This window comes from Oncorhynchus tshawytscha, linkage group LG16 (genome assembly GCF_018296145.1).
Source record: "Oncorhynchus tshawytscha isolate Ot180627B linkage group LG16, Otsh_v2.0, whole genome shotgun sequence".
Classification (NCBI taxonomy): Eukaryota; Metazoa; Chordata; class Actinopteri; order Salmoniformes; family Salmonidae; genus Oncorhynchus; species Oncorhynchus tshawytscha.
In genome coordinates this window covers 25,541,761-25,814,586 of record NC_056444.1, presented here as the reverse complement: position 1 = coordinate 25,814,586, position 272,826 = coordinate 25,541,761, and the positions used below count along the sequence as shown (strand labels likewise).

General features: G+C 42.2%; 8 protein-coding genes across 14 annotated transcripts in view; 3 read left to right on the top strand and 5 right to left on the bottom strand.

Annotated features, from left to right (window-relative positions):
• The window catches only part of LOC112215571 (NEDD4-like E3 ubiquitin-protein ligase WWP1), a 60,425-nt gene extending 37,120 nt beyond the window's left edge, over positions 1–23,305 (top strand). For both annotated transcript variants that reach the window (XM_024374696.2, XM_024374697.2), the window contains exons 7-23: positions 2,558–2,769; positions 6,825–7,182; positions 7,296–7,391; positions 7,599–7,773; positions 8,868–8,922; positions 13,553–13,637; positions 13,860–13,988; positions 14,307–14,379; positions 14,500–14,571; positions 14,879–14,967; positions 15,175–15,334; positions 15,427–15,560; positions 17,805–17,945; positions 18,330–18,555; positions 19,473–19,569; positions 19,783–19,855; positions 20,027–23,305. In XM_024374696.2, coding sequence (XP_024230464.1) covers positions 2,558–2,769; positions 6,825–7,182; positions 7,296–7,391; positions 7,599–7,773; positions 8,868–8,922; positions 13,553–13,637; positions 13,860–13,988; positions 14,307–14,379; positions 14,500–14,571; positions 14,879–14,967; positions 15,175–15,334; positions 15,427–15,560; positions 17,805–17,945; positions 18,330–18,555; positions 19,473–19,569; positions 19,783–19,855; positions 20,027–20,126 — 2,275 coding nt within the window. In that variant the 3' untranslated portion in view covers positions 20,127–23,305. The remainder of the gene's footprint in view (positions 1–2,557; positions 2,770–6,824; positions 7,183–7,295; positions 7,392–7,598; positions 7,774–8,867; positions 8,923–13,552; positions 13,638–13,859; positions 13,989–14,306; positions 14,380–14,499; positions 14,572–14,878; positions 14,968–15,174; positions 15,335–15,426; positions 15,561–17,804; positions 17,946–18,329; positions 18,556–19,472; positions 19,570–19,782; positions 19,856–20,026) is intronic.
• A 6,941-nt stretch (positions 23,306–30,246) lies between these two features.
• On the bottom strand, positions 30,247–40,198 carry rmdn1 (regulator of microtubule dynamics 1). Its single transcript, XM_024374694.2, has 10 exons — positions 39,748–40,198; positions 38,680–38,785; positions 38,393–38,480; positions 37,842–38,001; positions 36,979–37,068; positions 36,828–36,883; positions 34,769–34,856; positions 33,395–33,425; positions 31,008–31,141; positions 30,247–30,508 (listed from the first exon to the last, which is right to left on the bottom strand). Exons 1-10 carry the CDS (start codon positions 39,877–39,879, stop codon positions 30,464–30,466), a joined length of 930 nt encoding a protein of 309 aa, XP_024230462.1. The 5' UTR covers positions 39,880–40,198; the 3' UTR covers positions 30,247–30,463.
• A 217-nt stretch (positions 40,199–40,415) lies between these two features.
• cpne3 (copine III) lies at positions 40,416–69,643 on the top strand. 3 transcript variants are annotated; one of them, XR_006079050.1, is made up of 16 exons: positions 40,416–40,701; positions 42,684–42,824; positions 43,138–43,317; positions 46,936–47,010; positions 47,093–47,164; positions 47,362–47,442; positions 48,609–48,698; positions 55,769–55,867; positions 55,948–56,094; positions 56,310–56,443; positions 56,871–56,925; positions 65,730–65,781; positions 65,872–66,005; positions 66,195–66,431; positions 66,820–67,071; positions 67,400–67,537. XR_006079050.1 is itself a non-coding variant. In XM_024374692.2 (16 exons), the coding sequence occupies exons 2-15, from the start codon at positions 42,693–42,695 to the stop codon at positions 66,955–66,957; spliced, it is 1,626 nt and encodes a 541-aa protein (XP_024230460.1). In that variant the 5' UTR covers positions 40,417–40,701; positions 42,684–42,692; the 3' UTR covers positions 66,958–66,989; positions 67,400–67,538. The 3 variants fall into 3 exon arrangements, 2 of the variants coding, with proteins under 2 accessions (XP_024230460.1, XP_024230459.1); XM_024374692.2 differs by having other exon boundaries at positions 40,417–40,701; positions 66,820–66,989; positions 67,400–67,538; XM_024374691.2 differs by lacking the exon at positions 66,820–67,071 and having other exon boundaries at positions 40,419–40,701; positions 67,400–69,643.
• Positions 69,644–69,881: 238 nt separating this feature from the next.
• Positions 69,882–106,683, bottom strand: cngb3.1 (cyclic nucleotide gated channel subunit beta 3, tandem duplicate 1). Its single transcript, XM_024374689.2, has 18 exons — positions 106,442–106,683; positions 105,706–105,784; positions 103,944–104,061; positions 95,086–95,246; positions 94,496–94,807; positions 85,058–85,266; positions 84,593–84,643; positions 84,257–84,343; positions 83,918–83,982; positions 80,626–80,748; positions 80,156–80,297; positions 79,738–79,897; positions 79,456–79,553; positions 79,250–79,333; positions 72,503–72,621; positions 71,985–72,137; positions 71,651–71,816; positions 69,882–70,222 (listed from the first exon to the last, which is right to left on the bottom strand). Exons 1-18 carry the CDS (start codon positions 106,568–106,570, stop codon positions 70,190–70,192), a joined length of 2,289 nt encoding a protein of 762 aa, XP_024230457.1. The 5' UTR covers positions 106,571–106,683; the 3' UTR covers positions 69,882–70,189.
• A 530-nt stretch (positions 106,684–107,213) lies between these two features.
• LOC112216520 (cyclic nucleotide-gated cation channel beta-3-like) lies at positions 107,214–129,723 on the bottom strand. The gene is made up of 16 exons (XM_042299897.1): positions 129,665–129,723; positions 128,540–128,700; positions 127,974–128,276; positions 127,469–127,677; positions 126,999–127,049; positions 126,730–126,816; positions 126,388–126,452; positions 124,310–124,432; positions 123,409–123,550; positions 116,356–116,515; positions 115,873–115,970; positions 112,768–112,851; positions 109,052–109,170; positions 108,587–108,739; positions 108,145–108,289; positions 107,214–107,976 (listed from the first exon to the last, which is right to left on the bottom strand). Exons 1-16 carry the CDS (start codon positions 129,721–129,723, stop codon positions 107,950–107,952), a joined length of 1,986 nt encoding a protein of 661 aa, XP_042155831.1. The 3' UTR covers positions 107,214–107,949.
• Positions 129,724–135,066: 5,343 nt separating this feature from the next.
• On the bottom strand, positions 135,067–137,031 carry LOC121839677 (skin secretory protein xP2-like). The gene is made up of 3 exons (XM_042299896.1): positions 136,624–137,031; positions 135,935–135,992; positions 135,067–135,242 (listed from the first exon to the last, which is right to left on the bottom strand). The coding sequence occupies exons 1-3, from the start codon at positions 136,864–136,866 to the stop codon at positions 135,067–135,069; spliced, it is 477 nt and encodes a 158-aa protein (XP_042155830.1). The 5' UTR covers positions 136,867–137,031.
• A 6,083-nt stretch (positions 137,032–143,114) lies between these two features.
• Positions 143,115–203,542, top strand: cnbd1 (cyclic nucleotide binding domain containing 1). The gene is made up of 13 exons (XM_024374693.2): positions 143,115–143,286; positions 143,628–143,706; positions 143,981–144,097; positions 147,526–147,645; positions 177,184–177,329; positions 179,764–179,861; positions 181,420–181,557; positions 181,788–181,920; positions 192,964–193,070; positions 193,359–193,509; positions 193,639–193,706; positions 193,893–193,952; positions 198,892–203,542. The coding sequence occupies exons 1-13, from the start codon at positions 143,253–143,255 to the stop codon at positions 199,111–199,113; spliced, it is 1,473 nt and encodes a 490-aa protein (XP_024230461.1). The 5' UTR covers positions 143,115–143,252; the 3' UTR covers positions 199,114–203,542.
• A 65,217-nt stretch (positions 203,543–268,759) lies between these two features.
• Positions 268,760–272,826, bottom strand: part of LOC112215564 (matrix metalloproteinase-16) — an 84,974-nt gene continuing 80,907 nt past the window's right edge. For all 4 annotated transcript variants that reach the window (XM_042299021.1, XM_042299023.1, XM_042299022.1 and 1 more), the window contains one exon: positions 268,760–272,826. This exon is cut by the window's right edge and continues 950 nt beyond it. The gene's annotated coding sequence lies outside the window, so the exon portion shown is untranslated.

Genomic DNA, 272,826 nt, shown 5'->3' with positions numbered 1-272,826 from the left:
GAGGATTCTAATATTAATATATATATGAGGATTCTTATATATATATGAGGATTCTTATATTAAAATATATATATGAGGATTCTAATATTAATATATATATATGTATATATGAGGATTCTAATATTAATATATATGAGGATTCTTATTAATATATATGAGGATTCTTATATGTATGAGGATTCTTATATTAATATATATATGAGGATTCTTATAATATATGTATGAGGATTCTAATATTAATATATATATGAGGATTCTAATATTAATATATAAATATGAGGATTCTTATATTAATATATATATATGAGGATTCTAATATTAAAATATATATATGAGAATTCTAATATTAATATATATATATGTATATATGAGGATTCTAATTAATATGTATATATGAGGATTCTAATATATATATATATATATATATATATAATTTTTTTTTTTTAAATGGTATCTTATGTTTCAAAAATAAACGTTGGAAGAATGCTTTGAGTAGTTCATGATCCTAGGGTTGCAACACATACGTGATAGCCCCATTGAAAATCAGTTTTCTCAATTTTTTTAAATTTTATACTGTTCAATTCAACTCCAAACAAAAATAGTCAAGTAGACTCTGCCACGCAGTATGATATGGGCAAAACATCTAGGCCTAGTTAATTGAACTGTTGAAATCATGAAAATATAGTGATTCCAATTGTAATATAGTGGCAGCACCTTGCTAAGAAAAGACAAACTAACAGAAAAGACAAACAAGCAGACAGTAGTTTGCTGATCGTAGGATACACTGTTAGTTTGTGTAATTTTTGAACGCTTGTTGAAAGCAGCATGTTACCAACATAGTTGCATTCATCTGACCATGCTAAGTGAATGGCAGTGTCCGTGGCTCTGTGGTCACGCAACTGCTTTCTCCTTGAGTAACGGGGTACGGCTTGGTGTGTTTAGCGGCATGCAGGAGGAGGGAGAGGACTCCAGTATCAAATGGGGTAAACTCTAAACACCGGAGTTGTGTATCACATTTAACAAACCAAACATTGAAATTACATTTTAAAGGTTAAGGAAAAACTCAAACTGGTCCATTTATCAATACTGGTATACTGCCCAGCCCTATCTATTTGTACTGATATTTTACTTGATATTTATTTCACGGTTTATTGAAAAAGTTTCAGTTTTTGTGAAGTCTCTTTGTACTACCTTCAGTGCATTCGAAAAGTTTTCAGACCCCTTGACTTCCTCCATTTTATTTCATTACAGCCTTATTCTAAAATGGTATAGTTTAAAAAAAATCTATCTAGGCACAATCCCTTTAATGATAAAGCAAAAACAGGTTTTTATAAAACTTGCAAAAAATATAAAACAGAAATACTCTCTAAATACTTATGTAAAAATAAACTTTGCTGTGAGACTTGAAATTGAGCTCAGGTGCATCCTGTTTCCATAGATCATCCTTGAGTTGTTTCTACAACTTGATTGGAGTCCACCTGTGGTAAATAAAATGTATTGGACATGATTTGGAAAGGAGTGTGCGTGTGGATAAGGTCCCAGAGGTGACAGTACACGTCAGAGCAAAATTCAAACGAATTGTCCGTAGAGCTCCGAGACGTGATTGTGTCGATGTACAGATCTGGGGAAGGGTACCAAAAAGTTTCTGCAGCATTGAAGGTTCCCTAGAACACAGTGGCCTCCATCATTCTTAAATGGAAGAAGTTTGGAACCACCAACACTCTTCCTAGAGCTGGCCGCCAGGCCAAACTCAGCAATCTGGGGGAGAAGGGAGGTGACCGATAACCCAATGGTCACTCTGACAGAGCTCCAGAGTTCCTCTGAGATGGGAGAACCTTCCAGAAGGACAACTATCTCTGCAGCACTCCACCAATCAGGCCTTTATGGTAGAGTGGCCAGACGGAAGCCATTCCTTAGTAAAAGGCACATGACAGCCCACTTGGAATTGACCAAAAAGCACTTAAAGGACACTCAGACCATGAGGAACAAGATTCTCTAGTCTGATACCAAAATTGAAGTCTTTGGCCTGAATGCCAAGCATTGCGTCTGGAGGAAACCTGGCACCATCCCTACGTTGAAGCATGGTGGTGGCGGCATCATGCTGTGTGGATGTTTTTCAGTGGCAGGGACTGGGAGACTAGTCAGGATCGAGGGAAAAGATTAACGAAGTGAAGTACAGAGCGATCCTTGATGAAAACCTGCTCAGGACCTCAGACTGTGGTGAAGGTTCACCTTCCAACAGGACAACGACCATAAGCACACAGACAAGACCACTTTACAGGTGTACCAAGCTAGTAGCGTCATACCGAAGTATGTAACTATGTTCTGAGTAAAGGATCTGAATACTTATGTAATATAAAAAAGTCTAAATCTGATTTTTCTTTGTCATTATGGGGTGTTCTGTTTAGATTGAGGGGCTAAAAAGAATGCTGTAACGTAAACAAATGTGGAAACTCGAGGGGTCTGAATACTTTCCAAATGCACTGTAAACATTACCTTCATATCAAATATTCAATTCACATGCAGAGATTACAATTGTAAACTTCTAATCCTACAGCTCAGTGAATGGTACGGGGTGTGCTCCCACCTATAACGGGGTGGACAGTGAGGGTCCCTCCACCTCCTCTGTCCACAGCGACTCCAGCCCCGGCCCTGCCCCTGCCCCTGTTGTCAACGGCGATGCAGCGTCTTCCCCGACCCACCAGACGGCCAGCCCCAAGCCCACGCCCAACCTCGCCCCCACCGACAGTGACGTAGCCAATAGTACTGGTGAGAGTAGCACCTCATTTGAATATTGAAGTTCTGGAGTTATCCATAGTTTTTCTACCAATGGGTTATGTTCACTCACCCACATGTCATGCTGAGAAAAACATGTTGTCACTGTTGTAGTAAGACTAAAAATAAAGCCTGCTTAATAGAGATTCTACATTGAAGTGACTTTTAGTTTAAGAAACTGTCCCTTATTGATTTTGACATCCCAAAAATCCAAACTTCTCTATATGGGTTGGTCCACAAATTTAGTTCTGTTTGGGAACTGTAACTTAGTGAAAAATTAACTTTATTTCACAGAATTGTAACATTGTCAGAAAGCGCACATCTTCAACTTAATAGGTACTTATACTTTTTTATTAGGTGCCAAATAAAGTAGTCTGTCTGCAGATCTTACTTTTTTTGTAAGCTCCTGCGCATGTGTATATCACCTTCTGCAAATGTGTATATGCTCTACTTTACACATAGAGAACAGGCTACTCTGCAATGGCTGCATGATCTCACATAATGATTCCAGTATTGTACTTTACAGAATAATAGTATAATATAGTATAACGTTACTGTAAGACAAAAACACAAAGTTTTACAGGTGAAATGTCTATGCGGTATATGCATACCAACCATTTGATCTCAATCAGTTTTCATGGGAATAAGCTGAAGCACGCATGAGTTCACCAGCTGTTCCGGATGACTGATCACTCTCTCCGTAGCCGATGTGAGTAAGACCTTTTAAACAGGTCAAAATTCACAAGGCTGCGGTGCCGCGACGTCGGTTGCGATTAACGTCTTATGGTATATGGGACGCTTGCGTCCCACTTGGCCAAAAACCAGGGAAAATGCAGCGCGGCAAATTCAAATAAATTGATATAAAAATCTAACTTTCATTAAATCACGCATGTAAGATACTCAATTAAAGCTACACTCGTTGTGAATCCAGCCAACATGTCATATTTTAAAAAGGCTTTTTGGCGAAAGCATAAGAAGCTATTATCTGATGATAGCACAACAGTACACAAAGAGGGTAGCATATTTCAACCCTGCAGGCGCTACACAAAACGCAGAAATAAAATATAAAACATGCCTTGTCTTTGACGAGTTGGCACTCCAATATGTCCCATAAACATCACAATTGGTCCTTTTGTTTGATTAATTCCGTCCATATATATCCAAAATGTCAATTTATTTGGCGCATTTGATCCAGAAAATAACAGCTTCCAAAATGCGCAACGACTACATGGCCAAGCACGACTCCAACACCATCATTAAGTTTGCTGACGGCACAACAGTGGTAGGCCTGATCACTGACAATGAGAGAGCTTACAGGGAGAAGGTGAGGGCCCTGGCAGAGTAATGCCAGGAAAATAATCTCCCTCAACGTCAACAAACCAAGTAGCTGATTGTGGACTTCAATAAACCTTAGAGGGAGCACACACCCATCCACATCAACGGGACCTCAGGGGGAAGGTGAAAAGCTTCAAGTTCCTCGGCGTACACATCACTGACGATCTGAAATGGTCTACCCAAACAGACAGTGTGGTGAAGGGCCTGGCCCCCAAGACCCTCACAACGTTTTAGACGCACAATTGAGAGCATCCTGTTGACCTGTATCACTGCCTGGTATGGCAACTGCGCTGCCCGCAACCACAGGGTGGCTCGTGTGGCGCAGGCAGTGTGCCCAACGCATCACCAGGGGTACACTGCCTGCCTTCTCAGGACACCTAAAGCACCCGACGTCACAGGAAGGCCAAAAAGATCAAGGACATCAACCACCCGAGCCACGGCCTGTTCACCCCGCTACCATCCAGAAGACGAGGTCAGTACAGGTGCATCAAAGCTGGGATAGAGAGACTGAAAAACAGCTATATACTAGCCCATAGACATGGAGTCACTGGTCACTTTAATGTTTAAATACTGCTTATTAGATGTTCAATGTTTCTTTAAAAAATGCTAAACCATATTAAAGTGAGATTTCAGTTCACGTAACAGAATTGACCTGTTTATTTATTTTACATTAAAATTAATCACATGAAGTAAATATTAATCTCTAGGAATGATTAAGGCTTTACAATGATGGTGAAAACGTACTCTTCCTAGAAGTCACAGAGGGTGCCCAGTGGGACATAGCAAAATACAGAATTTTTGCCCTTTTAGCAAGTCTTTATCCATATTAAATATCCTGACGTTTGCAGTGTACATAGCTGGCCTGCTGCAGAGCTAATTTCCCTACTGTTTTATTCTAGCCTTGTTCATGGTTGAGTTGATCCAAGGGAACAGAATGGATTCATTTAGATCAGCCTGTAATCCCTCTCTGCTGCTGTCCTGTCAGCACCTCTGGCTCTAAGAAAGCCCCTAGGAGGGATCAGCCAGACACCGAGGAGAGCAGTGATTTAAGTTTACATATTTCGGCAAGCCACAGTGGAGAGGGGGAATATGGTTAGCTAGGCTCTCAGACAATGGTTGGAGTAAGGTTTGAACCATAGCAAGGTAGTTCATTGGAATCATTGTTTAACCCCTTAGAGTCGATGTCCACGCCCCGATGTCCTTCATTTTAAGCTAGAGATGTTTTTTTTTTGCATGAGCTGCGTCTCAATCACTGCATCAGCCAATGTCGCCCTTCCACATCTGCAGTGAAAGGTGTCTTCAGCGTCCGAATGGTTTGTTCTACAAACCTCACTGAAAATAAATATCATCGCAACATGTAAAGTGCTGGTTTCATGAGCTGAAATAAAATATCCCAGAAATGGTTCCATATACACAAAAAGCTTATTTCTACCACATTTTGTGTCAAGTTTGTTTACATCCCTGTTAGTGAGCATTTATCCCTTTGCCAAGATAATCCATCCACCTGACAGGTGTGGCATTTCAAGAAACTGATTAAACAGCATGATCATTACGCAGGTGCACCTTCTGCTGGGGACAATAAAAGGCCACTTTGAAATTTGCAGTTTTGTCACACAATGCAACAGATGTTTTGAGGGAGCGTGCAATTTGCATGTTGACTGCAGGAATGTACCCCTGCCTCACAACCGCAGACCACGTGAATGGTGTTATGTGGGCGGGCGGTTTGCTTATGTCAACGTGAACAGAGAACACCGCCACGGGGCAATGGTATGGGCAAGCGTAGACCACAGATCACAAACCCAATTTGCATTTTATCGATGGCAATTTGAATGCACAAAAATACTGTGAAGAGATCCTGAGGCCCATTTTTTTTAGTTTAAGGTATCTGTGACCAACCGATGCACATACCTGTATTCCCAGTCGTGAAATACATACATTAGGGCCTAATGAATGTATTTAAATTGACAGATTTCCTCATGAACTTTAACTCCGTAAAATCAATTAAATTTTTGCATGTTTTAAAAAAATATATTTTTGAGACTCGAACATATGGGGACTCATGAACATGATGGGGTTCTCTGCTTTGCTATACGACCCCCACCCCCACAAGCATCACGGGACTCGTCTGAAGTCGGTACAGCCGATCTGACACACTTATAAGACTCTCTCATGAGCACGTACATATCGGTTGTTTTGTTCAAGGACGCCCACAAGACTAATCTGAAGGTAGCCGGGTACCACTTTTTAAAAAATGAATGGAAATGTATATTATTGCTTAAAATAAAGGGTTAAATACATCTAAAAAATAAAATGGAAACTGCAGTAGTTTCCTGGTATTTTATTTCAGGAGGTAGATCAGCTTTAATATTGCAGATTGATGGAAGCTACAATCTAATTGTCTGCATCACTTCTAATCCCCAATTTTTTTTTTTGCATATACACACGTCTGTGTGTGTGTGTGTAAACACTTAATTTTTTTAATTTACTCCAATTGGCGTAAACTAGTGGTTTGGTCTTTTTTCTATTTCTCAGATATAGGATTCAATGCGTTTCTATGGGCTAATAGCCATAAGGCCAAATTCAATGTTTCATCAAAACAAATGTTTATTCTTTTTGATACCTTTAACACTGCTGTCGAATCTCTTTTCTTCACCGATTGTTGTCCTTTCCCCTTGCTCTTTTTCACACCTTTTCAATTGTCTTTCCCTCTATAGTTGTAGTTAGAGGTGAGGCCGCTGCTCCTGCCCCCTCCACAGACGAGACCCTGCCCCCTGCAGACGGCCCTGAGGACTGCAGCGAAGCCACCTCTGGCCCTGCTCCAGCCACCAACCCAGCTTTCACTTCCACAACTGGTCCCTCTCCCCCTCAACCCACCACAGAGGCTCCCTCCACTGAGCATGACAGTGCTGCTGCTCCCCCCTTCTCCTCCTCTTCAGCCTCGGGCCAGGCAGCCCCAGCCTCCTCCACCCCCAGTTCCACTGTGGAGGCAGCAGGGGGCTCCAGTGGGGCAGATGAGGCGAAGCCCAGACAACAGGCCCCCAACGCAGGCACTTCAGACCCCCTCCCCCCTGGGTAAGTGACGTCTCACTGGATTTTTAACTGTTTGTGCTGTACCTGTGTCAGTCGTTTTTAATATCTGTGAGTGTTTGTTATCCGGTCTTGTGACCATGTGTATTGCTCTGTAGGTGGGAACAGAGGAAGGATCCCCATGGAAGAACCTACTATGTGGATCACAACACTAAAACCACAACATGGGAGAGACCACAGCCACTCCCGCCAGGGTCAGTAAGATGGCTATTTGCGCTGTGTTGACTAACACAATGTCAGCATGTTACCAAGATCTGATCTCTGACATCTGTTATTTTTCGATCCCTTATAGTAGGACATTGCATATTGGTCTTCTGTCTCTATCTGTGAAAAATGTACACATGACTAAGCTGCTGCTAAATGGCATATAATAGTAAATATACTTTCTCGCGCTCTCTCAGTTGGGAAAGGCGTGTGGATGACCGAGGCAGGATCTACTATGTGGACCACAACACCAGAACCACCACGTGGCAGAGGCCCACCATGGAGTCAGTGCGTAATTTTGAGGCATGGCAGTCCCAGCGCAGCCAGCTCCAGGGGGCAATGCACCAGTTCAACCAGAGATACCTCTACTCGGTAGGGACCTCGTCTTCCTCCTGCCCCCAGAAACCAATTTGTTGGCTATGTCAGAGAACGTGGCGGATAGGAAATATTAGTGCTTTCAGAAAGTATTCAAACCCATTTTTACTTTTCCCACATTTTGTTGTTACAAAGTGGGATTAAATGTCGGTGGAAGAACAATTCTAACATTTGTAGAAAATGTATGAAAAATAAAACACTAATAGATCTTGATTTAGATAAGTACTCAAACCCCAGAGTCAATATACGTGGTTACAGCTATGAGCATTTCTGGGTAGTTCTTTAAGCTCTGTTAAGTTGTTAGCTACATTGAAGATTTGTATTTTAAGAGGAAATAAAATTCTCAGTTGTAGGCAACCGATACACTTCTGTTTTGTGAAGAGCAAATGTCAGTTCAGTGTAACATATTCATATTGACCTTTCTGGCCCATCGAATAAACCCAGGGTCCCTGCCAACAGCTAAATGTTAATCTGCCAAGCAAATTATAGAATATGTTTTCACATTATTCTCAGAATGATCATCAACCAATTACTCAGCAGCATAAACAAACCAGAAAGGCCTCTGGTCTGAAGCTACAGGAGAACTCCTGGCTTTTATGTCAAACAAATCTAGTTTTTCACTTTTTGTATGCATATCCATGTGTTCATTTAATCAGCCTTTTAAAATAAATTATATCATTGATTACTTGTTTGTAAAGGCTCAGACATGAGTGAATCTTAATCTTACCGATAGACATGTCTGTAGTCACCCCATGTCCTCACATCACTCAGTGTTAGTGATCACTCAGTCCTGGTCCCTATAGCCAACGATGACACCTCTGATGTAGTGCTTTGAGAGGTTTCACTGGGCTCCCCTAACCCTTTGAACTCTCCTGTAATCTCATCTGCTCTGACGATGATAAGCACTCTACACTGACTGACTACCATGGAGGGATCTGATGTAGTCAGCATTTTGCTGATGGCCGGCTAGCGAACTGCTCAGTTACTCACTTTAGTTGGGAAATCATCTCATTTGGACTATTTTCCCTTTGTTCCTTCTCTATCGGTGCTTTATGGACGTGTATGTGATCTCTATTCCACGGTTCATCCAGGCTTCCATGATGTCGGCAGAAAACGACCCTCTGGGACCGCTGCCTCCTGGTTGGGGTAAGTTCAGTTCTGAATTTGTGATGTTCTCAATTTAGGACCCACTGTGTTCACTATTTGATCTGTAGTGAGGTTGTTCCATAGTTGGCTCACTGTCTATCACCTTTTGGATTTCATCATGGTTTATCTTGGCTTGGTTTGTGGCCAGATGTACAAGATTGATACTGAAATGATCTTGTATATTTTTTCTCCATGCATATTCGGACTCTTTTTGTACATTCACCTCTTGTCCTCTATTTGCAGTCTTGTCTGTTGTAGTTCCTCCTGTTCTCTCTCTGTCTGTTTCTCACAATTCAATATCAGGGCTTTATTGGCATGTGGAACATATGTTTACATTGCCACAGCAAGTGAAATAGATAAACATTACACTTGCAAAAGTTCCAAAAGAATATAGACATTTCAAATGTCATTGTGTGTTGTAATAATGTGCAAATAGTTAAAGTACAAAAGGGAAAATAAATAAATGGATTCTTCAATTACATTGAGCTGATTTTCTGATGTGCTGTTCTTTTCCCCGTGGTGTATTGTTTTAGTGATTCACCATAGCGAAGCTGTAGGCTCAGGTTTTCTGTGGCTCTGTTTTTGGTTGGATCTGTTTCTCAACATCCTTAGGTTTTTGCATTCTTCATCAAACCATTTGTCATTGATGTTAATTTTCTTAGGTTGTCTTGACATTTTTAGATTTGATAAGGAAGCTGAGAGGTCAAATATACTGTTTAGGTTTACTGCCAAGTTACACCTTCACTATTAGTGAGTCATTTTGTCCAGGAAATTGTCTAGAAGGTATTGAATTTGTGTTGCCCAATTTTGTTTTTTGATAGAGTAGTGTGGAAATCTATCTATAGCATTGTTTTTATACACTGCTCAAAAAAATAAAGGGAACACTTAAACAACACAATGTAACTCCAAGTCAATCACATTTCTTTGAAATCAAACTGTCCACTTAGGAAGCAACACTGATTGACAAACAATTTCACATGCTGTTGTGCAAATGGAATAGACAACAGGTGGAAATTATAGGCAATTAGCAAGACACCCCCAATAAAGGAGTGGTTCTGCAGGTGATAACCACAGACCACTTCTCAGTTCCTATGCTTCCTGGCTGATGTTTTGGTCACTTTTGAATGCTGGCGGTGCGTTCACTCTAGTGGAGGCATGAGGCGGAGTCTACAACCCACACAAGTGGCTCAGGTATAGTGCAGCTCATCCAGGATGGCACATCAATGCGAGCTGTGGCAAGAAGGTTTGCTGTGTCTGTCAGCGTAGTGTCCAGAGCATGGAGGCGCTACCAGGAGACAGGCCAGTACATCAGGAGACGTGGAGGAGGCCGTAGGAGGGCAACAGCCCAGCAGCAGGACCGCTACCTCCGCCTTTGTGCAAGGAGGAGCACTGCCAGAGCCCTGCAAAATGACCTCCAGCAGGCCACAAATGTGCATGTGTCTGCTCAAACGGTCAGAAACAGACTCCATGAGGGTGGTATGAGGGCCCGATGTCCACAGGTGGGGGTTGTGCTTACAGCCCAACACCGTGCAGGACGTTTGGCATTTGCCAGAGAACACAAAGATTGGCATATTCGCCACTGGCGCCCTGTGCTCTTCAGATGAAAGCAGGTTCACACTGAGCACGTGTCAGTCTGGAGACGCCGTGGAGAACATTCTTCTGCCTGCAACATCCTCCAGCATGACCAGTTTGGCGGTGGGTCAGTCATGGTGTGGGGTGGCATTTCTTTGGGGGCCGCACAGCCCTCCATGTGCTCGCCAGAGGTAGCCTGACTGCCATTAGGTACCGAGATGAGATCCTCAGAACCCTTGTGAGACCATATGCTGGTGCGGTTGGCCCTGGGTTCCTCCTAATGCAAGACAATGCTAGACCTCATGTGGCTGGAGTGTGTCAGCAGTTCCTGCAAGAGGAAGGCATGGATGCTATGGACTGGCCCGCCTGTTCCCCAGACCTGAATCCAATTGAGCACATCTGGGACATCATGTCTCGCTCCATCCACCAGGGTAGCCTAGTGGTTAGAGCGTTGGACTAGTAACCGGAAGGTTGCGAGTTCAAACCCCCGAGCTAACAAGGTACAAATCTGTCGTTCTGCCCCTGAACAGGCAGTTAACCCACTGTTCCTAGGCCGTCATTGAAAATAAGAATTTGTTCTTAACTGACTTGCCTGGTTAAATAAAGGTAAAATAAAAAATGCCACGTTGCACCACAGACTGTCCAGGAGTTGGCGGATGCTTTAGTCCAGGTCTGGGAGGAGGTCCTTCAGGACACCATCCGCCACCTCATCAGGAGCATGCCCAGGCGTTGTAGGGAGGTCATACAGGCACGTGGAGGCCACACACACTACTGAGCCTCATTTTGACTTGTTTTAAGGACGTTACATCAAAGTTGGTTCAGCCTGTAGTGTGGTTTTCCACTTTAATTTTGAGTGTGACTCCAAATCCAGACCTCCATGGGTTGATAAATTTGATTTCCATTGATAATTTTTGCATGATTTTTTGTTGTCAGCACATTCAACTATGTAAAGAAAAAAGTATTTAAGAATATTTCATTCATTCAGCTCTAGGATGTGTTATTTTAGTGTTCCCTTTATTTTTTGAGCAGTGTATTATTTAGCTCCTTTGGCTTTGATGCCTTATGTTTGAGCAAAGCTCTGTTCAAGTAGTGTGATTTTGCTCTGATCTGATGGGTGTCAGTGGACTGACTGAATGCTCTTTTTTATTTAACTAGTCAAGTCAGTTTAGAACAAATTCTTGTTTAAAATTACAGCCTACCAAAAGGCCTCCTGTGGGGATAGGGGCTGGGTTTAAAAATAAATATAGGACAAAACACACATCACGACAAGCGAGACAACACTCTTGGTTAGTAAGTAGGGAAGGGCTTGTAAATAAGCATTTCACTAAGTTCTACACCTTTTGTATTTGGCGCACGTGACAAATCAAATTTTGATTTAAAGAGACCTAAGACGACAACATAGCAAGGCAGCAACTCATGACAACATGGTAGCAGCACAAAACATGGTACAAACATTATTGGGCACAGACAACAGCATAAAGAGCAAGAAGGTAGTGACAACAATACATCACGCAAAGCAGCCACAACTGTCAGTAAGAGTGTCCATGATTTGAATGAAGAGATTGAGAACTCTCCAATTTGAGTGTTCGTTGCAGCTCGTTCCAGTTGCTAGATGCAGCGAACTGAAACGAGGAGCGACCCAGGGATGTGTGTGCTTTGGGGACCTTTAACAGAATGTGACTGGCAGCACGGGTGTTGAATGTGGAGGATGAGTGCTGCAGTAGATAGCTCGGGGGGTGTTAATAAATAAGCAACAACCAGTGGGTCTTGCGACAGGTATACAGAGATGACCAGTTTACAGAGGAGTGTAGAGTGCAGTGATGTGTCCTATAAGGAGCATTGGTGGTAAATCAGATGGCCGAATGGTAAAGAACATCTAGCCGCTCAAGAGCATCCTTACCTGCTAATCTATGAATTATGTCTTCGTAATCTAGCATGGGTAAAATGGTCATCTGAGTCGGGGTTAGTTTGGCAGCTGGTGTGAAAGAGGAGCGATTACAATAGAGGAAACCAAGTCTAGCTTTAACTTTAGCCTGCAGCTTTGATATGTACTGAGAGAAGGACAGTGTACTGTCTAGCCATACTCCTAAGTACTTGTATGAGGTGACTACCTCAAGGTCTAACCCTCTGAGGTAGTAAACACACCTGTGGGGAGAGGGGTGTTCTTCTTGCCAAACCGCATTAACCTTGTTTTGAACAACTCCAAAACAAAAGGTAAGGGCAGAGAAAGCTTGTTGGACACTAAGAAAGCTATTGTTGTAGAGCGTTTAACATAAAGTCCGGGGTGGGGTCAGTTGCGTATGAGACTGTCATCTGCATATAAATGGATGCGAGAGCTTCCTACTGCCTGAGCTATGTTGATGTAAATTGAGAAGCGTGTGGGGCCTAGGATCGAGCCTTGGGGTACACCCTTGGTGACAGCCAGTGGCTGAGACTGCAGATGTTCTGACTTTATACACTGCACTCTTTGAGAGGTAGTTAGCAAACCAGGCCAAAGACTCTGAGAGACTCTGGGTTGAGGTCAGTGATAAAGTAGTCTACAATACTACTGCCAAGAGATGAGCTATATGTGTACCTACCATAGGAGTCCCCTCGACGCCTACCATTGCCTACGTACATTCCCAGCGTCCAACAGAGCTGCAGGAGTTATGACACGTTTAGTTGGTTATGTTGCGTCTAGGGGGCATATGTGGGTGGGAATGCTGGTTTTAGGTCGCCACAGACTAGTACATGTCCTTGGGCCTGGAAATGGTTGATTTTCCCCCTCTAGGATGGAGAAGCTATCATCGTTAAAGTATGGAGATTCTATTGGGGGGATATAGGTAGCACACATGAGGACATTTTTCTCTGAGATCATTTCCTTGTAATGTAAAATGTTCATGTTTTGACTAATTTAATAGTGGGTTAGGTCTGCTCTATACCAAATTAGCATACCCCCAGAGTCTCTTTCCTGTTTCACACCTGGTAGTTTGGTGGCTTGGACTACCAGCTCTCTCTTTCTCTCTCTCTACTTGCATGTTGATTCGTGAGCTAAACCGTTCTGTCCCCCCCCTCCCAGAGCGACGTGTGGACTCCAACGACCGGGTGTACTTTGTCAACCACAGCACCAAGACAACACAGTGGGAAGATCCCCGCACACAAGGGTGAGCCCTGCTAGCTCTGTGGCAACGCCATGTCCTGCCATATTGATCTGATAGTAGCTAACAAAAACAGAAATTAGTAGAGTCTCTCTCTCTGTCTCTCTCTCTGTCTCTCGCTCTCTCTCTCGCTCTCTCTCTCGCTCTCTCTCTCGCTCTCTCTCTCGCTCTCTCTCTCGCTCTCCCCTTTTAATATTCTCGCTCTGTCTCTCACCCCCCTCTCTCCAGGCTCCAGAATGAGGACCCTCTTCCTCAGGGTTGGGAGATCCGATACACGCGGGAGGGCGTCCGCTACTTCGTAGATCACAACACTCGGACCACCACCTTCAGTGATCCGCGCACAGGGAAGTCCTCTGTGTAAGTAGTGGACTGAACTCTTGATTTTTTTTTTTTGGGGGGGGGGGGGCTGTACTTATGACAGACTGGGCCTGTTTAAGAGCAGCTGCTCATAAAACAGTCATTAGTTACGGTGTCTTGTGATGCAAGGAGCAGCAAACCTCTCTGCTTGTTATTGTTTAATTTACATATTCAAGAAAACCACCATCTCTGAATCACTAAGATCTTTTTGGATATTTTTCCAGTTCATTATGGCTTCATCAAACAATTCTTCTGGCCACATGATGATGATTAGTTATCCTGTTACTGTGTCCCTGACCTCTGCCACTCCCTCCTCAGCACCAAAGGCCCACAGATTGCGTACGAGCGCAGCTTCAGGTGGAAACTAGCACACTTCCGCTACCTCTGTCAGGTATTATTATGCTCCCTATGTTCTTCTGTTTGGATTGTTTTAGTTTGGATGAAGGGATGGTTGTTTTGCACATTCCAGTCACGTTTTGATATCACAGCCACTTTTTCTTTCTTTCTCCAGTCCAACGCACTCCCCAGCCATGTTAAGATCACCGTGTCTAGGCAGACGTTGTTCGAAGACTCTTTCCAACAAGTAAGAGTTGGTCTTTGTCTGTGTGGAACCGGTTGTAAGAAAATAATAAACAGGAGACACACAGACAGCAACACACAAACACACGTACAGTTCCTTATGGCATGTCACATTGTTCCTCACTGACTATATCATTTGTGCAACTCAAAGTAAGACAATTGTATGATTACATGTGATAAGTTGCAGGATGATGATTGTGTTTTAATATTATGGACTGTATTACCCCTGCCTGCAAACCACATTTCACTCTGGGTAAAATGTTTTTAGTGGCTTGTTCTCTGTAGGCTAATGCTATTATTTGTGTTTCCAGATTATGGCCCTGAAGCCTTACGACTTGAGGAGGAGACTGTACGTCATCTTCAGAGGAGAAGAGGGACTGGACTACGGTGGCCTAGCCAGGTCTGTCACAACCACTCACATCGCAGTTGCACACACTGATAATCACCCTTTAGTCTTTTAGGCCATTTCTGTAACCATATGCCTGTCAGTAAGATTATTCCAGACGTGTTTGAAAGAAACATGCACAGTAAAATTATATGTCCCAGATCTTTTTTTTTTTTTCCATTGCCAGTCTTCACTTCTGACTCTCTCGCGTTGTTCCCACAGAGAGTGGTTCTTCCTGTTATCCCACGAGGTGCTCAACCCCATGTACTGCCTCTTTGAGTACGCTGGCAAGAGTAACTACTGTCTGCAGATAAACCCAGCCTCCACCATCAACCCTGATCACCTCTCCTACTTCTGCTTTATAGGACGATTCATAGCCATGGTACACCACACACACACACACACACACACACACACACACACTCCTTCAGCAGAATCATGTGAACATTCCTGGTCTCTCTCTCCTGTCCACAGGCTCTCTTCCACGGGAAGTTCATCGACACAGGCTTCTCTCTGCCATTCTATAAACGCATGTTGAACAAGAAGCTCATCATCAAAGACCTGGAGTCCATCGACCCTGAGTTCTACAACTCTCTGATCTGGATCAGGTAGGCAGACTTACCGCTCTCGTCACCTGTCCTGGCCAGGAACCACAAGGTTGTGGGTTCCATTCGCACAGGGATAAAAGCATCTGCTAACTGGCATATACAGTGCATTCGTAAAGTATTCAGACCCCTTGACTTTTTCCACATTTTGTTACGTTACAGCCTTATTCTAAAATTGATACATTTCCCCCCCCCCCCTCATCAATCTACACACAATACCCAATAATGACAAAGCAAAAATGAAAATATCACATTTACATAATTATTCAGACCCTTTATACAGTACTTTGTTGAAGCACCTTTGGCAGCGATTACATCCCTACTGCATGATGCTGCCACCACCATGCTTCACCGTAGGGATGGTGCCAGGTTTCTTCCAGACGTGACGCTTGGCATTCAGGCCAAAGACTTCAATCTTGATTTCAAAAGACCAAAGAGTCTTGTTTCTCATGTTCTGAGAGTCTTTAGGTGCCTTTTGGCAAACTCCAAGCGAGCTGTCATGTGCCTTTTACTGAGGAGTGGCTTCCGTCTAGCCACTCTACCATAAAGGCCTGATTGGTGGAGTGCTGCAGAGATGGTTGTCCTTCTGGAAGATTCTCCCATCTCCACAGAGGAACTCTAGAGCTCTGTCAGTGACCATTGGGTTCTTGGTCATCTCCCTGACCAAGGCCCTTCTCACCCGAATGTTCAGTTTGGCCGGCGGCCAGCTCTAGGATGAGTTTTGGTCGTTTCAAACTTCTTCCATTTAAGAATGATGGAGGCCACTGTTCTTGGGTATTTAAATGCTGCAGTAATGTTTTAATAACCTTCCCCAGATATGTGCCTCGACACAGTCCTGTTTTGGAGCTCAACAGATAATTCTTTCGACCTCATGGCTTGGTTTTTGCTCTGACATGCACTGTCAACTGTGGGACCTTATATAGACAGGTGTGTGCCTTTCCAAATCATGTCCAATCAATTGAATGTACCACAGGTGGATTCCAATCAAGTTGTAGAAACATCTCAAGGATGATAAATGGAAACAGGATGCACCTGAGCTCAATTCCGAGTCTCATGGCAAAGGGTCTGAAAAACTCTGTTTTTATTTTTTAATACATTTGCAAACATTTCTAAACCTGGTTTCACTTTGTCATTATGGGGCATTGTGTATAGAATGCTGAGAAATGTTTTTATTTAATACATTTTAGAATAAGGCTGGAGCGTAACAAAATGTGGAAATGGTCACGGTCGGAATACTTTCTGAATGCACTGTACACTGAGTGTACAAAACATAAGACTCTGCTCTGTCTGTGACATGGACTGAACAGGTGAATCCAGGTGAAAGCTATGCTCCCACTTGTTAAATCCACTTCAATCGGTGTAGATGAAGGGGAGGAGACTGGTTAAAGAAGAATTTAAGCCGAGGCATGGGTTGTGTATGTGTGCCCTTCAGCGGGTGAACAGACCAGACAACATATTGAAGTGCCTTTGAACAGGTTATGGTAGTAGGTGCCAGGCGCACCGGTTCAAGTGTGTCAAGAACTGCAACACCGGTGGGTTTTTCATGCTTAAGTTTCCTTTGTGTGTCAAGAATGGTCCATCATCCATAGCACAGCCAGCCAACTTGACATAACTGTTGGAAGCATTGGAGTCAACATGGGTCAGCATCCGTGTGGAAAGCTTTCGACACCTTGTAGTCCATGCCCTGACGAATTGAGGCTATTCTGAGGGCAAAAGGGGGTGCAACTCTATATGAGGAAGGTGATTACCCATTTTAATCATTGACTACCAAACCCCTAAGCAATTTTCTCCTGTGTAGGGGTAACAACCGTGTGGTCTAGAGATGTACTTAGTTTATTCCTGAGCCACCCGTAGCGGGTCAGAAGAAACCGTAAAACATCCAGTTTTCAGGGATACAGCATCACCTTGATAGTATTTTTCCCTGAAAACCGGATGTGGGGGCCCAGGTCAGGCGTTTTATTTTACGCCTGCTTACTACATTGTTAGTCCATAACGTTCTCCCTGTCTCTCCAAGGATAACAACATCGAGGAAATCAACATTGGTCCTGTGCTAGCCAGCGTACACTGTGGTGCTCTCTCATCTCCATGGACAAACAATATAGACAAGTGTGGGGCTAGAGATTTATTTCTCTCTTAACATTGAACCTGAGAGCCTTGAGTCTATGGTCCTTCACTTCAGGGATAATAACTTCCTGCAGTGTGGTCTAGAGATGTGCTATATATAATGGTGCTTGTCCTTCATGACAGGGATAACAACATCGAGGAGTGTAGCCTAGAGATGTACTTCTCTGTGGACATGGAGATCCTGGGGAAGCTCACATCACATGACCTGAAGCCTGACGGCAGCGACCTCCTGGTGACGGAGGAGAACAAAGAGGAGTACATCGGGTAAGGAAGTGACGGACCGATCACAGAGCAGCTTGTTCACGGCGACACAGGCATCCAATGATATGCGATGAGCAATTGTGCCCATGTATTTTAGTATGATGTTAACATGGTGATAATAGTGCTGCCGCTTAGTGACGTACATCCTCATTTTGCTAATCTTACTGCTGTTATAATGGATTTTTTTGCTTCAAGGTACTTGCAATAGATATTCTCCATTGAACAAGCTTTTGAATCCAGGACTGTGCTAAATCTGTGTCCTAAACTGGCCTGATATCAACTAGCTAAATATTTGTCATCTTTGCATTCCTTACATTGCTCAAACCTGAGGCTGCTTAGGGTCTCATCCTTATAATCATAACTGTCACTACATCATGTTTCCTACAGGTTGATGGCAGAGTGGCGGTTCTCCCGCGGCGTGGAGGGCCAGACCAAAGCTTTTCTGGACGGCTTCAACGAGGTGGTGCCTCTGCAGTGGCTCCAGTACTTTGATGAGAAGGAGCTTGAGGTGATGCTGTGTGGCATGCAGGAGGTGGACCTACAGGATTGGCAGAGAAACACTGTGTATCGCCACTACACCAGGAACAGTAAGCAGATCATCTGGTTCTGGCAGGTAGGTACATCCAATCACCCAAGGTCATGGGTTCAATCTCCGCGACGGCCTTTCCTTTCAGTGAAATGCCTTTCTTGCAAGCTCTAAACCCAACAATGCAGTAATCAATAACAATGTCATGCAAGAAAATAACAAGGTCATACAAAAACACAAGATGAATAAAAATAACAACATGAGAAAGTAGGCAAGCATACTATTTACAATGAGCAGGGATACTGGAGTGCCAGAGGTAGATGTGTATTGAGGTAAGGTGACCAGGCATCAGGATATATGATAAACAGAGTAGCAGCAGCAGCATATATGATTGTGTGTAGAGTCAGTATAAATGTGTGTGTGCTGGAGTGTCATTGTGTCGGGCCCTGTGGGTGTGTTTACAGTCTAAAAATAAAATACAATCGTCAACTCTCATAATCCGTGTAGCCATTTTGTTAGATATTTAGCAGACTTATAGCTTGGGGATAGAAGCTGTTCAGGAGCCTGTTGGTGTCAGACTTGATGCACCGGTACCACTTGCTTTGCAGAAGCAGAGTGAACGGTCTGGCTTGGGCCTTTCACACCGCCTGATATAGAGGTCCTGAATGGCAGGGAGCTCGGCCCCAGTGATGTACTGGGCTGTCCGCACCACCCTCTGTAGTGCCATGCAATCAAGGGTGGTGCTGTTTCCATACCAAGCAGTAACGCAGCCAGTCAAGATGCTCTCAATGGTGCAGCTGTAGGACCTTTTGCCAAACTTTTCCAACCTGCTGAAGGGGAAAAGGTGCTGTCACGCCGCCTTCACGACTGTGTGTGTGGAGCATTTTAAGTCCTTAGTGATTTGGACACTACCTGCCCTGAATTCCCATATGTTTCTGTACAGGTATGTTGGTAAGGATGTTGTATGTTGTCGCAGTGTTAATCGTCTGTCTGTGTGTGTACAGCTGGTGAAGGAGGTGGACAACGAGGTGCGTCTGAGACTCATGCAATTTGTTACGGGGACCTGCAGACTGCCTCTAGGGGGCTTCGCTGAGCTCATGGGTTAGTGACACACCTACGACTAACCTTCATGTCCATCGATATGGGGTTGAACAATTAGTCAGGATTTATCTATGTGCCGTTCTGGCTCGGAGAAGGCTTGCTTGTTAATTACCCTCTTCTGTGGAGAACGTAGGTAGTACTGGGGGAAAGGGCTATTTAGTTCAAGTATTTGCAGTGATTTATTTTGTTCACCATCTTTCTCTGTCTCTGTAGGTAGTAACGGGCCCCAGAAGTTCTGCATTGAGAAGGTCGGAAAAGACACTTGGCTCCCTCGGAGTCACACTTGGTGAGTGGTCCAGATCCACGGCAACATCCTGCTTGTAAATCAAATCAATGAATGTTGTTTCAATGTCAAATAATAATGTGTTGGGTGTAAATCATGTCATACTTGAATACAATGACTGTTTCTTGTTTTGCTTTCAAACTCAATTACTGGATTTTTGCTTATTTTCTTCAGCTTTAACAGGCTGGACTTGCCCCCGTACAAAAGCTTTGAACAGCTGAAGGAGAAGCTGCTCTTTGCTATCGAGGAAACAGAAGGATTTGGCCAAGAGTAGAGAAAGATGTCTCGCTCTCTACCACAGTGTATCCAGCCATGTAAAACAACAAATGAAACATTGCACACAACTACCAATGTACATAAGCTATTTTGTCATTTTAAAAACCAAATCTTGATTCACAACTTCATTTTAGCAATCCCCCTTATACTATACCCCATTAAAATATGCAAGAATTTCAGCTTTTCCTCCGCTTTTAAAAACTGAAAAATCTATGTATGATTATAATTTTTTTCTCCCCTTTTTGGCTGGTTTTTAAAAGGAGACTGAAAACGTGGAGAGGATTTTATAGTTGAACCATAACTTATGGCTCTAGTTTTATAGAGCTTTTAAGGGTGATTGTAGTGTTTGGTCCGGTGCCTGGGTTTTTTTGGACCTGTAGTTGTGATTGTGCTGCGCTTGCATGGCTGCCTCCAGAAAAGAGGAAGACTGCCTCCAACCCCAACTGCACATCCACTCCTATCAACTTAAGCCAGCTACCCATCAGCCTGTCAGTATTGTCGTTGAATAAAAACCAGTATTCGGTAGCCCTGTCTCAAGTCCCCTCCAACTCTGCACCAAGATAAGAGTATGGTGATTAAAGGTCCAATGCAGCTGTTTTTATCTCTATATCAAATCATTTCTGGGTAACAATTAAGTACCTTACTGTGATATTGTTTTAATCATTTTAAATTTAAAACAAACTAATAGCTTCTTAGCAAAGAGCAATTTCGCAAGGAAGAATTTCACTAGGACTGTCTGGGCGTGGTTCGAGTTCGGAAACTGTAAATGGCTGTTATTTGCAGAGGGGTTTGGAACTTAGTGGTCTATTAACCCATTTACAGCTGGGTGACGTCACCATGGAATGCCAAAACCCTCCCACCAAAACAGGCAGAAATTTCAGGCCGTTCTTTTCAAACAGCCCTTACACTAAAAGGGCATTATAATTTTCACAATATTATTCCAACCTCATAGTGTGGAGATGTATATTCATAAAAACAAGAATCACATTTTTGACTGCACTGGGCCTTTAAAGTCTGGATGAGTGGATGGTACCTTCACGTTAGATTATCCAGTCGTGTTGTACCTTGGATTATGTGTAAACTTGGCGCTGTCGGCTACAAGGAAACGCTTACTTTTTTTCTGGGCTTGAGTCAAGAACCAACAGCCTTTACTGTTGAGATTTGTGAGAACATGACTCAAGGAGAGGACGGTCATCAGTTTTTACTCCGTGGTTGTGTGTAGCCTACACGGGTTTGTTGCTTCAGAAGAGGACATGGATCAAATAAGTGGTTCCATTTTACGAATGAGTTAATGGGACCCCCACCCCCCCCCACCTTGTATTTTTTTTGTGGTAGTAGTTGCCTGATAGAATGGTACTTGCATAGAGATTCTATACTTTTGAATTCTAGGACCCCGATGGGTGTTTGTTACTGTCAGTTTATGTACACCAGCTCTGAGAGACATGTTGTGACTGGTGGTTTGGGGTTGGGGGATTCTAGGTCTCTGCTGCAGTGGCAGGTTTATCACTGGCACTTAAAGCTATGCTTTGCCATGGCACTGCACCTTGCTACTCTTATCATTTACCTGCCTATTTAATTTATTAAGTAATGTTCTTTTTTTCTTTTTTGAGAGGGAGATTATATAGCCTTTGTCTCAAATGCTGTATGTTCACCCGAAGCAAAGCAGTTGCTACTAATGGAGAGAAATAAACACAAAATGAAAAGAAGACATTTAGTTATGGATGTATCGATCTCCTGTGGCCATTTTTTATTACATTTTTTTGCAAGTGTGTGTGGTGCACAAACTCCCTTTCTGGGATAGTAAATTGATTAGTTACTTGACTTTCCCTGCTAAGAATGTTGATCTGTATGTCACATGCATACAACAGAAATGTCAGTACCAGAAGTGCTTCCTCGTGCTAGTTGCTACCCACTAAATGAATGCTCATGTATTCAGCAAAAGATGTCCAAAAATGCTGTAAAATCACAATGTTTCCTTGCCATGAAATTTTCTTACTCATAGACTTAGTAGCTAAGTAACTGAGCAGCCTTCTGAAGGGACAATGATTGTTAGTGTTACGCAGTGGATATCCCACCTTGAAACCCTACAAGGTCATATGCATCATCTTTGTGCAAGGATGCATAGGTGTTCCAGCTCCCTTGAGCTATAGTGTGGTATTGTGCCATTGACGGTCAAATAGAATAACCTGCGATAACCTTCTGCAGTGCAAACCCCACCCCAGTGCAAGTTCTTCCATTGATAGCAAACCCCACACCATGCCAGTCCACATTCTCCTATAGGTAGTAAACCCCACACCATGCCAGTCCAAGTTCTATTAGTATGTCAGCAACACATTACCTGCCATGCCAACCTTGATGCTTTAGGCTGTCCTTTTCTTATTTTGCAGATGTTTATTTTTTTTGTTGACATTTTTCTCTCTTGAAATGTGAAATCTCTACCAACACCTCTGGTGCTTCTTTTGTTTTGATTGTCTGGTGAGGGAGGGACAAGCCCTAGCCCATCAGCTGTGACAAAGCAGTCTGCGTTGAAATCTGTCCTGACCACTGCAAACCATAATTTAGATTAGTTAGAACTTCACCATGAACCTATGTCATGTGTATATAACATCGATTCACTTCCTATTGGTGAGAGGAGGAGGGATGGCAGAGGAAAAGGAGCATTTGTGTAACTACCCTTGTCTGAATGACAGACGGAAATCAACCCGCCACCTAATGACATGCTTCCTTTTGAACGAATCAAAGAAATCAATTGTAAATGAACAATGTAAAAAAGTAAAGTACTTAATAATTATACTTCAGAGCCTCACCAACATCGACAGACGGGCTCTGTGATGCCTCACTCATATCAGAGATGAATTGTAACATATCGACGTAGATGCACACTGTAAAACACCTAATACTACACTGTACAGAGCGCCCCCCTCTACCCGAGACTATAGAAAATGCATTGGTCTGCTTTAACCCTTGTCAATGAATGACTAGAAGATGGATTTATGAGACAAAGAAATAAACCCATACCCCTCATGCTTTTCTTTTTTGAGAGACGTGGGGGTGTCTGAGGCCTTCTGCTCAGGATTCAAACCTGTCACCTATTTTTGTTCTTAAACATGTTTTTGTTTTTTTTGGTTGGGTCTTGCCTGTGGAAAGAACCATATTTAATAAATATATCTGACCATCTTTACAACTGGGTTTGAGTTCATTCAAATTATTGTGAGTGAAACTGCATAGATTTAAGGCCATGGTTGGGACTGAATACCATTTCAACAATGAATTGACCACAACTGACTTAGTTTTCCACAATTATTTACATGTTTGCTGAATCTTGAGGCTATTTTCCCAAAACCACAAACCCAAAATGCAAAGCTCTCTACAAATCTCTAGCAAAAGCAAACATTGCATTCAAAACTATTGCAAAAAAAAAAGTCAAATGACAGGTCATTTGAATACAGTTGAAGTCGGAAGTTTACATACACTTAGGGTAGTGTCATTAAACTTTTTTTTTTTTTTTTTTTCAACCTCCACAAATTTCTTGTTAACTATAGTTTTGGGAAGTCTGTTAGGACATCTACTTTGTGCATGACAGAAGTACTTTTTCCAACAATTGCTTAGACATATTATTTCACTTATCATTCACTGTCTCACAATTCTACATACACTAAATTGACTGCCTTTTTAAACAGCTTGGGAAATTCCAGAAAATGTCATGGCTTTAGAAGCTTCTGATAGACTAATTGACATTTGAGTCAACTGGCGGTGTACCTGTGGATGTATTTCAAGGCCTACCTTCAAACTCAGTGCCTCTGTGCTTGACATCATGGGAAAATCAAAAGAAATCAGCCAAGACCTCAGAAAAAAAATTGTACACAAGTCTGGTTCATCCTTGGGAGCAATTTCCAAATGCCTGACGGTACCACGTTCATCTGTACAAACAATAGTACGGAAGTATAAACTCCATTGGACCACGCAGCCGCCATACCGCTCAGGAAGGAGATGAACGTAGAGATGAACGTACTTTGGTGTGAAAAGTGCAAATCAATTCCAGAACAAAAGCAAAGGACCTTGTGAAGATGCTGGAGGAAACTGGTACAAAAGTATCTTTATCCACAGTAAAACGAGTCCTATATTGACATAACCTGAAAGCCATTATGTTTGGGGGAAAACGGGGGTGTCTTGCAAGCCGAAGAACACCATCACAACCGTGAAGCACGGGGGTGGCACCATGTTGTGGGGGTGCTTTGCTGCAGGAGGGACTGGTGCACTTCACAAAATAGATGGCATCATGAGGCAGGCAAATTATGTGGATATATTGAAGAAACATCTCAAGACATCAGTCAGGAAGTTAAAGCTTGGTCGCATGGGTCTTCCAAATGCACAATGACCCTAAGCATACTTCCAAAGTTATGGCAAAATGGCTTAAGGACAACAAAGACAAGGTATTGGAGTGGCCATCACATAGCCCTGACCTCAAGCCTATTTGTGGGAACTGAAAAAGCGTGTGCGAGCAAGGATGCCTACAAACCTGACTCAGTTACACCAGCTCTGTCAGGAGGAATGGGCCAAAATTCACCCAACTTATTGTGGGAAGCTTGTGGAAGGCTACCCAAAATGTTTGACCCAAGTTAAACAATGTAAAGGCAATGCTAACAAATACTACTTGAGTGTATGTAAACTTCTGACACACTGCGAATGTGATGAAAGAAATAAAAACTGAAATAATTATCTACTATTATTCTGACATTTCACATTCTTAAAATAAAGTGGTGATCTGACTGACCTAAGACAGGGAATTTTTTCTAGGATTAAATGTCAGGGATTTTGAAAAACTGAGTGGAAATGTATTTGGCTATGGTGTATGTAAACTTCTGACTTCAACTGAAGATCTGTCTACCAACCAACAACATACTGATGTGCTCCACACAAAACACTATGAATAGCCCATCAGTATGTTTATGCCTTTTCAGTGTTGCACTGTAGCCGGTTGAAAAAGATTGTTACTGAAATGTAGATAAAACAAAAGCAATACAGTGAGACACTTATTTCCAAAATGCAGTATTTTTGAACACTTGTGTTTTGTTTGTAACACTTTCCATACCCAACAGCGGAAAAACATTCAGTCAGAAAGGGTTTTCTGTACAAAAATAAATGAGTGGTTCATTCTTTCAAACTCGAAAGACAAAAACACTTGCAAAATGTAAGAAAAAAGACAGGCTGCCTCCAATTTTGGTCTGGCCACAGCACCTCATCTAGATCACTAGCGATGTTTTCCCTGGCTAAACAGCTGGGAAAGAATCTTCTGGAGTGACGGATCCAGCCGCCGAAAGCCCCCACATCAACTTCACCATATGCGTCCTCCATTGCCTCAGCAAAAAAATAAACGTCCACTCACTTTCAACTGTGTTTATTTTCAGCAAACTTCGTGTAAATATTTGTATGAACATAAGACTCAACAGCTTAGACAAACTGAACAAGTTCCACAGACATGTGACTAACATAAATGGAATCTCGTGTCCCTGAACAAAGGGGAGGGGGGGGTCAAAAGTAGCAGTCAGTATCTGGTGTGGACACCAGCTGCATTAAGTACTGCAATGCATCTCCTCATGGACTGCACCAGATTTGCCAGTTCTTGCTGTGAGATGTTACCCCACTCTTCCACTAAGGCACCTGCAAGTTCCCGGACATTTCTGGGGGGAATGGCCCTAGTCCTCACCCTCTGATCCAACAGGTCCGGGCTGTTGGATCGAGATCCGGGCTCTTCGCTGGCCATGGCAGAACACAAAAATTTCTGTCTTGCAGGAAATCGTGCACAGAACGAGCAGTATGGCTGGTGGCATTGTCATGCTGGAGGGTCATGTCAGGATGAGCCTGCAGGAAGGGTACTGCATGAGGGAGAAGGATGTCATCCCTGTAACGCACAGTATTGAGATTGCATGCAATGACAACAAGCTCAGTCCGACGATGCTGTGACACACCGCCCCCAGACCATGACGGACCCTCCACCTCCAAATCAATCCCGCTCCAGAGTACAGGCCTCAGTGTAACGCTCATTCCTTCGACGATAAGCGCGGATCAGACCATCACCCCTGGTGAGACAAAACCGCAACTTGTCTGTGAAGAGCACTTTTTGCCAATCCTGTCTGGTCCAGCGACGGTGGGTTTGTGCCCATAGCCGACGTTGTTGCCGGTGATGTCTGGTGAGGACCTGCCTTACAACAGGCCTACAAGCCCTCAGTCCAGCCTCTCTCAGCCTATTGCAGACAGCCTGTGCACTGATGGAGGGATTGTGTGATCCTGGTGTAACTCAGGCAGTTGTTGTTGCCATCCTGTACCTGTCCCGCAGGTGTGATGTGCGGATGTACCAATTCTGTGCAGGGTTTGTTACACGTGGTCTGCCATTGCGAGGATGATCAGCTGTCCGTCCTGTCTCCCTGTAGGGCTGTCTTAGGCGTCTCACAGTACGGACATTGCAATCTATTGCCCAGGCCACATCTGCAGTCCTCATGCCTCCTTGAAGCATGCCTAAGGCACGTTCACGCAAATGAGCAGGGACCCTGGGCATCTTTCTTTTGGTGTTTTTCAGAGTCCTTAGGCCTCTTTAGTGTCCTACATTTTCATAACTGTGACCTTAGCTTACAGATGGTAGGCAACTGTTATTGTCTTAACGACCGTTCCACAGGTGCATGTTCATCAATTGTTTATGGTTCATTGAACAAGGATGGGAAACGGTGTTTAAACACTTTACAATGAAGATCTGTGAAGTTATTATAATTACCTTTGAAAGACAGTGTCCTGAAAAAGGGACGTTTCTTTCTTTGCTGAGTTTATTTACTTGCACATATTCATAGCACTGTTCTTTAGCGCTCTCTGAGTTTCGCTCAAATGGCTCCCTGAAGACCTGTTTCATCCAGATTCGGTTGCGCTGTAATACACGGTCCAATGTAGACAAGCCCACATGGTGAATGTTATTGAATATTGTGTTGTCTGCAATTATGTGGTTCAAGATTTTTCCTAGTCTAATGGTATTGTTTGCCACCACCATGTTTACAATAGCGGTCTCCTGTGTTTGTGTGAACAGCCGGTGTCTTCAACCATGGTCTGGCCGTCTCTCAGTTCTGCAGAAGATCCATAAAAATGATATTATTGGCTACAGTAAGCTAAAATAATCTATTTTCTTTCAATATGAAATGACATTACTGTAACATTGGCCAACAATCACTGAGTAACGTAGGCCTACTGATATATCGGACTGCAGTATACATACAGAGCATAGTGTAGATGGTAGCCAACTTACCGGTTGTCATTTCTGAATGTATGGATGATAGATGCAACCATGTAGCAGCTCAGGTTGGCCTGAACTCTCTGCCCAGCCTCCCTCATACTCAATTCACGGTTATTTATTTTATTTATTATTTTACCAGGTAAGTTGACTGAGAACACATTCTCAGCAATGACCTGGGGAATAGTTACAGGGGAGAGGAGGGGGATGAATGAGCCAATTGTAAACTGGGGATTATTAGGTGACCGTGATGGTCAGATTGGGAATTTAGCCAGGACACTGGGGTTAACACCCCTACTCTTACGATAAGTGCCATGGGATCTTTAATGACATCAGTCAGGACACCCATTTAACATCCCATCCAAAAGACAGCACCCTACACAGGGCAGTGTCACTGGCCTGAGGCATTGGGATATTTTTTAGACCAGAGGAAATAGTGCCTCCTACTGGCCCTTCAACACTACTTCCAGCAGCATCTGGTCTCCCATCCAAGGACAGACCAGGACCAACCCTGCTCAGCTTCAGAAGCAAGCCAGCAGTGGTATGCAGGGTGGTATGCTGCTGTCTAATACAGTTGAGCACATGTTCAACCAATGTGGCCCTGATCTCATCTGAGACAACTGTCCTTCCTCATACTCATTCTCCTCTTACTCTCACTCCTTCACCTCTAGCTCTTGCTTCACCACTGACTTCCATTTTCCTCCAAAACAGGAGAGCTCATCTGTGGCCTTTTTATAGTGCTAAAGCTCTGATTTCTAAGTGAACAATTCAGCAACTAGTGTTTATACATGTGAGGAGTGGGTGTTGCCAATTGGTGTATAGAGCTTGGCATTAAAAATTACAAATATTTCTCATAAGAAACTAGCTCCCTGGTACACAGAAAATACCCGAGCTCTGAAGCAAGCTTCCAGAAAATTGGAACGGAAATGGCGCCACACCAAACTGGAAGTCTTCCGACTAGCTTGGAAAGACAGTACCGTGCAGTACCGAAGAGCCCTTACTGCTGCTCGATCATCCTATTTTTCTAACTTAATTGAGGAAAATAAGAACAATCCGAAATTCCTTTTTGATACTGTCGCAAAGCTAACTAAAAAGCAGCATTCCCCAAGAGAGGATGACTTTCACTTCAGCAGTGATAAATTCATGAACTTCTTTGAGGAAAAGATTATGATTATTAGAAAGCAAATAACGGACTCCTCTTTAAATCTGCGTATTCCTTCAAAGCTCAGTTCTCCTGAGTCTACACAACTCTGCCAAGACCTAGGATCAAGAGAGACGCTCAAGTGTTTTAAGTACTATATCTCTTGACACAATGATGAAAATAATCATGGCCTCTAAACCTTCAAGCTGCATACTGGACCCTATTCCAACTAAACTACTGAAAGAGCTGCTTCCTGTGCTTGGCCCTCCTATGTTGAACATAATAAACGGCTCTCTATCCACCGGATGTGTACCAAACTCACTAAAAGTGGCAGTAATAAAGCCTCTCTTGAAAAAGCCAAACCTTGACCCAGAAAATATAAAAACTATCGGCCTATATCGAATCTTCCATTCCTCTCAAAAATTTTAGAAAAGGCTGTTGCGCAGCAACTCACTGCCTTCCTGAAGACAAACAATGTATACGAAATGCTTCAGTCTGGTTTTAGACCCCATCATAGCACTGAGACGGCACTTGTGAAGGTGGTAAATTACATTTTAATGGCATCAGACCGAGGCTCTGCATCTGTCCTCGTGCTCCTAGACCTTAGTGCTGCTGTTAAGTTGGTGGTTGAAGATATCCCTCTAGTGGTGTGGGGGCTGTGCTTTGGCAAAGTGGGTGGGGTTATATCCTTCCTGTTTGGCCCTGTCCGGGGGTGTCCTCGGATGGGGCCACATTCTCTCCTGACCCCTCCTGTCTCAGCCTCCAGTATTTATGCTGCAGTAGTTTGTGTCAGGGGGCTAGGGTCAGTTTGTTATATCTGGAGTACTTCTCCTTTCCTATTCGGTGTCCTGTGTGAATCTTAGTGTGCGTTCTCTAATTCTCTCCTTCTCTCTTTCTTTCTCTCTCTCGGAGGACCTGAGCCCTAGGACCATGCCCCAGGACTACCTGACATGATGACTCCTTGCTGTCCCCAGTCCACCTGGCCGTGCTGCTGCTCCAGTTTCAACTGTTCTGCCTTATTATTATTCGACCATGCTGGTCATTTATGAACATTTGAACATCTTGGCCATGTTCTGTTATAATCTCCACCCGGCACAGCCAGAAGAGGACTGGCCACCCCACATAGCCTGGTTCCTCTCTAGGTTTCTTCCTAGGTTTTGGCCTTTCTATTGAGTTTTTCCTAACAACTGTGCTTCTACACCTGCATTGCTTGCTGTTTGGGGTTTTAGGCTGGGTTTCTGTACAGCACTTTGAGATATCAGCTGATGTACGAAGGGCTATATAAATAAATTTGATTTGATTTGATGATTGTGATTGGCGATGCATTCGAAAGGGACTAAAGACATTTTTATTTTGAATGTTGTGCCTAATGTAGAGAACTGTGTGTAGTGTTTCGCAAAAAGTGTGATGTAGAATTGAAAACTGAGTGTAAAGCAGGAATTGTGCTTGCAATTTTGCAGACTTGGTTTAGGGATTTGGTACATGAGTTTCAGGTTTCGGTGATTGCGTTTCAAGTTCCAATTTTAGTATGTAAACAATTGGGAAAAACTGTAATATTTGCATGGAACACATTGAATCCCATTCATTGACCGCATATTGGGATTTTAAAATCAGACACCAATTCAACTTTCTATTTACAAAGACAATAAAATGCCTGCCTGAATGTTACAATCCCAAGCTATCACAACAGACTTGACACGCATATTAAATTAAAATAACGTTTAATTAAAGTTAAATCACAGCATCTGTAAATCACTATACACAGGTTAGTGGAAAAGCATGTATAATTTCCTGTTAAGGCCGTACAGTATAGCCTATGTACACTCTTGCGTTAGGAACAAAAATATACATATAGTAGATAGACATAGAATACACCTATTATCAACACAGTGCACTCTTGCCTCCATGTGACTAGGTCATCTTATGCACTGAGCTTCTTCAGAAGGTCAAGGGCTTCTTTATGGACCTATGAAGAACAGGAAATAAACAAATTAGCTCCTATACAATCAGAGTATACTGTGATAATGGTGCGTTCACGTGCTGTGGGAGTTATCTGAAGTTCTGAGTTCCGACTGGGAAATTTTAATTCACACCCTCAAAGTTGTTGTGGGAAACTCAGAACATGTTGTGATATTTCACCACTGATCTTTCAATCAAAAGATGACAACAAATCAGTTTGGCTTGATTATTAGCAAACTTAGCTTATCTATCTAGCTAAAATGTTATTTGTTGAATCATTTTTCCGACTTGAATATAATGTCAGACTTGCGACTTTTTTATTGGGAAGATTACCACTTCCGGCGAGCATGTAAATGTCCAATTAAAATACAGGTAACAGTTATAGGGCCGGTTTCTGGACACAGGTTAAGCATAGTCCTGGACTAAAACACCCTTTCAATGGAGAATCTCCTGGACCAGGTTAAATATGTGTCCAGGAAACCGGCCCACACAGTATTGCATTTTACCTCCTTGTCTTCCTCTGTGTGAGGGGGGTAGTCCCGTGCCTTTCTCAGCCAGAGCACAGCATTCCCCTGGTCCTTCAATGACATGTAGGACTTCCCCAGCATAAGTAGATTCTTACTGTAGAAGTTTGGGTCCACTATGGAAAGATAATCACATCCGTCATCATGAAGTGCTTTGAGAGACTAGTCAAGGACCATATCACCTCCACCCTACCTGACACCCTAGACCCACTCCAATTTGCTTACCGCCCAAATAGGTCCACAGACGATGCAATCTCAACCACACTGCACACTGCCCTAACCCATCTGGACAAGAGGAATACCTATGTGAGAATGCTGTTCATCGACTACAGCTCGGCATTCAACACCATAGTACCCTCCAAGCTCGTCATCAAGCTCGAGACCCTGGGTCTCGACCCCGCCCTGTGCAACTGGGTACTGGACTTCCTGACGGGCCGCCCCCAGGTGGTGAGGGTAGGCAACAACATCTCCTCCCCGCTGATCCTCAACACTGGGGCCCCACAAGGGTGCGTTCTGAGCCCTCTCCTGTACTCCCTGTTCACCCACGACTGCGTGGCCACGCACGCCTCCAACTCAATCATCAAGTTTGCGGACGACACAACAGTGGTAGGCTTGATTACCAACAACGACGAGACGGCCTACAGGGAGGAGGTGAGGGCCCTCGGAGTGTGGTGTCAGGAAAATAACCTCACACTCAACGTCAACAAAACTAAGGAGATGATTGTGGACTTCAGGAAACAGCAGAGAGAACACCCCCATCCACATCGATGGAACAGTAGTGGAGAAGGTAGCAAGTTTTAAGTTCCTCGGCATACACATCACAGACAAACTGAATTGGTCCACTCACACAGACAGCATCGTGAGGAAGGCGCAGCAGCGCCTCTTCAACCTCAGGACGCTGAAGAAATTCGGCTTGTCACCAAAAGCACTCACAAACTTCTACAGATGCACAATCGAGAGCATCCTGGCGGGCTGTATCACCGCCTGGTATGGCAACTGCACCGCCCTCAACCATAAGGCTCTCCAGAGGGTAGTGAGGTCTGCACAACGCATCACCGGGGGCAAACTACCTGCCCTCCAGGACACCTACACCACCCGATGCTACAGGAAGGCCATAAAGATCATCAAGGACATCAACCACCCGAGCCACTGCCTGTTCACCCCGCTGTCATCCAGAAGGCGAGGTCAGTACAGGTGCATCAAAGCTGGGACCGAGAGACTGAAAAACAGCTTCTATCTCAAGGCCATCAGACTGTTAAACAGCCACCACTAACATTGAGTGGCTACTGCCAACACACTGTCAATGACTGTCAATGACACTGACTCTACTCCAGCCACTTTAATAATGGGAATTGATGGGAAATGATGTAAATATATCACTAGCCACTTTAAACAATGCTACCTTATATAATGTTACTTACCCTACATTATTCATCTCATATGCATACGTAGATACTGTACTCTATATCATCGACTGCATCCTTATGTAATACATGTATCACTAGCCACTTTAACTATGCCACTTGGTTTACATACTCATCTCATATGTATATACTGTACTCGATATCATCTACTGTATCTTGCCTATGCTGCTCTGTACCATCACTCATTCATATATCCTTATGTACATATTCTTTATCCCCTTACACTGTGTATAAGACAGTAGTTTTTTGGAATTGTTAGTTAGATTACTTGTTCGTTATTACTGCATTGTCGGAACTAGAAGCACAAGCATTTCGCTACACTCGCATTAACATCTGCTAACCATGTGTATGTGACAAATAAAATTTGATTTGATGATCAAATGAGAGATAAACGTTGACTTGTATTGCATAAAATTTGGCTTTAGAAACACAGACGGAACAATGAGACAGATATTTAATAGAATGTATAAGTGTGAAGCATCCGGTTGGCGTTTCCACTCACTATCAAATATGGTGATGAGAGGAAGCCCAGTGGCCGGCAGTGGGAAAAGCGAGAGAGATTTTTGCAGATATTATGCTAATTTTCTCATCAATTAAAGATTTGATTTCAATACAGTTTTCTGTTCCCAAAACTAAAATCTCTTACGAACAGAGTGGAATAAGTTTGTTAGATTTTACCCTTTGACAAAGTTTTAAAAATTGCTTGATTAGAAGGAGTTCAAGGGTAAATTGGGTGATGGCACGTCAGTGTAGGCGTTCCCTAACGGAAATATGCAAATACATGCTAGAACGTGCCAATAGGATCTAGCTAGCTCATGCTTTGCTCTGCCCCCCCCTCCTTGCTTGTTCTGCCCACTATGACTCATTTGTTCCTATTGGAAACGACAGGCTGTGGTTAATCTTTACATTGTATTGTGTTAAAATTTAGCATTTAGAACAACAAACCTTCTTCAGCTTTCAGGAAGAACGCCAAAGCCTGAGGTGAAACAAAAATTATAGTCAAACATGATGCCTTACATTTTTCAATGATCTTGTATTGTTCATATACAAAGAACTGTGGGTAAAAAATAAGTATGACATCACGTATCTGTCCCAAATTGCCCCCTATCACCTATATAGTGCACTTATTTTGACTAGTACCCATAGGTCCTGGTCAAAAGTAGTGCATACAGTGAGCTCCAAAGGTATTGGAACAGTCCAATGTTCCATCTACAGCGCAGCTCACCTCAGACTGCCGCACAGAAGAAATATGAGCCAGCACAGAGAAGCTCGAGATTGAATTTCACTCAACTTTCTCAACGTTTCACTACTGTGGCAATAGTGATCGAATCAACACAATATTAGCCACTTTCAATATAATATACCGAAACAACTATTCAGGATTTATTATGCAAAACGAACTATGCAAGAGATTTTACTGTAAGCAGAGCGCATTGGAGTAGGATTCTATTGCATTGACAGGCACGACCTGCTGCATAACCAATCAGAGTTGCAGTAGGCCTATATGTAAATAGCCATTGCCATATATGGATCTGTGCCATTCGTCGTGTGTGGAAGCGCTTGTTTTGAGATCAAAGTGAGAACTGCATATTCTTAGCTAGTTAGTGAGTTATTAGACCAGTTCTAGTCAACAATGGGGGAGTTGTTGCTGCCAACAAGAGCATAAAATGTGTGCATTTCTAGCCATCTTTCAAAAGCGACTCAGAAAAGCGAGTCGGGCTTTTCTATGTCTGAAAGTGTTGTATTTTGAGACGTCTTGAATAAACTAAGTAGCCAATAGGCAGAGCGTAACATCATTTGTTTGATTCTCTGTAATAATGGTATGAGAATAATAAAGAATTTTATTTTGTAAAGTGGTTTCTTGCATCAAATACAACATTTCAGCCAACTCGTCTGAAGGACAAGTGAATAAACAGGTTAATGCATCTTTTTTTTCTTCTTCAGAAGTCTGATAGGATGTAGGCATTGAACACTACACATTGGCTGCTTCTGTAGGCTGAATGATAAAACAGTTATTTCCATGTCAAAATGTTATGGGATGTGTTTTTCTCCATTGTTTTTGATGGTAGGCAACTGCTAGGCCTACATTATGATCAAATAGCCACAGTAGCCTACTTGGCCACTGTTAAAACAAACTTAAAGTGGGTACAGCCTCAGTGTTCACAGTAAACCCGCTCTGAAAGTCACACAGAATTGTCATACTGCTCAAGTTTGCACTCATTGACAGTGACACATTTTCAGCAATGACGTGTCACTGTGCCAATACTTTTGGAGCTCACTGTATATAGGGGATAGGGTGCCATTTAGGATGTAACACACCTCTTCGTATGTAGCAGTGGGAGGAGAGGCGAAGATCATGGCTGCCACTTTACGTTGATACCACGCCAACTCAGCGAAGGCAAAACACCTAAATGAGAAAACAGGCTGTGTCAATAACCCATCATTTTGAGATTGTTTTAGACAGGAAACGTGTAATTAAAGATTGGGAGACTGACATCGAGAGGGGTACTGAAGGTACAGCACAGACAGTTGACCAAGCTGGGCCTCGAACCCCTGAAAACCTTGTTGCCATGTGTGGTCTGGAATCGGGAGCTTAGACCACTACCCCAGACTCCGGCAAAACAGGCTGTGTATCTTTAGACACGGAACAAAAACTTGCCTAAGAAGTAACAGTTCTATTTTATATACACTATCGTTCAAAAGTTTGAGGTCACTTAGAAATGTCTGTTTTTGAAAGAATTTTTTTTTAGTCCATTAAAATAACATAAAATTGATCAGAAATACAGTGTAGACATTGTTAATGTTATAGCTGAAAACAGATTTTTTTAAATGGAATATCTACATAGGTGTACAGAGGCCCATTATCAGCAACCATCACTCCTGTGTTCCAATGGCACGTTGTGTTAGCTAATTTTATCATTTTAAAAGGCTAATTGATCATTAGAAAAACTTTTTGCAATTATGTTAACACAGCTGGAAACACCAGCCTCAATCTCAACAGTGAAGAGGTGACTACGGGATGCTGGCCATCTAGGCAGAGTTGCAAAGAAAAAGCCATATCTCAGACTGGCCAATAAAAATAAAAGATTAAGATGGGCAAAAGAACATAGACACTGGACAGAGGACTCTGCGTAGAAGGCCAGCATCCCGGAGTCGCCACTTCCCTGTTGAGGTTGAGACTTGTGTTTTGCGGGTACTATTTAATGAAGCTGTCATTTGAGGACTTGTGAGGTGTCTGTTTCTCAAACTAGACACTCTAATGTATTTGTCCTCTTGCTCAGTTTGGCACCGGGGCCTCCCACTCCTCTTTCTATTATGGTTAGGGCCAGTTTGCGCTGTTCTGTGAAGGAAGTAGTACACAGCGTTGTACGAGATCTTCAGTTTCTTGGCAATTTCTCGCATGGAATAGCCTTCATTTCTCAGAACAAGACTAGACTGACGAGTTTTAGAAGAAAGGTCTTTGTTTCCGGCCATTTTGAGCCTGTAATCGAACCCACAAATGCTGATGCTCTAGATACTCAACTAGTCTAAAGGAGGACAGTTTTATTGCTTATTTAAATCAGTACAACAGTTTCCTGCTGTGCTAATATAATTGTAAAAGGGTTTTCTAATGATGAACTAGCCTTTTAAAATCATAAACTTGGATTAGCTGACACAACGTGCCACTGTAACACAGGAGTGATGGTTGCTGATAAAGGGCCTCTGTACACCTATGTAGATATTCCATTAACAAAAAATCTGCAGTTTCCAGCTACAATAGTCAATTACAACATTAACAATGTCTACACTGTATTTCTGATCAATTTTATGTTATTTTAATGTACAAAAAATGTGCTTTTCTTTCAAAAACAAGGACATTTCTAAGTGACCCCAAACTTTTGATCGGTAGTGTACATCATTTCCATAATAAATAACCTACACTGAGTATACTAAACATTAGGAACTCTTTCCTAATATAGATCCCCTTTTGCCCTCATACCAACTTCAATTCATTGGGGCATTTACTCTACAAGGTGTCAAAAGTGTTCCACAGGGATGCTGGCCAATGCTGACTCCAATGCTTCCCACAGTTGTCAAGTTGGCTGGATCATTCTTGATACACACGGGAAACTGTTGAGCGTGAACCCAATTCTTGACACAAACCGGCACTTACTACCATAACCGTTCAAAGGCACTTACATTCTTTGTCTTGCCCATTCACCCTCTGAATGGCACACACACACAATCCATGTCTCAAGGCTTAAAAATCCTTCTTTAACCTGTCTCCTCCTCCTCATCTACACGGAATGAAGTGGATTTAACAAGTGACATCAGTAAGGGATCATAGCTTTCACCTGGATTCACCTGGTCAGTCTGTCATGGAAAGTGTATAACTCACCAATAACCCAAGATATGGATAGATGTGGCATCTTTAGGATTTAGCTCGATAGCCCTCTATGGAAGATACATTTTGTATTAGAATGCTGACGATATTTAAATGAATAATCATATGATATGACATACTGTAAATTATTTTAAAAAACACTTACCTGTAAATGTTCTTTAATGATGTAAGAATTTCCTATTTTTACTTTGACCCCCTCGTAATCGCCTATGTCACTGAGGCACACTGCATACCACTAACCAAGAGAGAGAAGAGGGATATAGAAATTAGAATACCCACATAAATACTGCAGGGGCCGACCAGGATGCCTAAACCATGACCAAGATCGTCATCCATATTCTCACATATTTTTGCTTATGATTTGCATTAGCATTAATATGATTAGCCTACTTAATTGCTTGTGCAACTTAAATGGTCCGAAGTATTTTATAGATCTCCAATTGTATTCCATTATCAGAGGATTCTAGGTCTCAAAAACAGAGAATCCTACCTTGCACTTGGTTAACTGCTGAATTTTCCTCTTTGTGCCAGGAAACATGACAAAGTAGCAAATGTTTCACTGTTCAATTGAAAGTTGTATCAGTTTCCTATGAACCAACATCTGTACTGATGCATGTATACATAATTCAGAATAATATATAATCTTGAGACACGGAAGAATAATTAAGATTTTTTGCCAGCAGCCCATGAAGACATTTAGCCATGATCTTTTCACTGTGCTATTGGCCTTGGCTTTTTTAGCCTCTGTGCTATTAGGGATTGAATTGTCAATTATCCTTTCACCAAAGCTCTATTATAATGTTTACCTCAACCGGACTTGTAGCAACTTGTCCACTTGGTCGATAGCAGCAAACCAGGCGTTAACAGATTAATCTTATTACAGTAGCCCCAACATTATGCAGGCAAATGAACCTGATCAAAACCATGATTTAGCTTAGTTTCACAGCAGTAATAGTGTAGTAGGTTCTCTTCAGAGATTCAATGAGAAGAAACCATAGGCTTTATTACTTTGTGTGCTGCGAAGCAGGCCTCATTTTTCTCCAGGGCCTTCTTGGCGAATTCAAACGCCTCAAAGGTCAGCCTCTTCTTCTCGTCAGCAGCAATGTGAGCGAGGAGGGAGAGGTCACGAGATGCCCGCGCCAGCCTCCACAGGAACTCCGCATCATCACTGGACACACAAATATTTTATTTTCCAAAAATGTCATTGCTGAATGGTCAGTAGAATATAGTGGGACAGAAAGAGAAAGAACATTTTAACAGTATTTGGAGGGCATTCAGTGTTGTTTTAAGGCTTAAGTCATCTGACCTCGATTGCTGAGTTCCTGAACGGTACTGTAGCTTTGTCACGGATTTTTACTCGTTAGTACAAAGACCTCAAACTGATGCCTAAACAGTGAGACAACCTGTCTTGCAAAATCATTCTGGATCCCAGCCAAACCCAATCAATACATACTACCAATCTGTTTTTGCAATGGTCACTGTCTGTCTGTCTGTCTGTCTTATACACATTCAATGGACAACACATGCCGTAACATGTTTATGAAATACAGTAGGTCTACCTGTCCTTATACTGTAGCAGAAGCTGGTAGAGTTTCTCTGTCTCCCCACAGCTGTACAGGTAGTCTGCTTGTTCCACAGCCTCTTCAGCTAGAATACAAAATAGAGATTGCAAAATAGAGGTGCCATTAGATAGAGAATTTGGATAGGAAAAAGCCCCAAATCATACATTTGCATGTTTAATCAGGAATTTTTCTATCTGATTCAATAGCTGTATCCCTTTCAAATTATTTTGATATTACATATAATTAAAACCATTCTGAATTACTAATTTCCAGGTGGTGTGTACCTTTTTCCAGAGCATGGACCACAGTTGCACTCTGCACCGTCCTGTAGGCTTCCACGCCTAGATAAGATAGTACTGGTAAGGTGAGCAAGAATGCAGTTCTTCCACCCTGCACCAGAGAACGGAACAGACAGAGGTAGTTTAGTTGAAGACATAAAACACTTGTCAATGTCAGTCACAGCCTGATCAAACCAGATATGACTAAAGACTGCTTCACAAGACGTTATATGCTCAGTAGATAGACCAAACCTATATCAAAAATTCCACCACAGTTACCTCTCTGGCTAGTCTATATTAGACCCCCTGCCTGCCCCCCCTTTCACTACTCGTGAGGAATCCACATTATGTTTTTCATACAAGCTCAGGTCCCTCTGACAGAAAGTTGCCCTACCGAAAGTACCCGAGTCACAACAAATGCAGAGGGACAATTCTGAGGGAGAATTCCAATTGCATACTCCTCGCGTCCTTGCCTCCTTCTCAAAACCCATTGGAGAAGGTTAGAGGTGCAGGACCTCTGGCTTTCTCATCCAATGAGTTTTGAGAAGGAGGTGAGGAGAGAGGACACGGGGATGATATTAACTGAGATTCTCCCCTAATCAAGGCAGTAGGCCTCTTGGCCTATTTATTCAAGACACACTGTTGTTGTTTGTCTTGGAACCTGTCCAGGCTTTGCAGGGGAGAAAATGTATTGTATTCAAGTAATATCAAATGAACACAACAATAATAATGACGATAACAAAATATCAATATTGTCAAATGTAATTTATATTGTCATGTTCATTCTGTATCATGTGCATCCTATTGTACTTTCAATAGTGATACTGAACAAATGTTAAACAATGTGCAGAGACAATCACATCACATAAGAATACCCTACCTACTGTACTGTGTAGCCCTACTGACCTTTCACCTACATCCATTCAGATCAGGATAGTGTATCTAGTTACTGTATGTTTTACATAGATACTTTCAACAAATACCACTCTGGTTCTATTCTACCAGGCGCATGTAACACTTTCACACCAGCAATAGGAGAAACTGGGCGGATGAAGTAAATGGAGGTTTATTTACGTTAATAGTTGAGGTATTGCTCCTGAAAATAGTCAAGTATTGTCGATGATATCCTCTGATCTTGACGGCTTTACAAGCAGGTGCCGATAGCACAGTCCGGGCAGCAAATCGCATGAAAGTTGCTCCTGCCATCCCTCTCCCTAATCAAGTCAAGAGCTGAATGATCACTTCTAAGTCTGAGCCGAACAGCTTGGACTTTGAAAGGTAGAATACGATACAAACGCGGGTCATTCAAGATCGCAATTAGCGAAAACGTTGAGAAACAACACGAACTTCAAATCAGGTTGTTGTAAAGATTGGTCGGGCATTTTTACAGTTTAACTTGTATTACCCACAGTATTTTTTCTGGTATCAACTGTTCAACTTCGAAACTTTTGCATTGGTGGGTATGCTTTGTGGTTAGAGCGTTGGACTAGTAACCATAAGGTTGCCAGTTCGAATCCCAAGCTGACAAGGTAGAAATCTGTCGTTCTGCCCCTGAACAAGGCAGTTCCGAGGCTGTCATTGAAAATAAGAATTTGTTCTTAACTGACTTGCCTGGTAAAATAAAATGCTTTTCAAAACTGTTTTTTTAATGGCTATCTTAAATGCATCTTGGCAAAATACGTCCTCTGTTTATGGTGTCGACTAGAAACAAGAAGCTACTTCATAGGTTCCGAAGTCAGAACGGAAATCAACAGAATATATAATTATATGAGACCAGTTTCTCACCGTTGCAAACCGTAAAGGCTTTGCGACAAAAAAAAAACAAGGGTTCTAATTGGACACATTCAGTGGTCCCTCTCCATTTTGGTCCGTTTGGTTTCGACACTACGCAAAGTATGTATCTGGGACACACCCAAGGCGGGGTTTGGGCCGGAGGGTCCATTCGACACTGAATAGTTGTGGAACAGCTCTTGATCCGAGTAGCACACAGATTACTTCAGGGACTCAGAGTATTGTAAAGTAATTTAGGTAAGAATATAGTTAATAAATAATACCGTGCATGGCTTGTTTATGTTTAGCTATTGATGTAAAATTGTTTAACGCGTTGTGTTTCAGGAGCTAATAGAAACCGCTAACGTTAGCTAGCTAGAGAAACAGCAAGCTAGCCAGCTGTCAGTTAACGTTACATGTCAAACCAAAACCAGGATAGAAAGACCGCCACAGCTGTTTTCGATTACTATGTCATAGCTAATACTGATATATAGCTAGTTATGTTAATAAATTAGCTAGCTAACAAGTAGCCTAACTCTGCTCCCACGCCCCATCTACAGTATGATTAATTTGTGCTACGTTCATATCCAAGTGGGAAGGTGATAATTACTATTAGTTAAGTCGTAAAAACTAGTTAGACGTGCTTCGAATGCGTTGAGAAACGCTAATTAGCTAATGGTCATTCATAAACTAAAGGTACAGCTATCATGCTTGTAATATTAGGGTTCAAAAATCTTTAGTATTTATTTTCATAAATTATGTTAAATTTTAACTCCTGAAAGAAAATGCTGTAATTGAGGTCATTTTTGAAGTCGGTGATGCCAGAGGTCAGCATGTGGGAGAAGTCAAAGCTCAGGGACGATAAACGATTTTCCTTCTACACTGAACAAAAATATAAACGTAACATGTAAAGTGTTGGTTTCATGAGCTGAAATAAAATATCCCAGAAATGTTCCAGACGCACAAAAAACTTATTTCTCTCAAATGTTGTGCAGAAATTTGTTTACTTCCCTGTTCGTGAGCATTTCTCCTTTGCCAAGAATCGATCCACCAGACAGGTGTGGTATATCAAGAACCTGATTAAATGGCATGATCATTATTTGACTCCCGAGTGGCGCAGCGGTCTAAGGCACTGCAGTCCCTGTCTCGAATCCAGGCTGCATCACAGCCGGCCATGATTGGGAGTGCCATGGGGCGGCGCACAATTGGCCCAGCATTGTCCGGGGTAGGCCATCATTGTAAATAAGAATTTGTTCTTAACTGACTTGCCTAGTGAAATAAAATAAAACAGGTGCACCTTGTGCTGGGGATGATAAAAGGCCACTCTAAAATGTGCAGTTTTGTCACACAACACAATGCCACAGATATCTCAAGTTTTGAGGGAGTGTGCAATTGGCAAGCTGACTGCAGGAATGTCCACCGGTGCTGTTGCCAGAGATTTGAATGTTAATTTCTCTACCATAAGCTGCCTCCAACATTATTTTAGAGAATTTGGTAGTATGTCCAACTGGCCTCACAACCACAGACCACGCCAACCTAGGACCTCCATATCCAGCTTCTTCACCTGCGGGATAGTCTGAGGGGGTATTTCTGTCTCATGAAGCCATTTTGTGGGGAAATCGCTCCACCATTTCCAGGTTGCTAAAATTCTAACAGTTTGCCTAATTTCAGTTTGTGACAAAACAAGCAATGCATAGTGTAGAGAATCATTGTACCATCTAAAATGCTGTGAAATATATTTTCAATTACCAAAAATATTTTATTTTCAGCTGTTTAAATCTGGTGTACGAAAGTAAAAGACAAAAAACGAAACTTAAGAATGGGGAGCATAGAAATAGCAGACACAGAACAGCTCTACCGCTTCTTCAACTTGCTTTCAATGAGATAGACAGATCTGTAACTCACATTTGGCTCAAAAAGTTACATATTGCAGCTTTAACTCAGCTGTATTTATAATATTTTTAATTTTTTAATAAAATAATAATAGCTAATGTTTCCTACTGTAGTGCGTCAACAGTCAAAACAATAGTGACCTTAGACATTTAGCTTAGCTGTCCACACCCTTGCTACTCAGGTTTATTGCCTAGCCTCACAGTTAATGTTGGTAAAGTATCTGTAATAAAAGCAAACTTACATCAAACCTAGTTAGAAAAAACACATCTTTGGATGCTTGTATGTACAGTAGCTCACAGATTGTTTAATTTTGCTTAGGGACATTATCTGTCTCTCCTCTGTTACAGGCAGGTCCAATGGCGACACAGTGTGTGACAAAGGTGGAGCTGACTGTCTCCTGTGAGAATCTTCTGGACAAGGACATTGGCTCCAAGTCTGACCCACTGTGTGTTCTTCTCATGAACACTACTGGGTCACAGTGGTACGAGGTCAGTCACAGATTCTTGTTTGCCCAAGAAACACTGTGACATTGTTAAAATGTTAACCCAACTAGGCAAAAAAAAGATTTCTCCCCAAAGCCATCATCATGCATAATTGATTAGCTTGAATCAGTATTCCGCTTGACTGTTTGGAAAAGCATCTCAGCGTTGTAGAATGGCTAAAGCGAGCATTAACTATTTCCAGGAAGAATCTGAAATGTTGGTCCAATTCAGTATCACTTGATGTTGTTGATTAGTTTCATGAGGGTGTGAGAATGTGTATGTTTTGATTACTAACTGGCTGAATTTTTTGTGTTCGTAGGTGGGCCGCACAGAGAAGGTACAGAATTGCCTTGCGCCAAAGTTTGCCAAGAAGTTCATCATCGATTACTACTTTGAAATAGTGCAAAAGCTGAAGTTTGGAATTTACGACATCGACAATAAAACTGTTGACCTAAGTGATGATGATTTCCTGGGAGAGCTGGAGTGTACCTTGGGCCAGGTGAGGTCTTTTTCTTTCCCCTCCTCACTTAATAAAGCCCGAGAAGCCGGTGTTTGGAGGATATTGGCACGGGTGTTGTTAGGCAAACACCGACTTCGAGGGCATCACTTTTTATACAACGGGTTACCAACATATTCAAATATTGATTGATATATTTTAGTTAAACTTTATTTTGATGAATTTATTCATACTATTTCATCCTTCCACGAGATATAGTCCTGACACAAATCTAGGGTTGCTACCCAAGCTGGCTGGTCGTTTGTTCTATCGGTTCGGTGGCCCGAGACGTGACCCAGTCATTAAGTCTTTTTTAGTTCTGCATCTATGGAACCACCCAGTTGTTCGTTCTAGATGTTATATTGCCATACTGGCTGGCAATATCCCTTGCTTGCTAGCTAGCCAAATACAGCTAACTTAGTCACATAAAACAGTGCAGCTAGAATAACAGCAAAGTATTTGCATTTGTTTAAGCTGTTTTCTACAGACATTTATTTGTTAGTCTGTAGAAATGATGCTGATTCATGATTTTGACTGGCTGAGAAGCTGCCTGTCTGTCTCGTCCTGACTCCCACAAGTTTTATATAAATCTCCGCTATTGAAAATCAATCGCTTGTCTCAAAGAAATGGCAGATCATGTCTAGATGCTTTTTACAGTGGAAATCAAGTTAATAAATTGTCTGGCTGGGCTAATGAGACAGTGAATTGCGCAGTGAGATGGAACAGGGTAAATAGGCATTTCAACATCATAGCTTTAGCCGGTGGTAACTTGTGGAATAGACACCGGCTGGATTGCGGTTTTAACCAATCAGCATCCAGGATTAGACCGACCCATTGTATAAATATTGAAAGACGTTGCAGTAGTCTGTTTTGTTGATTCCGGTCAGTGTCCCACTGTCACTCACGTAGAGAGTTAGCATCATGCACAGTGCATACAACCCCTATGTAGACGTGCAGTGGCTGTGCAATCTGTGACTTGACACTAAACGTTTCTTTTAACTGTTTGTTCAGGCGGCTGAACAAAGAGTCTGTATGGACTTTGTCTGTCTCAAGTGCACCGGTGTCAATGTAGGCAATAAGGCCTGAGGCGATGTGGTATTCACCCCCCCTTTTTTTTCAGAGTAAAACATATTTCAAAACTTGTATCCTGTATATTCTCTACTTTAAGTGCAGATAACTGGCTACAGGTGAGGTTAGATCAACATGAGATAAAGCTGAATCAATGTCTGCAAGATCTCACATAATGATCACAGTATTCTACATAACAGAACCGAATATAATAGCGTAGTAGTATAACGTTACTATAAGACGAAAACACCACCACATTCTTCTCAACATCGCGTGCCACTAGGCAAAATGCACAGGTAGGCTATGCTAATGCTACAGTTTAACACCATCTGCACTAAAAGTAGCTCACTGTACATCATTCAAAACAACACTGTAGGCTACTACGACAACACTAACTCAAGATCAAAGTGCATATCCCCATGAAACTGATTTGAGATCAAATGGCTGATTTACTATGGGTAAAACTAATTCGCGAGTGAATGCGGTGGTGTTTGTGTCTTACAGTAATGTTATACTATGCTATTATATTTGGTTCTGTTCTGTAGAATACTGTGATCATTATGTGAGATCTTGCAGACATTGATTCAGCTTGATTTAACTTTATTAATAAAACAACCACCATTCGCCTGAGTAGCCTGTTCTCTGCGCATAAAGTAGAGAATACACATCTGCAGAATCTTCGGGAAGCTCTGGATCTTTTAGTCAGCTGACTAAAGATCCCCCAACCCGAAAAAGTCAGATCCGCAGCCATGGCCTAAAAAGAATCTGGATGGAGCTAAGCACAGGCAAAATCCTAGACGAATACCTGCTTCAGTCTGCTTTACACCAGACACTGGGAGAGGAATTCACCTTACAGTCGGTCAATAAACTACAACACAATGCCAAATCTACATTGGAGTTGCTTACCAAGAAGACAGTGAATGTTTGTGGGGCCGAGTTAGTTTGGACTTAAATCTGCTTGAAAAGATCCCCAACACCTTGACAGATAATGGACAAATATTGCACAATCCAGGTGTGCAAAGCTCTTAAGAGACTTACCCAACATGTTTCTAATATGTATTGACTCATGGGTGAATGCTTATTTTATTAAGATATGGTAGTGTTTTATTTTTCATTCATCTTTAAAAAAAAAAAAAAAAAAAGTTTAGTTTTTTGTGTTGATCGCTGACAAATCATTTTAAAACCTCTTCGATGTAACAGGACCTGCGTGGTTCTGGTACCGGTTCCGACTGACATTTCCGCTTATAAATCGATCTATAGACACCGTAGATCAAAATGGCTTGCTTTGAGTGATAGCCCTGGTTCCCGCAGACAAACTAGTATTTTTGTCTGAGCATGTGTGATGTAGGATGTGAAATCTGAAACCACTTGAAACTGGGATGTCCCTCCTACCATTTGTAATTCGCTCTTCTGACTGTACATAAACTGTCTGAACCCTACATCACAGCCACTGACATGCCTGCAGTCGTTACATCGTAGCGCAGCAAGAGATAGTGGTTTCACCACGGTAGGCCATTCAGAGATCGAAAATAATTAATTAATTTTGAACAAACACTTTCTGTTTGTCGTAGACGGACAATGTTGACACGAGATGAAAGGTGAGTTCCTAGCGAGTTCTGGAAGCTAAGATAAAGTTTTGTGAGGCATTCACAGCAATACGTTTTGATCAGGAGATACCTTTAGAAAATATGCAAATGCTTTCTCTAATGCTAAACATACAAAAATGTATTTTACAGTTATAAGGAAGGTGAAATCTTAGTCATTTTATAATTTGATTATGCTATATTTAGAAAGCATATGTAATTTCAAGCCTTATTCATAGTTATTGTTGAATGGGAAATAATCATAAAATAGAACAAATTTTAAAATATGAATATGTACTTGAGCTTCTCAAAAGTGATTACACCTTAGCAATTTATAACTAGTTTTACCAGGAAGGTGATATTTTGACCTTTTGAGTTTGCAGCATTAATAGTTATAGTTTATGGCCCTTGTGATATATAATTACTTTTATGGATTGCGTAGATAAAATGTTTGATTATATTTAGTTACATTTAAGTGATTAATCCCACTTTGTAACAATGAAATTTGAAGAAATTGAAGGAGGGTGAATACTTATGATAGTCACAGTACACGATGCAAGGCGGAGCGCCTGGATACAGCCTTCAGCCATGGTACATTGGCCACAAACCCAACATAAATAGAACTGTAAACAAGTAATTCTTCATCATAAATGTGTTACATTGTCTTATATACACACAGCTGAATGCTGTTTCAACCAATCAGCATCCAGAATTCAAACTACCTGGTTTGTAAATACATTTTATAAACCGGGTACCAGTTTATAATAGAGGTAAGACCCTTCAGGGGTTTGTGGTATATTGCCAATATAGCATTGCTAAGGGCTGTATCCAGGCACTCCGCTTAGAGTCGCACATAAGAACAGCCCTTAGCCGTGGTATATGGCCAATGTACCACACCCCCTCGGGCATTATTGCTTAAGTGGTCATTTACGTTACAAGTGTTTCTTACGCATCAAATTGTCTTTTCCAGGTGGTGTCTAGTAGAAAGCATACTAGACCACTGGTGTTGAAGAACAACAGGCCTGCAGGAAGAGGAACCATTACAGTGAGTCATTTACATGTTTGTAGTTTATCATGTTTGTCGTTGTCTTTTTTAAATTTGATTTACTGTTTTATTTTCTTTGTAGATAATTGCTGAAGAAATAAAAGACAACAGGGTGGTGAATTTTGAGGCTGAAGCAAGAAAACTGGACAACAAGGTATTGATACAATATTGAAGAATGTGCACCAAGCACGGGTCATCCCATGAGTGATGAATCTGTTGAAGTGATACTTGCTGCTCTGTAAAGCCAATAATTGAGGGAAATAAAACATCACAATAGTTAGCTGAGTTGCTTGTGTCTGTTGTGTGACATTTTATGACTTACAATGTTTTGACATATAAGGCTGTTTCCAGGATTTCTTTGGGAAGTCTGATCCTTACCTGGAGTTCTACAAGCAGACAGAGACGGGATGGCAGCTGGCTCACAGAACGGAGGTACAATACACCATAGACATTTCTATGGAGTACAACACAGACTCTCATACGGCCCATTTCAAAGGAGACTTCTTAACTGGTTTTACAACTACATACGACTTCCATTCAGTTATGCAGCACATACTGTACTCCTGGTCTTCTTTTGCATATTGTGAATGTTAAAGGCAGTTTTATTGTCTGTGTGAAATGTGAGGCAATAACCATAGACTACGTAATATCCTGTAATCGAATATCCGGATATCCTAACAGACATTAGGACCCTTGTGAGTTCAATTTTGTCAACAATGAAAAAGAGGCCTATTTTAACAATGAAAAAGCGTTGTCTAAATGAAATTGTCCATGTGACATTGTTGCACACAAGGATATGACATTTGAAATGCTTAATTTAATAAAACAACAAACGTAAGAATGTAGTGCTTATGTACACCGCATTGAGCCACTGCTGCTTCAGACATGTGGCTTTGACAGTACGTTGTTTACAGTTGGGCATTGTAAATGTAGCCTACAGTTCTGAGGACGCAAAAAGTCGTTTTATTTTCAAGATAATTACGTTTTGCACGAAAAGGCATTTTACTATCATAGCGCATTTAGCCCTCCAACGTTTTGCTATTTTCCCCACTTCAGGGATTCGCCTACATGCGCGCCAACGGATCAATGCAAAATACTCACCAGATATAATTTTTTAAACAATCAGTTATTTGATAGTGAACATCGGACTTCTTTCACCTTTGCTGTTAGCCGAGGCTACCCGTTGCCCAAAACCTCCCGAGCTAGCACCCTGAAAACAACTGCGCGCTGTTGTGGCATTTAGCATATTTCTGATTGGTCAAGAGAGTAGCGCATTTATTTTATTTACTTCGTTATTATTCAAATGAATAAAATTATTTCAAATGCCCATCAATCAGTATTGTGCACTGTGTTCACTGACTGACACTGGAAACGGTATAACATTTGCATGGTTTCTTCCTTTTGTCTAGAAACTCATTACTCTCCTCCTATTCTCTGTCCAGATGCCTCTAATGTGATTGAACTAAATGCTATGTAGCTAATGAGTGTCTGCTCTTGTACTGTGTCCAGACACTGGTGTTGTGATACAGATTGTGGTTAGTGGTAATGCGATACAGATAACGGTTACCATATTTGTCCCTGTGCCCTGCATAAATAAGGTGGTGAAGAACAACCTGAACCCAACATGGAAACCCTTCAGGATCCCCCTGCAGTCCCTGTGTGGAGGAGACATGAACAAACATATAAAGGTATGTAGACCCACAACCACACCTATACCAGTACTAACCTACCTTACACATCAGCAACTCTTACCACACAGACACTGAATTATTCCATATCTTTTGTATTTGATTTGGGGAATGTTTTGGTGTAACACCTTTTCTGGAATTGTGTGTGGTTTGCATGATAATAACACAGGTAATAACCTTAAGATACGTTCACCTCCACAATTATTGGCACCATTTGATAAAAAGATAAGCAAAAAAGATTGTATGAATAATACAAATACTGAGCTATATTGTATGCAAGAAAAGGGGGGAAATTATTATTTTATACGAATACAGTTGCTCAGAGAAAGATTCTGTTTAACAAGTTGTTTTTTTGCATCAGAAAGATAGGTGTCAATTATTGGCATCTACTTTGTGCCTCTTCCCCTTGCAAGGATAACGCCACTGAACCTTTTTCTATAATGTTTTGAGATTGGAGAATTTAAAATTGATTAAATGTTGTGTCACTGATCTACACACAATACCCCATAATGTCAAAGTGGATTTTGTTTGTAGAAATGTTTTGAAATTAATTTAAAAAAATGTGAAGCTAAAATGTCTTGAGTCAATAAGAATTCAACCCATTTGTTATTGCAAGTCTAAATAAGTTCAGGAGTAAAAATGTGCTAAGCAAATTGCATAATAAGTTGTTGAGTAATAGTGGTTAACATGATTTTTTTAATGACTACCCTATCTCTGTACCCCACACATACAGATAATTGTAAGGTTCCTCAATCGAGTTGTGAATTTCAAGCACAGATTCAACCACAAAGACCAGGGATGTTTATCAATGCCTCGCTTAGAAGGGCAGGCACAGATTTGGTAGATGTCAACAACAGCAAAAAAGCAGATGCTGAATGAATATCTCTTAATTAAGTTAATTGCACTTTGGATGGTGTATCAATACACCCAGTCACTACAAAGATACAGGCGTCCTTCCTAACTTGGTTGCCAGAGAGGAAGGAAACTGCTCAGGTATTTCACCATGATGCATTGGCGACAATGGCAATTTAAAACAGTTTAATGGTTGTGATATGAGGAAACTGAGGATGGATCAACATTTTAGTTACTCCACAATACTAACCTACATGACAGAGAGAAAGGGAAGCCTGTACAGAATAAAAATATTCCCAAATATGTATCCTGTTTGCAGCAAGGCACTTAAGTAATACTGGGGGGGGGCGTAAAGAAATTAACACTTTCTATTCTAGACAAAAAGTTATGTTTGGGGCAAATCCAACACATCACTGAGTACTACTCTTCACATTTTCAAGCATGGTGGTGGCTGCATTATGTTATGGGTATACCTATCATCGGCAAAGACTAGCTATGGCAGGGGTGTCAAACTCATTCCATAGAGGTCCTAGTGTCTGCTGGTTTTTGGATTTTCCTTTCAATTAAGACCTAGACAACCAGGTGAAGGGAGTTAATTAGTGATCTAAATTCATCAATCAAGCACAAGGGAGGAGCGAAAACCTGCAGACACTCGGCCCTCCGTGGAATGACTAAGATGTTTTTTGGGGGGGGATAAGAAAAGGAATACAGCTAAACACAGGCAGTTTTGACTTAAATTTGCTTGAAAATCTATGGCAAGACCTGATCATGGCTGTCTAGCAATGGTCAACAATCAACTTGACAGAGCTTGAATAATGGGCAGATATTGTACAATCCATGTGTGCAAAGCTCTTAGAATCATAAAACACGGGACAAGATGTTAAAAACTGTCCATTGTGCCAATAGATGGAATGCACTCGCATGAGATTTGCCGTGATGTTGACATGGGAGGTTTATTTCTTAGACTGGGTTAAGATGTCAATTTTGGGACACATCCTCAGTAGTGTGCTTTCGAATCAGTGGGTGTTTCGGCCTTTAATCACTAAACGCCCTCATCAAAGGTGGCCAGCTAAAGGGTGATCAAGCCTTAGCTTGTGTTCCATGCCCAATTAAGATGTCCCACGGGACTATGCAAGGCAGGGGCGTCCTCTTCCCTGAGCCAGCCCTACAGCTGACCGCATACCTCATATGCCCTCCTCAAGTTGGAGGGATCTGAATTGGGTTCTCAGGTGGGGGTGGGGGGTCATGAAGTTATAGCCCAGCAAGGGTACTTCCATTTGATCCAGATCCACTGGCTGCCTCTTTCAGCTGCTTGAGAAACTGCTCTGACGGTCTGCCACAGAGCCTGTCCATGGATTCCAAGTTCTTTCAGCAACCTGATGGTGGAAGAAGCCACGAATCCTCTGCATCCCACTTCAACTGGCCAGACTTTTGCATTCCAGCCACGCTGAGTTGCGTCTGCTGCCAACTCTGTGTAAGGCAGTTTCTTACGCTCGTAGGCCTCTTCAACAGAGTTCTCCCACGGGACTGTGAGCTCTATGATGTACACAGCCTTTCGTGAAGGGGACCAGAGTACCATGTCTGGCCTAAGGTTGGTAGAAGCAATCTCAGGTGGAACAATTAGTTGCTGGCCAATATCGACAAGCATCTTCCAGTCCCGGGCCATGGCTAGGTGTCCAGTTTCTGGCTTCGTAGGAGGATACTTGGGCCTTTTCTGTCCCTCCCGGATGAATGTTGTTGTTTTGACGGGATTGCTTGTTTTTGGAGGTAATGAATTGGTTGCACTCCTCTTGGTCTCAAGTGCTGCAGCCAGGCTCTTGAGGACCTGATTGTGCCTCCAGGTGTAGCGGCCTTGTGAGAGGCTGGTCTTGCAACCTGTCATTATATGCCTGAGAGTCGCTGGAGCTGGGCAGAGGGGGCAGGTCGAGTCCTCGCCATACCATTGATGTAGATTTTTTGGTGATGGAAGCACATCATAAACAGCTCTTATGATGAGGCTGATGTTGCTTGCCTCCATTTGCCAAAGCTCACTCCAGTTGATCTTTCTCCTCTCCAGGCCTTCCCACCGCGTCCATTGCCCTTGTTTAGCAAGAGAGACAGCCTTTGCACTTCTTGCAGTCTCCTCCTGTCTGCGCACCTCCTCGACCACCAGCTTCCTGCGTTCAGATGTTGTTGCCTTATGGAACGTTGGTTTGCTTGCTGCCAGGCCAAAGCCTCCTCTTCCATGCTGGATATTCCCCACAATGTCTTGGTGTCTCAGGGCTGATGTTGCTTGCTGCACAGCCTTGGAAGAGATGTCCAGTTTGTAGGGGAGGTGCAGCCTTGCTAATGGTCTGGTCTTTGGAGTCCTTCAATGTCATCTGAAGTCTTACTTTAGAGCACTTGTACTCCTCCGTTAGACTTGTAAGAGGTAGTTCAAGGACCCCTTTGCCATAGAGGCCGATGTTACTCAGGCATCGTGGGAAACCCAGCCATTTCTTCACGTATGAGGTAATGGTTCGCTCCATCTTCTCCACTGTTGTTATTGGGACCTCATAGACGGTGAGTGGCCACATTACCCGGGGGAGAAGTCCAAACTGTAGGCACCAAAGGTTGAGCCTCCCAGGCAGTAGGGTCTTGTTGATGTTCTCAAGACCGTCGGCGATGTCCTGCCTTACTTGCTGCACTTGATCTTTATCCCGGAGGCTTTCGTTGTACCATCTACCCAGGCTCTTGATGGGTTGCTCAGACACCTTTGGTATCGGGTCATCTCCAATGCAGAACCTCACATCTTTAAGCTGTCCCTTGACTGTGGAGATGCTTTGAGATTTGCTTGGCTTGATTTTCATCGGGGCCCACTTGATGTTATCCTGCAGTTTTGCAAGTAACCGCCTGGTGCATGCTGCAGTGGTGGTCAGTGTAGTCATGTCATCCATGTATGCTCGGATAGGTGGGAGACGGAGCCCTTACTTAGTTCTCTCACCGCCGACCACCCATCTCGATGCCCTGATGACGACTTCCATGGCCATAGTGAAGGCCAGAGTAGAAATTGTACAGCCTGCCAAGCGTGTTGTTGTGAAGTCAGGTGTTGTGAAACACAATTGCAGGTCTTGGAAATAGTCCTTTACCAGTGTAGTGATGGGTTCTGGTACGTGGAAAATGTTGAAGGATTCCCAGAGGAGTTCATGGGGAACTGAGCCAAAGGCATTGGCCAGGTCGAGGAAGATGACATAGAGGTCTCTCTTGTCCTTCTTAGCTGTTTGGATCTGGTGCCAAATCATACTAGTATGTTCCAGGCAACCAGGGAAACCAGGAATTCCTGCTTTCTGTACAGATGTATCAATGTACTTGTTCCTTTCCAGATAAGTGGACAGCCTCTGTGCTATTATACTGAAAAAGATGTTCCCTTCGACGTTGAGAAGGGAGATTGGTCGGAATTGACTGATGTCTGTCGCATCCTTCTCTTTCGGGATTAGCACACCACCAGCCCTTCGCCATGCCTTTGGTATTATTTCCTTCTGCCACACTATCCTCATGAGCCTCCAAAGAAAGCGTAGAACATCCGGGGCGTTCTTGTAGAGCTTGTATGGTACTCCATTAGGCCCAGGAGCCGAGGCCGCTCTTGCTCTTCGGACAACGTTCTCTACTTCCCTCCATTTTGGAGGGTCAGTGTCCAGATTGAATTCTGGTGGTTGAATAGGTGGGATGTCATGTGGGATGATTATCTGCTCATGCCTTTTCATGTCCTGGTGGACCTTTTCCAGATGTTCTTCCAGTTCAGGCTTTGGAGTTTTTAGGATCCCGCACTTTTCCTTTGCGAAGAGATCTTTGACAAACTTTTTTTATATTTTTATAGAACTGTGTTCTTGAGTGTTCCTTCTTCCTACGAAGTTTCCTTAAGTTTTCCGCTCTTCGCAAGGTTGCCAGCCGACATTTAATGTCTGCTTGGAGTAGCATGAGACCTGCATCAGAGGCTTTCTTCCACTGCTTCCTCAGCTGCCTTCTCTCTCTGACAAGTATCTCGATCTCCTGCTGCCTCCTAGATTTGGCTGGCGCGGGTGGTGTCTTGCCACTTCTCCTTTCGTTTACTCCAAAGCGCTCTTCTCCGTAGTGGTAGATAATGTCTCCCATCCTTTCAAGCTTTTTCTCTGCTGTTCCTACCTGTTGTTCCAAGATTTTTGTCAGGTCGTTGTTGATTGTTTCCCACTCTCTCTTTTCAACAGCTTTGGGCCACTTCACACTCGGTCTGTGCCCTTTGATCTTTTCCTCTTTTAGAGGTCTCTGTGGTTGGGTTAGTTCATCCACCGGCATTTCTGTGCTTGTGTTATCCTCCTCGGTTACAGGGGTGCTGATGCTCTGCGAACTTTGGTTTGCGTCCGGTCGCTGTGCTTCATTCGACTGATTTGACTGGCTGCTTCGTAAGAAGTACTGGTCAATACGAGGTCCCTGTCTCTGCTCTCCCAAGCACCTTTTCCTCCCTTGATGGATCCTTAACCCCCTTGCCGATGTTACTCTCTCCCAACCACAGCTGCACACCTGAAGTGTGTGTCCTGCTGCTGTTATGGTTGTCTCATATGCTGTGTTCCTACTCGTAGTCGTTTCCATTCCTGGGTCCGTAACCGTGTGATCAGTCGTTGAGCCATCTTGCGCCCCAGCTCTCGCAGGCTCTAGGGGTATGTTCCTTTGTTGACTTTCAGTAGAGACTTACCAAAAAAAACGACTCAGCTGTGATCGCCGCCAAAGGTTCTTCTACAAAGTATTGACTGAGGGCTGTGAATTCTTATGTAAATGGGGTATTTCTGTATTTCATTTTCAGTAAATTTGCTAAAACTTCTCACTTATGTTCTCACTTTTATAATGTGTTATTGTATGTAGAAAAAAATCAAATCCATTTTGAATTCAGGATGTAACACAATGTGGGGTATGAATACTTTCTGAAGACAATGTATGAAGGGCAAAAATCATTACCCCGTCTCTTAATTGTTGAGTTCTTTGCCTTTCTCCATGGTGATGGTTGACATGTTTTTTTTTTTTTAACATGTGGGTTGCCTCTTTTTTATACCCCAGTGAAACAGGAAGCCATGGTTGGCCACAATAAAGTTCCTTAAACTGAGATTAACTTGAAAAAAGTAGAATGTTAATGCAGATTTTATAAGACTCTTCAGGGGTGCCAATCATTTTGACACCTATCTTTTTCAGATTTTTTTGTATTAGTTTAACAATCTCTTTCTCTGAGCAATTGTATTAGTGTAAAATAATATAATTTCCCCAATTTTGGAGGGCATACAATATAGCTTAGTATTTGTATTATTTATATTATAGTATTTTTGTTGCTTTATCAAGGGTGCCAATAATGTTGGAGGTGACTGTACTTGTTAACAGTTTTAAACAGAGCAGGGGGAAAATAACTGCATTAGCTCTCACGTTTTATAGTAGATTTTAAATGGTTATCGTTCTCTACTATTAGCTAAGTGGACTACTACTGTACATAATCTGTACAGCATTTGAGGGCATTGATTGATGTTGACAATTGGTGATTTTTCAGCTGTAAATACCCCTAATGCAGTCTTTTAAGGAACAACTGATACCCACACTGGAGGACATGTGAGTTACCCTCGGACCTGGGTTCAAATTTTTGGAGGTTTGATTGAGCCTGCCTGTGCCTACACTTTAACACTTTAAGGACTCTTTCATTGGTTTCAATGTCACAGACAAGCTCAATCTAGCAGGAAACAAATCTTATTTAAACCCAGGTCATCTACCGTCATCAGCACGGTGTGTGTGTCCAACTCCAACCTCATGTGCCTTCAGTAGAAGGGTGAAGTGACTAGTCAGTAGTGGAAGACTGGAATGGGTGGGGAACACTTACCCTGTAGTAGGCTGTATCCATCCTGTACTGATAGCCACGGTTCCAGCCCTTCCATAGACATCCATATGGTCTTTGTTGGACAAATGGCGGAAGTTTATGAAGCCTCTGTCATCATGGCATCTTTTTGTTGTGCATTAGTGTTAGTTAACTTAGTGTGTGTTACCTTTGCTCTGAGTTTGGTTTTCCGTCTTGGTTTGGTGTTTTCCATTGCATGATCTTGTTCACCCGCGGTCTGATTCTTACTGAGTGTGATGTGAATGATGTTTGTTTGGGGTTTGAAACCGTTTGTGTGTTCATGTTACACCTTTTTGAGGAGTCATTTTGTGGCCTGTTGCTAACCTGTTAACTCAGACTCTATGCTCATCCTAAGGTGGAGTGCTACGACTATGACAATGATGGATCTCATGACCTCATTGGAATCTTTGAGACCACCATGACACGTCTGCAAGAGGCATCGCGCTCCTCACCGGTGAGATGGAGTGCAAGGGTTACTCTGCGTGTGTCAGCCTGTGTGGTTCTTCTCATCCTTGCTCCTCTGTTCCTCCCCAGGCTGAGTTTGAGTGTATCAACAGTAAAAAGCAACAGAAGAAGAAGGGATACAAAAACTCTGGTGTGGTGAGTGTGAAGCTGTGTCAGGTGGTGAAGGAGTATACCTTTCTGGACTACATCATGGGAGGTTGCCAGATCAACTTCACTGTGAGTAAAGATTTCTCTCTAAATGACCTCTAGCACAGAAATGGCCCTTTCATGCAGAGTTTTTCTGTGTTGTACATCGCACTTGTCTGTTTTTATTATTCATTGTCTTTCAATTTGTGTCCTATGCCTGCCAGCAAAAATGTCTTGAATAAAGTTCATTGAATTGAACTGCCACCACAATAAGCCTTGTCTCTCTGTCTCCCTCTCATCTGTAGGTGGGTATTGACTTCACAGGGTCAAATGGTGACCCCAAGTCTCCCCAGTCTCTCCACTACATCAGTCCACAAGGGGTCAATGAATACCTGTCTGCCATCTGGTCCGTTGGCATGGTGATCCAAGACTACGACAGGTAATCTGACCTGTACTACTCCCCGTATGCTACATTATATATGGTGCAGTGTCTGGGAAACTCACACCCATAATATGCTGAATTATTTTTCCCCATGTAAATGCAATGGTGCTGTATGTTTTTGCTTGAACTGCCTGCCCCTGGAACTGTTGGATGCAAAAATACCATTCTTACCCTTTATCTGGCTTTGCATTCTGTTAACCTTAGGCAATAGTTGTATGTGTGAATGTTAATGATTAGGATAGTGTGTGTGTGTGGATTTTCATGTTTAATGATGGAATGTGCTGATGCAAGTTAGCTCTTTAGTCAGACTGAGGAAGTTTCCATAGACAAGGTGTGAGGATATGATCCTGCCTCTTAGTTTCCATTGTGGTTGTATCATTGTTTTGAATGATAGGGAAGTATCTGACTGAAATGTTCCCCGCAGTGACAAAATGTTCCCTGCCTTTGGCTTTGGAGCACAGATCCCACCTACCTGGCAGGTAAATATGGATTTTCATATTTATTTATTTTATTTCACCTTTATTTAACCAGGTAGGCAAGTTGAGAACAAGTTCTCATTTACAATTGCGACCTGGCCAAGATAAAGCAAAGCAGTTCGACACATACAACGACACAGAGTTACACATGGAGTAAAACAAACATACAGTCAATAATACAGTACAAACAAGTCTATATACGATGTGAGCAAATGAGGTGAGATAAGGGAGGTAAAAGCAAAAAAAAAGGCCATGGTGGCAAAGTAAATACAAAATAGCAAGTAAAACACTGGAATGGTAGATTTGCAGTGGAAGAATGTGCAAAGTAGAATGAATATGGTGAACATCATTATCTCTTGTGGACAGATGCATGTAACAGGATAATGCAAGAAAACCCTATCACAAACTAATAGCAAAATCACATTTGGCCGCCACTGTTAGCTAAACGCTAATGAGCGAAAAATAACAAACTAATTGCAAATCCACAAGGTCAAACAAGCTAGTTGCTAACGAATGTCATTTTTGGTGAGTGGACATTTTATGAGCGAAATTGTGCAAATTAACAAAGTTGTGATGCATGCTTTTTTGAAGGAAGAGTAGCATGTGTACACAGCAGAGAAGAGAACGAAGGAGTAAAAACCACAAGTAGGAAGCTCAGGGAAAAAATGGCATCCAGAGCTCTGACTTCTGGCAGAAAGACATTATACGATATCTGATGGCAAACATTTAGTAGTGAATTGCATGCAAGTATAACTTCGTCACCTCCTGCACTGCATAACAGGGACTTGCCGGTAGATATAGAACGCTATGGACTCACCAGCTCCCACTTTCTCCCGTTGTGATATTTACAAACACTTGACTAGCTCAGCTGTTCTAGGGAACTATGGTAAGCTTCATAATGTAAAATGTAACCATTGAAATGAAGAACGCAGTCTGCTTTATCTCCTAACGTATTGCACAAGTTGACAGCAGGGATTAACTTTAAAAAGTAGCCACAAATATTACATTTTGTTGAAAAACTTCAAAGAAATAGGTTTGATGGTATTGAAAAACCATCCCATGGCTTTTCCCAAATACCCTGGTATATGGCATATACGGAATACCGTCCAACCCTACCATGTAACTAAGAAATTTGATGGAAAGAAAGTGATTTTTTTTGTTGAATAGTCATGACTGGTTTGAGATAGCCGTCGTAAAATGACAGCGGAGAAGGATATCATTGCTACTTAACGCAGATCCAAGTTCTGATATCCAATGTTGTCATTAGCGTAGTGTTAGCTGGACATTTCTGATTGGTCTTAGAACTGTGACAACTGTGACAACTGTCAGCCTCTCCCCGCTTGACTATTTAGTGATTTTGCCAACACAGCCAGATATTCACAATCTTTAACCCTTAACTTTGTTTAAACAATTGTATTTGTTGATTTAAATCAGACTTTATTAATTCAATGAGTAATCCAGGAATGTCACAAGTTCATTGACACAAGAAAAAACTCTACAGCACTCAATGACTAAAATGAAAGGCTAAATTAATTCCAGACACAAAGGGTCCGTGGAGCTCTACCTTCTCACCAATCTACTGGCAAGATTTTAGTTCTGGGTTTCTGAGATTGTGAACATCGCGATCCCGCATTAAATGACGTTCAGTTTTTAAAGGCTTCATAAACCCCCAATGCCTTTATAAGCACTACATGTGTTAGAAAGCATCTGTCATGTGGCGTAATCACCCATGTCGAATGTGACATAACCCACTGTCAAATATGATGTAAGCACATGCTTTATAAAGGGTTGTGATGAAGGATGGCATACACTCTGAAGTGATGTCCTGTCACATTACACCTAATCTCATTCCCAGACACTTCTGCCCAAATGCCCGGAAGGTCTGGTGGCCCAACGCACCAAACTTGGCCTTCATTAGTTAGGGTTAGGTTTAAAATCACTCATACTTTACTCAGGAAGGTCACTCCCTTAGAATTCTATGGGCACTCCCACTAAGGCCAACTTTGAATGGTTGATGTCCCAGGCTTATATGTGCTGTGTGTGCAATAGTCTGGGGAGGACGTTACACCAAGAAACTCTTACCTTGAAGAAAGCCCCCCAACCTAAAGAAATTGAAAATGTATTTTTTCTGGAACCCAATTACATGTTCCTCAGTAAACGAACACGCACACAACAAAAACAAGCCATACCGCGCGGTGCTGTGCACAGTCAAGTCTTTGACACATTCACCCACTTCCCCTTGCTGAAAGATGAGCCACAAAATGTTGGCACCAATGTAACAGGTTGTAATCGAGGCCTGGACTCCAACATGGGAACATAAGAGGAATACTTGGTGCGTTAGTCTCAGGTTGGACTACTCCAAATCATCTTGGTTCTGACACATACACACACAAGCTTTTCCCTACAGTAACCTGTGGATCGTGAGAACCTTCATAAATCAGCAGAATGTTAATAACCTATTTAATGACACTTTATGTAGTGTCCTGTAATACTTTGACCGAAGGTGGTCTCACTTCAAACTTTCATAAGACATCCATAAAGACTATCGCATGACACTATACTTAATTTAAAGTCAGATCCATTTGGTAATTTTATAACACATACATACATTTCTTGTATCATGACCCTCATGTTTTTTTTTACATTGGATAAAAGTAGAAACTCAGAGCTAGAAAATGGTATATCATACACTACAGTTGAGGAACAATGGGAAAGTAATTCTACTTTTAAAATTGACAAACTTGTAACCCCACTTTTGAGAAAATAGCCCTTGAATGTTTTGGTACACCTGCTGGAGAGATTTTGTCTACACCTATTCAGCATTGTTCACACCCTCTTAAGCTTTAGCCCCACCCATCTCTTTAAGGATTCACATGTGAGGCCATGTGCGAAACAGAGTGAGTACGGTACTAAGCAACCAAAGATTTCAAGACTAAAGGCTGGTTTATACTACGTCTATCGACAGTTGTCACAGTGACATCATGAACATTCTATTGTCATTATGAAAAAGTATAAACACAAAAACGACAGGCTGCATGCAGCAGCCTGTTAGTCCAAAATAGCGTAGTGTATTTTAACAACAAATCCATCTGTTTAAAAATGTATTTAGTATATGTCAATCTAGCAAACCATGCAACTTTCTAACCAATGTTTTGGTTTGTTTCTTGCTTGTTAGCTAGCTAACGTTAAGTTCGCTGGCTAGCCAATTCAAATAATGACCATATCATAGCTTACAATGTCTTAACTTTAGCTAATTTATATTCATTATTACAGAAAATAAACTCACAATAAGATCATTATTTACAAGTTAATGGCGAGCTAATTACCGATAATAGCTTATAGTTGTGAGTGCGATGAAATAAAAGCTGGGCATTCTACTGGATCATTTTTGAACTTGGACACTGTCTCGTTTGCCTAACGTTATATCCTAATTCGACTTTGGTGCAGGTCATGTTGTTCTTCACATTACCGTCGCTGGTAAGCACACATATCAAGTAAAATCAAAGTGTATTTGTCACATGCACAGGATACAGAAGGTGTAAACGGTACAGTGAAATGGTTACTTGCATAATGGAGTCTTTTGTTTAAACCCAACTCATAACGTTACTACCATGCATGAATCTGCAGGTAGCTAAAGCGAACCAACTAGGTTTAATGTTAGCTAGCTAGCTAACAGTATGCTTTACCTTGCAATGAAAATGACTTTGACAAAATTAGAAACTTATATCAGAAAATGTTGCTCGTGAGACTCTTACCAGTATACATGGATGAATGCTTCTCCCTCTCTGTCACAGATGCCATGGTTGCCCTTAGTTTGAAGATATAGTCCAGACACGTGTTTTATATAACAGCCTTCTGTGTGTTCTCATTTCGACTCCCTCCGCATATTTGCAATCAAACGGCAGAATTTTTTCCATCTCCTTAGCTATCATACTCTGCTTCCACTGGGCATTCCACTGATTTCAAAACTCTGTCTTCCAGAAAGTAGAGAGCATTAGCAACACTTTTGCAGTTCTTCTTTCCTTAAAGCCACGTTAGAAAGGATTTACCTGAGGAGCTCATGTTACAGAGAAGTGTGCCACATGGCAGACCAATCTGAACTCATCATGTCCAGCCAATAATGGCTAGTGGGAAGGTTCCTGACTCTTTCTGTGGCTAAACCAACTAGGCTTGTATTATAACAATTTTATTTCTATTTACAGATGGCATACACATTTGTTATTAAGGCACATGAAAGTTCCATGTTCCTGTTTAGTAGTGATGTGCGACATACGCCTAGTTTCCTGAAACAAGTCATTAACTATTAAGGTCAGACACCTATGGTCATTCATAACACATACATAAAGGCTTAATGATTTATACACAAATGTATTAACACTTAGGGAATCATCACTAACAGTTGAAACAATAATCATTAGACATGTTTAAACCATACATTTTTATTTGTACATTTTTGAAACCATACAAATACATTAAGTTTCCAAAAGTTCAGCAATGCAATTACATTAAATATTACACGGGGCTGTGAATAGTGTAGCTTGTCCCTGAGCTGGCGGACGAATGGTTCTTGCCGCTCTTCCTGCTGGAGGTACTGCATGTTGGTTCCTACCTTAAAGTAACATCAGAGAAAGTTAGCAGGTCTGTTAGGAAATGCCTTTGTCACAGCATCTGGATAAGGGGAAGATTGGGAAACTCCAATTCATATTATTATGTTATACTATAAGAAGTATATTATACTTCTTTAATTTACAAATCTCATGATGTGACATGGCTCTATCAAGGGGATTTGTATTAGTCTGAGCCTGCTAGCTAGCTAAATTTCATCTAACTGCTGTGATGTCACTGACATTATTTGAAACAACGACTGAGCTAGCTACAGTATGTAATTTAACTCGACACTTAACTACCTCAGTACAAACTAATTTAAATGTTAAAAAAATAAAGCTTAACTTGTTTTTCGCTGTCCAGTGGCATTTGTTTTGCGAACTCATCACCCGATCAGCGTCTCGTCAGCAACACTAAAAAAGTACTGCCTGATCACGGATTTTCAGAAATGTTCTAAATAAATGTCCCCACCATTCATGATATATGTCTACAAATTAACAATGATTCATATTTGTTCATATTTAAGTGACATTTGAATTCAATCTGGCTTTTAAAACCTGTTCCATGGTCAAGTAAATGCACACAATGCGAATCACTGTATATGGAATACATATTTGCTTAGAGCAAGAACCATTCTCGGTGCAGCAGTATAGGTATTTTAGGGAATGCTCAGTAGGATCTGTAGAATGCATATATGGTGTGATTTCATGGGGCACTGAATAATACGGAGTGTTGCTGGCCTTTTACTCCACCCATTTCCATTGGTGGCCGAATCACATACAGTTGAAGTCGGTAGTTTATATACACTTAGGTTGGAGTCATTAAAACTTGTTTTTCAACCACTCCACAAATTTCAAACTATAGTTTTGGCAAGTCGGTTAGGACAGCTACTTTGTGCATGACACAAGTAATTTTCCAACAATTGTTTAGAGACAGATTATTTCACTTATAATTCACTGTATTACAATTCCAGTTGGTCAGAAGTTTACATACACTACACTAAGTTGACTGCCTTGAAACAGCTTGGAAAATTCCAGGAAATTATGTCATGGCTTTAGAAGCTTCTGATAGGCTAATTGACATCGTTTGAGTCAATTGGAGGTGTTCCTGTGGATGTATTTAAAGGCCTACCTTCAAACTCAGTGCCTCTTTGCTTGACATCATGGGAAAATCAAAAGACATCAGCCAAGACCTTAGAAAATAAATTGTAGACCTCCACAAGTCTGGTTCATCCTTGGGATCAATTTCCAAATGCCTGAAGGTACCACGTTCATCTGTACAAACAATAGTATAAACACCATGGGACCACACAGCCGTCATACCGCTCAGGAAGGAGACACGTTCTGTCTCCTAGAGATGAACGTACTTTGGTGGGAAAAGTGCAAATCAATCCTAGAACAACAGCAAAGGACCTTGTGAAGATGCTGGAGGAAACAGGTACAAAAGTATCTATATCCACAGTAAAACGAGTCCTTTATCGACATAACCTGAAAGGCCACTCAGCAAGGAAGAAGCCATTGCTCCAAAACCTCCATAAAAAAAAGCCAGACTACGGTTTGCAACTGCACATGGGGACAAAGATCGTACTTTTTGGAGAAATGTCCTCTGGTCTGATGGGGGGAAAAAATATAACTGTTTGGCCATAATGAGCATCGTTATGTTTGGAGGAAAAAGAGGTTGCAAGCCGAAGAACACCATCCCAACCGTGAAGCACGGGGGTGGCAGCATCATGTTGTGGGGGTGCTTTTCTGAAGGAGGGACTGGTGCACTTCACAAAATACAGTGGGGCAAAAAAAGTATTTAGTCAGCTTCCAATTGTGCAAGTTCTCCCACTTAAAAAGATAAGAGGCCTGTAATTTTCATCATAGGTACACTTCAACTATGACAGACAAAATGAGAGAAAAAAATCCAGAAAATCACATTGTAGGATTTTTAATGAATTTGCAAATGATGGTGGAAAATAAGTATTTGGTCAATAACAAAAGTTTCTCAATTTGTTATATACCCTTTGTTGGCAATGAAAGAGGTCAAACGTTTCCTGTAAGTCTTCACAAGGTTTTCACACACTGTTGCTGGTATTTTGGCCCATTCCTCCATGCAGATCTCCTCTAGAGCAGTGATGTTTTGGGGCTGTTGCTGGGCAACACGGACATTCAACTCCCTCCAAAGATTTTCTATGGGGTTGAGATCTGGAGACTGGCTAGGCCACTCCAGGACCTTGAAATGCTTCTTACGAAGCCACTCCTTCGTTGCCCGGGCGGTGTGTTTGGGATCATGGTCATGCTGAAAGACCCAGCCACGTTTCATCTTCAATGCCCTTGCTGATGGAAGGAGGTTTTCACTCAATCTCACAATACATGGCCCCATTCATTCTTTCCTTTACACGGATCAGTCATCCTGGTCACTTTGCAGAAAAACAGCCCCAAAGCATGATGTTTCCACCCCATGCTTCACAGTAGGTATGGTGTTCTTTGGATGCAACTCAGCATTCTTTGTCCTCCAAACATGACGAGTTGAGTTTTTACCAAAAAGTTATATTTTGGTTTCATCTGACCATATGACATTCTCCCAATCTTCTTCTGGATCATCCAAATGCTCTCTAGCAAACTTCAGACGGGCCTGGACATGTACTGGCTTAAGCAGGGGGGACAGGTCTGGCACTGCAGGATTTGAGTCCCTGGCGGCGTAGTGTGTTACTGATGGTAGGCTTTGTTACTTTGGTCCCATCTCTCTGCAGGTCATTCACTAGGTCCCCCCGTGTGGTTCTGGGATTTTTGCTCACCGTTCTTGTGATCATTTTGCTTGGAGCCCCAGATCGAGGGAGATTATCAGTGGTCTTGTATGTCTTCCATTTCCTAATAATTGCTCCCACAGTTGATTTCTTCAAACCAAGCTGCTTACCTATTGCAGATTCAGTCTTCCCAGCCTGGTGCAGGTCTACAATTTTGTTTCTGGTGTCCTTTGACAGCTCTTTGGTCTTGGCCATAGTGGAGTTTGGAGTGTGACTGTTTGAGGTTGTGGACAGGTGTCTTTTATACTGATAACAAGTTCAAACAGGTGTCATTAATACAGGTAACGAGTGGAGGACAGAGGAGCCTCTTAAAGAAGAAGTTACAGGTCTGTGAGAGCCAGAAATCTTGCTTGTTTGTAGGTGACCAAATACTTATTTTCCACCATAATTTGCAAATAAATTCATAAAAAATCCTACAATGTGATTTTCTGAATTTTCTTATTTTGTCTGTCATAGTTGAAGTGTACCTATGATGAAAATTACAGGCCTCATCTTTTTAAGTGGGAGAACTTGCACAATCGGTGGCTGACTCAATACTTTTTTGCCCCACTGTAGATGGCATCATGAGGCAGGAAAATGATGTAGATATACTGAAGCAATATCTCAAGACATCAGTCAGGAAGTTAAAGCTTAGTCGCAAATGTGTTTTCCAAATGGACAATGACCATAAGCATACTTCCAATTTGTGGCAAAATGGCTTAAAGATAACAAAGTCAAGGTGTTGGAGTGGCCATCACAAAGCCCTGACCTCAATCCTATAGAAAATATGTAGGCAGAACTGAAAAGGCGTGTGTGAGCAAGGAGGGCTACACCAGCTCTGTTAGGAGGAATGGGCCAAAATTCACCTGACCTTATTGTGGGAAGCTTGTAGAAGGCTACTCAAAATGTTTGACCCAAGTTAAACAATTTAAAGGCAATGCTAACAAATACTAAATGACTGTATGTATACTTCTGACCCACTGGGAATGTGATGAAATAAATAAAAGCTGAAAAAATCATTCTCTACTATTATTCTGACATTTCACCATCTTAAAGTAAAGTGGTTATCCTAACTGACCTAAGACAGGGAATTATTACAAGGATTAAATGTCAGGATTTGTGAAAAACTGAGTTTAAATGTATTTGGCTAAGGTGTATGTTAACTTCTGACTTCAACTGTAGATATAAGGCCTTTTTTAAGTGGTTCTAATGCCACCCTTTTATAAAGCATAGGTTTGTCATATTTGACAGTGGGTTGTGCCATATTTTTTAAAACCTTTTATAATGCATGATATACAGTTATAGATTAACACTTATGTGGTGCTTTATAAAGGCTTTATGGAGCCTTTTAAGCTGAACATTTCAATCGGGACCCATATTATTTATATCAGAAATTCTCATTAAATTGTTCTGGATGTATTGTGTTTTACAGGTTTCTCACGAGTTCCCTCTCAATTTCAACCCTGCAAATCCATTCTGTGCAGGTATGTGTGCAGACAGTTTTTGAAGGAAACAGTTATAATATGGTAATATAGGGTTTGGGAGTTTTTCACAGTATGTGTGTGCGTCTACAGGTATCGAGGGTGTAGTGGAGGCCTACAGAGTGTGTCTTCCCCAGGTGAAGCTCTACGGTCCCACTAACTTCTCTCCCATCATCAACCATGTAGCCCGCTTCGCTATGCAGGCTACCCAGCAGAAAACTGCCTCTGTGAGTAGTAGCTACAGTATGCTTCATACTTTACTGCCTCTGTCTGTACTGTAAGGTTTTCTAGCACACAGCTTTGACCTACTACAGTAGCTATGTTTGTCTACTGTACTTCAAACAACATGTATTGTTGATTTCAACCTCAAATAGCCTAATTCATACTCCCCATCCTCTTCTCCTCCCTCTTCCAAGCAATACTTTGTCCTCCTGATCATAACGGACGGCGTGATCACGGATCTGGACCAGACACGCTCCGCCATCGTTAATGCCTCCCGTCTGCCCATGTCCATTATCATCATCGGTGTGGGCGGGGCCGACTTCACCGCCATGGAGTTCCTGGACGGTGACGACGGGCGGCTCAAAGCGCCAACGGGAGAGACTGCTGCACGGGACATAGTCCAGTTTGTCCCCTTCAGACAGTTCCAGAACGTGAGTAGATCGTCATGCTGCTTAAAGCTGCTCTGCTCTCTGGAAAGGCTTGGATGATGGTATCCATATGTTTCTACAACGTTGTTTATAGGATGACTGAGGTGTTGATACCATAGAAAAATATTGACAATTATGGCATCATTGATTTGAGTGTGAATCCTGTTCTGCTCATTCTAGGTCTGTGGGTGTAGTCTCCTGTGTACTGACTAACTGCCTGCTTTAAGGCCACCCAGCATAGGTTTAACCACCTCAAATGATCAAAAACATCTCCTTTCCAATCATCATGGATCCTCAATTGCTGAAATCTGCATCACTGCAACTATCCCCCCCCAACCCTTAGAGCCTCTCCCACCCAGCATTGTTACTGTACCTTCTCATCTTGTTTCAGGCACCCAGGGAAGCTCTTGCTCAAAGCGTACTGGCAGAGTTGCCTGGACAAGTGGTGTCCTACTTCAGTATACACAAACTGAAGCCTCCCCATGACCCTGAGTCCCAGCCCTCAGCCCCATCAGCCTCAGCCCTATGAGTCCCAGCCTCAGCCCAGTACTTCGTAGAAATGTAGGGATACATCCCCCAAATGCTTCAGCTACTCCCCATTGGCTTCTTCAACCCAACCCCTGCCTGTGTGCTTGCTTCCATGGTACGCCTGTCCTAGCTACTAGCTAGCTTAGAATAATCGTAGAGCATGGCTGCTTGCAGGGCTCACCCAGCTCTATTGTTGTCATTGGTTATTTTGTATGAAAATGAAAGTACAAGGGACTTGAATGAAAGTAGTCCTATTCAATGCATTGTTCTGCTCACGCCTGTATTGTCAGCCTGGTATTTAATCATTGTGAAAATGCCTGCCCTATATGATCAGTTGTCACAAATAGATACTCATTTTCTCAAATGTTTTTTGCCTCTCTCTGCATTTTCCTTAATTGTCTCTTTACTTTCTCCATTCCCCCCTCTTTTCTTTCCATCTCCAGTCTCCTAAAGAAGCTCTGGCCCAGTCTGTGTTGGCTGAAGTCCCTGGTCAGGTGATCACCTACTTCAACATGAACAAGCTGAGTCCTCCAAACACTGACACTCCCCCTGCCCCCGTCCCTACACCGCCAGCTACTGCAGACATGCCCACCCTCACCTCCTAGTGCCCAGGAGAGGAAACAACCCCAGTACCAACCCATCCCCACCTGATCGAAGACGAGTAGACAGTCGCTCATCTCAGTAGCTACCATAAGCACTCTCTGCTAATTATCATTGTGTCAAAGGGATCATGACAGGTATACAAAGCTCTAGCCATTACTAACTAGCATGTGTCAGGTTGAATTGAGCAGGATGGAAGTTTTTTAGGAGGAAATTCTACAAAACCACTGCATGTGTACTTACAGCAACCAACAACACATTGGTCCAGTCTGGCTTGTTCCCAATCTCCGTCAGTAGGCCAGTCCCAGAAGCATGTGTACATATACCCATATGCACAGTGTCTAGTGAAAGTCTACACATCCCTTGCACAGTTGTCACATTTTGCTGCCTTAAAACTAAATCTAAAAAAGGATTAAATTGTATTTCTTCCTACGATATATATTGCGATTTGATGTTCCAAACATATTGCTCACTATATGTCTGCTGAACGCATGATAATTCTTTTTTTTTTATCAGTCATGGAAAGGAAAGTGTTGGCTTACTATTTAAAAAGATGGAGAACAAGCTATAGGATGAAAAATACTGGCGTTTTGGCGCAGGAACAGCCGACGAGCCAAACTATTTTATTTTTATATTTTACAAATCAATACTTGTCAAAGTATCGATATAATATCATGACATGTAACTATCAATTACTGCCCATCACTACTTTAACTGCTGCCGAAGGTGCTTCCACCAAGTATTAACTCTGGGGTGTAAAAGACGTACATTTTTTATAATTCATTTTGACAATTTTCTTTACTTCATTCAATTTGAAAATGTGGAGCAGGCTGTTTAGATCAGTATGAAAAAACATCTAATGAAATCCCTTTTAAAGATGTAAAATGTGACAACTGTGGAAGGGTCGTGTAGACTCACTAGGCAATGGCAATCTTTTTTAAGTAGCCTAATGCTTCGTAGTTGCTCCTATTTTATACTGTTTTGCCTTTTTTAGTAGACACTTATCCAGAGCAACTTACAGGAGCAATTATGGTTAAGTGCCTTGCTCAACGACATATTTTTCACTTAGTCAGCTTGGGATTCGAACCAGTAACCTTACAGTTACTGGCCCAACGCTCTTAACCGCTAGGCTATCTGCCACCCTATTTCACTATAAACCTTGCTTCATCAGATGTTTTTTTTTATAGTTTGGTACATTTGTATATTTTTACTAAGTTTAATGCTCAGTATAGATTAGTTTTCCAGCTGTGAGTAGCATTATATCTACAGTAATTATCCAGTCCTCAAAATAATTTTGAGGTACATTTTGTTTATTCAAACAGGCTAAATTCATGCTTCTTTTTAAGTGATGATATTGTGTTGTGAATGCAGCTTTTGAGTGAATGACATTCATAGTGTATTAATCGTTCCACTCCAGAATCATTTTGATTTCTTGATGTTTGTGTATTGAGTCGCTATAGAGCGCTCGTTTTTCTTCCTCTTGTGCCAATTATGCTTGCAGACACTTTATGGACTAGCTTGCAGAGTTCCTATTCCATTTCAGCATAAATAATTGAATTCAATTATGACCATATTCATTATGTAAATGTCAGCTTTAGCATACATTTTGTGTTAATATTGATAAACAATTTACTTTAACTTCTCCTTCCCCACTGATAATTGATCAGGTTTAAACTGGAATTTCAACTTCAACTGTATTAGTTATTTTGTCATTCATAATTTGTTTATGGGTTCCTAAAAATTGAGGGCCTTATATTATAGATACTACTACAGTATAGTAAGTAACACAATCGAATGGTTCTTTCTGCTCTTCCAAGTTATGTCAATGTCCCATATTATATCCTGGGTGGTTCGAGCCCTGAATGCTGATTAGCTTAAAGCAGTGGTATATCAGACCGAATACCATGGGTATGACAAAAAAAGTAATTAGTTGTGTCGTGCATAAGAGCAGCCCGTAGCCATATACCACACCCTCTCTGGCCTTACGTGTGCCTTGTGCCATTTATAGCTGTTTTTGCCCCAAAGGAATCAAGCATATTTCTAATATTGTATGATGATCACAAGTAAACGTTGTTTATCTACCACAATGTGTGTCTCATCTTTCTTAGGTGTTAAAAAAAAGTTTGCTTCTTTAACTTGTTTTTTTAATGTTACATTGATTCCATAGGATTCTAAGGTTGCGTTTACAAAGGCAGCTCAATTCTTAATTTCATTAATTGGTCTTTTGACCAATCAGATCAGCTCAAAAAAATATCTGATGTGATTGGAAAAAAGATCGTAATTGGGCTCGTTAACTGAAATTAAAAAGATAAGACACTGTAGTTGTAGTAAACATTTTAATAGTTTTATGAAAAGTACTATTTACAGTGTACAAAGTTTAACATGCTGGTATTCTCCATCATATTGGCTAACAGCACAGAGATCAGAACTCACTGACTAATCAAAGCATAATAAATTGTCAACAACGCACGCAAAATTTGGTTCTGAGATCAATCGAAACAAAAATATTTCTAACACATTGCTAAACATTTTTGCTGCGGTGTATACTAATGAATACACTCCAGTGCAGTAGAGGAATATAAACAAAGATGGCGGATCCAAGTAAAGGATCAGATGTCTCACCCTCTACTCTTTTACTTCCCCTCCTGCTCCTTCGCTTGTGCAGCCTGGAAAGAAAGAGAACATGAACCTCATAGTCATAGATATTTCTACTGTAGGTAGCCTTTATCCTTACAAATCAAATACTGTATGAGATCTAAGAGTTGATCACCTAAGCCAGATCGCATCTACAGTGCCGTGAAAAGGTATTTGTCCCCTTTCTGATTTTCTTTATACTGGATGTTATCAGATCTTCAACCAAAACCTAATATTAAAGGGAACCGGAGTTTACAAATAACAAGAAAATTGATACCTATTTTATTTTATTAATAAAGTTAGGCATCACCCAATTCCCCTGTGTGAAAAAGTAATTGCCGCTGCAATCACTGCAACCAAATGCTTCCTGTAGTTGTTGATTAGTTTCTCACATCACTGTGGAGGAATTTTGGCCCAATCTTGCATGCAGAACTGCTGTAACTCAGCGACATGTGGTTTTCAAGTCCTGTCACAACCTCTCAATTGGGATTAGGTTTGGACTTTGACTAGGCCATTCCAAAACTTCAAATTTGTTGGTTTTTAGACATTTTCATGTAGACTTGATTGTGTGTTTTGGATCATTGTCTTGCTGCATGACCCAGCTGCGCTTCAGCTCACAGACGGATTGGTCCCATTATGCCTGGCGAAAACCAAACACTGCATTCCACAGTAAGAACCTTTTATACCAACGGTCAGGCATGCTGGTGTTGTGTGATGGTTTGGGGATGCGTCGTTGCCTCAGGACCTGGACGACTTGCCTAACAGAGCAGAATTCATGGTTCCTTCTATATCAGAGAATTCTACAGGAGAATGTCAAGCCGTAAAACAAAAGTCTACATGAAAATGGTTCAAAAGCAACAAATTTGATGTTTTGGAATGGTCTAGTCTAAATCCAGACCTAATCCCAATTGAGATGTTGTGGCAGGACTTGAAATGAGCAGTTCATGCTTAAACCCACATGTTGCTGAATTAAAGCAATTCTACATGGAAGAGTGTCAGAATTCCTCCACAACAACGTGAGAGACTGATCAACAACTACAGGACGCGTTTGGTTGGAGTCATTGCCAGTAAAGGTGGCCCAACCAGTTAGTGAGTGTAAGAGTTACTTTTTTCACACAGGGGAATTGAGTGTTGCATAACTTTGTTTATGAAATAAGTGTTATGTGTTCACTCAGGTTCCCTTTATCTAATGTTATGTTTTGGTTGAAGATCTGATAACATTCAATATCAACAATATGATAAATTAGAAAGGGGGCTAATACTTTTTCACAGCACTGTATCCCGGTAACAGTGCTCAACTTGGGGTGCATGCCCTCAATATTGAACACAGTCTGGTCGACAACATGGGCATGCTGCAATGTCGAGCTATAGCTTGTTAGTGGGTGCTATGCCATGTGTAATGTGGGTGCTCTGTCGTAGTGCATAATAATAATGTAAAGGGAGCTGTAGCTGAACTGTACCTTGAGTTTCTCCAAGAAGCCTCCTTTGCCAAAGCCTCCTTTGCCAAAGCCTCCAAAGATGCGCGCCATTTTAGGAGTGGGGGGTTTGGGTCCAAACAGCGCCATTCCTTTCGTCTTGTCAACCTCACCCTTAGCACCAGCTGGACCCTTCGCCTTCATCAGTTTCCTTTCAGAGCAGACTCACAACAGTCAACAATCTCAGAGACACAACGATCACAATCTTGCAGAGCGGTTGATTAAAAACACACAGAACTTGATTTAATTCTGGTAAGTCTAACTTTGCTCATTCTTAGTATAGGTCTCATACATTAGCTAGCTCACGCAAAGAACTTACCTTCCTTTTTTGGCCAGCACTCTCTGGGAATTTGGGTAGTGGACCAAGATGTCAACCAGGTCTTTCTTATCCAGGACAAAAAGGTTGACGAAGCCATGAGCTTTTACGTTAGCAGTCCTTCTGTTCCCGCCATCTTTGGCAGACTGTAGCAGACTGAGGAAGAGCACCGATTCAGAGCTCTGAAGATCCTCGACCAACACTCACACTTAGAAGTTAATCTGTAATAGTAACCCACTGGGCACAGACAACAGTTCAACGTCTGATTTTGATTGACATTTGTTTGTATTGTCAACTAATGTGAATTTGCAGAAGAAAAAAAAAATATTCCCTTACATTACCTTTTTAAAAAATATAATCAGTTTTCTACGTTGATTCAAGGTCAATCACAGATTCTTTGGGTTGAAATGACTTGGAGACTAACTTTGATTCAACCAGTTTTTGCCCAGTGGGAAGCTCTTCTACTGGAGGTTAATATTATTACATTGGAATATTGTAGTGTAATGATATAATGATAATACCTGATTTCTCCAAACACACAGCCGGCCTTCAGCGTCACAAACACAATGGAGTTATCTGGTCCACCAACCACCTGCACCTCTCCACCCTTTATGATGTACATCTCTTTCCCAATGTCACCCTACAGAAGAAAACGATCAAACAGAACACAGATTGGAAAATGTAAACTCACCAAAAAAAGAAGCGTCCTCTCACTGTCAACTGCGTTTATTTTCATCAAACTTGTGTAAATATTTGTATGAACATAAGATTCACAACTGAGACAAACTGAACAAGTTCCACATACATGTGCCTAACAGAAATGGAATAATGTGTCCCTGAACATAGGGGGGATCAAAATCCAAAGTAACAGTCAGTATCTGGTGTGGCCACCAGCTGCATTAAGTACTGCAGTGCATCTCCTCCTCATGGACTGCACCACATTTTCCAGTTCTTGCTGTGATATGTTACCCCACTCTTTCACCAAGGCACCTGCAAGTTCCCGGACATTTCTGGGGGGAATGTCCCTAGCACTCACCCTCCGATCCAACAGGTCCCAGACGTACTCAATGGGATTGAGATCCGGGCTCTTCGCTGGCCATGGAGGAACACTGACATTCCTGTCTTGCAGGAAATCACACACAGAACGAGCAGTATGGCTGGTGGCATTGTCATGCTGAAGGGTCATGTCAGGATGAGCCTGCAGGAAGGGTACCACATGAGGGAGGAGGATGTCTTCCCTGTAACGCACAGCTTTGAGATTGCCTGCAATGACAACAAGCTCAGTCTGATGATGCTGTGACACACTGCCCCAGACCATGACGGACTCTCCACCTCAAAATCCGACCATCACCCCTGGTGAGACAAAACTGCAACTCGTCAGTGAAGAGCATTTTTTGCCAGTCCTGTCTGGTCCAGCAACGGTGGGTTTGTGCCCATAGGCGACGTTGTTGCCGGTGATGTCTGGTGCGGACCTGCCTTACAACAGGCCTACAAGCCCTCAGTCCAGCCTTTCTCAGCCTATTACGGACAGTCTGAGCACTGATGGAGGGATTGTCCGTTCCTGGTGTAACTCAGGCAGTTGATGTTGCCATCCTGTACCTGTCCCGCAGCTGTGATGTTTGGATGTACCGATCCTGTGCAGGTGTTGTTACACGTGGTCTGCCACTGCGAGGAAGATCAGCTGTCCATCCTGTCTCCATGTAGCTCTGTCTTAGGTGTCTCACAGTACTTACATTGCAATTTATTGCCCTGGCCACATCTGCAGTCCTCATACCTCCTTGCAGAATGCCTAAGGCACGTTCACGCAGATGAGCAGGGACCCTGGGCATCTTTCTTTTGTTTTTCAGAGTCAGTAGAAAGGCCTCTTTAGTGTCCTACGTTTTCATAACTGTGACCTTAATTGCCTACCGTCTGTTAGCTGTTAGTGTCTTAACAACAGTTCCACAGGTGCATGTTCATTAATTGTTTATGGTTCATTGAACAAGCATGGGAAACAGTGTTTGAACCCTTTACATTGAAGGGTTGGGAAATTATTTGGATTTTTATGAATTATCTTTGAAAGACAGGGTCCTGAAAAAGGGATGTTTCTTTTTTTGCTGAGTTTAGTTTAAAATCACAGGGTGACGTTGTGGATGCTCTGAAATTACATATTGACTTTTATCCTCATTGCATTGGACCTTTAAAAAGGAAGAAGCCCCTCCCTCATGGAAGGAAGCCATCATAACTGTCATACCAAAAGAGGGTAAAGACAAAGAACATATCAGTAATTATAGGCCAATCTCGATTTTGAATTATGACTATAAGCTATACACCTCGGTTATTACCAAGAGACTTGAAACCTTTATCGGATCAAATTGAGTTGGACCAAACTGGGTCTATTAGAGGCCATCAAACCCAAGATAACTACATATCATAAATAAGATTAAGAGAATGCACTTATTGGTCCATTTAGATGCAGAAAAGGCATTTAGCGTTAATTTGACTTATATCAAGTTTTAGAGAGATTTGGCTTTAGAAAGGACGCAATCCAATATTTTAAAAATATTTGTCATTAAAGGGAATGGCCATCTGACAAATAAAATAACTTTACAACGTGGCACACGTCAGGGATGTTGCACCTCACCTGAGCCTTGTACATTGCCTTGTACATTGAGCAGAGTGATAAAGCAAAATTATGATTTTCAAGGTATTAGCATCAGAGGAAAAGAGTCTAAAATTGACTGACCCTAACACTTGCTTCCCAAAACTAATGAACATTCTGGAAGAATATGCCATCGGGGCATGGACAAGGTGTCGAAAGCGTTCCACAGGGATGCTGGCCCATGTTGACGCCAAGTCACAAGCAAGTCACAAGGTCTGAGGCTAAAATCGAGTCCCAAGTAGAATGGGTTTAGACTCAAGTCCAATTCGTGCATTCTAAGAGCAAGCCTCTAAAAAAAAAAATCTATACATGCAAAGACTTGTTCAACTACAAAGTTGTCAATTTATTGAGTCTGCCAGACAGCCCTTTTCATTACTTTGTCTATAACACATTTTAATTATGTAATTGTAAAATAGGGACCCCAGGACCATACAATTACCCAATTGGCAATTACAACCAATAAACTGGTTCTGCAATGTAAAAGGCCATTTCCACATCCATTGTTACATTGGTATATTAAGTCTTAATCAGACTAAATTATTATTATCAGGGCTTGACTTGGGCTGAAATAGGTGCAGGGACTTATGTTGGGGGCCAGTACTGTTTATATTTAGGTTCAGGAGCTCCACAATTCTTTTGAGCTAATATTCTATAAGAGGAACAGGAGCTCAAGCAGTAGAACATTTGAGGTGGCCGTACTCAGCTCTGATGAGGGACTGCCCAAGTCAAGCACTGATTATTAATGATATTCCAATATCATGCAGATACGAAACAATCATTTTATCTCATTCAACGACTCCAACGTGTGGAGTGCAGTCCACAGCCTATTACACGCTCTTATTACGCACAACCAGAATGACAGAGACATAGGACACAGAACTCTGACATAACCCGGGAAATATGAACAAAGAAAACTAAAACATTGAATTTAATAAACAGAACTTCTACCTCCATGAGTCTTGTGAACATTCATGTGCAGAATAAACATTGTGCCCACTGAGGGTAAGAAATGGTTGGCTACATAACACTGTATCGTATGCCTATCAAACAGAAATGTCTGTGTTGCAATAAACTGTACGGGGATGGAATGATGAAACGCCAGCAGTTATTGTAGTATGAGATGGAATATAGATTTACCACATGGGGCCGACCTATGCATTTTAAATGTGTGAGAGCAAGCATTTCAACAAGAGAAAAAAAAGCACTCTCCACTGGCGGTAGTTTGGAGAGCGCAAGTTAAGAGCCGCGCCTATGGTACGTCTTCGCCACAGTAATACACTATATATACAAAAGTATGTGGACACCCATTCAAATTAGTGGATTGAGCTATTTCAGCCACACCCGTTGCATAAAATCGAGCACAAATCCATGCAGTCTCCATAGACAAACATTGGAAGTAGAATGGCCTTACTGAAGAGCTCAGTGACTTTCAGTTTGGCACTGTCATAGGATGCCACCTTTCCAACAAGTCAGTTTGTCAAATTTCTACCCTGCTAGAGCTGCCCCGGTAAACTGGAAGTGCTGTTATTGTGAAGTGGAAAGTCTGGGAGCAACAATGTCTCAGCCTTAAAGTGGTAGGCCACACAAGCTCATAGAACGGGACTGCCGAGTGTTGAAGCGCATAGCGCGTAAAAATCGTCTTTTCTCGGTTGCAACATTCACCACCAAGTTCTAAACTGCCTCTGGAAGCAACGTCAGCACATTAACTATTTGTCAGGAGCTTCATGAAATTGGTTTCCATGGCCGAGCAGCCGTACACAAGCCTAAGATCAGCATGCGCAAGCCAAGCATAGGCTGGAGTGGTGTAAAGCTTGCCACCATTAGACTCTGGAGCAGTGGAAACGTGGTCTCTGGGGTGATGAATCACACTTCACCATCTGGCAGTCTGACTGACTAATCTGTGTTTGGCAAATGCCAGGAAAACGAATACATAATGCCAACTGTAAAGTTTGGTGGAAGAGGAATAATGGTCTGGGGCTATTTTTCATGGTTCTGGCATGGGGGAAATCTTAACACTACAGCTTACAATGACATTCTAGATGATTTTGTGCTTCCAACTTTGTGGCAACCGTTGGGGGAAGGCTCGTTCCTGTTTCAGCATGACAATGCCCCTGTGCACAAAGCGAGGTCCATACAGAAATGGATTGTCGAGGTCGGTGTGGAAGAACTTAACTGGCATGCACAGAGCCTTGACCTCAATCCCATCGAACACCTTTGGGATGAATTGGAACGCTGACTGCCTAATTGCCCAACATCTGTGCCTGACCTCACTAATGCTCTAGTGGCTGAATGGAAGCAAGTCCCCGCAGCAATGTTCCAACATCTAGTGGAAAGCCATCCCAGAAGAGTGGAGGCAGTTATAGCAGCAAAGGGGGGACCAACTCCATATTCATTTTGGAATGAGATGTTCGACAAGCAGGTGTCCACATACTTTTGGTCATGTTGTGTAATTCTTTTTTTAATTTTTTATCCAAATGCTAGCTTCATAAGTAAATTATCAATTTCAAGCAATTGTTACATACCAAAATATCAGTAGACCTATGCTAGTAATTGTTGCCCAATTGCTGATGAGTTTGCAACGTAAACAGCTAATATTCAAGTTGGCTGGATGTCCTTTGGTGGTGGACTATTGTTGATTACACACTGGGAACTGTTGAGTGTGAAAAACCCTGCAACGTTGCAGTTCTTGACACAAATGGGTTTGCCCGGGACAACCACCATACCCTGTTCAAAGGAATGTAAATATTTTGTCTTGCCCATTCACCCTCTGAATGGCACGCATACACAATGGCTCAATCCTCTCAAGGCTTATAAATGCCTCCTACCCTTCATCTACACTTATTGAAATGGATTGAACAAGTGACAATAAGGGATCGTAGCTTTCACCTGGTTAGTCTATGTAATGAAAGGAGCAGGTGTTCATAATGTTTTGCACACTCAGTGTATATAACAAATTATAAACCAATTATCCTAAATATTCCTAAAAATATACAGTAGAAAGATGGTCCCTTCATTTAGATTTCAGCTCTATAATAGAGGCAGTTAAATTAATATTTTCCCCAGATTGCTTTACCTATTCCAGTCTCTATCAGTTGCGGTCCCCCTGAAACAATTAATATCACAGTACATTTGGAGGTAACCAAGGATTAGATATTAGACTCTTCAGCTCCCTAAAGACAAAGGGGATGGCACTACCTAATCTTAGGGAATATTACTTAGCTGCACAATTTAGGCCAATAGTGTGTTGGTGTGACACAATACAGTGCTATATGGAAAGATATTGAGGCTGCCGTTCAATCCAGTCTGTAGCTGGGGATAAAGACACATTTGGTTCATTAACAGGAATGTTGAAATGGTTTGCGTTTTGATCCAAAATTTAAACCAGGTATCTTTGATTTAAAAAAATAAGGAATGGCCTGAGAAAGGCATTACAGAACTTTGTAACATTGTAGAAGATGGAGAATTTTTAGGTTTTCAGAATTTAAAAAGAGAAATATGGCATGGAAAACCAAGATTTCTTCAGAAACTTACAGTTAAGGGACTATTTTGAAAAAGAGAGAAATGTATTCTTCAATACCAAACCAAATATGACTAACCATGTGATTTGAAATGCATATAAATCAGGCAATGTCGAAGATAATCGATTTACTTTGTCATGGCCAGATAGCCTCTAGAAAAGACTCAACTCTTTATATTAAAGTCAAATTGGGAAAAGGAACTGAATATAGACATCTCAGAGGAAGACTGGGAGAATAGATGCAGTACTCAATGTACTTCTACAAACTCAAGAACATGGAGAGAGTTTTGTTGTAAAAAATATTGGCTTTTATTTTTATCACTCCTAGAATGAAAAGTCAATAGCTAGGCATACAACAGCCATGCTGGCGGCTGTGGAACCATGTGGATGCTAACCACACCCATTGTTTTGGGGAATGTCAGAAGATGTCATTGTTTTTGGGATTATGTGTGTTCGGTGTTAAAAGATGTCCTAGTATATGAAGTTCCTAGAACTGTAATGTACTTTGGTAATGTTCCAGAGAATGTGATGGGCAGTGACAGATACCTGATAAAAGTGATCCTTGCTACAATTAGAAAAGCCATAACCAGGAACTGGTATAAAGTAGAAGCACAAAATGTTAAGAATGGCAAAGTATAATCCAAGAAATCTTAAATATGGAAAGCTTGACATATGCTTTAAGACTCTAAAAACCTGTATTTGAAAGTAACTGGGACAAATGGATATTCACAAACCAGTAAAACCGGATTAACTAATATCTTTTTAACAATACAACTCTCTATACTTTATATATTATTCAGTATGTATTGGATGGCATCTTCTGTTTGCTTTTATTTATTCTTCAGTTTCATTGTTTCTGTTGCTTTTCGCTGTACTGTTTTGAAAAAGACTCAAATCCAAGTCAGTGGAGGCTGCTGAGTGAAGAACGGCTCATAATAATGGCTGGAATGGAGCCAATGGAATTTCATACCGTTCCACCTATTCCGCTCCAGCCATTACCATGAGCCCGTCCTCCCCAATTAACATGCCACCAACCTCCAAGTGTATAAAGTGTATGAAGAAAATACATATTGAGTATATTATACAACAGTGACAATCCCATACACTCACCTTCTTCACCACAAAGTCCCCAGGTAGATATATAATAGACTTGAGCCTCAGCAACATGTCTACCAACATCTGCTTATCACAGCCCTTGGGAATAGAGACATTGAGAAAACAGTCAGATAACATTTAGCCAACGTTCAGAGGGTGATGCAGGTGGGCTGTTAGTTGCCTGTTGGCATAATGACATGTTCATTTCCACCTATATTTACCTGAAAAAGAGCAATTTTATCGAAGGTGGCAAAGTTTACATCCACACCAATGGCTGTTCTCATTACAAGAGGCATCTGCTCCAGCAGTACAGACTCGTCTGGAGAGAGAGTAGGGAGAGATGTAAGAGGAAGAAACATTTTTTCAAGACATTACTACAGAGCAAATGTACACCATGTTAATTGATGATTTGCCATAAAATGACATTTTAACATTATTTACAGCACAATTATGACAGCATGGAGTCCAGATGAATTTATTCCCCACTATTATTTATTGCTTACCCAGCATTCCCTGGGCGTCCCAGGTGTAGTTGTACCAGGTGCGTACTCTGTTCTGCACCAAGTCGGGGATGGTGAACGTGTTCATGTATTCCACACAGCCGTCCATGGAGGCCCGGAAATATGTCTGGCCCTGCGTGGCAGCCCCGATGACATCTCTCATCTGTACCAGAAGAAACCAATCAAATATTTTCAATCTAGGACCACACAACAAACCAGTGTTGGGGTCAATTCCATTTCAATCTAGTCAATTCCAGAATGACATTTTAGTCCATTTCCTCATTTAAAAGAAATTTGATTTGCAATGTCAGTTGACTTCCTGAATTGAAATGGAATTTACAACAATCATAATTGTTACAAGAGGATGGCTGCCTCTTGCCTGGATTGCATTCTGCATGTCTTTAGAATAGTGATACTGTACCTGTCCAATCAAACTGGAGAACACAAAGACACCAGTAAAGAAGTTGGTCATCTGGAAACAGATCTCAAACACAGTGCCAGGCTCAGGAAGACCCCCGATGTTGATCAGACTACGAACAGCGAAGTAATAACAACGCAGGTACCTGTGGGAAGGAAGACGGTTACTCAAACCCCTAATCCACAGTGAAGGCAATGGAGACACTGGTTTAGGGAAAACTACATATTGAGAAACTGTTAAACTCTAACAGAAGTCTCGGAGACAAGAGACTATTGTCCTACTATTGGAAGTATAGAACATTTTACTCCTCAGGATGCAAAATTCTGTTAATTTCCTCAAAATCACCAGGTTTTACCAAAAGTCCCAGTTGGAATATTCCCAAAATCAGGAGAAAATAAGCAGGACAGCTGGAGTCCTCCAGGAAAACCTGGCAAATCTGAAACCCTATATACTCTACACAATAAAATACGTACGCGGTTCCATCTCCATTGTAGACCCATTTGGAGGTGCCGATGCCAAGGTACACTGACGCCACATAGTAGAAACAGGCATTGAGATGGAGCATGTACAGCAAGTAGCCAGTAGTGCGACCAACTCTGAATAAACGCAGGGAAGAAGAAGTCTTAGATAACGGTTTTCTGTGGTGGCTCTGCTAAAGCTACAGTATTCTAGCATCCTCCATTCATCCTGTATCATCATTTTCAGAATTTATTACCATCATTCATCACACATCTAACTAGACTATGCCACATAGCAGACACTTCCATTTTATAGATTTGAAAAAAAGTCACATCTGAAATTATTCGCACCCTTGATATAGATGTCAAGGAGGAGGAATATCCATACCAAACTTTAAAATGTATTTCCAGGTGCTAGCATTTTACCCCATCCTGAATTGGTTTAGAAATGATTATTCTGCCCCCTGGTGTCTCCTATTGCCCTGGAACAGGTGGTCTTCACTGATGTATCCCTTAAGAGTGTAAACTACACTTTGGTCCTATTACTGCTCACACAATTTCCATGTGGTGCCACATTTTAAAGCAATGTAACTGGACATCAAAATGGCATGCCCATACTCCAATATTGGCTTGCAATCTGGAGGGCGGTCTTTTGCATTCCCCCCCATTGTTCCAAATGTGGAGTGCATACCCTTACCAATATCATGGACAGTGATGGTTTGAGAACATTCCAAGATTTGAAAGATACATACACATTACTGGGTAACTCCTTTTTATATAGACCTGCCACTTGAGATCCAGGCCCACCCACTGGGAAACCAGGCCCAGCCAATCACAATTAGTTTTTCCCCCACAAAAGGGCTTTATTACAGACAGAAATACTACTCAGTTTCATTAGCTGTCCGTGTAGCTGGTCTCAGATGATCCCGCAGGCGAAGCTGCCGGGTGTGGAAGTCCTGGCATGGTTACAAGTGGTCTGCAGTTGTGAGGCCAGTTTGACATACTGCCAAAATCTCCAAAACAACATTGGAGGAGGCTTATGGAAATGAATATTCAATTCTCCGGCAACCGCTCTGGTGGACACTCCTGCACTCAGCATGCCAATTGCATGCTCCCTCCTATTTTAGACATCTGTGTCATTGTGTTTTACAAAACTGCACATTTTAGTGTCCTTTTACTGTCCCCAGCAGAAGGTGCACCTGTGTAATCATCATGCTGTTTAGTCAGCTTCTTGGTATGCCACACCTGTCAGGTGGATGGATTATCTTGGCAAAGGAGAAATGCTCACTAACAGTGATGTAAACAAATGTGTAACACAACATTTTTGAGAAATAAGCTTTTTGTGTGTATGGAACATTTCTGGGATATTTTATTTCAGCTCATGAAACTCAGCTCATAGGCTCAACACTTTATTTTTGATCAGTATATATTTACAAGTTAGGTCAGCCTATGGAGTCCCTTGGAAATGCAACTACGAGGAATCTCCAAAGATGGGATTTATAAATAAATTATCTGTGCTTCTGAAAGGACTGATCTCTATAATATATAAACAACTTTTGGAAAGCTCATATTCTGAGATAGCCACAGATCTAACTCAATCTGAACCACCCTTTAACTGGAACAGAATATGGAAAAATATGACTTTGGCATCCTGTAATCCGAACCAAAAATTTATACATTTTAAGTTTGTTCACAGACTGTATTTACAACCAACTAAACATTTTATGATGAAATTGACCGCAACTCCTGACTGTTCACTGTGTCCCCTAAATTAGGTAGGCGGGGTGGGAAGCATGGGGACAATCGTTAGGGGTGCCAATCTTTTTTTGTTTGTGACCAACTTTTTACTCAGTTTTGTCATTTTATTTTTCAGAGAGAGGTTGCAGGTACAAAAACAATGGTACAAAATTGTTTTTTTGTACCTGCAACCTTGCAGGTACAAAAACAATTAAATAAATGCATACAAAGATAATCTCTCTGAAAAATAAAATGATAAAACTGAGTAAAAAGTTGGTCACAAACAAAAAAGGATTGGCACCCCTAACGATTCTTCCACATAAAATCAAACAAAATGTAATCTGCATTAACATTCTATTTTATTAATATTTTATTTATCTCAATTTAAGGAACTGTATTGTGGACTTTCATGGCTTCCTGTTTCACTGGAGTATAAAAACGAGTTAATGTGTATGTCATCACCATGGGCAAAGAACTCACAAATGAAAAGAGACAACTAGTTGTTGACTTTCAATAATCAGGCAAAAGGGTACAAAAAACGACTGAAAACTAAATATACCACTTACACTATTAGGGCAACAATTAAGAAGTTTAAAACCACTGGAACAATGGTCAACTTGACCCAAATGTATCTTCTCCCCACTCACAGTGAGACAAATGGTTCAGGAGGCAAAGAAAGTCCAAGGAAAGGAGTTGGAGAATTACACAACTTACAGAATGCATCTTGGGTCCAAATCTACAATTAGACGCCACCTCCATACCAGTAGGGGTTGCCATGAAAAAGCCTTTACTGAGAGCAACCAACAAATATAAACGGCTGAAGTTTGTTAAACACCATTGGCACTTAGATTGGAACTGGGTGTTGTGGTCAGACGACGCACACCAGTGGTGGGTTTGGGTTCAATAGAAGGATGCATATGCAGAAAATAACCTCATACTTACTGTAAACATGGTGGTGCATCATTTATGTTATGGGGCTGCTTTCCTTCTACTGGTCCTGGGGCCCTTGTTAAGGTCAACAGCATCATGAACTCTACCAAGTACGAGGACATTTTAGCCAAAACAACATGGTTGTCTCTGCCAGGAGGCTGAAACTTGGCCACAAGTGGATCTTCCAGCAAGACAATGCTCCAACCACACATCAAAATATTTAAAATGGTTAATTGACCACAAAATCAACATTTTGCAAAGGCCATCTCAGTCTCCGGACTTGAACCCCATTGAAAACCTGTGATTTGAATTGAAGACGGCAGTCCATAAGCGCAGACGAAGGAAATCAAGGTTCTGGAAAGATTCTGTATGGAGGAATGATCTAAAATCCCTCCCAGTGTGTTCTTCAATATCATTAAACATTATAGGAAAAAGCTAAGTGCCGTTATCCTTGCAAAGTTTCAATAATTTTGACACCCATCTTATATTTTCTCCTGAGCAATTGTATTAGAATAAAATATATATTTCCCTTTTTTTGCATACAATATACCGCAGTATATTCATAAAATATTTTATACAGTATTCTTTATTGAGAGTGCCAGTAATTTTGGATGTGACGGTGTCTGTTTGATGAGAATACCTCCAGATGTAAGCCTTGGCCATGATACTCTCAAGCCGATCGCTGAACTCGAAAAACATGTCTATCTGTGGAACGAAAGCCAGAAAAACATTGGTACAGTAAATGTCATGAGAGAACAAAAGGAAACAAATTGCATCTATCATCAGATATCCATCATTATATTTTTAAACAGAGTCAGCATACGTCAAAGCTTCATAGATGTGCATGCACGTTGTTCCCCAAACACTATCTAATGTCACCCTCTAATCTAATGTAATATATAGCAATTTAATAAAATGTAATAAAAGATGAAGAATGAAACATATCATGTTTGGTGATAAAGATAACTGCAGTCTCTACCCTCAGTAGACGGTTGAGTCTGTATAAAGCAGAGAATCCAAACGGGATACCGAGCAGTTCGAATGGGATGATGCTGATCATATCCAACTGCCCCAACAGAAAGAAAATATAATGTTAGCTGGAAATAATACACTCAACTTGAAACAAGTACAACATATCTACAGTACAGTACATGGTCTGGATATTTCTACATCAACATGTGTGATATGTTACTTGAATCATGCCTCGAAGTGGAATGAACAATGTTGCACTGTGTGTATCGCTGTATAGTATAATATACACAGAGTAAATACCATCAACAAGGTGAAAGTGAGAAATGATGAAATAAGAGCTCACGTTAAACCTCGATATCTCTCGATAATGTAGCTTCGTCACAGTCCGGTCTTTCTGAAATATAACATGAAGTCTTATCTACCTGCATGTTTCTCTACATTACGGTGGAATTGTTGCCTAATAATAGAATATATATGTTAGCAGTACATAAAAAGCATATGCATGCGCACTTGCACATACACAAACTTGTGTGTATGAACACAGACGCAGAAACACACACAAACACACCAGTGGATGCTGCTGATTGGAGAACGGATCATAATAATGGCTGGAATGGAATAAATTGAATGGTATAAAAAAAAACATGGTTTTCATGAGTTTGATACCATTCCATCGTAATGCATTCCAGCCATTATTATGAGCCGTTCTCTCCTCAGCGGCCTCCACTCTCTCTCACACACTCTCTCTCTCACACACATACACAATATCAAGACCTTCATCTCTCTAGTGATATTTAGAATGACTTACAATAATGTCTCCTCCTTTCACAAACTGCAGTCGGGGTTGCCAGAGGACGATATCTATGACATTGACACTGTCTGCAAGAATGTCAGCAAATATCCAGAAAGGAACGGACACTGGAGTGTGGATGGGAAAGACCAAACGAACTGGTGTAAACCAAGCGTTGTAGTTGAATGCCAAACTTACAAGTGTTATCCAAGCAATATACTTGCGATCTAGAGAAGGAGAGAAAAACAGATACAGAGAAAGAAATTGAATGAACAAATGTTAAAGAAGCCGAAATACACTGTGTAGTCCATACCTCCTCCTGTAGTGTAGTGTGTAGCTGTAGTGTAGTGTGTAGCTGTAGCGTAATGTGCAGCTGTAGTGTACTACTGTAGTGTTGTGTGTAGCTGTAGTGTAGTGTGTAGCTGTAGTGTAGTGTGTAACTGTAGTGCAGTGTGTTGCTGTAGTGCAGTGTGTAGCTGTAGTGTAGCTGTAATGTAGTGTGTAGCTGTAGTGCATTGTACAGCTTTAGTGTGTAGCTGCAGTGCACAGCTGTAGTGTTTTGTAGTGTGTAGCTGTAACGTGTAGCTGTAGTGTGTAGTGTGTAGCTGTAGTGTGTAACTGCAGTGTAGTGTGAAGCTGTAGTGTGGAACATTAGTGTAGTGTAAGTGTAGTGTGTACGTGTAGTGTGTAACTTTAGTGTAGTGTGTAGGTGTAATGTGTAGCTGTAGTGCAGTGTGTAGCTGTAGTGTGTAAGTGTTGTGTGTAACTGTAGTGTAGTGTGTAACATTAGTGTAGTGTAAGTGTAGTGTGTAGCTGTAGTGCAGTGTGTAACTGTAGTGTGTAAGTGTAGTGTGTAACTTTAGTGTAGCGTGTAGGTGTAATGTGTCGCTGTAGTGTAACTGTAGTGCAGTGTGTAGCTGTAGTGTAGTGTATAGCTGTAGTGTGTAGCTGCGTTGAAGTGTGTAGCTGCGGTGAAGTGTAGTGGGTAGCTGTAGTGTAGTGTAGTGTGTAGCTGTAATGCAGTGTAGTGTGTAGCTGTAGTGTGTAGCTGTAGTGTAGTGTGTAGCTGTAGTGTAGTGTGAAGCTGTTGTGTAGTGTGCAGCTGTAGTGTGCAGCTGTTGTGTTGTGTGTAGCTGTAGTGTGTAGCTGTAGTGTAATGTGTAGCTTTAGTGCAGTGTGCAACTGTAGTGTGTAACTTTAGCTGTAGTGTGTAACTGTAGTGTGGTGTGTAGCTGTTGTGTAGTGTGCAGCTGTAGTGTGCAGCTGTTGTGCGCAGCTGTTGTGTTGTGTGTAGCTGTAGTGTTATGTGTAGCTGTAGTGTAGTGTGTAGCTGTAGTGTTGTGTGCAGATGTAGTGTAGTGTGTAGCTGTAGTGTAGTGTGTAGTTTTAGTGCAGTGTGCAACTGTAGTGTGTAACTTTAGCTGTAGTGTGTAGCTGAGCGTGTAACTGTAGTGAAGTGTGTAACTGTAGTGTGTAACTGTAGTGTAGTGTGTAGCTGTAGTGTGCAACATTAGCTGTAGTGTATAGCTGTAGTGTATAGCTGTAGTGTGTAACTGTAGTGTGCAACTTTAGCTGTAGTGTATAGCTGTAGTGTATAGCTGTAGTGTGTAACTGTAGTGTGTAACTGTAGTGTGTAGCTGTGGTGTGTAACTGTAGTGTGTAACTGTAGTGTAGTGTGTAGCTGTGGTGTAGTATGTAGCTGTAGTGTACAGCTGTATTGTAGTGTTTAGCTGTAGTGTACAGCTTTAGACTTGTGTAGTGTGTAGATGTAGTGTGTAGCTGTAGTTCAGTGTGTAACTGTAGTATGTAACTGTAGTGTAGTGTGTAACTTTAGCTGTAGTGTGCAGCTGTAGTGTGTAACTGTAGTGCAGTGTGTAACTGTAGTGCAGTGCGTAGCTGTAGTGAAGTGTGTAGCTGTAGTGTGTAACTGTAGTGCATAGCTGTAGTGTGCAACTGTAGTGTGTAACTGTAGTGTAGTGTGTAGCTGTAGTGAAGTGTGCAGCTGTAGTGCGTAACTGTAGTGTACTGCTGTAGTGTTGTGTGTAGATGTAGTGTAGTGTACAGCTGTAGAGTTGTGTAGCTGTAGTGAAGTATGTAACTGTAGTGTGTAGCTGTTGTGTAGTGTATAGCTGTTGTGAGTAGCTGTAGTGAAGTGTGTAGCTGTGTGTAGTTTGTAGCTGTAGTGTGTAACTGTAGTGCAGTGTGTAGCTGTTGTGTAGTGTGTAACTGTAGTGCAGTGTGTAGCTGTTGTGTAGTGTGTAACTGTAGTGCAGTGTGTAGCTGTTGTGAAGTGTGTCGCTGTAGTGTGTAACTGTAGTGTATAGCTGTTGTGAAGAGTGCAGCTGTAGTGTGCAACTGTAGTGTGTAACTGTAGTGTAGTGTAGTGTGTAGCTGTAGTGAAGTGTGCAGCTGTAGTGCATAACTGTAGTGTACTGCTGTAGTGTTGTGTGTAAATGTAGTGTAGTGTACAGCTGTAGAGTTGTGTAGTGTGTAGCTGTAGTGTGTAGTTGTAGTGAAGTATGTAACTGTAGTGTGTAGCTGTTGTGTAGTGTATAGCTGTTGTGAGTAACTGTAGTGAAGTGTGTAGCTGTAGTGAAGTGTGTAGCTGTGTGTAGTTTGTAGCTGTAGTGTGTAACTCTAGTGCAGTGTGTAGCTGTTGTGTAGTGTGTAGCTGTAGTGTGTAACTGTAGTGCAGTGTGTAGCTGTTGTGTAGTGTGTCGCTGTAGTGTGTAACTGTAGTGCAGTGAGTAACTGTACAGTCGTGGCCAAAAGTTTTGAGAATGACACAAATATTAATTTCCACAAAGTTTGCTGCTTCAGTGTCTAGATATTTTTGTCAGTTGTTACTATGGAATACTGAAGTATAATTACAAGCATTTCATGAGTGTCAAAGCCTTTTATTGACAATTACATGAAGTTGATGCGAAGAGTCAATATTTGCAGTGTTTGCCCTTCTTTTTCAAGACCTCGCAAACCGCCCTGGCATGCTGTCAATTAACTTCTGGGCCACATCCTGACTGATTTCCGCCCATTCTTGCATAATCAATGCTTGGAGTTTGTCAGAAATTGTGGGTTTTTGTTTGTTCACCCGCCTCTTGAGGATTGACCACAAGTTCTCAATGGGATTAAGGTCTGGGGAGTTTCCTGGCCATGGACCCAAAATATCGATGTTTTGTTCCCTGAGCCTCTTAGTTATCACTTTTGCTTTATGGCAAGTTGCTCAATCATGTTGGAAAAGGCATTGTTAGTCACCAAACTGTTCCTGGATGGTTGGGAGAAGTTGCTCTCAGAGGATGTGTTGGTACCATTCTTTATTCATGGCTGTGTTCTTAGGCAGAATTGTGAGTGAGCCCACTCCCTTGGCTGAGAAGCAACCCCACACATGAATGGTCTCAGGATGCTTTACTGTTGGCATGGCACAGGACTGATGGTAGCGCTCACATTGTCTTCTCCGGCCAAGCTTTTTTCCGGATGCCCCAAACAATCGGAAACGGGATTCATCAGAGAAAATGACTTTACCCAGTCCTCAGCAGTCCAATCCCTGTACCTTTTGCAGAATATCAGTTTGTCCCTGATGTTTTTCCAGGAGAGAAGTTGCTTCTTTGCTGCCCTTCTTGACACCAGGCCATCCTCCAAAAGTCTTCGCCTCACTGTGCATGCAAATGCACTCACACCTGCCTGCTGCCATACCTGAGCAAGCTCTGTACTGGTGGTGCCCCGATCCCGCAGCTGAATCAACTTTAGGAGACGGTCCTGGCGCTTTCTGGACTTTCTTGGGTGCCCTGAAGCCTTCTTCACAACAATTGAACCCCTCTCCTTGAAGTTCTTGATGATCCGATAAATGTTTGATTTAGGTGCAATCTTATTGGCAGCAATATCTTTGCCTGTGAAGCCCTTTTTGTGCAAAGCAATGATGACGGCATGTGTTTCCTTTCAGGTAACCAGGGCTGACAGAGGAAGAACAATGATTCCAAGCACCACCCTCCTTTTGAAGCTTCCAGTCTGTTATTCGAACTCAATCAGCATGACAGCGTGATCTCCAGCCTTGTCCTCGTCAACACTCACACCTGTGTTAACGAGAGAATCACTGACATGATGTCAGCTGGTCCTTTTGTGGCAGGGCTGAAATGCAGTGGAAATGTTTTTGGGGGATTCAGTTCATTTGCATGGCAATGAGGGACTTTGAAATTAATCTGATCACTCTTCATAACATTCTGGAGTATATGCAAATTGCCATCATACAAACTGAGGCAACAGACTGAAAATTATTATTTGTGTCATTCTCAAAACTTTTGGCCACGACTGTTGTGTGTAACTGTAGTGCAGTGTGTAGCTGTTGTTAAGTGTGTAGCTGTAGTGTGTAACTGTAGTGTAGTGAGTAACTGTAGTGTGTAACTTTAGCTATAGCGTGTAGCTGTAGTGTCGTGTAACTGTAGTGCAGTGTGTAGCTGTAGTGATGTGTGTAACTGTGGTGTGTAGCTGTAGTGCAGTGTGTAGCTGTAGTGTAGTGTGCAGCTGATGTGTAGTGTACCGCTGTGGTGTAGTGTGTAGCTGTAGTGTAGTGTGTAGCTGTAGTGTAGTATGTAGCTGTAGTGTACAGCTGTAGTGTAGTGTGTAGCTGTAGTGTACAGCTGTAGAGTTGTGTAGTATGTAGCTGTAGTGTGTAGCTGTCATTTCGTTTGTAACTGTAGTTTAGTGTGTAACTGTAGTGTCTAACTGTAGTGTAGTGTGTAGCTGTAATGTCCAGCTGTTGTGCAGTGTGTATATGTAGTGTAGTGTGTAGCTGTAGTGAAGTGTGTGGCTGTAGTGTGTAACTGTAGTGCAGTGTGTAGCTGTTGTGAAGTGTGTAACTGTAGTATGTAACTGTAGTGTGTAACTTTAGCTGTAGTGTGTAGCTGCAGTGTAGTGTGCAGCTGTAGTGTGTAACTGTAGTGTACAGCTGTAGAGTTAGTATGTAGTATGTAGTATGTAGCTGTAGTATGTAGCTGTAGTGCAGTATGTAGCTGTATGTAGCTGTAGTGTGTAGCTGTCGTTTAGTTTGTAACTGTAGTTTAGTGTGTAACTGTAGTGTGCAGCTGTATCTGTAGTGTAGTGTGTAGCTGTAGTGCAGTGTGTAGCTGTAGTGAAGTGTGTGGCTGTAGTGTGTAACTGTAGTGGAGTGTGTAACTGTAGTGTGTAACTTTAGCTGTAGTGTGTAGCTATAGTTTAGTGTGTAGCAGTTGTGTGACACTTGAGCCGAGGTGTGTAACTGTAGTGTGTAACTTTAGTGTAATGTGTAACTGTAGTGTGTAACATTAGTGTAGTGTGTAGGTGTAGTGTGTAGTATGTAGCTGAAGTGTGTAACTGTAGTCTGAAACTTTAGTGTAATGTGTAGCTGTAGTGTGTAGCTGTTGTGTGTAACTGTAGTGTGTAACTTTAGTGTAATGAGTGACTGTAGTGTGTAGCTGCTGTGTAGTGAGTAACTGTAGTGTGTAACTGTAGTGTGTAGCTATAGTGTAGTGTGTAACTGTAGTGTATAGCTGTTGTGTGTAACTGTAGTGTAACTATAGTGTAGTGTGTAGTTGTAGTGTGTAGCTGCTGTGTAGTGAGTAACTGTAGTGTGTAACTGTGGTGCAGTGTGTAACTGTAGTGTGTAGCTTTAGTGTTTTACTGTAGTGTGTAGATGTAGCGTAGTGTGTAACTGTAGTGTGTAGTTTTAGTGTAGTGTGTAGCTATAGTGCAATGTTTTACTGTAGTGTGTAGTGTAGTGTGTAGCTGTTGTGTGCAGCTGTAGTGTTGTGTGTAGCTGTAGTGTTGTGTGTAGCTATAGTGTAGTGTGTAGCTGTAGTGTAGTGTGTAGCTGTAGTGTAGTGTGTAGCTGTAGTGTAGTGTGTAGCTGTAGTGTTGTGTGCAGCTGTAGTGTTGTGTGCAGCTGTAGTGTTGTGTGTAGCTGTAGTGTTGTGTGTAGCTATAGTGTTGTGTGTAGCTATAGTGTAGTGTGCAGCTGTAGTGTAGTGTGCAGCTGTAGTGAAGTGTGTAGCTGTAGTGTAGTGTGTAGCTGTAGTGTTGTGTGTAGCTGTAGTGTTGTGTGCAGCTGTAGTGAAGTGTGTAGCTGTAGTGTTGTGTGTATCTGAGATGTAGTGTGTAGCTCTAATGTAGTGTGTAGCTCTAATGAAGTGTGTAGCTGAGATGTAGTATGTGGCTGTAGTGTAGTGTGTAGCTGTAGTGAAGTGTGCAGCTGTAGAGTTGTGTGGTATGTAGCTGTAGTGTGTGGTTGTAGTGTAGTGTGCAGCTGTAGAGTTGTGTGGTATGTAGCTGTAGTGGGTGGTTGTAGTGTAGTGTGCAGCTGTAGAGTTGTGTGGTATGTAGCTGTAGTGGGTGGTTGTAGTGTAGTGTGCAGCTGTAGAGTTCTGTGGTATGTAGCTGTAGTGTACAGCTGTAGAGTTTAGTGGTATTTAGCTGTAGTGTGATATAATGTAATCGTATTATTACATGTAGTAGAAAGCAATGGGTGAGAAGAAGTCTACATAACAAACCCATAAAGTAAAATGTAACATTCATGTATGGCCAGCTATGTAAACTTTAACATTGATTTATCCTGCAATAGATGTTGTTCAATTGATAACATACATTTTGTTTTTCTTCTAATGCCTCTTAAGGGGAAAGTAATCTAAAAGTAACGGAATGTAATCAGATTACATGACTGAGTTTGGGCAATCCAAAAGCTACATTACTGATTACAATTTTACTGTAACAGATTACATATAGAAAGTAACCTACCCAACCCTGAGTGGTGTATAGCTGTAGTGTAGCTGTAGTGTAGTGTGCAGATGTAGTGTGTAGCTGTAGTGTAGTGTGCAGCTGTAGTGTAGTGTGCAGTTGTAGCTGTAGTGTAGTGTGTAGCTAACCTTACAGAAAAAAACATTCATTTCCATGATAACATGTGAAATCAACATGTGAAAACATGAAACTACACATGGGAAAACATAATCTCGTGAAATAAATGTGACTCATGGGGATGCAAAATTTCAACAAAGGGAGAGTTTGATTTCCACATTGAAAGTTTTTGCATGTGTAAATGCAATTCCACATGTCAGAGTTTGATTTTCACATCTGAAAGGCTTTCACATGTAAATGTTTTTCCCATGTGAAACTGCAAATGTTACATCTGAATCTGCAATGGTGAAAAGGTGATGCTAACATGTGAACTCTACAGTGCATTCGTAAAGTATTCTGACCCCATCACTTTTTTCAAATGTTACGTTACAGCCTTGTTCTAAAATGGATTAAATTAATTGTTTTCCTCATTAATCTACACACAATACCCCATAATGACAAAGCGAAAACAGGTTTTTCAAAATGTTTGCAAATATATAGAATAAAATAAACTGAAATACCTTATTTACATAAGTATTCAGACCCTTTGCTATGAGACCCTTTGCCACTTATCATCCTTGAGATGTTCCTACAACTTGATTGGAGTCCACCTGTGGTAAATTCCCTTGATTGGACATGATTTGGAAAGGCACACACCTGGCTATATAAGGTCCCACAGTTGACACTGCATGTCAGAGCAAAAATCAAGCCATGAAGTTGAAGGAATTGTCCGTAGAGCTCTGGGACAAGATTGTGTCGAGGCACAGATCTGGGGAAGGGTACCAAAACATTTCTGCAGCATTGAAGGTCCCCAAGAACACAGTGCCCTCTCTCATTCTTAAAGGGAAGAAGTTTGGAACCACCGAGACTCTTCCTAGAGCTGGCTCCCGGCCAAACTGAGCAATCAATGAAGAAGGGCCTTCAGAAGAAGGGCCTTCACCACAGTGTCCGATTTCAAATAGGCTTTACAGCGAAAGCACCACAAACGATTATGATAGGTCACCACCAAGCCACAGAAAAACACAGCCATTTTTCCAGCCAAAGAGAGGAGTCACAAAAAGCACAAATAGAGATAAAATTAATCACTAACCTTTGATGATGTTCATCAGATGACACTCATAGGACTTCATGTTACACAATACATGTATGTTTTGTTTGATAAAGTTCATATTTATATAAAAAATCTGAGTTTACATTGGCACGTTACGTTCACTAGTTCCAAAAACACCCGGTGATATTGCAGAGAGCCACATCATTACAGAAATACTCATTATAAATGTTGATAAATTCAAGTGTTAGACATGGAAATATAGATATACCTCTCCTTAATGCAACCGCAGTGTCAGATTTCAAAAAAACTTTACGGCGCTCAGAAAACAAATAACATTTTCCACCATGTTGGAGTCAACAGAAATCAGAAATTACACTATAAATATTCCCTTACCTTTGATGATCTTCATCAGAATGCACTCCCAGGAATCGCAGTTCCACAATAAATGCTTGATTTGTTCAATAATGACCATTATTTATGTCCAAGTAGCTACTTTTGTTAGGGCTTAGGTATACAAATCCAAACGCTTGTGTAGGTCCCCCATAACTTCGGACAAAAACTTCAAAAAGTTTTATTACAGGTCTTAGAAACATTTCAAACTAAGTATACAATCAATCTTCAGGATGATTTTATCATAAATCTTAAAGTTCCAAACGGAGAATTCCTTTGTGTGTAGAGGAGCAATGGAACGCAGGTCGATATCATGTGGAATGCGCATTACCAGGAAATGGCTCTGCCAGTAACCTGACTCATTCAGCTCTTATTCAGGCCCACAACACAGTAGAAGCCTCATTCAAGTTTCTAAAGATGGTTGACATCTAGTGGAAGCCCTAGGAAGTGCATCGTCATCCATATCCCACTGAATTCAATAGGGCCTGGGTTGAAAATCGACCAACCTCAGATTTCTCACTTCCTGTTTGGATTTCTTCTCAGGTTTTTGCCTGCCATATGAGTTCTGTTATACTCACAGACATCATTCAAACAGTTTTAGAAATTTCAGAGTGTTTTCTATCCAATACTAATAATAATATGCATATATTAGCAACTGGGAATGAGGATCAGGCCATTTACTCTGGGCACCTCTGGACACCTTTCATCCAAGCTACTCAATACTGCCTCTACAGCCATAAGAAGTTAAAAGGCAAATGAGCATCCGCTTGGAGTTTGCCAAAAGGCACCTAAAGGACTCTCAGACCATGAGAAACAAGATTAAACTCTTTGGCCTGAATGCCAAGTGTCACGTCTGGAGGAAACCAGGCACGTAACAAAATGTGTAAAAAGTCAAGGGGTCTGAATACCTTGTGAATGCACTGTAACTGTATTATGAAGCTGTTCATTTTTTGTCATTTAGCAAATGCACTTATCCAGAGCAATTAGGGATAAGTGCCTTGATTTAAGGCATATCGAAAGATTTTTCACCTAGTCGGCTCGAAGATTCAAACCAGCAACCTTTCGGTTACTGGCCCAGCACTCTTCACCGCTAGCTGCCTACCTAGTGTGTAGCTGTAGTGTAGTGTGTAGGTGTACTTTAGTATGTAACTGAGCACTACCTGTGAATGGATCTATGGTGTTACCAAGCACTGAGTCCATGGCGTCTTCAACTGGTTGGAGCATAGTGTCAATGAAGGAAAAGCTGATCGTGGGACAAATGGATGCATCTCTAGCTGCCTGCTCCTCCTCCTGTTTCTTTAGCCGCTCTGCCTCCTTCTTCTCCGCATCTGCCTTCGCTTTCTCCTCCTTTTTCTTTGCCATCTCTACTGCCTTTATTGCGTCTGCTTCTGCTTTTTTTATTGCATCCTCCTCTGCTTTTATCCTCTCTGCCTCCTTCTTCCTCAGGTAGTCTGGTTTCCTCAAGACCGGGGCTGTAGAAAACAGGCAGAAACCATTATGAATGATATGAGTGGTATGGAATAGCAGAGGAGTTTATAATTATATAGTCTAACATTTGGGCTTCATCATTGAGAATATCAGGCCTTCTAAATTTTAACATGGTCGATATGTATTGAAATATAATATATTATACATACAGTATGATACATATACGGTTCCTTATTAGACAACTCTAACTAATCAAAAATGAAAGTGATTGATTGATTGACTGATTGACACAACAACATCTGTTTACAGTAGGTCCACTTACTGATAGGGGGGCTGATTTCAGGTGTGGTAGCATAGGGGTCAATGGCTCTCTCTTTGTAGGTATTTGTCCGGTCTCTTAGCCGTTTGACAACTTCCCGGAGTGTGTCATCTGCATACCTGCTGTACACAACCGGCGGAGGTGGAGGAGGGGGCTGCTCTTCACTGCATCAAGAGACAAGAGGACAAATTGTTTAACAGGGTTCTAATTAATTCAAATAATCAGAAGAAGAACATGATTTGTGTTCAAATAAAAGGAGGATGAATGTTATGGCATGTTCCTTAAATAGATATTGCATGTAAGGGCAGTCCTGACCAGGTGCTGAGATTTTTTTTGCGGGCTACTGATTACATCAGTACAGTGGTGACCGGTCAAAAATTTAAAATATAAATTTTTTGTTGCCTGTTCTACATGTTATTTTTGCATTAATACATGTCACATATCAGTTTGCAAACAATGTAAAAAAAATATATATATATTAACTTAAATGAGTTACATTAGAAGTGCAATCCAAGAAGGCATCAAATCCAAGAATCCATATATATACGTACACACACACACACACACATCTTAAAAAATATATATATTTTCCTTTATTACTTTCTAACCCCCCCCTAATGTTTTGCAGTAATGCTGCAATTAGTTGGTTGTAATTTTGGGTAGAGCACACATTTCCATATATTTTTGTTAGCTGCATGTGTGACATAAATCAATCAGTCTTACAGTATTTATGATATAATTTACAAAGATTATACTTTAAAAAAATGTTTAAAAAATGTTTTAATAGCTATTAGTATGTTTGAGTTTAACCACAATATTTGTTGCATTATTTGTTCAGTTTTTTTCTGGTAAATTAAATTGAAATTGCAACCAACTTTCTATGGCTTGTTTTAAAAACTGATATTTGGGAGATTATTTCCTTTTCAAATAACTGAAAGTGAGAGGTTGTAATCTGAATAAAGGGAAAAAGGCCATTCTTGTACACGGGGTGAGACATTCTTATTAATTTGCTAGAGAACCAGTTTGGATTAAAGTATAACTTTTGTATGACTGAAGGCTTTAGTGAGAGGTCTAAAGCATTAATATGTAATAATGTCTGCCCTGCGAATTCATATTCATTGTATAAATAGGCCCATTTAATTTTGTCTGGCTTGCCGTTCCAAATAAAATTCAATATTTTTTCTCATATAATTTAAATAACTGTTCACTAGATGTAGACAAGACCATGAGCAAATAGGTAAACTGGGATATGACTAAAGAGTTAATCAGGGTGATTTTTCCACAAATACACTGGTATTTTCCTTTTGATGGTTGCAAGATCTTACCTATTTTTGCTAAGAAATAAATGAGATCATTTATTTATTTTGGGATATCTATACCGAGCATGTCCACATCACCATTAGACCATTTTATTGGTAAACTACACTGTAATGTAAAAGTTGTATTTGTTTGCGATCCAATATGTAATATAGTACACTTAATAATTAATTTGGTTGTAATCCAGAGAGGTTAGAAAAAGTATCTAGATCCTCTATGAGGCTGTGTAGGGATCCAAGTTGTGGATTTAAAAGAAAGCATGTATCATCAGCGCACAATGACACCTTTGTTTTTAATCCCTGGATTTCTAATCCCTTAATATTATTGTTGGATCTGATTTTAATAGCTAACATTTTGATGGCCTTAATAATATGTCGATAGTGGACAACCTTGTTTTACAGTGTAGACATTGTTAATGTCGTAAACAACTATAGTAGCAGGAAATGACTAATTTTTATGCAAAATCTACATAGGTGTACAGAAGCCCATTATCAGCAACCATCACTCCTGTGTTACAATGGCACGTTGTGTTAGCTAATCCAAGTTTATGATTTTAAAAGGCTAATTGATCATTAGAAAACCCTTTTGCAATTATGTTAGCACAGCTGAAAACTGTTATTTTGATTAAAGAAGCAATAAAACTGGCCTTCTGTAGACAAGTTGAGTATCTGGAGCATCAGCATTTGTGGGTTCGATTACAGGCTCAAAATAGTCAGTCTATTCTTGTTCTGAGAAATGAAGGCTATTCCATGTGAGAAATTGGCAAGAAACTGAAGATCTCATACGACACTGTGTACAACTCCCTTCACAGAACAGCGCAAACTGGCTCTAAACAGAATAGAAAGAGGAGTGGGAGGCCCCGGTGCCAAACTGAGCAAGAGGACAAGTACATTAGAGTGTCTAGTTTGAGAAACAGATGCCTCACAAGTCCTCAACTGGCAGCTTCATTAAATGGTACCCTCAAAACACCAGTCTCAACGTCAACAGTGAAGAGGCGACTCCGGGATGCTGGCCTTCTAGGCAGAGTTCCTCTGTCCAGTGTCTGTCCTTTTGCCCATTTTAATCTTTTCTTTTATTGGCCAGTCAGATATGACCTTTTCTTTTCAACTCTGCCTAGAAGGCCAGCATCCCGGAGTCACTGACATTTCTAAGTGACCCCAAACATTTGAACGGTAGTGTATATATACAGTGGCTTGCGAAAGTATTCATCCCTTGGCATTTTTCCTATTTTGTTGCCTTACAACCTGGAATTAAAATGGATTTGGGGGAGTTTGTATCATTTGAATTACACAACATGCCTACCACTTTGAAGATGCAAAATATTTTTGGGTGTGAAACAAACAAGAAATAAGACAATAGAACTGAAAACTTGAGCATGCATAACTATTCACCCCCCTATTCACCCCCCAGTATCCTCTGAACAGTTTATGTTGAGATGTGTCTGTTACTTGAACTCTGTGAAGCATTTATTTGGGCTGCAATCTGACGTGCAGTTGACTCTAATGAATATATCTTCTGCAGCAGAGGTAACTCTGGGTCTTTCTTTCCTGTGGTGGTCCTCATGAGAGCCAGTTTCATCATAGTGCTTGATGGTTTTTGTGACTGCACTTGAAGAAACTTTAAAAGTTCTTGGCATTTTCCTGATTGACTGACCTTCATGTTTTAAAGTAATAATGGACTGTCGTTTCTCTTTGCTTATTTCAGCTGTTCTTGCCACAATATTGACTTGTACTTTAACCAAATAGGGCTATCCTCTGTATACCACGCATTCCTAGCCACAACATAATTGATTGGCTCAGATGCATTAAGAAGGAAAGAAATTCCACAAATTAACTATGAACAAGGCACACCTGTTAATTGAAATGCATTCCAGGTGACTACCTCATGAAGCTGGTTGAGAGAATGCCAAGAGTGTGAAAAGCTAGATGGTGCCGACAGAGATGGTTGCCTCACTTCAGGTCCTTAGGAAACTATGCAGTTTTTCCATATTATTTCTTACATTGTTAGCCCAGAAAATCTCACGTGTCATTACATATAGCCCAGAAGAACTACTGGATACAAAAGCGATGTCATTTGACCAACATTATGACCAGGAATACGACTTTCCTGAAGCAGATACTTTGTTTGGACCTCCACCATGGACATGGGATCTTATCCCAAAGGCCGACCCAAAACAACGCTGTCGCCGCAGGAGAGGCAGACTGAGCGGCCTACTGGTCAGACTTAGAAGGCGAGCACACCATCCACCGCTTCCGAGCATATTACTCGCCAATGTCCAATCTCTAGACAACAAGGTGGACGAAATTAGGGCACGAGTTGCCTTCCAGAGGGACATCAGAGATTGTAACATTCTCTGTTTCACAGAAACATGGCTCACTTGGGATATGTTGTCAGAATCGGTTCTGCCACCCGGTTTCTTCACGCATTGCGCCGACAGAAACAACATCTCTCTGGTAAGAAGAAGGGCAGGGGTGTATGCCTTATGATTAGCGACTCATGGTGTAATCATAACAACATACAGGAACTCAAGTCCTATTGTTCACCTGACCCCAGAATTCCTTACAATCAAATGCCGACCCCCCTCCAAGCAGATACCTTGACGGCCCTGAAAGTACTTCCCTGGACTATATTTAAATTGGAAACATATACCCTGAGGCTGCATTTATTGTAGCTGGGGATTTTAACAAACCTAATCTGAGAACAAGGCTTCCTAAATTCTATCTACATATCGAATGCGTGACAAGTTGGTAGCATTCTGGACCATTACTACTCTAACTCTAACTCGACCCCGCCCTGTGCAACTGGGTCCTGGGCTTTCGACCCCGCCTCCAACTCAATCATCAAGTTTGCAGATGACACCACAGTGGTAGGCTTGATTACCAACAACGACGAGACGGCCTACTAGAAGGAGGTGAGGGCCTTCGGAGTGTGGTGTCAGGAGAATAACCTCTCACTCAACAGCAACAAAACAAAGGAGATGATCGTGGACTTCAGGAAACAGCAGAGGGAGCGTCTCCCCATCCACATCGACGGGACAGTAGTGGAGAAGGTGGAAAGCTTTAAGTTCCTCGGCGTACACATCACGGACAAACTGAAATGGTCCACCCACACAGACAGCGTGGAGAAGAAGGCGCAACAGTGCCTCTTAAGAGGCTGAAGAAATTTGTTGTCACCTAAAACCCTCACAAATTTTACAGATGTCGGGCTGTATCACCGTCTGGTATGGCAACTGCTCTACCCAGACCCGCAAGGCTCTCCAGAGGTTAGTGCAGTCTGCACAACACATCCCCGGGGGCAAACTACCTTCCCTCCAGGACACCTACAGCACCCGATGTCACTGCCTGTTCACTCCGTTATCATCCAGAAGGCGAGGTTAGTACAGGTGCATCAAAGCTGGTACCGAGAGACTGAAAACAGCTCTCGAGGCCATCAGACAGTTAAACAGCCATCACTAACAGAGTGGCCGCTGCTAACATAGAGACTCATATATCTGGCCACTTTAATAGATTTAATAAATGGATTTAATATAGGTATCACTAGTCACTTTAAATAATGCCACTTTAATAATGTCTACATATCCTACATTACTCATCCCATATGTATAAACTGTATTCTATACCATCAACTGCATCTTGCCTATGCCGAACAGCCATCAATCATCCATATACAGTTGAAGTCAGAAGTTTACATACACCTTAGCCAAATACATTTAAACTCCGTTTTTCACAATTTATGACATTTAATCCTAGTAAAACTTCCCTGTCTTAGGTCAGTTAGGATCACCACTTCATTTGAAGAATGTGAAATGTCAGAATAATAGTAGAGAGAATGATTTATTTCAGCTTTTAATTCTTTCATCACATTCCCAGTGGGACAGAAGTTTACATACACTCAATTAGTATTTGTTAGCATTGCCTTTAAATTGTTTAACTTGGGTCAAACATTTTGGGTAGCCTTCTACAAGCTTCCCACAAAATGTTGGGTGAATTTTGGCCCATTCCTCCAGACAGAGCTGGTGTAACTGAGTCAGGTTTGTAGGCCTCCTTGCTCGCACACGCTTTTTCAGTTCTGCCCACATATGCTCCATAGGATTGAGGTCAGGGCTTTGTGATGGCCACTCCAATACCATGACTTTATTGTCCTTAACCTGTTAACCTGCCATTTTGCCACAACTTTGGAAATATGCTTGGGGTCATTTTCCATTTGGAAGACCCATTTGCGACCAAGTTTTAACTTCCTGACTGATGTCTTGAGATGTTGCTTCAATATATCCACATAATTTCCCTCCCTCATGATGCCATCTATTTTGTGAAGTGCACCAGTCCCTCCTGCAGCAAAGCACCCCTACAACATGATGCTGCCACCCCCGTGCTTCATGGTTGGGATGGTGTTCCTCGGCTTGCAAGCGTCCCCCCTTTTTCCTCCAAACATAACGATGCTTATTATGGCCAAACAGTTCTATTTTTGTTTCATCAGACCAGAGGATATTTCTCCAAAAGTATGATCTTTGTCCCCATGTGCAGTTGCAAACCGTAGTCTGGCTTTTTTATGACGGTTTTGCAGCAGTGGCTTCTTCCTTGCCATTCAGGTTATGTTGATATAGGATTCGTTTTACTGTGGATATAGAGATACTTTTGTACCTGTTTCCTCCAGCATCTTCACAAGGTCCTTGCTGTTGTTCTGGGATTGATTTGCACTTTTCGCACCAAAGTACGTTAATCTCTAGGAGACAGAACGCGTCTCCTTCCTGAAAGGTATGACGGCTGCGTGGTCCCATGGTGTTTATGCTTGCGTACTATTGTTTGTACAGATGAACGTGGTACCATCAGGTGCTCCCAAGGATGAACCAGTCATGTGGAGGTCTACAATTTTTTTAAATTTTCCGATGATGTCAAGCAAAGAGGCACTGAGTTTGAAGGTTGGCCTTGAAATACATCCACAGGTACACCTCCAATTGACTCAAATTATTTCAATTAGCCAATCAGAAGCTTCTATAGCCATGACATCACTTCCCCAAGCTGTTTAAAGGCACAGTCAACTTAGTGTATGCAAACTTCTGACCCACTGGAATTGTGATACAGTGAATTATAAGTGAAATAATCTGTCTGTAAACAATAATCTGTCTGTAAACAAAAATGACTTGTATCATGCACAACGTAGATGTCCTAACTGACTTGCCAAAACTATAGTTTGTTAGCAACACATTTGTGGAGTGGTTGAAAAACAAGTTTTAATGACTCCAACCTAAGTGTATGTAAACTTTTGACTTCAACTGTATTTATATGTACATATTCTTATTCATTTACATTTGTGTGTATAAGGTAGTTGTTGTGGATTTGTTTGATTACTTGTTAGATACTACTGCACTGTCGGAACTAGAAGCACAAGCATTTCGCTACACTCGCATGAACATCTGCTAAACACGTGTATGTGACCAATCAAATTTGATTTGATTTGCTTTGAGCTGTCATCAAGACAAAGGGTGGATAATTTGAAGAATCTCAAATATAAAATATATTTGATTTGTTTAAAACTTTTTTGGTTACTACATGATTCTATATGTTTTATTTAATAGTTTTGATGTCTTCACTGTTATTCTACAATGTAGAAAATAGTCAAAAATAAAGAAGAACCCTGGAATGAGTATGTGAGTCCAAACTTTTGTCTGGTACAGAATATATGATTTTTTTCCCACAGAAAACTTGGGGTGGTTTTATTTGGCCCCCCTGGGCCAAATTAAGTCGGGAAACCCGGCCCGACAGTATGGTATTAGATAGGGCCTAGATTTGATCCTGGGTGTACAGAGCTGCATTCGCTAAATTCACAGAACTCCTCGCAATCATTATGGTTGTGTTTACAAAGTCTGCCCAATTCTGATCTTTTGCAGCTAATTGGTCTTTTGACCAATCAGATCGCCAATAATTCGGCAAAAGATCAGAATTGAGCTGCCTGTGTAAACGCAGTGGGACCACCATGTCTGTGTTGTCCATGTGGACCTATTGAGTCATACTCAGCACAGCAGCATACCAGCTACCTGCCATCTTAGTACTAGGAACAAATATAATCGCCGTCTCTCTCTCTCTCGTGCTCTCTCCAGGCGCACTGGAGGTAATCCTGGTGCTAGTGATTAGTTGGTTACAAAGTAATTGCCAGGTGTGCCAGGAAACTAAGAATACTTTCCATCTGTACTGTATATCCCTAATATACTCTGAGAAGATGCTATATTTACACTGGACTTATATTCACATTTTATCTGTCCCTTTTTAATTTACTGCAGTGGGCTAGATCAGGTTCACACATCATATTTATTCTACTTTGAAACAAAAGTATACACATCACATACATGGTTGTACCATGTCAGATATAGAATTGTAATGTATTCAATGTTGAGTTTGCATCCCAATATTACACTTTTATATACATCACAGAAGACTGAAAAATAACAAAACCGTTTGACATAGAAACAGCTGATTTTCAGCATATTCTTTGAAATACTGTTTATTAATTATGAAATTATCAAAAATATTATTGACGTTCCACCCATGAGGCCACTAGAGGGCACTTTGGTCAGTCAAATCAAATCAAATAAATAATTCCACTGCAGGAATGGTTCTCATTTCTCTGCACTGTACTTAAAGATATTTCCCACTAGCATCGTATAAGAATTCTATACCACATGAAGCATTTAAGAAAACACACACACACATTAAGAGGTATGGAGCTTACTGCTCTGTATAGCCAGAAATAGAAGCAGGTGGGATTTCCGTTCTGTTTTTACTTGGCTGTACCTCAACAAGGAAATAGGATTTCAGCACAAGTCACACACACTGTATGTGAAATCAGCCTTTACAGAAGCCAAATACAGAATAGAAGTTCTCTCAATCAAGACCAGAAACTATTCCACTGTAAAAGCTATCCTACTTCCTTGAAGTCAGAAATTAGCTACAGTACAGAGAGAAAGCAAAGAAAACCTTTTCAAATAAAACTTACACGTGAACTACCGCCACCCATCCCCTGACCTCCTTAAGTCACAAATACCCATAATCCCATAATCTTATTCAGCTACTTTGGGAGTCACAAGCTGCAAGTCATTCTGTAGTGAGGAGGGAAAACATCAAGCCATCGCTAAGCAGCTGCCTGTAGACACAATATAGGCCTACACCGCACTAATAGTCTATTTGTAATCTTGCTTTTGTTGTCTTTAGTACTGCAAACATGTAGACTATTGTCTTCCCACAAGCAACAGCCACAGCCACTGCAGTTGTGGGAAGAGACTAGACTACATGTTACTGTGCTGTGTACGGACAACAACATGTATAAGCTTTTTCTCATTTTACACATAAAATGAGATTATTATTAACACATCTCATCTCAGTAGATGAACAGCCCCAGTATGAACTCTCTCTCACTCCCCATGTTCTCCCCTATCTCTTTAACAACTTTGTTATGTCCTACTACCCCTATTTGGCAGTTCCTGTGGGGTGTACTGGCTGAACTAATAGCCAATAGACAGTTTCACAGCCAGGTGTTATTCATGTTCTTACCCTTCAGCCCCATCAGCGGGTTTGTCCCCTTCTGCAGGTGCAGGTGCTGGGGCAGCGGCCGGGGCAGGGGCTGGGGCAGGGGCAGGGGCTGGAGCTGGGGCTGGAGCTGGGGCAGGATCTATGGGTAGTGTACAAAAGATAATATGAGCAAGTGGATCAGTGTAGAACGTGAGTAGAGACTGAAACTTAAGACCATACACTGAGTATACCAAACATTAGGAACACCTTCCTATTATTGAGTTGCATCCCTTTTTGCCCTCAGAACAGCCTTAATGCTTTGGGGCATGGGCTCTACAAGGTGTCCAAAGCGTTCCACAGGGATGCTGGCCCATGTTGACTCCAATGCTTCCCAAAGTTGTGTCAAGTTGGCTGGATGGATCGGGTGGTGGACCATTCTTGATACACACGGGAAACTGTTGAGCGTGAAAAACCCAGCAGGGTTGCAGTTCTTGACACACTCAAACAAGTGCGCCTGGCACCTACTATCATACCCCGTTCAAAGGAATTTAAATATTTTGTCTGTCCCATTCACCCTCTGAATGGCACACATACACAATCCATGTCTCAATTGTCTCGGCTTAAATATCCTTCTTTAACCTGTCCCCTCCTCTTCATCTACACTGATTGAACACTGAGTGACACTGAGTGACATCAATATGGGATCGTAGCTTTCACCTGGGCAGTCTATGTCATGGAAAGAGCATGCTTTGTATACTCAATATATATTACTTAGGGGAAAAACAACATGACAACATCTGAAAGTAATGGAATTGCTTACTGCCATTACACACAAAAAGCTATCATAAATGAAGCATTTGTTGTTCTAGAATGCACTGAGTGTCAGTGTGTGTCTCTGAGATGTGGATTAGTGAAAGAGAAAAGGTGCAGAGGGGGTGGACATGTGTTGTTTCTGCTGCTGATGTATAGGAACAGACAGATGGACTAGGGAGCAGGCTGTCATGTGTGTCCTACTTCCCAAACCAGCACTCATATCTCAACAACACAGGTAGATCAAACATTAGCTTATCTTTCACCTCAGCATTGAAATAGTTAACTGGAATGATATGATAAACAAACCAATTTAATTATATCATGGAATCAAATTGAGTTGTTACTAAATAAAATAATTGAATTATATGATGGAGTAAAATGTAGTAAGTAGTAAGTTACTATCTTTGAATGAGAGCCTGAGAGAAAGGGAGGATATTGAAGAATCAGGGAGCCAAAGCTTCACATGTCACAATCACTTTGGGAGTTTGGGCCTTGTTAAATCAAATATAGAGGTCTGCCAGATTCCCAGTGTAAGAAAAAGTTTTTTTGGAATAATGTAATCAACAAAAAATGTTTTGTTTGGCAGTATACTCTGTTAGTTACGCGAAAATAAACTCAACTGGATCCCAAATCAAACATACGTTTTTTTTGCCAGAAACCTTCAACTTCTGCTTTGTTTTTGTTCTTTACTTGAAACCCAGCCCATTGTTATATATAGTACTGTTGGGTAAAATAAAGCAGAGATCACAGTTAACATACATCTCCTGGAGTTCCAGGAAATCCATAGACAAGAGGGTAGAATGAGACTTTGTTAATGTTGTGGCTGCAACATTTCTTGGTGTGTGACAGAGGGTATGCCACAGCCAAAACGCCGACAATGAAAAGTCTTAATTCTGTCCCCTTGTGTTTGAGTATTATATGACACAAACTGAGCAAGTTCAATAGCATATAGAAGCAAGAGAAAATGCTAGACGAAAACAAACAAACTTACCTGCTGGTTTAGCCTCCTCCTTCTGAGGTTCTTCCTCTTTCTTCTCCTCATCCTTTTCCTCTGCAGGCTTCTCCTCTTCCTGGGAAAACAACGCTGTTACCTCACTAAAAACAATAGCCCATATTCACCAACAGACTTAGAGCAATGCTGATCTAGGATCAGATTTCCCCTTTTATCCATTATTACCTGAAAAGGCTACTCCTACTCTTAGATATGGTCCAATGAGACATGAAGACAGGTGCCCATTAGCACTGAAGTGACACAGTTTCTCTGGACCCCTGCAAGGTCAGAGTCGCCCCCCCCCCATCTGGGATTCAAACAACAGCAGACTGGATGCCCCACCACTTTTTTGGTAAACAGCAAGCATTATAAAATATAAAGACAATATTGTTTCAAGCAATTTGTCATGGGATAAGGTTAATTAGTCAAACTGTATGTTGACTGTATATATGTCAAGCATATTATATTACATCTTTAGGGCCATTTAATCCTGTGTACAGTTTAAGACATTCAGAAACAATCCTAAACAACATTTACATACATCAATAACTGCCAGTCATTACACTAAAGTCCCACAATATCTATATAATCAGTGGTAATAATATAGGCCCTGTTTATTCAACTGCTCTAAAAATGAATACATTTCTACCCCTATGTCTAAGTATTCATCCTGCCGGGAAACACTTTCAATGATATATCCCGCTGTAGTGTTTAGAAAAGAGAGGTGATGCCTTACCTTTACTGGAGGTGCTGGGGCAGGAGCAGGAGCTGGTGCGGGGGCAGGAGACATGGCAGGAGCAGCAGTGGCATCCGGCTTCGGAGGAGGCTCGGGCACCGAGAACAGTGCTTTGAGCTTGCCAAACATGGTGGTTGTTTGGCTAGTGGGCAGTGTGAGAAACAGAGAACCCTGCGAGCCTATCCAGGATAACAGATCTGATCCTTAGACTCTCTCCTCTGTCTAACCAACTGTCTAACCCTGAATGCCTGACAGTCGGAGCGACAGCCTGCCTCAGGTAATTAATCTCCAGTTCCATTAATTCCTTCATAGGAACTCCCCCTCTGCTCTTCACACTTCTCCACTCTTCCTATGGGATGGGTCAACAAAGAGCAGCTATCACTGCCACCTATGGCTGCTTCACATCTCCAACACTCTTCCTGTGACGTTGGACTGTTTGGTAAATGTACTCTACTCAAAGGTGTTGAATGAGCAGCAACTCTACTGTAGGAGGCCATTTTGTTTCTTGTCCATGGCTGCAGAAATCTTGGCAGTAGGTTTGGATAATTGACAATGAATTCAAATCAATTAATTGATAAATCAGAGAAGTCCAAGGGTTGATCAACAAACTTCAAATAGGTTTAACACCAGATTCGGGTACATTTCTTAATACACAATAGTAAAGTAGCAAGGTAGGGGCTAAACTCAGCTATGTTAAAGTAAATATAGTATTTGGGTTATTCTTAGCTTCACTGGCTACTGTGTGTTAAAGCTGGGTACAGATACAGAGAGAGCACTTACTTAATTAAACATCACAATGTCCCGCCCCTTTCCTAGCTAAGACTTCACAATGTCCCACCCTGGATAAGGGGATTATTGGACTATTGGAGATCTCCATGGTTGGCTTGCTTTCACATTCAACTACTATTCAACACAACACACAATAGATTGTGAAGAAGAATATGATACTATGGAACTGATGCAGTTGTTAGTAAATGAGAATTTATTTATTTAGGTAAATGTGTATCTTACAAAGCAGACAGATCGTATTAAATGTCACTTAAGTAGCTTGTTTCATAGCTAAACTGTTACTCACCCGTTACACAGAAAAATAAATCCTTTGATTGGCACTGCATCCATAACTGTCACCACAAACTACATGAGTTGTGTATTGGCAAATACAAATCGTGATTGGTCAAAAAAATAACAGTTTCTAAACCTGAAATATAATTTATAATTGATATGAAAAGAAAATGATCAAAATACTTCTAGAAATATTCGTTTTTTCCACTTATCTTTTCTTTAATTATTGCACATCTTAATAAAGTTTTTGAAAGATTAAACAATTCTAAAGGATAGTATGCGAGAGGGTAGTTGTACCCCTCTTACACGAATCCCTCAAAATGGTGTTCTGTACACACACTCACATACTGTTCATTCAGCTGTGAGTAAAGAGGGGATTGAACAATAATGCACTGTAAATTCACCACAAAAGTAATACATATGAGAAACGATGCAGTTTGATATTCTCAATCTTTATGATTTTGAGTGGCATGCTACAAGAGAAAGAGAACCACAACACAGTACAGTAGATTACAAACCAGCTCGAGCCACTAACAGTATTTATAAAGTTGCCTTGTACATTATCAACTGTAAACTGAACATATACGGTACACGCCTGTTGTTAACAACAGGTCAAAGTGAGAGTAAGGGATGTTTCTTACCTTGAGTCTCTCCAAAAAGCCTTTGCCGCCCCCAAAGACACGCAGCATTTTAGGAGTGGGGGGTTTGGGTCCGAACAGCGCCAGTCCTTTCTTTTTATCTTCAACAGCCTTAGCAGCAGCTGGACCCTTAGCCTTCATCAGTTTCCTTGGAAAATAATGAGTCAAAAAGGAGTCAGGTATATCTCTATTACATGACAACATTTTATTTGAATAGTCCATCTATAGCTCAATAAACTATAAATAGAGTTTGATGAGCTATTACCGTATAGATGGATTATCCAAATACATATTTGTATTGATAAAGGTTAGCAGGGAAGCAGTATTCTTTAGCATTTTAAATGTTTCCCCTACAAGAGACTACTACTACTAACTAATTATCTTCGATTAAAACTAGGAACTAATCCAATGCAGTACCAATAATACAGCCAATCTCCTCGCTTACTTTCCTTTCCTGGCCAGAACCTTCTGAGCCATTGGGTAGTGGACCAGAATTTCAAAGAGATCCTTCTTTTCCAGGACGGACAGGTTAGCAAAGCCGTGAGCTTTGACATTAGCCGTCCTCCTGTTCCCGCCATCTTTAGACGATTGCAACAGACTGTTGAAGAAAAACACTCCAATTGTATAATATAAACTCACAACAAGGCATCTTGGTGTAGGCTACACCATGTCTGCTTCCGAAATGGCAGCCTATTTCCTACATAGTGCACAACTTGCAGTACAGCGCCCTTAACCACTGCGCCACTCGGGAGGCCGATAGTGCACTACTTTTGATTAGAGTGCATAGAGGATTACTTTTTAACAGAGCCTTATTATATGGGCCCTGGTCAAAAAGTGCACTGTAGGAAATAGTGTGCCATTTCAGATGCAGCCCATTGTTTCATGTTCACAGGAGAGCTCTGTTCTGTACCTGATTTCTCCAAACACACAGCCGGCCTTCAGTGTAACGAACACGATGGAGTTATCTGGTCCACCAACCACCTGTACTGCTCCAGACTTGATTATGTACATCTCTTTACCAATATCTCCCTACGGGATAAGATAGTTAGACAGAAAACTGTCATGCTATAGATGTACAGTGCCTTCAGAAAGTATTCACACCCCATGATGTATAGTGCCTTCAGAAATGATTCACACCCCTTGACTTTTTCAACATTTAGTTGTGTTACAGCCTGAATTTAAAATAGATTACATTTAGATTTTGTGTCACTGGCAATACCCCCATAATGTCAAAGTGGAATTTTTAACAAATTAATAAAAAATGAAAAGCTGAATGGCTTTGAGTCAATAAGCATTCAACCCCTTCGTTATGACAAGCCTAAATAAGTCCAGGAGTAAAATTGTGTTGTGTCTGGGCAATCATTAAATGTGAAGACTTATTTATATCAAATCAGTTCTCTAGTTTTAATTATTACGTGATTGAAATAATCATGCAAACATTAATTAACTAGGAAGGCGGGGCACCATGGAAAATTGTGATTTACAGAGTTATAATTTACAGAATATAACTCTTAAGATATTTTAAAATCTGATCAATTACAGTCTTCTGTTAATTAATTATTATTACCTCATCAGTACTCATCACTGAACGTCGCAAACCCTTGGAGACCTGCACGAACCCTAGCCTAAATCATGAATCAGCGATATACAAATTGGCTTATTATTTATTTACTAACTAACTAAATAATCACACAGAATTACATAACAAACAAACGGTATATATTTGGGTTACTACATGATACAAAGACAAAGTCTCTAGCGGACGAAGCCGATATGACGGCTTGGTAGACAAAGGAAAGGGGTGGAGACTGAGAAAGAGCGGGCAAGGCAAAATGGATTAACTATACACAGTCTATAATTATATTAATTGAAATTATAATCCTTTGCACATGAACGGCTGCTTTTTCGAGAATAATTGAAATGTATATATTTACGCCCGTATGCCGTTGCTGTCTTCTCTGTTGGAATCACCGGTCCGTTTGCTGGAGAGTCAGTTCATCAGAGAGTCTCTGGTTAACTTCCCCAGAAGTCACAATATTCTTTGTGGTTGTAGCTTTCTCCGCAGCTCTGGATAGTGTCTGTTATAATGGATACGTCAGGCCTACCGGTGTTCGTTGCATAGAATAGATAGTTCCGCAGTTGTCAGTATTCTCGTACTAGACTTACGTAGAGTTGAAGTCGGAAGTTTACATACACCTTAGCCAAATACATTTAAACTCAGTTTTTTCACAATTCCTGACATTTAATCCAAGTAAAAAATCTATGTCTTAGGTCAGTAGGTCACCACTTTATTTTTAGAATGTGAAATCTCAGGATAAGAGTAGAGAGAATGATTTATTTGAGCATTTATTTCTTTCATCACATTCCCAGTGGTCAGACGTTTACATACAGTCAATTAGTATTTGGTAGCATTGCCTTTAAATTGTTGAACTTGGATCAAACTTTTCAGGTAGCCTCCCACAAGCTTCCCACAATAAGTTGGGTGAATTTTGGCCCATTCCTCCTGACAGAGCTGGTGTAACTGAGTCAGGTTTGTAGGCCTCCTTGCTCGCACACGCTTTTTCACGCTTTTTGCCCACACATTTTCTATAGGATTGAGGTCAGGGCTTTGTGATGGCCACTCCAATACCTTGACTTTGTTGTCCTTAAGCCATTTTGCCACAACTTTGGAAGTATGCTAGGGAAGACTTCAATATATCCACATAATTTTAGTCCCTCATGATGCCATCTATTTTGTGAAGTGCACCAGTCCCTCCTGCAGCAAAGCACCCCCACAACATGATGCTGCCACCCCAGTGCTTCACGGTTGGGATGGTGTTCTTCAGCTTGCAAGCATCCCCCTTTCTCCTACAAACATAACGATGGTCATTATGGCCAAACAGTTCTATTTTTGTTTCATCAGACCAGAGGACATTTCTCCAAAAAGTACTATCTTTGTCCCCATGTGCAGTTGCAAACCGTAGTCTGGCTTTTTTATGGCAGTTTTGGAGCTGTGGCTTCTTCCTTGCTGAGTGCCCTTTCAAGACTCGTTTTACTGTGGATATAGATACTTTTGTACCTGTTTCCTCCAGTATCTTCACAAGGTCCTTTGCTGTTGTTCTGGAATTGATAAGCATTTTTCGCACCAAAGTACGTTCATCTCTAGGAGACAGAACGAGTCTCCTTCCTGAGCGGTATGGCGGCTGCGTGGTCCCATGGTGTTTATACTTGCGTACTATTGTTTGTACAGATGAACGTGGTACCTTCAGGCATTTGGAAATTGCTTGAAGGTAGGTCTACAATTTTTTTTCTGAGGTCTTGGCTGATTTCTTTCGATTTTCCCATTATGTCAAGTAAAGAGGCACTGAGTTTGAAGTTAGGCCTTGAAATACATCCACAGGTACACCTCCAATTGACTCAAATGATGTCAATTAGCCTATCAGAAGGTTCTAAAGCCATGATATCATTTTCTGGAATGTTCCAAGCTGTTTCAAGGCACAGTCAACTTAGTGTATGTAAACTTCTGACCCACTGGAATTGTGATACAGTCAATTATAAGTGAAATAGTCTGTCTGTAAACAATTGTTGGGAAAATTACTTGTGTCATGCACAAAGTAGCTGTCCTCACCGATTTGCCAAAACTATAGTTTGTTAACAAGAAATGTGTGGAGTGGTTGAAAAACGAGTTATAATGACTCCAACCTAAGTGTATGTAAACGTCCGACTTCAACTGTAATTTCTCGTTTCACACTAGTAATTATACACGTCTATTAAATTCTATAGTGATCGATAGTCTCAGAGTTGAACCATTTCCAGCCGTGTAGCCAAATCTACAGCTGTATGGTCTATGTGGCCTGTAGAAGTGTAGCCATTTCAACATGGGGACTGTACACTTAAAGAGATACAGTTGTGTGTTTCCTGTCCTTCATTAGGTCACCAAATGAAACACACTCGACATGACTGTCCCTTAAGTGTCCACGGACCATTCCCACATTCTCAAAAATAGAAACATCATTATTCAATCTTTTGATGTCCAAGGGTCTCTCTGTGTTCCATAGCTTACATTCCAACCTCGAACACTACAGAGCATAGGGACAGCGTATTTTATGACCGACCATAAAACAGTCTACTTTCCGCTCTCCCCCTCTATGAGAGAGAGCATGCTGTAGAGCGGACCCCCCTGTAACCCGATCCTTCAGATCGTCACAGGAGAGTTATGACAATTGTCACATAGTAAGTTGCATGGATTCACTCTGTGTGCAATAATAGTGGAATAAATCAAGGGGTATGAATACTTTCTGAAGGCACTGTACATCTCTTTAACATTATCTCCCTATGGGGAACCAAATATACACACATATAGATGATTTTAAAAAGCTGAGTATACTGCATGTCTTTACCAATATTACCCGAAATAGTGTGAGCTGACCACATTTAACAGTTCCTTTATAGACTACATGAAACAGCTAATTCCATGACTGCGTCTCTCTCTCTCTATCACCCCCCCTTTTTTTATCTCTCTCTCTCTCTCTCTACGTAATTTCACCTCCAGCGATGACAGGATTATGTTTGACACGGTCAAGGAAGTGCTTCAGCAGCAGCAGATAGAGAAGGTAGTCAATAAAACACACTCACACACAAACTCACCTTCTGCACCACAAAGTCCCCAGGTAGATATATAATAGACTTAAGCCTCAGCAACATGTCTACCAACATCTGGTTATCACAACCCTGAGGAAATACAATTCAACATCATAGACTAAAGCATCACAAGGTATTACATGTACACATTTCTGTGAGGTTGATTAAAGGAAAATTCAAGATATGATGCAAAATGCATCATACTGGCTGTATTTCTGTACTTTGAAAGTTATATATCTTGATCGAAAATTTGATCGCTGACATGCAAAATATTTGGGGCCTATATCAACAATGGCCTAATGAAACAAATACCGAAATATAGTTTTTGGGTGGAGTTTTCCTTTAAGTAATGTTTGTCTGTGCTTTTTTGTAAGTGTGTGTGTGTGTGTGCGTGTTAGTGATGCACGGGTTTAGGGTCATGAAATATTGTATGGATGAAGGGCGGGTGGGTTGCGGGTGGGCGGTTTGAATAAAGAGAAAACAATACCTTAAAAAATCCATAAATGTATAATTCTTGTGCAATTTATGTCTATAGGCTACATTTAGGTTTTCCTTTAATTAATATAGGCTATCTGGCATTAGTGTGTAAGCCTAATGCTTGATGTCCACCAGATGCATTTTGTTTGTTTTGCTGGCCCGCATTTTCAGTACTTGACCTATGTGCTTTGCTTTACATCTTGCTAAAAGCTAGCTGGTTGGAGTCTGTGTTTGCACTTCTGTTTGTACCACCGCATGGTAAAGCAACAAATGAGCTGAAAATATTGAACACGTGGTACACAGAACGCACCACGGCACCCCTAACATAGCACCGCGGCACCCCTAACATAGCGTTGCAGACTACTCCATTGACAATGAATGACTTCCAACTGAATGCAAAGTGTATGATGTATCTGGTGGACATGAGGCGCTCGTTCTAAGGCCTAACTGTACTGTACATGAGCCAAATACACTACACGCCCAATGCTTTTGGGAACAGGCAGAAAAAATACATATCAATCCACAGAGGCAAAAACGAAAATGTCATAGTTTAATTCAATAAGTGAAAAGCTGCAAAATGGAGTGTTGAAAACAAAGAGAAGAGAGGGCCAAAAAGTTATGTTTGGGAAAGATTTGGTGAAGTGGTAAAAGAGGATGATAGAAGTGCTTGCTATGTTATTTGTGATGATTGTGAGGTGCTATCTAAAATCGACAATAACAAGATGGGGACTTAAAATCAGCCAGGTCATCAGTGATACAAGTCAGTATTCGACGTACATCCATTTCGGAGTATGTCAGGAGATGACATGGATACCGGCCACTAGGGGCAACAGCGAGAGCTGTTATGTTCAAGTAGGTTCCGGGTTTTGCTAGGGCATTGGGGATGGCAGATGGGCGTAAGTATTTGCCTCGGATTCCAAATGTTGCACGTTTGAATCCAGCGATGGATATAGGGGGCGCTATTTTAATTTTTGGATGAAAAACGTTCCCGTTTTAAACAAGATATTTTGTCACGAAAAGATGCTCGACTATGCATATAATTGACAACTTTGGAAAGAAAACACTCTGACGTTTCCAAAACTGCAAAGATATTGTCTGTGAGTGCCACAGAACTGATGTTACAGAAAAAACCCAGATAAAAATACAATCAGGAAGTGCCGCATTTTTTGAAACCGCCTCATGGCAATGACTCCTTATATGGCTGTGGAGGAGCTATGAGTCAGCTTACCTTTTCCACGTTTTCCCCAAGGTGTCTGCAGCATTGTGACGTATTTGTAGGCATATCATTGGAAGATTGACCATAAGAGACTACATTTACCAGGTGGTCGCTTGGTGTCCTCCGTTGCAATTATTGCGTAATCTCCAGCTGCAGTATTTTTCCGTTTGCCTCGGATGAGAAACCAGCTGCCAGGAATGATTTTTCATCGAATAGAATTCTGAAAAACACCTTGAGGAATGATTCTAAACAACGTTTGCCATGTTTCTGTCGATATTATGGAGATCATTTGGAAGAAATTTGGCGGTGTGTTGACTGCATTTTCATTTTTTTTCTTAGCCAAACGTGATGAACAAAACGGAGCTATTTCTCTTACACAAACAATCTTTTTGGAAAAAATGAACATTTGCTATCTAACTGAGAGTCTCGTCATTGAAAACATCCGAAGTTCTTCAAAGGTAAATGATTTTATTTGAATGCTTTTCTTGTTTTTGTGAAAATGTTGCCTGCTGAATGCTAGGCTTAATGCTAAGCTAGGCTATCAATACTCTTACACAAATGCTTGTGTAGCTTTGGTTAAAGCATATTTTGAAAATTTGAGATGACAGTGTTGTTAACAAAAGGCTAAGCTTGTGTTTCAATATATTTATTTCATTTCATTTGCGATTTTCATGAATAGGAAACGTTGCGTTATGGTAATGAGCTTGAGGCTATGATTACGCTCCCGGATACGGGATTGCTCGCACCATCTTGAGGGAATGTGAACTCGCAGTTAGATACTGTCTGTAGAGGTGCTATCTTTATCAGCATCATAAAAGCTGATAGTATTTCAACCACATAAAATATGCATCCAATCCAACCTGAAATATTACCAGAAACATGTTGGGTCGTTTTCACATCTTTCTATGTCCTTACAACTGGTCAAATATTTGTAATTTGGAAAATTTGCACAGCAAATATTTCCAGTAATAAAATGTATTGCATTATATCGCAGGTCCCTAAACGTCTTTGCTCCGCGAAAGAAGCAGAGATGACAGAGAGAACTTTATCGATGTCAACTGGATTGAATCATTCATTGTATCGATTATTGATATTATTCTGGTGAGCAAGGGTTTATTTAGTCTTCTAGGGCAACATATAAGGTCAAAAGAAAAGCTACATGTATCTAACTATAGACAAGTTGACTAACAAATAGCCTACAAAAAATATTGGAAATTATAAACAGAAACATATCTAAATCAGGACCAAAACAATCCTGCACCCCCTTTCAAAAAATCATTCCGCAGTCTCTGACTGTAGCCTATAGCGCATGTTCTATATTAGCAGGTTAGTGTCGGGTTAGGGCCTCAGATTTTCACTTTATCACATAGCGGACTCACGCACCACTAGTGTGCTTGCATACATGCTTTCGTGTGTACCTTAAATAGATCAATTTTCTGGAAGGTAGCCAGGTTGATGTCAACAGCAATGGCTGTCCTCATGACGAGAGGCATCTGCTCCAGCAGCTCAGACTCATCTATAGGCAGGCAAGAAGAACCATAAATACACAGGAAATTACGGATGTCTTATCGAACAGAACTCGTATTCACTTAGACCTGAGCCTCTGTTAAAGGTAGACTCGGTGATATGATGTAGATGCAGAAAGTAAACAGCATAGTGGGTCAATTTCTGGAACAACTAAGAGTGTTGAAGTGGGAGGCTCAACTTCTCCATTGTTATACCACGCTGTACACCGTGTGAAGCAAACCGTGTTGCATCTCGCTCATCTCACTGTTTCTGGTGTTGCTCCTGGCAACGTCGTTTTGTAGAGTCTACCTTTAATGCTTGAAGTAAAATATTGAGGTTGTGTCTCAAATAGGGAATAGAGTGCCACTTGAGACGCTACCTGAGAGTTTCCTTACCCAGCATGCCCTGGGCGTCCCAGGTGTAGTTGTACCAGGTGCGTATTCTGTTCTGGCACAGTTTGGGGATGTTATTTGACACCATATAATACACAGTGTCGTCCATGGAGGAACGAAAGTAGGTCTGGCCTGTGGTGGCTGCCCCAATGACATCTCTCATCTGGAATGGATCATATTAGACACATAAGTCAACTGAGCTCAAGTTCAACTTATATTCATAGGTCCATTTGTTGGTTGTCACAAGTTGGTTGTCAGCAAAATTACATGTAAATATTTTTTTTTAGAAACCCCCACCCCCGCGCGCACACACCAACTTGTAACAAATGTAATAAGTGATATTTACAATATATCAAATAAACATGTCACAGGAATTCCAAGCTAGATATAGGTCAATGAGGCTGGTCAGTAGGATAAAATCATATTTGATTCATTACCAATCCACCACCTGACTACTTACCTGCATTTCTACAGGTTTATAATCTACTAAACTCAGCAAAAAAAGAAACGTCCCTTTTTCAGGACCCTGTTTTTCAAAGATAATTTGTAAAAATCCAAATAACTTCACAGATCTTAATTGTAAAGGGTTTAACACTGTTTCCCATGCTTGTTCAATGAACCTTAAACAATTAATGAACATGCACCTGTGGAAAGGTTGTTAAGACACAACAGCTTACAGACAGTAGGCAATTAAGGTCACAGTTATGAGAACTTAGGACACTAAAGAGGCCTTTCTACTGACTGAAAAACACCAAAAGAAAAATGCCCAGGGTCCCTGCTCATCTGCGTGAACGTGCCTTAGGCATGCTGCAAGGAGGCATGAGGACTGCAGTGGCCAGGGCAATAAATTGCAATGTCCGTACTGTGAGATGCCTAAGACAGCACTACAGGGAGACAGGACGGACAGCTGATCGTCCTCGCAGTGGCAGGCCACGTGTAACAACACCTGCACAGGATCGGTACATTCGAACATCACACCTGCCGGACATTTACAGGATGGCAATAACAACTGCACGAGTTACACCAGCAATGCACAATCCCTCCATCAGTGCTCAGACTGTCCTCAATAGGCTGAGAAAGGCTGGACTGAGGGCTTGTAGGCTTGTTGTAAGGCAGGTCCTCACCAGACATCACCGGCAACAACGTTACCTATGGTCACAAACCCACCATTGCTGGACCAGACAGGACTGGCAAAAAGTGCCCTTCACTGACGAGTCGTGATTTTGTTTCACCAGGGGTGATGGTCGGATTCGCGTTCATCGTCAAAGGAATGAGCGTTACACCGAGGCCTGTACTCTGGAGCGGGATCGATTTGGAGGTGGAGGGTCTGTCATGGTCTGGGGCGGTGTGTCACAGCATCATCGGACTGAGCTTGTTGTCATTGCAGGCAATCTCAATGCTGTGCGTTACAGGCAAGACATCCTCCTCCCTCATGTGGTACCCTTCCTGCAGGCTCATCCTTACATGACCCTCCAGCATGACAATGCCACCAGCGATACTGCTCGTTCTGTGTGTGATTTCCTGCAAGACAAGAATATCAGTGTTCTGCCATGGCCAGCGACGAGCCCGGATCTCAATCCCATTGAGCACGTCTGGGACCTGTTGGATCGGAGAGTGAGGGCTAGAAATGTCCGGGAACTTGCAGGTGCCTTGGTGGAAAAGTGGGGTAACAAGAACTGGCAATCTGGTGCAGTCCATGAGGAGGAGATGCACTGCAGTACTAAATGTAGCTGGTGGCCACACCAGATACTGACCGTTACTTTTGATTTTGACTCCCCCTTTGTCCAGGGACACATTATACCATTTATGTTAGTCACATGTCTGTGGAACTTGTTCAGTTTATGTCTCAGTTGTTGAATCTTGTTATGTTCATACAAATATTTACACATGTTAAGTTTGCTGAAAATTAAAGTAGTTGACAGTGAGAGGACATTTCTTTTTTTGCTGAGTTTATATCTATTTCCGTCTGGATAGATCAGAGTCCGGAGACTGAGGTGGCTATGGGCCAGGGAAATAACGCTATCATCAAACATCTTCTTTTGTTCACTTAAACAGGTTGAGTCTAATCGTGGACTAAACAGCACCTTCAACAGCGATTCTCCAGTGAGATGCTTTTTAGTCAAGGACTAGGCTTAATCTGTATCCAGGAAACTGAGTTACTTTCATAACCCCAGTTCTCTGATATAATGAGTGAGATATCTCACATATGGGATTGACCTGAATCTCAGAAGCTCAAAGAACCAATTGCACACATTTGTTGGAGATAGACAGGTCGAGTGGCAAATGAGGTGAGCCCCTCCCCTCACAATAAGGAGCAACTCACCCGCCCTCTAGTCATTTTCAAGCCTTCCGAACTTCCTCACACTCTTGCGAGTAGGGGAATGCAGTGAGATATCTCACTCATAATATTAGAGAACCGGGGTTATGAAAGTAACCTTGAGTTCTCTTTCAAAAATCCCACATATCTCACATGTTGGATTTTGGCCAACTCCCGTATCGCAAGCATCCTCTCCAAAGCCAGGTAGTCTCAACGTATCAACCCTCAAAGGCCACGACACTGAGGACAATATGCGCCAAAGAAGGTACAATGATGTCTAACTGGTAGAACCTCATAAAATTATGAGGGGATACCCAACAAGCCACATCGCAAATCTCCTGTAAAAAGATGCCTTGAACAGTTCCCAAGAGGTAAACATACCTCTGGAGTGAGCCCTCAGACTCTCTGCAGGCTGTAAGCCCTTGCTATTTTAGGCCAATATAATAGCTTCCACAATCCAATGTGATAACCGTTGACAAGAGAGGGGCCTCCTTGCAAGGAGGTGCCCAGGACACAAAGAGTTGGTCGCTTTTGTGCAAAGCTCTTGTTCTATTCAAGTATACACGTAATGCACGTACTGGACAGAAATGATGGATATGCTCTTCTTCCGTAGAAGTGAAGGGTGGCGGGTGGAAAGCCAAGGTCGCTGACCTTAGGCATAAAGACGAGGTTGGGCAACAAAGAAACCTTGGAAAAGCCTGGGGCAGACTGTAGACAAGAATAGTGAGCTGATAGTGCATGCAGCTCACTCACTCACTTTGCGGACATAAAGGCGACCAGTAAAGCGGTCCTAAGGAGAGATGCCTCATCTCAACGCTTTCCCGCGGCTCAAAAGGCTGCCGTGAAATAGCCAAAAGACGAAGCAAAGGCTTTGATACTGGAGGTAAGTTGACTGCCCCTTCATGAAACAATAACGAGCGGTGTTTTCCCACTGTTATTGTTAAAGCCTATATGACAGGCCGCGATAGCAGCTAGATAAACCTTAACAGTGGGGAATGCCTTCCCACTGTCAATAAGGTACTGCAAAAAAGCATAAAACCTTAGATACAGAGAATTGGTAAGGAATGATCTGTTTTTGGTCACACCACTTCTCAAAAAGGCACCACTTGTCATGTAGAAGGGGCCCTGGCACTCTGGATAGTCTCAATGACTCCAAGCTGCAGGCCTGTCGCATCCAAATTTAACCTGTCACAGGCCAGGCGCAGCGGGCCATGGTGTCTGGGTGAGGGTGGAAAATCTCTCAGTTTGCTTGGGTCAAAAGATCCCTGCATAACGGGAGTTGCCAGGGCTCGTCGTACAGCAGGAGAATGATCTCCGCTACCCGAAGCTTGCCTGGCCATCGAGGGGCTACCAAGATGAGGGATGAGCCTTCTTCCCTCACTCTGACTGAGCCGCCTCTATACATTTGCTGAATGTTTATGGAGCTACTTGTAGGCACACCTCCTGTGTGCTGGCAGGATGCTTATGTGAAAATAAGTGTCCTACAGGTCGACTGATGTGAACCAAGACAGAATGTTGAATGTAAACATATGGGAACGTGAACATTTTCAGATAGCTGTTGAGGCCCCGTAGGTCCAGAATGTGGTTTACCCCTCCACCTTTTTTGGGAAGCAGGAAGTACTGGGAGTAGAAGCCGAGGTGGCTCTCTGCCGCTGATATTGCCCTGATAGCCTCTTTGCTTAATATACAGGAGATTTCCTGCTCTAGTATTCATGCTGAGTCGCCAATCACCACTGATTCCAAAATGCAGTTGAAAACGGGTGGTCTCATAGCAAACTGCTGTCATGGCACTGCCCTCTTCGGGTACAGCGAGCACAATCCCCCTCTCTCTGTCTCCTACACTTAGGCTGCTGCGACCTCAGGTTGTAAATTCCTGGAGGAGATTATCTCCTCATGGCCACAGTATAGAGAGAGAGTGAGTTTTCATAGAGAGAACAAAATAATTTCTTCCACCTCACAGAACTTGAGGTCCGAACAACATTTATGTTCTGGAGAAGGTATAAAAGATCGGCGAAGAATCCAGCTACGAACTGGTCCGTTTGGTACAATTTTGTGAAACTCATGGGAGACAATACGACTACATTACCATAACGCTGTTTAAACAATAGCCTCAGATATGAGGCTTACATCTAATTGTTGTATAAGATGAATGAGTGAGGATGATACTGTTTGTGAAATTGTGTAATATGATTTTGGACTGTTTAATGAAGGAAACTCAAATTCCCTTTGGAGTTGAACTAAATCAGAGGACCGCCCATGAGCACAGTTATGGGACAGGCCCCTTTCTGCTCTTCCGAATAAAACCCCCACCTTGAGAATTTCTCAACAGACCATGTTTCTCTCAATTTACGAGAGGACAAAGGTTGCAGGCCAGCTTACCTCAATAACGAGAGGGCCAAGGTTTGAGAGGAGACCATAAACCTAAGGTTTGAGTAGATGGCTGAATCTTTTAACTATACCACGTGGTTAAACTCTTAGACTATCTATCGATACTGACAGAATAAGAACAAGTATTTGATATTAATTACTAGTCTGCAGCTAGGAATTCGGTATCATTGAACGCGAAGACCGACAACCGCCGAAACATCTATTCTATAACGACATGATTGAATGTCACTCTGAACTATCCATTCTAACCACGACAGAGAGAGAGAGAGCGGACAAACTCTCCAACAGAAACAAACTTTTCAACAGAGATCCTGACGACACACTGAACGTAAATATATATATTGATTGCAATTGTTCCCGAATCAGTGAGCGTTCATGTGCAAAGGATTAGCATTTTAATTGTTATAATTATCAACTTTCCAGTGTCTCATCTCAGTTGACACTGCAGTCTGTACCCCTTTGTCACCATGGACCAGACCCAGGGCTGCGCGCCAGTTCCCTGCTCTTGTGACGAGTAGCCCACAGATCAGTAGATTCTCACAATTTTTGCTCTGTGTCCTTGGTATGACACCTGGATACAGCAGATACTTTTTTATTGACAAGGGCAGTGTTGACACAATGGAACATAGGGACAGTGGTTGGTCACGACTGCCAATTTGTTGTCCTGCCCCAGCTGCTTGAACAAGAGTCGAGGGGGGGTGGGAGTCATGTCAGAGAGGGCATTCAGAGGTAGAGTGGATTCCCCTCGTCTTCCTTGAGAGCGAATGCAAGGACATGGGTTCCAGGAGCACAGAGGTGAACTGCTGGCTGCCCCTCTCTGCTGCAGGGGGTGTACCACTTCCCCCATATAGAGAAAAATCAGCTGGGTGGGTCCTTGATTTTCCCCACTGTCAACCCCGAACCGGAATTGTGGGTTCGGTCTCTGCTGCGTTGCTGGGGGATTCAGCTAATTGCCCTCTCCCTGCCATGAAGCCTTGGCTCGGGGAGCGTAGGCCGGGTAGCCACAGTTCCCAGGTCTGTGGGATGGCTTGACAGGAGGGTCAAGGAAATGTGCTTTCGCTTTGTCCAACAGGCTGGACAAGTTGAGCCACAAGGCTCTCCACCCCACCACTGCAAGGCTCATGGCACAGCCACAGCCTTGAATGGTGCCTCTGGAGGATTTGAGGTAGAGGTCTGTGACGACACAGATCTCATCCCAAAAGTCTGGGTTAGACTTGCTAAAAGATTATGCATCTCCAGCATCATATCGGATTGGTAGGCAAGCAGTAAGGAAAAACTTTCAATGCTTGTACAGAACACGTAAACTTTTTGGCAGATAAATGTGAAAAATTTGTCCATCTTACCACAGAAGGAAGTGCCTTTCAGTGACGAGGCACTGGGGTTGAGGTGGTTAACCAGTGAGGGCTCGACCACCGGTTGGCAAAAAGTCAGGTTTGGAACTTGTCGGTTACGTTTGGCTTCCGTCACACAAGCTGGGATGGATGAGAGGAGTTGCTTGCCTGGAACAGTTTGAGAGGGGAGTTTCCTCCCGTCGTTCCAGTCCCTCTCTGCACTGCCACCCGCATGGGTTCACGACCCAGGCAGACAGCATGATATGGTTAAACTGCATGGACATAGATGTGCTGTGGCAGTGGCCGGGCCTGGCAGGCTCCATGGTGCCAAAAAAACAGCTAATCCGAGGATAAAGTGAAACTAAACTAACGTTCACCACGTGGGCTAATAGCCTGGCTAGTTAGCACAGTACTAGCCGGAGAAAGCTAATCATTTAACAATGTGAACGTAGCTACCATTCGCCTCATGTGCTAGTAACTTAGCTAGTTAGCACAATGTTAGCCAAAGGAAGCTAGCGCTTTGTTGGACTTGCGACGAACAAAAGCATGTCTCTCGACCTAAAAAAAGCTAGCTAGACTTGCAGCGAGCTAGCCAGGTTAGCTAAGCCTTGCAGCTAAGCTAACCAAGTCTCAGTAGCTTGCCGTGTACCACAGGAGACAAAGGGAAGAAAAAGTAGAAAAGCAAATTCTTACCCGAAGCGAAAACATTCCTTTCGGTAAAGTCACCCAACACAGAAGATGAGAACTGAAAAACCTGCTGTTGAGATTCAGGTAAATTCCACATGTGAGATATTGAAACTAATAATTGAAAGAGAACCGCCCACCCAGTTATTCTCTACGACATCTATGCTATGGCTATGACAAAGACAGAGACTAGGTTGTGATGTAAGAAACACTGCTAAGGTTAAGGTTTCCAGATGAATGGGGGTAATGGCGGGCTTTGATTATGTTAATAGGAGCTCTAGATCCTAGATGGGAAAGCCAATGAGAGATCTATCTGACTATGTATCTTCCTGTTACCTGTCCAATCAAACTGGAGAACACGAAGACACCCACGAAAAAGTTTGACAACTGAAAGGTAATCTCAAAGACTGTGTGGGGCTCTGGAAGACCACCGATGTTGATCAGACTGCGGACTGCGTAATAGTAACAACGCAAGTACCTGTAGAGAGGAGTGGGGTATTAGACAGGTATCTGTGTGTGGAGAGAGGGTGGCATTAGGAGGGGTGCTAGTCTCTTTGCTCCGCAGTAGCTAGGTCATTTGGTTGTGTGTTTTTGACCTCCCTGGCACTGGATCAAAGGTTATGACCTGAGATGGGAAAAGTGTTCAAATTGTTTTGGGGGGAAAATCATTTTTTTGAAGAGAAAAACTGCACCAAACAAAATCAAGAATTGTAGAAAAAAGGAAATTGTCAAACACCAAAACAAAATAAAATACAAAAATGTGACAAAAATCAAGCACACTTAGAGGACTACCTGGCCAAGAAAGATGGACAAAAAGAAGGCGCCGAAAAAATAGTTGGCCATCTGAAACAACTGTCCGAATAAGGTGTCGGGAAATGGCAACTCTGCGATCATCAGCAGGGATTTCTCCGCATAGAAGAAACTGCTCAGGTAACTAAAAAAAAACACATAAGGCAGTCCAAATAGAGAAAAAATGTATAAATAGTCCTGTATGTCTAAATGATTTATATATATAATCAAATACATGTAACATGCATGGCTTTAGAACAGTACTTCCTTACAATATTGACATGGATATACAGTGCACAAGTACATGACAAATGAACAAGTTGCAAATGACTAATGTTATACAGGAGATACGGTCATGCAGTAACTAAAATTGAACAATAACTTGAGCTCTGCATAAGTGTGCACTGACAACGGGAGATATACAATTGAGTTGGTGTAATGTACATACGCGCTGCCTTTGCCAGTGTAGACCCATGTGGTCTTGCCGATGCCCTGGTAGGCCGAGGCCACGTAGTAGGCGCAGGCGTTGAGGTGGAGCATGAAGAGCAGGTAGCCAATGGTGCGGACCACTCTTGTAACACAGCAAGCAAGGGTATAGCACTTCAAGATACAGTACTAGTCAAAAGTTAGAACACACCTACTCATTCAAGGGTTTTTCTTTATTTTTACTATTTTTACATTGTAGAATAACAGTGAAGACTTCAACTATGAACACGTATGGTATCATGTAGTAACCAAAATAGGGTTAAACAAATGAAAATATACACCACCATTCAACAGTTTGAGGTCACTTAGAAATGTTTTTGAAAGAAAATATGTTATTTTCTTGTTTTTGAAAGAAAAGAAAATTTTCTGTCTATTTTAAATAACATCAAATTGATCAGAAATACAGTGTAGACATTGTTAATGTTGTAAATGACTATTGTACTGTAGCTGGAAGCGGCTGATTTTTAATGAAATATCTATATAGGTGTACAGAGGCCCATTATCAGCAACCATCACTCCTTTGTTCCAACGGCATGTTGTTAGCTAATCCAAGTTGATCATTTTAAAAGGCTTATTGATCATTAATAAATAAATAATGTTAGCACAGCTGAAAACTGTTGTGCTGATTACAACTTTAACAATGTCTACACTGTATTTCTGATCAATTTTGAATGGACAAAAAAATGCTTTTCTTTCAAAAACAAGGACATTTCTAAGTGACCCCAAACTTTTGAACGGTAGTGTATGTTATATTTTAGTTTTTCCCTTTGCCTTGATGACAGCTTTGCACACTCTAGGCATTCTCTCAACCAGCTTCATGAGGAATGTTTTTCCAACTGTCTTGAAGGAGTACCCACATATGCTGAGCAGTTGTTGACTGCTTTTCCTTCACTCCGCGGTCCAACTCATCCCAAACCATCTCAATTGGGTCGAGGTTGGGTGATTGTGGAGGCCAGGTCAGCTGATGCAGCACTCCATCACTCTCCTTCTTGGAAAAATAGCCCTTACACAGCCTGGAGGTGTGTTGGGTCCTTGTCCTGTTGAAAAACAAATGATAATCCCACTAAGCGCAAACCAGATGCGATGGTGTATCGCTGCAGAATCCTGTGGAAGCCATGCTGGTTAAGTGTGCTTTGAATTCTAAATAAATCACTGACAGTGTCACCAGCAAAGCACCCCCACACCATCACACCTCCTCCTCCATGCTTCACGGTGAGAACCACACATGCGGAGATCATCCATTCACCAACTCTGCGTCTCAAAAATACACGGCAGTTGGAACCAAAAAGTTGAACTCATCAGACCAAGGGACAGATTTCCACCAGTCTAATGTCCATTGCATGTGTTTCTTGGTAATTCGACCATGAAGGCCTGATTCACGCAGTCTCCTCTGAACAGTGGATGTTGAGATGTGTCTGTTACTTGAACTCTGAAGCATTTATTTGGGCTGCAATCTGAGGTGCAGTTAACTCTAATGAACTTATCCTCTGTAGTAGAGGTAACTCTGGGTCTTCCTTTCCTATGGCGGTTGTCATGAGAGCCAGTTTCATCATAGCGCTTGATGGTTTTTGCGATTGCACTTGAAGAGCCACACATGTTAATTGAAATGCATTCCAGGTGACTACCTCATGATGCTGGTTGAGAGAATTCCAAGAGTGTGCAGAGCTGCCATCAAGGCAAAGGGTGTCTACTTTGAAGAACCTCAAATATAAAATATATTTTGATTTGTTTTAACACTTTTTTGGTTACTACATGATTCCATATGTGTTATTTCATAGTTTTGATGTCTTCACTATTATTTTACAATGTAGAAAATAGTAAAGACAAAGATAAACCCTTGAATGAGTAGTTGTGTCCAAACTTTTGACTGGTACTGTAAATGTTGCTGTAAAAATGAATATAGAAATGTACTGTATTTGATTGATTGGTTGTTTGATTGACAGTCATGTCGGATTTCATCATATTTGGAGTTGGTACAGTATAAAGGATTGATTCTAGGCAAAACATAGGCATACTTAAGTTGTAAGGTTAGTGACACACCTCCAAATGTAGGCCTTGGACATGAGGCTCTCCAGACGATCACTGAACTCAAAGAATGTGTCCACCTAAAGAAGACCTCAAAATCAACACCCCAAAAGTAGCATAAAAAAAGAGGACCGCAGTGAAAGTCTTTTTACGTTATTGTGTTTTATCCTCGAATGGATTTGGTATATGTATCTGTTGCGGGGTTGTACATTTTAAGCATTTTAAATAGTTAAATTGTCAAATAAAATCAAAAAGTAGCAAACATAAAACAGTAGAATCAGTGTTAACAGTTGAGTCATGCTTGTTTCAGCATTAGATGAGTTTGCATAAAGATGACCATAACAGACAATGCTGTACCTTTATCATTCGATTGAATCTGAAGATGGATTTGTACCCGAAATGGAAGCATAGCAAGTCTATGGGTGCCATTGCTATCATGTCCATCTGAGAAAAGAGACAAATAAGTTACAGTAGGTGGTAACTCTGAAGCCCCTGCCTTGAAGACATACAGAAAAAAAAGACGTTTTTTAATCAAATACATAAATGTTAGATGTTTGTGTTAAAGCCATGATCTGATCAAAAATGATCTGCAGTTTATATAACAAACAATTACATATTTGAAGTACCTTAAATCTCTCAGAGTTTCTGTAGTACGCTTTGGTTATAATCCTGTCTTTCTGAAAGACAGAACATTAAAAAGATGAAATCACATCTACCTTAGCAATGTTAATGTAGAATACCTGTTTACGCAACTACTGCCAGTCCACTGCACACAAGTCTCATTTTGAATACCGGAACACTGAAAGGGTCTACCTGTGAAGGGGAAGTCTATCTGGTCTTTCTAAACACCGTATTAACATATAATTATGAGATGTCATTGGACTACGGGAGAAGACTGACATTTATACCCTGCTGCAAAACGTATGCAATGCAGGTATGCTTAAATTGAGCTGGAATTGTCATCTTGGCCATTTTATTTTTCATATTTAATTCTTCACAAGTGTTCAAACTGTAACACTCACAAAATGCCCTCATAGTTTAAGGACAGTAGGAGCCCTACTTCCTCTGGAGAAAGAGGGAGAGCTGAGGGACTTACAATGACGTCCCCTCCTTTGACGAACTGCTTGCGGGCCTGGAAGAAGATTGAGTCAATGAGATAGATGAAATCAGCCACAAGGTCCATGGTTATCCAGTAAGGGATCCACTCCGGGGTGTGGTAGGGGAAACACAGACGAGCCGTCATGAACCAGGTGTTGTAGTTGAAGGCCAGAGTCACCAGAGTGAGCCACGCGATGTACGCGCGATCTACAGAGAGAGGAGGAAAGGGAGAACGTATGAGGAGAGAGAGAGAGAGACAGGAGGGAGGGAGAGAGAGAACAAGAGAGGGGGACAGAGTGAGATACATAATGAATCAATGTAAAAAGCTACGGTAGTTGCAAGGCCCGAATCCAAACTCTTTACTATTACTGCATTAAACAGTGAAAAGTAACATAAATGCAATACATCATCGTATTGCATGGCCAATTATTTCCAAAACAATTTCAGTAGGTGTTGCTTAACAGTTTACCAGAGCAGCAGCAGAGTTGGCAAAAGGTACGTACCTGAGAATGGATCTATGGTGGATGGCAGCACTGAGTCCATCGCATCCTCGATAGGTTTTAGCCTCCTGTCAAGGAAGGCGGCAACTTCCTGGCCGACGGTTGGTTTGACCACAGGCTCCGATGCTTTTGCTTCATCTTTCGCTTTTTGCTCTGCCGCTTTCTTCTCCGCCATCTCCTGCTTTTTCTTCTCTGCCGCCTCTTTCTTTTTTAAGTCTTCCCCTTCTTTCTTTATCCTATCTTGCTCTTCTTTTATTAGCCTCTCGTTCATTAATATTTCATAATCCTTTTTTCGATAAATGGGAGCTTGAGTAGAATAAAGGATTCAAACATTATAAAGTTACATCCTATGATAGCCCATAGTCAACAAATATAGCTAAGGAGTCAGATAGCTTCAGCACCGTTTTGTGTCAAATATCTAACAGGTTATCAGGGTACAACTAAATAAAGAACAAACTAAATATGTGTATCCTCTGTGTATTTGAATCCCTTATGACTCTTATGAATCCCTTATGACTCCCAATGAATCCACTTGATTTCTTATGACCACCTTGAGTGTGGAAACTTACTGACTGGAGGGCTGAATTCAGGTGAGGATGCGTGTGGGTCTATGAGCTTCTCTCTGTATATTTCTGTTCTCTCTCTCATCCTCTTCACTATGACCCGGAGCTGATCATCAGAGTACCTATTTACCACTATAGGAGGTGGTGGAGGAGGGGGAACTTCTTCTCTGGAAAGGAAAATAAAATCACTTGACAGTGTGTTTCACCATTACTGATTCACAGAATAAGACCCCGATTACATTGCCCTTATTGCAGAATTATTTAAAAATTACAGCTCTTTCAGGGAGTTAACTGTGTCAACACTGTCTCAAGTTGTTGTTTTGAGTGGCAGTCATTTTGTGCCAACTCATGCCAGAGCACAAACAGATCTGGGACCTCAGACATTATCTCAGTTTTGCTCAATTTCAACTGTATATGTTGGTGAAACACTATAAACGAATAAAGTGTTCCCTCTGCTGGAAAAAACACCACATTACACCCATGCTTTAAAAGGGAACTGCACCTGCTGATTTGGCCTCGTTTTTTTGGCTTGCTCCTCAAGAAATGCTGATGGCCATGACAGAAGCAAAAGATGTTATTAACTGATCTCATTGTTCAATCTGTGCCTACCATGAGTTGCCTTGGGGGTGTGGTTTGATGTGGGTGTTTCCTGTGTGTGTCCTTGCCACCAATCTGTCAGAACCTTGCCTGCAGTTGTCTCCCGCCACTATATAACAACAAACATACCCCCTGCAGGTTGATTTCAATAACTACAGGCAGATGTACAGTATGGTGATACGTCGGATGAAGCTTTGAATAGGTCAGTCCTCTACAGAGTAATATGAGAACAATGAAATTGCTTTATTTTTGTAAACATTCTAAATTACAGTGACTTCAGAAAGTATTCACACCCCTTGACATTTTCCACATTTTGTTGTGTTACAAGGTGGAATTAAAATGGATTTAAGTAATTTTTTTGTCAATGATTTACACAAAATACTCTGTCAAAGTGGAAGAAATATTCTAAAGAATATATATATATATAAAACGTCCTCTCACTGTCAACTGCATTTATTTTCAGCAAACTTAAAATGTGTAAATATTTGTATGAACACAACAAGATTCAACAGAGGAGATGGGTATGTTCCTGACAACTTGTCCGAGTTGAAAGACACAGACTGGCTGGGCGACTTTGCTTTCGGCGTGGACATATTTGGGCATCTGAACAATCTAAATGTGAAACTGCAAGGCAAATTGTGTTTTTGTGCATGAACTGTATTCCAACGTGAAAGCATTCGATGCTTCTGTAGTTCTCCAGACAAATGAGCAGCCGGTCTCTTGCTCATTTTCCAATACTGGCCGTACTGAACAGCCCACATCGCAGGGCCGCACTGAGACATACAGTAGCACTTTGATCGACCTGCATGCTGAGTTTTCCCGCCGTTTCTCAGACTTCACCAAGATTGAAGCTTGTTTCATGCCCCCTGTCTTTCGACAGTGAGAAAGCACCACCAGACACACAATTGGAGCTCATCGACATCCAACGTGACAGTGTTTTGGAGTAGAAGTACAAAACAGCAACAATAGACCAGTGCTATGGCTCACTGAATGAAACACGCCCTAAGGAGGCTTGTTTCATTCAGGTCCACATATGTGTGTGAACAAATGTTCTCGGTCATGAATTACAACAAATCCCGTCAGAGGTCACATTGAACAAATGACCACTTGTCAGCTGTTCTGAGAATCTCTACATCAATGATGACACCAGACTTTGATGCCAATGCCAAGAGAGGTGACCAGACCCATTGTTCATATTAAGACTTGAATAACTGTGACCGGGGTAGGCAAGGATTATGCTTTTCATGGTGATGGTTATGTAGTGAGAATGATCCAGCAATGCACTTGGATACAGGTAATAACTAATCAGTCAGATTTGGGCTGAGGTGATTGGATAACTGTAAATATGGCTCACGGTGGAGATAAGAATTGTGCCTTAATATGCTTTAAAAAACAGACCCTTCCAAATGAAACGGATGTCCTTACCATATGTTTCACTCAAATTTGAGAATTGTTTTTTTTTTACACATCTGCTATTACATGTTGCATGTCTCCAGTCATGAAATGTACAGTATATCCATTTTTAAGTTTGCATATTGTGACTAAGATTGTACTTTACAAGGGTAGAGATGCAGGATCTGTGTGTGTTTTTGACTGTGTCTTTGTAGTTATAAATTATATCAATGATGTGAAAAACGTAAAATCTGTTCACAAAAAACAAGGGTATAATTGTTCCGCAAGCATTTGTACACCTACAGTACACTAGTAGTTCCGTGTCAATTTGCTAGTGAATAAAGGCTTCACATGTTTTGTCACGCATATAGTATGTCTCCCTTCACTTGGTTTCAAAAACTCAATGTGGCCATTGAGCCAAAAGGTTGCCCACCCCTGGGTTAGGGTATGGGCAGGTATAAGCTACGGACAACAAACACAATGGCATTATATTGATGGCAATTTGAATGTACAGAGATATCGTGATGAGATCCTGATGCCCATTATCATGCCATTCATCTGCCACCATCACCTCATGTTTCAGCATGATAATGCCCAGCCCCATGTCACAAGGATCTGTACATAATTCCTAGAAGCTGAAAATGTCCCAGTTCTGGGCCTCCCGAGTGGCGCAGTCCTCTAAGGCACTAGTGCCACTAGAGAGTCTGGGTTCGAGCCCAGGCTCTGTAGCAGCCGGCCGCGACCGGGAGGCCTATGGGGCGGCACACAATTGGCCCAGCGTCGTCTGGGTTAGGGAGGGTTTAGCCGGCAGGGATATCCTTGTCTCATCGCGCACTAGCAACTCCTGTGGCGGGCCGGGCACAGTGCACGCTGACACGGTCGCCAGGTGTAAGGTGTTTCCTCCGACACATTGGTGCGGCTGGAATTGTTGCATGAATGAATAAATGAAGGACATTTTATTTTCGTGTAAAATCAACAATTGGCAACCCATCCCTTAAGGGATTAATTGACACATGAACAAACATTACAATGATTCACTATGGGAATTAAATGATAATTTTTCCTCCTGGCATTCCCTGCATTACAGAAAAATACAATACATCAATACATAATAGTAAATAAGGTTATCCAAACAATAACTACTGCCAATATTTGCAGGTTTTCCTACTTACAAAGCATGTAGAGGTCTGTCATTTTTATCATAGGTACACTTCAACTATGAGAGACGGAATCTAAAACAAAAATCCAGAAAATCACATGTATGATTTTTAAGTAATTAATTTGCATTATATTGCATGACATAAGTATTTGATACATCAGAAAAGCAGAACTTAATAATTGGTACAGAAACCTTTGTTTGCAATTACAGAGATCATACGTTTCCTGTAGTTCTTGACCAGGTTTGCACACACTTCATCCTTCTTCTTCCTCCAAACACAGCGAGTGGAGTTTAGACCAAACAGCTCTATTTTTGTCTCATCAGACCACATGACCTTCTCCCATTCCTCCTCTGGATCATCCAGATGGTCATTGGCAAACTTCAGACGGGCCTGGACATGCGCTGGCTTGAGCAGGGGGACCTTGCATGCGCTGCAGGATTTTAATCCATGACGGCGTAGTTTGTTACTAATGGTTTTCTTTGAGACTGTGGTCCCAGCTCTCTTCAGGTCATTGACCAGGTCCTGCCGTGTAGTTCTGGGCTGATCCCTCACCTTCCTCATGATCATTGATGCCCCACGAGGTGAGATCTTGCATGGAGCCCCAGACCGAGAGTGATTGACCGTCATCTTGAACTTCTTCCATTTTCTAATAATTGCACCAACAGTTGTTGCTTTCTCACCAAGCTGCTTGCCTATTGTCCTGTAGCCCATCCCAGCCTTGTGCAGGTCTACAATTTTAACCCTGATGTCCTTACACAGCTCTCTGGTCTTGGCCATTGTGGAGAGGTTGGAGTCTGTTTGATTCAGTGTGTGGACAGGTGTCTTTTATACAGGTAACGAGTTCAAACAGGTGCAGTTAATACAGGTAATGAGTGGAGAACCGGAGGGCTTCTTAAAGAAAAACTAACAGGTCTGTGAGAGCCGGAATTCTTACTGGTTGGTAGGTGATAAAATACTTATGTCATGCAATAAAATGCTAATTTATTACTTAAAAATCATACAATGTGATTTTCTGGATTTTTCTTTTAGATTCCGTCTCTCACAGTTGAAGTGTACCTATGATAAAAATTACAGACCTCTACATGCTTTTGTAAGTAGGAAACACTGCCAATTTTGCAGGTTATCAAATACTTGTTCTCCCCTCTGTATATACATACATACCATATACAGACCAATAAATACAGAAAAAACCCAGAAGTCACTTGAACCCAGTCTGACACAAAGAGAAGATTCATATGGTAGACGCCACGTAATGCCAGGGTATATCTGGTGTGCTTTCTGGAATAAGAGCAAGTGTATATCGTGGTAGAAAGGGCAATAGAGGATACAATTAGTTTCATTCTCTATTTCTTCGAGGTCACAATAATTATATAGTCTTTCCTCTTCCATTTCACCACAATACCAACCTGTTTCATTACGCAGAGACAATATCCCTGATCTTACCTGTTTCATTACGCAGAGACAATATCCCTGATCTTACCTGTTTCAATTCACAGAGACAATATCCCTGATCTTACCTGTTTCAATACACAGAGACAATATCCCTGATTTTACCTGTTTCATTACGCAGAGACAATATCCCTGATTTTACCTGTTTCAATACACAGAGACAATTTCCCTGATCTGACCTGTTTCAATACACAGAGACAATATCCCTGATCTGACCTGTTTCAATACACAGAGACAATGATCTGACCATTTTCCTGATTTCTGACCTGTTTCAATTCACAGAGACAATATCCCTGATCTGACCTGTTTCAATACACAGAGACAATATCCCTGATCTGACCTGTTTCATTACACAGAGACAATATCCCTGATCTGACCTGTTTCATTACGCAGAGACAATATCCCTGATCTGACCTGTTTCACAGAGACAATATTCACAGAGACAATATCCCTGATTCAATACACAGAGACAATACCTGTTTCTGACCTGTTTCAATACACAGAGACAATATCCCTGATTTTACCTGTTTCAATACACAGAGACAATATCCCTGATCTTACCTGTTTCAATACACAGAGACAATATCCCTGATCTTACCTGTTTCAATACACAGAGACAATTTCCCTGATCTGACCTGTTTCAATACACAGAGACAATATCCCTGATCTTACCTGTTTCAATACACAGAGACAATTTCCCTGATCTGACCATTTTCAATACGCAGAGGCAATATCCCTGATCTGACCTGTTTCAATACGCAGAGACAATATCCCTGAACTTACCTGTTTCAGTACGCAGACACAATATCCCTGAACTTACCTGTGCACATAGCGATCTCTTGTTGCGTTTTTATATTTTTGATCAGTATAAAATGCAATATTTTGGGTTTGGCTTTAAAGTGAAATGACACCCAACACGGATATTTTGTTATTTTCCTTTGTCCACTGTTGATACAGTCCCAACATGTTTTGTGTGTCAGCAGTCAAGTTTTCAAGATATTGGACTTTCAATAACCAAGTGTCACCGCCACATGCTTCTTGAAAGTCCAATTTCTTGAAAACTTGACTCCTGACATGCAAAACATTTTAGGACTGAACAGTGGTATAATGAAAAAATACTAAAAGAGAGTTTTTGAGTGGAATTACCCTTTAACAAGCAATATTGGTGTGCAAAGCCATGGTATTATTTTTATTTTTTTACCATAACTCTATTCATACTTTTCTACTGCCTCTGTAGCCAAATGTTCCATATCTATTTTTATATAGGCCTTACCTTTCTGCAAAAACACACTCAGTCATCACACAGTGTAGGCTAGAACTACAAATTAATTTGTTCAGCTACTGACGAACAGTCAAACTGCAGTTGCATCAACATGACTAAAGGGATCCCCTTGGCTAAAGGGATCACCATGACGTTAATACTGGATTTGTTTTAATATTTTTTGTTTCATAGCCTCGCTAACCATAAGCAGCTCCAGTGAGCTTCGATCAGCTAATCTTCTTATCTCGTTTCAGCTCCTCTCTCTCTCCTTTAATCTGCATGTTTCTTTGCTGTGGGATATAGATCCTATAGATCATGCCTGTGTTTGTCTTTTACACGGACTGAGAGATCTTCTCCACTCTCTGTGTCAGCCTTGATTAGATTATTAATTTGATACTGATTTGGTGTTAAGATCTCTTGGGAGGTGGCCATTTTGGAAGGGGTTCAAATTTGGTCAACCTCCCATTGTGTGGTTCAAGAGAAGGTGAGTAGGTTACTTTCACTCACACTCTTCTCCTTAACGGTGTTATCAATATTTACTATACATACTGTAAGTAAGTGCCAGTGTTGGAAGTTGAAGAGAGCCTTCTATGGAGAGTTACCAAAGCCATAACCAAATCTCAAGCTATAAATGTTGGGAGAGACTAATGGAGAATGAACACAAGGTACTGCACTTACCCCTCTGCTTCCTCCTGGCCAGGGTTGGCTGGGGTAGCGGCTGGGGCTGCAGCTGGAGCCGCAGCAGATGCTGGGGCAGTGGCCGGGGCTGGGGTAGCGGCTGGGGCTGCAGCTGGAGCCACAGCAGATGCTGGGGAAGTGGCTGAAGCCGGGGCTGGGTTATGTGCAGGCTCTGCGAAGACCGGCGGGGATGGCAGTTTCAATCAAGATGTACAAGGAAAAAACAGAGAAACAAACAATATATACCAGGTCTAAGAGGCATTCTGATGTCTTTATTTAATAAGAGAAATCCATAAAATAACTATCAACTATTTAATCTGCCACAGAAACATCTAGACATGAAATGTTGGGGTGTATGAGCCTTTGTGAGGAGCTTCCTAAGTAGTTTCCTGCATGGTCGCAACAGAAAGGAGATGGGGGACATGGGGGGGGGGGCTTCTCTGTGACCAGTCTTATGAATCTTGGCCATCTGCTACAGTAACAGACTGGACGCTAATGCATTAATGCAGATGAACCAATGTGACCATTGACCTGCATAGCTTTAACTTCTTGCTCACCTCGCTGCTCCACTTAAAGTATAAGCAGACAGTTGAGCTGTCTATATCCAACTACAATAGCTAACTAGCCAAGACATGCCCCCACCTCAGCCTCACAGTAAAGTAAAACATACAGGACAACAACCAACATTTTGAAATAAGTTGTGTTTTTGTTTGCTTGTACCTTGTCAGTAACGGCTTGCCTTACAAGGACAGTAGAAAAGCTCAAACTATATTTAATCAAGCATAAACACGATCCAAAACATTCAGGAGCTAGCTCTAAGCAATGAGAAGCAGCAGGAATGAGCCAACAGTCAAGACTCTTTACCTGCTGGTTTATCCTCTTTCTTGGCCCCATTTTCTTTATCTGCAGGCTTATGTTCCTGCTGAGATGAGTAACATTGCCTCAAAGTCAAACTCTCATCTTCATTATTCAAGTCATTGTGATTAGAGGACATTTTAATTTAGGAGACAATTTCCCACAGAGGGAGTAGATCTACCATTCAGCAACAAAACACTACTCGTGATAGACAGTTTCAAATTAAGGTCTAATCATAATGCAATGAATTTGAACGTGCCTTTAAGTAATGAACAACTGATATGGGACAAATGAAAGAAAAAAACAACAATCATGATTCAATAGTTTTTTTGCCTGAAGAATAGAAACACATGGAGAATGGAGAAGAATTGAGTAAAGCGTTGGAATCCAGAGTGCAAATCTCATAGCAAAAGCATGATAATGCAAAATGAAGTTGCTTGATATTTCTGAATGTTAGACATTGTTGGTCCTTACAAAATGTGACGAGAAAACAGAAATGAAAAAGACAGGATAAAAAATATTGCACAAATGTATTTTATGATAGCCATTATTAACATAAGCATTACTTTGTCCAAGCATCATTGGAGGACAGGGATAATCATTCAGCTACACAGCAATATGTTGTTAGTATGCTGCACATAACACAGTGGATCAGCCTAATGCTGCTACAGTAATGGGATGAACCAGTGGTATCTTACCTTAGCAGGTGCAGGAGCTGGGGCTGTGGCCGGGGCTGGAATAGGGGCCGGGGCTGGAGCAGGGGCCGCGGCTGAGGCAGAGGCCGGGGCTGGAGCAGGGGCCGCGGCTGAGGCAGAGGCCGGGGCTGGAGAAGAGACCGGGGCTGGGGCAGGGACCGCGGCTGAGGCAGAGGCCGGGGCTGGAGCAGAGACCGGGGCTGCTGGGGGTTGGGGGATAAACATCCTCTTCAATTTGCCAAACATGGCTGTATAGCTGGGTAGCCAACAGACTCTGCTGTGGACAGAGGTGGTGGAAGTGAGTTCCCCTCCAAGCCTTTCCCTTCTGTTCTCTTCTCTCTCTGTCTCTCTATGTCATGCTCAGCTATACAGTCCTCTAGGTTGCTGTCCCCATAACCTGCGGACCTCTGATAGAATTAGGCCTCTGATGCTGTTAGACCCACTAATACAGAACACTAATAACCCCCTCTGAGGCAAGCAGCCCCCACTTTAGGGGCCGGCCTGGCAGGGTGTGTAAGTCCATTGGCAGCTATCATAATGAGAACAAATTGGCTTTGTAAGTCACCACCGAGGGGGGATCAGGATAATCTCTGAACACTGAAAGTACAATACAGACTATCTGCCAGACTCAAGATGTTGTCCCAGAGTATTTCATCAGAGGTTAAGTTATTATGCCTATATCTATTGGCTACGATATGATATATGCAGAATTTGTTTTGCGCCCACGCTACAAACTGCTATATTGACCCACTAATAAATGACTAGTAAACACCCAGTGCAATACTTTTGTGAATTTTTGTATTTTTTATTAATTCTGATTTTTTTCAGGGCCTGCTGCAGCACCCTCAGCACCCCTACTTCCCACAGCTATGATAATGTCCATTCTTCTTGTGAACCATCAATTACATAGTCCACAGCCAGGCAGGCATTCAGTAGAGTAAATAAAGAACTGGCAGACAGGCATACTGGAGCTCGGTGGGTCAATTGGCCCATAAACTTAGATATCACTTACTTAATTAAACCACACAAGCCACAAGCTATACTTGCCAATGGGGGGATTACTTTAGTGTCTCCTAGGTGAATGTGACGCAGGTAAACAAATACAACATGCTACAGTGAAGAAATCTTTTAAAGTTCAAACCAAGTTACTGCCAACAGTATGCCCACAATTTATAGGCAACTATTTGCCTTCTGCATAGACCAGTAAGTATAATGTAAGCTACTTTAGTAAGCCTATTATAAAATGTGCCATTGTTTTGCATTTAGTTTTAGAAGGGATGCGGGGTTTTCTTCCATGTTCAAGCATCTCAACTGAATTTTGATGCACTGTTTGGTTCCAGAACTAAGAACCAAATTCAACAGCTGTAGACCTTACAGTGAAATGCTTACTTACAAGCCCTTAACCAACCATGCAGTTTTAAGAAAAATACCTAAGGTTCGCTGCAACTTGGTCTCAGAGCATTTCATATTATTCTGTATATAAATCCGAGAGACTACTTTTAGTATGATAGGGTACGTTTCGTATGGTATGTATTAATTTGTTGACATCCAACACCCATGCCGTATGATAGGAAGAGTGGCGCTGAAGGAGATGGATGCCGTTTTACTATCCTGTAACCAATTGTGCTATTGTGTATGTTTTTTCGCAATATTTGTAACTTATTTTGTACATAATGTTTCTGCCACCGTGTCTTATGACCGAAAAAGAGCTTCTAGATAACAGGACAGTGATTACTCACCCCATACTGGAGGAATACTTTTTCTTCAACGAGACAGACGGGAAAGATTTACTTCAGGTGCCCGACAAAGACCCTCATCCCAGTCATTCGCAGGAGAAAGAGACGGACGTATTGTAAACGAAGGTCCGGGTACCTTGTAAGGATCCGTCGCCGAGAGGGTAATCTACCTTTACCTTCGGTCCTATTAGCAAATGCACAATCAATCTAACATAAAATAGACAAACTACGATCACGTATATATCCTACCAACGGGACATTAAAAACTGTGTTATCTTATGTTTCACCAAGTCGTGGCTGAACAACGACATGAATAACATACAGCTGGCCGGTTTATGTTGTTTCGGCAGGATAGAACATCGGCCTCTGGTAAGACAAGGGGTGGCGGTCTATGTATATTTATAAACAGCAGCTGCTGCACAAAATCTAAGGAAGTCTCGAGGTTTTGCTCACCTGAGGTAGAGTATCTCATCATAAGCTGTAGACCACACTATTTACCAAGAGAGTTTACATCTGTATTTTTTGAAGCTGTCTATATACCACCACAAACTGATGCTGACACTAAGACCGCACTCAATGAGCTGTATACGGCCATAAGCAAACAGGAAAACACTCATCCAGAGGCGGTGCTCCTAGTGGCCAGGGACTTTAATGCAGGGAAACTCAAATCCGTTTTACCTAATTTCTACCAGCATGTTAAATGTGCAACCAGAGGGAAAAACAAACAAAATTATTGTGGGGGCTGTCTTGTTAGACTTCAGTGCAGCTTTTGACATTATCGATCATACTGTCCTGCTTGAAAAATGTATATGTTATGGCTTTACACCCCCTGCTATAATGTGGATGAAGAGTTACTTGTCTAACAGAACACAGTGGGTGTTCTTTAATGAAAGCCTCTTAAACATAATCCAGGTAGAAGCAGGAATTCCCCATGGTAGCTGTTTAGAAAAAAGCAAGGGGCCTATCTTTACTAACGACATGCCACTGGCTTTGGGTAAGGCAGTGAGTGTGTCTATGTACGCAGATGATTCAACACTATACACATCAGCTACTACAGCAACTGAAATGACTGTAACACTTACAAATAGCTGCAGTTAGTTTCGGAATGGGTAGCAAGGAAGTAGTCCTAAATATTTCCAAAACTATAAGCATTGTATTTGGGACAAATCATTCACTAAACCCTAAACCTCAACTACATTTTCTAATGAATAATGTGGAAATTGAGCAAGTTGAGGTGACTAAACTGCTTGGAGTTATCCTGGATTGTAAACTGTCATGGTCAAAACATATTGATATAACACTCCTAAGATGGGGAGACGTTTGTCCACTGCTGCTTTGCCTTCTTAGCAACACTATCAACAAGGCAGGTCCTACAGGCCCTGGTTTTGTCGCACCTAGACTACTGTTCAGTTGTGTGGTCAGGTGCCACAAAGAGGAACTTGTAAAACTGCAGTTGGCTCAGAACAGGGCAGCACGGCTGGCCCTCAAAAGTACACAGAGAGCTAACATTAATGACATGCATGTCAATCTCTCATGGCTCAAAGTGGAACAGATTGACTTCCTCATTATTTGTTTTTATAATAGATGTTGACAAGTTGTAGTTACCGAGCTGTCTGTTTAAAATACTAGCACACAGCTCGGACACCCATGTATACCCCACACGACATGCCACCAGAGGTCTCTTCAAAGTCCCCAAGTCCAGAACACACTATGGGAGGCGCACAGCCCTACATAGAGCCATGAATACATGGAACTCTATTCCACATCAGGTAACTGATGCAAGCAGTAGAATCAGATTTTAAAAGCAGGTAAAAATACACCTTATGGAACAACGGGAACTGTGAAGTAATACAAACATAGGCACAGACACATGCACACTATACACACACATGTACAAATGGATTTTGCATTGTAGATATGTGGTAGTGGAGTATGGGCCTGAGGGCACACACTTAGTGTGTTCTGAATTCTGTAATGAATGTATGTTTTTAAAATTGTATAACTGACTTAATTAGGGATCCATAGGGATCCATAATAAATACAAGTACTCCACACACAGAGACTTGTACAAAGCTCTCCCTCACCCTCCATTTGACAAATCTAACCATAATTCTATCCTCCTGATAGAATAGACAGCTCGGTAACTAGCAGGAAGCACCAGTGACTCGGTCAATAAGAAAGTGGTCAGATGAAGCAGATGCTAAGCTACAGGACTGTTTTGCTAGCACAGACTGGAATATGTTCCGGGGCTCTTCCGATGCCATTGAGGAGTACACCACTCCTCAATGGCTTCATCAATAAGTGCATCGATGACATCGTCCACACAGTGACCGTACGTATCCCAACCAGAAGCTATGGATCACAGGCAATATCTGCACTTAGCTAAAGGAGCAGAACTCTAACCCGGGAAGCTTATTAGAAATCCCGCTATGCCCTCCGACGAACCATCAAACAGACAAAGCGGCAATACAGGACTAAGATTGAATCATCGTACTACACCGGCTCCGATGCTCGTCGGATCTGGCAGGGCTTGCAAACTTTTACAGACGACAAAGGGAAGCACAGCCGCGAGCTGCCCAGTGACATGAAACTACCAGACGAGCCAAATTACCTCTATGCTCACTTCAAGGCAAGTAATACCGAAGCATGCATGCGAATATCAGCTGTTCCGGGCGACTGTGTGATCACGCACTCCGTAGCCGATGTAAGTAAAACCTTTAAACAGGTCAACATTCACAGGGCCGCAGGGTCAGACAGATTACCAGGACGTGTACTCCGAGCATGCGCTGACCAACTGGCAAGTGTCTTCACTGACATTTTCAACCTGTCCCTGACTGAGTCTGTAATACCAACATGTTTCACGCAGACCACCATAGTCCCTTTGCCAAACACTAAGGTAACCTGCCTAAATGACTACCGACCCGTAGTCTCCATATAGCCACGAAGTGCTTTGAAAGGCTGGTCATGGCTCACATCAACACCATTTTCCCAGAACCCTAGACCCACTCTAATTTGCATACCGCACCAACAGATCCACAGATGATGCAATCTCTATTGCACTCAACACTGCCCTTTCCCACCTGGACAAAATGAACACCTATGTGAGAATGCTATTTATTGACTACAGTTCAGCGTTCAACACCATAGTGCCCTCAAAGCTCATCACTAAGCTAAGGAACCTGGGACTAAACACCTCCCTCTGTAACTGGATCCTGGACTTCCTGATGGGCCGCCCCCCAGGTGGTAAGGGTAGGTGACAACACATCCTCAACATGGGGCCCCTCATGGGTGTGTGCTCAGTCCCTTCCTATACTCCCTGTTCACTCATGACTGCATGGCCAGGTACGACTCCAACACCATCATCAATTTTTCTGATGACATAACGGTGTCACCAACAATGATGAGACAGCATATAGGGAAGAGGTGAGAGACCTGGCCGTGTGGTGCCAGGAGAACAACCTCTCCCTCAATGTGACCAAGACAAAGGAGATAATTGTGGACTACAGGAAAAGGAGGACCGAGCACACCCTAATTCTCATCGGCAGGGCTGCAGTGGGGCACGTTGAGAGCTTCAAGTTCCTTGGTGTCCACATCACCAACAAACTATCATGGTCCAAACATATTAAGACAGTCGTGAAGAGGGCACAACAAAGCCTATTCCCCCTCAGGAGACTTCAAAAGGGTCTACAGCTGCACCACCGAGAGCATTGGTTGCATCACTGCCTGGTATAGAAACTGCTCGGCCTCTGACCGCAAGGCACCACAGAGGGTAGTGTGTACGGCCCAGTACATCACTGGGGCTAAGCTTCCTGCCATCCAGGAACTCTAAAAAAAATGAAAAATGAAAAATGTTCAAAGACTCCAGCCACCCTAGTCATAGACTATTCTCTCTTCTACAGCACGGCAAGCGGTACCGGAGTGCCAAGTCTAGGTCCAAAATACTTCTTAACAGCTTCTACCCCAAAGCTATAAGACTCCTGAACAGCTAATCAAAGGGCTACCCAGACTCCTCTTTTACGCTGCTGCTACTCTCTGTTTATTATCTACGCATAGTCACTTTGACTCTACCTACATGTACAAAATGTACATATTACCTCAATTACCTTGACCTTGACTAACCGGTGCCCCCGCACATTGATTCTGTACCGGTATCCCTGTATATAGCCTCGCTATTGTTATTTTACTGCTGCTGTTGAATTATTTGTTACTTTTATTTTCAATTTTTTACTGAACACTTTTTTAAAGCATTGTTGGTTAAGGGCTTGTAAGTAAGCATTTCACTGTAAGGTCTACACCTATTGTATTTGGCGCATGTGACAAATACAATTTTATTTTATTTTAATATTCACAATGTATGACATGTTACAAATTCTAGCTACGTAGCTAGGTGGCTGACGTTAGCTAGGAGGTTAGGGTCAGTGATTAGGGTTAAGTTTAGGAGTTATGTTAAATGGTTATGAGAAGGGTTAGCTGAAACGGTTATGGCTTGGGGAAGGATTATCTAAAAGAGTTAAGGTTAGGTTTAGGGGAAGAGTTAGCTAACATGCTACGTAGTTGCAAAGTAGCTAATTACCTAAAATGCTAAAGTTGTCCGTGATGATATTCCAACTCGCAACCTTTGGGTTGCCTTAAGTAAGCATCTGTTTTATGTAACCATACCAAACGTTACATATCATAATAATACCAGATTTCCGTTTACTATGTTACGTCTAGTCTGAGACCAGGCTGTTCCAACCTGTGAGGGTGTTACCATGGCGAGAGGAAACTAGCCAAACACATGTCAGTAGTATCTTTTCAAAGCTTGGGGGACACTGGGCTGTGGGTTGTCAGGGGTATTTTGTTATTTCGTTTTCTTTCTCTTCTTTACCCCAATTATATTATTTTATCCCGAGTGAAATGCAGCTTCATCCCTCTAGTTTGCAGCGCAAGGGTATGTTTTGCTTCTTTCAGGTGGTGAAAAGAGAAACAATGTTGCAGTAGTTAGCTATCATGCTAGCATCGGCAGCTAACTTCATAGAGGTATCATGTTGATACATTGTGCGCACAAAAATTACACTTTGTAGCTAGTTAGCTACTTACTGTAGGTGTAGCATCACGTCGTTCCTACAACAATGTGGTGGTGACCTTGAAAAAACAAAACGTTTTACCTATTAAGAAATATTGTCGGAGCTAACTACAAAAAAATGGATCAACTGCCTGCCAAGTGAAGTTGCTGTTGATTTATTGAGTGTCACATTTATTACGCCAACCTTTATTCATGTCTCTCGTCAGATGAACAGAAAATCCTGGGGATAGATTACACTAATTTGAAGGCTTTGTGCAGAATCCACGGGCTTCGACTCAGAGACTGGTAGGCCTATGACTCTTTACTCTACCTGTTATGAATGAAGCTCCTTTCAGTTTCAGTTTATTCATATCAGTCAGTGACAGTGTACATCGGAGACTGTATTTTAAGGTGGTGGTTTCTAAAATACCAACAGATGCCTACAATATCAATATTGTAGGCTACCATGGGCACTTTTTAAAAAATTCATCAGGATTCAGAATAGCTCTTGCACTCTAAATCACATCATCACATTTAATCAGTTTGTTGTTTTACTCCTTTGATAAACTTGTTTTTACAGCAACAGATACCAATCAACTGAAGAGGCCCATAACAATTTCATGAACTCCTATCGAAATATATTTCTCCTGCCAAAGAAAATGGTTGCCCAGAACCCTTTCCAGACAGATAGCAAAGTGTAAGTATCTTGACAACAACACCCTATGCAAAACCGATGTCCTCTTCTGGGTAGACTACTTTTATAAATGAATCACGGACAGCCAGATAGCAGCATACAGTTCTCACGGATCATTATTTTAAATAAAGAGTTAACATAAGAAAATAGTCAATTTAACAGTAGGAGTGGTTTCCCGTACACAGATTAAGCCTAGTCCTGGACTAAAAGACAAGTTCAATGGGAAATCTTCATCGGAAATAGTTTTTAGTCCAAGACCAGGCTTAATCTGTGTCTGGGAAACCGCCCATAGAAGTTGGTGTGGAAGAAAATGGGATGACTGCCTTTCTGTGCACTGTGCTTTTTCTAGATACCAGCAGATGTTCGTAGCTAATTGTTTTCAAAGCCAGACTAGTGTCGCAAGAAATGATTGAGGTTTTCCACGTCTTATGAGGCTACATGTTTATGATCCTAAGTAGAGGGGGATGCTTTCAGTAGCATCCAGTTAAAAAAAGAAATTGTTTCTCCATGTAGTAAATAACCAAATGGAGAGAGAGAGGCGAGGGGGTGAAGAGTGCAGATACACCACTATTTTATACCTTTCCAATGTTTACTGATGCAAGGAGGGCGGTCATTAGATCTCTCCATCTCATCCATTAAACTGATTAAGCTCAGAGTTCGAGCTGCGGACCTTTTCGCCAAAGCTCTCACTCACTCCCTAAGCCAGAAAGCTAAGTGCATGTAGATCTTGCTTTGCACTGTAATGAATTCACAGAACGTTTAAGAAATAGACCTCTCCATAGTGGAAGAAGAACAATATAAAAAAATATATATTCATAACATTTTACTTTAACTTTGACAAACGTTTAAGCAAGAAAAAAAAGGTAAACAAATGAAAAGCAGCGTGGGCTGTTTTTACTAAGTGCCCTGGAGTGGACTGACGCACAATAGTGAAACCTGTCAATCAAACATGGTTTGACAACACAACAACAAACCCACTCACAGAGAGACAGATGCATTGAGTAATACATAATGTGTTACAGTGGAAAGAAAGGAAGCACTACTTTCAGCTACTGTAGAAATTAGTGTTCTGGTGGGCAGTGACATATGAGTCACAGCTTTAATTGCCATGAATATAGATCTGCTCTCAGTCGGGGTTAGGCCGCTTGAAAAGGCCTTGCCATGAGAATGCCGGTACTCATTTTGGGTGCCAGTATTCTTTATATTTACACTACCGTTCAAAAGTTTGGGGTCACTTCAAAATGTCCTTGTTTTTGAAAGAAAAGCACATTTCTTGTGCATTAAAATAACATCAAATTGATCAGAAATACAGTGTAGACATTGTTAATGTTGTAAATGACTATTGTAGCTGGAAATGGCTGATTTCTAATGGAATATCTACATAGGCGTACAGAGGTCCATTATCAGCAACCATCACTCCTGTGTTCCAATGGTACGTTGTGTTAGCTAATCCAAGTTTATCATTTTAAAAGACTAATTGATCATTAGAAAATGCTTTTGCAATTATGTTAGCACAGCTGAAAATTGTTAAAGAAGCAATAAAACTGGCCTTCTTTAGACTAGTTGAGTATCTGGAGCATCAGCATTTGTGGGTTCGATTACAGGCTCAAAATGGCCAGAAACAAAGAACTTTCTTTTGAAACCCGTCAGTCTATACTTGTTCTGAGAAATGAAGGCTATTCCATGTGAGAAATTGCCAAGAAACTGAAGATCGCTTCACAGAACAGCGCAAACGGGCTCTAACCAGAATAGAAAGAGGAGTGGGAGGCCTCGGTGCACAACTGAGCAAGAGGACAAGTACATTAGAGTGCCTAGTTTGAGAAACAGACACCTCACAAGTCCTCAACTGGCAGCTTCATTAAATAGTACCCACAAAACACCAGTCTCAGCGACTCTGGGATGCTGGCCTTCTAGGCAGAGTTGCCACAAAAAGCCATATCTCAGACTGGCCAATAAAAAGAAAAGATAGGCAAAAGAACACAGACACGGGACAGAGGACAATTGTTAAAAAGTGTTATGGACAGACTATTCTAAGTTTTTAGGTGTTCCGATCACAAAGAAGAACTTTCGAGAGACGCAGAAAAGATGCTGAAGGAGTGTTTGATGCCATCTGTCAAGTATGGTGGAGGCAATGGGATGGTCTGGGGGTGCTTTGGTGGTAAAGTGGGAGATTTGTACAGGGTAAAATGAATCTTGAAGAAGGAAGGCTATCACTCCATTTTGCAACGCCATGCCATATCCTGTGGACGGCGCTTAATTGGAGCCAATTTCCTCCTACAACAGGATAATGACCCAAAGTACAGCTCCTAACTATGCAATAACTATTTAGGGAAGAAGCAGTCAGCTGGTATTCTGTCTATAAGGGAGTGGCCAGCACAGTCACCGGATCTCAACCCTATTGAGCTGTTGTGGGAGCAGCTTGACCGTATGCTACGTAAGGTGTGCCCATCAAGCCAATCCAAGTTGTGGGAGGTGCTTCAGGAAGCATGGGGTTAAATCTCTTCAGATTACCTCAACAAATTGGCAACTAGAATGCCAAAGGTCTGCAAGGCTATAATTGCTGCAACTGGAGGATTCTTTGACGAAAGCAAAGTTTGAAGGACACTATTATTTAAATTAAAAATCATTATTTATAACCTTGTCAACATCTTGACTATATTTCCTATTCATTTTGCAACTCATTTCATGTATGTTTTCAAGGAAAACAAGGACATTTCTAAGTGACCCCAAACTTTTGAACGGTATTTTAGGTGCAGGAGCGGCACAATACTTTTATCTAATATTATAGAATAGGAACAGGAGCTCAAGCAGCAAAACATGGTAGGTGCTGGAACTCAGCTCCGGTGAGCTCCTGCCCAAGTCAAGCACTGTTAATAGGATTAGTCTACATAGGACATGCCACTATGATTAACTTAACCTAGTTCAATGAAGTGAGTTTGTCAGTGGGGTCTCGTTCTCTGGTTGACAGAAAGTAAACATGCTCAATGTGACGTTTCCCCTGAGAGGACTTAAGTGTTGTCAGTTGAAATGTGTTTCCTCCTACACATTGGTGCTGCTGGCGTCCGGGTTAAGTGGGTGGGTGTTAAGGATCGTGGTTTGGTGGGTCATGTTTCGGAGAACACATCGACCTTCATCGCATGACTCAGGTAGCCTAGTGGTTAGAGTGTTGGACTAGTAACCAACAGGTTGCAAGATCGAATCCCTGAGCTGACAAGGTAAAAATCTGTCGATCTGACCCTGAACAAGGCAGTTAACCTGGGCCGTCATTGAAAATAAGAATTTGTTCTTAAGTTCTTAACTGTCTTGCCTAGTTAAATAAAGGTTAAATAAGACTCTCTCCCGAGCCCTTGAGGAGTTGCAGCGATGAGAGAAGATTGCAATTTGGGGAGAAAAGGGGGGTAAAAAATAATTGTTGTCATTGTTCCCAACAGCGCTCCCGGCCCTGAGAAGCTGAAGGCCAGTGAGAGCCAGGAAGTGAACAGGAACCAAGGTCACGGGAGACAGACTCAAGAGACACTCATCAACCAAATGATCAAAGCCCTCAAAAAGTTGTGAGTAGAGAATTGTCTGTCATGGTGATAAAGCCATGTCCTGATCTACCAGCTGGTGGGCGAGATAAATCCTGATCTAATACTGAGGCGAGTTCAATAAAGGCTTGTTTGCAGCGAACATGTTGCCAGAGTGACAATTTCAGTTGAACGATTTGATTGAGCATTCCAATATGTTCGGTGAAACATCGAACAGTTACTTTTTGTAAGGATTACTGTGGCTTTTTAGTGACAATATTCAAACATAAAACAACTTAACTATTCCTACTAAATATAGTAGAAAGTCTACATGGCCACTCTATTATTTTTAGCAGCAGTTTAGACCCGAAACACACTTACGTTCACTGCACATTATCATCTCAGACTGTTGGCTAACACAAAACAAATGGAATATGTTAGCCAATGTCAGCAAATTATTTCCCTTGTTGAACGCAACTCTAGTTATGTTGAAGTAAAGAGTATATACTGTGATGTATGCACATTTAAGTGCAAGAACATAACTCCTGTCCACGATATATTATTGCATGCGTTCGTTGCATCTTAAAAAAATGTGGTATTACCTTGAAGTAGTATATATTACTGTATAATATCCCTGCACATAACTTCTGTAGCTAAATTATTAATTAAATTAATTCAGGTTTGTACTGTACTGTACAGTACAGTATCTCTGGTTGAGTCATAGACAAACAATGCTGTGAATATTGCACTTCTCTCCAAAACCAGAAGGGGGCAGTGTATTCCCTTTGTAACTGTCTCATCATCAAATTTTCTGAACATGTGCTGCTGCGCTGCGCTCCTTCTTCACATTTCCCCCCTTGGCTGGCCAACGGATGATGAAGTACTGTTTTCATTAGAATTAGCCAGATGCAGTTGAGGATCATTCTGGCTGCATCCCAAATGGCACCATATTCCTTTTCCCTATACGGTGCACTTTTTGACTGGGGTCCATATGGCTCTGGTCAATAGTAGTGCACATTGTAGGGAATAGGGTGCCATTTGGGTCAGAGCCCTGAGTTCTACAACAACAACTCCAGCAGCATGACATATTAAGAATGTCAAATCAATAGCATTTGGTGCCTCTACTACACATGGAACTGTCTCAAAGTAAACGAACCAAATCACTATACCAGCCCCAGACCTCCTTGTAATCATCAAAGTTCCTTGTAGCCTTGATTCATTTGGATGGGACAGACCGTTTATGTATGCCCTTTTACCTTCATGTTTTGATTTCCCTGCTATCATGGTTAATCACTGTGAGATTATCCCAGACCAGCATGTTCAGTAAATGAGTTTATTTGGCCCTCCCTGGCCATATCGTGACAAAGGCTGTGTCTGAAATGGCACCCTAATCCCAACATGCAGTGCCTTCAGAAAGTATTCACACCCCTTTACTTTTCCCACATTTTGTTGTGTTACAGCCTGAGTTTAAAATGGATTAAATTGAGATGTTGTGTCACTTATCTACACATAATAACCCATAATGTCAAAGTGGAAATGTTTTTAGAAATATTTATAAATAAATGAAAAATGAAAAGCTGAAATGTCTTGAGTTTACTCTAAGTAATCAGCCCATTTGTTATGCCAAGCCTAAATAAGTTCAGGAGTAATATTTGCTTAACAAGTCATATAGACTGAGTCCAGGCAACTTACTATGTATAACAATAGTATTTTTTGTATGACTACCTCATCTCTTTACCCCACACATACAGTTATCTGTAAGGTCCCTCAGTTGAGCAGTGAATTTCAAACACCTGTTGGTAGATGGGTAAAAAATAAAAATAAAACATACCTTGAATATCCCTTTGAGCATGGTGAAGTTATTAATTACACTTTGGATGGTGTGTCACTACACCCAGCCTCTACAAAAATACATTTGTCCTTCCTAACTCAGTCACCATGAGGCCAATGGTGACTTTAAAACAGAGTTTAATGGTTGTGATAGGAGAAAACTGAGGATGGATCAATAACATTGTAATTACTCCACAATTCTAACCTAATTGACAGAGAAAAAAGGAAGCCTGTACAGAATAAAAATATTCCAAAACATGCATCCTGTTTGCAACAAGGCACTAAAATAAAACTGCACAAAAAATTGGCAAAGCAATTACGTTTTTATCCTGAATACAAAATAGTATATTTGGGGCAAATTCAATATAACACATTACTGAGTACCATTCTTCATATTTTAAGTATTGATGTGGCTGCATCATGTTATGGGTATGCTTGTACTCATGATAAAAAAAAGAGTGGAGCTAAGCACAGGCAATATCCTAGAGGAAAACCTGGTTATTTTCACCAGACAATGGGAGATGAATTCACCTGTCAGCAGGACAATAACCTAAAACACAAGGCCAAATCTACACTGGAGTTGCTTACCAAGAAGACAGTGAATGTTCCTGAGTGGCTGAATTACAGTTTTGACTTAAATCTGCTTGAAAATATATGGCAAGACCTGAAAATGTTTGGGTGATCAATTTGACAGACCTTGAAGAATTTTGAAAAGAATAATGGGCAAATGTTGCCCAATCCAAGTGTGAAAAAGCTCTTAGAGACTTCTCCAGAAAAACTCTTTAATCACTGCCAAAAGTATTTCTAACATGTATTAACTCAGGACTAGGGGATGAATACTTATCTAATCAAGATATATTAGTCATCAAAAAGAAAGGAGGACCAAGGCACTCTTCATATAATTAATTCAAATGCCTTTATTAGTAAAGGCATTTTAGTCCTGAGTTAATACATGTTAGAAATACTTTATTAGTAAAGGCATTTAAATTAATTATATGAAGAGGGCCTTGGTCCTCCTTTCTTTTTGATGACCAATTTACCCCTTTTACCAAAGAGCACATTCTATCTACCAAAATATACTATTGTGTACCTTAGTAGCACTTCCCTCCCTCCTCTTTCTACAAGATATATTAGTGTTTTATATTTAATATATATTTAAAAATTACAAATGTTAGCATTTTTTCTTCCACTTTGACATTACAGAGTATTTTGTATAGATTGTAGGCAAAAAATGGCAAAGAAATTAATTTTAGTCTCACTTTGTAACACAACAAAATGTGGGAAAAAGTCAAGGGGGTGTGAATACTTTCTGAGGACTCTGTAGTGCAGTACTTTCTTCCTATAGCGAATACGGTGCAATTTCAGATGCCGAGATGGACGTCCCTCTGGTGAGATAAGGTAGCAACATACTCCTGGCCGACATGTTTCTATTTGGGGTGTCTGTTTCCAGCCTGCCTGTGTAGAATGGATTCATTGACATTCCTAGTGTTTTTATTTAATCTTTCCTTTTCATCGAGGCAGTGGGTTTTTACAAAGTTGCATTATTATGTGGTGTTTTTAGCTTCTCTTTCTCTGGTAGTGTTGGACAGGACAGGACCTGTGAAGAGAGGGAGAGGCCTCAGAGTGCTGTAGTATTTCATTGAGGGGATCATTGGGATATAATGTGTTGTACAGTAGGTGTGTGAAGTACTATTAGAACGAAGCCCCTCAGTGTCATCACCGACTCGCTATTCAAACATTACATCAGGGTTGGGGTCAATACCATTTAAATGAGTCAATTCAGAAAGTACACTGAAATTCCAATTCCATTGAATGCTTTCAATTAGGAACATTTGAAATTTGAATTTGGTTTTCTTTCTGAATTGACTAATTGAAATGGAATTGACCCCAACTCATGTCTTCTCTATGTTCCTGACACAGTGCTCTGTTATATAAAGACAAAGGATTTAGAGAAAGAATTTTATATTACTGCAGTAAGGCTCCCAGAATTGCTCTGAATCCGAAAAAGCGCCACACAGGTTTGGCAGGGATTTGTACAAAACCCATGTTACCCACCTGCCTCGAAATATCCATTGTCTGAAGCAATCAGAGACAAAACTAACTGCACCAACCTCCCACCAACCTTTGTGCAGTATTAAGCTACTGTATTATTCCTACTTTAAAGCTCTGTCAGTGTGTTGTTTTACCATCGGCTTATCTTCTGATCTGAGGTCAGTGTGTCAGCATCAGCAACAACAGGAGGAAGGTCAAGGTTAATGAAAGGTATCTCTCTCTCCTCTCTGCCACCTGGCCTACACAGATGGAACTACAGATAGCACCATTCTTTCCCTCCCATCCATATGCCTGGTCTGACTGACTATGCAGCCCTGCCTGCACTGTTTTGGCCCTAGGCTCCTGCCCTGCTTTCCTCGCTGCTTCCCTAGTTTTTCACTTCCTCTCTGTAAACTGTTTGCACTAGGCTGGGGTATCTTCATATCTAGGCTGTGGATGCCAACTGCAATCTGTCAGGTTTAAGAATAAGTCTGTCTAAAAGATCTGCACTCTGGCATGAGGAAACAAGGGTTGTGGTTGTTTCTATGTTAAAACATTTATCAGTTGTTCAAATCAAATGTCATTTGTCATGTGCTTGGTAAAACAACAGGTGTAGACTAACTGTGAAGTGCTTACTTAAGGGCCCTTCCCAACAACGCAGAAAAACATTTTTTAAATAAGAGGTAATAACACGAGGAATAAATATACAATGAATAACGATAATGACAAGGGTACGAGGTAAATATGTACTCATAGGTAGTGACTAGGCAACAGGATAGATAATAAACCGTATGTGACGAGTCAAGAGTTAGTGCAAAGGGGGGTCAATGCAGATAGTCCGGGTATCTATTTGGTTAACTATTTAACTGTTCAGGGTCCTGTTGGTTCCAGACTTGGTGCATCGGTACTGCTTGCCGTGCGGTTGTAGGGAGAACAGTCTATGACTTGGGTGGCTGGAGTCTTTGACAATTTTTAGGGCCTTCCTCTGACACCGCTTGGTATAGAGGTCCTGGATGGCAGGGAGCCCGGCCTCTGTAGTGTACTGGGCCGTACACACTACGCTCTGTAGCGCCTTCCGGTTGGATGCCAAGCAGTTTTCATACCAAGCGGTGATGCAGACAGTCAAGATGCTCTTAATGGTGCAACTGTATAACTTTTTGAGGATCTGAGGTCCCAGGCCAAATCTTTTCAGCCCCCAGAAGGGGAAGAGACGTTGTCGTGCCTTCTTCACAACTGTGCTGGTGTGTGTGGACCATGTTAATTCTTTAGTGATGGGGACACCGAGGAACTTGAAGCTCCTGACACGCTCCACTACAGCCCTGTTGATGTGGATGGGGGCCTCCATTTCCTTTTGTCCACCATCAGCTCCATTGTCTTGGTGACGTTGAGGGAACCACACTGCCAGGTCACTGACCTCCTTCCTATAAGCTGTCTTATTGTCATCGGTGGTCAGGCCTACCACCGTTGTGTCGTCAGCAAACTTAATAATGGCGTTGGAGATGTGCACAGCCATGCAGTCCTGGGTGAACAGGGAGTACAGGAGGGTACTAAGCACGCACCCCTGAGGGGCCCCTGTGTTGAGGGTCAGGCCTAGTTTTAATCTATTCTAACAAGTACAGTTATTGTAGTTCTCTGCCTGTGAAATATGTATACTCAAAATAGAGTTAAGGGAATTATCTGTCTGTAGTCCAGTTACGGTATTACACAAGTCTCTTCAGAGAGAAATAACCAAACAGTCTTGTTGAAATAGCAAAAGAAAATTGGCATCAGTGAAAGGGTGCATGTTGTGCTTCCTATTGATCTTTTGAAAATAGATTCACACTTTTGTTTTGAACATGTCATGAACAGATAAATGGGAGTTAAAGGCACTGAATGTGGATTGCACACACAGTGTGATTTCTACATTCTGTGCTGACACACATACTCATTCTTTTATCCTCGTGGGGACCTAAAATGTCTTTCAATTCAAAATCCTGTTTTGCCTAAAATAGCCTTTGTCCTCATGGGGATGTGGAAAATGTCCCCACGAGGGAGACTTTTCCTTGTTTTCCTAACCTTGTGGGGACACTTGGGGATTTCAGATCCTCACGAGGATAGAAGAACAAGACCATGCACACACACACACACACATACGCGTCTCTTCCATGTCTGTGTGCTAGCACGGGGAGCAGGAAGTGTGTGTGTGTACCTTGCAACCACCCTGCCCCTTCCCACCCGTGCCTCAATGGACAACTCAGGCCGACGGCCTCAGCGCCGGTGCTTCTGGGTAATGGTCCGAGGGAGAAGGGGGCCTCTGATGCTCTGGCCAGCAGGAAGAAATAGGCTTGTTTTATGAAGGAAACTGGCCCGCACAACCTGCTTTGTCTGCACTTTCACTCTGTTTTTGTTTTATTTCATGTATTTATTTTTCTTTATGAATCAGCGCCCTGCTCTGCTCTGTACCGTCCCACTCCACTCCTCTATGCTTTCCATTCCGAAAGGATTTCCTCTTTCCAACCGTTCTAGTGTTGGGAGCTTCCTCAGCTACGGGATGCCGCTATGGGTTGGTTTGGGAAAAATGGTGTAACCTACTTACTTTTCTTTTGTCTGTCTGTCTTGTCTGTAGTCCAATCCAACCAGGTTGTGGGCAAAGATTTATTGTGCTGTGTGTATGTCTTTATTTACACGTGTGTTGTGACTGGTGTAGGGTTGCAAAACCTATGGGTAATTTACCAAAGTTACAGGAACTTTCGGTAATTAACAGGCATCTATTGTATCTTTGGTCATGTATTTATGTATAGTATTATTTTTTTGTGTCCATATTGTCCATGAGTTTCTAGTGGATAGACCATATGGTTCAAGAGAGATTTGGCATTATTTTCAATAAGCTCTATAATTCTCCCAACTATCAACTTTTTTCACAACTGCCACCAGTTTGGCACCAACACTTTTAAAACAAAGAAATTGACACAGTAAAATAAATAAGTGTGTAAAAAAATATAAAGGAGATTTCATGCTGAAACCCTCATATTAAACACAATAGTATTCACTAAGTTGATGGTTTACATTTAGCATAATGTTTTACAGCTTTCCCAGTCTCTTATTTGATTATTTGATATTTTACCTGTGATAAGGCAACACAGAGGCCCAGAGATTATTACAGACGTACCCAAAAGGCCACTAGATGTCATGCGATAATATTTCCCCCAAAACCTGGTAGTTTACCTCTAAACTTCAAAAGGTACCAATAATATACCCTCTCTTTGCAACCCTAGAATGGTGTGTGTGTGTTGTGACTAGATTATTGTACCTAGAAGGATTTATATCAATAGCACAATGACAACACAAACCAGAAATCCAAGAAAATCTTGTAACACTGGAGCCCAGATATAAGCATCTCATTATGAGGTAGTGATGGGAGAGAGACTGCAAGATAATCAGACCATTCAGTATACGGTCTGTCTGCACATTTAGGCTTTTTCAATCTATTTCAAAAGATAAGTCAAATACAATAGACACAGAGAGAGAGAGAGAAGAGCCAGACAGACCTAGAATCTACCTCTATGTGATATACTCTCAGAACACAGCAAATCAATGTTGCTGTATGCCTTCAGCTATTAATTTGCCTGATTCATCCTCCTCCACTGATGGGCTGGTGCTCTGAAACCCATCTATTATCATTATCCATCTATTTGGCAGACACCATTATCCAATATTACCTCTTACAGTAAATCTGTGTGTATGTGTGTGTGTATATATCAAAAAATATTATATATATATATGTTTCTTCATCTTTATGGAGGGTAATAACAGGGTGTCTTACTCCAAGCTAAAGGTAATATACAATGCTGTGGGGATCTGTATCAAGGATGCAAACTTGTATGGCTGAATGCTTCAGAGGTATTTATCAGACAATGTGTCTGTGATGACTATCGTGATGTCAATGTCTAAAACCACAGGTAAAACCATCACATGCAGCCCAGGCAAATCAAGTCTTCTCAGGGTTTTACTAGAGAACTAAGATCTACATTACATTTTTGGGGCTCTTATCTAGAGTGACTTCATTTGAAGTGTCACAACCTACCGTTCAAACGTTTGGGGTCACTTAGAAATGTCCATGTTTTTGAAAAAAGCTATTTTTTGTCCATTAAAATAACATAAAATTAATTGATCATTAGAATACCCGTTTGCAATTATGTTAGCACAGCTGAAAAGCAATAAAGCAATAAAACTGGCTGTCTTTAGACTAGAAGGCTAGCATCCCGGAGTCGCCTCTTCACTGTTGACATTGAGACTGGTTTTTCTAGACCTGAACCCCATTGAAAACCTCTGGAATGTGATCAAGGGGAAGATGGATGGTCTCAAGCCATGAAACAAAACCGAGTTGCTTGAAATGATGTGCCAGGAGTGGCATAAAGTCACTCAACATCAATGTGAAAGACTGGTGGAGAGCATGCCAAGATATCTGAACTCTTCCTAAGTTCAAACATTTAGTATTATGTTGTTTAAAAATGAAATTATTTTCTTTGCGTTATTTTCGGTCTGACAACACTGCACCGTTTTTGTTATTTTGACCAGTTGTAATTTTTTGCAAATAAATGCTCTAAATGACAATATTTCTATTTGGAATTTGGGAGAAATGTTGTCAGTAGTTTATAGAATAAAACAAATATGTTAATTCTACCCAAACACATACCTAGAAATAGTCAAACCAGAGAAACGGATCATTTTGCAGTGGTCTCTTCATTTTTCATTCCAGGGTTTTTCTTTATTTTTACTGTTATCTACATTGTAGTATAATAGTGAAGACATCCAAACTATGAAATAACACATTATGGAATCATGTGTAACAAAAAAGTGTTAATCAAATCAAAACATATTTTATATTTGAGAGCCACCCTTTGTCTTGATGACAGCTTTACACACTCTTGGCATTCTTTCAACCAGCTTCATGTGGTCGTCACCTGGAATGCATTTCAATTAACAGGTGTGCCTTATTAAAAGTTCATTTGTGGAATTTCTTTCCTTTTTAATCTGTTTGAGCCAATCAGTTGTATTTGTCAAAAGGTAGGGATGGTATACAGAAGAAAGCTCTATTTGGTAAAATACCAAGTCCATATTACGGCAAGAACAGCTCAAATATGCAAAGACAAACGACAGTCCATCATTACTTTAAGATATGAAGGTCAAACCGGAAAATGTCAAGAACTTTGTGCAGTCGCAAAAACCATTAAGCGCTATGATGAAACTGTCTCTCTTGAGGATCGCCACAGGAAAGGAAGACAGAGGAAGTTCATTCAGAGTTACCAGCCTCAGATATCGGCAATCAACTGCACCTCCGATTGCACCTCACAGAGTTCAAGTAACAGACATATCTCAACATCAACTGTTTAGAAGAGACTGTGTGACTCAGGCCTTCATGGCCAAATTGCTGCAAAGAAACCACTACTAAAGAACACCAATAAGAAGAAGAGACTTGCTTGGGCCAAGAAACACGAGCAAAGGACATTGGACCGGTGGAAATCTGTCCTTTGGTCTGATGAGTCCAAATTCCAACCACCGTGTCTTTGTGAGACGCAGAGTAGGTGAACGGATGATCTCTGCATGTGTGGTTCCCACCGTGAAGCATGGAGGAGGAGGTGTGATGATATGGGGGTGCTTTGCTGGTGACACTGTCTGTGATTTATTTAGAATTCAAGGCACACTTAACCAGCATGGCTACCACAGAATTCTGCAGCAATGCGCCATACTACAATTTATACAGCAAGACAATCAGTTCAACAGGTACAGCAAGCTCTACTCTAATATCAGCGAGTGTTTTTTTTTTCGGAACAAACTTGTTTTAAACACCAAGAAAACCAAAGTTATGTTGGTCTGTTCCACCAGGAAAAGGCCAACACAGCAATGGATACAATTAAGTATGGGGGGAGTACAAATTCAGGAAGTGGCAGAAACCAAACTACAGGGAGTGCAGCTAGACAACTGATTATCATGGTCATATCAAATAAATCATCTATGTAAATAAAAGTATTACAACTGCATGCATGATCAGAAGGATAGCTAAATATTTACTGGAAAAAAATTCTTAAGCAAATAAACTAAGCATTTATTGAGAGTCAGGTGAACTCCTGTTTTGTGTTATTTCATAGTCTGGGGAAATGCATCAGCTAGTGAAATTTGGAGGCTGCAGATTGAAAAGAACAAAGCAGCAAGGAATGTTTCAAGGTGGAGATATGGTTCTTCTGTTGTAGTCATGCTCAATGCTCTTGGTTGGTCATCAATCGGCAAGATAATTGAAAAACACATGCTTATTTTATTTCATAATATACACAATTTAAAACGGCCTAACTCTATTCACAACAGTATTCAGTTGGTAAGAGACAGACATTCAGTAAATACTTGGAATAGATTGTCCATACAAAAAAGAGAAATTGGCAAAGAACATTTTGATTTGGAGCAATAAAGATATAGAATAATTTATCTGCGCAAACCAGAAACCTCTCAATATATAAATTCAAACAATACTTTAAAACCATTTAAATATAATACATAGGAAAGTTGTGCTGGACTATGGTCGATGAAGAATCAATCTATCTTTTTAGACTGTTAGAGTATTCATCTGGTGAATATGTCAGTGTATTATGTCTCTTTGTAACAGTGTTATATGTGAAAATGTGATCGTATTATAAATTGTATTTTAATGTTTAAGGACTCTTGGAAGATTAGTCCAAATCAGGACTAAAAAATATCCTAATCAAATCTCATCTGGTTTGCGCGGGACTATCATTTGTTTTTCAACAGGACAGTGACCCAAAACACACCTCCAGGCTGTGTAAGGGCTATTTGACAAAGAAGGAGAATCCCCCGTCCTCAACCCAATGAGATGGTTTGGGATGAGTTGGACCGCAGAGTGAAGGAACAGCAGCCAATGCTCAGCAGCCAGTGCTCAGCATATTTGGGAATTCCTTCAAGACTGTTGGAAAACCATTCCAGGTGACTACCTCATGAAGTTGGGTCTTGAAACTGTACGGCTTGACTGACCTTTGTCTTAAATTAATGATGGACTGTCATTTCTCTTTGCTTATTTGAGCTGTTCTTACCATAATATGGACTTGGTCTTTTACCAGATAGGACTATCTTCTGTATATCACCCCAACCTTGTCACAAACACAACTGATTGGCTCAAACACATTAAAAAGGAAAGAAATTCCACTAATTAACTTTTAACCAAGGACACCTGATAATTGAAATGCATTCCAGGTGACTACCTCACGAAGCTGGTTGATAGAATGCCAAGAGTTTGCAAATTTGTCATCAAGAGAAAGAGTGGCTACTTTGAAGAATCTCAAATATGAAATTGTTTTGATTTGTTTAACACTTTTTTGGTTACTACATGATTCTATATGTGTTATTTCATAGTTTATATGTCTTCACTATTATTTTACAATGTAGAAAGTAGTAAAAATAAAGAAAAACCCTGGAATGAGTAGGTGTGTCCAAACTCTTGACTGGTACTATATATACAGTGCATTCAGAAGGTATTCAGACCCCCTTTTCTACATTTTGTTACCTTAGTCTTATTCCAAATTTGTATTAAATACAAAAAAAAATCCTCATCAATCAACACACAATACATCATAATGACAAAGCGAGAACAGGTTTTTAGAAAATGTAGCAAATTTATAGAAAATTTAAAACTGAAATGCCTTACTACATAAGTATTTCCGATCCTTTGCTATGAGACTTGAAATTGAGCTCAAGTGCATCCTGTTTCCATTGAGATATTTCTACAACTTGATTGGAATCCACCTATGGTAAATTCAATTGATTTGACCTGATTTGGAAAGGCACACACCTGCCTATATAATGTTCCACAGTGCATGTCATGGCAAAAACCAAGCCATGAGGTTGAAGGAATTGTCCGTAGAGCTCCAAGACAGGATTGTGTTGAGGCACAGATCTGGGTAAAGGTACAACAAAAATGTATGCAGCATTGAAGGTCCCCAAGAACACAGTGGCCTCCGTCATTCTTAAATGGAAGAAGTTTGGAACCACCAGCTCTTCCTAGAGCTGGCCTCCTGGCCAAACTGAGTAATCGGGGAAGAAGGGCCTTGGACAGGGAGGTGACCAAGAATATGATGGTCACTCTGACAGAGCTCCAGAGTTCCTCTGTTGAGATGGGAGAACCTTCCAGAAGGACAACCATCTTTGCAGCACTCCACCAATCAGGCCTGATGAAACCAAGATTTAACTTTTTGGCCTGAATGCCAGGCATCACGTCTGGAGTAAACCTGGCACGATCCCTACGGTGAAGCATGGTGGTGGCAACAGCATGGTGGTGGCAGCATCATGCTGTGGGAATGTTCTTCAACGGCAGTCACTGGGAGATCAGTCAGGATCGAGGGAAAGATGAACGGAGCAAAGTACAGAGAGGTCCTTGATGAGAACCTGCTCCAGAACGGTTCTATCAGGACAATGACCCTAAGCACACAGCCAAGCTAATGCAGGAGTGGCTTCGGGACAAGTTTCTGAATGTCCTTGAGTGGCCTAGCCAGATCCCAAACTATGTATATGTGATATTTCAGTTATATATCTTGAATACATTTGTAAAAATGTCTTAAAACCTGTTTTTGCTTTGTCATTATGGGGTATTGTGTGTAGATTGATGAGGGGGAAAAATACATTTTAGAATAAGGTTGTAATGTAACAAAATGTGAAAAGTCAAGGGTCTGAATACTTTCCGAATGCACTGTATATATTGAGAATATCATTGCAAAGAATATTTAAAAGATTGAATGTGGCCCAAGAACTGTAGGCAGCAGGCTTGTGTTTCTGGGTGGGACCACATGATGTCTATGCCTCATGAGTAAATGGCTTAACCATTATGTCTGTTTAATATCCAGATCCTAATGTGGTTTGTACGCAAAATTAATCAAAGCTGACGACTGCAACATGTTTTATACAGTACAGCCAGTGTGTGTGTACCAAATACTACCCGTTTCCTTATTTATTGCACGTGTTTTGACTATGGCTCTGGTCAAAAGTAGTGCACTATATAGGCAATAGTGTTCCATTTGGGATGCAGAAGTGTCATTTACATTGCAAATACTGAGCAGATGGATTGGATGTAGTCGGAAGGTTTGACGCCAGCAGTCTAACGATGCGTCATCTCATGCAGCAGACCCCATGTCGATGTTTCACTCCATGTGAGATCTAGCATGGCTACAGAACAGTAGTTTGCCATGTGTGGTGTTATGGATGACCAGGCTGTTATATGCAGTAGTCATAAGGATTCACCACATGTGTTTAGAGTAACAGAGTGAGAAGTGGTCATTTATAGCTCAGTTGGTAGAGCATGGCACTTGTAACGCCAGGGTAGTGAGTTCGATTCCCGGGACCATCCATATGTAAAATGTGTACACGATAAAAGTGGCATTGAAATGGCATATATCCTATTATTGTATATAGGGGTGTACTCACGGGGGTGCATGTGTGCCAGCATGTGGTGTGCCAAGCCAACACTATGCTTGCCTCCGCATGAATTATTAAGTGGTTACCTCTACTGGCCCTGTTCATCACTCTCTGGTATTAGACAGGTGCCTGGACCACACTCCCACCACCACTGGTGATAAAACCATCTCCCATCTATAACTACAGTGTAGGAAAGACTTGAAATACACTGTCCCTGTAGATTACTCTGCTCTTTTTTCCATCCAATCTGTCTGACAATCCGCCGGCCACGAAAAAAGACTTAGGAACATAAATATCAAACAGGCGTCCATCTTGTTGTGGAAACATCAACACAGGCGAGGGGAGGGGAGTCGTTGGAGAGAAACGGGAAAGTTCCTGTCTGGTCTGTCTGGTGTGTGAGAGTGAGTCACCCTATGGTAAATGTATTTTCCTGACACAGTGGAAGGTCAAAGGAGGTAGAGCGTCATTTCAGATTGCAAGTGCGGGAACTCTTCACCAGCTGTCTGTCTATGGAGAGACTAGTCACTACACCATCCAACTATGTGAGAAGAGAAGGGAGTACATTAGGTTGTGGAAAAAAAGTAGGGGGAGAAGTCAAACTGGAGACAGACAGGTCTGGGATGACTGGCCACGTTGAGATGGTTTGTTGGACCTGTCTCTGAGTTTCCATTTAATTCATAATCCTTAAGTCTATTGATGCACCCGTGCGCCAATCAATGTAACATAATAAAGAAATCCCCATCAGAATCAGTCAGTTTAAGCTAGAGATATCTGTTTTTTGCATGGGCTGCATCCGCCTATGTCGGCCTTCCGCATCTGCGCTGGAAGGTGGCTGAGCTACAGGACTTGTCTGAAGTTGGTACCTCTGATGTGCGAACTTCTGTCTGTAGCATCCGACCCGTTTGGGCTACAAACTAATATGAGCTTTCGTACATCTCCCAGATTTAGGACAGACACTTCAAAACCTTATTCCTTATGATTTATGTTTTGACTGTCTTTTTTTTAAACCATTTATTAATGCATTATTCAATGTGTTTCTATGGGATATATTAGTAAAGGTCAAATTCAGTATTTTATCAAATACACTACATGACCACAAGTATGTGGACACCTGCTCATCAAAACATGAACCATGAACCAGCCTGAACCATGAAAAACTGTCCCAGACCATTATTCCTCCTCCACCAGTCTTTACAGTTGGCACTATGCATTGGGGCAGGTAGTGTTCTCCTGGCATCTGCCAAACCTAGATCTGTCTGTTGGACTGCCAGATGGTCAAGTGTGATTCATCACTCCAGTGATTTATACATCTGTCAGCAATGGGTGTAACTGAAATAGCCGAATCCACAAATTTGAAAGGGTGTCCACATACTTTTGTATTTAAAGTGTACTTTTTATAACAACAGTGGTCCTAAAATTCTAAATGAAATAGCTAAATGATCAATGGTATGACCATCTTTAAACAATTTCGTATGTCAGCTTAGTAGAACCCTCAACCCCCCAAAGGCTTAGACTTTTAGAGGTTTTTACCCTAGTCAGCAGATAACACAAACAGCTAGAGGTCTCAGTCCCTCCTGTCCCCAAGCTAAACAGAAGAACTCTCATGTTACGTCTCGTCGGTGTGAGTGTCGATGCTGTAATGTTACTGTATGATCAAGATTAAGATCAGTTATGGATATTGCTGAAATGTAAACAAACTGAGCAACAGCCACTCTTGCCTCACCTACTGGGCTCTGCCATGGAACTCTCTAGTGCTTTGTTGAAGCTGTGTTATTGCAGTCCACTCATATCAGCAGGACACGTATCTGATTGGCGTTTTCAGTAGAGGGGGGATTAAGCAATATTTTTGGAGAATATACAATCTGTCTTTTTCGGTCTGTCACGTATTGCAAAATATCTCTTTCTGCATTCGTTGTTGCAAGGTGCCCAGTTTTACTTCTACTCCCTTTCTCCCAGCTGACTGCGGTCCAGAAAACCGTCCCCCAGATTTGATGACACACATATTGGCCTGGGAATCTGATTTAAACAGAGTTGTTATAGTTTTCTAATCTGTGTTTTTTTTGTCGTTGTCAAGACTCTTTCTGGCACACAGAGGGACATGACCTCAGATCCAGCTGTCTGCCCTGGCCTCCAGTCAGTTCCATCTCTCTCTCTCTCTGACAGCTGTCTCTCTATGACAGCTGCTGTTGGGTTGAGTTTGGGGGGAAACCCACAAAAAAGGATGACTTCTTCCTCTTCTGAATGCCCCCCTTCTTTCCCCCAGGAGTGTAAACAATAACAGGAGACAGGGTATTTAATCACGTCCAGTGTTAGATGGCTTGGCTGGCTGGCGGGATGCTCTCCAAACTGGGTGATGGTGGACAATTAACCTCTATCTCCACTGCCACGTCTACCCTGCCAAGGCCTAGCTAGCTGGTGTCTGTGGTTCCAGCCATACTGCTGAGCTTTAGCAGGACTATCAGTGGCTGATGCAATACAGAACATTTCTTAATGATATGATATTACCTTGATGAAAATGGTTCACTTGTGACTATTACGATTTCTGTGTCTGGCTCATTTTAGAGTCTATGTGTTAGAGCTGTAATGCTTCACCAAACCCACGGTTTTGCGCTTTTGGGGTCATATTTCGGTACAGCAGGAAAGTTAAATTCCGACAGTTACTGTAGTTAATGTTTGTTAAGGAAATACAAAGCGTTGGTGTTCCTAATTCCATATATGATCATGAGTCCTATAATACCTGTTGAGAGCACAATCAGGAATCCTAACACTTTGTATTTACTATAACAAATGAAAACACACAATTACTCAACACTAAAATAAAGTGCAATATGCGCGTGATATCAATATGTACAGTTGAAGTCGGAAGTTTACATACACCTTAGCCAAATACATTTAAACTCAGTTTTTCACAATTCCTGACAATTAATCCTAGTAAAAATTCCCTGTCTTATGTCAGTTAGGATCACCACTTTATTTTAAGAATGTGAAATGTCAGAACAATAGTAGAGAGAGTGATTTATTTCAGCTTTTATTTCTTGCTCGTACATACATTTCCATTTCTGCCCACAAATTCTCTATAGGATTGAGGTCAGGGCTTTGTGATGGCTACTCCAATACCTTGACTTTGTTGTCCTTAAGCCATTTTGCCACAACTTTGGAAGTATGCTTGGGGTCATTGTCCATTTGGAAGACCCAGCTAGTTTTAACCTTTTTGGGATAGGTGGCAGCATTTTCACTTTTGGATGAATAGCATGCCCAGAGTGAACTGCCTCCTACTCTGTCCCAGATGCTAATATATGCATAGTATTATTAGTATTGGATAGAAAACACTACAACTTTCTAAAACTGTTTGAATGATGTCTGTGAGTATAACAGAACTCATATGGCAGGCGAAAACCTGAGAAAAATCCAACCAGGAAGTGGGACATCTGAGGTTTGTAGTTCTTCCAAGCTTGGCCAAACGAATACACATTGAGATATGTATAAAGTTGCACTTCCTACGGCTTCCACTAGATGTCAACCGTCTTTAGAAACTTGAATGAGGATTCTACTATAAAGGAGGGGCTCATGAGACCTCTTTGAGTCAGTGGTCCAGCAGAGTGCCTTGGTCTCATGACGCACGCTCCCGACAGAGTTACCTCTCGTTCCAGTGCTTTTCTGAAGACAAAGGAATTCTCCGGTTGGAACATTATTGATGTTTTATGTTTTATGTTTAAAACATCCTAAAGATTGATTCCATACATCGTTTGACATGTTTCGGAACTTTCCAAGTTTTTGTCTGGATGAAGTACCTGCTGCGCTTCATGAAGATGGATTACTGGGCTGAACACGCTAACAACAAGTGGCTATTTGGACATAAATGATGGACTTCATGGAATTTTATGGAACAAGTCAGTCATTTATTGTCGACCTGGGATTCCTGGGAGTGCCTTCTGATGAAGATCATCAAAGGTAAGTTAATATTTATGGTGTTGTTTCTAACTTTGTTGACTCCAAAATGGCGGATATTCCTCTGGCTGTTTTGGGTTCTGAGCACCGTTCTCAGATTATGCTTTTTCCGTAAAGTAAAAAAAAAAATTGATACAGCGGTGGGCTCTTGCTCCTACTTGAGACGCAGACGTCCCAACTAGAGCTCTGGAAATGCAAATGCGCTACGCTAAACGCTAATAGTATTAGTTAAAACGCAAACGTTCATTAAAATACACATGCTTGGTATTGAATTAAAGCTACACTCGTTGTGAATCCAGGCACCAAGTCAGATTTTTAAAATGCTTTTCGGCGAAAGCATGAGAAGCTATTATCTGATAGCATATAACACCCCAAAAGACCCGTAGGGGATGTAAACAAAAGAATTAGCATAATCGGCGCTACACAAACCGCACAATAAAATATAAAACATTCATTACCTTTGACCATCTTCTTTGTTGGCACTCCTTGATGTCCCATAATCAATACTGGGTCTTTTTTTTCGATTAAATCGGTCCATATATAGCCTAGATATCGATCTATGAAGACTGTGTGATAAACGGAAAAAAATAGCGTTTCATAACGTAACGTCATTTTTTAAAAGTTAAAAAGTCGACGATAAACTTTCACAAAACACTTGAAATACTTTTCTAATGCAACTTTAGGTATTAGTACACGTTAATAAGCGATAAAAATCATCAGGAGGCAATGTAAATTCGATAGCTGGTCGTCTGGAAAAAATGTCCGGAAAAACACTGTGCCAATACATCAAGTTGGTGGTCGGAGGGAATCGGTTCCCTTTGGTCGGTTACCAAGAATCAAATCCGAATCAAATGAGAAGACTCTATACATCCTGTGGAAGCTGTAGGTACTGCAACCTCGGCCTCATTTAATACGGTTCACCTTTAACAATGGGTTGAAGTGGCGCATGGATATTTTTTTCCATTTCCAGTGATCAGATTTTCCTGCGCTTTTCGATGAAACAGACGTTCTGTACTAGTCACAGCCGTGATTTAACCAGTTTTAGAAACGTTAGAGTGTTTTCTATACACACATACTAATCATATGCATATACTATATTCCTGGCATGAGTAGCAGGACGCCAAAATGTTGCGCGATTTTTAACAGAATGTTCGAAAAAGTAGGGGGTAGGCTTAAGAGGTTTTAAGGAGAAGTCTATCTTTAATTCTGTGAATAACACTTGTATCTTTTATCAATGTTTATTATGAGTATTTCTGCAAAATCACCGGATGTATTGGAATCAAAAAATTACTGCACGTAAGGCGCCAATGTAAACTTAGATTTTTGGATATAAATATACACATTATCAAACAAAACATACATGTATTGTGTAACATGATGTCCTATGAGTGTCATCTGATGAAGATCATCAAGGGTTAGTGATTAATTTTATCTACAGTTCTGCTTTTTGTGACTCCTATCTTTGTCTGGAAAAATGGCTGTGTGTTTCTTCGACTTGGCTATGACCTAACATAATCATATGTGGTGCTTTCGCTGTAAAGCACTTTTGAAATTGGACACGATGGGTAGATTAACAAGACGTTTATCTTTCATTTGCTGCATTGGACTTGTTAATGTGTGAAAGTTACATATTTCAAAAAAAAAAAAAGAATTTTGCGCACTGCCTTTTCAGCGGCATGTTGTCGAGGCGGAACCCCTGCGCTAGAAAGGTTAACTTCCTGACTGATGTCTTGAGATGTTGCTCCAATATATCCACATAATTTTCCTGCCTCATGATGCCATCTATTTTGTGGAGTGCACATGTACCCTCCTGCAGCAAAGCACCCCCACAACATGATGCTGCCACCCCTGTGCTTCACGGTTGGGATGGTGTTCTTCGGCTTGCAATCCTCCCCCTTTTTCCTTCAAGCATAACGATGGGCATTGTGGCCAAACAGTTCTATCAGACCAGAGGAAATTTCTCCAAAAAGTACGATCTTTGATTACGTCTCCGTAATCTAGCATGGGTAAGATGGTCCTCTGAATCAGGGTTAGTTTGGCAGCTTTGGTGAAAGAGGAGCGATTACGCTCTTGTAAGTTTTTTTGCCTTTCGGTCTTGCTCCGGTGGTAGGAATACTGGGTCGACGTAGGGTATTCTCGTTGAGCAGTGGCGACATGCTCTCTCTGTCCATTGCCATTGTCATCTACTGGAAAGACAAAATGTAGCCAAACTGAAGATTTAAACGATGGAGAATTCTCCTGGTTTATCGACCCCACCACTCGCCATCGTACAGAACTAGTTCCTGGCTGCGCCTCACAAAAGGGCAGTTTGAAATGCGGCAATTAAGATTTGAATTTATATTACAACGTGGGCATAGGCTCTAGTTGTTTTAACGGAAACAGCCTGAAATGTTTTTTCACCTCAAATTTACTCGACAAGGGTGTCCAAATCCTCCACCAGCCTATTGTTTTCATTTTTGATATATCTCTGTAGTCATTCGGGTTCACAGTGTGAACCAAAGAGTGGTCCCCGGTATGAATACATGTACCATTACACCCCTACTATGTGTAAAGGATGTCATGCTGCTTGCTTAGCGAGTACCGCTTCCCCCTGATTTGGCTCATACAGAGACTCAGGACCTTTGCCTCGCAAACACACGTGACCACCCTCGTGAAGTTTTCCAACCCATCAGGATATTGGAAAAGGCAATGTATAATTGCGTAAGGGTCGACACTCACTGAGTGAGTTTCAGAGATCCCCGTCTTCTACATTCACACCCCAAATTCACTCCAAGGCGACCCCAGCGGTTGAGCTCAGCGCAAGTGCAGATCCGGGTCACAGCACCATTGTAAAGGATAATTGTGCAAGGGGCGACACTTCAGGCTGAGGAGTGAGTTGGACAGATCCCTATCTGTTACATATGTGTGTGAACATTAATAGAGTATATGTGATCTATATGTGTTCACAAAGGCTCTTTGTTTTCCAATGAATTAGACAGTGGCAGAAAGGTTCAAGGCTCTCTTGTCTTCTTCCCTCCAACCAAAGATTGATTGGCTCCCTTGCTCTGCACAGGCCGCAGGCATCAGCCATCTCTGATAAAGGTCTAAACTGCTGTATAACACAAATCTTATCACTGTGGTCCCCAAGACATTGCCTTTCTACGTCCCCTCTCCTATGGGAAGTGAATGCTCAGTCATAGACAAGGGTGTCCAATTTCCCCCCTATAATTTTCTTTCCCATTTTCGGAAAAAGTGCAGTTGAAAAGATTAAAAGAAAAAAAGAAACAGAGACAGAGGCCATTGGAGCTGTGATTTGAGTCTTCCTGATTTAAATTGATTACCTCGAAGGTCCCCCCCCCCTGTTATCTTCAAAGTGGACTTTGAATTTGAATTAAGTTGGCTAGCCTAGCCAGCATTTTTTCTTTTTTTGCCCCGGCCGGCCATCTGAAGAAAAGTGCCTTGTGGCTCTAACTTCCAGACAGATAGCTCTTATCAAGCTCTTCTCTCCCTGTGATTTATGTCACTGGCTGGGTCCGCTTTAGGGGCAATTTTCCCCCAGCGTCCTTTGGTGATAGGTGAGAGGAAAGGAAGGCATTTGGTGGGGCGATAAGATGGTGATGGAGCGGCCGGAGCAGGCTGTAGGAGGCTGTAGATAAGGCTGATTACAGTTATTTGTGAGAAGAAAAATAGCGTTTGCTGCCTCTCCTCTCCTAAAAGCAAGGGTCCAGTGTTGAAACCGATCTGATAGGACTTTTGTCTTGTCTAAAGGCTCTCGATGGTGATGACACTTTAAAAGCCTGTAAGCCAAGGAGAGTGCAGGCCAGGGTCTCTTCTCTCCTGAGCTTCCTGAACTTTGGTAATAACGTTTGTCCTGATTAGACCTTGTAGACCAGCCATACTCAACTGGCGGACCGCAAGTTGAATGCTCCGTTGAGCTTTCAACGTGCTGCTGTTGATGGTTGTAGTAGCAGAATGCACAAGGTGCAATTTCAACATTTGGAAGTGCATGGGCAGTTTTCCTCTTATGTCATTCACTGACAGACCCTCGAGCTATTTAGAACCTGTCAGACATGTCCAGTTGATCAATTACTAGCCCATGTTAGCCATATTGCTGGTTAGTTTAATTTACCTATCTAATTCGAGTAGTTAATATGTCTGGATTTACGTGCATAGGAACTCGACCACCAGGGGTCCCTCATTTGATTTTGGTGAGTCACTGACAATATCCATCCAGACCTTTGACACTTAGGAAAGTTGTGTGACCGTACATTCTCAAAGTAGTTGAGTACCTCTGTTGTAGACGATTTGTGTTTTTCTATTTTAATTTAGTATAAAGCGTGAGAAATTTGAAATGTGCTGCTTAGTAGGGCTGTGACGGTCATGGAATTTTGGATGACAGTAATTGGCCAGTAAAAGGACTGCGGTCACCGTAATAACCGTTCAAATGGCAATGTTTTTGTTTTTTTACACATATTTTCTCCTCTTTTCCACTCCTGATTGCATGTGCTGCAATAGAAATATTGTGACTAGAAACGTCATTCCGATTCAAGTCAATGATGGCATAATGAGCAGACAGGCGGCCATTGCGAGTGTACCCATACCAAAGCAGGAAGTAAAATATGAGCTAAAAATGTGCTGTGATTTGTTGATTGAACTCAACTGACATTACAAGAAATACATTCCATTGCATGAGCCACATCAGTTAACATAATTTGAATGGAAATTCTACATCATCATGGAAATTATTGCATCACAATATCAGGCAGCCATTGCGAGTGTACCCATGAGTTTACCAGTAAAATTGCCAGGGTTAGAGGTTCCAAACCGGTTCTATTCATTCTATTTCTGTGTGCTGCTGCTGAATTTGTTTCAGCAAGGAGCAAAGTTTCATCACATTGTTAAGAGTCCATGTAACTACCAACACGGCAGTAACATTGTTGTTTTATTTGAACAACAATGTGTGCTTTAGATTCGGCTTGATCCAATGCTTGACGCAAATGCTAGATAGATTGAAAAAAGAGAATGCGAGTCAGGAGTGGAGCAAGCGGATGGACTGTGTCAGCTTCCCTCCAGGCCTGAGCTAAACTGAGCTGAGCATCTCTCTCCCTCTCAATCCCCCATGCTGTTCTCTGAGCCACAAACCCTCTGGTGTGTCCTCTACAGGATCTCTTCTCTCAGCTCCTCTAAGCACCACGGTTAGTACAGCGTAGCCAGCAGCCCCCTTCGGCGCACACACACACACACACACACACACACTGCCTCAGCCCCGCGCCCTGCAAATTAATCTGCCACTCTGTTTACACAACCACCACTTTCTGTCTGCTCAGCTCCTCACTGTGTGTTTGTGAGAGAAAGTGGGAGAAAGAACCTTGTGTGCGTGTTAGAGGCTACAAATCCTTCACGTTTGCAGAAATGACTTATTCACACAAATGAGTCTTTCCCTGTCCTTCCAATGATAAACCTTCATCCAGTTAATTAGAAACTTATGTAAAGGGATTAGCGATAGCAATTACTATTATCATTGGGGAATTTATGATTAATACCAGCGTATGGAAATGTCAACTGGAAGTCTTGGAATTGGTGGTGTAAAAATGTTTACATTACCAAAGTGACCCTCATAGTTCAACCTTTTGATTATACATGTATCTTATAAGCTACTACATTGTAAATCAAGTTAACTGTTTAATTAATCGATTTTTCCTGAATATGACTGAGGACCATTGCGATTTAAGGGACTGATGTTTTTTTAGAAGGGATTAAGTTGAAAGGGAACAATTACTGATGTAATGTCTATACTGTAAACATGTAGTAAATGTGGCCCTAGAATTTCCAAGGACATCACTACGAGCTAACAATTAAGATATGTAATCAGATGCTGTGGGATGCTCTAGAAGGACTTATCTGGATAATTATGTGGAAGGAAGGCAGTGGTATACACATTTCAGACACCAAAGCATTCCAACGTCCAACCTCAGATGTGTCTGATGATGCAGCGTCAAGTAAGCAGGAAGTGCATAACTCTGGGTCAAAGGTCATGTTGGGGGCACGGAAAGGGTACCAGGAAGTGAGAAGGCAGGGTGGAGGGGTGCTGTATGTACTCTCAATGGCTGATGTAGAAGAGAGGGTAAGATTTTTACAGATGTTGTCAAATATATTGGAACTCTTGCAATGGAGCAGAATGTTCTGTTTTTTCTTTTCAAAACTGGTTGAATGGCTATTTTTTACCCTGTAGGCACCTGCAACTTACCAGAGGTCAAATTGCACAGTAAATGAGAATAATTGCCAAGAACTAAATTATTTTTAATAATAATAATTTTTAATAATTTAGTCAAGGCCATTGTTTGGCTTTGACATTTCTCAATGTCAGTGTTTTCAATTTCAACTTATTTTAGAAGAAAAAGTGAATCTTACAAGGGTGCCAATATATTTGACCACATCTGTATGCCAGTAGTTTTCAAGTCTCAGACAAGGCTAGTCATCACACAAGTGTAGATCACTGAACCACTTCCACCTACACAGACACTAGGTCATCCCATCTATAGGGCTGTTGTAAAGACAGTCAGAGGTTGAATGTAGCTCTGCACCGCTTCGACATGCAAAGCGTAATTTGCTTGCAAGTCTCTCCCCTTTCTCCCAATGACAGAATAGATAGTACCACTACCCCGCCCATATTAATTTATATTTCCCCCCTACACAGCTGCTATAGCAATCATTATATGGTAAGGAAATGGAATACAGATGCCCATAGTTCCTTGATATTTCCCATGGGCTTAGTGTATACTGAGTGTACGCTGTACAGTTTGTGCATATGCATTGATTTAGATGTGATGTGTTTAGAATTATTAGCTCGTCCCTGCTGAACCTTGAAATAGCCTGCTGCGATATTAACCAGAGCTCAGCATAAGTCACGCGTTACTATCAAAGAGGATACTCCCTCGGGATGCTGGGTGGGTTACACCACTGACTTTATGGTTCCCGTATAGGGAAAAGTCGTCGCAGTATCATGTACACATTTAAAAGGCGTTTTAAAAGGACAAGAACAATGTATTCCCAGTGACAAATTTAGAACAATTTCTATACAGTTTGAAAACTTAAAGCAGCAATCTGCATGCAGTTTCAAACAATAACAAAGCCATCACCCGCCTCTGTTTTAGTAAAAAGCTGAGGAACGGGGCTGGAAAATTGTAACCACTCTCAAATGTATAGACCGCTATGGATACAAGGACTTGCCATCCATGATTTTAAAATGATAGTTTTAACTAAGTTTTGAGGCTATATACAGTGTTCGTTTAGATGTAGATTGTTTGCAAACATTGGAATAAAACAAGCTTATATTTTGGGTTCTGATCAAAATAAAATTAAATCAAATTTATTTATATAGCCCTTCGTACATCAGCTGATATCTCAAAGTGCTGTACAGAAACCCAGCCTAAAACCCCAAACAGCAAGCAATGCAGGTGTAGAAGCACGGTGGCTAGGAAAAACTCCCTAGAAAGGCCAAAACCTAGGAAGAAACCTAGAGAGCAACCAGGCTATGTGGGGTGGCCAGTCCTCTTCTGGCTGTGCCGGGTGGAGATTATAACAGAACATGGCCAAGATGTTAAAATGTTCATAAATGACCAGCATGGTCGTATAATAATAAGGCAGAACAGTTGAAACTGGAGCAGCAGCACGGTCAGGTGGACTGGGGACAGCAAGGAGTCATCATGTCAGGTAGTCCTGGGGCATGGTCCTAGGGCTCAGGTCCTCCGAGAGAGAGAGAGAAAGAGAGAATTAGAGAGAGCATATGTGGGGTGGCCAGTCCTCTTCTGGCTGTGCCGGGTGGAGATTATAACAGAACATGGCCAAGATGTTAAAATGTTCATAAATGACCAGCATGGTCGTATAATAATAAGGCAGAACAGTTGAAACTGGAGCAGCAGCACGGCCAGGTGGACTGGGGACAGCAAGGAGTCATCATGTCAGGTAGTCCTGAGGCATGGTCCTAGGGCTCAGGTCCTCCGAGAGAGAGAGAGAGAGAGAAAGAGAGAATTAGAGAACGCACACTTAGATTCACACAGGACACCGAATAGGACAGGAGAGGTACTCCAGATATAACAAGCATAAATACTGGAGGCTGAGACAGGAGGGGTCAGGAGACACTGTGGCCCCATCCGAGGACACCCCCAGAAACGGGGCCAAACAGGAAGGATATAACCCCACCCACTTTGCCAAAGCACAGCCCCCACACCACTAGAGGGATATCTTCAACCACCAACTTACCATCCTGAGACAAGGCTGAGTATAGCCCACAAAGATCTCCGCCATGGCACAACCCAAGGGGGGGCGCCAACCCAGACAGGATGACCACATCAGTGAATCAACCCACTCAGGTGACGCACCCCTTCCAGGGACGGCATGAGAGGGCCCCAGTAAGCCAGTGACTCAGCCCCTGTAATAGGGTTAGAGGCAGAGAATCCCAGTGGGAAGAGGGGAACCGGCCAGGCAGAGACAGCAAGGGCGGTTCGTTGCTCCAGAGCCTTTCCGTTCACCTTCCCACTCCTGGGCCAGACTACACTCAATCATATGACCCACTGAAGAGATAAGTCTTCAGTAAGGACTTAAAGGTTGAGACCGAGTTTGCGTCTCTGACATGGGTAGGCAGACCGTTCCATAAAAATGGAGCTCTATAGGAGAAAGCCCTGCCTCCAGCTGTTTGCTTAGAAATTCTAGGGACAATTAGGAGGCCTGCGTCTTGTGACCGTAGCGTACGTGTAGGTATGTACGGCAGGACCAAATCAGAGAGATAGGTAGGAGCAAGCCCATGTAATGATAGAGAACGACATGACGTGAGCTCATGAAGCATGTATAAAAGTTATATTCTTCAAGAATCAAGGGGTATATATCATGTGTCAATCGCAGATTGCCCCATTTTAATGGATGGATAAGGAGATGACCTCTGACCCGTTAGGACGAATATGGCGCGAATGATTGTCTAGTCCCGTTTTACATGCAAGCAGGTGACTGGCTGGCTTGTCACGTTTGTCTTTTTTAAGCACTAAAGGGACCTAAATTCAGATCTTAGACGTGTTTTATAACTGTCGTGAAGATGAGTGTTTTAAGAACTTAACTGATAATAATAAGAATCTCACATTGTTCTAGTTCAGGTATGGCTAGAGATGAGTGACTGGTGTCAGAAGTCTCCATCTGAATGTCTCTCACCGTTTTGATACTTTTGTGCATTGGCCGTTCAATAGGTTGTGTGTTTCTCCATAGTTCAGACAGTCTGACTCAAAGTATATGTGAACCATTGTAGGGAGACACCACAATAGCACCCATCTTAACATTGCCTTCTGGAGAGTGAGGGTGAAGTCGCTTCCTTCCCGGTCTCCTCTCTCAAACCGGGCCGTCTCAGTTGTGACTGCCTTGAATCTGAGATGAGGGAACAGTTTCTTTGTTTTTTTTAACCTGCTGCTCTCCTATGCACACTCATGCTGTCTCTCTGACCACAATACTTAAACATAAAAATGATTTAACCTGTATTTAAGTAGACAAGTCAGTTAAGAACAAATTCTTATTTACAATGACGGCCTACCAGGGGAATAATGGGTTAATTGCCTTGTTTGGGGGCAGAATGACAGATTTTTACCTTGTCAGCTCAGGGATTCGATGCAGCAACCTTTCGGTTACAGGCCCAACACTCTAACCACTAGGATACCTGCCGCCCCATATACAGTGCCTTGCAAAAGTATTCATCCCACTTGCCGTTTTTCCTATTTTGTTGAATTACAATCTGTAAATTAAATGTATTTTTATTTGGATTTCATGTAATGGACATACACAAAATAGTCCAAATTGGTGAAGTGAAATGAAAAAGAAATATTCAAAAAGAAAGGAGGACCAAGGCACACTTCATATAATTCATTAAAATGCCTTTATTTGTATGGCATGTTCAATAGAAACAAAGTGTTACAAATCTGACTCGTTTCGGCTGCATGGCCTTCGTCAGGGAGTACAAAGAAATAATACATGTCCTCTTTTGAACAGCTTTTCCATTTAGCCCTAATAGCCCTAAAACTTTGTTTCTATTGAATACGCCATACAAATAAAGGAATTTAAATTAATTATATAGAGTGCCTTGGACCTCCTTTCTTTTAGATGACCAATTCACCCCTTTTACCAAAGAGCACCTTCTGTCTACCAAAATGGACTATTATGTACCTTAGTAGTGCTTCCCTTCCTCTTCTTTCTACTAGAAAAAAATTACTTATTTCAAAAAAGTCTTACATTTTTTAAAAACGGAAAAGTGGTGCGTGCATATGTATTCACCCCCTTTTGCTGTGAAGCCCCTAAATCTAGATCTGGTGCAACCAATTACCTTCATAAGTCACATAATTTGCTAAATAAAGTCCACCTATGGACAATTTAAGTGTCATCATGATCTGTCACGTGATCTCAGTATATAGTGTCTGCAACACCAAGGGGCACCACCAAGCAAGCGACACCATGAAGACCAAGGAGCTCTCCAAACAGGTCAGGGACAAAGTTGTGGAGAAGAACAGATCAGGGTTAGGTTATAAAAAAATATCATTAATCAGCCCAACACCTCTCATCAACCCGAGAACACCATCCCCACAGTGAAGAATGGTGGTGGCAGCATCATGCTGTGGGGATGTTTTTCATCGTCAGGAACTGGGAAACTGGTCAGAATTGAAGGAATGATGGATGATGCTAAATACAGGGAAATTCTTGAGGGAAACCTGTTTGTCTTCCAGAGATTTGAGACTGGGACAGAGGTTCACCTTCCAGCAGGACAATGACTCTAAGCATACTGCTAAAGCAACACTCGAGTGGTTTAAGGGGAAACATTTAAATGTCTTGGAATGGCCTAGTCAAAGCCCAGACCTTAATCCAATTTGAGAATCTGTGGTATGACTTAAAGATTGCTGTACACCAGCGGAACCCATCCAGCTTGAAGGAGCTGGAGCAGTTTTGCCTGGAAGAGAATGGGCAAAAATCCCAGTGGCTAGATGTGCCAAGCTTATAGTAACATACCTCAAGAGACTTGCAACTGTAATTGCTGAAAAATATGGTTCTACAACGTATTGCCTTTGAGGAACAAACTTCCGGATGAGCTTCAATGCCATACAAGACTCCTTCCATGGCCTCCAACTGCTTTTAAATGCTAGTAAAACAAAGTGCATGGTCTTCAACCGATTGCTGCCCGCACCCTCCCGCCCGACTAGCATCACTATTCTGGATGGTTCTGACCTAGAATATGTGGACTACTACAAATACCTAGGTGCTGGTTAGACTGTAGACTCTCCTTCCAGACTCACATTAAGCATCTCCAATCCAAAATTAAATCTAGAATCGGCTTTCTATTTTGCAACAAAGCCTCCTTCACTCATGCTGCTAAACAATTCCTCGTAAAACTGACTATCCTACCGATCCTTGACTTCGGCGACGTCATTTACAAAATAAGTCTACTCAGCAAACTGGATGTAGTCTATCACAGTGCCATCCGTTTTGTCACCAAAGCCCCATATACTACCCACCACTGCGACCTGTATGCTCTCATTGGCTGGCCCTCACTACATATCCGTCACCAAACCCATTGGCTCCAGGTTATCTATAAGTCTTTGCTAAGTAAAGCCCCGCTTTAGCTCAGCTCACTGGTCACCATAGCAACACCCACCCGTAGCACACGCTCCAGCAGGTATATTTCACTGGTCATCCCCAAAGCCAACACTTTCTTTGGCCGCCTTTCCTTCCAGTTCTCTGCTGCCAATGACTGGAACGAATTGCAAAATATCTCCATCTCTAACTTTAAGCATCAGCTGTCAGTAGCTTACCGATCACTGTACCTGTACATAGCCAATCTGTAAATAGCACACCCAACTACCTCATCCCCATATTATTAATTGCCCTCTTGCTCTTTTGCACCCCAGTATCTCTACTTGCACATCATCATCTGCACATCTATCACTCCAGTATTAATGCTGAATTGTAATTATGGGTTGTAAGGCAACAAAATAGGAAAAATGCAAAGGGGGGTGAATACTTTCGCATGCCAATGTATACGCACACACGCGTACAAACACTCACACATACACCAGGCAGTTTTAAGGGGTCGTTTGATTGATAGTTCTAACATTTTCTGGGCTCAGACGTACTGACACGTCTGTATCCTAATTGCCCGGTCATCATCATCTCTCCAAATTAGTAGAGAAATACCCAGCGATCATCATCAATTAATGCGCACGTGTGCATGTCCGTGCTCCCATGCACGCGCAAAAATCATTTTTGGGGGGAGTTTTGAAAAATGTTGTTTTCTCTGTCTGTCTGTCTCTGTCTGTCTGTCAGCCCTATAGAGCGGTCCCAGTTGGAGCACCATTCTATCCATAAGATGCTGAAGGTGTTCCCGTGTCTGACAGCCCACCTCTCCAGACATGAGTTACAGCAGATCAGCACCATCGCCATCATAGAGACCTGGGATAGGGCACAGATCAGTGAGTCCCACACACACACACCATATTGTAAACTTAGTGAGTGAGGGCCAAACTAGCATTGTAAACTTAAACATGCTCTAGCATAGCATTGGCAATATATGATTTTGTCTTTGGAAAACTCCCTGCATTTTCCTGAATACTGCGTTGGCACATAAATGCATAAGAACACAGCCTTATTTAGAGCGTTTTCTCACACAAACACAGAGAGAAATACTCATACAGGTTTTTATAAGGTATTCATTCTAGTCCATTCCCATGGTCTTTAACAGGAGATGCTGTCTGTCAGAGTGCTCACAGTCAATGTTATAGCTACTGTTTGTCTTAAGAAGTACTGGAGGGCTGTGCATGCGGTGATGTTATTGATTGAGACAGCACTATTCCAGCGCTGTAGACCTCAATCATCCCAAATTCACCATCTATTATTCATGCTATTGAACAGTAATCTGAGTACATCACACGTGCTTCTAGGCTGTTCTATCTATCACATTTCACTGGCGGAGGCTGGTGGGGATAGACAAACAACAAACTCTCATCACGCATGCCTAAGCTGATACACACACACACACGGTTATACATTATGCATCATGTTCATGCGCACACACGCATACAAACACCCTTCAGCCTCACCCCAAAACACACCCCTTCACCCCAAGAAGTACATCACTCCCTTCACACCCTTGCCCACAGTGCATCTGACTGTGAACATACAGTACTGAAATTGAGTCTTTTTGTTTCCCTTCTGTGAGGCCTGACTGGTTTCACGAGCAGTTTTATCTGTGTCCGTTTCTTTTCATCATTCATCCCTCATGTGTGCGCGTACACCGTGTGTGCGTGCACCGATTTGGGCAGATTGAAACCCCTCTAGCTACTCACTGAGATAGAACATCTACAAGTGGTGGTGAGATATGCAGCAGAGCACCACAGGGAAATATAGAAGCTGCTTGTATATGAAACTCTGCGAGCTGGTTTGGCTTCTGAAATGACTGTCATCCATAGAGGCAGGCAGCACTATCAACGGAATGCTTAGACTCAATCCCCTCTCCTGTTATGTTTGATTTGGTGGTTGGATATTGCTTTTCTGTTACCTTTCCCAGGAGCTTGAGTCGGGAGGCTGATATTTTTGTAGATTTTGATGAGGGGAGAGAAATACTCTATATTCTAGAGAGGGAAATGAATACTTTAAATAAATTGATCTCTGTTTATGTACACACTATGTACACACTATACACACTATATATATATATATATATATATATATATGTGTGTACATATAGAGATCAATATATATATGTGTGTACATAAGCAGAGATCAATATATATATATATATATATATATATATATATATATATATATATATATATATACAGTACCAGTCAAAAGTTTGGACACACCTACTCATTCCAGGGTTTTTCTTTATTTTTAAGCGCAAACAAGATGGGATGGTTTATCACTGCAGAATGCTGTGGTAGCCATGCTGGTTAAGAGTCATTAAATGTGCCTTGAATTCTAAATATATTATCTTCTTATTGGTGTTCTTTAGTAGTGGATTCTTTGTAGCATTTTGACCACGAAGGCCTGATTCACACATCAACTGTCCTCTGAACAGTTGATGTTGAGATGTCTGTTACTTGAACTCTGTGAAGCAATTATTTGGACTGCAATTTCTGAGGCTGGTAACTCTAATGAACCTATCCTCTGCAGCAGAGGTAACTCTGGGTCTTCCTTTCCTGTGGCGGTCCTCATGAGAGACAGTTTCATCACAGCGCTTGATGGTTTTTGCGACTGCACTTGAAGAAACTTTCAAAGTTCTTGACATTTTCCGGATTGACTGACCTTCATGTCTTAAAGTAATGATGGACTGTTGTTTCTCTTGGCTTATTTGAGCTGTTCTTACCATAATATGGACTTGGTCTTTTACCAAATAGGGCTATCTTCTGTATACCACCCCTACTTTGTCAGAACACAACTGATTGGCTCAAACGCATTAAGAAGGAAAGAAATTCCACCAATAAACTTTTAACAAGGCACACCGGTTAATTGAAATGCATTCCAGGTGACTACCTCATGAAGCTGGTTGAGAGAATGCCAAGAGTTTGCAAAGCTGTCACCAAGGCAAAGGGTGGCTACTGTGAAGAATCTCAAATATAAAATATGATGGCAAGGTTTAATGTCTGAGACTTGTGATGTGATAAGCTATTTGAAATGTTCTGAAAAGACGAGACCGGTGCATTTGGGATAATTGTTTTGCTGTGAGAGAGTTTTTTCTGTCTACTATAGTGTACTGGTCTAAAGTAGTGCACTATATAGAGAATAGGGTGCCATTTGGGATGCAGGCAGATTCTGTGATGTTCTTCTGTGATGGACAGAGGCATTTCTTTACTTTTTAAAGTTTGTATTTCATTTGAACACTTTAACATCCCTTTCCTCCTGCAGTATTTGGACACAATGGATTCTACCTCATCCTGAAAGGTTCAGTAGCTCCGTACACTCAAGAAAGATCCAAGGAGGCTGTTGATCCAAAGGGCTCAGTGGTAAGCAACCACACCATGGCATTGCCACAATGTTACTCCGGAGTGTTAAAGATGGTATCTGCTGTAGGGGGAAACGGCGACACTGGCCACCCAAACCACCATTGTTATCGTTTTTGTTGCCGAGCTGAGGAGCATCGCGCAGCATGGTAAAAGCGGAAAGAACCGTGTTCGTCATTTGCAGTGACTTCTCTGTTGTAATCTCGCAATGGAATGTGGCTGTTTCACCATTAAGGATTCTTTAACCCTTGTGTAGTCTTAACATTCGGTATACTCCCCTTGTCCTAAGGGTAAAAAATTACCCACCTTCACTAAACCCCTAAAATAAAGCAGCTTAATTTAATTTTAAACCCAAAATCTATTTTGCATGAAGAAACAACCTGTCATTCATCACAAACTTTGTGAAAATCTGGGTTTTCCCTCTTCACAATGCAGAAAGACTGCATTTAATCAGTGGACACCACTCGTTTTTATTACAACACACCTGTCATAATTGTTTTATCACTTATTATTATTATTATTGCTAAAGGTACTACATAGATGTAAACATATGTTTTTTAGCAAGAGATAGCACTTATATAGCCAAAGAAAGTAGCAGAAATGTGAAGCAAGTATTTTGGGTACATAGTGATATATTTTTATATACTGTACAATGAGGAATTCAACTACAAAATACTAGTCTCCTCCCATTTTTTTTAACCATTGCCCCCACCCACAAGGTGTATAAACAACAACAATAAATAAGAATAAAATAAGATAATAGATACAAAACAAAAACGTGAAGAACACAAATCAATCAACTCTAATTTGCACATGTAGGACAGTATGCAAGTGTGTGTGCATGGACTTTGCTGATGTATTTCTCACATGTGCAGCACATAGTATTTGTTTTACAGTCCTTCTTTGGGGGGCAGAATTGGAATCTCCTCCTCTTGCCTGCCCCAGCTGCAGCCTCAGGTGGATCAGGACAAGATTCAGCCCCCTAAACAGCTTTCACAAGCGCTGCAGAGGCTGCTGTGTGGGGGAGGCACTCCCTTCTTTGAATGTGTGGGGTTACAAGTGCCTTTTACAGCTGCTCCAGGAACACCCTCCTCTTGTTCTGCTTATCAGGCATCCAGGTAGGGTTGATCTTGTTCCATATCATGAAGGCATTGTATGAGGACACATCAATAATGTTATGGAAGATGACCAGGGGCCAAGCTGAGTTCAATCTCTCATTGTGTGTGTGTGTGTGTGTGTCTTTGTGATTTTTATGGTGTGTAAGTTATTTTATAACTGCCTGGTCAAAAATGACCCTAAGACAATCTTTGTGCCCTGGTGGTGTACAACTTTCATGGAAATGTGAACAAAGGCGATGTTTAACTTTTTGTAATGTTGGGGTCACTCATCAAATGTCAAGTTGAAAAAATATAATTTAAGGTGTTTTTCTCTGCTATTAAACATAGTGGCGGGTCATTTTTTACCCTTAAGACAACACAAGGGTTAAGCTTTAAGGTCTTTTCACAGTTTTGGTTAGTTGATTGATTTGTTGGTTGATTGAGTGATTGATTGCGTGTTTCAGATAGGTGTGGGTGGCAGCTTTGGATCGTTTGAACCTCCTGCAGTTACTGAGGCAGGCATCACCATCCAGTGTACATTAACACAGGAACCCTGCGAGATCCTGAAAATCTCCCACTCAGGCTACGCCAAGCTGAAGAAGGTGAAGGAGCTACATTTACTATCCAAAATGAATATGCTACGTACCTGATTTATATGCATACCAGCATATGCGACTGTATTAATCAACCACAAATACAAGTTACTTATACTTCCACATGTTTCAATGTCTTTAGACATGCCCTCAATGTTTTCAACTTTATTTTTACAGTAAGACATGTGTCCTTGCCCACTGTCTTGAATCTGTATTGTGCTGTGTGTCTCTTGTTGTAGGAGATCTTGGCCCAGAACTATGCTCTGAAGGAATCTCTGATCCAGGGTTGTCACTTCTACCTGCAGTGGCCCAAGCTCTCCATCGATAGGCTTGCCAACCTCATCCAGATGAAGAACTTACCAGCCAAACACGGTACAGTTCAGTAATAACCTCCCGTCAGTCAGCCAATCACGGTAAACCCATTTCTGTCACCCAATCATGGTACAATAATACCCTCAGTGAGCCAATCACGCTAATACTCGCCTCACAGTCAGCCGATCATGGTAATACTGTACTACTACCTTATTCGAATCATGGTAGTACATGGTAATTCCATAGTGCAATGGGAGTTAGGCTGTGTGTTCCTGTAATGAATAATATTTGTTCTCTTTTACACACATTCATCTCTGTATGAGTTCAATTAAATCCCTTTGTTGTTTTTTTATCTGGGAAAATATGATACATCATGTATGAAATAAGTCTTTGTAATGTGTGGCAGTTTTTTTTTATTACATCTTTATTTGTCAGTAATTAGGTACAGACGCTGTATGCTTCATTGAAAACAAGACAGACTTAGATCTAGACGCAGATGGTTGCATATGAAACCGAGGTTACTGTAGTATACCACTAGATCTTAACAACTTCAATACATTATCAAAGCGACATGAACGGCTTATGCATTAACTTCCCCGCCCTAGTGTGTGCCGTCTGCCAAGCAAACAAACACAAGCAAGGCGACAGTAAACATGTCGAGCCCCACGAATGAATGATGATACAGCGCCCCCCCTTTCTGCCAATCAGTGTAATTTGTGTAAATGGCGGCTCTCTATGACGAGATGTATCATTCACCCAAGTTTCGTCAAAAATGGGCCAGTGGCGTCTGAGATATCGTGTAGGACTAACGTACCAACAGTTGATTACTGTAGCGCCCTCTTGGGCCAGTCAATGTCATTTTGTCAATGCTGGATCACTATGGCAAACGCATCATTCACCAATTTCATCACTCTGAGTCAAACAGATCAAGAGATATAAACAATTGCCCGTTATAGCGCCAGCGGGTGGTCAATATTAATATTCTTGCACATGTTGAGTGATGATAGTGTTTGCAACATGTGTGCCACATTTTGTTACAATATGAATATCCTTGACTAATTTCTATTTATTAATGTGCTAGAACACGCCTGCTTGAATATGTATTCGTCAATGTCGGCGAAATTGTTTAACGTAGTAGTCTGGGAAAAAATTAATTGAGAGACCTTTGTCCATAGATGTCACATATGAAGTTTCTTACAGATTGGTCATTCGGGGCCAGAAAAGTAGCGTTTTGCCAAACATTTTAAATGGAAGAAAATCAATCATGGTGGACCTTATGGGTCCTTGAGGGAAATGTGTTCTTTGTGAGAACAGGGACCTATGTACCACATTTCATGACTAGGTCAAATGGGGTGAGGGGCGTGACCTTTTAAAGTTTGCGTTTTCAATCTCCTGTTATAGCTCCACCATCTGGCCAATCAGTAAATGCCAAATCTCCATGACAAGACACATCATTTACCCAAGTTTGGTCAAAATCGGGCTTGTGTTGTCTGAGATATTGCGTGACTAACATACTAACGGACAGAGACAGATGCACAGTCCCCTCCCCATTTAATTTGGGGGAACAACAAATTAGATCCATCCTCTACTTCTTCCTCTCTCTCTCTCTCTCTGTCTTTCTCTCTTCTTTCTCTCTAGCCTCTACCTATCCCTATTCCATCTTTAGATGTAGTCGAGGCGACAGGAGAGCATATGGTGAACGTTGAATGGAGACGTTACGCAGTGAGGCTAAAGGCACCGTACAAGATGTTTTATATCAAACACTTAACTCAGAACCTTGTCTTTTCCACTACTTGTAGCGCATGTCATCATCACTGATCCCCTCCCTCTTCTCTCACCTTCTTGTCTTTTAAGGAGAGAGCGAGCCAGGGCCTTCCTACAGCTCCCTCCAACAGGAGACCATACTCTCTCCATCCCCATTTTCCTCTTCATCCCCTTCATCCGAATGCAATGATACATTACCTATATCAGAGGGAAAGTGAAAGACGGAAGAAATGGTGGGTGTGCATACGTGCATCCGCTAGTGATTGGATATGTTGGTTGGGGGGTAAGGGTGGGGTATAGGATAGTATCATACTGTCAAACGATAGGATCTCATCGCAGGCTGGAATAAGTCGAGCGAGTGGTGTGTGCCGTTCGTTGATTGCTATAGGGACGATCTCTAGCTCTATTTGCCCAGTGGGGAAGCTGAAGCTAGCCAGCCGGCTGTATCTGGGTTTATGTATCCTGGATAGATGAACGGTCTGCCTAGAGGGCAGGACTCCTGTCCTGAGGTTTGTACAGATGAATGACTTGTTTACATGCTGCTGCCTATCATCAGAGGCCTAGTCTGCCTCCCAAATGGCACCTTATTACCTATTTAGTGAACTACTACCCATAGGGCTTTGGTCAAAGGTAGTGCACTATATAGGGAATAGGGTGTCATTTGTAATTCAACCCTATAACACAATATCCCCATTTGTCTCTCTGTACTTTGGCCTGTGACATGGCGAGGATACCATAACCATCTGGCTTACCTGCCTGCCATGTTAACCTATACGGACGCCTGAGCCTGTCTCTCAATCCCCAACAGGCTACTTGCTCACCTTGATTGGCTCCATGTTGATGCTTCAGTGGCTTTGAGAGGGATAGTGTTTCATGTAAAGGTTTGTGAGAGCAGAATGAAGACTGTTATCTGCTGATGCCACCATAGAGACATTCAACTACTGTCGGAACAGACAATAACTCTGGAGGTTAGGCCGGGCCATGACATTTGGGGTCACCTCAATTTGGGGCCCCTCTGTTAAAGTAATAGCCATTTTAACATTTTGATGCATCCTAAATCTCTCTATAACCCCTTCCGTCACATCTGTTATGCCAGCGCCTGTATACAGTACTATAGGTGAGATGTACAAGTCAGTGGAGAAAGGCAATGTTACAGAAGGCTATGACCTCACCACTGCAGGGGGACTCTTCATCTCAGAGGGGTGTGTGTCTAACTCTGGTGTTAACACTTCATGTCACCACAGGCACAACTGTCCTACAGTAGCTGCTTCAAGTTTCCACATACAGATCCTTTGTCTATATGAGATGACCTCAGTCACAGTGAATGTGTTGGACAGGCTGGCTGGCCAGCTGACTGACTGGCCGACTGGCTGACTGGCTGGCTGGTTGCTTTAACAGCGCCAACAGCTCTCCAGGCTGGCTCTGGTCCATCCAGTACCCTTTTTACATTACTATGCGTTTCACATTGTCCTTTCCAACATGGTTCAAGCAACTAAGGAACTGTAGTTGCGTAACCTGGCTTGGCTCGGTAGTGTAAAAAGGGTACATTCGTTTCCCTTCTGGCTCCAACACAACAGAAACAGCAGTCTGGCTGGAGACCAAGGCGTTTTCCCACGCGAGGCTTTTTCAGAACGTCCGATAGACAAGGCTGTCTGTATGGGAATACTGTGTCCCCATCCCAGACGGTCATGCTTGTCCAAGAGCTCTCCTCTGGAATGTAGTCCTCTAACACACGCAGGCGCGTACAAACACACACACACACACTGCACATAGTCTGGCAGACTGTTTTACATTGATTGTTCACGGGGATCAAACATCCAGCCGGTATCTTAATCCAAGCAAGAGATGGATTACATTACGCTTTGTGTGTAAAGTGGCTGATGGATATTTTCATAGTGGTGCATGGCATGAATGAAACACATGTTTTCGGGGTATTGTAAAGAGTTGAGTGATTCACCATGCCTTAGTCTTACAGACTCGCATACGTCTTCAGCGAGGTATCCTGTTACACTTAATTGAATATGACCGCTCTGCTTTATGACGTACGTCGAATGCCTCCCGAGGCCGACAGGTAGAGTAGTGGTTGATCACAAGCAGATAAGTATGCTTTTCCCCTTCCTGGAATCTGGTGAAGCCAAGACAATTTCAACGTATACTGGTAATAGAAAATAAAACGGTTCATTTAGAAAATATCCCTTTCCTTCGGTTGTAGGCATTTCCTCTTCTTAATAATTCTCAGCTGTCATCTTTGTGCCCTTCTCACCCCTTCTTCAACCACCTCACCCTCCTCCCCTTCTCTAAACTGTGGCAAGGCTCTACTATCCATCATTGGCTGATTATTGTTTCAGAGAGCTCATTACTGTAGACGAGGGCCTCAAACAGACTAATAACGGACTATTAGGGCCCTATTAGAGTAGCTAATTCAACCCCTATTTGGATTTCCTCCCTCCGTCCCTATATACAGTGAATGAGGTCTACCACAGTGTTTGGACAAAACTCCCTTCCGAATCTTTCTCTGTCTGGCGCATGAATGCACATGCACACACAGAGGAGAGGAGAGAGGGTTTGGCTGTCTCCCATCACACCAGTAAAAACACTGGCATTAACTACCCATTAGTTCTGTGACAATCAAAAGTCTGTCAGGCAGCAACTTAAACGTTAAGGGGAGAGGACGGGGAGGCTAGAGATGATATGGCTTGTCAGTCAAGAGGTACTATCAGCTCCAGGAAAGATAATGGACTGCACGCATGATGTTTTCATTTCACAGTAGATGCTGTATGCTTGGAGATATAGTAAGCACAACCAATGCACTCTGATGTATGGGGAAATCATATCAAAGACAACCTCACACTAACCCTGCCATCTAGCAGTTTATCCTAAATACCCTGCACATTGCCCATTTTTCATTTTCTATGTGAAAAAGGATAACAATACAGACATGGCCACTAAATTAACCTGATCGCCAGGGGAAAACAGCCCTCTCACTTAATATGTGACGGCAGTTTGAGTGAACCTTGGCCCCAGCCTGTTCTGGAGGGAACATTGACTATGACTGTGTTAGAAATTACACCCTGTTCCCTATAAAGTGCGCTATTTTTGACCAGAGCCCTATGTGTCCTGGTCAAAAGTAGTGCACTAGGGTATAGTGTGATATTTGGAACGTAGTCTTTGACAGAGAGTTGGAGCAGACAGACACAGTCCAGGGGATCCTACTGGGTAATTTCCCAGGTGAGGCCCTGTTAACTGTTTGATTATTCTGGGGCCTGAGTGAGTGAGAAAGGTCAAAGGGGATCTTGAGGTTCTGAGGTCTTAAATAAAAGCTGCCAAGCGTTTCATTGGAATAGGCCGGGATGAAATTAGGCCCGAGAATGACACACACACACACACCCACACACACACACACCATGGCTCCCCCAGTGATGTCTACCACTGTATGTGAGGCTGGGCCCTCCCGTACTGTCAGCACACATAACAAATGGGCCCCGTTTGTCCAACTTTCCCCTACATAGAGATAGCGTTTAAAAACACCTGTCAGCACTAATATACCGTGTTTCTCCTAGCCGTTAAAGGCTAGAGGGCCGTGAATCAATATAATGCTCACCTCCCAATGCACACAAACCAAAGATTTGTCACATGACAAAATAATCCTCCAGCCCAGACTTTGGGGCCTCTTGCTAAAACAAGAGGACTTCTTCTGTAATTTACAGTGTAGCCTACTTTTTTTTCACAAAACTTTTGGTATATTTTGTCAGTTGTGATGCATCAGTCAAAGAAGCGGTGGATTGGGTGTTGCTGTGGGGGTTAGTAGGATGTGTGTTTGTGTGTGCGCGCGCAGTAACCCAAGAGTGTTCCAGGCGATGAATAGACACATAGAGTACAGCTTCAAGTAAGGTTAAGAGGGAGGTGTGTGTCTCTTTGTTAACTACAGCTGGTGAGCAATCTCTAATGCTAAGGAAGTTTCAAGGTTTTACTCGCCTGAGTTAGAATTCCGTCATGATAAGCTGCAGACCTTAGGTAGATGTCTGTTTACTTGAGCGAGCTAAGGTCGCACTCAACGAGCTGAAACGAGAATGATTTATTTCAGCTTTTATTTATTTCATCACATTCCCAGTGGGTCAGAAGTTTACATACACTCAATTAGTATTTGGTAGCATTGCCTTTAAATTGTTTAACTTGGGTCAAATATTTCGGGTAGCCTCCCACAAGCTTCCCAAAATAAGTTGGGTGAATTTTGGCCCATTCCTCCTGACAGATCTGGTGTAACTGAGTCAGGTTTGTAGGCCTCCTTGCTTGCACACGCTTTTTCAGTTCTGCCCACAAATGTTCTATAGGATTGAGGTCAGGGCTTTGTGATGGCAACTCCAATATACCTTGACTTTGTTGTCCTTAAGCCATTTTGCCACAACTTTGGAAGTATGCTTGGGGTCAATGTCCATTTGGAAGACCCATTTGCGTCCAAGCTTTAACTTCCTGACTGATGTCTTGAGATGTTGCTTCAATATATCCACATAATTTCCCTCCCTCATGGTGCCATCTATTTTGTGAAGTGCACCAGTCCCTCCTGCAGCAAAGCACCCCCACAACATGATGCTGCCACCCCCCGTGCTTCACGGTTGGGACAGTGTTCTTCTGCTTGAAAGCCTCCCCCTTTTTCCTCCATACATAACAATGGCCATTATGGCCAAACATTTCTATTTTTGTTTCATCAGACCAGAGGTAATTTCTCCAAAAAGTACGATATTTGTCTTCATGTGCAGTTGCAAACCGTAGACTGGATTTTTTATGGCGGTTTTGAAGCAGTGGCTTCTTCCTTGCTGAGCGGCCTTTCAGGTTATGTTGATAGAGGACTCTTTTCACTGTGGATATAGATACTTTAGTACCTGTTTTCTCCAGTATCTTCACAAGGTCTTTTGCTGTTGTTCTGGGATTGATTTGCACTTCTCGCACCAAAGTACGTTCATCTCTAGGAGACAGAATGCCTCTCCTTCCTGAGCGGCTGCGTGGTCCCATGGTGTTTATACTTGCATACTATTGTTTGTACAGATGAACGTGGTACGTTTAGGTGTTTGGAAATTGCTCCCAAGAATGAACCAGACTTGTGGAAGTATACCATTTTCTTCTGAGGTCTTGGCTGATTTCTTTTGATTTTCCCATGATGTCAAGCAAAGAGGCACTGAGTTTGAAGGTAGGCCTTTAAATACATCCACAGGTACACCTCCAATTGGCTCAAATTATGTCAATTAGCCTATCAGAAGCTTCTGTAGCCATGACATAATTTTCTGGAATTTTCGAAGCTGTTTAAAGGCACAGTCAACTTATTGTAAACTTCTGACCCACTGTTATTGTGATACAGTGAATTATAAGTTAAATAATCGGTCTGAAAATAATTGTTGGTAAAATTACTTGTGTCGTGCACAAAGTAGATGTCCTAACCGACTTGCCAAAACTATAGTTTGTGGAGTGGTTAAAAACAAGTTTTAATGACTCCAACCTAAGTGTATGTAAACTTCTGACTTCAACTGTATAAGAAATCCCGCTACGAACACCGACAAGCCAAACAGTCAATACAGAACTAAGATCGAATCCTACTAAATTGGTTCTGACACTCGTTGGATGCAAACTATCATTGATTACAAAGAGAAACCCAGCTGCTTCCCATTGGCACGAGCCTAACAGATGGGCTAAATGCCTTCTATTCTTGCTTCGAGGCAAGCAACACTGAACCATGCATGAGAGCACTAGCTGTTCCAGACGACTGTGAGATCTCCGTAGCCAATGTGGGTAAGACCTTTAAACAGGTTAATATTTACAAGGCCACAAGGCAAGGCAGGTTACCAGGACCAGCTGGCAAGTGTCTTCATTGACATTTTCAACCTCTGCCTGATTGTCTGCAATACCTACATGTTTCTAGCAGACCGCAACAGTCCGTGTGCCCAAGAATGCCAAGGTAACCTGTCTACATTTTTACATTTTTTATTTAACCATTATTTTAGGAGATAAGTTGACTGAGAACACATTCTCATTTACAGCAGCAACCTGGGGAATAGTTACAAAGGAGAGGAGGGGGATGAATATCGCCCCGTAGCACTGCTTTGAAAGGCTGGTCATGGCTTACATCAACACCATCATCCCAGACACCCTGGACCCACCCAAATTCACATACCGCCCCAACAGATCCACAGATGATGCAATCTCTCTTGCACTCCACACTACCCATTCACACCTGGACAAAAGGAACACCTTTTTGAGAAAGCTGTTCATTGACTACAGCTCAGCGTTCAACATCATAGTGTCTTCCAAGCTCATCACTAAGCTCTGGACCCCGGGACTAAACACCTCCCTCTGCAACTGGATCCTGAATTTACTGACGGACCTCCCCCAGGTAATGAGGGTAAGCAACAACACATCTGCCACACTTACCCTCAACACAGGGGCCCCTCAGGGATGCATGCTTAGACCCCTCCTGTACTTCCTGTTCACCCAAGACTGCATGGTCACAAATGACTCCAGCAGCATCATTAAGTTTGCTAACGACACAACGGTGGTTGGCCTGATCACCGACGATGATGAGACCGCCTCCCTATAGGTGGTCAGTGACCTGGTGCCAGGACAACAACCTCTCCCTCAACATCAGCAAGACAAAGGAGCTGATCGTGGACTACAGGAAATGAAAGGCAGAGCACGCCCCCATCCACATCAACAGGGCAGTAGTTGAGAGGGTTGAGAGCTTCAAATTCCTTGGTGTCCACATCACTAAGGAATTATCACGGTTCACACACAGTAACATAGTCGTGAAAAGGTACAACAATACCTCTACTCCCTCAGGAGGCTGGGAGAGCATCTTGACTGTGTTAGTGTGCACCATTGAGAGAATCTTGACTGGCTGCATTACTTCTTGGTATGGCAACTGCTTGGCATCTGACTGCACGGCACCACAGAGGGTAGTGAGTACAGCCCAGTATCTAACTGGGGCCGAGCTCCCTGCAATCCAGGACCTCTATACCAGGCGGTGTCAGAAGAAGGCCCTAAAAGACTGCTCTCTCTGCTACTAATTGCAGAGCGGTAGCAGAGAGAACAGTCTATGATGGTTGGCTGGAGTCTGGACAGCTTATACTCCCAAACCGTAATAATGCTAATTAGTTTGTCTGGGTAGCTAGTTGGTTAACTATTTAACTATCTGCATTGACCCTTTTTGCGCCAACTCTTTTGACTCCTCACATACGCTGCTGCTACTGTTTATTATCTATCCTGTTGCCTAGTCACTTTATCCCTACCTATATGTGTTTATCTACAGTGCCTTGCGAAAGTATTCGGCCCCCTTGAACTTTGCGACCTTTTGCCACATTTCAGGCTTCAAACATAAAGATATAAAACTGTATTTTTTTGTGAAGAATCAACAACAAGTGGGACACAATCATGAAGTGGAACGAGATTTATTGGATATTTCAAACTTTTTTAACAAATCAAAAACTGAAAAATTGGGCGTGCAAAATTATTCAGCCCCTTTACTTTCAGTGCAGCAAACTCTCTCCAGAAGTTCAGTGAGGATCTCTGAATGATCCAATGTTGACCTAAATGACTAATGATGATAAATACAATCCACCTGTGTGTAATCAAGTCTCCGTATAAATGCACCTGCACTGTGATAGTCTCAGAGGTCCGTTAAAAGCGCAGAGAGCATCATGAAGAACAAGGAACACACCAGGCAGGGCCGAGATACTGTTGTGAAGAAGTTTAAAGCCGGATTTGGATACAAAAAGATTTCTCAAGCTTTAAACATCCCAAGGAGCACTGTGCAAGCGATAATATTGAAATGGAAGGAGTATCAGACCACTGCAAATCTACCAAGACCTGGCCGTCCCTCTAAACTTTCAGCTCATACAAGGAGAAGATTGATCAGAGATGCAGCCAAGAGGCCCATGATCACTCTGGATGAACTGCAGAGATCTACAGCTGAGGTGGGAGACTCTGTCCATAGGACAACAATCAGTTGTATATTGCACAAATCTGGCCTTTATGGAAGAGTGGCAAGAAGAAGAGTGGCAAGATATCCATAGAAAGTGTTGTTTAAAGTTTGCCACAAGCCACCTGGGAGACACACCAAACATGTGGAAGAAGGTGCTCTGGTCAGATGAAACCAAAATTGAACTTTTTGGCAACAATGCAAAACGTTATGTTTGGCGTAAAAGCAACACAGCTCATCACCCTGAACACACCATCCCCACTGTCAAACATGGTGGTGGCAGCATCATGGTTTGGGCCTGCTTTTCTTCAGCAGGGACAGGGAAGATGGTTAAAATTGATGGGAAGATGGATGGAGCCAAATACAGGACCATTCTGGAAGAAAACCTGATGGAGTCTGCAAAAGACCTGAGACTGGGACGGAGATTTGTCTTCCAACAAGACAATGATCCAAAACATAAAGCAAAATCTACAATGGAATGGTTCAAAAATAAACATATCCAGGTGTTAGAATGGCCAAGTCAAAGTCCAGACCTGAATCCAATCGAGAATCTGTGGAAAGAACTGAAAACTGCTGTTCACAAATGCTCTCCATCCAACCTCACTGAGCTCGAGCTGTTTTGCAAGGAGGAATGGGAAAAATTTCAGTCTCTCGATGTGCAAAACTGATAGAGACATACCCCAAGCGACTTACAGCTGTAATCGCAGCAAAAGGTGGCGCAACAAAGTATTAACTTAAGGGGGCTGAATAATTTTGCACGCCCAATTTTTCAGTTTTTGATTTGTTAAAAAAGTTTGAAATATCCAATAAATGTCCTTCCACTTCATGATTGTGTCCCACTTGTTGTTGATTCTTCACAAAAAAATACAGTTTTATATCTTTATGTTTGAAGCCTGAAATGTGGCAAAAGGTCGCAAAGTTCAAGGGGGCCGAATACTTTCGCAAGGCACTGTACCTTAATTACCTTATACCACTGCACATCAACTCGGTACATACCCCGTGCATATAGCCAAGTTATCATCACTCAGTGTGTATTTATTCCCCATGTTATAATTCTTCCATTTTTCTCTCTGCATTGTTGGGAAGGGCCGTAAGTAAAATTCCGCTGTTAGTCTACACCTGTTTTGAAAGCATGTGATGAATAACATTTTGATTTGAGTACAGAACATACTTACAAGGTCGATGTTACACACACCGACCCACACTTCTCACGTACTGTATGCTGGTTCATAACCTCATCCATCCTATGATAAAGGAGCCCACACTCTGACCTGAAGAAGCAGAAGAACATTACTTGATCTGAAATGAGTAGGCATGCAGGTAGAGAACTTATTTCCCTATTTCCTCCTCTTTTTCCTTCTCTCTTCTTTCTGTAGTACTGGCGAAGGAAGGTAAGGTGTGTCCCTTTGTGGCCTACATCCGAGAGGGGGAGTGTAACATCCTCCAGGACATTAACTCGCTGATGAGGACCCCACAGGAGAAGGTGTCGGTCTGCGTGCACGCACACACACACACACACACACATCACACTGTAACAGTAGGCCTTCCTCCAGGCTGCTGCATGTTCCCTGTTTGATTAAAAACCACTTCATCTAAATCAAGGAGTGAAAGAGCAGGACTTGATTTGAATATTAATTACATGGTTAAGACTGATTACCATAATTGTGTTACATTTTATACCGGGAAATGGGAATATCAATTCCAGGAACATGTCATTTGTGATAATGATTGGGCCTTGGCTATTTTTCCTTCATTGGTTGTTGGTTTCCAGGGCAGCAGGATAAAGTTTGTTGTCGTTGGGAAGCTCGGACCAATGGAATCGTTCGGTGAGGTGAGCATCCTGCTTGATCAGCCCTCCCCCTGCAGCATCGTCACGGCGACAGAGGTGCAAGTAGGGATCATCCAACCAGATGCTCTGAAAGGTTAGTCACATGCTCTTATATCATATCTGGTAGCCTATACAATCTCTTAAACTGTTTGATGTTTGAAAGGAAAGAAAAACTGAGTTCATTACTGTGCGTTAATTTGATTTATGTTCATATTTTGCTTAGGACTTGATTCAGTGACATCGGCACTGATGTTACAAACAGCACAGCCGACTTACGGGAAGTTGAGTCAGGTACTGCAGTCAATTTGTCCAACATATTAACCTTACATTATTCACCCTTTCCCTTTACCCTGATACTATTGTGTTATGGAACAAGTGGAGAGGCACTGGTTCGAATAGTGAATAATATTCTGTTGCATTCACCTAGAATACTGTTGACCGCTTGGTTCTGTATGACTTGTCCCTGTCTTATTCCAGGAAGAGATTAACAAGGAATACATCAGACAAGAGCGGCACAAGGAGTGGGACCACATAAAGGTGTAGTGTATACGTCAGTAAAGCATATTGTTACTGTCTTTCCTTTTCTCACTAATGAGCCTTTAAATTCTACTAAGCCTTTTCACATTACAGAGCTGTATAACACTGGCCTGATTATGCATCTGCCATAGTTTCTGGACCTGTGCAGTGAAGGACAATGTGAATAGAAAATAACAAGCCAGCACAGTACGGGTCGGCTCAGTAGTGTGAAAAGGGTCTCTCTCTGTCTTAGGCTCTTATGGAATACCCAGCACAGTACGTTATAATCCCTGTGCCTTGTCCAAACCCAGAACACAAACACAACGTTTCTTCTGAGAATCAGCAGCCATGCAGCCAGCCCTAACTAATTCCCAGGCCTGAGTGCCAATGTCTGCCTTTGTTCTCAACCAACAGTGTGTGTGTGTGTGTGTGTGTGTGTGTGTGTGTGTGTGTGTGTGTGTGTGTGTATATTTGCGCATGTTCGCTTGTGTATGCGGGTATGCGTGCCAGTTTCCCATAGATGATTACACCACTGTGTAGCTCTGCTCTGTTATTGCCATGGCAAAATCCTTACTTGGAAGGAAATTCATTATGGACGCTGGCTAACTGGTCTAGTGCAGTCCTCTCTGAGGTACCTTTCTACAGCTACAGCTTGTGTATCTCCCACGTAATAAAGACAGACGGACAGGCCGGCCAACCTCCCTTTCTCTGGCTGCTTGTTTCACAGGAATATAACCTTTCAGACCCTTCCCATGTAGCTCTGGGTTGTAGGCCAATAGAAAGGGTCTCTTTGTGCATTTTGTCAGGAACACTATACAGTTTGTCTGTCAGGAGGCTAAAGTGATCATCAGCCCCAGCTGTCTGCCTCTGTCATGGTTTGGTTTGGTTTAGTGTGTGGTCTGGATCTGGGTCTCACTGCCAAGCTTTCTCGGCTGAACAGACAGGAGGCGTTGGAGTTCGGGAGCCCCGGCCTGTTGGGGTGTGGTGGGAACCGACATGCAGTGTCCCACGGCCAATGAGAGAGGAGGATCTTGACCGATGAAAGCCTCACAAAGCAAACCGTTACCGTAACAATCAACTGTCATGAACAGTGTTCTGATAGTGACATAGAGCTCAGTGGGGGCAGGTTGTTGGGTGTTGTCATCCTAGCTAACACATAGAGACTAACACAGACAGCTGTAGCTAGTTGTTTCAAACAGCATGTTGTTGTACAGTATATGGTCAGCTGTTCTGCACTGGTATGAATCGGCCCGTTGTTCTACAGGGAGGCCTCTGTAGCACCACTGTAGCTTCTCTCTTATATGCAGCCTTTTCCTGATCCCAGATCTGCTTGTGCTGTATTTCCAAGATCATTGGAGTTATCTATACAACCCATCAGGTTAATGCAGCCTCTCTCTGCATGGAGCCAGATACGTCTCCTTCTCATGTTAAGTGCCTTTTGAACTGTGGTTCATGCCATTTAACATTTAAAAGACATTTAAAGCTCCAGTGTCAGTGCTTGCTTGTATGTCATGCTTGTTTATCGCAATTACACAGTCTGACAAATGGACACTGATGAACCTAAACAGAAACAAAGGATATGTGTCTATTGAAACCTTTCGTTCTTGCTACAGCTGATGGCATTTTCCATCTGCCATCGCTAAATGGTGTTACATCATTTACGATCTGTAGCAGGAGCACAGAGCTGGAAAAACGACTGTTTACATGTCTAGTCTCTCTTTGATGGAGACGGGCAGTTATTATGCCTGTTTGATTGCTAATCTTACTGTTGAGCTGACGAATGACAACAGTCACAGCGTTTGTTTGCTGTCAGGCTTTATTTTTCAGCTCCAGAATAAGGACAGATTTGTTTGTTTATGCTCTCATATGGAGAACCCAGAGTGGCTATGATTAATAGGACTGCGAGTGTTCACGTTTCTGACGCAACAGCCCTTTTTTAGCCAAACATCTGAACTATTTTTTGCCTTTTAAATAGATTTAGGAGTTAAGAGTTTCCTAAGTATTGGGACATGGGTGAATCGCCTATAAATGATGTGTTATTCCTATGTTATGCTCAGTATGTGTGTGTGTGTGTAATTTTGGGCGGTGGAGTTTTACGTCAGACGGTAGGTTCTAAATATGGGTTGGAGAAGAGGTTCTGTGTCTTCCTGTTTTTTTAGTCTCTGGTCACTGTTACGACAGACATCTCCATGAATGTGGGTGTGGTGGGGGAAAAAAACGCAAACAGACAGACAGTGACTATTATTCCTTACTTGTGTAACCTTGTCTGAGACCTAATGACTTGAATTAGCTCCCCGAGTCACAAACAGACAGCGTTTGAAACACTGTACTCCTACGTAACAAAGATAGTGAACAATGCTCACTTGATGAGTAACCTTGCTTGAGACCTGAAGACTTCTATTAGCCCCCGGAGCTAATGGCCAGTTTTTGGCTCAGATCGCTAAACAGCCTTGTGGTACACTACCATGTTTGCAAGTGTCATGCCCTTGAGAATATGGACGGATCACTAAAAAAATAAATGACTTAGAAATTTCACCAGACATCGACAAAATGTTCATCAGCTTTTCCTTTCAGAATGTGCCCGATTTACATTTTCTTATTAAAGGTTTTGAGTCCCTCAAAATATCACTCAATCCACACAAAAGGAAAAATCCTAACAAATACATGATTGTCTAATAGGAAAATAATAATGAGCAAAGCCTTTTGTTCAAGAAATTCTTTACATTCCCCAAAATAACAAGTCCTAACCGTTATGTGATTGTTTCATACTGAGGAACTGCATGAATTAATTTCTCAGACAGAACCATCTGAATTGAACCAATCAATATCTGACCAGACTGAATACAGAGCACCAGTTTGCAAGAGAGTGTTTGGGCAAGATAAAATTCTGCAGCAGAATATTAAAATGGTCCTGATGTTACATCTTAGCCACACTGATATGTAGGATGATGCTGATTGTGTTGAATGCTTCACTTATAACCAGTGCTATATAGTGGGAGAGCGTGTGTGTGTGTGTGTGTGTGGCGTGTGTCGAGCAAGAGAAAACACATTGGAAAGACAAAATTAATCCACAGACCGAATGCATTCACTTTAATCATTGCAAACTTTAAACATGATTGCCCTTTGAAAATGTGTGTTCATAAACAAATGGATATTGATCTGTGATTTGTGTGCTCGCACACATCTGTTTAGACTGCAGCCCAAATAAAGGCTTCACAGAGTTCAAGTAACAGCCACATCTCAGCATCAACTGTTCAGAGGAGACTGCGTGAATCAGGCCTTCGAGGTCGAATTGCTGCAAAGAAACCACAACGAAAGGATGAGATGAAGAGACTTGCTTGGGCCAAGAAACACGAGCAATGGGCATTAGTCCGGTGGAAATCTGTCCTTTGGTCTGATGAGTCCAAATTTGAGATATTTGGTTCCAACCGCCGTGTCTTTGTGAGACGCAGGGTAGGTGAACGGATGATCTCCACATGTGTGGTTCCCGCAATGGAGCATGGAGGAGGAGGTGTAATGGTGGGGGGTGCTTTCCTGGTGACATTGTCAGAGAGTTATTTAAAATTCAATGCACAGTTAACCAGCATGGCTATCACAGCATTTTGCAGCGATACGCCATCCCGTCTGGTTTGCGCTTAGTGGGACTATCATTTGTTTTTCAACAGGACAATGACCAAACACACCTCCAGGCTGTGTAAGGGCTATTTGACCAAGAAGGAGAGTGATGGAGTGCTGCATCAGATGACCTGGCCTCCACAATCACCCGACCTCAACCCAACTGAAATGGTTTGGGATGAGTTGGATCACAGAGTGAAGGAAAAGCAGCCAACAAGTGCTCAGCATATGTGGGAACTCCTTCAAGACTGTTGGAAAAGCATTCCAGGTGAAGCTGGTTGAGTGCATGCAAAGCTGTCATCAAGGCAAAGTGTGGCTCCTTTGAAGAATCTCTGATATAAAATATATGTTGATTTGTTTAACACTTGTTTTGGTTACTACATGATTCCATATGTGTTATTTCATAGTTTTGATGTCTTCACTATTATTCTACAATGTAGAAAATAGTTTAAAAAATAAAGAAAAACTCTTGAATGAATCGGTGTGTCCAAACTTTTGACTGGTACTGTATAATTGGTTATCTGTTTCCTATAATCAGACCCAGGTAGTGTGGGGCGCCAAAGACCAATGTAATAACGCTCCATTGATTGGTGCTTCTGATCTTTAGCACTGGGCATACAGTGTGATATACTGGCAGGGGCATCATGCACCTAATAAATCTGAGGAGGCACAAAGTATGTGAGGATGGCTGAAGGGTGGTCCGTAGTGGCGCTAGGCTCCCCATCCGGAAGTTGGAGAATTTAGCATTTTTCAAACACGTGAAATGGCCTTTTCCTGCTATCTACAGTCATATTCATTATGCTTCATTCTTTGTTTTCTGCATATATTTTTCTGCATATTGAAGCATACCTCTTGAGCTCTCTCCTTCTGAGTGGTGGTTATTTTCTTAAAGAAACAAAATATGCTTCTCTGCTAAAAATCTGGGTAAAAGGTTCAAAGGAATTTGAGTGTTATTTGTACATTTAGTTATTGATTGTCTACAACCTTGCCAGCAGGCATGTCAGCTAAGATAGACAAGCTAGCTACTCTAACTAGATTGATTGCCTGAAATGGCTTCTTGGTAGCTATTTATAAGGTTGGGAAATTGGGAAACCATCTGGGCTAGCTAATGCCAACTTCCTAAAATTGCTAAAGTCGCTAGTAGTATTACAGAAGGAAAACAAATGTGTAATTACAATTTCTAATATTATAATATTTTTTTTTACTGGACAATTCTGAGGGAGCACGTACCCCTGTGCCCCTTATGGGTATGACGCCTCTGTACTGCAATGCAGTGTGACATCCTGTAATGCTCATCATATGTTTTTATTTTAATGTCATGTTTTGTCTCTTATTTCCTCCACAGAAGAGAGTGTTGTCTGATGCCCTGCTCTACAACGGGATCCAGCAGGGGAACGGGAAGTGGACCTTCACTAGGGGAGGTGGAAGAAGATCTGTGGACAAGAGCAACCCCCATCCAATAAACACAGCACACACACAAACACCCCAGCGTATACTGCCTGCTTTGACTCCAGATGTTACAACAACAACGCAAGAAAACACAGGAACTGACATTGCCAAACCCTAATTTGCTGTTTAAAAGTATAACTCCAGTCCCATGCTCTAATCCAACTTCTGACACCACACCCTCCAATATCCCGCCACATACACTTTCATTCTCTGCCTGTATCTTTGGACTCAACGTACAGTGACCACTCCAGATGTACACTAATATAGCGTCAAAGAAAATAAACTGTTATTCTCCCCAGCTTTCACTCTCACTCAAAGCCTTTGAAATAAGAGGCAGTTATTGTCAATCAGCTAGCAGCTTTCACTGCAGTGCTTCCTATATCCCTGCCAGGGCCAGAGGAACTCTTGAGGACAGTGACACATCATGTTGTCTTTCACCCACTTAGTATAACGTAACCAGACATGTCCTACGTGTGCAAATACAGAGCCTGACCCAGCCCAAAACAACCCACCATAAGCATACACCCCCAACACAGGCCAAAACAACACAGCCGTATTGGATCTTATACTTGTGTGAAACAGTGTTGGGCAAGACAGGCAACAAGTCCGCAATGACATATAGAGCCCAACACAACATCTTGTTGCGCAGACACTGTGAATACTGTAGAGAACGGAAAACAATTCTTTATGAAAGAGACAATGCTGAACCGTGTCATACAGAAACTGAAATGACACTTGACCGTATAATTAGTTTTAAGTCTAAATATTTGGGTCGAGACATAGACTTTTTAGATTGCTGGGATCTGTATGGAAACAGAAACACAGACCTTAAAATACATGGTGTTTGTTTAGATTTGACAGACCGCAACTGACCTTGACCGAGACTGTTTGTTCCACATTCCCTAAGGAAAATACCTCTTTATTGCTTCTTTGTATATATTTTTGTTTTCTCCTCAGATGACAGTTCTGTGCTGAAATGACCTACTGAAATTGTCCCTCAGTCTGGAGAATGATTTGAGATGAGAATGGGCTTGAAACGAGCTGTGGTGAAATGGTATGGTTTTATTGTAGCAAATATTGTAGCATCTCCTCGTCTGCATAAGCCTAATTTGATTAAATATTTTTGTGCGTGTGTGTTATGGAAATTTTACCTGCATAGAGATACATTTAGCAATTTGTGCTCTATTCATTGGTTAATCTTCACCTTTTATCCCCGCCAAAAGTGTTCCTTCATGTTAGCAGAGATTTCAGAAACTCAAACAAATAGCTAATTCCCAAGAGGAGTGAGGCTCTTAACCCTTAACATTGACACAAGTAAGATTAATTATGCTTTCACGTGGTTTTGTCCACACACGCACGGTCATTTCACACAGTCCAAGAGCTGCTTTCAATACAATGTTTGGCAGGTTAGGTTGGTGAGGTGAGATGTTTTCCCTCAAGGTGCAGGGGGAAATGACAAAGCTGTTTCCTTTGTTTGGACAAGGCCCCGTGAGAACATAGTCCAAGGCTAGAGGAGAGGTGTTGCATGTGTCTCCAAGGCGAGAGGAGAGGTGTCACCTAGGTGTGGTGTGACACAGTCACGGTAGGGGGTGTTACTAGGAAACGAGGTGATGAAGCCTGAAACATCCCATTCATTCCCCATGACCTCACAACAGGACATGCTATCCCACACAACACTTTACTGGACTCCAGGGCATTTCACCACATGTGTATATAAAAAATGGTAATAGCCACGCATTGTGGAGTTTTCATTAAGCCTCCTCTTATCTGTAAAATAACAGAATACTGGTCAGATAATTGATTGCTCAGATCAGATGATTATTCCAAAAATGACTGGTGCATATCTTGTTCAATTACACTCTACAATTATTTACCTGTCTTTGGGAATTTAATTCTCCTGGCATTTATTTCCCCTGGGATTTCATACAACATGTTATAATAAACACAGTGCAGGCTATATGGAACATGGGATAGACCTAAATGGCACCCTATTCCTTATATAGTGCACTACTTTTAAATAGAACCCTTATGGCCCTGTTCAAACGTATTGTACTAGGGAATAGGGTGCCATTTGGGAGACACCCACTGTCTTGGGCCTGTCAAGGTGATCCATCATAGCTGCTGCTGACCTGTTAATTTCTTGTTTATTAAGCAGTAGAGAGGCTGGAGCTCTTCCCAAGGATATACACATCACACATACTGTATGGGAGTTGTCTGCCTGGCCCGTGTCAGTGGATCTGCACCTATTGACATCAACCATTGTTTCTCTACTCTGAGAAAGGAAACCGTAATAGATAAACACAGCCAATTATCTTGGCACAGAGTTTTGTCTTCTTCATAATGAACTCTAACACCTGAAGTTGGGGGCATAATCTATCATGGCTCTCTCTGCTGTGTGTCCCCAAGTAGGAAAAAGCACTCAAGTTGTTCTATAGCAAAATGAAACAAATAGCAACTGATTTGTCCCCCCCCCATAAAATGCAGGGGGCTTATTTGTGTTGTTTGGCTGGGAATTCGAAATCCATGTTTCCTGGTTGTTAAATGGCAAATTGTTTGTCTAGCTATCGGATCTTCAAGTATTTTGATAATTTTCCATTCCTGTTTTATATGAAGTAGTGTCAAGATTTGTCATGGTTCCAGATATACCCTAAGTGCATGGGAGAATGTCAGATATTTTTTAGTTGAAGGCAAATCTTCCGTACTGTATGTGGACATCAATTCTCTTCCACCCCCACACACACACTTTCATAACACAAGGTTACACTAAGCGAACTGGGTCATGACTCATGTTCAGGCCTGATGTCTGCTATGTAGTGTTGTGTTGTCTGTCTCTCTGTAACCTACATCTCACATCTCAATGGGATCTCTCTTCCATATCTCGTGGTTTCCATTTAGCTCTACTATGTCTCTGTCTGTTGTCAATGCAGTGTCACAGAGGACCAACCCCAGGGGAAATAAGGATGCCCTTCTCATTGTTTCCTACATCGGCAGACAGAGGCTAGTCCCAAGTTGCACCCTATTTCCTATATGGTGCACTACTTTTGACCAGAGCCCATAGGGTAGTGCATAGGGAATATGTTGCCATTTGGGACACAGGCTGAGAGGTAGCTAGTTAAACCATATGGGACATGCTCCACATCCCCTCAGAAGCAGGCACCTCAAATTCATTTCCTATCATAGATTAGATTGGTATCTGTGATGTTATTGTCTTCTGACAGGTGGCGTCACTCCAACACGACGCAAAGTCAATGCGCTATCTGGTGTAAGACAATGTTGTGAGTTGGTTAATGCATGTCTTGAACAGTCTTTTTGATGTGATGCATCTATTTTGTGTAGCTCAACGCTGTGGCATTAAAGGCAAAGGCATGTTTGAGTCAGGTTGATGTAAAAAAGAGTAAATTTCGTCAGAACAAACTTGATTCAGTTTGAGTTTTTCAGAATAAGTATATTCTTTTGTTAAAAGGGCAGTGCAGTCAAAAACATGATTTCCCTATGTTTTATATACACTGAGTATATAAAACATCAGGAACACCTTCCTAATATTGAGTTGCACCACCAGTCCCCCCTTTTGCCCTCAGAACAGCCAGGCAGTATAAGTTAATACACAAATAACAGAGTTTTCCCTCCTCTCTGCCAATAACAGCTAGTTTTCAGGTTACACATCCCTACCATTAGGCTCCTCCAATTAGACCCCTCTTTCAGACCACTCCCAGACAGTCCTAGCAAAAATCTTGCTTGAGAAATGGCATTTAGCTAACAACTTGTTTTTGTTTCTTTTTGACAATTTTAATTGAAACAATCAAAGTAAGATACATAATTATTGTTACCCATAAATTATTTGATATTGACATTAAAACACCTGCATTAGAGCTTTAATTTGTGAACAGAGATACTCCTGCATATTACACCTATTGTATAAAAGAAGTGTAGACATACAAACAATGGCGGTTAGAACACACACTTAACTGTTGCCTGTACCAGATGGGGGAGGTCAAGTGAGTCTGGGGTGGCATCCTAAATGGCCCCCTATTCCCTATAGCCCATAGGGATCTGGGCTAAAAGTAGTGCACTATGTAGGGAATATGGTGCCAGTTGAGACTCACACTGGGTTCTATTAAATCTGTTTCTAAATCGAGAATGTACGGTTGAGAAAGGAAGAAAGTCCAAAACAAAAAAAGTGGGTAGCCTTTAGGGCATTGGCTCTGTTGGAAAGTGGAACCATATGGTAGGAAGCAGCGTCGCCTGTTCAGTCGTCCAAACCAACAAATACAGCCGTTTGGTGTGGTGACTCCTTCCAGACGGGAGTCAAATGCTTTAGTGTATTTCTGGTTTAGAGCCCTTTCAAGGAAAGAGATGGATATGATTTTTGGCTGTGCTTAATGTGTTTTATTTACATTTCAATTTGGTTCTGATGATGTAAAAGATGAATGATTGCATACAAATTCATAGTCTAAGCAGAAATTATTCAAAGGAGCCACTATTGTCTGTTGTCCGTGTAATGCATTATGGATCGCTCTTAACATTGAATGGAATACTATTAAAATATTTTCCTCACAACTTCTATGGTAATCACTCATTCAACTTGGTGAGAGTCATCTGACATATATTAACAAAGATGGTTGTCATTAGACATCCGAGATTAAGGCTGGAAAATTGGGATAACTTTCCCAAATTTTCCAGGTTTTACAGAAATCCCTGTTGGAGAATCCCTGGATTCCCAGTTTATTCCCCCCTTACTCCCGGAATCTTCTAACCAGGATTTCTGGTAACCTGGGAATTTTAGGAGTTTGAATTGGGCAGCCCTAATTGCGATGACATCATCAAAGTAAAGAGTTATTTTTAGAAAAAGTGCCCATTAGTTGGTGTAGCCTAATACTGTGATGTTTTGTGGTCACGCTGTGGTATCTTCAGACCACGCTCCAGTTTGATCCTCCTCCGGTAGTGGTGAGTTTGTAGTCTGTATCCATGCCCAGGAGACACTGGTTGTGTCTTAAATATAGTGCACTACTTTTGACCAGCTCCCATAGGGCTCTGGACAAAAGTAGTGCACTACATAGAGAATAGGGTGTCATTTTGCAACCACATTGGGTTCCAGTCCTCCCAGTCACACTGTCTGAGGTTAAAGCTTCTCTGAAGAGTCTGTTGGTTTTGGCACAGTTAATACACCCCTGTAAACTGCACCACTTTGCTGAAAGAGAGTTCTCAACATGTGCACCCCCTTCCTCTGACTTCACAATAGAATAAGTAAATGGATGTCATATCATTGAAACCTGTTTTCATCTCAATTGTTGATGGATGGTGGAGAGCTTCTGGGGGCTTAAGCAAATGAGACGTGTGTGAAATTGAGTCTGAGAAAAGCTTGATCTGCATCATTCCTTCTCCTACAGTACATCTATCTCCATTTGGATCCCAGAGCAGAAAGGTCAGAGAGAGAGGCCCTCTGTCGTCAGCTCCAGTAGTTTTAGATTATAGACAGTGATCCAAATGATGGATTGCATGGCATCACATTTGGCATTTAAACTGGCCTAAATATTCCTATATGCCTAAAATAGGCTACTTGCTTCACTATTGTTTTTGTAGTTATGATGATTCATATTCAACAATAATTTAGCGTTGCCGAGTTGGACATTATGCAGGCAGACAGATATGGTCATACCACTGATTACAGCCCTAAGCACTAATCCTAAAATATAATGAAAAAACAACACTTTTCATTTAATTCTTAGAGGTGGAAGCCATACTAGCCTCAGAGCAGTGGTCAGTGGAATGATTCTGTCTCCCGCTGTGTCCTCTGTCTTATAGAAGGTACCTTATTAATTTATACTACACTGCACAGCTCAGGACATTACTTCATTGTCAAGAAGAAGCATTTCAAGCAGATTACATGTCAGGTAAAAGAAAACCCATTTGTATTGTGGCTTGATTAGGTGGCAAGAAAACTACAATAAACCAAATTGCATTCTGTCAGGCGCGTTGTCAAAACCAAACGGGAGCCTATGATGCCGCTACGTACAGTGACACATCTCACACCTTGCCTCGACAGTTCTTAGGTGTTTCACTCTTTTTTTTAAACACATACACTACTATCCAATCTTGTCTTTTATAAACCAATATCCAATCTTGTCTTTTATAAACCAATATTTACTCTATCTAACTGTTGCCAGCTACAAACTACCATATTAATACTCAGAACAGGGATTCATTTACTCACTGATTTTATGACTGTCTGCATTGTCGTTTCTTATCATTATCTACAATATAAAGGGCGAGCGTGGTTCATTTCTCTGGCCCCCTCTGGCCTGGAAACCACATCGGTTATACTGTCATCTCGATGCAGTGTACTGTCATGAAGATGCATCTCTCTCTCTCTCATATATATGTAGTGGTCTGGTTACTCATTATTTATGATGTCATTAGCCATACGGGGAAATTACATTGAAGGATCTTAAGTTAGACCTCAGGGAACTTTAAACACTCCATCAGAGGAGGGGAAGGTGTTTTGATATCTCTGACCTAATTCAGAGTTTTCTTTAAGTGGATTCTGTATCCCAATGTCAACCAGGTACCAGTTCCTGATCCCAATGTCAACCAGTTCCTGATCGAACATGATTGCTTTCCTCCTTTCTCCCATTCACAAACAAGCAAAACATTGTTAATATGAATTACGTTTGTCAAAACTATTAATAGAGTCTATTGATGCACCGGTGCATCAATCTAAGTAACATAATAAAATCAAATACATTTTGCATGGGCACCGCATCCGCCTATGTAGTCCTTCCGCATCTGCTCTTGAAAGTGGCAGAGCTGGCCTCCCGGGTGGCGCGGTGGTTAAGGGTGCTGTACTGCAGCACCAGCTGTGCCACCAGAGACTCTGGGTTCCCGCCCAGGCTCTGTCATAACCGGCCACGACCGGGAGGTCCGTGGGGCGACGCACAATTGGCCTAGCGTCGTCCGGGTTTGGGAGGGTTTGGCCGGTAGGGATATCCTTGTCTCATCGCGCACCAGCGACTCCTGTGGCGGGCCGTGCGCAGTGCACGGTGTTTCCTCCGACACATTGGTGCGGCTGGCTACCGGGTTGGATGCGCGCTGTGTTAAGAAGCAGTGCGGCTTGGTTGGGTTGTGTATCGGAGGACGCATGACTTTCAACCTTCGTCTCTCCCGAGCCCGTACGGGAGTTGTAGCGATGAGACAAGATAGTAGCTACAAACAATTGGATACCACAAAATTGGGGAGAAAAAGGGGTAAAATTCAACAACAACAAAAATATTTAAAAAGTGACTGTTTGTCAAACCAGGAGGCTTCACGAAAATCAGTCTTCTCACAAAAACTAATATGACCACTCTATAGAAAGGGGAAGAGTCTCACGGACATGGTGGTGTTCTCCGTTTTGCTCTACGACCCACACAAGCCCGACAGGACTCGTCTGACGTCGGTAACGCTGATGTGCCAACTTTGGCCTGTAGCGCCCAACAAACTAATATGACAATATGACCCCATATTGACAATATGACCCCACGCCCCCCCACACGCACAAACAGAAATTTTGTCCCCACTAGTTTTATCATTGGAATGTGATACAAAATGAGGCAAAGGTGTGCATTCCGACCATGTGGACATCTCCGAGTGGTCAGTTAGGCTGTTTTGGTGTGTTTACCTGTCAAGAAAAAAAAGAAAAACACAAGTATTGTCCTCCCCCACTTCTAAAACTTATGTTGCGCCTCTGCATTTATGAATGTATTATTCAACGTGTTTCTATGGGCTATAGTAGTAAAAGCCAAATTCAATATTTTATTTTAAAAATTGGGATACCTAAAGGGGTCCTAAAATTTTAAATCAAATTTCGAAATGATCCATGGTATGACCTTCTTAAAACAATTGCATATGTCAGCTTAGACTATTAAGAATTAAATAACTTGGTTAGAATTTAAAAGAAAAAATTTAAACTTTTGTTTTCACGAGGTATATTATTTTCATGAAGTATAAACACTCAGAATGCCGACCTTTTTATAGTATTAGCATTCTCATACAATTTCACTGGGTGGGTTAGCTAGCATATTAAGCTGTTTGTAATCATTTTTTTCAGTAATTTTTCTTAACATTAAATTAACATATCTTTAAAATTCTGTGCACATTATTTCAGAGTTTTTACAAATGTAATTCATATTTAGCAATGTTTTGCTTATTTGTGAATGGGCCGGAAGTAGGAAAATAATCGCAACAAATTGAGTGCATTCTTGTTGCCAGGCATCATAAAGGTGAATTATGTGAATATGATTGTTTTATATTTGCCTCAGTTAAGGTGGGAGATTCTAAGTAGGGGAGAATGGGGTAAGTTGAACAAAAGGGATAAGTTGAGCTGCCCTTGTTTCTAGGAAACCATACACAAAATTAATAATTTGACCAAAATATTTAGGAAGACGTCATCATTTCATGGAGTCTGTGAACAAAGAAACCACATGGAAAAAGTGGTATTTCTATTTTGTATTTAGTAGGAATCCCCATTAGCCTAGACAGCTGCCCTGAGGAATTCCTGATTCTGCCTGGATTATTTTGGAGAGGCTTCCATTAAAGAACACCCTTTGTGTTCTGTTAGACAGGTAACTCTTTATCCACAATATAGCAGAGGGTGTAAAGCCATAACATATATGTTTTTCCAGCAGCAGACTATGATCAATAATGTAAAAAGCAGCACTGAAGTCAAACTAAACAGCCCCCACAATCTTTTTAGCATAATTTTCTCTCAGCCGATCATCAGTCATTTGTGTAAGTACTGTGCTTGTTGAATGTCCTTCCCTATAAGTATCCTGAAAGTCTGTTGTCAATTAGTTTACTGTAAAATAGCATTGTATTTGGTCAAACACAATTCTTTCCAAAAGCTTACTAACGGTTGGTAACAGGCTGATTGGTCAGCTACTTGAGCCAGAAAAGGGGGCTTTACTATTCTTAGGTAGCGGATTTACTTTTGCTTCCCTCCAGGCCTGAGGGCACACACTTTTTAGTAGGCTTAAATTGAAGATATGGCAAATAGGAGTGGCAATATCGTCCTCTATTATCCACAGTAAGTTGTCAGACCCCGGTGGCTTGTCATTGTTGATAGACAACAACAAAAAATGTCAACTCTTCCACACTCACTTTACGGAATTCGAAATTACAATATTGTTATTTCATCATTTGATCAGTTATACTTGGATGTGTAGTGTCAGTGTTTGTTGCTGGTATTGTCACGCCCTGGTCAAAGTATTTTGTGTTTATCTTTATGTATTTGGTCAGGCCAGGGTGTGGCATGGGGTTTTTGTAATTGTGGTGTGTTTGTCTTGGGGTTTTGGTGGTGGTATTGGGATTGTAGCTTAGCTTAGTGGTGTTGTCTAGCAAGGTCTATGGCTGTCTGGAGTGGTTCTCAATCAGAGGCAGGTGCTTATCGTTGTCTCTGATTGGGAACCATATTTAGGCAGCCATATTCTTTGAGTTTGTCGTGGGTGATTGTCCTGAGTGTCTTGATGTCCTTGTTTGATGTTAGTTGACACAAGTATAGGCTGTTTTCGGTTTTCGTTTCGTTTATTGTTTGTAGTGTTCGTGTTTAGTCGTGTTTACGTTTGTTTAAATAAACATGGATTGCAATCGACACGCTGCAGTTTGGTCCGACTCTCCTTCACTATATGAAAACCGTTACAGAATCATCCACCACCAACGGACCAAGCGGCGTGTCAACCGGCAGGAGCAGCCGAAAGAGGAGAGGCAACAAAGGCAGCAACAGCGGCGCAATGAGGATTGGACATGGGACGATATATTGGATGGCAAGGGTTGCTACACATGGGAGGAGATCCTGGCGGGAAGGGATCGCCTTCCATGGGAACAGGTGGAGGCACTTAGGAGAGCAGAGGCAGCCGGAGAGAGGAGCCGGCGATACGAGGGAACACGGTTGGCAAGAAAGCCCGGGAGTCAGCCCCAAAAATTTCTTGGGGGGGGGCTTACAGGGAGTATGGCTATGCCAGGTAGGAGACCTGCGCAAACTCCCTGTGCTTACCGGGGGCTGGAGAGACCGGGCAGGCACCGTGTTATGCTGTGGAGCGCACGGTGTCTCCAGTGCGGGTGCACAGCCCGGTTCGGTATATTCCAGCTCCTCGTATCGGCCGGGCTAGAGTGGGCATCGAGCCAGGTAAGGTTGGGCAGGCTCGGTGCTCAAGAGCTCCAGTGCGCCTGCACGGTCCGGTCTATCCAGTACCACCTCCACACCCCAGCCCTCCGGTAGCAGCTCCCCGCACCAGGCTTCCTGTGCGTGTCCTCGGTCCAGTACCACCAGTACCAGCACCACGCATCAGGCCTACAGTGCGCCTCGCTTCTCCAGCGCTGTCGGAGCCTTTCTCCTCTCCTGCGCTGCCGGAGTCTCCCGCCTATCTAGCGCTGTTAGAGCTTTCCTCATCTCCTGCGCTGCCGGAGTCTCCCGCCTATCTAGCGCTGTTAGAGCTTTCCTCATCTCCAGTGCTGCCGGAGTCTCCCGCCTGTTCAGCGCAGCCAGAGCCTTCCTCCGACACAGCGCTGCAGGAGTCTCCCGCCTGTTCAGCGCAGCCAGAGCTGCCAGTCTGCATGAAGCAGCCAGAGCTGTCAGTCTGCATGGAGCAGTCAGAGCTGTCAGTCTGCATGGAGCAGCCAGAGCTGTCAGTCTACATGAAGCAGCCCGAGCTGCCAGTCTGCATGAAGCAGCCAGTCTACATGGAGCAGCCAGAGCTGTCAGTCCGCATGGAGCAGCCAGAGCTGTCAGTCTACATGAAGCAGCCCGAGCTGCCAGTCTGCATGAAGCAGCCAGTCTACATGGAGCAGCCAGAGCTGTCAGTCTGCATGAAGCAGCCAGAGCTGTCAGTCTGCATAGAGCAGCCAGTCTGCATGGAGCTGCCAGTCTGCATGGAGCTGCCAGTCTGCATGGAGCTGCCAGTCTGCATGGAGCTGCCAGTCTGCAAGGAGCTGCCAGTCTGCAAGGAGCTGCCAGTCTGCACGGAGCTGTCTGTCTGCACGGAGCTGTCAGTCTGTAAGGAGCTGCCAGTCTGCAAGGAGCTGCCAGTCAGCACGGAGCCGCCAGAGCGGTCAGTCTGTAAGAAGCCGCCAGAGCTGTCAGCCTATATGGAGCAGCTAGTGCCGCCAGTCTGCCCAGCGCCGCCAGTGCCCCCAGTCTGCCCAGCGTCGTCAGTCTGCCCAGCGTCGTCAGTCTGCCCAGCGCCGTCAGTCTGCCCAGCATCGCCAGTCTGCCCAGCATCGCCAGTCTGCCCAGCACCGCCAGTCTGCCCAGTCTGCCCAGCGTCGTCAGTCTGCCCAGCGTCGTCTGCCCAGTCTGCCCAGCGTCGTCAGTCTGCCCAGCACCGTCAGTCTGCCCAGCACCGCCAGTCTGCCCAGCACCGCCAGTCTGCCCAGCGCCGCCAGTCTGCCCAGCGCCGCCAGTCTGCCCAGATCTGCCAGTCAACCAGACTCTTCCAGATCTGCCAGTCAGCCAGGATCTGCTGAAACCACCAGCCAGCCAGGAGCTGGTAGATCTATCTACCTGCCTGAGCTTCCTCTCACTCCTGAGCTTCCTCTCACTCCTGAGCTTCCTCTCACTCCTGAGCTTCCTCTCACTCCTGAGCTTCCTCTCACTCCTGAGCTTTCTCTCACTCCTGAGCTTTCTCTCACTCCCGAGCTTCCCCTTAGTCCCGAGCTGCCTCAGTCCCGATCTGCTCCTCAGTCCAGTGGGGTTCTGGGTGAGGACTACTAGGCCATGGTCGGCGGCGAGGGTGGACTATCCAGGGACGAAGGGAGAGGGGACTAAGACATTAAAGGAGTGGGGTCCACGTCCCGCGCCGGAGCCGCCACCATGGACAGACGCCCACCCGGACCCTCCCTATTGTTTTGAGGTGCGTTCGGGAGTCCGCACCTTAGGGGGGGGGTTCTGTCACGCCCTGGTCAAAGTATTTTGTGTTTATCTTTATGTATTTGGTCAGGCCAGGGTGTGGCATGGGGTTTTTGTAATTGTGGTGTGTTTGTCTTGGGGTTTTGGTGGTGGTATTGGGATTGTAGCTTAGTGGGTTGTCTAGCAAGGTCTATGGCTGTCTGGAGTGGTTCTCAATCAGAGGCAGGTGCTTATCGTTGTCTCTGATTGGGAACCATATTTAGGCAGCCATATTCTTTGAGTTTGTCGTGGGTGATTGTCCTGAGTGTCTTGATGTCCTTGTTTGATGTTAGTTGACACAAGTATAGGCTGTTTTCGGTTTTCGTTTAGTTTATTGTTTGTAGTGTTCGTGTTTAGTCGTGTTTACGTTTGTTTAAATAAACATGGATCGCAATCGACACGCTGCAGTTTGGTCCGACTCTCCTTCACTATATGAAAACCGTTACAGGTATGTCATGCCTAAGTGTGCTAATCTTGCCAATGAAGAAATCATTAAGGTAATTGACAATATCAGTGTGTTTTGTGATGAATGAGCCATCTGATTGAATGAATGATGGAGCTGAGTTTGCCTTTTTGCCCAACATTTAATTTAAGGTTCCTCAAAGCTTTTTGCTATCATTCTTTATATAATTTATCTTTGTTTCATGGTATAGTTTCTTCTTTTTACTCAGTTTAGTCACAATTTCTCAATTTGCAGTAAGTTTGCCAATCGGTTGTGCAGCCAGACTTATTTGCCATTCCTTTAGCCTCATCCCTCTCAACCATACCATTTTTCAATTCCTCATCAATCCACAGGGATTTAACCGTTTTTACAGTCATTTTCTTAATGGGTGCATTCTTATTAGTAACAGGAATAAGCAATTTCATAAATGTCTCAAATGCACTGTCTGGTTGCTCCTCATTACACACCACATACCAACACATATCACAATAAAACTTATTGTATGACCTATACACTATATTAGGCCCAGCCTTTGGAACTTTGGTTTTCATAGATATGGCTAATATATATTGTGATCACTACATCGGATGGATCTGGATACTGCTTTCAAGCTAATTTCTCCATCATTCATAAAGATCTGATTAATACATGTTAATCATTTAATTCCTGTGCTGTTTGTAACTACCCTGGTAGGCTGACTGATAACCTGAACCGGGTTGCAGGCACTGGTTACAGTTTGAAGCTTTTTCTTGAGTGGGCAGCTTAATGAAAGCCAGTCAATATTTAAATCACCCAGAAAATATACCTCACTGTTGATAAGCATTTCACACGTTATCCAGATACTGACTGTCAGCACTTGCTGGTCTATAGCAGCTTCCCACAAGAATGGGCTTTAGGTGAAGCAGATGAACCTGTAGCCATGTTACTTCAACAGTATTTAACATGAGATCCTCTCTAAGCTTTACAGGAATGCGGTTCTGAATATAAACAGCAACACCTCCGCTATTGGCAGTTCTGTTCTTCTGTAAATGTTATAACCATGTATTGCTACCACTGTATCATCAAAGCTATTATCTAAGTACATTTCAGAGATACTATGTGAATGTCATCTGTTACTAGCAAGTTATTAATTCCATGAACCTTGCTTCTTAAGCTACATATGTTAACGTGGGCTATTTTTGCACTTTTCTGGGATGCTTGATTGTTTCATTGCTTTACTGGGAAGCTTGGCAGAAGTAGACATGCTCATGTTATTTATGTTAGTGCAGGGTTAGCTGCACACAGTAGACTTCCTACTAGGGCACAATGCCTCATTGCTAACAGAATAACTCTGGTTCATAGGCACATGATTACTGCATACAATAAATGTTGGATCAGCAGCGGCATTCAGGGCAGTTAGAGGGACATAAATTAGGTTACTTACATTGTGTCTACCAACGCCTCTGTTATAATGTATATTTACGACAACTCAGCGACACAATGGTAAGGATTAACTGATCTGGGCTTGGGTCATTGATAAGTTATTGTCTCAATGCAGCCTTATAATGCTATGAATGGATCCAGGAACATCCTCTTTATAAAACGTGCTTTGTCTTCAAAAGGTTTCAAAATTGTCAACAAAAGTTACACACATTGAGCTGCAAAAATCATGTAGCCAATTGAATCCTGCTAAAGTGTTCAATGCCATGATTCAGAGAGGCCACAGGGACAGATATGATGGGTCTTTTATTAGTGTCTCGAAGAGAATCAGCTCTTTAACATCCAGTTTCAACTGTTCAGAGCTGCCTTTCATAATTTCAATAAAATCCACATGGACTATGATAGAATCACTTTCCATGTCCTGGCGTAAAACATTCAGGAGCAGTTTAGTCATGTAATTTACTCAAGCTCTGGGATAGGACATTGTTTTTGCACCAGGAACAGTCACATTTCTTACCATGGAGCTGCCCAAAATCATGGCTGACAAGAAGAACGAGGAAAATCCGCCCACTCCCCACTTCACAAGATCCGGAGAATCCTTTAAGGACGGGCGAGAGGCAGGATAACTTGAACCTGTAGCTGCCGGCGTCAAGTGCAGGCCTTTGACAGATGGAGAAGCACAGCTCGATCCAAAACAGGGACAGAAGGTTGCCAACGTCGACTTCGGAATCGTAGGGGAAGGTATAGACACAGCGGCCGCAGATACAGGTACCCGCAATGACAAAGGTCTCGGAAGATCAGGCTCCTGGGCGTCGAAACTATTTGTTGTTTGTATCAGCTCCAGGCCTCTCGTTGGGAGTATAGCCTACTTTGTGGAAGGCTGCTATCTTCGGCTTCCACGGCTCGTGACATGCAACCATCGTTGAGCTGCATACTCCTCTTGCTGTGCTCCTTCGACTCCACAATCAGATAGGCAGGAGATGGCTCCTCTGGCGAACAAACTCCAGTCAACACCAATCAGTCGGACAAAGACAAACGGCAATCCAACGAGCGAACTCCCTCCAGCAACTGGCGTGGAAAAGGTAAACATTCAACTCTGCGTTTTCCCCAGTTTCTTACTTAGGCTGGCGACCTGCTTGATCAAGGAAGCAACTTCAATTATATTATCCTCGGCAAGCAAACAATTACTGCATTGGAACTCTAAGTAATCTAGATTGTCCCGAAACAAAGTGTAATAGATACAGCTCCTACAGCGCTGGAACTGTTCATTTACTTCTCCAGACAAAGGGGTTCCATTGCAAAACTCATCGGGGACTAACTTCGTTAGCTTGATGGCTAACAGCTTAGCTAATTAGCTAGCTAAGGTTAGTGGCTCTGTCAAGCAGGCTTCAACCTGTTTGTTAAGTGGGATTACGGGACAAGAAATAGCGGTCCTAGCTGATTAAAGCTAACCGCGTCGCGGAATCCATGCAAAAACATGTTCAGTATTTATATTTAATGAAGATTGATTATGTTTTCCTCAAAAGCAACACACCAAGTGTTCAGCTGCACACTCTGATGCTGGCACACAACCCAGTAGAAACCCTAGTGTAGGGTTGATGCTGGTAAGCAAGTTAGGTCCAAAAAAACAGATTTTCACCAAGTCAAATGCATTTATTGTGTTATACGTTTCATGATTCTTGTATAAGTAGATACGTTTAAGATTGTTCTATACATCAGTTGGGGTCTCTATAAGCTTCAATATGAGGTCCCTCAACCTAGCATGAAAGTGCATCATTGTAGCTGTGTGGGCTAAGGAGTAAGTTGAGCCAATGGCAAGATGAGCAAATTGAAGTGTTTTCTTCCCAGGCGTAATGCAAGGCATTATCACTGGGATATAAAGTAACAACAGGGCCCGGCTTATGTGAAAAGTGTTTGTTAGTGGTTACGCCTGTGCTAAAAGATGCTTAACATTATTAATAGACCAAAAGCGATTGTGATTGTGTTGAATTGTGTTTGGGAAATAAAGATAGACATGATTTTGAAAGGGTAGTGGTAATAGTTGTAGGAGGTTTAATTCACAGTGCATTTGGCAAGTTTTATGACCCCTTGACTTTTTCCACATTTTGTCAGTTTTTTATATATAAAACTGAAATATCACATTTACATAACTATTCAGTACTCAGTACTTTGTTGAAGCACTTTAGGCAGCAATTACAGCCTTGAGTCTTCTTGGGTATGATGCTACAAGCTTGGCAGACCTGTATTTGGGAAGTTTCTCCCATTCTTCTCTGTAGATCCTCTCAAGCTCTGTCAGGTTGGATAGGGAGCATTGCTGCACAGCTATTTTCAGGTTTCTGAAGAGATGTTCGATTAGGTTTAAATCCGGCCTCTGGCTGGACTTAAATATATATAAATGTGCAAACATTTCTATAAAACAGTTTTTGCTTTGTCATTATGCGGTATTGTGTGTAGATTAATGAGAGGAAAACACTACTTAATCCTTTTTTTGAATAAGGCTGTAAAATAACAAAATATGGAAAAAGTCAAGGGGTCTGAATACTTTCCGAATGCATTGTATATACCTGTATATACTCGGCGGTTACAGTTGCATACTTCAACACATACACACACTCATGCACATACGTACACACACACACACACACACACACACACACACAAAATTACTTCAAGCGCTAATCTCAGTCTAAGGCTATTTAGACAAAGCTTTTTCCTTAACTTTGATGGGAGAACTGCGCTACTGCTCTTATACATCAAATCTATCCAAATGTCTTTTTACTCCAAACAAATGTTCATAATTCTGTCAGTGTAAAACCTCCCTTCTGCTGATAGTTTAGTGCTTAGTCAAACGTGTTAGAGAAGGAAGAACCAGTGAATTATGTGACTGTAATTAGTTGAATAATGAGAGGAGGGAATAAGGGGATTGGAACAGGATACAGCTAGTCAATTTTCTCATTGTATTACAGATGGAAGAAAGGGACATTATCTATCAGGGAGGTGGAGGGGAGTTGGCAGCTTGGCGGAAGGAAGGAGTGGTGTTGGGAGGCCTTGTTGGTAAAACAACATTAAACACCTGTTACTGTTCCAGATTGTTCTCCCTCTGGGTCACAGCAGCCAGCCAGAACATCCTTCTCCCCTCCACCCTAATTCTCCTCAGAGGTTGCGTCCCAAATGGCACCCTTTTCCCTATTTAGTGCACTAATTTGACCAGAGACCCAGGCCCTAGTCAACAGTAATGCACTACATATGGAGTAGGGTGCAATTTGGGATGCATCCAGAACCTCTATAGCTGAGCTCATGTTTGGCCTTAGTAGAGAGCTGCATGGGCGATACCCCTGCAGCTAATAGTAACAGTCCTAACTCCTTACACATCTGGCAAGAAATAAAAATCACCCTCAATGGGATACAAATTGTATTTTATAAGATGTCCTATCATTTTAATGTGATGCCGTAAAGAGTTGTGTTTTTTTTGTATTTTCAACTTTTTTTATTGCCAGCTATGCTATTTCCTGGCCCACATGGCGCTGCATCTTTCACCATCTCCTTAGCGCTGTGGATTTCTCACTTTTGTTATGCATCAGTAACACATCTTCAGCTAAATTGGGTGGTATATAGCCAGCAGGTTACTAAGTACTAAATGCAGCCAGGTTTTGTAGCCTTCCTCTAAAAGAAAGGAAGTGAGAGATTTCCCACCAGGTTGTTGGTGTTAAATGCAGCCAGGTTTTGTAGTTTGTAGTTTACCTACTACTTTATGAAAGGGAAAGGGAAAGAAAGAGAGCAGAGAGAGAGAAAGGAGAAATGCTTTGTTGTCCCCCTGTTTACTTTCAGCCGCTGGCTAACTTTATCTGTGTGATAAATTCTCCTGCCAGTCTGAAGCAATGGTAGATTGACCAGACAATACTGTGTGATGCACAAGTAGCATGGGAAAGCTTTGTTGGTTCCACAACATTACACCGCTGCTTTTTATAGGACGTCTGTGGAAGAGGTGAACATTAATTCTCGGAGAAGATAAAAAGAGAAATATAACAAAATGGACAGTGTTTGCATCCCAAATGACACCATTTTCTCTTTATAGTACACTACTTTTGACCAGGGCCCATAGGGGCCCATATAGGGAATAGAGTGTCATTTAGGATGCATACAGGGTATTTTTTATTCCCTGTACTTTCAACATCCATACTAGCATACAATGTGTGACAAATACAGTAGTGCAGTGTAAGTAGAATGGTAGCATGGACATAGAGCCTGTGTTCCCATTGAAATAGAGCCCATGTTCAGTTCACTGCCATATTGCATCTGAACAGTTAATGAGTGTTTTAATGTGTTGTTGGCTCTCCATAAAGCTAAGCAGGGATTTATATCTTACAACATACAAAGTCTTGGTCTACGCCTCTGCTGTTCAAATGTGTTTATTTGTTTGTAAATTAGGTTATTTTCCAAGGCAGCAGTCATGAAGACATATAGGCGCTGCAAAAATGTTGAAATGGCTCCAAGGTTAGTCGATACAAACTCTCTTCATCATATTTTCCAGTTGCCAAATGTCAAAGTGTTCCCCCTCCACTTTCATTTCCTGTCCCCGTACAGAGGGCAGACACCGAAGAGGAGACGGAGGAAGAAGAGGAGAAGGAGATGAGTGTCCTTCTCTGTCTGTCTCTTTGATACCCAATGTTCCATCATAGTGTTTCGACAGCGTTGGGGTTCATGGTGCGCATCAGGACCCAATGGACTGTTAAATGTGCACCAGCTGGTGTTTGTGTGTGTGGGGTGGGCGGTTGTGCTGCGCCGTCTCAGCGCAGACCAGGCAGCTCGACTTCACCGTGATGTCTGCCGCCATGAAAGACAATTTTTGTGGAACCATGTCCATATAATGGGATACATCTGGCCGGGCTTTCTGAGGAGGCTTCAGACGGCCACTAGTGACAGGAGCTGGCGCTCCCACACCAGATGGACCAGAGGAGGCGGGGGGGGCATGCTCAATTTGAGGTGAAGTGTGTTGTGTTGAGTTGTGTTTTATGGGACAAAGTATCGCTGTATGTGTGAGTATTAGACCTAACTTGGGAATCTTATTCTCAGACCAAATCTAAAGTCATAGCAGTTTGACCGTTACCCCTCACCTTTGCCTTGGGTTGTAAAATGGCCATATAATGTAATGGCTTTGACGAAGGCAAGTTCACTGAATAAGATGTCTTGTTTTCATGGTCGCCCCCTTATTCATCTCTCCTCAGAATGATCTATTAATCACCGGGGTCCTTCAGCACCTGCTCATTTTAAGACTATTAGACCAATAAGGGAGGCCCATTCAGGGAAATGCAGGAAGGAACGTTGTAACTCAGCCAACCAGCCAACCACTCTGCTCTTACGTACCAAATGGTACCCTATTCCTTCTTTAGTGCACTACTTTTGATCAGAGTCATATGGGCCCTGGTCAAAAGTAATGTACTATATAGGGAATAGGATGCCATTTGCGATGCATATTCAGTGAGGAGAATCAGCTCTTAGTTCTCACCAGCTCCCTTCACTCCCATCTGTAATGAAATGTGGCCTCCAGACCTAGCCTCTCTCCTCTTCTTTGATGTCAGTTTAGGGGAATTGAGGGCTCCTGGAAATATGAACCGGCTCCACGGACAGGACAGACAGTGTCTTTGGGTGGATGGATCTGTCATTGAAGACATTCACAAGGACCCACTGACAGGCTTGACGAATCACCGTGGGTGGTTCAGACTCACTGCTTGCTTGGGATCCAAAGCCATCCTCCCCTTTGTGTGTTAACCATGTTGTTATAGCTGATATCTACTGCGTCTCCTTGACCAATGTTATAATGTTTCTATGGTGATACTGTAGGCCTGAAACAACAATCAACCTTGTGTCCTTCCTCGGCACACGCTGTCACATCAGGGAATTTCCCAAACTTTCCAGTTAGTTGTTGCTTTATCTTTGAGCCCAAGACACCAACAGGTAATCACGTACAGTGCCTTGCGAAAGTATTCGGCCCCCTTGAACTTTGCGACCTTTTGCCACATTTCAGGCTTCAAACATAAAGATATAAAACTGTATTTTTTTTGTGAAGAATCAACAACAAGTGGGACACAATCATGAAGTGGAACAACATTTATTGGATATTTCAAATTTCAAATTGGGCATGCAAAATTATTCAGCCCCTTTACTTTCAGTGCAGCAAACTCTCTCCAGAAGTTCAGTGAGGATCTCTGAATGATCCAATGTTGACCTAAATGACTAATGATGATAAATACAATCCACCTGTGTGTAATCAAGTCTCCGTATAAATGCACCTGCACTGTGATAGTCTCAGAGGTCCGTTAAAAGCGCAGAGAGCATCATGAAGAACAAGGAACACACCAGGCAGGTCCGAGATACTGTTGTGAAGAAGTTTAAAGCCGGATTTGGATACAAAAAGATTTCCCAAGCTTTAAACATCCCAAGGAGTACTGTGCAAGCGATAATATTGAAATGGAAGGAGTATCAGACCACTGCAAATCTACCAAGACCTGGCCGTCCCTCTAGACTTTCAGCTCATACAAGGAGAAGACTGATCAGAGATGCAGCCAAGAGGCCCATGATCACTCTGGATGAACTGCAGAGATCTACAGCTGAGGTTGGAGACTCTGTCCATAGGACAACAATCAGTCGTATATTGCACAAATCTGGCCTTTATGGAAGAGTGGCAAGAAGAAAGCCATTTCTTAAAGATATCCATAAAAAGTGTCGTTTAAAGTTTGCCACAAGCCACCTGGGAGACACACCAAACATGTGGAAGAAGGTGCTCTGGTCAGATGAAACCAAAATTGAACTTTTTGGCAACAATGCAAAACGTTATGTTTGGCGTAAAAGCAACACAGATCATCACCCTGAACACACCATCCCCACTGTCAAACATGGTGGTGGCAGCATCATGGTTTGGGCCTGCTTTTCTTCAGCAGGGACAGGGAAGATGGTTAAAATTGATGGGAAGATGGATGGAGCCAAATACAGGACCATTCTGGAAGAAAACCTGATGGAGTCTGCAAAAGACCTGAGACTGGGACGGAGATTTGTCTTCCAACAAGACAATGATCCAAAACATAAAGCAAAATCTACAATGGAATGGTTCAAAAATAAACATATCCAGGTGTTAGAATGGCCAAGTCAAAGTCCAGACCTGAATCCAATCGAGAATCTGTGGAAAGAACTGAAAACTGCTGTTCACAAATGCTCTCCATCCAACCTCACTGAGCTTGAGCTGTTTTGCAATGAGGAATGGGAAAAAATTTCAGTCTCTCGATGTGCAAAACTGATAGAGACATACCCCAAGCGACTTACAGCTGTAATCGCAGCAAAAGGTGGCGCTACAAAGTATTAACTTAAGGGGGCTGAATAAAAAGTTTTTGATCATTCAGAGATCCTCCTGAACTTTTTTGCTGCACAGAATTTTTGATTTTTTTTTTATTTGAAAAGTTTGAAATATCCAATAAATGTCGTTCCACTTCATGATTGTGTCCCACTTGTTGTTGATTCTTCACAAAAAAATACAGTTTTATATCTTTATGTTTGAAGCCTGAAATGTGGCAAAAGGTCGCAAAGTTCAAGGGGGCCGAATACTTTCGCAAGGCACTGTATATGAGCTCTACCTCCACCATTCTGGAGGTCCTCACGGTAGATCATCACATTACTTCTACGAAACACAAGCAGATGGTGGGTGAAATGGAAGATGGACACTACTCAATTGGTTTATCTCATTTCCTTCACGTTGGAAATTGGTTTGACCTCCTGCTATTTCCTGTTGAGCGTACTTTTATTTGTTTAACTTTGTCCCGGATACACATTGCATGCGTCCAAGACCTACTTCCATAAACAATTACAAACATTCTATTGAGATTAAGGATCTGTTCATGTCCAGCTGACATGTTTGTGTAGACAGTCCTCTGCAGTTAAACTTTCCTATTAAATGGTAACAGTCAGCTGTGAGATTGTAAACCTTTATTTCAGTGGTATTAGTCTGTTTCAGTGGTATTAGTCTATTGCAGGAGTAAGCTGATTGTCAGTGCAGGCCATTTGATCCTGTAGGGACCATCCAGTATTGATGTCTGTAGAAGGAGATTCAATACCTTGGCTTTACACATTACAATTAAATGGGCTTGGGTTGTCAGGCTCCGTCTGGATTCCCACTGTCACCATCTACATTGATCAATGGCTCTCATTCTATGTATTGACTTTCAATCATGTTTCCCCATTTTTCTTGTTCCACACGAACCACACAGACCAATGACGCAGTAAAGGGTAAATAAACGTATCTAGGGCAACAATCTGAGCTGAAACACAATGGGTTGTGGGCTGGCCTAATGGAAAGTTTCACTCGTCATTTTATATGACTGTCCAAGCTTCCGTCGGTCCCTCTGTCTGACAGTCTCAATTGTCACACTTTCCAAAATGGCGTTGACCTTTAACGCCGGCAGTAACAATACATATCCGCTCTGGTTTCTGTTAATTCAGCAAAACGAAGTCTCTGAGGGACACCGCAAAAAGAAAAACAGAATCATCTCCTTTGGAAAATATTATTGGTGCACTCCACGGCTGTGTACACAAGGTCTGCCTTCTGCCGTGTATACAAACACAGATGACTTTTACTGTCTCTCTGACTCCCTCTGAGAGGTCAATCGGGACCATTTCCTGTCTCCTGTGACCCACCGTTCACTGAGTTACGAATCGATGACATCTTTTCTTCCACCGTGGTGCTTTTGGAAACTAGAAAGGTTTAAGATGGGAAGAGAGAGAGAGAGATGTTGGCTCATGATTTTCATCGTTTAGGCGGGATAGAACATCAAGTGGTGGAACAAATAATACAAAGATGAGAGGAAGGGAGAGGGAGGGATGACATCAGGATGGGATGGGGGAGACCCAGGGAGTTGTGGCGAGGAGAGGAGCCATATGGGGGAGAAGGAGGAGCTGGTCGGCAGGGGAATTCCTCCTCGTTTCTCGTCCCTCCTCCCTTCTTTTCCTACTGAAGTTGATGGAGATTGAGGCATTAAAGGGATTATGATCACGTTGCTCAGGGGGACAATTGATGTTGATGTGGCAGGGCCTAGGAAAACAAAGAAAAACAATCTAAACCTGTCATTCCTCCATTTATCATTGTTTAGACGACAGCTGCAGTACTCTCACCCTGGTCCCCCCAGAGTCTCTCTAAGCTGCAGCTCTACTCTATTGTCTGGGACCATATTTCTACATGATGAAGACAGTTATTTCACCAGAGTAGGCTGGCTATTTGAATGGAATCAGGAGAGGTAAAGGAAAGGTGGGTGTCTCCCAAATGGCAACATATTCTGTCTACTCGACAGTGCACCACTTTGTTTCCAGAGCCCTAAAATGCAGTAAAAAGGGAATATGGTGCCATTTGGGATGCACACCATGTAAGTGGAATTGGGATAGGGGAAAGGAAAGAGAAGCTTATGAAAGAATTAGTAGAATGAATATAGGTTTACCTATGGAATGTGTGATTTGCTGGTGATAGAGAACAGTATGCTTTTCACATTCAACGCTTGCTTGTTCGGACATTGTTTGTCATCAAACGTTCAGTGTGTGTGTGCGCATGTGCGTGTGTGTTACAAACACTCTGAGGACGTCCCGGGCAAGACATGAGTTGAATGCTGAGTCAGTTCATTACTGTCATTGCCAATAAATCCCCTAACAGCCCCTGGGCTCCTGTGAATGTCCATGGAGACGTATTCATCTGCACTGTGTGGCACTCTGCCTGATGAGGCTGCTGTGCAATGGCCCCACTAAGAACTGATGTCCCCATTTGGGTGGGTGTTAGTGTGTGTTAGTGTGTGTGTGTGTGTGTGTGTGTGTGTGCGCGCTGTGTGTGTGTGTGTGTGTGCGCTGTGTGTGTGCGCTGTGTGAGCGTATAGTTGATTGAAAGAGGAGAGGTGTACTGAACAGTGTACTTGTATGGCTAACTGACATCCATTCCAGAGATCAGGATATGCTCTTTTAGTATAGCCCACTCAGGGCTTTCATTATCATGACACATTTATTATACGAGAAAAAAATATATATTTTCCGGAATGTTCTGTAAGAATCGATGACTCTCACATCATACTTGGAGAGCGCATGCTGTTTTATGATCTGCCCATCTTTTGAGTGCCTGTTGTGGGGTAGAAAAAAGGAAAGCTATGTGATTTGCAATGTAAATCCATATCGCTGGGACTTACAGGAAATTACCTAGCTGCAAGCCAACAGGAGAAAGCTTGAATGTTAAATATACAGGAATTAACAACAGGAAGAGTGATTTCCTTCATTTGCATTTTGCTTCTCAAGGTTAGTAATTTAGTCCTTCCTTCATTGAGTCAACAAGTGTCAGTAACAGGAAGTGCCAATGGATGGAAGAAAGCATTTGAAACGGAGACGGTAGAGGAAGCGAGACACCCCCCTCGCAGTTTTTTTCTGGTTATTTGTGTTTCAATTAAAGTCAATGAACTAAATATACCAGACCCAGATGCTATCGCATTGATCTTTATAGGAGTGCCACCCCGTTAAGCAGACAGGAACTGACCATTTTTTTGCTATAGTAAAAAGCCTGAGTGAACTCTTCATTTATCAACCATCTTTGGTTTAAATCAAGGGGTTCATCCCAATAATGTCTCCTTTCTCCTGAAGTGTGCACTCATTCACCACTTCCCACAAATCTAAAAGCATTGGATTGGTGGAGGTATGAGCTAGTATGGGTTTCCACCATATTTATGTCAATTACTTTCATATCAGTGAAGGGAAATAAACAAAAGCACACTTTGGGAGGAAGGAGAGATAAATGAGACATAGCCATAGAGTTTATTAGAAAGATGTGCCCTCTTTCTATGCAACTCTATGTACCTCACCAACCATGGTTGGTTTCCTTGGTTTAAAGCAACACTGTTAAATAAAAAACATATAGGGCGCAAACCTATTCAGATTAACTTCCAAAAGATAATGAACAGTCAAACTGAAAAGGTAATAGTTCTTGAAAGGTTAGCGTCTACATTATATAATTTTTTCGACAGGTCTTTCTTTCTCTATTTTCCCTTATAATCTTCCCATTTTCATGGTGCACAGCATGCCTTTGAGTGAGTGTATCTCTCTTTAGTCTTGGCTAATTTAGAAATTATTCAGGTGATTCAGGGGTGCGTTCAGGGGCGTTCGTTTGACACACCTCTGATTCATCAGCTCCTTCCTGCTGTACGCACTCCGTTCCTTCATTAGGAATCGGTAATTAGCAATTAGCCCCAGTCCTATTAACGAGGTGAGGCAAGAGTGATTTCTACATAAAGTCTGGCTGTGTGTGTGTAGGCAGGTGTGGACTGGGACAAGAATTGAAATTTGATCCACACCAGCCCACATCACTCTTGTCGGTCTGTCTGTCTGTCTGTCTGTCTGTCTGTCTGTCTGTCTGTCTGTCTGTCTGTCTGTCTGTCTGTCTGTCTGTCTGTCTGTCTGTCTGTCTGTCTGTCTGTCTGTCTGTCTGTCTGTCTGTCTGTCTGTCTGTCTGTCTGTCTGTCTGTCTGTCTGTCTGTCTGTCTGTCTGTCTGTCTGTCTGTCTGTCTGTCTGTCTGTCTGTCTGTCTGTCTGTCTGTCTGTCTGTCTGTCTGTCTGTCTGTCTGTGCTTAAAGGGTAGGAAGCATGATTTTGAATCACCAAAGTAACAGCAGTGGTCAAAGACTTAGTAACTTAGTTGTAGTCACGATCTGGTTACCTATAACTACAAGCTAGCTCAAGCTTGCTAATGTTAGCCACACCTCATGCTCTTCATTGACTTCGGGACTTTAATCTATTGAGAACGCGTTAGCACTGCAGGCTCTGGTGCCTTCTTGCCATGGGCTCAAAACGGAAAAAAATCATACCTGCTTTCTCTAACGGCGGTACCTTGTCTGTTCTCCGTTTTGTTTTGTCAACTTTTCAGCCTACATCAGAAAAACTCCAAAAGCAACTTGTCGTAGTGCTAGCATGCTAACTGACTGACATCTGCAATCTACTTTGGATTTTCCGCTATAGCAATTGGATTAGCCTCCAGCCGACAATCTGTAAGTCTCTGCTCTATTCATTTGTGGTTATGTGTTAGTGGTGTTCCAACTGGACTCCAGTAGTTGGGCTATAGCGTGTCGACCATAGCCATGCTGGTTTGCTAGGCTTGTTAGGCTAAGAGCTAATGTTTGTTGGATAAATAGCTAACGTTAGCTGGCTGGTGAGCTTATTTTTTGTTACTGGCTAGTTTGCTAGCTAAAAACTGCACATACAGTTGAAGTCGGAAGTTTACATACACCTAAGCCAAATACAATTAAACTCAGTTTTTCACAATTCTTGACATTTAATCCCAGTAAAAATTCCATGTCTTAGGTCAGTTAGGATCACCACTTTACTTTAAGAATGTGAAATGTAAGAATAATAGTCGAGAGAATTATTTATTTCAACTTTTATTTCTTTCATCACATTCCCAGTAGGTCAGAAGTTAATATACACTCAATTAGTTTTTGGTATCATTGCCTTTAAATGATTTAACTTGGGTCAAATGTTTCGGTAGCCTTCTACAAGCTTCCCGCAATATGTTTGGTGAATTTTGTTCCCATTCCTTCTGACAGAGCTGGTGTTGCTGAGTCAGGTTTGTAGGCCTCCTTGCTCGCACACGCTTTTTCAGTTCTGCCCACAAAATTTCTATAGGATTGAGGTCAGGGCTTTGTAATGGCTACTCAAATACCCTGACTGTGTGGTCCTTAAGCCATCTTGCCAACTTTGGAATTATGCTTGGGGTCATTGTCCATTTGGAAGACCCAACCAAGCTTTAACTTCCTGACTGATGTCTTGAGATGTTGCTTGAGATGTTATCCACATAATTTCCCTCCCTCATGATGCCATTTATTTTGTGAAGTGCACCAGTCACTCCTGCAGCAAAGCACCCCCACAACATGATGCTGCCACCCCTGTGCTTCATGGTTGGGATGGTATTCTTTGGCTTGCAAGCCTTCCACTTTTTCCTCCAAACATAAAGTTGGTCATTATGGCCAAACAGTTCTATTTTTGTTACATCAGACCAGAGGTCATTTCTTCAAAAAGTATGATCTTTTATGGCGGTTTTGGAGCAGTGGCTTCTTCCTTGCTGAGCGGCCGTTCAGGTTATGTCGATAGAGGACTCATTTTACTGTGGATATAGATACTTTTGTACCTGTTCTGGGATTGATTTGCAGTTTTCACACCAATGTACGTTCATCTCTAGGAGACATGGTATTTATACTTGCATACTATTGTTTGTACATGTGATTGTGGTACCTTCAGGCGTTTGGAAATTGCACCCAAGGATGAACCAGATTCGTGGTGGTTTAAAAAAACACTTCTGAGGTCTTTGCTGATTTCTTTTGCTTTGTTGGAGTTTAAATCATAGAGAGTAGGCTGGCTTGCCGGGTCCTCCATATTACATTACACCCCATGTGTTTTTCCCGACATTACTTCGGGGTTCTGATCAGTTTTATAAAATAACTCTAAATATAAAAGTGTGGTGTAACTTTGCATTGGGACTTTTTATGCATATACTAATGCAAATCCATATGTTATGTTTATGCTACCTACCCTTTAAGCCTCATGTTATAAAACTTAGGCTACAACACTGTTGAATATGTGCCTGCCCTGTCATATGTGTTCCCCAGAATCAAAACCTATCCTAGGTGTTAATTACCATTACTGGACTGACAGACTAACATTCCCCCCTGGTGTCACTGACTTTTAGTTGGTGGCACCAGCCCATGACTTTGAGTATTCATCTTATAAAGTCAGTGCTTTATTAAGTATAATAAATAGACTTGAAGCAAGCTAGGTTCAGGACTGTTGATGCCACCATGGAAAGGGAAATAGAAAGGGGGATACCTAGTCAGTTGTCCAGCTGAATGTATTCAGCTGAAATGTGTCTTCCGCATTTAACCCAACCCCTGAGCTTCGATCAGAATGCAAATGAGGATATGGAGAAGGAATCCAGTTTCACACACACACACAGGAAGGAACAGAGGAAGGTGATGAAGGATGGATTACGAGTTGTGGCTTGTAAGGCCATGGAGATAGAATGTGGTGGTTTTTAGGAAGGATGTGTTTTAGGATGTGCTGGTCTGGAAGGGAAATACAAAAAGGAAACATTAGGCACACAACATAAAGCTTCAGGGGAATGGACTTAACATATAGCCACAAACTAAGGAAGCTGCCATAACAGTGCATTAGCAAAATCAAACTGAGGACATAGATATAACGTAGGGCAACAAATTATATATACTGTACAGTACCAGACAAAAGTTTGGACACATGTACTCATGCAAGGATTTTTCTTTATTTTTACTATTTTCTACATTGTAGAATAATAGTGAAAACATCAAAACTATGAAATAAAACATGGAATCATGTAGTAACCAATAAACAAATCAAAACATATTTTATATTTGAGATTCTTCAAAGTAGCCTTGATGACAGCTTTGCACACATTCTCTCAACCGGCTTCACCTGGAATGCTTTTGCAACAGTCTTGAAGGAGTTCCCACATATGCTGAGCACTAGACTGTTTTTCCTTCACTCTGCAGTCCAACTCATCCTAAACCTTCTCAATTGATGGTTGTAGAGGGCAGGTCATCTGATGCAGCACCATCACTCTCCTTCATGGTCAAATAGCCCTTACACAGCCTGGGTGTGTGTTTTGGGTCATTTTCCTGTTGAAAACAAATGATAGTCCCACTAAGTGCAAACCAGATGGGATTGCGTATCGCTGCAGAATGCTGTGGTAGCCATGCTGGTTAATTAAGTGTGCCTTGAATTCAAAATAAACCACCGACAGTGTCACTAGCAAAGCACCCCCACACCATCACACCTCATCCTCCATGCTTCACGGTGGGAACCACACATGCAGAGATCATCCGTTCACCTACTCTGCATCTCACAACAACAAGGAGGGTGGAACCAAACATCTCAAATTTGGACTCTTCAGACCAAAGGACAGATTTCCACCGGTCTAATGTCCATTGCTCGTGTTTCTTGGCCCAAGCAAGACTCTTCTTCTTATTGGTCCTTTAATACTGGTTTATTTGCAGTAATTCAACCATGAAGGCCTGATTTACATAGTTTCCTCTGAACAGTTGATGGTGAGATGTGTCTGTTACTTGAACTCTGTGAAGCATTTAACTCTAATGAACTTATCCTCTGGAGCAGAGGTAACTCTGTGTCTTCCTTTCCTGTGGCAGTCCTCATGAGAGCCAGTTTCATCATAGAGCTTGATGGTTTCTGGGAAGAAAGGTTTAAAGTTCTTAATTTACCGGATTGACTGACCTTTATGTCTTAAAGTAATGATGGAATGTCGTTTCTATGAAGGAAAGAAATTCCATAAATTAACAAGGAGCACCTGTTAATTGAAATGGATTTCAGGTGACTACCTCATGAAGCTGGTTGAGAGAATGCCAAGAGTGTGCAAAGCTGTCATCATTTGAAGAATCAGTGTTTACACTTTTTAGGTTACTTCTTTTTTTAAATTTCATTTATTTAAATGTTAGACCCTTTTTCTCTTCAATTTCGTGGTATCCAATTGTTAGTAGCTACTATCTTTTGTCATCGCTCCAACTCCCTCCAACTCCTCCGATACACAACCCAACCAAGCCGCACTGCTTCTTAACACAGCGCGCATCCAACCCGGAAGCCAGCCGCACCAATGTGTCGGAGGGTGCACCTGGCAACCTTGGTTAGCCTGCAGTCATGCCAAACGTCCTACGGTGTTGGGCGCACAACCCCCACCTGTGGAGGTTGGGCCCTCAACATTCTGACCATTTGAGCAGACACGTGCACATTTGTGGCCTGCTGGAGGTCATTTTGCAGGGCTCTGCAGTGCTCCTCCTGCTCCTCCTTGCACAAAGGCGGAGGTAGCGGTCCTGCTGCTGGGTTGTTGCCCTCCTACGGCCTCCTCCACATCTCCTGATGTACTGGCCTGTCTCCTGGTAGCACCTCCATGCTCTGGACACTACGCTGACAGACACAGCAAACCTTCTTGCCACAGCTCGCATTGATGTGCCATCCTGGATGAGCTGCACCACCTGAGCCACTTGTGTGGGTTGTTGACTCCGTCTCATGCTACCACTAGAGTGAAAGCACCGCCAGCATTCAAAAGTGACCAAAACCTCAGCCAGGAAGCATAGGAACTGAGAAATGGTCTGTGGTCACCACCTGCAGAACCACTCCTTTGTTGGGGGTGTCTTGCTAATTGCCTATAATTTCCACCTGTTGTCTATTCCATTTGCACAACAGCATGTGAAATTTATTGTCAATCAGTGTTGCTTCCTAAGTGGACAGTTTGATTTCACAGAAGTGTGATTGACTTGGAGTTACATTGTGTTGTTTAAGTGATCCCTTTATTTTTTTGAGCAGGATATATATATATATATTATTTAGGACATTCTGCTAACAGTATAATATAAAGGGCACTTGATTATATCGCACACAATGGAAGGAGGAAGAATTGAGCCGCCCCATGGCATCACCAAGCATAAACTGATCCTGTAGGAAGGAGCATGCAGATTAAACGGGGTAACATATGAGAGGTAGAGGAGAAGTGATAAAAGGAGTGGTAACAGGTATGGAGGGAAGAGGTTTGGCCTAGGGTTATTGGAGACAATTAGAAGCCTGTGGGAGTGGCAAGACTACTGAGGTATTCAAGAAATTACACGACTATGCAGGAATGCATGATTCAAGATATTTTGATGTGCAACCTAATCCACTGATTGTCATGAATTTTGCGTTGACAATTAGACTATAGTTGCTTGATCACCCTATTGTTGCAGGACATTACATGCACAGCAGGAAATGCAAACGTTTAGTATTTTCAAGGTGTAAAAATACTTCTAAAGCTTGCAATTTCCACTTTAAATGCTCATACTTGATCTGTCCTAACTGAAAATGTATCAACCCCTACAAACATTTCCATGAATTATAATCCACACTGTAATACAGTTTCCTGTTGCTGCAGGATTATTTTCCTGCTGTGAATAACTGGTCAAATTAAGATCCTAGATCTGTATGTCAGAGCCATTTAAAATATCTTGATTGTAAAATAATTGCTATTGAGCTGAATATTGACAGTTGACAAATGAAACGTATATCTACAGAAATTTGAGACCCTCCTCTTTTCTACAGGGACAAAGGAAGAAGTTTCCAAAGCTGTGTTTGTCCCGCAATTGCATTTTTGACGTGTTTTTCTGGATTTTTTTTGTTGTTATTCTGTCTGTCACTGTTCAAATAAACCTACCAATAAAATTATAGACTGATAATTTCTTTGTCAGTGGGCAAACGTACAAAATCAGCAGGGGATCAAATACTTTTCCCCCTCACTGTATAGAAAACGTGTGTGTGTCAATTTCGACCAGCTCACACAACAACAAAAAATGGTCCAGCACATCATTTGTCAGAATTGCCAGATGGACTATGTGTGTGTGTGTGTGTGTGTGTGTGTGTGTGTGTGTGTGTGTGTGTGTGTGTGTGTGTGTGTGTGTGTGTGTGTGTGTGTGTGTGTGTGTGTGTGTGTGTGTGTGTGTGTGTGTGTGTGTGCATAAAGTCTGGCTGATGAGCGGAAGAGTCCATGGAGACAAGAGCCAATCAGAATGGGGTTCCTAAGCGGCCTATAAACACAACATCCTGACTCTGCTCCTACCGCTCCCCCTGACCTGCACAGCTTGATTATCTTAGCGTTGATTTCCGCAAGGACACAGCAGTGCCGTACGACACTGCTGACGCTAAAGACTGACTGCTACTGACAGTTTAATTTACAGATTAAGACGGAGGGAGGGAGGGATAGGCAGACAGAGGGAAACATAAAATGATTTTCTCTATTCACGCTATTTACACTTCTACATGTTACACTTCTACATGTTAGAACGGCTCATAATAATGGCTGGAGTGGAATGACTGGAATGGTATCCAGCAGATGTTTTTGATACCATTCCATTCACTCATCATTATAAACCATCCTCCCCTCAGCATCCTCCACTGATTGTAAAGTGTGATGTCCCAGCCTAATATGTATGCCCTAATAACTCATTTATATTTTTGCATTTAAGTCTTCAGTTTGGATTTTCCCTATCTTTTCTATTAGTCTCCCAGACCCAGTATTTCTCTGTATCTTTCTCTTTGAAACCGTCAACAGTCTGTCTCTCTCAGAAGAGTTGGGGAATATCGTTGCTTGCACCTGTTGGAGAGGTAACCTGATCCGGCCTCTTAAGCAGAGGAAGGAGCTCTATGATGAATAAGTAATTATGGAACTCTCCCTAGAGAGGTTAGATATGTCAGTTCCATCATAGCCAAAGCGAGGGGCACACACAGCACCCTCAGCCCCCAGTACAATCCCATCTTGCCCCCGATTATATCATAGTCATGTACTGTCACAGGTTCTCGAATGGAACTGCTTAGCATTCCAGAACCCCACACTCCTCCACACCTCACAACCCCTCTCACACCCATAGTCATTAACTTCCCATTAACCATTAGCCCTTCTCAGAACATCATAACACTTAAGCACTAATGTTATGGTTATGACCTGTATTCCTGCATGGACCAAAGAGGCAGCAACAGCAAATAGCCAGCAGCAGCTGAGATTTGGTATCCTTCCATTTTCCCTGAATGAGAGAAACAACATCAGAAATTACTACTAGACATTCTCCTGCTGTGTCTGAATGTCACCCCCTACCTCCTAGATACTGTGCATTCTGAAATTATTCAGACTCCTTGACTTGTTCCATGTTGTTACGTTACAGCCTTATTCTAAAATTGATTAAATTACTTTTTTCCTCATCAATCTACACACAATACCCCATAATAACGAAGCGAAAACATTTAAAAATGTTTGCAAATGCATAAAATATTTGTACAAATTAAATACTTAATTTACATTCAAACGCTTTGCTATGAGACTCAAAATTGTGCTCAGGTACATCCTGTTTCCATTGATCATCCTTGAGATGTTTCTACAACTTGGAGTCCACCTGTGGTAAATTCAATTGACTGAGGAGTTATTTGGCACAGCAGGTAGCCTAGCTGCTAGCAGGGTTTCTTGTGGGCTTGAACACAGTCCGCGACACAGTTAGCCATTGTGGCTGGGACTGCGGATTGTCCCGGGTTGGTGTCTGTCTAGATACCTGCTGTTTGTTGTTTTCAATCTTCTCTGTGGCCTGCTCTGTCTGGAACTGTGAGGAGTAACAGTGTAACCTACGTTGCTAGCAACCATGACAAAGACCAGAGCCGGCGGGAGTACTGTTGAGGACAGTGGTGTCTCTCTATCACAGGTGAAGGATGTTACAACAACAGTTGTTACAACAATACTGGTGGATTCAACTTAGAAAAAGAATGGATGGCCTGACCAGAGAGGTCCAGGACCTGAAGAACAGCTTGCAGTTCTCCCAGGGTCAGCTCGATGAGTTGAAACAGGAGAATGGCAAGATGAAAGCAATCTGTAAGTCATTGAGAGAGGACATCAGTTCTGTGTGTCCATGTTCTGTGAATCCATGATTACAATGAAGCAGAAATCAGAGGAACATTCAAGGTGGAATAACATGGTTGTTTTTTTTTGTTGCCAACCTATTTTGCTACCTGACAACTTTGCAGTTTTTACTTTTTAATTACCGTTTATATTTTTGTTTTTTTTCCTCAACTTTTTCACTCCGGACGCTTTATCTGGACACGATTCGTCAGGACCTCCAGCAGCCGAAGCTAAGTAGTAACATTAACATGATGCCTTCTAATTGCAGTCGCTGTACTCGCCTTACGGCGAGGATAGCTGTGCTACAAGCCCATCTTCAGACGCAATCGTTAGGCAAGGGTAATTTCAGTGTAGGAAAGGATGAAACAGCGTCTGTGCCACCAGTAAGTACAGATAGTAGTATAAATCCCCTGGCACAGTCCCCGCAGCCGGACAACTTTCTCACGGTTTCTGGAAGGAAATGCTGTAGGAACGCTCATTCAGCCGACAGAAACTTTCAACCGGTTTTCCCCATTAAGCAGCGAGTCGGAGTCAGAGGCCGAGTCTTCTCTGGTCTCTACTCCTCCCGTTACGGGGTCTGAGACGCCAAAGCTTTCCACCATTAGCTCTGACAAATTGAAAACTCTAGTCATTGGCGACTCCATTACCCGCAGTATTAGACTTAAAACGAATCATCCAGCGATCATACACTGTTTACCAGGGGGCAGGGCTACCGACGTTAAGGCTAATCTGAAGATGGTGCTGGCTAAAGCTAAAACTGGCGAGTGTAGAGAGTATAGAGATATTGTTATCCACGTCGGCACCAACGATGTTAGGATGAAACAGTCAGAGATCACCAAGCACAACATAGCATCTGCGTGTAAATCAGCTAGAAAGATGTGTCGGCATCGAGTAATTGTCTCTGGCCCCCTCCCAGTTAGGGGGAGTGATGAGCTCTACAGCAGAGTCTCACAACTCAATCGCTGGTTGAAAACTGTTTTCTGCCCCTCCCAAAAGATAGAATTTGTAGATAATTGGCCCTATTTCTGGGACTCACCCACAAACAGGACCAAGCCTGACCTGCTGAGGAGTGACGGACTCCATCCTAGCTGGAGGGGTGCTCTCATCTTATCTACCAACATAGACAGGGCTCTAACTCCTCTAGCTCAACAATGAAATAGGGTGCAGGCCAGGCAGCAGGCTGTTAGCCAGCCTGCCAGCATAGTGGAGTCTGCCACTAGTACAGTCAGTGTAGTCAGCTCAGCTATCACCATTGAGACCGTGTCTGTGCCTCGACCTAGGTTGGGCAAAACTAAACATGGCGGTGTTCGCCTTAGCAATCTCACTAGGATAAAGACCACCTCCATTCCTGTCATTATTGAAAGAGATCATGATACCTCACATCTCAAAATAGGGCTACTTAATGTTAGATCCCTTACTTCAAAGGCAATTATAGTCAATGAACTAATCACTGATCATAATCTTGATGTGATTGGCCTGACTGAAACATGGCTTAAGCCTGATGAATTTACTGTGTTAAATGAGGCCTCACCTCCTGGCTACACTAGTGACCATATCCCCCGTGCATCCCGCAAAGGCGGAGGTGTTGCTAACATTTACGATAGCAAATTTCAATTTACAAAAAAAAAGAAGACGTTTTCATCTTTTGAGCTTCTAGTCATGAAATCTATGCAGCCTACTCAATCACTTTTTATAGCTACTGTTTACAGGCCTCCTGGGCCATATACAGCGTTCCTCACTGAGTTCCCTGAATTCCTATCGGACCTTGTAGTCATAGCAGATAATATTCTAATCTTTGGTGACTTTAATATTCACATGGAAAAGTCCACAGACCCACTCCAAAAGGCTTTCGGAGCCATCATCGACTCAGTGGGTTTTGTCCAACATGTCTCTGGACCCACTCACTGTCACAGTCATACGCTGGACCTAGTTTTGTCCCATGGAATAAATGTTGTGGATCTTAATGTTTTTCCTCATAATCCTGGACTATCGGACCACCATTTTATTGCGTTTGCAATTGCAACAAATAATCTGCTCAGACACCAACCAAGAAACATCAAAAGTCGTGCTATAAATTCACAGACAACACAAAGATTCCTTGATGTCCTTCCAGATTCCCTCTGTCTACCCAAGGACGCCAGAGGACAAAAATCAGTTAACCACCTAACTGAGGAACTCAATTTAACCTTGCGCAATACCCTAGATGCAGTTGCACCCCTAAAAACTAAAAACATTTCTCATAAGAAACTAGCTCCCTGGTACACAGAAAATACCCGAGCTCTGAAGCAAGCTTCCAGAAAATTGCAACGGAAATGGCGTCACACCAAACTGGAAGTCTTCCGACTAGCTTGGAAAGACAGTACCGTGCAGTACCGAAGAGCCCTTACTGCTGCTCGATCATCCTATTTTCTAACTTAATTGAGGAAAATAAGAACAATCCGAAATTCCTTTTTGATACTGTCGCAAAGCTAACTAAAAAGCAGCATTCCCCAAAAGAGGATGACTTTCACTTTAGCAGTGATAAATTCATGAACTTCTTTGAGGAAAAGATTATGATTATTAGAAAGCAAATAACGGACTCCTCTTTAAATCTGCGTATTCCTTCAAAGCTCAGTTCTCCTGAGTCTGCACAACTCTGCCAAGACCTAGGATCAAGAGAGACGCTCAAGTGTTTTAAGTACTATATCTCTTGACACAATGATGAAAATAATCATGGCCTCTAAACCTTCGAGCTGCATACTGGACCCTATTCCAACTAAACTACTGAAAGAGCTGCTTCCTGTGCTTGGCCCTCCTATGTTGAACATAATAAACGGCTCTCTATCCACCGGATGTGTACCAAACTCACTAAAAGTGGCAGTAATAAAGCCTCTCTTGAAAAAACCAAACTTTGACCCAGAAAATATAAAAAACTATCGCCCTATATCGAATCGTCCATTCCTCTCAAAAATTTTAGAAAAGGCTGTTGCGCAGCAACTCACTGCCTTCCTGAAGACAAACAATGTATACGAAATGCTTCAGTCTGGTTTTAGACCCCATCATAGTACTGAGACGGCACTTGTGAAGGTGGTAAATGTGAAGGTGGTAAATGTGAAGGTGGTAAATGACCTTTTAATGGCATCGGACCAAGGCTCTGCATCTGTCCTCGTGCTCCTAGACCTTAGTGCTGCTTTTGATACCATCAATCACCACATTCTTTTGGAGAGATTGGAAACCCAAATTGGTCTACACGGACAAGTTCTGGCCTGGTTTAGATCTTATCTGTTGGAAATATATCAGTTTATCTCTGTGAATGGTTTGTCCTCTGACAAATCAACTGTAAATATCGGTGTTCCTCAAGGTTACGTTTTAGGACCACTATTGTTTTCACTATATATTTTACCTCTTGGGGATGTTATTCCAAAACATAATGTTAACTTTCACTGCTATGCGGATGACACACAGCTGTACATTTCCATGAAACATGGTGAAGCCCCAAAATTGCCCTTGCTAGAAGCATGTGTTTCAGACATAAGGAAGTGGATGACAAAACAGAGATGCTTGTTCTAGTTCCCAACAAACAAAGAGTTCTAGGTCCCAAGAAACAAAGAGATCTTCTGTTGAATCTGACAATTAATCTTAATGGTTGTACAGTCGTCTCAAATAAAACTGTGAAGGACCTCGGCGTTACTCTGGACCCTGATCTCTCTTTTGAAGAACATATCAATACCATTTCAAGGACAGCTTTTTTTCCATCTACGTAACATTGCAAAAATCAGAAACTTTCTGTCCAAAAATGATGCAGAAAAATTAATCCATGCTTTTGTCACTTCTAGGTTAGACTACTGCAATGCTCTACTTTCCGGCTACCCGGATAAAGAACTAAATAAACTTCAGTTAGTGCTAAATACGGCTGCTAGAATCCTGACTAGAACCAACAAATTTGATCATATTACTCCAGTGCTAGCCTCTCTACACTGGCTTCCTGTCAAAGCAAGGGCTGATTTCAAGGTTTTACTGCAAACCTACAAAGAATTACATGGGCTTGCTCCTACCTATCTCTCTGATTTGGTCCTGCCGTACATACCTACACGTACGCTACGGTCACAAGACGCAGGCCTCCTAATTGTCCCTAGAATTTCTAAGCAAACAGCTGGAGGCATGGCTTTCTCCTATAGAGCTCCATTTTTATGGAACGGTCTGCCTACCCATGTCAGAGACGCAAACTCGGTCTCAACCTTGAAGTCTTTACTGAAGACTCATCTCTTCAGTGGGTCATATGATTGAGTGTAGTCTGGCCCAGGAGTGGGAAGGTGAACGGAAAGGCTCTGGAGCAACGAACCGCCCTTGCTGTCTCTGCCTGGCCGGTCCCCCTCTTTCCACTGGGATTCTCTGCCTCTAACCCTATTACAGGGGCTGAGTCACTGGCTTGCTGGGGCTCTCTCATGCCGTCCCTGGAAGGGGTGCATCACCTGAGTGGGTTGATTCACTGATGTGGTCATCCTGTCTGGGTTGGCGCCCCCCCTTGGGTTGTGCCATGGCAGAGATCTTTGTGGGCTATACTCAGCCTTGTCTCAGGATGGTAAGTTGGTGGTTGAAGATATCCCTCTAGTGGTGTGGGGGCTGTGCTTTGGCAAAGTGGGTGGGGTTATATCCTTCCTGTTTGGCCCTGTCCGGGGGTGTCCTCAGATGGGGCCACAGTGTCTCCTGACCCCTCCTGTCTCAGCCTCCAGTATTTATGCTCAAATCAAATCAAATTTTATTTGTCACATACACATGGTTAACAGATGTTAATGCGAGTGTAGCGAAATGCTTGTGCTTCTAGTTCCGACAATGCAGTAATAATCCAACAAGTAATCTAACTAACAATTCCAAACAAAAAAAAACTACTGTCTTATACACAGTGTAAGGGGATAAAGAATATGTACATAAATATATATGAATGAGTGATGGTACAGAGCAGCTTAGGCAAGATACAGTAGATGGTATCGAGTACAATATATACATATGAGATGAGTATGTAAACAAAGTGGCATAGTTAAAGTGGCTAGTGATACATGTATTACATAAGGATGCAGTAGATGATATAGAGTACAGTATATACGTATACATATGAGATGAATAATGTAGGGTATGTAAACATTATATTAGGTAGCATTGTTTAAAGTGGCTAGTGATATATTTTACATCATTTCCCATTATTCCCATTATTAAAGTGGCTGGAGTTGAGTCAGTGTGTTGGCAGCAGCCACTCAATGTTAGTGGTGGCTGTTTAACAGTCTGATGGCCTTGAGATAGAAGCTGTTTTTCAGTCTCTCGGTCCCAGCTTTGATGCACCTGTACTGACCTCGCCTTCTGGATGATAACGGGGTGAACAGGCAGTGGCTCGGGTGGTTGTTGTCCTTGATGATCTTTATGGCCTTCCTGTAACATCGGGTGGTGTAGGTGTCCTGGAGGGCAGGTAGTTTGCCCCCTGTGATGCGTTGTGGAGACCTCACTACCCTCTGGAGAGCCTTACGGTTGTAGGCGGAGCAGTTGCCGTACCAGGCAGTGATACAGCCCGCCAGGATGCTCTCGATTGTGCATCTGTAGAAGTTTGTGAGTGCTTTTGGTGACAAGCCGAATTTCTTCAGCCTCCTGAGGTTGAAGAGGCACTGCTGCATCTTCTTCACGATGCTGTCTGTGTGAGTGGACCAATTCAGTTTGTCTGTGATGTGTATGCCGAGGAACTTAAAACTTACTACCCTCTCCACTACTGTTCCATCGATGAGGATAGGGGGGTGCTCCCTCTGCTGTTTCCTGAAGTCCACAATCATCTCCTTAGTTTTGTTGACGTTGAGTGTGAGGTTATTTTCCTGACACCACACTCCGAGGGCCCTCACCTCCTCCCTGTAGGCCGTCTCGTCGTTGTTGGTAATCAAGCCTACCACTGTTGTGTCGTCCGCAAACTTGATGATTGAGTTGGAGGCGTGCATGGCCACGCAGTCATGGGTGAACAGGGAGTACAGGAGAGGGCTCAGAACGCACCCTTGTGGGGCCCCAGTGTTGAGGATCAGCGGGGTGGAGATGTTGTTGCCTACCCTCACCACCTGGGGGCGGCCCGTCAGGAAGTCCAGTACCCAGTTGCACAGGGCGGGGGTCGAGACCCAGGTTCTCGAGCTTGATGACGAGCTTGGAGGGTACTATGGTGTTGAATGCCGAGCTGTAGTCGATGAACAGCATTCTCACATAGGTATTCTTCTTGTCCAGATGGGTTAGGGCAGTGTGCAGTGTGGTTGAGATTGCATCGTCTGTGGACCTATTTGGGCAGTAAGCAAATTGGAGTGGGTCTAGGGTGTCAGGTAGGGTGGAGGTGATATGGTCCTTGACTAGTCTCTCAAAGCACTTCATGATTACGGAAGTGAGTGCTACGGGGTGGTAGTCGTTTAGCTCAGTTACCTTAGCTTTCTTGGGAACAGGAACAATGGTGGCCCTCTTGAAGCATGTGGGAACAGCAGACTGGTATAGGGATTGATTGAATATGTCCGTGAACACACCGGCCAGCTGGTCTGCGCATGCTCTGAGGGCGCGGCTGGGGATGCCGTCTGGGCCTGCAGCCTTGCGAGGATTAACACGTTTAAATGTTTTACTCACCTCGGCTGCAGTGAAGGAGAGTTTGCATGTTTTCGTTGCAGGCCGTGTCAGTGGCACTGTATTGTCCTCAAAGCGGGCAAAAAAGTTATTTAGTCTGCCTGGGAGCAAGACATTCTGGTCCGTGACTGGGCTGGTTTTCTTCTTGTAGTCCGTGATTGACTGTAGACCCTGGCACATACCTCTTGCGTCTGAGCCGTTGAATTGAGATTCTACTTTGTCTCTATACTGACGCTTAGCTTGTTTGATAGCCTTGCGGAGGGAATAGCTGCACTGTTTGTATTCGGTCATGTTACCAGTCACCTTGCCCTGATTAAAAGCAGTGGTTTGCGCTTTCAGTTTCATGCGAATGCTGCCATCAATCCACGGTTTCTGGTTAGGGAATGTTTTAATCGTTGCTATGGGAACGACATCTTCAACGCACGTTCTAATGAACTCGCACACCGAATCAGCGTATTCGTCAATGTTGTTATCTGACGCAATACGAAACATATCCCAGTCCACGTGATGGAAGCAGTCTTGGAGTGTGGAATCAGCTTGGTCGGACCAGCGTTGGACAGACCTCAGCGTGGGAGCTTCTTGTTTTAGTTTCTGTCTGTAGGCAGGGATCAGCTAAATGGAGTTGTGGTCAGCTTTTCCGAAAGGAGGGCGGGGCAGGGCCTTATATGCGTCGCGGAAGTTAGAGTAACAATGATCCAAGGTTTTTTCAGCCCTAGTTGCGCAATCGATATGCTGATACAATTTAGGGAGTCTTGTTTTCAGATTAGCCTTGTTAAAATCCCCAGATACAATGAATGCAGCCTCAGGATGTAGAGATTCCAGTTTGCAAAGAGTCAAATAAAGTTCGTCCAGAGCCATCGATGTGTCTGCTTGGGGGGGAATATATACGGCTGTGATTATAATCGAAGAGAATTCTCTTGGTAGATAATGCGGTCGACATTTGATTGTGAGGAATTCTAAATCAGGTGAACAGAAGGATTTGACTTCCTGTATATTTCTGTGATCACACCACGTCTCGTTAGCCATGGAGAAACCCGCTGGCTGCATCGCCTCCGATAGCGTCTCTCCAGTGAGCCATGTTTCCGTGAGGCAAAGAACGTTACAGTATCTGATGTCCCTCTGGAATGCTACCCTTGCTCGGATTTCATCAACCTTGTTGTCAAGAGACTGGACATTGGCAAGAAGAATGCTAGGGAGTGGTGCACCATGTGCCCGTCTCCGGAGTCTGACCAGAAGACCGCCTCGTTTCCCTCTTTTACGGCGTCGTTTTTTTGGGTCGCCGGCTGGGATCCATTCCGTTGTCCTGGTTGAAAGGCAGAACACAGGATCCGCTTCGTGAAAATCATATTCTTGGTCGTACTGATGGTGAGTTGACGCTGATCTTATATCCAGTAGTTCTTCTCGACTAAATGTAATGAAACCTAAGATGACCTGGGGTACTAATGTAAGAAATAACACGTAAAAAAACAAAAAACTGCATAGTTTCCTAGGAACGCGAAGCGAGGCGGCCATCTCTGTCGGCGCCGGAGTAGTAGTTTATGTGTCGGGGGGCTAGGGTCAGTTTGTTATATCTGGAGTACTTCTCCTATCCTATTCGGTGTCCTGTGTGAATCTAAGTGTGCGTTCTCTAATTCTCTCCTTCTCTCTTTCTTTCTCTCTCTCGGAGGACCTGAGCCCTAGGACCATTCCCCAGGACTACCTGACATGATGACTCCTTGCTGTCCCCAGTCCACCTGACCGTGCTGCTGCTCCAGTTTCAACTGTTCTGCCTTATTATTATTCGACCATGCTGGTCATTTATGAACATTTGAACATCTTGGCCATGTTCTGTTATAAACTCCACCCGGCACAGCCAGAAGAGGACTGGCCACCCCACATAGCCTGGTTCCTCTCTAGGTTTCTTCCTAGGTTTTGGCCTTTCTAGGGAGTTTTTCCTAGCCACCGTGCTTCTACACCTGCATTGTAATTATCCGCCTACCTCCTCATGCCTTTTGCACACAATGTATATAGATTCTTTTTTTCTTTCCACTGTGTTATTGACTTGTTTATTGTTTACTCCATGTGTAACTCTGTGTTGTTGTCTATTCACACTGCTCTGCTTTATCTTGGCCAGGTCGCAGTTGTAAATGAGAACATGTTCTCAACTAGCCTACCTGGTTCAATAAAGGTGGGGGAATTTTTTTTTTTAAACCTGCAACACACACACACCAATTGATTAAATGGAGTGCTGCATGTATATTATTTTCTCTTGCTTTGTTTGCTCTTTTTCATATTATGTCTCTCTCTGATAAGCTACCCAGGAAAGGGATGAAAATAGCCCATATTAATATACACGTATATTAATACGTATATTCTGAGACTCACATAGATAATTCATTTGATGATAGGGCAGTAGCAATATAACATCTACAGAAGAGACAGAAATGCTTATGGGGGGGTTGTTGCTGTATATATTCAGAGCCATATCCCTGTAATGCTTAGAGAAGATCTTATGTCAAGTGTTATTGAAGTGTTGTGGTTGCAGGTTCACTTGGCCACCAAGTGCTAAGAGGTCCGTATCTAAATAATGTGTGTGAAATGCTTGACAGTGTATGTGATGTAAACAGAGAGGTCTATTTTCTTGGGGACCTCAATATTGACTGGTTTTCTTCAAGCTGTCCTTTCAAGAGAAAGCTTCTCATCGTAACCAGTGCCTTATCAGGTATGAAGGTAAGACCCAGATGCAGACCACATCGGATAACCAATAGTTTAATGATCCCAAAGGGGCAGGCAAATAGACAGGTCAAGGCAGACAGGGGTCAGTAGTCCAGAGATGTGGGGGAGAGGTACAGGGCGGCAGGCTCAAGTCAGGCAGAGATCGGTAATCCAGAGGTAAGGCAAAGGTACAGGACAGCAGGCAGGCTCAGGCAGAGTAGTCAGGCAGGCAGGCTCAGAGACAGGACAGGCAAGGGTCAAAACCAGGAGGGTGAGGAAAAAGAGAGACTGGGGAAAAGCAGGAGCTGAGACAAAATGCTGGTAGGTTTGAACAAACAAGATGAAACACAGGTACACATAAATACACAGGGGATAATGGGGAAAATGGGCGACACCTGGAGGGGGGTGGGGACAATCACAAAGACAGGTGAAACAGATCAGGATGCATGTAATCTGGTTCAGGTTATTAATCAACCTACTAAGGTGTTTACAAACACTACAGGAACAAGATCATCCGCATGTATCGAACTTTGTTCTAAAGCTGTATCCTTACCCATTGATTGCAGTGATCACAATGTTGTAGCTATATCCAGGAAAGCCAAAGTTCCAAAAGCTGGGCCTAAAATAGTGTATAAGAGATCATACAAAAGATTTGCTGAGACTCTGATGTGATTCATCAGGAGCATCCAGACCCTGCACTTGATGAATTTATGAAATTGCTTCTTCCAATTATTGATAAACATCCACCTGTTAAGAAACTAACTGATAAAACTGTTAAGGCTCCATGGATTGATGATAAATTGAAAAACTTTATAGTTGAAAGAGATGGGGCAAAAGGAGTGGCTAATAAGTCTGGCTGCACATCTGACTGGCTGACTTAACTGCAAATTGAGAAATTACTGTATGTGACTAAATTTAACAAAAATAAGAAGAAACTGTAATATGAAGCCAAGATCAATGATATAAAGAATGGTGGAAAAAAACTTTGGAGTACTTTAAATGAAATTATGGGCAGAAAGACATTCAACTCCATCTTTCATCGAATCAGATGGCTTTGTTGTGGAAATTCTTACACAAGGACACTCAAAGTCAATCTTAAATTAATCATGCTTTATTTGTCAGTGCGCTGGAGAGGTTCCAACCAACTCAATGCACCATAGTACACATGCTAATCAGAAGCTCTGCCTGGGCAGTCCCAGCAGTTGTCTTATATACAGCTATACATAGAAACGTTATATTTGCAAGATTTAGCGTAATTAATGAATAATTACCATTTTGTTTTATTCATATGACTGACCAATATGGTTCATAACATGTGACAGGCCAATATCTCACGAGGCTTCTTCTCTCTAAGCTGAGACCTTGAAACTGAGATATTGTAACGGCCGACGCCGGAGATGAGAAGCAGGTACGGGGAGTCAACATTTATTCAGGAACAGACAGATAACAAAACAGGAACAGCGTCAGCACACAGGTAAACAACGACAAACGGCAATTAATGCTGAAGCAGGGAACAGAGCAGGGAACCAGACAGATATAGGGAAGGTAATGACTGAGGTGATTGAGTCCAATAATCGCTGATGCGCGTAACAGGGGAAAGGCAGGTGTGTGTAATGCTGGGAAGCCTGGCGCCTTCGAGCGCAGGGGAGGGGGAGCGGGAGCAGGTGTGACAGATATCTTCTTTCGTTCTCAAAATAAAGTCTGGGCGTACTGCCAAATTGCAGATACTGATAAGTGAGGATTCGTTAAATCAGTCACTTGCATGAACACGGAAATTGGTTATTAGAACAGCACATGAATAGAACACAGAAATTAGTTATCAGAAAAGCACAAACATTAAAATTCCCATTACAGCTTATTCATCACAAAACCATTTGATGTTGCCAATTATTTGAATGATTACTTCATTGGCAAAGTGGACACACTTAAGCAGGAAATGCCAATAAAGAACAGTGAGCCATCGTACTCATGCATAACAAAACAAATAATGAAAGAAAGTTAGAATTTTGTAAAGTTAGAGTGGGAGAATTGTTGTTATCGATATATAATGACAAACCACCTGGCATTGACAACTTAGATGGAAAGCTACTGAGGATGGTAGCTGACTCTATAGCCACTCCTATCTGTCATATCTTTAATCTGAGCCTAGAGGAATGTCTTTGTCCTCAAGCCTGGAGGGAAGCCACAGTAATTCCGCTACCCAAGATTGGTAAAGCAGCCTTTACTGATTCCAACAGCACACCTATAAGCTTTCTGCCAGCTCTTAGCAAAATGTTGTAAAAAAATGTTTGACCAAATACAATGCTGTTTCTCTGTAAACCAATTAACAGACTTTCAGCATGCTTATAGAAAAGGGCACTCAACATGTACTGCACTGACACAAATGACTGATGATTAGTTGAAAGAAATTGATAATAAGAAAATTGTGGGAGCTGTACTGTTAGATTTCAGTGCAACGTTTGATATTATTGACTATAACCTGTAGAGGAAAAACACTTTTTTGTCCATTCAAATAACATTAAATTGATCAGAAATACAATGTAGACATTGTTAATGTTGTAAATGACTATTGGAACTGGAAACAGCTGATTTTTTAAATGGAATATCAGCATAGGCGTACAGAGGCCCATTATCAGCAACCATCACTCCTGTGTTCCAATGGCACGTTGTGTTAGCTAATACAAGTTTATCATTTTAAAAGGCTAATTGATCATTGGAAAACCCTTTTGCAATTATGTTAGCACAGCTGAAAACCGTTGTCCTGATTTAAAGAAGCAATTAGACTAGTTGAGTATCTGGAGCATCAGCATTTGTGGGTTCGATTACAGGCTCAAAATTGGCAGAAACAAATAACTTTCTTTTTCAGTCTATTTTTTTTCTGAGAAATTAAGGATATTCCATGCGAGAAATTGCCAAGAAACTGAAGATCTCGCACAATGCTGTGTACTAAGACCTTCACAGACAGCGCAAACTGGCTCTAACCAGAATAGAAAGAGGAGTGGGAGGATCCAGTGCACAACTGAGCAAGAGGACAAGTACATTAGAGTGTCTAGTTTGAGAAACAGACGCCTCATAAGTCCTCAACAGGCAGCTTCATTAAATAGTACCCGCAAAACACCAGTCTCAACGTCAACAGTGAAGAGGCGACTCCGGGATGCTGGCCTTCTAGGCTGAGTTGCAAAGAAAATGCCATATCTAAGACTGGCCAATAAAAATAAAATATTAAGATGGACAAAAGAACACAGACACTGTACAGAGGAACTCTAAGAGGAACTCTTTTTTTAAACCATGTGACTTGATTATGAAAACTGGTCCCATCATAGCCCATGTAAAACAGTTTTATGATGAATCACTGTCATACCTTATAGGGTCCGGAGTTTTCCTAGTTCAGTTAACATATAAAGAAAACTCCAGGCCCCAAGGGGTTTCTTGGGATACTTTTATGTGTCAAGTGGGCGAGATGCGCGGTCTGTGTTTGACTTTATGAATTTTGAGATGTCTGAGTGGAACTTCATAGAGAAACTCGTTGTCCAAACCTACGATGGCGCAGCTGTAATGGAATCCCTGATTAAGTGGTGATGACTACTCCACTTCACTACCATTGTCAACTTTCTCTTGACATGAACTGAAGCCACGATGTCTCATGTGCCCGGTCATCCACTGGCACATTGAATGTTTCCCCTCCAAGCACTGTGTGTACCCCTATCAATGTTATCTCATTACTGTATGTAGAGTCAATCACATTATTACACAGCAACGATTTTACTCCTTGCTTGGACTAATTCATTCTTAGCTATTTTGTCTAACTGTGTAGTGTGTTGTGTTATTGTTTTTTGTCTTCCCAGTCAAATCCTGTCCTGCACTGGTCAAGCCTCTGAACACCTCAACTCATGCCTCATACCCTCATTCAATCACTGCTGTGATCCCTTTCCAACACTGTGTAAGTAGCCCTCTCATTCCCCTTTCCCCATGATACTGTACAATAATCGTCTTAAATGCTTTAGGTTAAAATAATTAGTCTTTGATGATTTTTGAAACACACCTTGTGGTCTCCGTGCATTCCGCGCCTATACCATGAGTCTCCCATCCTCCTCAATTGTTCAAGTCACCGGCCTCCACTGGTACAGAGAGATCCTTGATAGAAACCTGCTTCGGAGCACTCAGGACCATAGACTGGGGCGAAGGTTCACCTTCCAACAGGAAAATCAAAGAAATAGAAGGAAGGACTAAAAACAAACAAAATACAACTATTGTAAAATAGATTTTGTCTGTAAAATGTGTATAAGATGTATACATTGAAGGTAGAAGCCAAAGTGTTTATTAGTTTACTCCAATTGGGGGAAGGGTTTGCGGGGAATAATAAAGGTACAGTATATTCTTTAAAAAGTATGTATATCTATATAGGTATGTGTATGTATTTATGTGTATATGTATGAATACGTGTATGTATATGGATATATATATTTACGCAAAAAATATATGGGGGATTGGAAATGATGCATACAATTACATTGATGGAAGCAACAAACTTTCTGCAATATTAAGCTGATCCACCCCTGATCCACAGGACAATGACCCTAAGCACACAACCAAGAAAATGCAGGAGTGGCTTCGGGACAAGTCTTTGCATGTCCTCGAGTGGCCCAGCCAGAGCCCAGACTTGAAACCGATCGAATATCTCTGGAGAGACCTGAAAATAGCTGTGCAACGACGCTCCCCATCCAACCTGACAGAGATTGAGAGGATTTGCAGAGAAGAATGGGAGAAACTTCCCAAATACAGGTGTGGCAAGTTTGTAGCGTCATACCCAAGAAGACTCAAGGCTGTAATCGCTGCCAAAGGTGCTTCAACAAAGTACTGAGTAAAGGGTCTGAATACTTATGTAAATGTGATATTTTAGTTTTGTATTTTTAATACATTTGCAAAAATGTCTAAAAACCTGTTTTTGCTTCGTCCTTATGGGGTATTGTGTGTAGAACGATGAGCGGGAAAAATGATTTAATCAAATTTAGAATAAGGCTGTAATGTAACAAAATGTGGAAAAAGTCAAGGGGTATGAATACTTTCCGAATGCACTGTATATGCACCCTCCTTTAGTCCAGGGACCATGTGTCCCAAATGGTTGTTTTGACCATGGGCCCTGGGTAAAAGTAGCGCACTAAATAGGGAATAGGGTGCCATTTCATTACAACTTTGAAGAAAGGGAATGTTTGACCTGGGTCCACTTAAGCCTCAGTCATTAGTTTGATGATGACCTATTCCAATACCCAATGATTTCCACCAGCTAATGCCTCTCTAGTTGATCCTCTCCTCGCCTCTACTCTGAGCGAAGCTACCCTGCTTTAATGTCCTTTCAGTTATCCTGTAAAGTATGGCTAAAGCCCGTTTATGTGAAGGGATGATGACTGTATTACTTCTTCAATAGTAAGTCGAGCTCAATTTGACAAAACCATCTGGGATATAGGAATAATGGAATGTGTATGTGTATGGTATATGTTTAGACAGTTTGCTTGATAGAGAGTTGGATACCATAATACTAAGATGTGATTTTACTGTCAGTCAGTGTGATTTTTTTTCACTTTGTACATATGATTATCCAATACATTACATTTTTCTAACTTTCCCTGGAACAGGCTTAAAACATCATAACTTACTGAATTGTTGATACATTATCTTTTACCAAGTGTCCTTGGGGAGCCAGTGGTGTTAGCTGTAGTGGGAAATGAATGAATACAGTATGTACTGTATGGATCCAGTGAATATTTTATACATTTTTTTTACTAGGTAAGTTAACTGAGAACACATTCTCATTTACAACAATAGTCTGGGGAATAGTTACAGGGGAGAGGAGGGGGATGAATGAGCCAATTGAAAGCTGGGGATGATTAGGTGGCCACAATGGTATGAGGGACAGATTGGGAATTTAGCCAGGACACCGGGGGTTAACACCACTACTCTTACGATAAGTGCCATGGAATATTTAGTGAGCACAGAGAGTCAGGACACCCGTTTAACGTCCCATCCGAAAGACAGCACCGTACACAGGGCAGTGTCCCTAATCATTGCCCTGGGGCATTGGGATATACATATTTTTTGACCAGAGGAAAAAGTCCCTCCTCTGGGCCCTCCAGCACCACTTCCAGCAGCATCTGGTCTCCCATCCAGGGACAGACCAGGACCAACGCTGCTTAGCTTCAGATACAAGCCAGCAGTGGGATGCAGGGTGGTATGCTGCTGGCAATGTGATACGCTATTAGACTTTCCTTTGTTTCAGTATGACAAGTTTTCTCACAGACCGGTCATGACCTCAGCAGAACTGGTAGTAATTATGGCCTATAACGGAGCCATTCTTTACCGCCGTTACCACAGCAGCGCCGCTGACAGCTAATACCATTAACTTTGTCTCATCAGAATGAGATTGTTAAAAAACATTGAAATGTTAGAACGTGTGGAAATCCCCCTGTTCAAATGTCGACATGTGTTCTCTCTCTCACTTTCCTGTATGAACTTATGTTCAAAGATATTTACCACTAAATATGCGTTTGTCTTGTGTTTTCTGATGATTGGTTTAACATGACCGCATGTTGCAGCTGGGTTCTATTTTATTATGTCAAATGTAATACTCCGGCACACTTGAATTTCGAGGATAACAGCACTGAGCCTGGTTTTATCCTGTAGTTAACAACACACAAGAAAAACATATTTTCTATATGTCTGAGGTTACTTCATTTATCCTTTCACCCCAATAACTATTGGAGTGTTCTCCAAAAGAACATCATGAAATGTTTTTATTAACGACTTATACACCCTCTATAAATTCTTTATTATCACAGCTGAAGGCCCATACTGGGAAATGTTTACACAAGCATGCACAGTAGAACAAATCGCAGGCACTGCAAACTGCACACACCTAGTTATAGTTATGTGTTGGTGTACTGATGTTGAATTGTTGCCTAGACATACTTGCCTCTTTGGATCGAGAATAATGTTTTTCCCATACAGGAAATGGCATTATGAGTTCTTGCACTACTATGCGGGCCTACAAGTTTCACCTGTGACACCTGACATACTTGTCTCTCCCAGACAACCCTTATCCATCACAACAGCCATCCATGTCAAAACAATGTCAATCAATCAGCGGTGAGACAAACAAGTACCCCCCCACCCCAAACTCACACAATATTTACTCCCAAACTCCTGTCACTTGCTTTTTCTCCTTCTCCACACTTTAATTGCGGTCTTGACATTCACATTTTCCCAAGGCCACATTTCTGGGCCTGCTATTCCAATTCTAATTGTAATAATAATTGTGGTTTGGGCTAATCTGTAGTCTCACTGTGCCACTGCTCTGGTGTTAGCAGGATTTCAGATAATGAAATAATTATGCCTAAACGCAGCAGTCCACTTTTCCTCAGCGCAGCAGTTGAAACCTCCTGCACCCCGGGACAGAGCATTATCATCATTCATTGAGCATCTTTAAACCCTGTTTTCCACTTTCATTGAAATGTAGATTATTGTTGACCCCTGGGGTGAGGGTTGGTGGACTGAAGAGGGAGAGGATGCTATAAACCACTAACGTTTTCTGTATCATTGAGATTGGAGGGGTGATGCCATCTATCTTTAGAGTGCGTGTGTGTGTGTGCGTGCGTGCGTGTGTGTGTGCTTGCGTGTGTGTGTGTGTGCGTGCGTGTGCGTGTGCGTGCGTGTGTGCGTGTGTGCGTGTGTGTGTGTGTGTGTGTGTGTGTGTGTGTCAGTCGAGGATGGTGGGAGGAGCTATAGGAGGGTTGGCTCATTGTAATGGATGGAATTAATGGAACAGAGTCAAACCTGGTTTCTGTATGTTCGATGTGTTTGATACCGTTCCATTTATTCCATTCCAGCCATTACAATGAGCCTGTCCTCCTATAGCTCCTCCCACCAGCCTCCTCCTGTGTGTGTGTTTTTTGTACGTGTGTGAATGTAAGGCTTAATAACTGAAGGGTGTTCTCTCTGTGTTAATTACCAATGGAGGCCTCTGGCCAGATAACCGCTCAACAGGGATGTGAGGCCAGTCTCTGCAATACTGGACATACTGTACAGTCACAACCTAAATTATTGGCACCGTTGATAAAGATGAGCAAAAAAGACTGTATAAAATAAATAATACAAATACTGAGCTGTACTGTACACTAAAAAATTGGAAAGTTATATTATTCTATACTAATACATTTGCTAAGAGAAAGAGATTTAGTTTATCAAGTAAAAAAATGTTTTATTGGCACCTCTGTTTTTAATACTCAGGCACCCTCCCCTTGCAAGGATAACAGCACTGAGCCTTGTTTTATCCTGTAGTTAACAACAAAGAGATAGGATAAAACATTTTCTATATGCCTGAGGTTACTTATTTTATCCTTTCACCCCAATAACTATTGGAGTGTTCTCTAAAATAACACAATTCATATTTTTATTACCGTCTTATACACCCTATAAATCCTTTATTATCATGGCAGAAGGACTGTACTGGGCAATGTCACACACGCATGCACCCAGACAAGCATGCACAGCAGAGCAAGTCCCAGGCACTGCGATCAAGCAAACTGCACACACCTTCTAGTTATTATCCCATGTGTTGGTGTACTGATGTTGAATTGGCTCATTATCTGTCACTTTCCTCTGTCTTTTTCCCTGTCTTTCTCTTTCTGTCTCCTCTCCTTTATAACAAGACCTGAGGGATATCAATGGAGTGATCTCTATAAACACAACACCTACCGGTGGCCGTGGCAGCTCTGCTAGCATCTCTCTCCCAGGGACCATTAGCCTGCTCTCTGTCTGTTTGCTACCTCTTGTTTTCTCTTTCAAGATCATCTCTAAAACAGGAGTCAGACAGTCAGAACGAGCTCAAATGGAACATGATTGTATCGTAGAAATGTTTGTATTAAAATGTGTAAATTAAACTACCTGCCTCTGCTTTATTTATTTTAATTAACTAGGCAAGCCAGTTAAAAACAAATTCTTATTTACAATGACGGCCTACCCCGGCAAAACCCTAACAACACTGGGCCAATTATGCACTGCCCTATGGGACTCCCAATCACAACCGGGTGTGATACAGCCTGGAGTTGAACCAGGGTCTGTAGTGACACCTCTAGCACTGAGGTGCCATGCCTTACACTGCTGCGCCACTTGGGTGCCTTTTCAAATCACTTCTGTAATTGAATGTGAAACAAGAACATGAAGTGTTTTTCACTCCTAAATGGTTAACAAAAGGTTTAACTGGTGGGGCCGCTACAGTATTTGAAATGGAAGATTTGGCGTTGTCTTTCTAGTCCAAAAGGTCAACTAAGATAAGGACATTATCTCAAAATGAGGGATAATGGAGAGAATAACACACACACACATACAGTACCAGTCAAAACTTTGGACACACCTACTCATTCAAGGGTTCTTCTTTATTTTGACTATTTTCTACATTTGTGGAATAAGAGTGAATACTATGAAATAACGCATATGGATTCATGTAGTAACCAGAAACGTGTTAAACAAATCAAAATATATTCTTCAAAGTAGCCACCCTTTGCCTTGATGAAAGCTTTGCGCACACACACACACATACACACACACACACACACACACACACACACACACACACACACACACACACACACACACACACACACACACACACACACACACACACACACACACACACACACACACAACACACACACACACACCCTGTCTCCTCTTGCAGCCCCATGTGCCTTGCCTTGTCTCCAGTTACAAGTCACAATGGGAATAATTATTTCTGTTAAGCCACTTCATGGCCACTGTGCCCTGAGCCTCCAGGAATCTATCTGGAAGTCAGAATTATTGAATCCATGGAAAAGACTGGGAGTAACGGGAATATGGGACACCACTTATGATTCAAGGCCACTCATGTGGGGTAATAGACAGAGACTAACCAGATATTAGTCTGGATCAGGCTAGGCTACTGTAGCTACATGATTTGATCAGAGATGGACTGTCACACCCTGATCTGTTTCACCTGTCCTTGTGATTGTCTCCACCCCCTCCAGGCATCGCTTATTTTCCCCAGTGTATTCATAACTGTGTTTCCTGTCTCTTTGTGTCAGTTTGTCTTGTCAAGTCAACCAGCATTTATTTCCTGTGCGTCTGCTTTTTCTGTTCTGTATTTTGCTAGCCCTCCTGGTTTTGACCCTTGCCTGCCCTGACTCTGAACCCACCTGCCTGACCATACTGCCTGCCCTGACCTCGAGCCTGCCTGCCACTCTGTACCTCCTGGACTCTGACCTTGTTTATGATATTTTGCCTGTCCACCACCATTCTCTGGCCTGCCCCTTGGATACTAATGAATATCAGAGACTCGAACCGTCTGCCTCCCGTGTCTGCATATGGGTCTCGCCACTGTGCCCTTATAGGACTATGTAAAAGTGCTTTGGTTTGATTCTTCCAATATTGGTCCCTGGCTTGCAGAGTACTTGATGGATGTTGTACTGTTCTTGTTTATTGAATGAGGCTCCAACTGTTAGAATTACGTACAGGAGTTAAATGATATATTTTTTAGCAGTGCTAGAGTAAAAGGGACACAAGCGAGTTTACATTTCCCCAGTCAAAATGAATCATGATTTAACACGCCTATTGTTTATTGAATAGCTGAAGAAGAACAGAACAAGCCATTTTTTTTGTCTCCGGCTTCTATCTGAAGAACTTGTGTGTCCTCATTTTTCTGAAGACATTCACTCAGCAATCTAATTCAAGTTTCTGAAGGAACAAAAAGCTGAGCCGAGTCGATTGAGGGCCATTAATTGCTTTTGACACAACACACAGCAGATCATGGTAGATCAGATACTGTATAACCGTGAACTTAAGGCCGATTTTAATTAGCAGGTTTTTGTAAGAGCGATTTGTAAGGCCAAGAGAAATCTCTATACTGTCGTTATATTCCTATTTTGTACTGTTACAGCCACCAGTTTAAGGGAAGCCCTAGAGAGATAATGGCATAGAAACTTCTAATATTATCCTCAAGGTTTTATTGGAATAGACAGTAATATAAAAATACTGTACAACTTTCACAAATGGGACTCTCTTGATACGTGGCGAAGGAGATGGAGGAAAAGGATCTAACACTAGGTTATACTCTACATAATACAGCTCATTATATAATCATCCAGCACTATTGTGTAAAGCCTAAAGTCAGCTGTAACCTGGGCAGAGGAACGGACAGTTCAGGTTGGGTATTGATTGGTTCCAAAAAAAAGTAAACTTCAGTAGCTTGCCGACACCTGTACGCTGTTCAACGCGATATGAACTCGAATGCTTCTGATATTACATTCTTAGACAGATGTTTTATGTGTGTTTATTTTAGGAGGGAGACCTTGGTCATTTAAAATGGCCCCCGGTTGTGTTGGCTGAGCCACGTATAGCACAGATAGAACAATGAGACAGATATTTCACTGGATGTATAAATATGAAGCATCTGCTTGGCGTTTCCACTCACTACCAAATATGGTAGTGAGAGGAAGCCCACTGGCAGGAAGTGGTGGAAGATTGAACAAGATGGATTTTGGCCTACATTCTACATTTTCTCATCAATAAAACGTTTGATCTCAATACAGTTATCTTTTCCCTAAACTAGAATCTGTTATGAACAGAGTGGATATTACCCTTTGCCAAAGTTTTATAAAATCTCATTGTTTAGAAGGAGTGCAAAGTCGAATTGATTTCTTGCACATGTGCATTTCACAGAGTAGGCGTTCCCAAATGGAAATATGCAGATATATGCTAGAACGGGCCAATAAGATCTTGCTAGCTCGTGCTTGGCTCTGCCCACCTCCTTACTTGTTCTGCCCACTATGATTTGTCTGTTCCCAATCGAAACGACAGGCTGCGGTCTACTGTATCTGTGGTTGTCTGTGGTGAACCTGATTGGTCAACGTCAATGAGGTCAGCAGCAAGGCTACGCTGCCACCACTCTAAAATGACAGGCTTTGGGGATTTGGGAGGTGTCCATCATGAATCCCTGAGGTGTTCTAAAATCCCCATAGGAATGGGACCATGGGTCTTTTATCTCAGACGTTGTATGGTCTGTCTCCCTTTATCTCTCTCACTCTTCCTTCTCTCGCTAAATGAAAACATAAAATGAAAATGAAATGAAACACGGCCCCTAAAAATGTTTTTTGTGAAAATAATGTGTTATTGTATGTATTCGACCAACACTATTTTACTGATAATTACCTAATAAGCAGTAGTCCTTTAAAGCTGCAGGTATGGTTATGGTTGGAGGTGTGTCCAACCCACAGGTGCCATTTTGAATTAGGCTGCAGTCCCATTGTTTGAGAGAGCCTAGCAGGGTTGTTCCACGAAAAGGGTGCCTATTGCATCCCTTTGATATTTTAAGCAGAAATTGTTCGCCAATATAATGTTTTAAAAGCCTGTTATATTAAATTAAGTGCCCTTTAAAGAGATTCTCTGGTACTTTTTTATACTTTTTAGCCAGTAGTTCTGAAAGTAGCACTTACAATACAAAAATGGTCCCTGAAAATTGCGTACTACGTCACACAGTGTATGTGCAGACACTATATGTGCACAACGTCATTGCTCTCTCTCACTCTCTCTGCTGTGTACACTGAGCCTTATGAATAAAGGCTTGCCAAAGTGCCAATGTCCCTCTGTCAACCCCGTGTCATTTCTAGGAAGATTTCAACCCACTTAATCCCCAAAATTCTCCAAATTTCACCATCATTGTAAAGCCCTAGTTATTTTGTTGCTTTGACAAAGTAATTCCTGAAGATTATTATTTATTTCATGTGATTAGTGATTCATTTACGTCTGTCCCTCGTTTTAACATTGAACATCTAATAATATATGTATGTATCTCTATCCTTGATCTGGTCTTGTCTATTATTGTTCTGAATTATGTTATGTTTTGTGTGGACCCCAGATAGAGGCCCCTGTTGCTTTTGCAACAGCTAACGGGGATCCAAATGAAATCCTAACTCCTAATCCTACTGTTCAAATCATAGTTTAAAAACAGGTGAGCTGGTTCTACTCTTGGCCATTTTTTTGGGTGTTTCTGGGTGTGAAACTAAGCGGGCCAAGCATAACACGTCAACCCTGTTATCCATAAATAGACAGGCTAGAAATGTTTTGGCAATTATTGTTTTTTTAGGAAACTCCCTGTTGTACACATCATCATCACCCCACTTTACGAATCTTGTTGTCTTACATAGTTTCCATTCTCTTATTGGCTCAGACATTGGGGCATAGATTCTAGTGGTGGCGTGACATGCATACTCCTACTGTTGCCTATCACTGATTATGCTAATGTTCCTGACCAAAGGTCTTCACAAGTTCAGACCGAAGTTGTTTATGTATGATTAACCCATGTGTGTGTCCAGTAGCCTTCACAAGATCAGACATGGCCCAGACCAGACAAGTCTTGTTGGTTTACCTTGCCTAATCCACACAGATTCTGCTTTTTACATGTCCAATGGTCAATTCGATAGCTGATCTAGCTTTATACAGACTTCATTCTACTTACACATGTCTAAGATTTTAACTTATATTGATTATTCTTTCTACTTCAAAGAGAACAGTATAGTTACTGAGAATCACCAGATGACTGGAAAATCCTCCCACAGACCTTACATCTAAGAGGTTTAAGGGAGTATGCAAGCTCGGATAGGCGCCAGCCGAACTTGAGGCACAATTGAACATCTAGCTAAAGTGTTTGGTGCGGTATTTCTCAAGTAAAAAAATTGACATGACTGCAGAAATGAAAGATTTCTGAGAACATGTCAACAACTTCATCAGCAAGCTGTAAAATCTTAAATACTCTAAAGCACAAGGTCCACTCTCTTTATCAGTGCACAAAATCACTAGCCAGCTAAGCTCAATCTCTGTGTTTGTCAATGAAGCTGGCACATTGAGCAGACAGTCCACGTTAGCTACAGTAAATCAGCTTACCAAGTCACAGGCAAGTGGCAAAGTGCTTTGGTTTCGTTTTTACAACGTTCTCACAATCTATTACCGGAGTGTGCGTTTGTCTAATATTGTTTCATAGCGAATCATGAACACAAGAATAGGTTTTGAATTTTGGAATATTGTCAAGTGGCAGTTAGGATGCAAGTGTTCGCCTTCTCAAATCTCACTTTGCACAAAACAGTGGTAGACTCGAGTGATGACTATCAAACATATCAGCAAGTAGCCGCTCAATAAAGGGCTTAGGGACCAAGTGTTATTTTAACATAATATTGGCGAGTATTGTCTGAGGTTCTGCATAATGTGGGCAGGTCTGTCTGCAATACGATTGGATAGAGTGTACATGACAATTCTCCGCAGGCACAGTGGAGAACATGGGCCGTTCTTACAGTATTCTCCCTGTACACCAAGTCAGAACAGTAGGATAAGACCCATCATTCAGGGCATGTGAGGCAGAGCCCCACCTGTTTTGAGCCCTACCTGTTTAGCAATTTTTTGTTGTTGCCTGTTTTGCATGTCATTTTGGCATTAATACGTGTCACAAATCAGTTTGAAAACAAAAAATTTATTGAGTTAATAAAACAGCATACAAACATGGTCTCTTTTTTGGTTTATTGAGTTTCCCAGCTGCAAAATGCAGGTGTTTCAGCCGAGCTCAGTGCTTTCTGTGGTGGAGGGGCAGCCAGAGAAAAATACAAAGTGTAGGGGTTGGTAATCTTCTCTAGTTGTGATTGTGATTGTGATAGTTGTGATTGGTTCAGTGTTCTGTCACTCATGGGGACACTACATCACCGCAAAATCTACAGGGAGAGCTTGAATGTTCAAGCCCCCTTGGGTGCTGCCATAGATCTACATTAGAAGTGCACATCCATGATGGCTCAAGATAATTGGCCACAGATAAAATGATGTCAAATCACATTATATCTAAGTAGCTCTGATTGGACTGATCATGTCAACATCATACCTTCAAAATCTTAGCTAGCAAGCTAGACAAGGAGTCATCATCATGAATCACGTCGACAATATACTGGCAAAACCTTTTCAATCCTTTTCATATGAAGAGACATTTTAGATAAAACGTATCAGTGCCCTTCAGCCACTTGACATAAAAATTACACAAGAAGTTGGAAATTGAAAATTCAACAATGAGTGGTTTGGAAGGAATCAGTGGCTAACTGCAAGCGTTGCAAAGCAATCATTATTTTGCTTCCCCTGCTATTCGGTGTAAAGGGTCCAAGTCTGGGTTTAAGGGTCTCTTTTCCAAGCATAAAAGGATAAACATTCACTCGCAAAACCATGGGCCAGAAAAGGTTGAATACATTGGCCATGCTGTCAATCCAGCATGACACCTGCCGCATTCAAATCAACTGGAAACTCGGTACTGGGAAATCTCAGACTTCAGTGAGTTCAAGACAACTGGGAACTCGGGAAAAAACTAGCTCTGACTCAAAATTCCAACTCGGGAACTCTGGCATCTTTCTAGAGCTCTGACCTGAAGATCACTGACCTCATGATTCAACCTGGTTTATTCTGAGTTCCCAGTTGTCTTGAAAGCACAATAAATCCAGAGAATGTCAGACTTTGATGACAAAGTTTCACGACAAAATTTGCCCACAAGAAGGACTGCTGCACCACCTTCCTGTTCAAGTGAGAACAGCACAACGGTGATGCATAAATGATGTAATATGCCAGGGAGATATGTATACTGTAGCTAAGAAAGTATTACTAAGTGTATGTTGTTTAGTATGCTGTTAGTTGCCCATGTGCCTCACCCTAATCATTTGGTCCCTTTCCCCTCATAACTTAGCCTACTGCTCTGACTTGGTGGTGCACATGTAGCCTATAGCCTGTTTTAGAGGAATGTCATCATTGAATATTGTAATAGCTTTCATTGTCTGCTTATATGCCCCCTTTATTTATCCTACTGTTCTGACTTGGTGTACCGGGAGAATACTGTAAGAACGGCCCATGTTCTGAATTCTGTCACTGTACATTTCAAAAGTGCTGAACAAATAGTTATATTGACTATGTCTGTCTTAACACGCTCATTAATGTCTTAATTAAAATTACAGATAGCCTTTTATCCGCTCATCGTTCCCTTATGCCATGTTTACACTAGAATCATAAGCGTTTTCAACCAGATACATTTTAGGTCAGCTGCCCTTTTAAGAGCAATCCATTTTCCATTTCAGGGGTATAGACCAAAATTCGGGGGAGGGGGGACTGAGGAGTATTTAAAAATAATCATATATCATTTTTTGTTTTTGGCTCAATCTGATTGTGGGCCTTTGCAGGGCCTGGCTCTGCAGTGGGTGGGCCTGTGTCCACCCACACCCACCCATGTCTACAGCCCCTGATTTCCATTACATTTTTATTCCCCATTGGATTACAAATATTTATGTAGACTTGGACTTGGTTTTCCTTTCAAAGACCTTTTCATTTACATTGTGGGTTTGCTCTTTGGACTGTACAAGCAAGTCCAGGGACAGACTGCAGGCTTACGGAGACAGATACTCTACTTGAGCTTACATGTTCCAACACTCTCAGATGGCAGATCTGTGTGAAAGGCAACCAGCATTTCATAAATAGTTTAACACAGCCCATCTTATGTGTATACCTTCATGAAAAACCACATGATTTCACAGGTCTTTGAACACTTTACATGTGATGTAATGTCACAAGAAGTTTCACGTGGATATTTTTCACAGGTGATACCTTGCAAACAAAAATGTGTCATTAGGATATCCCCGGAACGTTACGCAATCAGTGTTCAGCTTACATATTTGACATACACGAGTATATTGTTACATATTCGACATACAGTGCATTTGGAAAGTATTCGTAACCGTTTTACACATTTTGTTACATTACAGGCTTATTCTAAAATGGATTAAATGTGTTTATTTTCCTCATCAATCTACACACAATACCCCATAATTACAAAGCAAAAACAGTTTTTTAGAAATGTTTGCAAATGTATTAAAACTAAAAACTAAAATCACATTTACATAAGTATTCAGACCCTGTACTCAGTACTTTGCTGAAGCACTTACAGCGATTACAACCTTGGGTCTTCTTGGGTATGATGCTACAAGCTTGGCACACCTGTATTTGGACTCCCAAGTGGCGCAGCGATCTAAGGCAATGCATCTCAGTACTGCTAGAGGCATCACTACAGACCCTGGTTCAATCGGGAGTCCCATAGTGTGGTGCACAATTGTCCCAGTGTTGTTAGGGGAGGGTTTGGCTGGTGTAAGCTGTCATTGTAAAATAGGACTTTTTTCTTAACTGACTTGCCTGGTTAAATAAAATACAATTTGGGGAGTTTCTCCTATTCTTCTCTGAATATCCTCTCAAGCTCTGTCAGGTTGGATGGGGAGCATCGCTGCACAGCTATTTTCAGGTCTATCCAGAGATGTTTGAATGGGTTCAAGTCTGGGTTCTGGCTGGGCCATCTCAAGGACATTCAGAGACTTGTCCCAAAGCCACTCCTGTGTTGTCTTTGCTGTGTGTTTACGGTCGTTGTCCTGTTGGAAGGTGAACTTTCGACCCCAGTCTGAGGTCCAGAGCACTCTGGAGCAGGTTTTCATCAAGGATCTCCTCGTACTTTTCTCCGTTCATTTTTCCCTCGATCCTGACTAGTCTCCCAATCCTTGCTAGTGAAAACATCCCCACAGCATGATGCTGCCACCCCCATGCTTCACCGTAGGGATGGTGCCTAGTTTCCTCCAGACGTGACTCTTGTCATTCAGGCCAAAGTGTTGAATCTTGGTTTCATCAGACCAGAGAATCTTGTTTCTAATGGTCTGAGTGTCCACCGTGTTTTTGGGGACCTTCAATACTACAGACAATTTTTTGTCTGGGAATCCATTGGGAGCGGCAGGGTAGCCTAGTGGTTAGAGTATTGGACTAGTAACCGCAAGGTTGCAAGTTCAAACCCCCGAGCTGACAAGGTACAAATCTGTCGTTCTGCCCCTGAACAGGCAGTTAACCCACTGTTCCTAGGCCGTCATTAAAAATAAGATGTTTTTCTTAACTGACTTGCCTGGTTAAATAAAGATAAAATTAGATGTTCAGGAGTCTTACGGCTTGGGGTTATAAGCTGTTTAGTAGCCTCTTGGACCTAGACTTGGCACTCCAGTACCGCTTGCCGTGTGGTAGCAGAGAGAACAGTCTATGACTAGGGTGGCTGGAGTCTTTGATGATTTTTAGGGCCTTCCACTGACAGCGCCTGGTATAGAGGTCCTGGATGGCAGGAAGCTTGGCCCCAGTGATGTACTGGGCCGTTCGCAATACCCACTGTAGCGCCTTGCGTTCGGAGGCCGAGCAGTTGCCATACCAGGCAGTGATGCAACCAATCAGGTTGCTCTCGATGGTGCAGCTGTAGAACCCTTTGAGGATCTGAGGACCCATGTCAAATCTTTTCAGTCTCCTGAGGTTATGTGGTGCACTCTTCACAACTGTCTTGGTGTGCTTGGACCATGTTAGTTTGGTGGTGATGTGGACACCAAGGAACTTGAAGCTCTCATAGACATGAAGCTCTCTCTTCCTACAAGCTTTCACAGTCTCACGTCAGAATTAGACATTCATCCATGTTTCTCAAACATCACATTTCGAAAATTGTTCCAAATGTCAAATTTCAAAGTGTTTAATGCTACTTCCCTTCCAAAAGAACACGTGAAGTGTGCAATTTCACATGTGAAATAGCTGTTTTCACGTTGAGCTGAAACTTTCACATGTAAAACAAAAGAGACACGTGTGAGGTCAGTCGTTCACATGTTAACACCACCTTTTCACATGTGAGAAAACTGTCATGTTTTTTTTCCCGAAGACTTTTAAATGTTGTCACGTGTAGTTTCATGGTATCAATTGCTGAAATTTTGCATCCCCATGTTGTCAGATTCATTTCACATGTGCTCAGTGTTTTCACATGTGCTCAATGTTTTCACATGTGCTCAATGTTTTCATATGTGTAGTTTCACGTTATCACGTTGCTTTTACATGTTGTCACTTGTTATCACATTAACTTCACATGTTAAATGTAGGTGTTTTTTCAGTAAGGGTACTGTATACAAACCCAGTGTCTTGAGAACGCACACACACTCATTACACATCATTTGTGAAATCTCTAGTACAATAAATATTCACAAGAATATTAATGTACTGTACTGTTGATACTTTCCGGTGGATATAAAAAGATATGTCTAGACACACATCCCCCCCCATCCCCCAGTTTGAGATGCTAGGGTCTCAGGTCTCCATGGTGATGTTAGTTAGGCTCAGTGGTGGTTGTGACATGATGGCTGAGGACTGACCTGGTTTAGAGTCCAGCTTCATGAATCATACATACAGGCCTCAGGGCAGAGAGATGGAGAAAGAAACTCTGTCTGTCCGCCCGTCCGTCCGTCCTTCCGTCCGTCTGTCTGTCTGACCATAGAGCACTTAACTGCTCTGTTGGATCACTGTAGTCATCTTCCTCTGAGCTGAGCCCTCTCACTTACACACACCTTGGACCTGTCTATGTTGAGTGCTCTCTTTCTCTCTCTCTCTCTCTCTCTCTCTCTCTCTCTCTCTCTCTCTCTCTTTCTCAAATTTTCTCCCATCCTCATTCTTGCTGAAGAGTTGATATCAGCATCTTCTCTTCCTCCACGGCAGCCAGGCATCATCATCTGTCTGTCTGTCTGTCTGTCTGTCTGTCTGTCTGTCTGTCTGTCTGTCTGTCTGTCTGTCTGTCTGTCTGTCTGTCTGTCTGTCTGTCTGTCTGTCTGTCTGTCTGTCTGTCTGTCTGTCTGTCTGTCTGTCTGTCTGTCTGTCTGTCTCTCTCTCTCTCTCTCTCTCTCTCTCTCTCTCTCTCTCTCTCTCCCTGTCTTCCCTCTATTCCTTCATGGCAGGCTTAATTAAGCAGAGATGTTTTGATTACCCCTGAGAGGGAGAGAGGGAGGGAGCAGGAGAGAGAGAGGGAGGGAGAGAGGGAGGGAGAGAGAGGGAGAGAGGGAGGGAGCAGGGAGAGAGAGAGGGAGAGAGGGAGGGAGCAGGGAGAGAGAGAGGGAGTGAGCAGGGAGAGAGAGGGAGAGAGGGAGGGAGCAGGGAGAGAGGGAGGGAGCAGGGAGAGAGAGAGAGGGAGAGAGAGAGAGAAAGAGGGAGAGAGAGAGAAAGAGGGAGAGAGAGCGAGAGAGAGAGAGGGGGAGAGAGGGAGGTAGAGAGAGAGAGAGAGAGAGAGAGAGAGAGAGAGAGAGAGAGAGAGAGAGAGAGAGCGGGAGCAGGGAGAGAGAGAGGGAGGGAGCAGGGAGAGAGAGAGAGAGGGAGCAGGGAGAGAGAGAGGGAGGGAACAGGGAGGGAGAGAGGGAGGGAGCAGGGAGAGAGAGAGGGAGGGAGCAGGGAGAGAGGGAGAGAGAGAGGGAGCAGGGAGAGAGAGAGGGAGGGAGCAGGGAGAGAGAGAGGGAGAGAGGGAGGGAGCAGGGAGAGAGAGAGGGAGAGAGGGAGGGAGCAGGGAGAGAGAGAGAGAGGGAGAGAGAGAGAGAAAGAGGGAGAGAGAGAGAAAGAGGGAGAGGAGAGATAGAGAGAGATAGAGAGAGCGAGCGAGAGAGAGAGGGGGGAGAGAGGGAGGTAGAGAGAGAGAGAGAGAGATAGAGAGAGAGAGCGAGAGAGAGAGAGAGGGAGGGAGCAGGGAGAGAGAGAGAGGGAGCAGGGAGAGAGAGAGGGAGGGAACAGGGAGGGAGAGAGGGAGGGAGCAGGGAGAGAGAGAGGGAGGGAGCAGGGAGAGAGGGAGAGAGAGAGGGAGCAGGGAGAGAGAGAGGGAGGGAGCAGGGAGAGAGAGAGGGAGGGAGCAGGGAGAGAGGGAGAGAGAGAGGGAGCAGGGAGAGAGGGAGAGAGAGAGGGAGCAGGGAGAGAGGGAGAGAGAGAGGGAGCAGGGAGAGAGAGAGGGAGGGAGCAGGGAGAGAGGGAGAGAGAGAGGGAGCAGGGAGAGAGAGAGGGAGGGAGCAGGGGAGAGAGAGGGAGGGAGCAGGGAGGGAGAGAGGGGGAGAGAGGGAGAGAAAGAGGGAGCAGGGAGAGAAAGAGGGAGGGAGCAGGGAGAGAGAGAGGGAGGGAGCAGGGAGAGAGAGAGAGAGGGCAGGAGCAGGGAGAGAGAGAGATAGGGAGCAGGGAGAGAGAGAGGGAGGGAGCAGGGAGGGAGAGAGGGAGGGCGGGAGCAGGGAGAGAGGGAGGGAGCAGGGAGGGAGAGAGGGGGAGAGAGGGAGAGAGAGAGGGAGCAGGGAGAGAGAGAGGGAGGGAGCAGGGAGAGAGAGAGGGAGGGAGCAGGGAGGGAGAGAGGGAGGGCGGGAGCAGGGAGAGAGGGAGGGAGCAGGGAGAACAGGGACAAGAAGTGATGGTTCAAACAGATGGTGGAGGAAAATGACCACTTAGAGGAACAGACCATCCTAACTCTCAGCTCTCCATTCAGCAAACCATTTAGTAAACACCTTGGAATGATAGCCCATGTGAACATGTACATGTTTTGAGCATCTCATTTGTTGTGTACCTATACTTTAACAAAGTGTCCCAATGTCAGAAGAACAAATATAATATAGTATTTTCTAGTCACATGTTGGTAATATGGGGCTAGCAAGTGACTCCTTCCAAGGTGTAACACAGAGCAAGAGTGAGAGTGCAGAGAGACACACAAAGCATTTGATTTCATTTTAGCTGCCAGTGATTGGCAAGGACTCGCAGGAGGTACAGTATGTTTGTTAATTTGATTTGATCAAGCTATGTAGCCTATTCCTTCTTGATGAATAAATAATACTTCAAATGTTTTGTTTCTCTGTAATACCAGCCACGTAGAAATGTTATGAAGTTGGCTTTAGGTAGCCAGCTAGATAGGTTCCTAATCTCCCAACCTCATACCTAGCTACCAAGCCATTTCAGGCTATCAATCATTTTAGCTTGCGTGTCTGCTGGCAAGTTTGCTAGACTTTAGAAAAGCAAGCAATTAGTAAATGTACTGAATAAGACTCACATTCTTTTCAATCATTTCCCCAGATTTTTTGCAGAGATGCAGAGATATTTAGTTTATTTAAAAAAAAACGAAGGTTCAGGAAGATACAGACAGCTCAAGAGGTATGCTAGATATGAAGAAATATACTTGGTTTCAATGTAATCTAGCACCTTATGATAATATCATGATATTTGTGTATTAATTCCGATGCCATGATATGTGCCTGTATTGATGATGTGTGTTATGATTCCATGTACTGTGTTGCAATTTGGATATAATAGCCTATGCATGTTAGTGCAGTATATTGACATGTGCTATTTATAACAGGCAGCGTGACCCTGTCATTAAAATGACAATTGAACAGGTAAAGAGGTATGCTTAGTTAACCTTTGCAGAAATGTTTTAATATATATATTTAATATATTTGACATATAATTAGGCATAATGATTATGTCTCTAGATTGCAGGAAAAAAAAATGTTTCGGCTGTTTGAAAAATGCTAAATTATTAGTGCACTATAAAGGGAATAGGGTGCCATTTGGGTTGCAATTTCGTGCAGCAGATTGCCACGAGGACACAGCTCAGTAGGACTGGAGCCAGGGACACACTCTCCAGACTGTCCCCTGGACAGGACAAAAGAAGATTTGTGAGCAAAAATCTGAGACAGTTTTTCCGTGAGAACTAATGTAGACTTTGGTTTGCTATTGTAAAAATGATGGATCACTCATTCACTGAGTATGAAACTTGCTGTGCTCAGTGTAAAACTTTCAGCAGAAAATAATTGTTAAACACGAAACACTAAACTAAACATGATGGTCTGGTAGAGCTATACTGTACAATTGTGGATCTAGGGAGCCGAACCTCAACAGTGTAAGTGGATACGAGGCTAACATTGTTGCCAATAGGCTGCCCAACACAAAAATAACTGGAACAAAGACACAATTAACTTCACAAGGCTAGACACAACACAAATAAATGGAAAGTAAATATATCAGACTGCCGACTAACGAGTAGCCAGTGTTTTTCAGTTTTTGAAATGAATGAGTTACATTTCCTAAACCTGTGTTTCCACAAGAAACCCATGAGAAAATAAATGAGCAGAGGAGAGAAAGCAAAGGAAAAATGTCTGTGGCTATGTTTGCTATAAAAATAAAAAAACGTGTTGCTGAGGTATTCAGAATGGTGCAAAAGATCACATGTGTGTCTGTAGACTAGCTAGCCCCTGTCCCTCTCATGTCTTCTTTTGTTAACAATCAAGAAAATAACTTCACCGTTTCTGAACGCAGAAAGAATTCACAGGACTAACAGCCGCATTCACTCAATATATGGATTTTTGGAAATGGGCTATTTGACTTCTGTACATTGTCAAAAAGTCAATGTTGACAGAGTGGTTGGGTTACTTATATTTCTATGGAGATTACAGAACCACAGAAATTCAGATATAGAATTGCCCTCAGGACTATGTTGTACAGTAAAAATATGTATCTCAATAATAGGCCTATGTGTACTTAATACCCCCCCCTCAAGAGGTCTGTAAATAAGATATTTCTGTTGGCAGTGAAATAAATAACTAGTGTACATGGCAAAGTTGTATCCTGTCATGATCAGTGGCAGCTGAAACATCTGCTGCAGTCATCACTGACCTCATCCACCCCTGCCAGTTTTCAGGGAACGTCTCTTCTCTCCTCTCCCACTCAGTCTTTTTTTCCTTAATTCTCTCCCAGCCTTTCGTTTTCTCTTCCTCCTCTCTCATTCTCATGACTGAGACCAGAAACATCATTTCCCTTGGTCTCTTCTTCAAAGACTAAAGCAGGGATGGGAAAACACATAAATGGAAATCCCATCTACTGTTCTTTTTCTCATGGAGAGAGGGAGCGTGAGAGACAGGGAGGGAGCGAAAGAGGGCGAGAGAGGAGAGCGAGAGCAGGTGAGAGGATAGATGGATTAGATCGATATCACCACATCATTTAGCCTGGCTGACCGCACGTCTTTAGACAGGAGATCCCCATGACAACGGTAACAAAACACAGGTGAATCCACACATTAGCGTCTGATGATCATCCAACCACGTCCCACCTCCCAGACAAAGGAGATAACGTATCATATTCAGCAGAAACTATTGTTACCTTTAGTCTTAAGTCCATGCTTGAATTCTCACTGACTCCGTCCCAAATGGTACCTTATTTCCTAAGTAGTGCACTACTTTTGACCAGGGCCCACAACTATTATTCAGTTGTAAGCCGGAGTCAGTGGTGTGAGTCGCCGGTGTGAACACTCAATTGGTTCAGAAGACAACTGTAGAGTATTTCTATTTCTCTCAGACACACACAAGCGCCATGGTAACAGTGTATTCCTCTGAAAGGTAGGAAATGCGATACAACAATCAGATAAAAATCTTTCTCACCCAAAAGTTTGGCCCCTCAAAATGAGAGCAGTTAATGGTCTCTGAAAAAAATAATGGTCTCTGGTGTTGGATCTGACTCTGGCTGAGAGCTCTCTTGAAAGATGAAATGAGAAGTGTTTGGGGACAAATTATAGTTGAGAGTCTCCTGCGAATGAACAAATAATGGGAAAGTTTTCAGGCCAGATACTTAATCTAAATGACGACAGTTATTGATTGCAGATCTATTTCTGCAAATAGGAAAACACAAACCATTTCAAATTTCAAAGTATTTTTCCTCACTCTTGACATATACTTTAACATTGAACTAGTTTCAGGCCCCACTGAGTGTATCCTTCCAGTAGCTGGATTGTGAAAGAGAGGAGAGAGGAGAGGAGGGAGGAGGGAGGAGGGGAGGGACTGTAGAAGGGCATGCAGGCGGGGCACAAAGCACAGCATGCTGGGTAGTGGAATGGTAGTGGAATCAATGGAGTGATAAATGGAACTAATTTCACCTGGAAGCTCCAATCATTACCTAAGCTTTGTCTCTCTGAATGCACAGAGAAGTGTAGTGTAGGGAAAGTCTCAAACCAATAACTACCTCCAATCATTACCGTAGCTTGGGTTCTGGTCTCTGTCTCCTCCTGTACGACCCTATGAAACCTCTCTACTAATGAGTTTTAAACATGGATGTATAGTGCATTGTACTGTATGACCAGTCGTATAGCCAGCCTGGGAGTGTTGTGCTAGTCTCAGACTATGCATCTGTCCTCTCCTTTCCTCTCTAGTCTTCTCCTGTCCTCTCTTGTCCTCTCTCACTCTTTCCTTTTCTATTTCTTCTTTCTAATTATTTTCCCACTGGGCACACACTGGTTGAATCCATATTGTTTCTACGCCATTTCAATAAAATGACGTTGAACCAATGTGGAATAAGTGTAGAATTGAAAAGGGAAATGGTGCTGCAGTGGATAGCTGCCGTTTTACTGGCTCCTGACCAATTTATTTACTCTGATCTTAACTTTTTTTTCATATAATATTTCCGCCATAATTTCCTATGACCGAAAACAGCTTCTGGACATTAGAACAGCGATCACTAATGATTAGCTGGCAAGTGTCTTCACTGACATTTTCAATCTCTCCCTGACCCAGTTTCAAGTAGACCACCATAGTCCCTGTGTGCCCTCCAAGCTAAGGTTGGCACCATAGTGCCCTCCAAGTTCATCACTAAGCTAAGGACCCTGGGACTAAACACCTCCCTTTGCAACTCGATTCTGGACTTCCTGACGGGAAGTGGTGACGCTAGGCAACAAGACACCCATCACTCTAACCCTCAACACGGGGGACCCTCAGGGTTGCGCGCTTCGTCCACTCCTGTACTCCCTGTACACCCACAACTGCGTGGCCGTGCACGACTCCAACACCATCATTAAGACAGCCTATAGGGAGGAGGTTAATGACCTGGCAGTGTGGTGCCAGGACAACAACTTCTCCCTCAATGTGAGCAAGACAAAGGAGCTGATCGTGGACAACAGGAAATGGAAGCCAAGCAAACCCCCTTCCACATCAACAAGACTGGTTCAAATAGTTGACCCTTTTTGCGCCAACTCTTTTGACCCCTCACATACGCTGCTGCTACTGTTTATTATCTATCCTGTTGCCTAGTCACTTTATCCCTATCTATATGTGCATATCTACCTCAATGTACACTGGTACCCCGTGTACATAGCCAAGTTGTCGTTTCTCAGTGTGTGTGTATGTACGCACCTAGGACTGAGACCCACTAGACAGTATAACTGTTTTAGTTTGGGTCTCCTGTAAGACTATGTTTGCCCACTGCTCTAAAGCCTAGGCATTCTCTCGGAGAGCTAACACCAGGCTTCAGGTCTCAAGCAACTCCTGGGAAACACTGAATCATGGGTCAGTGATTAAAACAGCTAAAGTACTGTACAGTCAGGAATCCTTGAAGTGATCGATCTCATTTGAGTGTCTGGAACATATAACACATCTTAAATATGTTTTCATACCACACTAGATGTTGTTCTAAGTACATTTCAGCAAGTATCATTGAAATGGGGGAAACTTTGGAACCATTGATAGAAATTGAAAACAGATGTCCATCCAGTGTGTTCTGAACACCTTATTGGAGGCCAAGGGATACAGCCAGGCGTTCGAGTAGGGTGTCCCAAATGGCTACCTATTCCCTATTTAGTGCAATACTTCGACCATGGGCCCTAGTCAAACATAGTGCACTATATAGGGAATAGAGTGCCATCTGGGACACAGCCTTATTTCTGGATCAGACCTTTACTTTACCACAGCTGGAGAGGAATGTACTGTACTGTATGGAAAGGAACTCTAATGTACAGTTTATATATGGAATGGAACTCAATGTACTGTATTTTGTTTCTATATGGGAGCTAACTGAAGGCCTGGGAGAAACTTCTCACCTGTCACTTCCTTCCTAAAAATGGTTTTATCCTTGTGGGAGGTTCAGTAAAAGTACTGAGGTGCTGTGGGAAGATATATTTGACCCAACATGACCCCTGGTGTGGTATTGTATGGATAGAGCAATAATGAAGATGTAAAAATAGTTAATTGACCAAACCATCCATGGAGGAAATAGTTAAATGCTTTCCTGCCTTGATACACACTCTACTGCAGCCATAGTAAGACCTGGCTCATGACAGTGAAAACACAGCTGAAAGGGGATTTCACTTATTTTATATTGCTGAGGTCGAATGAATATTAGTGAACATCAATGGAAAACAAACTGAAACTTGACATGGAAAAGATGTGTATGAAAATGTATTACTCTTGTATCACACTTGCATGAACATGACAAAACGCAAATGAGGACATCTTTAAAATGTCTTTATTGATCAACAAGATGGATCCAAGCTCCATTGATACAACACAATGTAGAGAATGATGCTCAGCATGTATGTAAGATGGAAAATAGTATACAAAAGATGGTTAATGTGTAGTTCATTATGTTTCTTATTTATCTTAATAAGACCCCTCCCCAAATGTAATGACATGAATACAGGAAAATGAAGACATAGCATAGTGTTTGCATGAGGGGGGTCAGTCCCCTTGATACACACATACTGTACACACACATATACAATGGAACAGCATACATCTGACTCAGTACACACACAAGTCCTGTGGTTATCACTGTTAACCCCTCCACTCTCTGTCTGATACACAAGTTGATAACAGATGTGGACAATGGTGAGAAGAGGTAAGAAGATGGTTGAACAATTATTTATATTTCTTCGCTATTCCAGAAAACAGAGGTTCAACCTGTATTTCCAACCCACTTCCAATCGCTGGTGTATTACAGTGAAACATAAATAACCTTCACCTTTTCAATTTCTTGATCCCTCCTTTCTTTCCTCCATACCATCAGACTTTGTAAGCTATGGGAGTGTACCAAATGGCACCCTATTCCCTTTATAGTGTCCTACTTTTGACCAGAGCCTACAGAGCACTATAAAGGGAATAAGGTACCATTTGGGACGCAGGCTATACACCACTGGGTCTGGGTGACTACTTGACCCTGTGACCTTTTAGTAGCGACCCTAGTCTCTCAGCAGAGTGGCTGCTGGGATACATTACATTAACAACCACCAGGATGATATATGCTTTCCATTTACCTACAGCCATTAAACACTGCACCGTAACGACTCGTGTTAAATGAAAATGTATTACTCTTGTTCACGTTGTAATCACTCAAGTTTAAGTCAATGACAGAATAGGGGGGAAAAAACAACCAAAAAACAGAAAGAAAAACAGCACCATAAAACTAGCCCTGCATGGCCATAGCTCCAGCCCTGGCTAGTGTTCTGTAGGTTCGGTTAGCACCAATGTTTCAGCCTGCCTCCCAGAGCAACACGTCTCCAAGGGATAGTGCAGGCTCCAGTCTCGAGCTACAGAACCAGATACAGATGTAGATACACACACACACTGACTGACATGTAGACGTAGACAAGAGACCCGGACTTACATTTGTGAATAAGCACACAGCCAGTGGTAAGTAATGCTAGAGACGTAAAAGGCAGACACGCAGGCGGCAAACAGGCCCGCGCACACACACACACACACACACACACACACACACACACACACACACACACACACACACACACACACACACACACACACACACACACACACACACACACACACACACACACACACACACACACACACACACACACACACACACACACAGGCATTTGAAAAGAAACAGGAGTGTATTTGCATCACTTGGTAAGTGGTAAAAAGTGCAAACAGAAGACAAAAAGCCCTAGAAGAAAGCCATGGCTGGATTGTGCCCTAAACATAACTGTAACCATTATGCCATTGTCTAAGTCAGACTCACAGCACAGACGCCATTTTGCAGCTGAGTTGTATTGTGACGGGGAAACAGTGAACTCTCTAGCCACAGTAGGGCTATCGTCTTACGCCCCGTATGTGTGTTCATGACCACAACCAAAGCCCAAGTAAGTGAACTGGGTCGACCTCTTTGTTGATGGCAGTTAGTTACCGTCTGGACTGGAGTGCAGTGGCAGTAGAATAAACACTACTGTCTGGCGTCTGCCCCTGTAGCCTGCTATCCAGCATGCTTTTAAATGATCCAAAACAGCTGTAAGAATCACAGAGTGGGCCTTTAAATGCCTGCATATCTTTAAAAGGTCTGATTTTTATCACGCGACTTAATGTGACACATAATACCAGTTAGAAGGATGTTGAGCTTTCAGTCTTGGTATTTCCCACATAAACATCAACATGGTTTAAGTCTGAAATATAAATGTTGTCATTTTTCCTTTTGTGGTCGGATTAGACTAAGGAAATCCCCCTAGAGTTTGGAGAATATATTTAGAGTTTGTTGTATTTGTCCTGGCTGCCGTATACTTGCTGAGTGTCTGGTAAATAAGGTTTAAGTACATGTCTATTGAGAGCACTGTACTGTGTCCTGACATCTCAAACCAATTGAGTTGTTTTCTACACATCAGACATGTGTGAGTTAATCTCTTCTGAGAGAAATGGATTGTGAGCAGAAGAGGTTTGGATTTGGTGAGGATTTACCATTAAGAACACAGCAAGGGGCAAGGGGAGAGCTTACACATGTAGCTAAAAGATGTCAAATCCCACCTCACACCCCCATAGCAAAACTATTCACATAACACACCCTTACGCCACAACCTCATTGGGTATATCATGTATATATAAATAGAAACAATGAGTTTCAAGGCATCATTTTTTAATCATATACTGATCAATTTATTAATTCTGTCAGGACATTTTCCATTGTCCCAATCGGCCTTACACGAAGAAGGAAGAAGGATGTCGCATTTGTTTTTGCAAAAAGAAAGTAGAAACCATTATCATGAAACAGACACACATTCAAACACTGCTCACCATGAAGCAACGACACTAGTTACTTTTTTAGAATTCGGTGACCAAATCAAATCAAGTTTCCTCTGGCCAACCTAACCTAACTCGCCAATTACCAAGAAATGACCTAAATGCCTGCTTCCTATAGCTCCGGTGAGATATTTTCCATTTGAATCGTGAGGTTCCAATGACTCTTTTGTTTTTATAGTACCAGAAAGGGAAAACCGCAGCCATGAAACATAAACAAATAGATGCAGACAAGGTATATTCAAGAGTTTGAGCATCGTCATCGAGTCCTTCCGTAAGCTTTGGGCAGAACCACTGGTCAAGCTGCATGCCACATGGTGTGATCTATTCGCATACAAGGAACCTGCAGGAATGTTCCACCGAACTGTAACTGCAACCTGTTTTCAAGCACTGGAGGAACAAACTGCTGTATCTGTGAATCCGGTTTGTCCATATGGTTTGTTTCCACTTCTTCTGTTTTATTTTCCTAGAGGTTTTCTGAGCAGAGTCCAAACGTGGATGTAGATGCTTGCATGCACTTGGACACAGGAGAAGACACTGCATTGTCTTGACTGACGTCACTGTCACTCCTATTGGTCCTCGGTCGAGAGACAAGTGCATCATGGGTAGTAGGCGTCTGTGACTTAAGTAGAACTCTCTCAACAAGGCAGTCAAGAAGATTAAATACGGTCTGTCCGTACGTTTACAAAGACCATACAATTATTTTGGGATGCAAACTTAACCAATACAGAACTACCATTTCAGAGGGGTAAGTGTCGGTTGACAGGACCAAACAATAAGCAAATCTATAGTGTAACAGCATTTTAATCTCTTTAACTTATCAGTATTTCCTATCAAACTGATATATATATATATCAAGTCAGATACCATAACAATACCATAACACTCAACTTTAGTGGCTTTTTTTCAAGAACCGTCATCCTCCCTATTTTGACTAATATCTTAAACTCTATATACAGGCAGAATCTTTCTCCTGTTCTGGTGGTCTGGCAAACCAGCGCTGAGGCCTCTGGGTAATAGAACATGGTCTGTGCCCCCAATGGCACCCTACTCCCTAGATATTATATACTACTAGTATCTAGGGAATAGGGTGTCATTTGGCACGCAGCTTGTTGAACCCATGACTATTTATCTTGGATAGCAACCAATATGGCCCCAACAGCTCTTTCAATAAACAAGTAAACAAATAAACAAACAAAGCAGTATACAAAATAGCAAAAAACAAGAAAATGAAACACAAGAACACAATTGATCTTTAATTAAGGCGATTAAAAATATTGCAAAATATTTTGGCCCCTGTTTTTGAGACAGACTGCCACAACAGTCAAAGTTTCCACTGCATAAACGATCAAGAAGAGCAGGGATAGAAAAAAGAAAAGAAAAGAAAAAGAAAGTGATAGCAAAAATCATTAAGAAAAAAAAAAGCATCCTCTTTAGAGAGAAAAAAGTATTTATTTGGTTTGGGTTGTATTTTTCTTCAGGACTGT

What these genes read in the sequence shown, in the direction of transcription:
- rmdn1 (XM_024374694.2), bottom strand. Translation starts at nt 39,879, where the DNA reads ATGGCAGGAGCAACTTTCATGCGATTTGCTGCCCGGACTGTGCTATCG. An exon ending in TCATTAAAGAACATTTACAG is followed by an intron (nt 36,884 to 36,978) that starts GTAAGTGTTTTT and finishes TATCTTCCATAG; the next exon opens with AGGGCTATCGAGCTAAATCC. An exon ending in CCACTGCTACATACGAAGAG is followed by an intron (nt 33,426 to 34,768) that starts GTGTGTTACATC and finishes GTTTCACCTCAG; the next exon opens with GCTTTGGCGTTCTTCCTGAA.
- cpne3 (XM_024374691.2), top strand. Translation starts at nt 42,693, where the DNA reads ATGGCGACACAGTGTGTGACAAAGGTGGAGCTGACTGTCTCCTGTGAG. An exon ending in TGGAGTGTACCTTGGGCCAG is followed by an intron (nt 43,318 to 46,935) that starts GTGAGGTCTTTT and finishes TGTCTTTTCCAG; the next exon opens with GTGGTGTCTAGTAGAAAGCA. An exon ending in GTGATCCAAGACTACGACAG is followed by an intron (nt 56,444 to 56,870) that starts GTAATCTGACCT and finishes TGTTCCCCGCAG; the next exon opens with TGACAAAATGTTCCCTGCCT.
- cngb3.1 (XM_024374689.2), bottom strand. Translation starts at nt 106,570, where the DNA reads ATGTTTGGCAAGCTCAAAGCACTGTTCTCGGTGCCCGAGCCTCCTCCG. An exon ending in GACTCAACCGTCTACTGAGG is followed by an intron (nt 83,983 to 84,256) that starts GTAGAGACTGCA and finishes TTCGTTCCACAG; the next exon opens with ATAGACATGTTTTTCGAGTT. An exon ending in GGGACTTTGTGGTGAAGAAG is followed by an intron (nt 72,622 to 79,249) that starts GTGAGTGTATGG and finishes TTTCTTCTGTAG; the next exon opens with GGTGACATTGGGAAAGAGAT.
- LOC112216520 (XM_042299897.1), bottom strand. Translation starts at nt 129,723, where the DNA reads ATGTCCACGCCGAAAGCAAAGTCGCCCAGCCAGTCTGTGTCTTTCAAC. An exon ending in TCTCCAGTTTGATTGGACAG is followed by an intron (nt 116,516 to 123,408) that starts GTAACAGGAAGA and finishes GATCCATTCCAG; the next exon opens with ATGAGAGATGTCATTGGGGC. An exon ending in GGGACTTTGTGGTGCAGAAG is followed by an intron (nt 109,171 to 112,767) that starts GTGAGTTTGTGT and finishes CTTATCCCGTAG; the next exon opens with GGAGATATTGGTAAAGAGAT.
- LOC121839677 (XM_042299896.1), bottom strand. Translation starts at nt 136,866, where the DNA reads ATGTTTGGCAAATTGAAGAGGATGTTTATCCCCCAACCCCCAGCAGCC. An exon ending in CAGCTCCTGCACCTGCTAAG is followed by an intron (nt 135,993 to 136,623) that starts GTAAGATACCAC and finishes TACTCATCTCAG; the next exon opens with CAGGAACATAAGCCTGCAGA. An exon ending in GAAAGAGGATAAACCAGCAG is followed by an intron (nt 135,243 to 135,934) that starts GTAAAGAGTCTT and finishes CGGTCTTCGCAG; the next exon opens with AGCCTGCACATAACCCAGCC.
- cnbd1 (XM_024374693.2), top strand. Translation starts at nt 143,253, where the DNA reads ATGCAGCTTCATCCCTCTAGTTTGCAGCGCAAGG. An exon ending in TTGATCCAAAGGGCTCAGTG is followed by an intron (nt 179,862 to 181,419) that starts GTAAGCAACCAC and finishes TGCGTGTTTCAG; the next exon opens with ATAGGTGTGGGTGGCAGCTT. An exon ending in CTTACGGGAAGTTGAGTCAG is followed by an intron (nt 193,707 to 193,892) that starts GTACTGCAGTCA and finishes GTCTTATTCCAG; the next exon opens with GAAGAGATTAACAAGGAATA.